The sequence below is a fragment of the Hermetia illucens genome, chromosome 3 (genome assembly GCF_905115235.1).
Source record: "Hermetia illucens chromosome 3, iHerIll2.2.curated.20191125, whole genome shotgun sequence".
In the NCBI taxonomy this organism is placed as follows: Eukaryota; Metazoa; Arthropoda; class Insecta; order Diptera; family Stratiomyidae; genus Hermetia; species Hermetia illucens.
This window is the reverse complement of record NC_051851.1, coordinates 43,990,813-44,279,170: the sequence shown is the minus strand read 5'-3', so window position 1 is coordinate 44,279,170 and position 288,358 is coordinate 43,990,813. Positions and strand designations below refer to the sequence as shown.

The 288,358-nt window shown below is 40.7% G+C and overlaps 4 protein-coding genes across 10 annotated transcripts; 2 read left to right on the top strand and 2 right to left on the bottom strand.

Moving 5' to 3' along the window:
- Positions 1–42,559: 42,559 nt before the first annotated feature.
- Positions 42,560–84,526, bottom strand: LOC119651112 (INO80 complex subunit D). 6 transcript variants are annotated; one of them, XM_038054479.1, is made up of 6 exons: positions 84,231–84,526; positions 54,816–54,970; positions 53,437–54,755; positions 52,608–53,206; positions 52,440–52,541; positions 42,560–43,574 (listed from the first exon to the last, which is right to left on the bottom strand). In XM_038054479.1, exons 2-6 carry the CDS (start codon positions 54,903–54,905, stop codon positions 43,276–43,278), a joined length of 2,409 nt encoding a protein of 802 aa, XP_037910407.1. In that variant the 5' UTR covers positions 54,906–54,970; positions 84,231–84,526; the 3' UTR covers positions 42,560–43,275. The 6 variants fall into 6 exon arrangements, with proteins under 6 accessions (XP_037910407.1, XP_037910412.1, XP_037910408.1 ...); XM_038054484.1 differs by having other exon boundaries at positions 52,440–52,538; XM_038054480.1 differs by having other exon boundaries at positions 84,346–84,526.
- Positions 84,527–89,837: 5,311 nt separating this feature from the next.
- LOC119651399 (GPALPP motifs-containing protein 1) lies at positions 89,838–90,980 on the top strand. Its single transcript, XM_038054986.1, has 3 exons — positions 89,838–90,482; positions 90,543–90,759; positions 90,815–90,980. The coding sequence occupies exons 1-3, from the start codon at positions 89,953–89,955 to the stop codon at positions 90,965–90,967; spliced, it is 900 nt and encodes a 299-aa protein (XP_037910914.1). The 5' UTR covers positions 89,838–89,952; the 3' UTR covers positions 90,968–90,980.
- Positions 90,981–156,677: 65,697 nt separating this feature from the next.
- Positions 156,678–218,352, bottom strand: LOC119651311. 2 transcript variants are annotated; one of them, XM_038054840.1, is made up of 2 exons: positions 218,042–218,352; positions 156,678–156,950 (listed from the first exon to the last, which is right to left on the bottom strand). In XM_038054840.1, the coding sequence occupies exons 1-2, from the start codon at positions 218,316–218,318 to the stop codon at positions 156,925–156,927; spliced, it is 303 nt and encodes a 100-aa protein (XP_037910768.1). In that variant the 5' UTR covers positions 218,319–218,352; the 3' UTR covers positions 156,678–156,924. The 2 variants fall into 2 exon arrangements, with proteins under 2 accessions (XP_037910768.1, XP_037910766.1); XM_038054838.1 differs by lacking the exon at positions 156,678–156,950 and adding an exon at positions 186,938–187,145.
- A 120-nt stretch (positions 218,353–218,472) lies between these two features.
- LOC119651310 lies at positions 218,473–263,518 on the top strand. Its single transcript, XM_038054837.1, has 2 exons — positions 218,473–219,407; positions 261,892–263,518. The coding sequence occupies exons 1-2, from the start codon at positions 218,618–218,620 to the stop codon at positions 262,341–262,343; spliced, it is 1,242 nt and encodes a 413-aa protein (XP_037910765.1). The 5' UTR covers positions 218,473–218,617; the 3' UTR covers positions 262,344–263,518.
- Positions 263,519–288,358: the final 24,840 nt, after the last annotated feature.

The window sequence follows — 288,358 nt, the reverse complement described above, 5'->3', positions numbered from 1 at the left end:
TTGTTTCATTATTATACTTCTGTATTAATTCAAACCTTGAAAAGATGCACATTTATTTTTTATACCTTACCACTTTCCAAATTTTTTCAATAAAAATGTGTTCTATTTTTTCTTAATCATATACTATAACAATTACACACTCAATATATGTAGTACATAATCTTAAACTTTGATAGAATTAATGAACAGTTTCTAGTTTAGTAATAGTTTTATAGTGTTTAATGTGATTCAAGTACGTATATCATTTTAAGTCTTGAGCAATGCATGCAAAATAACTCAAAACAATCTTTTATACCACAATACTTAGCAAAGCACTTGTTTCAAAATATAATAGTACTTTTATAGCCGCTTCACTATGCAAAATATAAAATTGAAAATTCAACATAGAAATCCGAAAACGTGCTTAATATAATTTCAAATGCAGTAGAAAATTAAAAGTTGTTGTTGATTTTCGGTTGAAATTTACAAGTTTCTAATTTAAACAACCAACAATGTTCTTCATTCATTACGAGTTCGTTTGGTCGATTTTCCTGAATTTTATGAACAACTTTAGTTTTCAATAAGTTTTGGGGTGCGTGTCAGGTGTGCATTTACATATTATGATACTGACGAATTGTAAATGCACTATCTGGTACGACATTCCAGGGCAGACAGTCTTCTATTTACTTCTACTCGTTAACTTCTGAAAATTTTTAATTTGGTTTATGAATAATTATGCGTATGTATAATACAAGAAAGTTATATGCAGTGTAGCTGATAGTTTCTAGATATTCATATTTTATTCTATAAATTTTTTTAGATATTATTGCTAATAATATAATATTATTGTATACAACATATTGTTTTCAATAAACAGATTTTTAGCTTTAATGATAATGTGTTTCATTTGTTTATACTGGTTTTACAACTGTAGCAAAAGAAGAATTAACATTAAATTTTCTGGATTTTAGTACAAATAATGATTGAAAAAAAAAATTCATTTTTTCCAATAGCCAGGGGTTTTTGTGGTCAAATATTGATACAAATAATAATAAGTTGAATTATAAATTTTAAATATTATATTTAACACGCAAACATGATTCTGCTATTGTGTATGTCGTTTTGTCCAGCTTAGTTATAGTTAAAAAAAGACTAATCTTTTGGATATTACCTAAAGTATAATTTTTTATTCTTCAAATATCGATATTTCGAGGTCCAGTTGGCCTTTTCATCATAGAATCTTAGTCTAAAAAAGGTCTTATTGAAATACTATCGTCAATTGTGGAATCAAAACGGCGCACCACAGCGCTAATTGAGTTCCTCGGAGCGGCCACTGATACCTAGCTATCAACATATAAAACACACACATCTGAGAATAAGTAGTATAGTCTATCGCATTTAGTTACAATTAAATACCGACAACCAGGTAGTTGCAGCAGATTATTTTTCGGGATTAAGTGTATACTTTAAATTAATTAATTAATCTTATTTGTTTTCTTATCTGGTCATTATTTAGGTAACCAAAGCTACCATATACCATAATCAAGGCAGTCTTGTGAACTCCATCAACTTGTTAGATTTTGAAAACAACATACTTCAAAATTCATAACTTCCCAATACATTACAATGGCTTTCCCTGCAAACACTAAAACCTTAGATACGTAATTGATTTTACTTATTTATTTTTCGCATTACATTGTTAGGTAGTCAGGTAGTAGTACATATAGCGTCAAACATAAAAATTCAACCATTTCTAATTCGAAATTAGTTTTGGATCTAACATACATATGAATAGATAATTTAAAGTAGCCGGAACATACAATATATAAACTATTCAAATTATCGAACTGTTTGCATCATTGGAATTAATTAGTAATGACAAAGTAGAAAACATTGGTAGGTGCAATTCAAGCAAGAGTGGACAACACCAACTCAAAAATGCCCGCCATTTTCTGTTAAATAGTTTTCTAATACTTTGAAGATGTTACAATCGGATAACAGAAGGGGCTATATACATAAAAATCTTTCCATCTTCAATTTTTTTAAATAGTTGTAGTAAATGCCTCCATTTAAAGTCTAAAATGTTATCCGCACATTTTTGGTATTTTTTTAAATGTTAAATTCTAAGTATTATTCTGATCTTCTCATCAACCGACTTCGATTATTGATATTAACTCTACTCCTATTTATGAAAGTTGGAATTAGTAACTTTTTTATGCTGTCCTTTTTTTTTTATTTTCAAAAGACTTTATTATTTAGTAGTAGGGGTGTAGTAGGGGTGAAGTGACTTCTAAGGCAATTATACCTTAAAGTTCAATACTAATTTCACCGTTAACAATTCTCTCATCAAATATCACTCTTACGAATTTTAGATTGACTGTTTCATCTTGATATGAAAAAGCATTCTTTATTATGCCCAAGAAACATATTAAAATGTTCATTATCGCCATTTGTGATTTATTTCGTAAAGGCAAAACCAGCATTAGCAAAAAATTAGTATATCCAACTATGAGTATGATTAGTTCTACTTGCTCTTGAGGAGCTAAGTGAGGGATGGGTTACAATGCTGTTTTATCAAAAAGTTTTGCAGGAGGGAACCAACAATCTTTATATCTGCAAAGGTTAGCTTTCGTTTTTAATTTCCAAAGCCTATTCAGAATCTTTAAAACAAAATATGATCACTCAAAATACGCTAGCATCTGATTCAATTTTCGAAACAGTTTTAACTCGGTGTTTAGTGTGTACATCAGAGCCATTTTGGATTTGTCCATTACTCCTGAAATGAATAAAATGCGTCCTGAAAGTGGTTTTTTAACTCGAATCGACGATTCCATATTGGGGTCCAAAATCCACAAATCCTCTGGTTTTTGCCGAATTGGATGCCCCTTGTTCATCTCTTTGTGGAATATAAGGCATCCATACAGCCTCTTGATCGTATTAGTATTTTCTTCCTATTTGATTTTTAATGAAACGTTGCTTCAGTTACATTATCATTACCCTAATGCTGTGCAAGGGACAAAGCTGCAACAACGAAAGAGCACAAAGAGGAACACAGAAGCCGAAACAATCAACGGGGTAATTCGATCGATTCGAACTAACTCGACTATCGCGCCATCAAAAAAAGAAAAATTTTGCACAAATTGCTTTACGCAAACATCTCATAGCTTTGACGGCGCAATGATTAGGGGGTAAAGCGTCAACCTCTCAACCTCGGTTCTCAGGGTTCAAATCCTCCTCGTCATGAGTGTATGTGTTCGTCTTATGTTTGCCTCGCTGCTGTGAGCTTCTAATTTGCACAGCGTTTAGTGTGATGATACTGAAACTGAAGGACAGTCTTGCTGCGGGAGGAGTAATCCGGCAACACTAACTATACGTCTCCTAACTCGTTTGATAAATGAATCTACTTTTAATACACAGTTTTCAAAGCAAAATTTAACAAAAAACTCGTTTTTACATTCCCCCATTTTTAAAATCGGAAAAGGCCAAAAACACGCAAGATGTGGCAACCTAACGACCACATGATAGGACTTCTTGATCCTGGTAGCATATGTGTGAAACCTGACCTGACCTTATTTCATAAAAGGAAAATTCAGCTTAATGAAGCAAATCTGTTTCCAACATATGAAATCTGTAGCCAATCTACATTATCAGCAATAAGTTTCGAAAAAGTTTTTTAATCACGGAAAATAAAGAATCTCTCTTGAATATGATGAAGGGTTTTCATCAAAATCAAAAGTTCTAAATTTGTAGAATATTGTCCAGGATATTTCTGATCCAATAATTGTCACCATATTAACTAACAGAATAGATGAAGCATAGCATTTGATGGTTCTCGCTATAAGTCACTGTCATTATATATAAAACTAAAAGCTGATTAATCATTTTTTATTTCAAATTTACCAACAAAGCGGCTAGTAAATCCGTTGCCAAGATGGCTTTTTATCCTTTTGAAACTTCGACTCTCGTATGCGATCAATTTTTTAGACCCTGACTGCCCATCAATTGTTTTTTGGGGTTATTAGAGACCTTTTTCATTCCTTCTTTATAAAGCCTTTCACTAAGTTTGGTGGTTGCTGTCGCATCCAATGAAATATTCGAAAAAGAGTGGCTTTCCGAGGCGAGCTTCAGTTTTGGTTATCAAGGGAATTCGAAAGTCCACATATTTTCCGGGGCAATTCTCCGAAACTATCCAAGTGAAAAAGATGATTGTAACGCCTCTATGCAGCATTTGCGCTTTAAAATATTTTTCATATCAATATTTGGCCAAATAATATTAATTTTACTGCAAAGCCTCCTCTAAGTTTCATAACATAGGCGATGATCAGAAGCATTATACTGGAAAGTTTGGTGGAAATCCTACTATTATAACAAAATCATAATAAGTTGCTTACTACATGTGAAATTGCTGGACGCAAGGAGTGAAAATGTCAGTATAACATTAACGTGAATAGTCGGACATACTCAGTGCATATACAGTACGAGCCATGTACAAATGGAACACAAAAATACACAAAACCTTTCATTCCTGAAGTGTAGCGCTTCAGATTTCCACCTTGTTAACGATAAAAAAATCGAAAACGAAATCATTTTGTCACGTTTTTAAACTATGGAAAACGTTATTCTTTTATGGGTTAATCGTAATATGTCCAGAGTATATATCCTATTTTAGTCACAACAATGAAAAGGTAGTATATCCAAATCTTGAAAGCTTGCTGGGATTGTTCTTCTTAAGTCGCCTTTAAGGGTGCCCCGTAAAGAAATCGTATATGAATGATGAACTAGGATCTCCCATACATGAGCATGAGTTCATTTAATACTTCCCTCTAATGAGGAAGTAGTTGCAACCACTCATAATGCCTAAAAGAATCGCCCTTTTCTATATAGGCCTCTTTGACTAGGATACTGAAAAAGTATTTTTAAATCGAAGGAGGCACTGAATTTACCGAAACCGTTCCAATTTCCTTAACGCTTTGAATAGGCTCATTTCTGTTTTTTACAGAGTAATTATTTCGTATTTCCAGTAAATGCGTTAGTTATTTTGTCACCCATTTGGCTGTTTTTTCCGTAGACAAGTAGGCGGCCGCAATGATTTTCCTGAGCTCATTGCTTGGCTTGTATGCATTTTGGAGACATCAGATCCTTAGCAATGCTAAATTCGTGGTTCTTAGTGTGAAGATGTTTCCTATGAATGAAGTTAACGAAGTACAAAGAGGTAGGTTAGAATTCATCTGACAATGTAACCTTTCACCGAAGGTAGGACCAATTTCAAGCTTATCTCAACCTCACCCCTACATTTAACTAGAATCGTCTTGTGACTTTGTAGCTAGCTCAGTTAAAACATTCGTCAAATGAGTCCGGTAATGGATTTTTGTGAAGCTCAGGGAATTGATCATTATTCCATCACACTTGTCATATACTTCTTTGTCCAATGAGAAATATGTGTCCTTTGCTCATCTCTAGCTAATAAGCACGTTTACTTTTCAACTCATATTTTGGACATTGTAAAAATCGAATTTATTGCACATCAGCCTTTCGAATTCATTACCTCGGATTTAAATCCCGGTTGGTCCTGAATGGTTAAATTATGTGCTGTGAGCCCTATCATCTATACAACATTAAGTATGATGATAATGGAACTTAAGCCCAATCAGTCACGGCAAAATCAAAATAGGGAAATAAAAAATAATAGCAAAATGAAACTGATTGAATGCCTCACACTCCACAAAGGAATGAAGAGAAGTCTGTCAATCTCTTTCCGAATGTGTTGTTTTTATCCTTCGGTTCAGTATTCCGAGGCGACTTCCGTATCAATCATCATATTTTCATTTGGAAACTGTCCATCTTCTATCGCATATTGTTAAGTATTATTCCTGGGGAGTTACATCCTGCCTGGTACTTTCCGAAACCGATTCTAGTTTTGACATTTGTTGAGAAGGTAGAGAGCACTGTTACTGACAAAGTTACAGCAGCTCCAAGTTGCCTCTGCCGTGTATGTCAAATGCACTACAACCCAAAACCCCCTTAGTAATAATAAATTACTAAGATCCTCTCAATATTTATTTACAACTCCACGAGAAACGGATAGAATAGCGCTATCCAAATGGTTGACATATACTCGGCGTTATTGTTACAAGCTTTTCAGAAAGGTGATAGTTTTTGGGCCTTAAGAGATCCATTTTTGGCAAACATGGAAAATGTCAGCAAACTTCAAGCATTGATGAATTAAATAAAATGGTTTTGGAATACCGATATTTACAAAAAATGAACTGAAATGAAAACTTACAAGGGTTAGAAGGGTTTCTTTGAAGACATGTATATTCTGTTTGTTAGGAATCAGAATCATTTATGTGCCTTCTGATCAAAAAGCACACATTATTCCCCATTCAAATAGACCATGCTTGAGATATTGTCAAAATATTATTTTTCCTTGGTTGGTTAGTCATGTGGCCCTCGAATATCTATTTAAATGCACCTGTCGAGAGTTTATATGCTTGTCGTGTTCTGTAAATTTAGCTGAGCGAGGACTGATCGAAATTTTGTATTTTTAACAGAATATTATTGACGGACACAGTGCCCCTGACGAGAACATTTGAAAAGTTGAGCAAATTATCCTCGCAATTCATTATGTGAATGTTTTGGGCACTGATCTAATCTTGACACTTTCATAACATTCCACAAGCTCTGCATTGACCTGACATGACTCCTATTTCCACGACTGAAAAATACGCTTTTTGGTCATAAAGCAAAATTCGCCAAGGGAGTTGAAGACGATTTCAAAATCGGCCCATAAAAAGTATTACAATATTGCTTGCTTTGAAGGATATAAAATGAATATTAACTAAAAATTGAATCGTTTTCGTTTTATTGATCTTTCATACTTTTTGATTAGAAGGTACCAGTACATATGTATAAGCTGTTATTTTAGACATATGATACATCTTGGCCCACGGTTGGTTAGCTCGTTTAGAGTCATTTAGTTGTATTTTCTTCTTTAATTTTGTCATAGTATAAATTTTAATTAAGAATGTTTTCACAATGTTACCGAGTCCATAAATAGCTGAAATTTTATCTATAAAATTACATTACAAATAAATTTTTAAATCATTTAGGTGGTTTCTTTGGTAAATTTTAATCTTTTCTTATGTTTTAATCCGTTTTAAGTTATGTGTTGTTATCAGGAATTAATAGCGAAATAATTTCATCAAATATCCGCTTCTCCTACCACTGACTATTAAAAATTAAAATTTACAATTTCACCGAAATTGGCTTGTTTACAAAATGAAAATAAAAACCTGAAACTTTTCTCGTGATCTCTCTAAAGGAACAATATAATATTGATGGTAAATTTCATCAAAGTTATATTGCGTCAAACTTCAGGAAATAGGGAAATTAATATTTACAATATATCCCAGGGCCCTAAGATATCAGATATGAAACAAATCCTTGTAAATGATATCAGTTTTTCTCTGGCTTTGAAAATATACTCGAGTTTTTCTGTCCACGCGTTGCCTCTTTTTTTATAATCCTCTTTCACACGTACGGTGCATTCATTCAGGATAAGAAGAGGATATTTATATAGAAAATAGTTCCCAGTATAAATGATTTTATTTCAAAATTTAAAAAAATGTATTGAATTCGAATTTGATTTGATTTGATTGTAATTTCGATAAAAATACGCAGATATATTACTGAATGAAATATGAAAATATTTTCAAAAATCAAGCTCCATTCAGTAGCATGCTTTATTATCATCTAGTCCTTGTCATTATAGCACTTGCAAATTGTTAATTAGCACTCAACTACTCATAATATACCATGACAAAATGCATTTACAAGTCTTAGCAAAAATAATGCACCATAGTTAAATCAGAATTTCTTGGATCTAGTGGAGTCCAACTACATTGAAATGATAATAAATGTATATATATATTTGGTTAGTACCATGGGCCCTATTTTAGTAAAATCAATGCTCGGTCTGGTCACTATATATTTATATTTTGGGCAACTTCGATTGATGATGTCTTCACTTTTAAATGAAAAATTATGACGAATTTACATAATCGCAATTTTTGCCATACCTGCTCTTAGGAGTAAAAGTTTTCCCTCTCCTTCTGTTTTACCTCTCATTTAATTTCATGAACTGTAAAATGATTTTCAAATTTTTGAAAAAGCTGTTAAATAGCACTGTACAAAGTTAATTTCGCAAACGATGACCTATTATTGCATATTTGCATACACTGCAAAACATCTGCTTATGCCATGATAAATATTAGGTAAAATATAGGTACTAAATTTATATTGAATATGAACATCATCTATTCCCATACAAAGTCTTAACGGATATAATTTTCATAAACTTGCGAAATAATGACTTTTCAGTTAAAAAACTTATCATTTCGAGTATTCATATTTACCCGACACACATCACAGCTCCATTCACTTTGAAAAGATGCATTTGATAAACAACAACTTTTGCTGCTGTTTAACCATCTGTATTGCCGATAATATAAACGAAAGCTGTTTTAATTCACACTATCCTAACTGGACTTATATATGAAATGCTAGGTTTGATAGTTGCAAAGATTTTTTTTGTATTGTTAATGCAGAAAGATAGTCCTTTCTTTCGATTATGTCAATATTTTCGGAGTTAATCTGGGGAAGGGGGCATCTGCACAACTGCCAAATTATTCGATTCTCAGTAATTTATTTTTAGTATCTTTAGTGCATTTGGACCAACTGTGATACATTTATTACGAGCTATCTCTTCATGAAATCCCCGTTAAACTAACAAAAAAGGTTAGCAAAGATTTAAAAAAAAAGGTTCAAATGACGTTAAACTGAATACAATATTTTGGTAAAATCAAATTTCAGATTTAAGGAGATTTGCCTGTGTAACGCTCGATAATTTAACCTTTTCTTAGGATTTTTTTTTCGCAATAAAAAAACAAATCGGTAAACCAGAAGGTGGACGCTTCAAGTATGAAAGGCTTGGTATATTCTTTATATAAAAACATTTGAGTGAATATTTGCCCCATTAGCAAATTTGAAAAGATATCGGAATGGAGGGTATTTCGGAGCCTAGGCATCGGTTAGGTAGGTTCCGAGAATAGGTTCATGAGAGAAATGAACACTTTTCAGCCTCTGCTCTCCCTCTTGTGCATTAAATGTCAGAATTGAGACCATCTTTGAAAAGCACTAAGAGACCTTTCATTTGACACCCCAAATGACTATTTTTGGTGAAAAAAAATTTTACTGCCCCCTTTTGCATGTATGATTCCCCCTAAAGTTCCAGGATGTAAACTCGCCTAAATTGGGCGTCAATTTTTATAACTATTTCTGTCAAAAATGTGTGTGGCAGACAGACGACAGACAGCAAACCGATTTTAATAATGTTGTGCACAAAACCTTTTCAATCTTTTTATATATTATATTATAATACGACATATTTATTTTAAGAATTTGATAATCCTTTGCGGTCAAAGTGGTCTCCTTCAAAAAAAAGGGAGAACCAAAAATGTAAGCGTTTGCTTAGTCTGTATATTTGCCTCTATCATCTCAACCACAGTTATAGTTCTACTTTGTTACACATTAAAGTGGCTCAAAAATCAGGTTTGTTTTTCATTGAAAAATCTGAATAACAATAAGAAATTATTGGCGAGAATTATTAATCGTGGGTCGGATAAGAACTACTGATGTGTAGAATGCTGAGACCGCTAAAGCTTTCATTTTATAGGTTCGTCAACATGATGTATGCTCTTCTTTTTGCTGTAAGTTAGTAAATATTTGATAGCAAATTTCGAGCTTCAAATCCAATAGTGTACTCTCAATAAATTCTACTTTCAAAAGATACATAAGAGCAGAAAGTAGACTTCTGGAAGCTGTCACATAGGAAAACCCCCTTCAATATTACACATTATCATCCCACAACTAGAATGTCATTCAAATGAACAATAATGTAAGATGCGAATTAAATTATATTGTGAAGTAGACAGGGAGAGAATGAAGGGAACCCCAATTTTAACCCGGCTGTGGACGTTAAGGAAAGAAAATGAAATAAATTCACTGGTATGTACAGTTGAAGATACTTAAGTTCAATAACGCAACATACTGACATACAGGAATTGTCAAGTTAAAAAATATTACTCTACTACAATATATGATTACATTATAAATAATATTCGTCTATTTGGAAATACCAAAAACTAACTGAAAAATTTTGTAGAACAAAACGCACCAATCATATATCGGTGTAGAAAACCTTACTATTTCTTACAGGTCCTAATAAATAACGACTTAAACGAAAAATTTTTCAGATGTTAGCTATGCGCTATGGCAGTGTGGTTAGCTGGTTGTGTTTAGAAGTCAATCACAGCCACTATCCTCCCTGCCGCCGCGACAAGCTTAATTCAACAAAGACCACAAAAGTTTCATATTATTGAAAAAAAATTAAATAATGGTACTTATCAATCAAAACTTTACCACATTTAGTTTCAAGCTGGATTACTTTTAGAGGATTGCGTAGCACATTCAAAAAAATATCAGGTAATTTGGAATAATGTTCCAATTTTAACTATTATTTTAACTCATGCAATTTAATAGTTCCCCAAGGATTGGATAAATATGTGAACAGAGCCGGGTGAAATAAAAGCGAAACCATGAGAATCTTTCAGAAACATTTGGAACTTCTTGACCCCGTTTAACAACGTTCCGTTCCGGTGCTATAACATTTTCATCAAATTAGGATAAACTTGAGAAGTTACCTTGCTTTCTACTACCAATATTTTACCACCTCCATTGGCAGAAATAAGCCTCAAACTATCAAGCCCTTATCTCAGACTTAAGGGTTGGTTTTCTATATTTAAACGACAACGATTCATCATGTTTGCACCAAACTTACAAGCTTTGCTTCTTCGTAAATCCTTCTATGAATAGTGGATAAAGATGATGCTTTTTTCCCTCCTAATACAAGTTTATTCAAAATTTTTCCAGCAGAAGGCAATGGATGGAAGATGGTTTTAATCCTTATATCAGTTCTTTTTGTTGCAATTTTTGGTCGTTCTTTAGAATATCTACACTCGAAGGATCCATCCTTCTTGCAAACTTTGACAACCTTGTATGCAGTCGCTGTGGTTTTATTAAAAATGTTGGCAATACTTCTAAAGGTTTCACCTTTAATCACAGTAATGATAACCTCCGGTGTCCGGATAGCTGAGTGGTTAGAGCACAAGGCTGTCGTACGGAAGGTCGCGGTTCAAATCTCGCTGGTGGCAGAGGGATTTGTATCGTGATTTGACGTCGGATACCAGTCGACTCAGCTGTAAATGAGTACCTGAGTCAAATCCGGGTAATAGTCTCGGGCGAGCGCAATGCTGACCACATTGTCTCCTACAGTCTACTGTAGTGTACCGTTACAGTCTTGAATGAAGTGCTCTAACACACTTCAAGGCCCTGATCCAATATGGATTGTTGTGCCAACGATTATTATTATTATTATTAATGATAACCTCTAAGTGTAGTTTCGTAGTGTTTCTAGCGATTAAATTATTTGAAATAATTAAGACTGGTGAAAGAAGCGAGTCTTAATAATTTCAAACGATAACATTTTGCTCCCCTGTACTCAGGCACTTCCTTCCTTTTAGCCTAAATTCCTATAAATTTATGTGTTCCTCCAAATGTCTCCTCTAGACTTTTTCTTTCCTCAGAGAATCTAGGACAATGGAAGAAGACATACCCCAAGTGCTTCGTCTCAGCTAGGACTAGTTAAGTGGAACAGTGCAGAGCTCACCATTCTAGCTATAAACAGCCTACGGATGCATCGCGGACCCCCAACATTTAGCATCATCCTTACCAGGGCTATACTAACATTGGACATCTTAGTGCAAAGATGCTGTAAATGCTACCTGAAATTTAATGACGCATCTATCATCACTCCGAGGTATTTGGTTGAAGTGATGATATGCTTTCCCATTCTGATATGAGCAGTAGTTTCCATACGCCACTTCGTGATAGGCTACGGCTACGTTAGGTCCACCGCAAGTGCAAGACCTGCATTTTTCAGGCGCATTTTAAGGTTTTGTGTAAACACACATTCTGGTTTTCGTATATTTCGGGACTTTAACGGAGCTCAGTGTACACTGGCTGCCAAAGACAATTCAGCCCACTCAAAGGAATGAAAGATCTATCGAAGCTATCTGCCTTACAAGCATCCAAGGGACGCGCCTGCTCTATGCTGTTAAAATAAACGAATTGGCATTGTGCCGCCACGTCAACCACGCCCCTGCCTCCGATGTCACGATAGAGATTCATCTGCTCCACGGCAGAGTTTCAATGGTCCATTTGAAATTCGAACATTGTAATCCGTATCCGCCGCTGGATGTTTTCCAGAGCGATTTTCGTCCAGGGAAATATTCCGAATGCATAAGCTCGTGAAAGGATAGCGAATACATACGCTTATTTTATTCTTCCCCGAGAGTTGCGATTTCAGTACCAGCTTTACACGTCACAGGAATTTGGACAATAGTGCATCCTTCTGATCACCAACTTCAGCATGGGTTCCTTGTAGAATTTCTAGGTATTTGTAGAAGTCTGTCTAGGTCATAGCTTGGATCTGAAGCTCACCAATGCTATGTCCGGCATCCAGCTCGTGATGACCTTTGCGGATGGCTTGGATTCGACACTTGTTATAATTCAATTCAATTCGTACTTAGCACGTAGTTTGATTGCAATAGCATGGCCTCTAGCATCGTTTAGTAGTCATAAAAGGAAGCTCAGTGTCATGCAACCCCAAGAGGGACACAACGAATTACCCTGGAAGATGATTCTCCTCTTATTTTAAGATTTTGCTTTTATTATATATGAATATTTTCACATATTGCCTTCCTTATAATTTATTCGTATTTTGTTTTGTTCTTCTTCTTTTTACGATTAAATTGAATATCGTATTTTTTATTATTTACTTGGTTAATGGTTGAGAATATCTTTTCTAAATATAAATATAGTTATATTCCTTTTAATTTGATGACTTTCTCTTCCTCTTCTCCTTTCTAACCCCACGGGGCTCACATTACAGGGGCATTCTTCAATAAAATATCCTGGGGATGCCAAGGTAGGGAGGAGATTTCTAAGGCCGCACCCCACCATATACCTGAGGCAGGAAGAGCATTGATCGAAGATGTGATCCATCGTGGATCCGCCCTTTCGAAGGAGTCACTCGAATCCGGAGTTTTACGGTTTCGGGTTTTTAAGGTTTTATTTGCAACGCTAGAGTATGGGATTTTTGCCCACTAAAACCCCAGACGAACACTGCCTCATCTGAGATCGTTTTGAAGGCAGAACACATCCTTAGGGCTGTTCTTCTATACACCACACTGAGTTTATGAGCATTACATGATATACGTAATGCCTTTCGCCAAATAGGGATGGCATAAAGCAAGATCGAGCTCACCACCCTGGCAATAAGTAGTCTACAAGTTACCGGTACCCTCCCATGTTCAGCATCATTCTTGCCAGGGCCATACTCATCCTGGATCGCCTGTCACAAGCATATTACTCGTGTTGTTTAAAACTTAACTTCGTATCTATAATCGCTCCCAAGCATTTGACGGTCGGCTAGGAAGTGACGATGATTGCCGATTCTAATTCGGTCGCCATTTCGCTTCCGACCCTTTGTGATGAGGACCCCTTCCGTTTTTTCCTCCGCAAGTGCCAGTCCAACGAGCTCTAACTAGGCCTTAACAGCAGGGATTGCTTCCCAAGAGTATAACTCAGCATCTTCCAGATATCTTTCGACTGCAACCAATGCTACATCATTGGCGTAACTCACCATGGTGGCTTCCTTCGGACTCGGAAGGTTACATACATCATTGTACATGATATTCCACAGTAGTGGCCAAGAGCGAAACCCTGTAGGGCTTCCGTGAACACAACCTACACCTCGGATCACTCATCGGTGTCATACTAAAGCGTCCGTTCTCGCAGCTAGCTATCGACAATAGCTGCGAGATAGCTGGAAACACCAGTCGTGACTACGTACTTTCGTAAAAGGTTCTAATTGACCGAATTAAATGCGTTCTTTACAGCCAGGGTCACCACCGTGCAATATTTACTGGTACTGCCCCTTCCGTGAATTGCATTTTCGGCCAAGCCAGTAACCATTTTAAGAGCATAAATGGTTGATTTGGCTTTATTGCCTCAATGGCTCTCGACTATCGGGGGTAATCTGTTTTAAATTACCCGCTCCAACATTTGCCCCATAGTGTCTAGAAGACATATGGGTTTATAAGAGGACGGTTCACCTGGAGGTTTACCTGCCTTAGGCAGAAGCACCACCTCCTGCTGTTTCCATACTGTAAGGAATATCCCCTCGGGCACGCACGTTTCACCTATTCAGCGAACATCTCCGGTATGAATTTCACGGCGAGCTTAAGGGCTCAGCTCAGCTTGCAAAAAACTTTCCTCATCCAATGCTCGGCTTTAGGTATTCTCTTTCCCTGGCCTGTCGCTTCCTCCTTATCTCAAAGATGATGGCCTGGTGATCGCTCCCTGCATGCCTTCGCGAAGTATCCAAACATGAAACACTTGAAGCACCTGTTTAATGGAACCTGCTCTCTTAGACGGCAGACAACCCATACAATTCGAGCCTTTCCACCCGACAATAATTTCTGCGCTGCCACCACTGGTACTCGCATTGTGGCCGCTTGAGTATAACCATAGACTTTTCTCAAGCTCACGATGGATTTTTCTTCCAGTTCTTCTAGCTTACATTTTTCTTTTAATGCATATTTCTTCTCTGAATGTCACTTCGTCAAGATCACGGCTTGTAGATCTCATGCTTGGGCCCGAACTGTGACATTCTCCCCAAGCGAGTTCATCGCTTGGGTGCGAAAACCTTCGGATTTGTTCAAGCTGGATTTTTTTAGCTCAAACATGAGATCATCTTTCTGGGTCCTTCGGATGTTGCTAACATTTCCACGCAGCTTTTTTTTTTGGTCACCTTTTTTAGAATCTCTGCGTAAGACAAATTGCCCTTATGGACATAACGATTACCTCCCGGCGAGTTTCCGCTTTTTATAAACGACCTTCGTCCATCCACCATTTTCGTTTCCCCTAGGTTTCCCTTCGATTGCTGACGCTTGCACTTGGGACACAAGCTTTTTACCTCCCGTGCTTTCAGTTCCGTTCTTCGGGACTGCTTGTGTTCGTCTGTCTGCCTGTCTGTCAGCCGCACTTTTCACGGAATCGGCAATACTAATTGACTCGAAATTTGGTGTGACTTGTGGACGCCCAGACATGCAGTGAGTAACATTTTTCTACGTTGAGTCCCCATGCATGCAAAAGCGTAGTGTAAAATTTTTTCTCAACGAATATAGTCATGTTGGGTATCAAATAGAAGGCCTTGATTAATACTTCTCGATGCCCCCACATTCCAGAGCCTAGCTAGCTTTTCATTGGAGCTTCAATTCATTTTATCATTACAATTGTTCAAACGAAGTACGAGAAAGTTAGGAACTAATTTTAAAATGAGACGGCTCCTAAAAATCGCAGTATAAACAAAAATTTGAGATCATCACCGAATATATTTAAAACTTCCTTAGTTCCTAGGCGATTGGTAGTGAATAATACCGGAAAAATTATATGGCAGAATCAACCACTTTTTTGTGAGATTTTGTAGACCAGTACGAATACGATTTATTTCTGAATCAAAAGATGTACTAAGAAAGAAATTTCCAATATTGAAAGTCAAGTTAAAAAGTTAACAGATACGTTAGTGGCAATTTCACATGGGAGAGCGAAAATTCAGCACTCTATGTTATTCATCATTATCGATGGTAAAGTACCAAAAACCAAAGGAGCAATAACATCAAACGGCACTAGTAAATGAGAACAATAAATATTGGAGACTGCAACTTTGGGACCGTTGATAATTTCTCCTATCTGAGGTCGAAAATCATAACCGGTAACAGCTACGACTATGAAATCCGCGCACGGTTGCTAACAGTCGACAGCGCCTATTTCAGCTTACAAAAACTGTTCCGCTCGAAACGTCTAAACATGGGGTGAAATCTCTTACTGTACAAGAGAATGATCTTGCCAGTCCTCATGTATTCCTCTTAGCCGTGTTCGAGAGAAGAACGCTCTGAAAAAACGTTGGCTGCCTAGAAGAGGATGGACGATTCCGGTGCCAAATAATGAAATCTATGAGCGACACCATGACCGTCGAGTTGTGGATAAAATCCAGCTCAATAGGTTGCGATGAACAGGACGCTTAATCCGTATGGGTGAGCATGATCCAGCCCGGAAAGTCGATAACAGTAATATCTATGGTAGAAAAAGAAGACGTGGTAAGCCCTGCCTCAGAGGGGACAATGGCGTAGGCCAGGACGCCAGACAGCTGGTGGATCTCGGCGCAAAACCGGAATGTCTGGAATTTCTTATTAAGGCAGGCCGGATACCGGTTGTGGCGCCATTGATTATGATGACGGTAAAGAGTATATCGCAGCAACCGGCACATTATCAACCATGTTGCGACATCTGTGACCAAACCTCTCAACACTTCAATAAGTTGAATAAAGAACGTAAAGAAAATACACAAGCAACGAAGTTTAGCTTTTCTATTCCCCATGCGAGGATTCAGTTTTTTGAATCCTTGCTCCCTACATAATACTAATAAATAAATGGCAAGTGCGATTAGTTTCAAATAAAAAGATTGTCCAAAAAGCAAAAAAAGTTGGAACAGAATTTGGGTAAGAATTGAGATTCCAAATAATTTACAAGAATTAATCAAAAACTTCGATCATTTGATATTCAAGAGTGGGCTAGTCCTTGCAGCGAAGTTTTTTTGTCAAGTAATAAAAACAACTATTTGCATTTTCCTTATTATCTCTATAGATTTGTTATAAGTCATTTATTATTCATCTTTAATTGAAAAAAAAGTATTTTCGTAACAAATTTAAAACGAAAAATAATTCTTTATATAAAACTCACTTCTATCTGCATACATGCGTAAAATAATGTGATTAAAAGTTCTGCTATTGCTTGAATCAGTTTGGTCGTGTTATAAAATATTTCCTTTTGTATACCATAAAGTCAAATAGAAGAAATAATACTCCAAAGGTATCCAATTTTTTATCTAAAGAAGATATAATGCTCTTAGACAACACTCACATGTTTGAATAAGGTCGTTCAATTTGTTTAATTTATAATTAACATTTATAACATCTTTTTCGTTTGTCTTCAATAATTTTAGTTAAATTAAAGAGAACACCTGAACATTAGTAATTATTTGGACATACAATTTGTTTTTATGTTTTCTTTTGGTTTTCTTCCAAATTTTATCATTATTATCGTTTTTGTAGTTAATAAATTGAATTAGCAATAGCTACTTTATCGTTTTTAGATAATTTCTAATAAGTCTAATACAATTTGCATTTATCATAAATGCATAGCAATCACAAATAACTTTTGTGTTCGTTTATCTTTTTTGATGTTAATAATTTTCTAAATTACGTTTTCGATTCTAGCAAGTAGTTTATGTTCGCGATCTTTTTTTATTATTTTTTTTTCTAGTTAAAATTGTTTAGTTTTTTGTTCGTAAACTCACAAAAATTTACAGATTTGAGTTTATGCTATTATACAATGAAGAAACGTGAAATATTTACATAATGGATTATTTTTGTTTCAAGAAAAACCGATTAAAAATCAGAATATAATATGTAGATTAAAATGCTACACAAATGATAGACGAAGGTAGCTTTTATTAAAAAGCAAGCGAGTTCTTATTTTGATCAATTGAATCATCAAAGCAGTTACAAATTGTCATCAATTTAGATATGGTTGAATTGACCAAAATTTTCTAGTAAAAGTATTATAGCATATCGATTTCATGAGTATCCCTTCTAGTAAACATAAAATTTGGATTTTCCGAGAATTTGCATGGGAGGATATGTATGCGGGCAAAACTTATTTAAGGAATAATCGAGCAGCTTGTTAATAACAAAAAATAAAGACGATTTTAGATTTATATTTTTTTCTCTTTTTTTGGAGAATCATTTAAATTTATTAATGTTAGGGACGGTTATCAAACATGCTCAATACACGGTTCACATATTTTTGTAGATAAAAGATATCGATAATTCTGGTGATATAATCTAATATTAAAATCAGTACTATAGACATTACAATCGCGGGTGATGTTCGACATTACCTCTAGAAACAGTAACTATCTGAAATCAAAATAGAAATATTTCAATAATTTAATAATTTATTGACCAATGATATTTCTAGTTCCTGGTTTTGAAATAGTAAACAGCGTTTGGATTCAAAAAGTTTATGGATAGCGATAGAACTAGAAAATGCAAATCATAGACTGCAAACCGAGCAACGAGTAATTATGTGTTTCAAAACTGTAAAGTTTTTTTCACAAGACAGCTCCACAATTGCGTCTCCTACTAAAAGATAGTTTCCAGTAATGCTCAAATATTCTATCTATACATTTTTCGGAAAAGAAGTCTCTTTGTACTTTGGTTTCGAAAATCTAATAAATAAATTGTAGTATGCGAGGTTTCGCGGTACGCAATCACTTCGTTTCCCCTCTGTCCTGCACCGAACTGACAGGGAAGATGACTGAAGTATGATGTGAAACACGTGCTAATGCTTTACTTTTGGTTTTTGGCAAGTGATCAGTAAAATGAAAAAATAACAAACATTTTTGCAGAGTAGAGTTAAATTAAGTAGTTTTTTCAAGGCCTTCAGCGAGAGGTGATTGTTACGTTTCTGTTTTCGGAAAAACTTTATTAAATTTTTCTAAAAGGGGGATGCACAATTTTTTTCACCGAATATAGTCATCTGTCGTATCAAATGAAAGATCTCAATTAGTATTTTTCAAGCAGGTACTTTTTTTGACATTAGTTGTAAAGGAGTACAGAAACCATCTTGTACCCGAATATTCTTACATAAAAAATAAACAAAACCTCTCATACCTGAAGCGTCCAGCTTCCGGTTTCCGACTTGCTTTTCTTTTATTGAAGTTGTTGAATTCACGTTTTTTGACGATATTTCAATTTATGATTTCGCCGTAGTTTTCGAATTGAATTTAGTAATATTGAGCCCTAATTCTACAAAAATTTACCGCGACATAGGATAATTTGGTGCTCACCGCGAGATCGTAGGGCAACTTTCGTTTTCGCATGATCGCGGGTTTTCGCATCCCTCTTATTGTAGGTGTCTGTGGACGGTACTGTCCGTTTCCAGTGTTTACAAAAAAGGTTTTAAATCTCGGCTGGCATATATAATAACAAACATGTCAATATTAAACAAGAAACCGCAAGTGTACTACATATTTAAATTTAATTGAACAGTTTAAGGTATTCGACACTAATTGTAATCAGAGGCTGCTTTGATAGTTTGGAAAAGGAAATTATTGCTTTCTAATTGGTTTTGATGATCGAATTTGCCAGTTTAGTGTGCTGTGGTCGGGAAAATCTCATAATATACCCCCAACAAAAGCCTGAACAAAAAAAGGAAGCTGAATCTAGATACAATACTCAATTAGAACAAACGTCTCGAGTACAGACAAGCGGACGCTCTTCACCACCAAAAGAGTCAAAGGAAAGGTGTGGGGATTAAAACTACACATGGTGTTAATCGAAATTCCTCTAAGCTGAATTATTCTCAAACTCGAACTTTTTAACTTTTCCTTTACGTTTCCGTCAATTTACTGTATAGAATTCGATCTCTAGGTTGAACTCCTCTTAGTCGAAGCATATTGTGTTACGGGAAATATTCCATACATTACAACGCCTTTAAAGGGGAAACCACATTAGAACGCCTTTTTTCACATACTTTTTCAGATTTTTTTCTTAGTGGGAAGAATTATTTGGGATTCAGTCAAATTTGAATATTATATTAGTCATATTCCAAACAACTTTTGAGTATTTTTTGGAAAATTGATGCCAAAAATAAAAGAGCTGCGCAAAGATATTCCACTGACTAACCAACCAAGCAAAAGGCTTTTAATTTTACATCACAACACCCTTACGAATACAGTATCATCCCAAAAGTTGGTTCATATTCTGCCACTTCAATGAATTTTTCTGACCCGCATTCGGAGTACGAAAATTCAAATTTGATACTTTCAACTTCGGCTGATGAGGAGGAATTTTCATTGGTGTGGCAATATTACCCCGTTTTGTCACGCGGAAGAGCTTGGGTTTTTTTTTGACAGTGGGAAAACGAAGATCAAGAGAGGTCGCAGCCGGGGATAGATGGAGGAAATGCGTAAGATAGTACTCGCTTAGAGCAAATAAAAAATAAAAATAATTAAAAACAAGATATTGAGCCGTTGAAGTTAAAGGTGAAACTATATTTTTCAGCTCGTCAGCAACAACAAGTGCATTTCCAAAACAGGATCAGCAATCCGGAGCTGGGTGATTGGAAATTTCGCAACAAAACAAACCGAAGCAGACGAATCAAAGATAGCAACGGGAGTATTTACGGTAAAGTAGCATTAGTGAAGTTGTTCACAGTCAAAAGTAAAATGATTTCAACATCTTGTTGAGGCTAAAGAAATCATTGGCTAGAAATAAGGAGAACATAAAATTTTTACAGAGATGTAGAAAACACCGAATAATACCAAAATCCCATCAATGGATTTGATATGATAAAAACTAATCGTCGTATAACCGGTGAGGTCAAGAAACGCATGGAACTACAGGCCCTGAATACCACGATTTTCGGTCTCTACGCGCAACAAGCAAAACAAAACCTAAAAGCATATAGCACCCATTTAAAATTGACCAAAGAAGCAACATCAATTGGAGCCCCGCTGGATCAAATGTTGGTAAAAATCCAGAGAGCATTCGAATGTGAAGTAGCTAAGAAACGGAAAACGCATAAAATTAAATGGGCTCGGCTGACACAAAACAGGATACAGAAGGAAAGTCCCTTGCCTAACCTAGCAAACTACGTGGTTAATAAATCATCGATTGAATTCACCCCCAAAGAACTGGCGGTTTTGAACAATGGGCTAGGGTACGCGTTATCAGCCACAACTCGATTGGACGAAACCATTATCAACATTGAAGCAGGAATCAAATGGCTTAGCAGCGATGCAAAAGAAGAGATTCGAAGCGGGATATCAAAAATTAGTTTAAAGACAAGACAGCAAAGAAAAAACTAAAAGACTATCAGGACGATCTCAAAAAGGTTCACCAAATAAGAGAAATCCAGTGTATTACCTGAAAACAGACAACGGCAACAATGTCGTTATAATGGATAAAACCGACTACGACCATGCGGTATCGTTAAAACTCAAAAAAGTAAACTCTTTTGAAGTTCGCAAGGACCCGATGCCTGATTCCATCAAACGCGTAGATCGAGCCCTCAAAAAGAAGCCAGTACGATCTTCAAAGATATAACTAAACTATGAATGCCAAATCCATCAATACTACGCATTAGATGCGAGCCCGAGCCGAGGATTTGGTACCGATATGTCGATGATATATTTGCTATAGTGGAAAAGGACAAGGTCGACAACACGTTAACAGAAATCAATAGGATACACCCGCAAAAATCCAATTCACAATGGAAAAGGAAGAAAATGGATCTCTACCATTTTGGGACCTATGAATAACAAACAACAGAGGAAAACTCAATTTCGAGATATACAGAAAACCAACGGCAACTCAAAGAACTATACCAGCAACTTCGGCTCATACCGTAACACAAAAAATGGCTGCCTACAATTGAATGGTACATCGGCCCTGCACATACCCCCTAAACAAGGATGGCTTCCATAAAGAAAGGATGTTCATACTTGATACAGCAATCAAGAATGGTTACACCGCCGAAATAATAGGAAAACTGATTAAGAGAAAGCAAAACCAGAAGAACCAATATTCAACATTCTTCGAACAAGAAAGCACGCTAGCCGATAGAAAATGGATGAGCATACCGTTGCCCAAATACTTTTACAGAATAAAATCCTTTCTAGGGAAATACAATATAAAAGTGGTCGAATCCAGCAGAGACGCTACACTTAAAAGACAATTAGGACCCATTAACGGAAGAGGAAAAAAGTGGAATTTACAAAATCAGCTGCAATGATTGCGAGATGGTCTGCGTTGGTCAAACGAAACCTCTCATTGCGACTAGGTTCCAAGAACACTTAAGTAGAGAAGGGGAAAAGACGAGGAACCAACACGGTGCGTTCATCGGTAGTGATGCACGTCATCGAGGAGGGTTATTCCGTGACGAGGCCAAATCTGAAGCTGGTACGACAAGTGAATAAACCACACACCTTGGACGCATGGGAGAGCTTGGAAATATTGCAAAAGATGCGTCAAAATTGATGAACACAGATGGAGGGAATTGTGCATCGAGCTCTCGAAATACGTATTTACTAACTATTGAAATATATTGTAGTAGGAGAAAACTACCTAGTTTTATTTTTATTTAGAAGAACTACAAGCATCGGAACGATAACTATTTTTTAGTAAAATGAATTTTTGAAAACTTCAGGAACATTGTACTATCGTAATCGTAGAATGCCACTTTAAATCTGGCAAACTTTCTATCTCTTCGGTTATTGTTGAATTAGTGATGTCGAAGATGGAAGCTCTCCAAATTGGAGATTTTTTCACAACCTTGCGATTCACAACATTTTAAGTATGTATTTTACGGTCTTAATAGAAACGCATTTTTCTGGTGTATTCAATCTTTGAGGAAGCTCTGATGATAATAAAAGGCGAAACCGGGCTTATACCCAATATTTCATTTCTTAATTATATTGAAAAACGCACCTTGGTACATTTAAGTCCCAATGAACCTGCTCGAATCGATCTCGACTCTTCATATGCGTTTACAATTCAATCGGTCAATTCTTTACGGATCAGTCCTTCCATGTATTCAGGGTAATCCCCATTATATTTTAAGCGCCAACAATTAGGAACGCCCCGGGACCACCATATCATCGGCCTCCATGAAGAAGAAAGAAATACGGGGCCACTGGTCGCATTGATGAGTGAATCAATTCGGGGCTAATCCTTCCCCGTCGAATCCCTCTGCGCATTAGTTTTTAAGTTTTGTCTAAACATAGAACCTTATTAAAATCGGTTTAATGTCTGTCACACCCGATTTACTCAGAAACGGCTGCACCGATCGTTAGGAAATTTGGTGAGAGCATCTGATATGTGTGTCCTTTTACATGTAGCGAGTGACGCCATTTTGTTTAACGGGGGCACCCTATACATGCGAAAGGAGGGTGTACATTTGTTTTCACAGAACATGGTCATGTGGGGTATCAGATGAAAGGGCTCAATTAATACTTTTTTCGGAATTTCTTTCTGATATTGGGTGAAACCTAGGGGAGGTAGCGTTTAAAATGTGTGCAAACAAAATGTGAAAAAATCACAGTGGTGCAACTATATTAAATCTAGGCTTCAAAATATATCCCGTTCTGATATCTGCACAAAGAAAGTTAATAATAGTATATTACCATGTTTTTGAAATTTACCGGGAAACACCCCTTAAGTTCATTCCAGAATATAGCATAGGCGATAATAAAGGACATAATTCTGAAAAGTTTGAACGCAATCCGACTATTATTAACAAAGTTATAGAAGGTCAAAGCTTCGCATTTCATAAATTTATGGCACCGTGAGACGTGTATGACGCCATCATCATATAAAGTGAACTTATATGAACAGCGGAATCCATGGAGACGCTTTAGTTTCCCTTTTTCGATTTTTTTAGTTATTTGTATTTCAGTGTCAACTACTACAGGTAGACATGTGTATGTTTATGCATATGCTAATAAAGCTTGCCGGTAGTAACCAATATAATAAACATGTGTGTTCTGGTTACTAGCGGTTTTTAATTTATGTACCTAACATATATGTTTATATATACTTTATGCACGGAGTAAAGTGGAAATGGATCAAGATGCGTTCATCAATTTAGATGCGCACATATATATGCCCGCATCGTCATGCGGCAATAGACAATGTTTATTTATTTAGGGTGAACACAGTTTTTATCTCGTGGGTTTGTATGTACATATGTGAATCTTGGGGTTTGGCAAAATATGACGGAATATTTTGTATTCTTAGGTATGTACAAACGAAAAAACGTGCATTGCGAATTTCTCACATAAGATGAACACAAAACCTTTATACCCGAAGCGCCCGACTTCCGGTATACGTACGGTTTATATTTTATTTAGCCCCCTTCCTGGATAGGTCGTTAGGCAGTTTATTTCCCTTGGGAAAGAAATTTTCAGTGTGTCAACCCACCTCGACACTTCACGTCTCTATTAGAGTAGCTTACCCCGGGTGATTTTCAATAGGCGTTCACGACTGGCAAATCTGTTAGGGGAGTTTGGTTGGTTGGCAGCTTTGGTGCCCGTGTTGGTGCCAAAGTGATGCAACGCCGCACCATCATCGTAACAATTCTTTTTTTTTCTAAATTCATAATGATCGTTTTATCACGTTTTGAGCTAGAATTCCCGCAAATCTGAAAAACATCATTTTGAGAAAAAAGCGCTTGAAAAAAATTGTTTGAAAAATCCCCTTTTGGATATGAAAATTTTTATCACTCTTAATTACGAACAAAATAACAAAAATGAGTAAAAAGCTGACCCCAAGTATTTATAAATACAATATTTACATAACTCTGCAAGATTTCGTAAGGACATAAGGCGACTACCTCCTGGGCGGTGGACCTAGAGCATGTGCCCGATAAACGCTCGATTCTAAGTTGATTCTGAAAACCCCTTAATGTGTGTGAAAAAAACAGGATAACTTTGCTGACTGGAACTAGCATGGCTAGGTCAAGCAAGCTGGAGCCTTAATAGTATGGAAATGTAACAAATCTTATTATATTCGATGGATACATTATATATCCGTCAATTGGTGGTAAACAGCTGGTCAGTGAAGACCAAAAGTTCGGTTTGTGCCTGTCTGTCTGTTCAAATAAAGTTATAATAATAATAGTATATTACTATGATTTTCTGTAATTGGCCGTAAAACCGCCCTTATGTCCATCCTAGGACCACGAAATTGGCGGCTGTAATATAAAACAAAATCTTACCAAGTTTGGTGGAAATCGCACTATCACTAACAAAGTTGCAATGGGTCAAAATTGCCGCTTTGGTGCAAATTCAAGACTTTGAATGTCAGTATCACTTGAAAGTGGATATAATCACTTTATATATGCAAATATTACGTGCTTTGTACTAATAGGACAAATACACACTCAAATGTCTTTATAAAAGGAACACACAAAACCTTTCATACATGAAGCGCCCGGCTTCCGGTTTCCCGACTTGTTTTTAAATCATAGCAAAAAACACCGATAATTAAGCAAGAGAAATTTGACGATGAAGTCCTGATAGTTGATAGTCTCGATAAACATCGCTTACTTACAAATAGCAATTTTGTCAGTGCGAATATACCGGGTAGAATACAATATTCTTTACACTGAATAGAACATTTTTTTGACAAAAGACATAAACGAACCGCTGAGTGTGTTACATTGGTGACAGCGAAGGGATTACTTAAAGGAAATCGTAACAATTGATGACAGCGCTAGAAGTACGTAAAAGCAAATTCGTAACAATAGTTACAGTTAAAATACGACAAAGGCTTAAATAAGATTTTCCTATTTAGTAGATCTTGAACAACTTAAGATATTCTGCTTCAGCCTGGAAACTTAAGAATAAAACCACGAAACAAATGTGACTTAAAGATATTAACTAACGAATAAATTTTTTTTCTTCAAACTTTGATTTAAAAACAAAACATTTTTGAAAATCTCAAAAAGAGAAAAAGAAAAGAAGGATTTTTTTTGGGAAAAATCGTTTCGTATAAGCACGAATGAAAAGAATATTAATTAAAAGTTTTTATGAACTGGTATAAATGTTTCGGATATTAGGCTATAAAGAAAAAAATATTGAGGCAAATAGCGATTCCAATTGAATGAATTGGCTGAGGTTTGAAGGAACAATTTCCCCTAGTACTACGGAAAAGAGACAGAAAAAAGAAAAAAAAAATGCTGTTAACCCATTTTTAGGAAATTGAATACAGAGTTCCTTTTGTTATTTATTTTGGCTAAGTTGTAGATTTAATTTCAGAATTCACATAAAGATGTGGAACAACAATCATATTTTTTTCGATTATTGACACATTTAGAGTGCATTTCGGGAGATAATTTGCTGAAAGAAAAAAAACAGATAGAACGAATGAATTACACTCTTGCCTCTATCAATTATTAATTACTAGTGTTAAGGAATGATTCATTAGGTTTTTTGCGAAAGTGTAATAATTAAATAAGTATGAATTAAGCTGAGGTCTTCTTCCTCTGACCTCCCCCAGGAAGCACCAGTCCTCCAATATATATAGCTTACTCCCCCTTGAAGTATAATAAGAGCGGCAGGGGGCCAACAATTAGGTTGAGGTGGACCGTCGCAGGGCCACCATGTCATCAGACCCCATGAAGACAGGGCCACACGCCGCGTAGGCGAGTGAATTAACTCGGGGCTAATCCTTTACCGTCGATCCCTCTGCGCGTTAGTTTTTGTTTTACTTTGCACCTCCCTTGTTAGACCATTATCTCCCTTGGGAAACAAATTTTCGGTGGTATAATTGGTGGTAATTTATCCGTGAATATTTAATCATATAAAAGCAATTATAGATGAATATTATTCAAATACTTGATCCTTAAGTATCTGGTTATCTATCTTGATGCATCCATATTCGAAGCACACATATAGGAAATGTTCCGCGGATCCCACTTCCTCATTACAGGATCGTCACGTACCATCTTGTAGAATCACTATTCCGAACATACATTTATGCAGCTGGTGAATTATGGTCAGTCAGAATGTACATAATATGTACTCTAGCAAGTCTTCTTGCTTTTCGACAGGATAAACTTTGTGGTGCATTTGTTTGGTTCTGACAAGTCATCAGTCGTCAGTGGATAATTAATAAAGCGGTGAATAAGTTGTATGAAAGTTTTCAGTGAGTTTTTATTAGCACGCTAAGCATTCCCCCTCTGCATTGAGCGAATTTTTGAAAAATCCAAAGTACTTATGTCTCAGATTTGCATAACAAGAAATTGTAGTGTCCGCCGCTTTTATAACCCCCCAAGGTTCTCCATTATTTCATCTTCATATTTGGAACGAAAAGAGGTTGCAGCGGAAGGTTTTGGCAATTGGGTATTCGCCTACATTTTCAAACAGTTTTTCTTCTAGCTGTTAGAATTGAATTTCCTAATTAGCTCAATTTTGCAAACATTTATTAGAGACCAACTTTTAGCTTAAAAGCCGATAATATAGATTTCAAAGAAGACATGGAAACTATTTCGTGCATAAGATAAGAACACTATTTTCAATGAGTAAAATTGCTGTGAAGAAGCCACTAGAGAGGTGAGAATTTTAAGATCCACCTTCGTGAAGGTCCGGAATACGTTGGACTCAAGATACACGAAGAACAGAATTTCCAAGATCCCAGCCCACTTCTTGAACTGACTAGCAAAAAGGCAAGCAGGCACTTCAACGGTCTACCACTTTTTGTACCTTGAATAGCTCTGCCCTCGTCCTTGGATGTTCACTTTGAGACATCCCGAAACTTCTTAGTCCATTACAAATGACATAAAGGAACCGCAAAAACTACACCTAGAAACGATAACTAGCCGTAGAGGGAATATTAATCCTCGTAAAGCATAGTCAACGATACACACATTTACGTGAAAGCGAATATTCATGGAGTTAAAGTCACTAAGTTTAAAGTTACCTGAATTTTCCAAGGCAAGGTAAGGTAACGTAATTATAATCAGTAAAGGCCTACACCTCAGAATAATGACAAACATTGTAGACGGTCGAAAATGCTAGAATGAATCGAAAAATGGGGATAGAAAAGGTACCACTTCAAGCGTAATCCCTCTTTGGAGGGAAATGACACTAGTAGCAAGAAAATTTATAAAAGTGGAATCCAAGAATCAATGTGACTAACTATACCAAACAATTCATCAGCTGATGCTCAAGGTATGGGATAACGAATCAATGCCTGACGGCTGACAGCGTGGAATTGTGGCGCGGCAGGATTCGCGGCATTCGAAATTTATTTCGAATGTTGCGAGTACCAGCGGACAGATAACGTCGCCGGCGCTCTCCACTCAGCTTAGACCTCGCTACAGGAGTGAAGAGCAGAGTAGGTGACGAGAAATGTCATATTTTGGAATGAGAAAAAAATGAGAACCGAAAAAATACAACATGTCAGAAAAATAATAAAAATAACTAGCACCAGTTGTGTTGTTGGAAAAAGTGAAAAGATTCCTATGCAAAGTTTCTATGAAATTCATCCTTTGTTGAAGTTGTCAGTGCCATTGTTTTTATGAAATAAATGAAGTGTTATAACCAGTGAACATCGTTGCATTATCTGTACCATACATAAAAAGCGGATATCACGCAATGCAGCAATTATAGAGATATCGTTGTCGAGGGTCATCTATAAGATACTCTCCACTTTCTGGCTGCGTTGAGATTGTGGCGCGGCAGGATTCGCGGCATTCGAACTCTCCACTTTTAGAACTCGCCACGGGAGTGGAGGACTAGCGGTGAGAAAGTGCCGTTGGTTGGGACTGGAAAAGACCGCATGGAAATAAGCCGGTCCCTCCTGTCTTGACCACCGGCGTGTGCAACAGCACTTTTTCGTGTTAAACAAAAAATTCATCGACTATCCAAATTAAAGTATTCATTGAATGTGTAGTGTTTTAATAAAATCGAGTTGAAATTAAATTTAATAACTAACTAAATTCGGTATCGTTTTATTTAAACCAAATTGTTTATCAATTAATCCCAACTTGGAATTTGATTTTCTTGTATAGTATAGAATAGTAGCGATACCGTGTAGTTAAAGTGGTTACCCCGAGAACACGCACGAAAAGGGCGAGAGACGCCGCCGCACCCACGCTCGCCGTCTCCAGCACCGCCGCAGCCATAAGGCGCCGCCACCGTAGTCGACGCTACAGCCGTTGCCACCACCACCGTAGAAGCCGCCGCTACAGCCCCGACGCCATCACCGCAGCCCCGCACGTCAGCAACAACAGCAAGTGCAGCACCGATCATGGCCAAATTTACTGCCGCACACCATCAGTCTCCTCCTCTATTCGAACCAACCTTTGGGGAATTAGTGAAATTTCATTACATTTAATATTGTTTTTGTAACTTTAATTGTAAGGACCATTGCAACATCCAAAACAACGAATATTGCTCCAAGTTTTATTTCAACTGTGCAGTGAACTATCGAAAAAGTTAATTAGAGAACTACTTAGAATTTTGAAAAAAAATAGTTAGTAAGTTAGTTAGTTTAATAATAATATTAAATTAAACATTCATATTATATTCAATTTAAAAAAAAATCAATTAAAATAATAACCGCTGCAAGAGACAGCGTCATGGTGTTATTATCATCACGGGTTCTCCATTCTCTTGGCGAGGTCATTATTAATTTCGGTCTGCGCTTGGAAGCGTCCGCTTCGGTTGTCATTTCTTTGTTCGTGCGTGCATTTGTGGGTTCGGCCTGCCGTGTAGTTAGCACAGTTTCACCGCGTCTTCGTTTGAATAGTCCCAAGAATAGTAACGATGCCATGTAGTTAAAAGGTCTCCATACGCCCAGAATATCACTGGCCTATACCAAAGAAGGTTCACGCCAGGCAAATCAGCAACAGATTTTCTCTCTGCGATAAGCGATGAAAATATGGTTGGAAAATGCCCATCAGTTGCACTTTTCATTGACTTGAAGGCCGCCTATAATGGTATAGCCAGGTTGTACACGGTCATGAGAGAATTCGGTATCCCGACGAAATGGTGAGACTGACTAGGTTGACTCTGACCAATCTGCCAGGCCAGATAAAAACAGCAAGATCTCTCGAGAGATCGTTCACCATCAACGATGGTCTAAGACAAAAACGTTTCCTATTATGCATCCTCCTTAACCTGGCCCTGCAAAAAGTGATCCGCGATTTTGCAGGCCTATGCTGACGATATTAATATTGTGGGAAGAACAACCCGCGATGAACCGTCTACCTTTATGCAAATCGAATAGGCGGCGATTGATGTGAGAACTTGGGCTACACACTAATGAAGGCAAAAAGAAGTACATGATGGCGACGTGAGCACCAAAAACAAGAGAACAATAAAGATAGGAGACTACAACTTTCAGACCGTTGATAATTTCTCCTGTCGAGGGTCGAAAATCACAGTCGATAGCAGCTACGACGATTAAATCCGTGCACGATTGTTAGCTGCCAATAGCCTATATCAGGAGCCTATATCACCTCAGGGTCAAAGCTCATACTGTACAAGACAATGATATTGCCAGTCCCCATATATTCCTCGGATACTTGGGTTCTTAGCAAGAATCTATGAGCGATACTATGACCGTCGGGTTGTGGAAAAAATCCGGCTCAATAGGTTGCGATGGCCGGCTCACTTAATCCGTATAGTTGAGGATGATCCAACCCGGAAAGTCTGTAAGGGCAATATCTATGGTAGAAAAAGAAGACGAGATGGCGTAAACCAGAACGCTAGACAGTTTTTTGGGGTAACGAGCTGGTGAATCTCGGCGCGAAACCGATATGTCTGTAGTTCTTTATTAGGGTAGGGTTAGACCGGATGCATTACTGTTGATGATGAAATTCGAAAAAAATGGACAAGTGACTAGCATAGGGTAAACTATTAATTCTTGCTTGTTGGATAGGAGATGAATATCGTTATCACATTAAATAAATCAAGCAAAACTAATTAGGTAATCATAAACTTTAATAAATCTTGCGCCAATTAGTTTTCGATTTAACTCATTTGCGCAAGAAAGCGAATTAGTGATATAAATCACTGACGTGACGACGGGATGGTTGAAGGAGTAGAGTGTTAGTCTCGCTACCTCGCCGCTTCGGGTTCAAACCACGATCGTTATGGATGTGTTCCTGTAAGCTTATCACTTGCACAGCATTAAGTGTGATGGTAGTGGAACACAGTCTTATTGAAAAGTAAATATGAAAAAAAGACAGTAACGACTAGTAAATTATGGGGATGCCCTACAGTCCATAAAGGCTTGTGGGACGACGAATAGCAAGTATTCAGTGACAACGTATTTGCAGTTGTTGAAAGACACGACATTGACATGGTTATCTCCTCTATAAACAATATTCAATCAATATAAAATCGAGTTCCCTTCCTAGATCTGAATATTGTCAACTCTAGCGGGAAGCTTAAGTTCGAGATATGCCTTAAGCCTACAGCAACGCAGAGAACGATAGCAGCAACTTCACACTATACATTTGGCCAAAAAATGGCAGCCTATAATTGCATGATTCACCGACTGATTACATAACCTCTTTCGGAATACGGCTCCAATAGGAACGACAGCATATTATTGACACCGTTATTAAGATTGGGTATAATTCTCAGATTATTGAGAAGCTGATCGTAAGAAAAATCAAGCAACACAATAGGCATGCCTATACTACACTACACTATCATCGCAGCATAAGGAGGCCACCACAAGACGGATAAATATCCCCTATTCCTGCCTATTTAATAAGATCACGAATTGGATAAAAAAGTTTCAACTGGAAGTCGTAGATTCGAGTCGATTATCCAACTTGCGGAATTTATTGGGAACCGCCAAGGATCCTTTGACAGCCGAGGAAAAAAGCGGGATCTATCGAATAACGTGCAGCGATTGTAATAAGATATACATACATACGACAGACTAAACGCCTGATAACGACTAGATTTAATAAACACATCAAGGAAACGGTAAGTAGCGTTCGGAAACAAAAGTCGTGCATAAGATCATCAGTTGCAGCGCAAATGTCATAGTTGAAGAAGGCCCATTCAACGAGAAAATCTTGAGCTCTTGCGTCATGCAAACCGAAGGACAACTTTGGACCCGCGTTGTTTTCGGACTACCAGTTTCCGCAGTAGGTCATCCACTTTATATAAGCTATTTTATACGTTTTATGAATTCGTGGACTGCATCAAAAAGATTTTCGTTAATCTTGTCATTCAGCAAAACGTGATGTTGCCAAATATTGACTTCATTTCGGTGTATGTTGAAAAGTACTTAAAATTACCCATTTAACTAAGAAAGTGCTGAAAAATGAGAAGAAGTACTGAAGTACTGATGAACTTCAAAAGGTATCAAATTTGTTACCTTAGTAATTGTGTGATATTGTATACAACATTCGGGGAATGTATCGCCGTAGGAGTCAGTCTAGTTCTAGAGTTAGAACAGTTCACGTTGATTGTAAATAAGCCTCCAATTGTACCACTTGAAGGAATTGATCTATAATTAATTGTGCAGTATGGTTGTATAATTTAGTGTAAAGTAAACGCTTATATTAAAGTTATGAAACGAGTTTTTGTCTAGTGCTACGCCATCCAGTGATACCATGATTGCAAAAGAGACTTCGCAAAGTTTTGGAGTCGCGAGGTGATAACGTTGAAAAACGTGAATTCCAGCGTGATCGTGCAACGACTATCGAGAGTCTCGATGAAGTTTCTGGAACTTTCCTGATAGATTACACAGTTTCACTGTGAGCTTTGTTGAAAATACAAGAAGAATTTATGAAAGAGTTGACTAGAAAGCAACAAGAGGAATCTAGAAAGCAAAAAGAAGAATCTAGCAGATGACAAGAAGAATGGGAAAGACGTCAAGCATTCGACTTGACGTATGGAACAAACAGCAGACGGGACGAAGTGCATCCGACATGACGAAAGGCTAGCAAAAATTACAAAAGCAGTAAAAGAACAGAACGAAAGCATGAAGAAAATCGTAGAAACCTTCTAAACATGTGATGATAAGTGGGAAAAGAGTTCAAAAGAATTTAAGGAAAAGATAAAGGAATTTACGAGAAAATTAGAGGTGAATGTAGAGTACAAAGGCTTTCTAGAAGTAGCGGAACAATCGGAAGGTTCAGGGTGTTTGCAGGATGGCTAGGCTTATCTAGCCAGTTTCACCTCCTGTGAAGTTGTGAGAATATCAAACAAGATTTATTGATTAGAAGTAAATAAGAGAGAGATAGATCCCCTCAAATGAAGCAAAGGTTACCAAGTCAATCAAAAAGAAATCAACACTCAGGCCTTCCAAATGGAATAAGAAAGACAGAAGCGTAAAGATTGTCGTGAAAGAGGTCAAGTTTTTTAAATTAATTGGAAGTCGCATTTCAACCTCGTTAAGCAAAGAAACACGCTCAACATATCTATTTCCAGTAAAAGAATTAAAACGTCTCCCCATCAAATCGGTACGAATATGTTCTAAAGGATGGGATCATATTTGATAAACATTCAAAATGATACTTGTAAAAACATTTCACTCCTTAGACCCCAGAACAAACTGACATTTCATCTAAAGCGGGCGGAGAATTAACTGAGACCCTAGACGATCAAAGTGAATTGCATTCTCGTAATTTTTACCATACAACGACATTTAAACGGAGTACAAATCTTACGCCAAGTTTTGTGACATGTGAACAGAGTTTGAACCGATTTTAATGAGATTTTGTTTTACAGAAACACAGGAATTGGTCAGACTCGCCTAGTGAGCGTATAAAGAATCGTGAAATTTGTGGGCCTTGTCAAAATGGTGTATATCATAAATGCAACGCTTCGATTAGGACATGGCAACAAAAAACGAATGCAGCAAAGCAGAATATAATGAAGAAGCTAAAGGGAAAATTGATAGCTGGATTATAGTACACATATATTATGTAAGAGAAGTGCAAACGCAACGGCGGCCCTCGTTTGACCTAAAACCGGAGGGTACATTATCGTCTCGCTTTTACTTTTGAGTTTCATCCCCTGTGTATAGTCTTCTTTCTTAAGAGTAATTTTTTTGTCCCATAAAAATTTAAAACTTTCCTAAGCAGTTACACCTCCTGTGTATAGTCTTCTTGCTAAAGAATAATTTATGTTATTCTGTTGTGATGTGGCAGTGGTAATTTTGAATCTAGTCACAGTTCCTTCCGTTAAGTTACTAAAACAACGATTGGAATATTTTTTTAAACTTTCCTTGATGTACAGCATTATCACTGACATCTTAGCACTAAGTTAAATTTCATTATTTTAAGTTTCCTAATGTTCAATCTTAGATAAAGTTAGTTGTTAAAGTATGTTGAAAAAATGACACTTTTATACTACGATCGACAAAGTTATTATAAGTTAATTCGAATCGCCACTGAAATCAGCAGACGTTAGCTGGTGATGCCGAAAAAGGGCTCCAATTCACAAAACACCAAAAATATATATGCTACGACGAAACGAGGCTTCTCATTTAGAGCCAAACAAGTTGCTCGAGATAGATAGATAAAAGACAGTACAATATTTTCACATCCAAAGAATGATGATTTTTGTGAACGAGCATTACTTCACTTAGATGTTTATTTTTGCGCAAATAATTCGAAAATCAAGGGTTTTATGTGGAAATGAAGCTAGGCAAAAACAAAGCATATTTTAAAACAAAAAGAGCGGCCTTTTGTATTTTTTTGTAGATGCAATATGAGCTGAGTTATAGCTCGTCAAATGTAGATTCGTAATGGCTTTACAAAAAAAGTAATACTTTCAAGGTCAAATAACGCAAAACCAGTAACTTTTTAGTAGAAATTGGACTGCTGAGCTTCAGAACACCTTTAAAATGAGGTATGATAGAAGTCAATAGGATAAATAATAACGGAGCTTTGATCACAATAAAGTAATTATCTGATTTTTTTATATAAAAATCAATAAAAACAAAACCCGCATTTCTCTTATAAATTGAAAGTAGGCCAAACCCCTTGAGAATCTACTGCATTTAAAGTACCTAGTTTCGGAATAAAGTGTGATTAACCGCAAGCCCCCGCGTCTGGTAATGGTAATGTGATATCACACTTTAAGGTGATATCACTTATGTAATATTACATACATCACCTACCCATCTCTATCTCATATCGTCTCGTTGCCATGTGTGTTACATAAACCTGTAATGTCGTTCCCAGTGAATCAACAATCGGATTATGTCCGCCCCAATAAGAAACAAAAGTGTCAAAGTTTTTGTCCACATTTCTGACTTAGAGTACAAGTGCGTTTCGAAAGGCATTTTCTGGTAATTGCACTTAGCTATGACGAACCTTAATATGAAATGTAGCCTGATCGTAGTAACTGACAAGAGAGATCTTACGATGGTCTTCGTATACGTTGAGGCATTAAGTTATAAATCACAAATAATTTTACAAAGGCAAAATAGACAATGACTTGTAATGGGCTAAAAAAGTTCCACCGTATAAGCCAAAGTTGTTTACATCAAAAAGTCAAAAGCAAGTGAAATAAAGCACCCACAATCAGCTAGTTATATAAGTCAGTAAAAACAAAAGTTCGAAGTAGTCAAACATTGCAGGAAGTTTTACAAGCTTACATTAGAGTAATTCTACTGGTATATCTGTCGTTTTGTCCAGCTGGTTTTTAGTAAAAAAAAAAACAAGAAGAAAACGAGCGGTACTGATGGAAAAACTGAAGCCTTTAAGATCCAAAAAGTCATCGGAAACCAAGGTCAAGGTAGAAACCACTCCAGACCTTGCCATCAATAAATCTTCAAAAACGTTTTCTGAAGCGCAACTACAGCTTCCTCATAATGGACTCAACTACGCGATTTGAAACAATAAAATTTCAAAGGAAGAAATCGACATTGAAACTGCCATAAAATATGAAAAGGAGAAGGAGGTTATACGTAAGCCAATAACGAGAATAATAGAGAAAGTAGCAGAAGGAAGAAAAGTAACATGGAAGAACAAAATAATGATTATGGACGGAAAGGATCACTACGAAGCAGTGATGGAAAAGCTGGAAAACGGAAACTTCCACGAATTAAGAACAATCTCACTACTAGGCTCGATAAAATGAATTGAGAAGACATTCACAGAACGTAATAGAGAGCCTAATAGCGCTTAGATTAACAAACCCATCTCTCGCTCGCATCAGGTACAAAAGTGCATAAACTAGGCAATGAGATGCGCGAGATCATAGTGGCGACAAACTTACTAACACAGAAGATAGCACCATGGCCACTGGAAAGATTCAACGACTCGGGGCTATCAACGGGAAAACAAACCATAAGGAACAGAGAAGAACTAATCGAGAAACCTGGAAATACGGAAACGCTTTCGAATAAGGATATAGTTCCACTCAACATAAAAGCCCTTTTCCCTAGCATACCAGTAAAGGAAGCACTGGCTTAATTAGAGAAGAAACTAACAAAAATCAAAGAAATAAAATACGACAATTCATGAAGCTAGCTACCGTATGCATGAGTGAAAGCTACGTCACGTTCAGAAATAGATACTTCAAAATAATCGCGGGCGTCAACGGGGGTAATCCGCTCTCACCACTTATCAGCGACTTTTTTATAGAGCGAATCGAAGAACGCATGTTGCAACTTGGAGTCTTACCAGGATTCTGGGCCAAATATGTTAGACGACATTTTTGTAATTGGAAAACAAAACCAGTCATCTCTGGAAATCGAACATTACCACCAACCTAACTCACTTATCATCAACAACAAAGGAAAAATCGAACTTGACATATACCGGAAATCCACATCCACGCAAAGATCCCAAACATGACACTGTAAAACGCAATACTTCATCGTATGCTAACCACACCATTATCAGAGGAACGTTTGAGTAACGAGAGACACCACCTTATTGAAACCGCCGTAAAGAACGGTTTCAATAGAAAGAAGATTGAAGAAATAATCCGTAAAAAGATGATACAATGGAAAGAAACAACCACTTTTCACACATACCTATCATCCACTCCCAAATCAGCTAACAGGTTAGAAATTTCTTCTCCTCAAAGCTGAAGGCTAATAACGACGAGATTCAACGAACATATAAGGGAAGCCAACGCATGTCCTCAAATCATTAGTAACCAGATACATCACTGAAGAGACGCATAGAGTAAAGGAGGATAACTTAAGGGTAACGAAGGAAGTTAGCGACTCCCGTAACTTAGATGGATTAAAAAGTTTCATGATCTACAGGATACTACAGACTTAAATATTTAAAGGACAAGCTGGACTGTAAGTAGGGCAAACTAAAACTCACAAAGTAAGAGGACAACTGGTCCTCAAAAAATTGGTAAAAGGGAGATAGAAATTCTTATTTGACATTTGAAAAATTTTAGTCTTTTTTTGGTTTTTTCCTACACAAGAGTGAGCATCTTCTTCCCCAAAAAGAGATCGATCAGATAATCTCTTGCACTCAATATGAATTGTATAAGAGTAGACGGGGTATTTCGTTGGCGAACTTAATCACAGGTAGTAGCACACATTCAAAAGGGCATGAAAGAGAATGAATTTTGTCCTTAGAGTTGATCTAGTTTGAACAATGAAGCGAAACATATTGACTTTTAAGAACGTTAAATATGTAGAGAATTGGATGTGACAAATTATGGCATCCTTCGATGTGAAAGCGGTTAGTGTTTTACTGATTTCAAAAAAGGGTAGAAGACTTTTTAGAGCACACGAAACATGTCCAAACCGTTACAGCAGTGAAACTCTAAGTGTGGGCGTTACAGAGAAATCTGAACACAAAAGAGCGCATTACCATCAGCTCTCAACAACTTTCAAAATGTAGCAAATATAATTGTAAAAATCATTTAGTAAAGACGATAACTTGTTCTAAATGCAGTTGTAAAATATTCTAAGGAACTCGCTTTGTTTTCGACAAATTTATCGTGATGGCTGCTCTGCTCTGCTTTGCCGCGCGACATGACTAGTATCTAGAGCGTTTTCCAAGTACAAAGAAAAATGTCCATTTAGAAGTGATTTTATCAGCATATTTTGGGTTTAGAAGTAAGTTTTGTGATTTGCTTGCGCTAGAATTACTTGTGGTCATGAAAATAGTGGATAATTTCCTGATATTAGCTGAAATTAATGACTTTGTCTGAAAGGCGAAGGTCGAGAAAATTCGGTTAAGGATCTCATATGTTGTGTCTTGCATCGAAAAAGGATTTTGTTTCTCCCCTTACAATGACTTCAGTAAGCGAACGAGTTGCAGCAAAGGATTTTATGGTAACCTGTGTCCTCTTCCTCAGCGAGTCTCTCACACAACTGGTCCTCGAAATATCGGTATATGAGTAATAAAAAACTCACTATTCGGCATTAAAAAATAAAATTTGTCTTTTTTCTCATTATACAAAAAGCTGGAAAAACGATAGATTATGCAATACAACAAATGTTACAAAGGACTACAATAAAACCTCCGCGGGGTGTTATACTGGCTCATAAACAAAGCATCTAGCAGAGTTGAATTTGTGAAAATGGAAACAATTGGTCATCGTTACAAATACTTTTATCTGAAAGGTCTCAGCCCAATCAATATAAAAGCTGAACTGGATTCTAATCTGGATGAGTCTGCTCCTTCGTTCACAACAATAAAACATTGACTGGCAGAGTTTAAACGAGACTGTACGAATTGCCAAGACGAATATCGTAATGGTGACGACTCCAGAAATGGTGCAGCAAAATTCAGAAAGCGGTGCTGGATGATCGTCAACTGAAAGTGCACAAGTTAGCGGGCACAGTAGACATTTCAAAATGTGCGATAAATCGCATCTGATCTGAAAATTTGGACGTGAGAAAGCTGTGCGCAACATAAGTGCAGCATTTGCTCACATCCAAGCGAAGACCATGAGGATATTTCAATTGAGTGTTTAGCGAAATTTCACAGCAATAAAGCAGAATGTTTACGCCATTTCATAACCATGGATAAGAGATGGGTTCACCACTTCACACCCGGGACAAAAGAACAATAAAAAAATGGATTCAAAAGGGAGAACCGGCTCCAAAGAAGGCGAAGACCGTTTTACCGGTAAACAAAGTTGTGTTATCGTTTTTTTTTTTGGATGCGCGTGGGACAATTTTTATTGACTATTTTGAAAAAGTAGAATATCAACGGCGAGTATGTAAAGAAATACTTGATTATCCCAAAACCTAAAAGAAATTGGATAGGCGCCCATGAAAGTCTGCCCGCAAATAGTGAAACTCCATCAAAGCGCTCGGTTGACACGTTCATACCCGCCTCTGTGCTAGCCAGGCTCGGGAATGTGGGAGGTCTTTTGAGTGCTTCGATCCCTCACGTGTCATTTTTACAAATCAACGTGTCTAAACCGATCTGCGGGGCCGCACCGGACCTAAAACCAACCAAACGAACAAGGGAATTCGCGACGGCCTAACGGGATAAACCAGAGCGCGAGCTAAACTTGGAAAATAAAAAACGGTTCGACCGCGCGTACTGATTCAATATTGGCGCAGATTCATGGTCAAGGTTGTAAAACAAATACTGCGGGCAAACGCGACGGCTTGAAGGAGAGAATTGTCGTTCAGTGATCACTACAGTCACAATGTCAAAGGAAAATTCGTTAATTTTCTTGAAATTCTTTTCATGCACGCGCTACTTGCGGGCAGCCCGATTACCGGACCGAGCGATAAGATTCCCAAGTTATTGAGTAAGCACGGAGTCGCTTAAATACTAAATTAACTACAACTGGCCAATGATACACTCCGGCTAACATTCCTTCGCGAACAGTATTTCTTCGGAATGGTACAATTCATAAAAATCGAAAAGAAAATCAATAAAAACACTTAGAGTGAATACTAGTATAGCGTCTCCTCTACGCCGAACGCAAAACTCTTCCCAAATTATGAGAAATTTCCCAAATAGCCTTTTTGCGATTCAAATTTTCTTCTTCACAAAGACAAAAATTTTACTTTCACCACACTCGGTTGCTAACTTTGCAAGTTTTCAGGCTATAAAATCCACCAAAATTCAGAGAAAACTGCATGAAACAATGAACTGCAATCTCTTTAGATAAATTTCCTTGATTGAAAAAGGAAAATCGCGGAAAACCAAAAGCAATTCTCCTGTTCGATGTGAATCTGTTCTCCTTTCTATTGTGACACCCCTAGAAATCCGAAAGCTTAACTTCACAAAGGATGATGACCTAACTGCTCCTTAGCGTTCCGCCCGGACAATGTTCACCGAATCCTACCAATCTATCACCTCGGAAGTTATCTAAAAGAAAATGCCTTTCCATAAAATATCGTAATTTCGATACACTTTCTTCACTTCCAAGTTGATTTCTCGCGGTCAAAATCTTTCTCCTAGGTTTGTCAGCACAACTGTCAATTCACTTCCAGCAAATCTGAAATCTGAGCCAAAAATGATCTCCTTTGACTATCAGCCGTTTCTCGATCAGCCAGTCCCGCTAAACTGGCTAATTGGCCTTGAACTTCTCGAGTTGCCAGAAACATGCGCACCGTTGACGGATGCGGTAGATCGTTCCCCCCTATCACGATCAATTCTGCCGAATGCATTCAATATTGTGCAATATGCGGCGAAATTTATGGTGATTGCACAATATGGAATGCATTATTTGATCAAATTAATCCCGAAAAGGCGAATAAAATCCCGCTCCCGTCGCGAAGCCGCAGCCACTACAAGTATTATGCGAACTTATTGCAACATTTGAGTCAAGAAATCAAGTAATGTCGGCCGCATCTGGCTAAGAAGAAAGTATTGTTTCGCCAAGACAATGTACCAGCGCATAAATCCGTTATTGCAATAGCGGAAATTAATGAATTAAAGTCGCCACATTTAGCCCCCTTGGATTATTTTCTGTACCGAAACGAAAAAAATGGCTCAGTGGTCAAGGACTTTCCAACGATGAAGAAGTGATGTTGGCAGTAAATGGCTATTTTGAGGAGCAAGTCAATTGTTATTACAAAAAGAGTATCTACCTTATTGTGCACCGTTGGAAAAAGTATATAGGTCTGGAAGAACATACATTTTTTAAAAAAATGCTTGTTTTCTTTTTCAGGCGTGTATTTCTAGGGCAACGCTCGTAGAAGTGTTACTACATTTTCAGCTGGAACCATTGGTATAATAAATCACAAAGATGATCTATCCTGAAGTTACAACCAGAAAAGGTAGCACTACCCAAATTTTAAATAGTAAATTAGTTTCGAGACAATAGTTACAACTATCCTGCTTCTATTATCTTATGATTTGGTTAAAATCCATTGCAATAGCAGTTCCACTGAAATCTTTCGACAAATAAATAAAAGTTGCAAATATGAACGACAAAGAGATTTGCCTGTTGGAAAACGTTCGAGTAGAAGTGAACAAGAGATATATATTTATCAGTTTGGTTTGAATTTTAAACTGCAATGGATGCATGACTTCCTTAGCATTTGAAAACAAAAGTACAAAAAAGTTTCAACGGTTTGAACTAAAGTGGTAGGAGATTCCTCATTGTAGAATCTCAGCATGTGAGTTGCTCAGAAAATACTTTTGGTTTGGTAACTTAAATATAACTAAAACGTGCAGAAATTAAGAGAACAAAGGTTGGAACGAAATAAACACAAATAATGTTTGTAAGAAAAATAAATATATTTCTCCTTACGTACAAATCACAATGAAGTTAAAAAAAGAGTCTTCAAAGTTAGGATGATTAAACTAAAATGATTATGAAACATGCATTGTATACACTAATTAAATTTAGACGTAGATTGATAGATACTATGTAGATAGTAAGTCGTATATATAAATACCGTCTCATATTCCCGAAAAAAAACAATCCTCAATAAAATCGAGGACACGATTTGATATCACCAGAATTTCGTGCTTGTAAATTGTAGAAAGAAAGAAGACTATGTACATTACATGTAGTTCATAATTAATCTTGTTTCCTAGTTCAATAGTAGTCATTTTAATTAGGTCTAGGGTTCCGTATAAATATACTCAAAATAAAAAAGGGAGATTCATGAATAGTTTATACTCCGTAAATTTAATACAATGGATAAAAAAATATTTAAAATAATCTAGTAGGTTCCTCTGTACATCGACTTGTTCCAATTCCTTTAACAAACGCATTGTACGCATTCTCCACGATTATCCAAGAAAGAATGAAAATATTCATCCAAAATTGAATTTCTGCTGAATGATGGAGAAGATGCAAGTCGACACTAATTTAATCATTTTACTAGTTTCCTTATAATTTATTTAAATGCATTTTAGTTTATTTCCTTTCATAGAAAACGAAGCTCAACATAAAATCTCAATCAATTTCTATTATTTTTAAAGTTTTTTTTTAGCTTTGGCAAGTTCGAATACTATTCTGTGTTACACTACTTCAAAACATCTCCACGCAAATGAGATTTTCTTATGAACATATTATCAATTAATCAATCAAATTAGCTAATGAAGGGTCCACATCTTATTCCTTTTTATGAGAGCTTTGAATATAAGAAAATAGTATCTGTAATCTGTTGTTTTCGCGGAAAATCGTCTACTCTTTTTGAACATAGGATAAAATTTCGGTATTTGAAGAACTTAATATTTTCTGGTAAAACTGGTTCCCGATTGGAATTGAATACATTCTTTTGAATATTCCGAACGAAGAAATGGTTTTATATGAATATAGAACATCTTCCCCATAGAATTTGTAAGTGTGAACCCAAATTGAAGGGGATGTGTATCGAAGGGCTTGGAAATAAATAATGAAATTAATAAAACATTTAGTGTTCATGTTTGTAAACAATAAATTATCTTATTTCATCTTCAGAAACCACCATGTCATATGTCCACGATAAAAAAAATAGGAAATTTTTGATTAACAAAATCACAAATGCAGAAACTAAATTCATACTATTGAAACGAAGCTAAGAAAGAGTGTTTGTCGCTTTTTGTTTTTAGAGTTTAGTTTATCTACACCACTAACTAATTGCTTAAATCTAGTTTAAACTAAGCTAAGCTACTAATCTATAATAGCTTACAGAGGAGAGGATAACATAAAAGTTACTTTAAAGTTTTTAATTTATTCAATAAAAAAATTATTTTCAGTTTCAATTGAAAAAAAAAATTATTATAACATAATTTCCCTTGTACACTTATTACGAGTCTATATTTTCCTACATACTTCCTACTGTCCGTTCCTGTTTCATGATTTTTGTTCGGATTTTTAAAATTTGCAAATTAACACAGTTCCTTCATTACGTTTCTTTTTGTTTGCTTTTCTTTAATATTTACAATCAACTTCTCGATAACTTTCGACTAATGATGCGAATAAAACAAAACAGAAATTCACGAAATCACTGTTCTTGGTTTTCCCCCTTATATTATATACACATGATGTAGTTCTTGTTTTTAAGATTTGTAGCTTTTTTTATTTCCAATGAAATGCAAATTTTGTTTCCTAGGTTTCATTTACGTTTGCACAAGCCCTCGAATATCGGTAGCTGTTGCCGAGTTACAAGCACTCGTTATGATGATGTTGCCGGTATCATCGGTTTCAATGCTACTCGAATTTGGTGAATGCAACACAACCTCAGCAATGTCAGCTTCATCGAGTATTTGATCATCCACATCAAGAAAATCACCGAGAAAAGCTGCATCACCACCAGTTAGTTGTTGAAGCGATTTCACTTGTTTATTGACCGCCTCTAATGCCCGCTCCAAGTCTTCTTGCTCTTCCTGAGTTGGTTCGAGTGGTCCATTTTGTTGAACTAGAATTGAAAAATGGCATTGAATTAAAGTTAGATTGTTAATTGTAATCGAAACGAAGACAGATACAACCATTTTTTCCGAGTAAAATAATAGATAAATAATGAAAAATGCTAAAGGCACTTCAACCCTTACTTAATTTGCCTTAATTTGCAAACCGGCTAACTCCACTTTTTGGCAAAATAGATTTTTTTATATAATTATGGAAGAAAATTCAAAGACGTATTAAACCAACCACAAATACCTGATAAATACCGTTTAAACGGCCTCACAAAATCCAACGACACAATTATTCATACACAAAGGAGCTAGGGTACGTAGGTAGATATCAGTGGCCGCTCCGAGGAGCCCAATTAACGCTTCGGGGCGCCGTTTTCATGCCACAAACTCCTAAGACCATGACTGTTGTTATGGGAGCAAGGAGGCAGAGTCCAGGCGGCTCGAATCTTCAGAGCCAGCCCGTAGCATTCACGAAAGAAGGCAGCTCTCCCACCCTGCAGTTAGAAATCTCTCTGAGGTCTCCAAAGAATGGTTTACCCAGTGTCCGCAGCCTGACTCTAGTCAGAGCTGGGCAATCGCAGAGAAAGTGCATGAGGGTTTCCCTTCCTTCTCCGCTGCTTCGGCAATGCGAATTGTAGGGTATGCCGAGTCTAGCGATATGGCCCCGTGCAGACCGCCGTAATCTTGAATGCATTTGCACGTCAAATTCTCCTTGACTTAGCACAGTTCGTAACCTTTCGCCACCTTAGGCCCGCGGCTGCTAGGTAGTGTGAGTAGACTCGACCCCCGACAGCGGAACATCTTCTGTATTCGCCAAAGGACTACCAGGAGCAGAGCCTCGCCTGGCCAATCCATCAGCCCGCTCATTCCCCTCTATGTTCCTATGCTCGGGAACACAGAGGACAGTGACCTTGAGCGTACCGCCCAAACGCTTCAGCGTGTCTCTGCACTGAGCCACCAGCCTGGAAGATGACGTCGCTGAGTACAAGGCCTTGATGGCCGTTTGGCCCTCGGTCAGAATGGTTATATTACATTTGGGGTTCGAATCTCGCTCCAGCCATCGACAATCCAATTCCAATATCGCCAGTACTTCCGGCTGGAATACGCCGGCGAAACCTGGGAAACGATACGACTTGGATACACCGTGTATTCGGGAAAACCCTTCGCGCCGACTCCACAGGCCATCTTTGATCTGTTCGTAAAGAATACCTTGCAACACGCCGCCGGTCTTCCACTTTGTCCTGGTTGGAAAGTCCACAGCAAAGTTTCTCGTGAAGTTCAGCTTGCGTGTGGCATACTCCGTGGGGAATGCCCAGATTTCCCGAGGTACTTCGTCTAGGATGTTGCTGCGGCCTTAGGATGTCTGCTCAGCATCCGGACTCACGTAGTCTGACGGCACTGCACGCTGAAACATATTTAATGTGGAGGTCAAAGGGGGAGGAGATACAGGAGTACATTGAGAGCATCTGCCGGGCAGGACTGCAGAGCCCCAGTAGCATCTGCACACCCGGTCCTTTCAATCCCATTAAGCTTCATCCCATTGTATTTTTTTTTCAAAGCCTGCCACCATACAATAGAGCCGTACGTTAGGATCGGATGCACTACAGCGGTGTACATCCAGAGAACCATCCTCCGCCAGAGACCCCATTTCTTTGCAAAGGCCTTCTTAACCTTCAGTTCTATATTCAATCTCCAATTTAGCTTTGGATCCAGGATTACACCCAGATGCTTTACATTGGAGGAAAGAGCCAATCTTTGTTCATTCAGCCGTGGTAGATGGAATTCAGGTATCCTTGTCTTGGTGGTGAATAGCATCAGTTGCGTTTTAGTTGGGTTTATGCTGAGTCCGTATCTTACGACCCTCAGGCCACCACCTTCACCCCGCTGCTGTCCAATGTACGTAAAATGTTGTCCATTAATATTAACCAGAGCACCGGCGAGATGGCACCACCCTGGGGCGGTATTTGCTTCTTACATTACAATAATAATAATAATCGTTGGCGCAATAATCCATATTGGATCAGGGCATTGAAGTGTGTTAGAGCACTTCATTCAAGACCGTAACGGTACACTACAGTACACTGTAGAAGGCAATGTGGTCAGCATTGCGCCCGCCCGAGATTATTACTCTGATTTGACTCAGGTACTCATTCACAGCTGAGTCGACTGGTGTCCGATGGCAAGTCACAATACAAATCCCACTGCCACCAGTAAGATTTGAACCGCGACCTTCCGTACGACAGCCTTGTGCTCTAACCACTGAGTTATCCGGACGCTTCTTACATTCTCCTCCAAAAATGCCTTCAAACTATAGTCGTCTAGGCTTGCCTTAATAAGGAACTCCAGACATCCCGGTTTTGCGCCGAGGTCCATCAATTCGATATCCCTAGAAGCTGTCTGGCGTCCTGACTTACGCCATCGCTCCATCTCAGGCAGGGTCTGCCTCGTCTTCTTTCTCTACCATAGATATTGCCCTTATATACTTTGTGGGCTGGATCATCCTCATCCATACGGATTAAGTGACCCGCACACCGTAACCTATTGAGCCGGATTTTATCTACAACCAGACGGTCATGGTATCGCTCTAGATTTCGTCGTTATGTTACGGAATCGTCCATCCTCAAGTAAGGGGCCAAAAATTCTTCGGAGGATTATTCTCTCGAACGCGGCCAAGAGTTCGCAATTTCTCTTGCTAAGAACCCAAGTCTCCGAGGAATACATGAGGACTGGCAAAATCATTGTCTTATACAGTAAGAGCTTTGACCCTATAGTGAGACGTTTTGAGCGGAATAGTTTTTGTAAGCTGAAACAGGCTCTGTTGGCTGCCAACAACCGTGCGCGGATTTCATCGTCGTAGCTGTTATCGGTTGTGATTTTCGACCCTAGATAGGAGAAATTGTCAACGGTCTCAAAATTGTAGTCTCCTATCTTTATTCTTCCCGTTTGACCCGTCCGGTTTGATATTGGTTGGTTGGTTTTCGGTGCTGACGTTACCATCATATAATTTGTCTTGCCTTCATTGATGTGCAGCCCAAGATCTCGCGGCCTCCTTGATCTGGATGAAGGCAATTTGTACGTCTCGGGTCATTCTTCCCATGATGTCTATATCGTCAGCATAGGCCAGTAGTTGGGTGGACTTAAAGAGGATCGTACCTCTTGCAGTTAACTCAGCATCACGGATCACATTCTCCAGGGCTAGGTTAAAGAGGATGCATGATAGGGCATCCCCTTGTCGTAGACCGTTGTTGATGAATGGTCTTGAGAGTGATCCTGTTGCTTTTATCTGACCTCGCACATTGGTCAGGGTCAGCCTAGTCAGTCTTATCAATTTCGCCGGGATACCGAAATCTCTCATGGCCGTGTACAGTTTTTTCCTGGCTATGCTATCATAGGCGGCTTTAAAGTCGATGAACAGATGGTGCAATTGATGTCCATATTCCAACAGTTTTTCCATCGCTTGCCTGGAGTGAAGCCTCTTTGGTATGGGCCAATGATGTGCTGGGCGTATGGGGATATCCGGCCTAGCAAGATAACGGAGAATATCTTATAGACGGTACTCAGCAACGTGATACCTCTACAATTGCTGCACTGTGTGATATCTTCCTTTTTATGTATGACACAGATAATGCCTCTTTGCCAGTCGTCAGGCATTGATTCGCTGTCCCACATATGTCAAAGTTGTAATCTATCTTTATTGTTTTCGTTTGGCCAGATTCGATGTTGTTCGTTCTTTATGCTGGTGAAAAACTGTGTGTCTTCAAACGGTCTACAAATACTTTCCCTATTGGGGCATTCGAATAAATGATAAATGGAGCTAAGGCACGCAGCGCAGTTAGTAAGATATACTATATTCTTCACAACAAAATAGGTTATAGTGCCAAAACTAAATTGTTTCTCTACAAAACCCTGATAAGGCCCATTATATGTTACGGAGCACCGTGAAAATTTTATGACCTTCGGTTTAGTAGCTCTTGAGATATTGGAGGCTAAAGGACGATCGATTTGTGTTTCTTTAAACGATGGAAAAAAACCGAATTTCGCGTGTTAATCAAATACTGTTTTTTAATGGGCAAAATGTTACCCAGAAAAGTGCTCGCTGGAAGCAACCATTTGCCTATGGTATGCCAACTTTAAAGCTGGTTGAATATCTACCGAAAAGGCAGGGCTCGCAGGTCATACAGTTAAGGTGGCTGCACCCGAAAACATCCAGAGTCCTAAAAATCGTTATGTCCAATTGTAGAGGCTAGAAAACATAGGTAAGATCCTAAAGATATCAAAGGGTCCTGTGTCCAAAATTGTGCATGGCAATTTGGATATGCAAAATTTTTATTCGTGTAGAAACTTCTAACTAAGCAAAGAAAACAAATTATTAATTTTTAAAATGATATCCACAAATTACAGATTGCTCAAAATAACACCTTTTAATTGATATTAAATCGTCTAAAATTCTCCCACATAAGAAGACTGCACTCTTTAGCGACTTATTTAAGATGCAGTTTAACTTCACAATTACCCAACAGAAACCCCATCTTATTTTCACTAATGACGGAAATCATTTCTAAGAAGCAATCTAACAAAACTCCCAAAGACCGTTTTTGAAAAAAAACTGTATTTTTTAAATTATCAGTATTTCAAATTTCAACGCATTGAAAAGCCCGAGTGTGTGACAACGCAAGTCGCGGCAAAAAACTTCCAATAGACTGGCAATTGCCAGTTGCTCATTAAAACCGCAATACGTCGAAATTAATTTTGCGCGTGATTGTCAAGAAGGATGGTGAGATATTGCTCCGTGCCTTGCTTCCCAAATAATTCCGTAAAAACACTGCACTCTCCCCACTGCAATATCTCTATAACTTTTACGCTGGTACTTACAATATGTTGACGATTTGCATTAATTTGATCTGAAGCAATCGGTGGTATAAGGTTTTGCTATAAACTCAAGAAATCCACGTCGGCTTTTGGGGATGGTGCCTTAAGCCGCACAAAAGTTTTTGATTGGCACACAATATTTAAAGAAGGACAATAGCGATTGTTATACGGCAGCGGCCCTTAAAAGCCCACACCTTGCTCCCCATGACTTTTTTTTGTTTCCACGAATGATAGGGCAGCTACCCCATCAACGCGGTTCAGGCGGCAACGAAAAAGACTTCCAGCGGGCTTTTGACGAGTGGCAGTCGCGCGGAACTAAGGTATCGATGCAAGAGGAATGTATTTTGAAATTTATTAAGTAATTGTAATGATACCTGCAATAAATTTTGATTTTTCGAACCAGCCCCGATACTTATTGAACGGATCCGTATATTACTACATAGCTCATTACCATCACTGCCGAAACGTCAGGTAAATTGAAGGATTGTCCTTCCACGTAACCATTTCCCTTTTTTCTATTAAAAACTGATTGATTACTTGAAAAGTAACAAACACTAAACCGAATGCTTTCACGTAGATAATTTCAAATTCACTGACAACACTCTAAAAGCATCCTTGGAGGATGAAGCCTCTTTTACTACCGGGGCGGGGTTTGAGGCAATGTACTTTGGACTATCCTCGGTGAAACAAAAATAAAATGCTTAGATCAGGGAAAGAGATAAATAAAGTATAGTTGGAGTTATTCCACTATGGTAAATCCTTCTTAATCTCTCTCGGTGACAGGTCCCGGGACAGGCCGACCAAGAAAATGCATTCAATGTCGTTAGAAGTAAGGTGATCGGATCGAGTAACAAGCCTCGGAAAAATGCTCGGCTGTCCACCTCAGGTCGGGCGCCCATCCTGTCAAGAAATGAGCAAGGGTTCTTGGCGTATGGACGGCGTGAGGACGTAAGTAAGTTGTTAGTCCGAGCTGAGACATAGAACGCGAACGCGGTAAAATGGCTATAAAATTCTCTGGTTTGGTAGCCCACACTCTCGGTACGGTTTTGGCATTGCCATCTCAGGGGGATTCCGTGATGCCATTAGAAAAGTCGAACGATTTGATAATCGGCTGATGAAGCTCACGATTATATCAGCTGATCGTACTATTCTCACTCACTCACTCAGAAAGATGCCTTCTGGCAACTTCTCTCGATGAAGGCCTGTAACGTGCCTGCTGACGACTACATCATCATTGCCGACGAACTTATTGGTCATAGCGAGAAGGCAGACAGTAATAGGTGCCATGGCCAGCTTGTACTTATGATTACATGGTTCATCAAACGATTGTCTCACCTTCCTACATTTAATACTGGGAACAGTAAAAGGCAAATCGACTATATTCTCAAAATAGGTCGACGTTTTACCGCCGTCACTGATTGGAAAGCCGTTCCCTATGAGACTACCACACCTCAACATCGGCCGTTGATTGCCGTCCTGCGAATTAAGCCACCGATAAAACAGCGTGAGGAATTCACTAGCCCGCCGCGCACTAAATGGTAGCGATCTCGTGAGAAGAAAGAAGAAATGATCTTCCAACCACTACGAATGTGGACGAATCGTGGAACCAAATGAACGACACGATCCACGAAGCGGCCTCTGCAACCCTCGGGATCACAAAGGCAAGCAAGCGTACATCAACCGAGATACTTGGCTTTGGAACGACGATGTTGGAAAGAAGGTCCGCGATAAGAAATGAAAGAAACAACCGAGGAGCAAAGAAAGCGATCGCTATCCCCCGAGCGGCAAATTACAAAAATCTTTACGATAAAGTGGACACTCAGGATGACGAGAGAGATCTGTATCGACTTGCCAAAAACCGAAACGAACACACACAGGGTGTCGAACACTTCCGTTGCGTTAATGGCAGGAACGGTACTTTCCTTACCACGATCCGGAAAGTAAAGTTCGAAGTGTGGTGCGTGTATCAAAACCGCTTCGTGTCTCTGTTGGTGTTCATCAAGGAAGCGCCCTCTCACCACTCCTCTTTGTTCCTAGCGTCTAATAGCAAAAATTTACCGCAATATCGTCCGTCCTGTCGCTCTCTATGCTTCTGAGTGTTGGCCGACTATAAAAGACAATGAAAGGCGTTTTGCGGTAATTGAGATGAAGATGTTGCATTGGACTAGTGGCGTGACATGTTTTGATCACATCCGAAATGAGGATATCCGCGATCGATATGGGGTTGCACCGATCGTGGAAAAACTGCGAGAGGCGTCTTCGATGGTATGATCACGTAATTACGTAATTTGCGCTAATGAGAATTCACTTGCCAAGATTGGTCTCAACATCGAAGTCGATGGTAAATAACTAAAAGGCCGGCCGAAACAACGTGACTTGATACGTTGGATAGGGATTTAAAAGGCTCGCGATTGCATCCAGATCAGGCATTTGATAAAATATAATGGCGGAACCGATCACGACGAACCGACCCCGCTTGTGAACGGGACAAAGGCTGAAGAAAAACAAGAATTGTTGGCAATAACTTATATTATTATAAATAAAAATTTTATTTATTATAATCGGTGGCGCGACAATCCAATTGGATCAGTGCCTTGATGTGTGTTAGAGCACTTCATTCAAGAGGACTAGTACGACACACTACAGAATTACAATACCCGTGATGATTACCCTGATTCGACTAAGGTGATTTCTCGAAACTGCACGTTTTAAATGGTGGCCAGTATCTAAAACTACTGAACCAGTTCATACATCCGCCATTTAACCTAAAATTATTTTCTCTATAATCGTCTATGGCGTTTGGTTCTTTTTTTCAGATGACTTTTAAACATTTTGGCAATGGGCTCCGAATATGTCTACTTTTTGCCGCACTCCCGCGGCCAAAATTCAGAGAGTTACACTGTATACTACATTCATTACTCAAAAAGTAAATCCGGTTTACAGAAAATTTATTGTATATCCAGGCCCATTCGGGACAACGACGCACATTATACTGCTGGAATAGTAGGTCGACATGGAGTAATAGTAAATATGGTAATATACTATTATTAACTTCATTTAAACAAATATCGATATGAATGGTATTTTGAGGGCTAGACACCATATAGTGCCAGCTTCGTGATTTTCGGTGGAGTCGTTTCTGAGAACGGGTCTGTGAAAGATGTTATCATTTTCCAGTCCCGCCTTGCCCCGCTTTTAAGAGTTCTAATCAAGATTATTAATTTTAGCGGTGATATTCCGTGTAAAAACTTTTACATCCCTTTTTTGCATGTAAATCTAAACAAAGGACGATGCTATTTACTTCAAGCGAGGCAATTCAGTCCCCACCTTTCCACTAAATTTCGTGTCAATATAAGTAACCGTTTCTGAGAAAATGGGTATGACAGACAATAAACCGATTTTGAGAAAATTTTATTTAACATAAAACCTTTAAAAAGAGTGATTAACACCTACAAGGTGTTTCGGTCACGCTGCTTTCAGAGCAGAGACGGGGGAGTTTCGGATGCTACCTCTGCCCTGGTACGGAAAAAAGTAAAAATACAAAGACGAATGGATATTTCATATTTGACGGTTACTACCCCTTTCCAGAAACGAACTGAGTATAGCAAATGAAATGTTTTTTTAGCGCAAAAACCAGACACGTTGCATGCATTCCATAACTACTACACCGACTTCAAATCATATTTGTTAACCGTCTAGATAAGAATTTCCTCAGTCTGCAGCTAATTTGAGATATGATCGCTAATGAGATCTCCACACAATAGATTGAATGATTTAAGTTATGGCATACCATAATGATTGAGCAATATACGATAAGCCGCCAAAGAGAAGCACATTTAATACTTCGGAAACACTGAATTCACATTTTTTAATTAAAAGAAAATATTGTAGGAAAATAGATTTATGTTTATTAAATAGGAAGGATACACGATGGGAAGAGAATCGCGTTTGACCCTTCTTTGGTAAAGACTCAGTTCCAACAAAACGACTTAACTTACCTGTAGTGAAAAGCTCATTGAAAGCATCTACAGGCAATTGGTTCAGCACATTTGTTAGATCGTGCTCCTCCAGTAACCGTGTATCACCCAGAGGAATTTCTTCTGAAAAGAAGGAAAGAAACGACAATTAACTATTGATATTTCTCTTACCAAAGCGAAATTCATTACCAGCTATTTCATTTGTCCCGACCATTAACTCACTCTCACTCAACCCACCGACTCCGGTGTCCTCAGAGCTTTCATATGCCGAACTATTTTCACATATACTCAACATATCTTGATGGATTTGTTGATGAGTATTGAATGTGGTGATAGATGTGGGCGTCGCTAGTGAAATTATGTTACTTATTTCCTCTGAAGTCAATTGATATCCCGTTTTCGTGATAACGGACGGAAGTGTTGTTCCCGTCGACATAGTTGTTACTACACCATCGCTTGATATTGATGACTTTCGTTTCTTTTTGTTTCGTTTTATTGGACGTGTCATTGCACTTGGTTTCGGGCGTTTACGCGGTGGCTTTTTCGGCTTCTGCTCCTGTATTATTCGATTATAATTATCACGTTTCCATGCATGTTCTCGACACAATGGCAATTCGTGACTTATATCAAACACAGGAACACGACACTGCGAATTATCAGAAAATTTGGCGGTGCATGGAAAGAACAGGTACTGATCGCTGTTACGCGTGATGTGCAGGTAACAGTAGGCTGTCATAGCGAGCGCATCATTGATGCATGAGGGAAAACAGCATTTTTTCGGTGGTGGCCTGAAACGAAATAAAGTATGTGTAATTATTGGTGGTTTTGCAAATATTTAAGCAATTTGGAAGAACAAGAACAGTTGAACTCCTGTAAATCAAGCGCGTATCAATCAGAGAGAAAAATTTCGATTTGGAGGAGACAAAAAGTAAATGTGATCTAAAGCTTTTCTTCTTCGAGTTATAGGAATTCAACTGTATTACCAACAACATATCTATATAAAAATATCCGAACTTACGCTTCATCTCGTTCACGTAATTTTCGTAAAGCTTTCGCCACACATTGTAGCCTCTTTCGAGCAGCAAATGTAGTATGGAACTTCTGCGCTGAAATATATTGCAGCGCCTGTCGCCTTAACTGAGCTTTACGCAATTCTATTCGTTGTTCGCGAGTTATATGCGCATACATTGGAAGAGACGACATCATTTCAGATACATCTAGCCAATGATGTTGTACACAAGGCGCTAAGTCATAGTTTTCTTCCTTTTTATCTGGCGATGGGTCTAACGGTGATAACGTGTTATCAAAAATATAAGAATCGGGTGCATGCCATTCAGTAGCTGCCGCCGCTGCCGATATCCTCTGTAAGGCTTCATGATGAGACGTTTGGCTATATGAACGCTTAGCTCGGATGCTGGACGAAGATTGCATCCGAATACCTTTTTTCCCAACGGAAGTTGTTGGTCGAGAGTCTCGCTTTGCAGGTGTAACAAATACTGATTGGTCAGAGGAGTCTGTGGGTTTTCTTTTCGTAGAGTCTAAAATCTGTTTAGCATCTACCGATGTATTGCTTTGCGGTGTTCTTGGGGCTATACTCGGTTGTTGTACCTTTCTAATAACGTTTACAGGTGATAAACTTGGAGCGGGAAACTGAGTATGAACTCCATAATTAGTAAGAGTCGTTACAGTTGAAGAGCCTTGCGTTGGTCCACGAACTTGAATTGGAGTCAATCTGCTTGTATTTACATTGGAATGGTTTCGCTGAGGAACGTTCTGCTCGACAACAGTTTGATTAGTTAAAATCTGCTGTTTAGGTGTAGAAGAGATTGTTGATAACGTTTGCGCTCCTAAAGGTCTGCTCTTTTGAAATAATGGTGGTAGAGGCACCGAAGACGGTGACGAAGATGATGCTGGAGGCGATGTTGAAACAATGGAATTTTGTGGTTTTGCCACTGAATACAGCGGGTGAGATTGATGTTGGTAGGATAATGCATTCAGTGAGGGGACAGGCGGAGGAGGTGCAGGTTGTAAAAATTTTTTCGTTATAACATTCCCATTGTTTCCTGCCACTACCTGTTTCGTTTGCGATTGATATTGAATTTGTGGTTGTTGAGCTTTTGCATTGGTTGTATTTGATACAGCGGCGGGTTTGTGAAATCCATTGACTATCTTATGTGGAAGACCGTTTATTCGGACGTTTGCGTTCTGCTGAACTTGAGAACTAATTGTTTGTTGAATGACCCGTGTGTGCAGCGGTGTGGACAATTTTTGCGATAGTAATTGTTTCTGGCTCAGATTATTTGAATTGCTTGATATTATGGGCGCTAAACGATGTGTCTGGAGTAACGAATACAAGACGTATGAGGATGGATCTAAATCTACCGAAACAGGACTTACCTGAGGATTAAATATTGTTGCCGTAGCTGGTACTGTTTCCGTGAAGGTGTACGGATCTTCAGTGAGGCGAGGGACTTGCTGACATGACATGTCCAAATTTATACTAGTTTTTAATGTTTCTTCAGTTAGACCTCTGCTAGTTCAACTGGTTTCTCCTGGAATAAATCAATACAACACATGAATTAATCAAGAAATTAGTAATGTTAATCACACAATAAAATTCTATGCTTTCTAAAAGTCTACGCCCAAACTACGCTGTTAAATGATATAATGATCAAAAGAGATCATGTCAAAATGCGCAAAAGTCGGAAAGGTTGCAGCGAAATTGAAGCGAGTAGACTGCAACCTACGTGTATTTGCTTCATCCAAATATGCATTATTCAAATCCTGAAATTATTTCTACACATGGAAGTGAGCCAAGGCAATTGTGAACCACTGCAGCAGGAAATCCAAACCAATACCAAGAATTTTTATTCAAATGAAACTTCCGATTGATGCTGTTCAATAGTTGGTGTGACCACACATTTTCCTGTTTGAATATCTTATATGGGTCGAAGTTCATTATCGTATTAAAATATACAGTGAACCAACAGTCAGCAGCCCTTATCATATTTAAAATCACCTCGCCCTTGATGAAAAATCACCAGAAACATATTATGAATGCACATTTAATTAAGAAGACAACGAATAAACACGACGCACTTATCCAGATGTGAAAATAGAGTGGAACTAAATATTTATTACATTACTGATTTGAAAGATCAAGAATTTGAAAAAAAACGGTCCTATAAGTGATGCCTTAGAAGTCATCAGAATTATTATTCTGAAATAAGAATGCGGAAAAACAATGTGGCCGTAAATATTAAATTGTATTTATAAAATATTACACGACTAAATAGTCACATAAAACAAAAACCGTACATCTAAATAGAGGCGGCAATATGAGTATCGACATGGTAATCTAATCGCTGATAATCATATGCAATACGTTTTCAAAAGTAAAGAATGATTGACATCGTTTCAAAGGTGGCATTATATGACAATTGCAAGCTATAGGTTCAAAACAAAGAGTTTTCCAAAATTGTAATGTTAAAAACAAGTTTATTTCCTCCTTCTAATTTTCTAGTAGTATTTCGTACATTGAAAGGCCAACGGGGTAGGTAGGTAAGTAGGTATCAGTGGCCGCTCCGAGGAACCCAATTAGCGCTTTGGTGCGCTAAGACCGTGATTATTGTTATGGGAGCAGGGAGACAAAGTCCAGCCGGCTCGGATCTTCAGAGCCAGCCCGTAGCATTCACGAAGGAAAGCAGCTCTCCGACCCTGCAGCTAGAAATCTCTCTGAGGTCCCCAAAGAATGGTTTACCCAGTGTCCGCAGCCTGACTCTAGCCAGAGCTGGGCAATCGCAGAGAAAGTGCATGAGGGTTTCCCTTTCTTCTCCGCAGCTTCGGCAATGCGAGTTGTAGGGTAAGCCGAGCCTAGCGGCATGGTCCCTTATGGGCCAGTGCCCCATGCGGATCGCCGTAATCTTGAATGCGTTTGCATGCGTCTGGCACAGGAGCTCTCGTGATCGGGCTATGTTATAAGCGGGCCAAATTCTCCTTGACTTGGCACAGCTTGTAAGCCTTCGCCATCTCAGGCCCGCGGCTGCTAGGTAGTACGAGTAGACTCGGCCCCCGACAGCCGCCAGCGGAACACCGACTGTACTCGCCGAAGGACTGCCAAGAGCAGAGCCTCCCCTGGCCAATCCGTCAGCCCGCTCATTCCCCTCTACGCTCCTATGCCCGGGAACCCAGAGGAGAGTGACCTTGAGCGTGCCGCCCAGATGGTTGAGCGCGTCTGTGCACTGCCCCACCAGCCTGGAAGATGTCGTCGTTGAGTACAAGGCCTTGATGGCCGCTTGGCTGTCGGTCAGAATGGCTTGGGACTCGAATCACGCTCCAGCCATCGACAGACTTCCAATATCGCCAGTACTTTCGCCTGGAATACACTGGCGAAACCTGGGAGACGATACGACTTGGATACACCGTGTGTATTCGAGAAAATCGCCGCGTTGACTCCATATTCACAGACAGAGTTTGGATAGAAGTATCTTGTGATTTACAATGTCGAAGGCTTTAGTAAAGTCAATGTAAATGATATACAGTTCTTGCCGTGCATTTAGACATTTGGCAACGAAGTTGGTAAAATCGAGCAAATTGGAGGCAATGGATCTACGCTTAACAAAACCGTGTTACTCTTTCACTATGCGGTGGCCAAAATGGGCGGACAACCAGACGCTGGCATATCTTTCCAAGATTTTGGAACAGGTGGAGAGGAGCGAAATGGGACGGTAATTCTCGTCAAGCGTAAGATTGCCACTTTTGTGAATGGAGATGATGAGAGACTCTTTCCACAAGCCGGGAAAATGAGTATCCTTGAGGCTTTTGTCAAAAATAAGGGACAGGGGAGGGGAGATAGACTGATCATGCAAAAAGAGGTATTAGACCATCGTAGCTAGGGCCGACATTGGCATCAAATTTGCTAATGAGGTACTCGACAAGGAGAGAGATAAGAAGGGTAGGTGATAGAAGCAGGCTACATCCACTAGCGAGAGAGAAGAATAGGAAGGAGAAGGAAGGAAAGTAGCGGAAGAGTAAATCACAAGATAGTTGGGAGGAGTTAGCTGAGGAGCCAGAGGATTTATTGTACGGAGGGGATAGTTAAGCAGGACAGCGGGAGTTGCGAATGTGAAGCCCTGAAGTTTCCGCACTTCAGTGAGTCTTCACATGTTCGTTTCAGGTCTTAGGTATTAAGGATTTGACCGAGGAACGCAAAGTTTTGAAAAAAATTGAGTCAGCATAGGTTCTTGAAAAAAAGAACTTCTTCCTCGCAGTCTGTTTTTGTGGACTTCAATGGTGAACCAAACAGGGTAAGAGCATAAGCATTTAAGAGAGGAGGGGACGAAATAGGGAAGAAAATCAGACAAAATGGTATAGAAGAGGCTAAGTTTAGACCTTCGAAGTTCATCTTCCAAAAATACACTTGGTAGGCTTGCACGCGACAGGAAAGTGAAGTCGGGATATCTGAGCATTGAGCTCGAAAACAGGATGATGAACATCAGGAGCAACGTAAGAGGAAGCATGAGGGGATTGGGAAAGGCAACGCACAGGGAGGTTAGAGAGGACAAGATCATGAGTGCAATCTAAGTGGTTTCTAGAAGGAGGGCGGAACAGGTGTACATTAAAATGGAAAAGGAAGGAAAGGGTGGGTGGAGTTATTAGGGAGGGAGGGAAGGCCAGGAGAGCATAGGAAGATTATAGTCACCGCAGAGGATGAAAGGAACTGAGGAATACAAAACGATTAGGACTTCTGATAATCTGTCGAAGAAATCCTCGTAAAGGCGGGCTGAGGCAAGGAAAATATACACATAAAGAGACACACGTTTAGCGGAATGACGCGTATGGTAACAGAATCGTAAGTGGAGGAGGAGGAAAAGATTATTTCAGCAAGGAGACAGGATTTAACAGCTATTGGGGCCCCGCCAGCGCCACAATGAAAGGCAGAGTGACCTTCGAGGAGTTCGGAATCTAAAATGCTGTCATCCAACCAGGTTTCAGAAATGCTAATGACGAGATAGATAAAGTTGTAAGAATAATTTAATTTCGGTGAGGCAGGCGGGCGGGCCAGAAATTTTCTCGAAGCTCAGTCCTCTGATAAGGTTTGAAGAAGACCCCCTGTGGCTAAAAAGGAAGATTGAACCATAGCATCGAATTCGTGAGGATATGTCACTTTGAAGGAAGCTATCATTCAGACAGAGAACCATCTTTCGTCAGCTTCACAATGAGAATAACTGGGCAGGAAGGGATATTTACAGATGGAAATTTTCATACAATAAGCCAAATTTTACCTAATAAGCTTCGGAACAGTTTTGTTCTTTTAAAGTAACAAGGGCCACCACGAAGCGCTAATGAATGTCGATTCGAAAATCCAAAGAATCTCAAAAACTGCTACTTATACACTCATACAAAACGCAATGTCAAGTTTATTTCAATGCTAGTGTATATAGGAACAGTTTCTATTTCTGTGAACTTTCACATTGTGTGATTAGTGATAAGAAAAACATACTCTTCATTCCTGATAGTAAATATAGATGGCACCGTCTATTCATCCACACAATGACTTGTTACTATATCCCCCCCCCTTTTTAACCATAAGAATATGCTTTAGGTTCATTATCATCACATGCTATGTATGGAAGAAGCCTACAGCCAGTGTTGGGCATATTTCTACTCGTAAATACGAATACGAATAAATTCGTATGATGATTTTCTATGAGTACGAATATATTCGCATTCGAAGAAATAAATATTTTCGTATTTACGTGAGTGAATACGAATACGGCTATATTCTCACGTCCGAAAGTGAATACAGACGTATTCGTATTGATGAATTCTGTTGGATTAATATTTCCAAGCGCGGATACGATATTTTATATTGAAATGTTAGTATTCGCCTGGACTGCGGATATTAGCGTTTTAATGATCTGATCATGTTGTACGTATGGTGAAGTCGGGCTTAATATCAAATAAGAAAATTAAAAGACATTGCAGGTGTAGACAAAAAAGTATGTACACATAAACTCGAAACATATTTTCAAGCCTAAAGAATTGCAAAGCAAAGACATATTCTTCTTCTGTACTTGTGTCAAGTAAATGTCTGAGTCTTTATCAAACATCAGACAGACAAATCTCTGGGTCAGAAAAGTGTCGACCAGCTCGTCTATCTTGGCAGCGTTGTTTTGGAATTTATAAGACTAGACCTGCTTTCGCTTTTTTGACCAAAATCTGGACATTTGGAAATACCATCAAGTTGAGGCAAAGTTCTCTCTACTAGACGAGAGAAGCATATGTGTACTCTGGCTCGCCACCATCTCGAACGAAAGAACTCGACGGCGTATGGGCCAGCTACCAATAGATGTACTGGCCAGAAGGCAAAAGTAGCAGTGGATGGGTAACACATTAAGAAATTGCGACAACTCGATTGCATGGCATAGCAATGGATGGCAATAAAATCCATGAAGTCTTAATGAACAGAAAAAACATGTATTAACGGTTGACATGGATGAAAATGGTTGAAATAATATTATATTCCTGCGAAATATACAGTATTCGAGTTTCCGGATAGTGCTTTGCGAAAAAAGGAACCGAGATAACAGAACGAGAAAGCAAGCTTTGTTGACAATCATCCAGTTGCATAATAGAAGTAGGTAGGACAAAAAACCACCTCACCCATGTATATAGCGCCGCCTCCGCGTCAATACCTTCAAAAACCCTTCAAAAGAAATGAAAATCATTACCCATGCCGGAAACTATTAATTTGACTGTTCAGTTCAAATCTGTTTATGTACTCCTTCATTCACTATTCAATGACACCATATCATGCCATCATCATTCCGACTAGTGCCAGACATAGCGATATCGAACAAGTGTCCACCGACGGGAGAATCGACTCAAGGGTTTCGTTACATTGTTGTGAATACCGCTTTGAATCTCCAACGATGGGAGGCGATCCACTGCATTTATTTTAGGTTAGAGTCACACTTAATAATTTTGACCAATTTGTTTTTGTGAGAAAAACCGATTCGAGGTTTATTTTATTGGGGTAAATAAGTTATAATGGGAAGTCTAGGAATTGGAATAATCCAACCAACCTTAGCACATACAGAGGGTTGAATTGCTCTAAAATCTAAGATGCCGTGTTGAACGGTAAACTCTGAATACCAAACATAATCGAATTTAGATTAGCCCTATCTCGCGGTACTGCCGAAAAGGACCTTTTTCCACATAACAAATTTCAAAAGAAGCAAGAAACAAAACTTCCTCCTTATCGACAATCTGAGCCTAGACTCAAATTCCTGACACATTAAATCAAGAAAAAATTTCACTCGTGGTACTGGAACCCAATTCCCAATCGGAATGCCAAAGCATTCCCCCGCCCCCTCACCTTGATGGTTTATCTGACACGAGATTCTAATCGACGTCACCTGCTGAAGCTAGAATCTTGTACGTCTCCACGCAAAACAAAACCTTCAAGAAAACCCCAACACGCAAATTGTACAAGAATGAGAGAAAAGAATCCCCCGGTAGTGATTCTCTGGCCAACTCTTCAACCGAATCGACAACTTGGTGACACCAATCAATCAGACTATATTTTGAGCGGTATGAACAGTTTTGGCGAAACCTCCCCTTGGTTATGATGACGTACGTTATACGATTACTGGCTTACCGTGTTCAATATATGCGTCCATTAGTATCAAATGAGACAGTAGACTGCCTTTACAATTTTCGAATAGTTTGGTGCACGCAATAATTTCAACAGCACTACCCAAAAGCTGTTAGATACACGGGTACAGGGCCATCTTTCGAGCATCCCATTGAACTGCGGATGGTACGTGATGGTTCGATGACTGTTAAAACCGAATAAATTGCCCGGCATTCCCTGGTCGACAATTATAATTGTCGGCACACCGAAGCATTCAATCAACGCTCGACACAAAATTCTAACGCAAACGCATATTATCAATTAAGACTGAAGTTAAAGTTTAAAAATACTAACTCACATTGGAACGATTCTCGCAATTTAAACCTGACTCCAAAGAAACTGGATCTGTTTTCGGAGTAGCCAAAAAAGCTGCGGGGGGTTTTTGTATAATTATTTGTGCAGCAAGGTACAAAACAATATTTCATCATCCTCCTTAGCATTTCACGTGGGAAATTAATATTGACAGTTTTATATTTTTATGAGTAACTGCCAGTTGGCAGATTACTGAAGTTCCTTTGCTCGAGTTGTGACGTCACATAACATGGCGCGGGCTTTTCAGTCTGTTTGAATTAGGTTCAAATTTGAAATGCTGATAATTTCAAAAATACAGCTTTTTTTTTAAAAAAACGGTGTTTGAGAGTTTTGTTAGATTGCAGCAAAGAAGTGATTTCCGTCATTAGTGAAGATAAGGCGGAGAGTCTATTCTGTGACAACACCTGGAACCGTGCAAGGCTCGCAAAAGATCAATTATGTTGAGATGGACTGTGTGGAAGCACTTATTGCCTACATCTTTCTTCAAATTTCTGGCCCAAGATCTTGTTCATGGATGGCCAGAAATATTTGTAGTTCGTGTGATAGATCGTGAACCGAGCGAAATACTTCCTTACGGAAAGTCGAAGATAGGAAACTCCCTAAGTGAGTATTTGGAGTTGGTCATGAAGGAGTGCAAATCGGTCAACGAGAATAACAGCAGCTGCAGCCATCAGCTACGTCGACGGCAGCCTTTTCGTTGTGAGCAATTTGCGAAACGAACGAACTCGATTTTAAACAAGCGCACTGGAAAAGAATATAGACAGCCACGACTTTGAAATTTTTAGTGCGTCCAATTACAGACGATTGCGTTCGTTTCACAAATAGCTGGCTCTTTCACAAAAATGAAGCAGTCTTATTGAAAATCAAATAGAAGAAAAATAATATGAAACAAGTCGGGAAACCGGAAGCTGGGCGCTTCAGGTATGAAAGGTTTTGTTCGCTTCTTCTGTGAGTATATTTGAGTGTAGAACTATCACATTTGTACGTAGCCTGTTATGTATATGCATTTAACATGTCCGACTACCCACTCTAGTGTGATATTGATATTTAATTGCAGTAAATTTACACGGTAAAATTAATTTTGAGCTACTGTAACTTTGTTATTAATAGAATGATTTTGATCAAACTTGGAGATAATATGCTTCATATTATATTTTATACTACTACTAACTTTTATAACTCTAGGATAAATTTAAGAGGGGTTTTACTCAATTTCCCCAAAAGTATGGTAATATATTATTATTAATTTTATTTGAACGGATATCGATATGGAGAGTATTTTGAGGCTTGGGCACCATATACAGGCAGCTTCATGATTTTTTTCAGACTTTTCGTTGGATAGGTTCTAAGAATGGGTCCGCCGTTAAAGAAATCATCACTTTCCACCCCTCCCACTCCCCGCCATTCTAACAAATCTCAAAACTAATACCGGTTTCGAAAAGTACTAATCGAGACCTCGATGCCCCACATGACTATAATAGGTGAAAAAAAACTTTACACATAAAACCTTAAAAAAGCCTGTGTGGAGGCCTCATACTTCACAAAAGAGTGAACAGGAGATACCCAATTTTTCAGACGTAATCGATTCTCGTCTAGCAAGGAAAATGCTTGTGTTAAATCTGACTACTTCCAAGAAATTATATTACAAAACAAAAGTAATAATTAATTTATTTACTTTTGAAAATCTGATGTCAGGGTAAAAAAATCCTCCTCCCCAGGGGGAGTTCGAGTCAATTTCCCCCAAACCCCAGTAAAATAGTATTATTAAGTTAATTTGTGTAGATATCGATATGGAGAGCATTTTTAGGTCTGGACACCATATAGAAGCAGTTTGGGTAGTTTCTGAGAATGGGTCCGTTAAAGAAATCATCACTTTCGTATCCTGCACTCAATGCCTTTCCAAAAAATTTGAAAACTAAGGCTGGCTTCGAAAAGTTCTAATCGAGACCTTTCATTTGATAACCAACATGACTATATTCAGTGAAAAAACATTTTGCACCCCCTTTTGCATGTATGAAGACCCTCCATTGAAGATGTATATATGGGGCGTTCACAGTTCCCATCATCTCACCAAATATCGTGTCAAAAGTGCATATGACAAACAGACGTTGAATCGTTTTTAATAAGGTTTTGTTTGTAAAATAATTTGTTTCCCTTATTTTGAGGAGTGTGAAAGTTTACGGAAACTTCCCTATATTAACCATTTAACGCAATGTTCTATCGATATCAATTTAAATTACAGTTTAAGAAAAAATAAATAAAAGCTGCTTTAGAATCACCGAAACAACCAGAACACCATAAACGTACTTTCAATTCGAAAACTTCTCAGTATCCCAGCAAAGTACGAAACATCGAAATTACTAAGTTTGTCTCTCAAAATGAAACTAGATTATGTTTGGAATACCTTCAAAGAATGCAGGGGCGACTTTGATAAGTAATTCAGATACTGATTAGGCATATTAGTGCTAGATAACCGTCAATAGCGCCCAGCTTGTTCTTTACTAAACGGGAATGGAATTATCGTTGGCCAATGCAAGTCGAGGAATTGAGGATTATGGAGATTTGGAGTGATATTAACTTACTTATATGTCAAAAGCAATCAGATAATCGTAGGACTGGTATTCCATGCCATAAATTATGTTTTGTAATTAATCACCTGATAGTCTGGGAGTGGATAGCGTCATTGTGGAAATGATGTCAAGCTAGCGACTTCGTTTCTTGAAATCGGTACCCAGTACATAAGGGAAGGCGAATGAAATTGAGGTGTACCGCGATATGCCTCCAATCTATGACCTTCGCAGCGATGTTGGAAATATTGTGGATCATATTCCTATGAAACTGTTGCACGGCAAATCTAAACATGATTTCTAGGTAGTAAATTGGAGGTGCTCGTTACTCATTGACTGTTGCTTGGAAATATAGTCATGATAATGCGGAACATGATTCAACGCTGGTTGGAGAGAAATCTTAAGAATATTTCTCTACGCCGACCTGAACTCCTACGATTAGTAGTTACATATGAAAATTCAACAAAGCACGATAAGGAAGCCGCGATATTGCAGATTAATAATCTATTTGCACAATTTACTAGACAATCTCTTTTATAGCTCCGACTGCCGACAGATATTATACATCCCCAAAAACTTAGGCGGCGCTGGATCGTTGTGAATTGAGAATTATTTCAATAAATGTAAACAACTCGACAAGGTTTTTGCTGCGAATACTCCCGCGCACAAACAATCCAATTCTCACTTATGTAGGACTTGTAAATTATGCACAAAACGTTCCCATCAAAGTGTATCGAATTACTACAGGCAGAATTGTCTCATTCCGATTGCACGTAGAACGTAGTTTCATTGCTGTTCGTCGGCGATGTCGATACTGCGATCTACGACCCGGGAAAATTGATTTCCCGTCTCCATCAATTGCTCGCTTTATAAATTCAATTCATTTAATCGTACCCGAAGCACTGAAGTAAAGAATTTGCACCAATCGCAGAGATAAAGTCCGCCATCAGCAAAACCGTCTTTGCTTGCGGAATGGGAACTGCTGAGAATTAAACTATTCAATTGTCGTCACAACAAGAGTATCAAAATGAAACGAGAAGATCGAGTTTGTACATTTGCGCAAACAACAAAAACACTAAAATGATTTTTCACTACTTTGCCGTGGTCTCGTTGGGGCCAAATTACGGCTTCCCACCGCTTTACCTGTTCTTCGTTTTTCGCACTTTTCCGCGGGCTCCGAGCGTTCACCTGCGCTCCGAAACTACGTTTACATTGGGTGGAAACGATTATTGCAAAATTTCGGAGTGGAAAATTCACTTTGCAGACAACAAACAATGCTAAAAATGCAAAAACAAAACTGGACATAAGTCGATGATGTGAAATGTCAAAGCAAGTAAGCGGAATGTCACTCTGACAAGCAGCATACAAACGAGAAAAGATGGGAGTGTTAGAGCGCAGCTTTGCTTGTGTTCAACATGTGTACATATGACGCGCGGCAAAGTTAATGCCACGGTTTACACTGGACAGTGGGTGAAGAGATTGTTCTAACGTGGGAACATTTGAATGAAAGGATCTGTTTGGAGAATTGGGCATAATTCAGAGAAGTTCTAAGATTTATGGGAAAATTGCTGTTGATAGTTGCTGGTTGGAGTAGTAACACCAAATGTCGGACAGAAGAGGGAAATTTTAACCATTAAAAGATTCATGATTTTGCAAAAGGCGATCCCAAGACAGGCTGAAAAGCGTAAAAGATTCATAATCATAGGGATCAGCCTACATCATTTTCACTTACGGTAGCAATATTCATTTTTAATGCAAGACATAGATTTCACTGAGATAGATACTCCTTTTTAATGTGATGTTTTAAAATTAGCTCAATAAATTCCGTTAATTCTAAAAGCTTCTAAGAAGGGAAGATATTAGGTTGGGGAAAAAGTAATGTCGTATTTTGTCAATACATGGGGAAACTTAAACATATCTTGTGTTGTACTTATTACATCGGGTCATATTATACGGTGATTTGAAGACGACAATTCGGGTTACAGGTGTCTCTTTGACAGTTTTATGATCGTACGTTCCAGTCTAAAGTTATAGCGCGTTAAAGATGGAGTCCACCAAGGAAGAAATTCGTCATATTGTACATTTTTACTACCTGAGAGGTAAAAATGCAACGAAGGCGGCCAAAAAAATTTGTGAAGTTTATGGGTCCAATACTGTAATGATTCGCACAGCATAACGTTTGTTCGATCGATTTCGTGCTGGTGTAGTGAATATCGAAGATACATGCCGTACTGGTAGGCCAATCGTCGTAGAAACCGATAAAATCGTCGAAATCATCCAAGTAGACCGGCATGTGAGTATTTGCTCGATTGACCAGGAACTGGGTATAGACCATAAAACCATTTGGAACCATTTGCAGAAGATTGGATTCCAAAAAAAGAGCTGAATGTTTGGGTACCACACGAGTTGACGGAAAAAAATCTCTTGGACCGAATCAACGCCTGGGATACACTGCTGAAACGGAACGAATTCGACCCATTTTTGAAGCGGATGGTGACTGGTGATGAAAAGTGGATCACGTACGAAAATCTCAAGCGAAAAAGATCGTGGTCGAAGCGCGGCGAGCCGGCCCAAACCATCGCCAAGCCCGGATTGATAGCTGTGTGTTTGGTGGGATTGGAAGGGAGTCATCCAGTATGAGCTGCTCAACTATGGCCAAACCCTCAATTCGGTCCTCTACTGTGAGCAACTCGACCGTTTGAAGCAGGCGATTGACCAGAAGCGGCCAGGATTGGCCAATAGGAATGGTGTTGTGTTCCACCAGAACAACGCTCGGCCTCACACATCTTGGATGACCCGCCAGAAGCTACGGGAGCCCGGATGGGATGTTCTATCGTGCCCACCGTATAGTCCGGACCTGGCACCAAGTGACTACCATCTCTTCCGGTCCATGCAAAACGCTCTTGGTGCTACTAAGTTGGCCTCAAAAGAGGCTTGTGAAAACTGGCTGTCTGAGTTTTTTTGCAAATAAAGAGGGGGTTTTTATAAGAGGGGAATAATGGAGTTGCCTTCTAAATGTCAACAAGTTTGCGAACAAAAGGGCTTATATTTGACTTAAATCGGATAATTCTAAGTATGTTAAATAAAGCGTTAAAATTCGATCACAAATACGACATTACTTGTTCCCCAACCCAATATTTGTGGGTGGTAATTTGCACATTTTAAAGATTGGCTTTTGGAGTATCTACATCTCTTTGACAATGGTAGTGAATTCAATATTGTCATCAGAACATTTGCTGTCTCCAACTCAGCAAGAATTTTATCGATATTGGCTTCACATTGTGGGTCTGAGAAAATCCTGGAGGATAGGATTCTATAGCGTACCTATACTCTGTTACGACCTGTGAACCAATTTCAAAGAAGATTTTGACTACGAAACTCCGGTCTCTCAAATATAATCTACTTTCGTGATGAAATGAATAACAAGCTGGTTCAGCAATGGATGTGCTGATTTCGGTCTTGGATTCATCCTTCGAACCACTATATACAGGGAAGAACAACAAATATTATCAAAACAAGACATTGCTTCTGCCGAGACTGTGCTACAGTTTCATTGTCATCAAAGTTAATACGGTACAAATCATAACCTACAGCAGATAACACAAAGTCAAACACAAAAATTCAACAACAAGATCGGGAATCAGAGTGAAATTATGCGGTGTTTCCAACGATTAATTAATTGAAATAATAAAACTTGTTGTTTCTTTTTCGTTGGTGTGGGTATTTATTCTTGCAAATACCGATATTTCGGGAACCACTTGTTCCCTTCATCAGTGCAAACAATCAGAAATGCAAATATCGGTATTTGCAAGAATAAATACCCACACCAACGAAAAAGAAACAACAAGTTTTATTATTTCAAAGATCGGGAAGCTGAGCACATTGCAGTGCATAATGGCATGTACTATTAAGGTAAAAAAATCTGGAAGGAGAAGGATGAAGGAGAGCCTCCCGCGCCTAAAAATCGAACAAACTGGAGATAGGGCTAACAACCCCATACATGAAATAACTTCACGAAGCCAGAAAAAAAACCTCTGACTGGATTGACTACACAAAGACTGGCTCGACAAACGATTTGCCTACTTTCTCATTGAACTTGCGCTTCCTTTACAGATCAAAAGTTGGACAATTACCGATAGCCTATCCGAATATAATACTGATGTTGCAGTGGCTTTCTGGAGAAGAGGATGAAGCGATATACACTTCGAAGCTCATCCTATCGACACAAAGATAACCAGAATATCGACTAGCCTGAAGTTTCGTCAACCAAAGACAACGGACGAATACTACACCAAGCATGAAGGAAACAGTGCGTGTAATTCACCGGCTTAATCATGAACCACCAGAAACACATGGAATTACAGTCCGAACAGTTTAAATATGGAGACGACCAACTCCACCAAGTGGTTCATTAGTCTATGTTCAAGATTTGGGACAGCGGACAAACGCCCAATAAGTGGCAGCGAACATTATTACACAGTGCAGCGATTATATATGTATCACATTACTGAATACCACAAATAATTTATTCTCCGCTACCTTGCTAGGCTAGATTGGCCCATATGTCCAAAGCATATTCAATCCATACCAGAGTCACCCCAGGGAACCGTAACAAATCAGATTTTCTCTCTGCGGCAGTCGATGGAAAAGCTATTGGAATATGTCAAATGCACAATTTTTTCATTGGTTTCAAGGCCGCCAATGATAACAAAATTGTGATCAAAGGATAGTATAGTTAACAGAGCGAAAGGTAGATTTGTAGTATAAATCTGGGAAATACCTGCAGAAACAACACCAACAGCTCTACTACCAAATTGTTGGAAACTCCTTCTTAGTGAAAAACAGCAGGCAGGGAAGAATAAAGCTGTGGCGACAAAAACGGATGAAGGATGAGCTTTCTCGTGGAACATGCGCTCCCTGTACAGAGAAGGAGCAGCCAAGCAACTAGCCGATGCCCGGTCTCAATTTGAAACTGATGTAACAGTGTTACAAGAGATGCGATAGACAGGGGCCGGTTTCCTGAAGAAGAGCCAGTACGAGCAGCCAAAATATGAAACCTGCTTTCATCAACTTTGAACGCATATTGAAAACATGCGTTAGCGTACCCAATTTTGAAATATAAGCCTCATTAACGTTCACACTGCTATAGAGGAGTCTGCACAGTCGGAGAAGGATACTTTCTACTAGGCAGCAGAACGAATCCTCAAAACCTGATATAAAAATCATTCTTCGAGATTTTAATAGCCAAGTAGGGACGAAAGTCAGCTCCTACAGCTCGCGTACAATTGCCAATGACAACGGACTGTGAATTATCCAACTAGCAGTGTCGCACGAAATTGTTGGAAGAAGTACCTGTTTGCGGGAGGAAGGGAATCAATACAAACTCAGACCAATACCTCGTTGCCATGGTGCTCCGGCCACATACATGGCCCCAGTCGCAAAACAAGTCGGAACGATTGGTTCTACAATGAAGCTAGCAACGGAACGGAAGAATATCGAGCAATGCTTCACTCTCAATAAACACGATCACGAACAGAGACTTATCGCGAACTCCCATCGCGTGGAGAAGCGAGTTCAAAGATAGAAAAAGGTTTCTTAAAAAAACTAATAGGTCTGTGAAATCGAGAAGTACAGGAGAAACCACACCAGGCGTGGAAGTTTTACGAACAAATCAGCAAGATGAAGCCTTATACACTTGGATGCCCATCCTACCGAGACAAAGAGGGAAATCTGATTTCCGACAGTATCGGCATATTGAAGCGATGGATTGAGCACTTTGATGAAATGCTCAATAGCCAAAATGTCGGCTAGTTGGAGGTCCCCTCAACTGAGGACGGCGAACAAATGCTGCCACCACCAAGTATGGAAGAAACAGTCGTTGCTATCCATCGGTTTAAAAATCATACGTCATCAGGAGCGGGTGGAATAGTAAAATATGGAAGCGACCAATTAAATCAAGCGATTCATAAACTGATGCCTGACAACTGGCAAAAAGGCATCATCTGTCCCATTCATAAAAGGGAATTTTAGAAGAATCGCATTGCTGAGTACCATCTATAAGATATTCTCCGCTATCTTGCTAGGTCGAATAGCCCCATACGTCCAGAACATAATCGGCCCATACCAAAGAAGCTTCACTCCAGGGAAATCAACAACAGATCAAATTTGTTCTTTCCGGCAAGCAAAACTGTTGGAATATAGCCACAGTTGCACCTTCTTTTCATCGACTTCAAGGCCGCCTATAATAACATAGCCATGATAAAACTGTACATGGCCATGAGAGGATTGGACATCCCGACCAAATTGATGACCCTGACCAATGTGTGAGGCCACATAAAAGCAGCCAGATCACTCTCGAAATCATTTACCATGGTTTAATACAAAGGAATGTCCTATTATGCATTCATTTTAAGTTTGCCCTGAAAAAAGTGGAGGATGTTGATGTAAATACGAAAGGCATCATCCTCTTCAAGTTCACCCGACTACTGGCATATGCCGGCGATATTGACATGGGAAAAACCACACAAAATTTACAATCTATCTGCATTCTAATCGAGCAGACAACGATTGGTACGAGATCTTGAGCTACACATTAATGAAGACAAGACTACGTGCCTTGTGGCGACGTTAGCACCAAAAAACAAGGAAGCAACAGCATTAAATGGCACTGGTCAAATAAGAACAATAAAAATAGAAGACTAGAACTTTGAGACCGTTAATAATTTCTCCTATCTAGAGTCAAGTCACAACTGATGTTCAGGGCAATGATCTTGCCAGTCCTCATGTATTCTTCGAAGACTTGAAAAACTGCGAGCTGCGAGCTTCTGGTTGTGGACAAAATCCGACTCAATAGGTCGCGATGGGCGGCTCACTTAATCCGTATGGATGAGAATGATCCAACCCGGGAAGCCTATAAGGACAATATCTATGGTAGAAAAATAAGACGTGGCAGACAATGCCTCAGATGGAATGATGGCGCAGACCAGCATACCAGACAACTTTGAGGGATATTGAATTGGTGGACCTCGGTGCGAAACGGGGATGTCTGAAGTTCCTTATTGAGACAGGCCTATACCAGTTACTGGTTGTTGGGCAGTTAATGATGATGCGTAGTTAGGGTCAAGTTTTACACGGCCATGAGAAAATTCGATTTCACGACAGAATTATTTAAGCCTGCCTTCTTGCTAAAGAGTTTTCATTTATCTAAAAATTGCAATTAAAACTCCGCCAAATGTGATCCCAAGCCATTATAGAAAGAAGAAGCGATAAGTCAAAAAATGTGCCGTTGAGAAAAGCACTGGAGTATTTGCTATTCTTGCCCCAAGCTACATGATATATAGCATTTGCTATTAAAAATGTGGCCTGGCCTCGACCGTCAATAAGCAGAAGAAATGGCCTTGCTACCGAACTTGACCCTTTCTATAGATTTGATATCAACCCAAATATTTATCTTTTCAAATCACCATATAACACCACAAAATGTCTCGACTTGCATTCAAAGGAGACTCATCAAAGTTATACGTGTGATTGACCTTCCATTTCGTCGCGGAACTTGAATGATTGCGTTAACGTCACTATGTTGCCAAAATTGGAAGCGAAACTACAACCAAAGTCATTTAAAGGCTCAATTTCTTTCTTCGTCCTGGGGCAATCACGAGGGAAAACCGGAATGTCTCTATTGATAGCTACACTATGCAATGGAACATGAAACTCCTAACTATGCTCAAAGAGTCTGTCCCAAATCAATTTATCAAAGAAAACAAAAACTAACATTTATGCGTAATTGTCTCACCAAGGGGTTTACAGATATAGTAACAATATTCATAAAATTTTGGGAAAATTTTATGTACTAAAATCTGAACATATTCAATGATTCAAGTATCAAATGGACAGTACAAAGTTAAACTAATTTTAATAAAATTTCCAAGGGTCGCTCTCAAACTCCGTAAACCGATATTCAAATAAAATTATTCAATGTGATTAATGCCAACGAATACTTTCACTAGATTCTTTCCATTCAAACGCAATAGAACGAATTTCTGTTCAAAATTACACACCGTTTTCAATACATACTAAAATTACACAAACAACTAAAACCTCCAGGAGAAGCAATTTACATTGGAGATTGATTTGAAAATAGACAACCCAACATTCAATCAAACGAACAGGAATTCTATGGGAGAATTATATACCCATTACCGTGGCAGCATGTACTTTCATGAAGGGAGTGAATTCTAAGGAAGAAAGGTGAAGGTAAGTTAATGACATTTAACGAGCCTTCTTGTTAAAAGGATTACTTTTATGTGGGATGACTGTTCCTATAATTGTAAATGCAAGGAGTAAAGTAAAAATAACTTTCTAATTAAGGTTAAATGGTAAGTGTTGGGGTGATTTTGTATAATTCCTCCCATATAGAAAAATTCTACCAAAAGTAAGTTCGATAATTCATTGAGAAACATAAATCTTGAAATAATGACTCTGCATAGTCATACACAGGTTCCATAGTTTAAGTTGTTGGCATTGATTATTAATAATGATCCATTATCAGTCTTTGATTGCATATCTTGTATTGAAAATAAGGAAAGTGGGAATTATGTTTCTTTATTTTTTTGTTTGTTAACAACAGTAATCAATGCGTTTGAGGAAGTTGACTATTAAGCTCCACATGTTTCATATTATGATACTGTGAATAGCAAAGGATTTTCAATAATTTAGCGGGCAGGTATGGAACATGCTCCTATAACCTGCTGAAAAATGTTTATGAAACGCTCGACAGGTTGTATAATTAGGAGGCAGTAATATCATTTCATTCTTATTAGAGGCATTAGTAGCTGCCTTGTGAGGAAATTGGCATTTTAACAGTCGTAAAATTAAAGATTTTGTGCTTAGAAAACTACATTTGTGAATAGTAAAATTTGATACTTCATTTTAGAAATCAAGTTCCAAAAAAATTGTTGTTTTATAGTAGACGATTATTAGGAAGATCTTCTACCAATAAAACCTCATATAACAAATATATCTAGAAAAAGGTGCATATGAAAACCAGACCAAATTTTCAGTCATTATCAATATATTGTAAAATCTTTATAATTTCCTAGTGAAGGTGACATTTGAGCACTGTATAATTGATAAGAGAGTGATGAAAACACAAGATCAAGCACAAGTTACCCTAAACACAAGCCACATTCATTGTTCTGCAGAGATGCACAGGGATGTATCCATCAGTAGCAGAATATTCACAAAGAGTGGGTGCACAATTTTTTTACAGAATATGGCCGTGTTGGGTATCAAATGGAATTAGCACTTTTCGGATCTTATTTCTGATATTGGGTGAAACATACGGGAGTGAGGGCTCAAAATGTATGCTCGAAAAAGCTGGCAGTACAAATTCCAACTCTCCATAGGACTTCCCGAGATGCCCACATTCACATCTTGTAACCACTTCGATCACGATGCTCCCAGAGCAGAGGCAAGGCAGCGTCTAATTAGTTGCCTCTATCCTGGACGAAAGCGTAGTCATCTTTATAATTTTTTTTTTTGTTTACTTTTACCTCAATTGGTTTGGGAGAACATAAATCCCTGTAGATTGGATTCCAATAAGGAGGAGGCCTGACTGAATGGCCGTGTAACATTTTGGCGTCTCAGAAAGTAGGCAAGAGCCACCCTGAACTGATCTCTCAGCTACGACCCTTTGCTTTCGTCAATGATTGATGATTGGATTTTGGGATGTGCGAACACTTCTAGACGATGACATAGAGGCTCTAAATAATAACCGAAAGTAAATACAACCCCTTTAGTTCTGAGGGAAATTAGTAACCCTAGATCGTCAGTGGGACTTTCTGGACAATAGAGGAGTTATTAAATTTGGATATATTAATCAGAATATAATAATAACTCCGCAGAAGCCGGTCCCAAGCCCGGTTGTGAAAGGAGGAGGAAGGATGGATAGCTTCAGTCTGAATGGCTGTACGCCACCGCAGCGTCTCAGGGGGTAGGTGAGGAAAGTGCAGGAACTTGCAGATTACTCACTGAGGAAGCTATCTCAACACCTGGCAGTTAGGTATAAAATGCAAATCCATCCAATGAGAAGAAGGAGAAATTTGAGGTCCGGTACGGATAACCGGCGGGAGTTGTCTGACTTGATGACTGGGTCGGGCTCCCGTAATGGACAGCACGGCGTCGAAACCGCTAGTCGTGGGGCGGTTCGACGTCTAGGCACCACGAAGACCAGGAGCACAGCTCCGCCTGCTGCAGCTGTTTCGCCACAATCTGTGGCGACTACTTCAGCAGGTTCGCGTAGGCAGCGGATGAAATGGACTGAAGAAATGAACCTCTTCATCATCCGCTCCTACTACGAAATAACGGCGGGGACGGGTACAACATCTGACCGCCCCTTGTTGCACCAGAGATTCGTCGAGCGTTTCCCGCAATTCGCGCACGTGACTGTGCAGCGAGTCACAGACCAGTACCGCTTTATTAGTGGCAGCGACACAATCCCGCCACCATCAGGGAGCGTGTTCGACTTGAGGTCATCGGGGAAACTGATGACCGAGAGTCGATGGAGGCAGAGGCGGCGGCATCAACAACACCACGCCGCACTGCAGGTAACAGGTTCAGTACTCGCCGAAGCACTCTTCTCCACCGTCCAGCTGAGGTTTCCACTGAGGTTCGGGACGAATTCCAAAGAGCGTGTATAGAATTCTCGGATATGGATCCTTTGCATAGACCAGGTATTCCCAGGCTCTATGCATCTCCAGCAACTCCGGGAATTCTATCTCAAATCAATGATGAGATTGCATCTCGCCTATGTGCTGATATGTCGCTGCTGCAACTACAATCACTTGTGTATTGTGGTGCAGTTGCGGCTATCAGATTGCACGGTCAGAAGATTCGCTTTCGTGTTATTGGTTTGAGTGACCAAAGAGATCCACCATGGAAAATTCGTCTGGAACGTCGGCGGGACTCACTAAGGCAGGACATTGCTAGACTGATTCAAATCAGCACTGGCAATCCCAGCCGACGGGTGAGAAATAAAGTGCAGAGGGTTTACCGGAACTATGCCATCCCCATTGAGACAGAAACTTTCTGTCATATGCAGTCGGTTACGACGGTATGGCGAAAGTTATTCCAGACGTGTCCAGAATGCAACATACGCGAGGAACCAGCGGAGCTTTTTCAGATCTCTCAACGAATCCCAACAGAGCGCCCAAACAATACAGTTCTCGGTGACGGAAGCGAAAGAGTATTGGGGTGGACTTCGGGGGTTACCCGCCCAGCAGGCTGAGTGGATCACCGCCGAAGGCACCCGCCATGCCAATACACCTGGCATGAATTTTGCGGATGTTACCGAAGAGGAAGTTCGACGAGCCATAAACAACTCGAAGAACTGGAGGGGCCCAGGTCTGGATCGGGTGCAGAATTTCTGGTGTGAGAAATTTACCAGCATACACAATCGTTTGGTACGCAGTATAAATGAGGTCATGAGTCGGCCGGAGGAATTTCCACCCTTGCTCACTGCGTGGATTACCTACCTTATCCCTTAGAAGGGCACGGTGCAGGACCCCGCAGACACAAGACCGATCACTTGCTTACCAACCTTCTACAAATTCATCACGTCCATTATTAGTGGAAGGATCAATGCGCACCTCGAGACCAACAACATTTTGTCCGAGGAGCAGAAGGGGTGCCGAGTTGGGTCAAGGGGTTGCAAAGAGCAACTTATTATCGACTCGGTAGTTGTAGGACAAGCAACTAGAGGCAAAGAAACCTCTTCAGTTGCTATATCGGTTATGCCAAGGCTTTTGATAGCGTTCCGCATACCTGGCTGATCGATATCCTACATCTGTATCGCATTGATCCGAAACTAATAGAGATTTTCGCGACAGTCATGGAAGGGTGGCATACCACCTTATCAGTCCGCACATCTGAGGATGCTAATACCTCAGAGCCCATCCGTATACGGAGGGGCATCTTCCAGGGGGATTCGTTGAGTCCCCTTTGGTTTTGTATGGCACGGAACCCCCTTTCGTGGCTGCTGAATGATGCTAGAGGGCATGGTTTTGCAATAAAGTATGGCCTACGTGCTAAGTGCGAATTGACACACTTGATGTACTTAGATAACATCAAGCTGTATGCTGGTACTGACAACCATCTTAGAAGTCTGTTGCGAATAATAGACATGTTCAGCCGTGATGTTCGGATGGAGTTTGGATTAGACAAATGTCGAATCCAAGCCATCCGCAAAGGTCATTACGAGCCGCATACCGGACATAGCATTGGTGACCTCCACATCGAAGCTATGACCGAGACAGACTTCTACAAGTACCTAGGAATTCTGCAAGGAACCCATGCTCGAGTTGTTGATCTGAAGGATGCTCTGCTGTCCGAATTCCTGCGACGTGTAAGGCTGGAACTGAAATCGCATCTTTCGGGGAAGAATAAAATAAGCGCGTTGAATGTATTCGCTATCCCTTCACTGGCTTATGCATTCGAAATATTGCCGTGGACGAAGACCGATCTGAAAAACGTCCAGCGGGGAACACGGACAACTATGTTCAAATTCCGAATGCATCATCCAAAGTCTGCCGTGGAGCGGATGAACCTGCCTCATGACATCGGAGCTAGGGGCGTGGTTGACGTGGCAACACAACATCATCGCCAAGTCGACTCGCTGTGCGCTATTTTTACAGCAAGGAACAGGCGAGTCGCTTGCATGCGGCTGTCTATAAGGCAGACTGTGGGCTACACTCAACTTGAAGGATCGATCTTTCAATGCTCTGAGTGGGGTGAAGTCGGACCAAGAGCGGATCGATGAATGGAAGTCGAAGGCAATGCACGGTAAGGACGTAAATTGTCTTTGGCAGCCATTTGTCGAACAGATGACTGTGTGCTGGGGAGCTCTTTGCTGAGACGGAGGGGTTCATGTGTGCCATTCAGGACGGCGTGGTCGCCACCCGAGCTTATAAAAAGCTCATCATGAAAGAACGGGTGGAGAACGACCAGTGCAGAATGTGTGGTTCGGCGTTAGAGACGTTGGACCATCTCATTTCTGGCTGTACTGCTATGGCACCGATGCAATACGTCACCAGGCATAATGTTGTATGTAAGGTTATCCATCAAAACCTTGCATACAAGCATGGGCTGGTCACGGGAACATGTCCGGTTTACCGATATGGGCCGCAAGCAGTACTTGATAGGGAATTAGACATTCCCAAAAGACAAACAGCGGAACAATGCATCCTGAAGACTCAACAACTGGCCTCCAACGGATTCACTATGTTAGGTTCGGACTTTGCAGGGTCCTTTGAGTCGTGTGGTGAGAGAGTCCCAGCTTTCGAGCCGGGCGTGCGATTTATGTGAAGTATGCGAAGAACGGGAAATGAACCATCACATTCTTTAAATGTAAGAAATTTTCCAATCATAGAGCAAATTTTAAATGGTCCACGCAATTCAAATCGTTAACCGATCTTTTTAAAAAAAAATCCAATGAACGCATTACGAATTTGGCCTATTTTATGGGAATAGCAGAAATCGATATTTAATTTTGGAATTTATTTTTGTGATTTTAGGGATTTAAATTTAAAACTTCTTCTGTTCATACATTTCACGCATATTACTACTAATTAACCATGACACACCATGTTTAGAGAAAAAGAGAAAGGAAAATTTAGAAAAATAAATCATCGATAGCCTTTGGCACATGTCAAACCGGGACCGGCACTGGGACAACACAATGAGAGATTGCTTGTCAACTTGGCAATTGCATATGCTGCTCAGCACAGTATGGCAAAAATTGTGAGTCTGAGATATGTCTCATTCCGGCTGCTTTCAGAAGACTTGAATTTCCTGCAAAAACAATATCAGAAGATGGTTGCTGAGTATATGATTTCTGAAGCGAATAAAGACCGGTCCGAGCGGTGCTTCGAAAAAGAGCCGAAGCCAAAAAAAAACCGCGCTTAAGCCGCTTAGCTAAAGACTATCCCTATGCCAGGCTACAATGAAAAAGTGCGTAAAGCGTTCTACACGTGTGTTGCTTCAGATAGATATTATTTTGAAGGAGATATAGAAATTTGCTTGAAAATTATGCCATTGTTTTGTTTTAATTATATATGCACGGTACTTTTTGATTACAAGATAAGTACGCTTAAATTAGATTACCATTTACACTACCAGCTCGAAGATTAGAAGAAAAGTGTTGGACTATTTTTGACAAAATTCTTATAATTTGCCAGCTTTTACAATCTTACGGCTTTGTCTCCAAATTTTCTATGACAATAATTTTGGACCTTGATAAAAAGTTCTGCTTAGTCAAACTAACCAACCGGGCACACAGGAACATCGATTTTACCATGGAGATAGAAAAGGAAGAGGAGATACCGTTCCTAGACTTAAAAATAATCCGAGAAAGAGAGGATTTTGAATTCAACAGCTACAGAAAACCGACCCAGGCACAACGAACCATCACACCCCATACATAAAGATCTAAGTACCTTGGATCGACATTTGAGCTTTTTGGAACAAATCGAAGCAGCACGAATAAACATCGGCCGGAACTTCAGCTTTAAGGGATTTTTCGATTAAACACCTTACATAGCTAGGGAAGTACATAGGATGTTTTCGATATGCTGATTTTTGCGCGCTTATAAATCATAATTTTTGACAAAAACCGCCGCAAAATAATTTATTACAAAAAAAAAATGTGCAATCGCAAAAATCCTATTACTTCCATGAAAAATATAATTACAAAGATACAATTAAAATTTCAAGTCAATCGGTCAAGATTTGTTCTGGCTAACTTGGAAAATGTATTTTCGAGAAAAATGCGTCTGAAATTTTCGATATGTTTGCATTGAAGAAAGCGGGAATAAAATTCAAAATAAAAGTTTTTAGATGTTTTCCACATCTTAATCCTTTGAGTATGTTATTCCTAAGGTTTTAGGGCATTCTTTGAGCAAAAAAACCAAAGGTCGATTTTTTCGAATTTCTTTATTGACCTAGCCCCCTCAAACCCGCTGGTAAATGCTAGAGGCCCTATCTTATGTAGAAGACGTCTCATTATTATAACTCAGTGCGTTTTGCTCTATAGTGTCTGCATAACGCGCCGTTTCAGAACCGACTGCTGCCCATAAAAAAAAAAGACCACGCACACTAAATAAGCGGCAGCTCTTTTTGCAAAACGAGTCCAGAGGCAATGGGACTACGCGGATTATCAACAACTTAAATCCATGACTGAATCGAGAGCATGGTGCGATTGACTACTTATTTATCCACATTCTAAGCCAACATGGAGGATTTCAGCGTTACCTGCACAAGGGGGAATTTGGAGCTGTGTTGCGCATTATGTTCGAATTCTTGTTCTCACGAAAAAGACTGGAGTCGACCGGAGGAGGAGGGACTGTATGGCAGGGCTCTTTGAACTAACGACTCCCTTTCTTCTCCTCCTCCCTTCAGTGAAAGAAATTAGTTATTGGCTTTGAAAACATAAGCGAAAGGCTATACACTCTGCGCTTGCGAGGCAAATTAACAAATATAAACCTCATTAACGTCCACGCCCAGAGGAGACGGCAGAGTCGGAGGATACCTTCTACAAAATAGTAGAACGACCCGTCGAAGCCTGTCCCAGGTATCATATCAAAATTATACTTGAAGATTTTGACAGCCAAGTAGGGACGATGACTTTTGGATACGTTGGATCCCGTAGCTTACATGAAAATAATAATGATAACGGACTGCGGATTATTCAATTAGCAATGTCGCTCGAAATGATTGTAGGAATTACCTGGTTTACGTGGAAACGGTCCCCAAACAAAAGTCGGCCACCGAGGTCTCGACGACGTGATCTCGAAATACCATTATGTGTGAAGACATTTTTTGGTGTTGCCCTACTCCTGACGGGACTACTTTCAACCAAATTAACAATCAACACAGCCCTCCGCCTATAACGGGGAAATGGATGCAATAACCGCGTCAACAGATGTCCTGGAGGTTAAGCATTGACAAATGATGATATGATAACATACTTGGCCCAAGTCGCAAAAAATTCGGAACGGTTGGCACAACGGTCAATGTATGCTAGCAACGAAATGGAAGAATGTTGCATACCGGGTAATGTTACACTCTCAAAGAACACGGGCACGCACAGAGACTTATCACGAACTTTATCGAGCGAAAAAGCGACTTCACAGACGTGATCCGATATCTTGCTAGGCCGGATAGCCCGATACGCCCAGAATATCATCGGCGGATACCTGAAAGGCTTCAGTTCAGGCAAATCAGCAACAGATCAGATTTTCCCTTTGTGACAAGCGATTAAAAAACTGTTTGAGTATGGCCATCAATTGACCATCTGTTCATCGACTTTAAAGTCTAAGACAAGGAGATGTCCTATCGTGCACCCTTTTTAACCTGACCGTGGAAAAAATGATCCGTGTTGTTGAGGTAAATGCGAGAGGCACCGCCCACTACTGGCCTACACTGACGGCATCGAAATCATGGGATTAACAATCCGGGATGTACAAACTCCCTTCATCCGTATCGAACAGGCGGCAATGGAGGCTAGATCTTGGGCTGCACATCAATGAAGGCAAAAAGAAGTATATAGTGACAACGTCAGCACCAAAAGCCAACGAGGCAACAGCATCAAATAGCACTGGTCAAATAAAAACGATAAAGATAGGAGACTATTTTAGCGGTCCATTACAAAGATCTTTACGATAAACTAGACACTTAAGATGGGAAAAGAGATCTATATCGACTTGTCAGAAGCTGACATGAACATACACAGGATATCGGATTCTATTGCATTAAAGACACGAACGGTACTTTGCTTATCAACCGACGAGCGGTGAAGGATGGCGAGAATATTTCGGGCAGATTCCAACGAAAGAGTTTGCTCATCCTCTACTTCCACAAGCCTTGCCAACGTTTGGAGCAATACCACCTATCAGCGGCAATGTAGTCGAGGAAGCAATAAAACGAATGAAATCGTGGAAAGTCTTCAATCAGATTATTTTGGAAGGTACAACACCATCCCACTGGCAAGAAAGTGCCACAGTTCTAATATGGAAAATAAAAGGTAGTCCAGCAGAATGTCCAAATTACCGACCGATCCGGTTAGTGTCTCATACCATGAAAATTTTTGAACGCATTCTTCTTAGTTTTCACGAAATCGGTCAAGTTACCGTGAATCAAATTGGGTTTGTCAAGAACTGCGGAACTACTGACGCAGTACCCTCTGCGCGATTACTCATGCAGGAACATCGTGAGAAGCATCGCCTTCTGTACATTGCATTTCTGAATCTGGAGAAAGCGTTTGACCGTGTGCTAAATGAACTCATCTGGTATATCTTCGTGTCTCCGTCGGTGTTTATCAAGGAAGCGATCTCTCACTCCTCTTTGTTCTTGTTATGGACACTGGACATCCAACGTCCAGCGCCTTATACTTTATGCAGATTAGGTTTTCCTAGCACCCAATTAGCAAAAATGATCTCGAGCAACATCCAAAAATGGAATAATCGCCTCATGTAAGAAGGTCTCAGATTGAATCTGAAGAAAACTGAATTTTTGTCGACCGATCCCATGAAATAGGTAATATCACTGTCAGTGGCACTGCCCAGAACTGAGTGATTTAAATATCTCGGAGCAATGCTATCACTCAATGGAGAGCTGCGTTATGAAATTTCTCCACACATTGGATGAAGTAGGGTTCCACAATTAGTGTTATATGTGATCGGCTTATCAACGAACGTCTCAAACTAAAATTTACCACAACCTTGTCTGCCCTGTAGCCCTCTATTGTTCGTAGTGCTGGGCGACTATAAAAGATAATGGATGGAGACGAAGACACGCCTTCATCACATCCGAAATGAAGATGTCGGCCATCGATATAGGGTTGCACTGAACGTGGAGAAATTGCGAGAAAGGCGTCTTCGATGGGGTGGTCATGGAATTCGGGCTTGCGAGAATTCACTCGCCAAGAGTGGCCTGAACATTGAAGTCGATGGTAAGCGACCAAAAGGCCGGCCGAAACGACTGCTTGATACGCTGGATGATAATTTGAAAGCCTCACGACTGCATTCAGACCAGGCCTTTGTTAGAATAAAATTGAATAGCCGATCACGATGAGCCGACCCCCCTTGTAAAAGGAAACAAAGGCTAAAGAAAAGCCTATTTCAGCTTCTAAAAACTGCTCCGCTCGAAACGTCACACTCTTAACCGCGTTTGAAAGAAGAATCCTCCTAAGAATCTTTGGCTCTCTACAAGAGGATCGGCGACTTCGTCACCTATAAAACGACCAAATCTTTGAGCGATACAATGGCTCGTCTGGTTATGGACAAAATCTCCCTGGATAGGTTGCGATGAACGGGTCACTTAATTCGTATAGCTGAGGATGATCCAGCTCGGAAAGTCTACAAGGGCAATAGATTTGATACAAAAAAAAGACGTCGCCAGCCCTGTTTCAGATGCAACGATGGCATAGGCCAGGACGCCAGACAAATTTTCGGGATATTGAATTGGGGGACCTCGACGCCAAATCGACTGATCTGCAGTTCCAGTAAGGCAGACCTAGGATATCGGTTGATCCTTGGCTGCACCTTTGGCGGCCAAATGGCTCTGGATTTGAAGGAAGCAGAGACAGAATTTCTCTCAGTCCCACTTGCATTGCTGGGCCGAACATCGAAAACTTTCTCCAGACTCCGGCACTGAACATGTTGCACGTTGTATAAACGTATGTATGGAAAGCGAACCCCACTGTTTCTCGAACGCATCAAACCTTTGGCAACACAATCTCGAATAGAGAAATTCGTCGACATACAGACCAGATGAGTAGAAAGGAGAATTCATACTTATATTGAAAGAATCTATCATTCCAGGAAAGCAAAAGAGCGGATTGCCCTACAACTACATGGCGCAGAATAGTGAAGAAAAGCTTCTAGGAAACCACCCCTTGGGAGAACTGAAGTACACGGTCAAATACAGATTGGTTGACATACTATTTCCCACATAAGGATCTATATATAGCAGCCATATACCCCAGTATAGATGGTCCATCAATGAAAATAACACATATTCTTGTAAACCCCACATCAAACAAAAATAATGCTATCAATGGTAAAAGGAAGAACCCTGTCTCGTATCGGTATTGCTGCTATCATGGAGAACTACCAAGAGGTTGTGGATTGCCATCGTGATGCTGTAAGCCGCAAACGACAGGATAGTTTGGAAGTGAACCACAATAACACCCGCTCACCTTCCACAAACAATTCAGTATTTCTTGGCCAAACAGAACTCACATATTTATATTCCTACGAACGGAGGAGTGTTAATTAACGAATGCTTTACGATTTTCCAAAGTAGTTAACGCAATCAAAATTTACAAGCCAAATAAAACCAATCTTCCCTCTAGCCGGTGGAATGCCCGACTACGGGGTAATTTGTTTCTAGGAAAGGAATTGAGAACATCAAATTAATATTTAACAAAGTCAAAGCATACTAACAATAAATCGCAGCGTTCTACCTAATCATACTGTTTCAAAATATCCCTACGCCAATTTAAGCAGGATAACCCACAAATTCAGCTTGGGTTTCCATACTCCTACCCCGTAAAGAGCGGCAATTTTAGATCTACCCAAAAGTGATCGTAACATAATTTCTCGGCGAAAAATAGGGACCCTTCCAATGAAATGGGACCCCATCCTCCTAACATTGCCCCAAACGAAACCATGGCACCATTAAAAATTGCCGGCGTGGAAAACACTTGAGCTTCGTCATTGAGAAGGTCATTTACACCGCCGACCAAGCGCCAATTCCATTTCTCCCTTCATCAAGTCACAAGAAACGGAAATGGGTATACAAATGGGGAAATCTATTGACGGCCGCTGTATCCGTGGAGATTCACTTGGCTTCACCGCGCTCAAAACAAAAACAGCGCCCACGTGAATTCGCCGCAACTCAACTAGCCGCCGCCGTGCCCATCCGGCTTCCTCAAATGACTTTAATAAACGTCAAAAGTGTTTTGCAACAAATCCACAAAGAAGTCCGAGCGAGATGGAAGTGCGCACTGAGTGCATGCGCACAACAGGGACACAGCGATGCAGGCACATTTCCCAAACAGAAAAACAACCCAACGAAACAAAAAAATCCCCGTACGCGCACCACCACTAGCACGGCCTCCTCTCGCCATGCGTCAAATCAGCCTCTCACCTCGTGTATGCACACAACTGCATACTTACGCACCTACACTTATGCACAACTATCGTCACACGCACACGATCGTTCTCCGTCTTCTTGGGCGAGAAAATTTTCCTTGCAACCTACGCTAAATCGATGAAAATTTGCATCCAATTTTTACATTTCTCACATAGAATTCCTGGCGCTGGGGCTGAAAACGTATCCAATCGCGACGTTGCACGCCTTTTTGCGTCGTTCTCGATGCGTTTTAGACGATTTTAACACGTATAAACTTCACTAACATCGGAAATTGACAGCACGCAACTAAGATGGCGACGATGACGACGACTGACGACCGCAACAACGACGACGACGAAATGTTCTAAAATATTCAGGCAAAATAATTTGTGGCGTAGTAGTGAGTGATTGGCATGTAGTTGAAAGAGCGACAGAGAGAGAGGAAGAAGGGCGACGGAGACATGGCGCAAAGTTCTCGCTGCTTGGATTTGATTTTTCGCCTAGATTACATAGGGCAATGTAATTAGGACTCGGATGTACGATGCGGTGTGTGTCTATGCTAGGATTAGGTTTGAAATAAAATAAGCAAACTGGAAGTGACCTTGCCTGTGCACTAACGATCTCCAAATATAATAATAGTGATTGCATGAGCACCTGAAATGTATTAAATATAACTTTATTTAATCCAGGCGGATTTCGTTATAGAACAAAACATTGGAAGACCTTTTAAAAACCGAAACCTTCAAATCTGCTTTGCATCCGCAGAGTATAGATCCCTAAACTTTTTTGGGGAATGACCCATTGAATTCCATATTCCCCAGCCGAAACAGCATGAAGAACGTCACTGATGATAAAAAGAAATCGAATCGGAAACAGAATGCCGCTCTAGAAAACTCTTCCTTTTGAACGCCAAGGATGATTTTATGTGATTTTATCTTAGTGCAGCACTTCATATGTCGATCGAAGACAATCAATTGGCAGCATAAGTCCCAGGGAGTCCGTGTGCGAATTGACACCCAAGATAATAATAATAACAATAATCGTTGGCGCAACAATCCATATTGGATCAGGGCCTTGAAGTGTGTTAGAGCACTTTCATTCAAGACCGTAACGGTACACTAGGAGGCAATGTGGTCAGCATTGCGCTCGCCCGAGATTATTACCCTGATTTGACACAGATACTCATTCACAGCTGAGTCGACTGGTATCCGACGTCAAATCACGATGCAAATTCCACTGCCACCAGTGAGATTTTAACCGCGACCTTCCGTATGACAGCCTAGTGCTCTAACCACTGAGCTATCCGGACACGCACCCACAATGGAACACAAAACTTGAGAAACGCCCTCTGAACCAATAACAGCAGCTCTGCAACTAAATTCTTTCCCCACTTCCACGTGGTGATCGATGGAAGTTCTTAACCAAAAAGTGCAGACGTTGAAGGATAAAGGTGAATCTCCCACGCCTAAAACGGAATAAATTGTTCAAACTGGTATTCCAGTTTGGAAATTCATGCAGTGCGGACAATTCTACTAGGAAAATTAAACTTCACTACTAGATTGACTATATAATGACGGACTTGGCAAAGAAAAAGGAGAAACGATTTGCGTATTTTCTAATAGAACGTCCACTCCCTATACAGCAATGGACTGTAAAATAGATTTTTGCCGAATATAGCCTTCTGAAAGCCAACCTATCTCTCTCTAAGGCCAGGAAAAAAGCCTCTTGTCTGCTAAGACAGCTATTGGGTGGTGATAGCCACACCCTGAAGGAAGTGACCCTACTATTAACAAAACGTAATGGATCTACACTGAGGAGTCGCAATTTAGGATTTTAGGCGAACCGTACCCATTGTATAGTTTCCAGTTGAAGGTAACTGACTGTATTCGAGCGGAGCTTCAATGATACCTGGTCGCCTCAGTGAGTAAACTTGACCTTAGCGTGCTATCGGGGGGTTATCGCACGGCGGACCTCCGCATCCCCATACTGGTGGAAATTATACATACAATTATATTATACAAAAGAATCGAACAACAAACAAACGGGATCCCTTACTGCACACAAACTGGCCCCTCATGCGGAAGCACATCTCTGCATCTGATTTCCAAGTGACTACATACAAGATGTTCGGAAGTCAAGCAGCCTACTGCGAAGACCGGAACAAACAAAGGACTGCTTAAAAACAGGGACCAGCAAGAGTACATCTAAGGTCGGCATATTAGACGTCAGGAAGGAGACACTACACACTTACACAGGTATTAAATGGGATCTGTGCTATCTGAATGAAAGCTTGAAATTCGAAAGGACAGATCTAAGTCTTCAACGTCGGAGCCGAGAAACCGGGGAACAGTGGAGATCAGCCCACAAAAGGGGAATGCTCCCAAGAAATCCAAACCCGAGCCCAAAAGGGAAGAAATCCCCGGGAGGTAAGGAGTGAAAGTCGGAGCCAGGCCGTACTGCAGAAAGTACTCTTGGAGAAAATGCTCTCTCGCGAGGAACGAGAAATCATGGAGATGTATGAGGAATGGAATAAGGAGCTCGTCTTTACCGGCATAAGCTTTCGACCAGGTCTTATACTGTTTTTTTTTTTTTGGGAGTAGGGTAGGTGAATGCGTTTACGCACAGAGTGTTGGACTTCCACAACTGTACGCCATCGGACTACCAACTGAATACCTCCCTGTCATCAGAGAACTAGCCTGGAACCGTTCGACACATTACTTCGAATTAGCCCTCCCGCTCCCCCGCCTTTGTGAGCCTTCAAATTAAGAAACTCCTTTCACCGACAGGAGCGGAGGGGAGGAAGGAACTTGTCAGTTCAGGGAACGCCTTGCCATTGGGTCCACCAGTTGAGTTCAACCTCCTTCACAATAAGAGGAGCCCGAACTTAATGCATAATGCGCAACACAACTCCACCTGTCAGCGCTTCTTAGCATCTCTCTGATAAAGTTGTCTAGAGAGAGCTCTCCTGTGTCTGCATAAAGCAACTGACAAAAGGTGCCTTAGACGTCGTCCGCCACTCTATTGTAGAACTCACAATCAGGAGATCGTGCCTTCTTCGGTTCAGCCACGGATTTAAATTGTCGATAAGCCGCGCAGTCCATTTGCCTCTTGGCTCATTGTGCCAAGAAAATTGCCACTCGGTAAGTGTGCGTCGACGTTTTTCACGAGCAACAACCACTCTTAAACCTTCATACTTGCGGCTATAGATAGCTTTAAGCTCCTTGGCAAGGAGGGCAACGGGGATGACTTCCGAGATCACCATCACATCCGGTTCTGAGACAGTGCGATAACTGGACGCCAGTCGCAAGGCGCCCCTTCAATACATTTGGTAAGGTTTTCACGATGCACCTCCTTTTCAAGGGCATCAGCCCATAACTCCGGGGAATAGAGTAGAACTGACTGCATTGCACCCATAAGAAGACGCGAAGACGTCTCCAGGGGCCCAAGATTCACCATTAGCCGACCCAAGGCCGAAACTCCAGCTGCAGCCCTGTCCGTTACCTCCCATATTGTACTGTAGTGTACCATTACGGTACTGAATGAAGTGCCCTAAAAGACTTCAAGACCCTCATTCAATTGAATTGTTGCGCGAATATGGCTATTAATATTATTTTTTAACAGCTGAAGCTCTATAGTTAACTCGCCGATCAATATGGAACGTAAGGTCGGGATTCTCTTTCTGGTCAAAATGACTGCTTTCACCCGCTACCACCTGGAATAAGTCTCGGGCAGCGTGGATGGCTTCTGCGAGTCTACTGATGAGCTTTTCAAAACTTTTCCCGCCTTGTCAAGCATATACAGCGCGCGGTAATTAGTGTGAGTCCCACCACACGCATCCGCAACCTCCATAACAGCATCCACCGTGGATCTCCCTGCTCTAAACCGTAAATGCCTTGAGGAGAAGTCTCCGGCAGCGCGGATGGCTCCCGCGAGTCTACTGATGAGCTTTTCGAGAACATTGTCAATCATACACAGTGCCCACTGATTAGCGTGAGTCCCGCTACCTTCTAACAACAGTGAAAAATGCCCTCCTTCAGGTAATTGCCTCGAGCAGCAGGTCTGGCCGTTGGCGGATCATCAGTTTGTAATGTCAGGGGAACAATCATCGTTATCATTCCCTTGTCTTTTGTTGTGGACACTGTCACACGGAACATTCAAAGTCTAACACCCTACACACAGCTTTATGCAGATAAAATTTTCTTTTCGTCTCACAGCAAAGCTGATATTGAGCAACTTGTCCAAAAGTGGAAGGATCCCCTCATGCAACACAGTTTCAGATTGGATCTGAATAAAGGAGTATTTTTGACATTCAACCCCAATGAAACAAGCACTGTCATTGTCAGTGGCAACAACCTGCCGAGAACTGAGCGATTTAAATACCTTGATCCGAGGTGCTATCAGCCAATGGTGAACTGTGCCATGAAATTGCTTCACATATGAAACTGATTCCCGCATCAGTGCGTGGTTGCATCGATCATTGAGAAATTCTAAGAAGCGATAGGACAGATAGCGAAATAAGATATTGTGATCTTGCTTGGCGAATTAAATGCCAAAATAACCTCTGACTACACCTTGCTAGGGCATGTGATGGAGAGACGCGGTCCAGGCGTCCGTAACGATAATGGTGGGAAGTTCGTCATTGTTCAAGTAAGGAGTTTGCCTTAAAGTCAGCCGGGTCTCAACGTACGAGCAATCAGATTCATCACTTTGTGATCAGTAGTTGATTTAGGGGTTGTCTTTTGAATGTACGAAACAACAGAGGTACTGGCATGTTGCGTCTGGCGCACAAGATGCCCCCAATAGCAATAGCTTCAGAACCGTACTTCGCATCACGAAAGAACTTGCATGTGGTCGTAAATCTTTCAATGATCCTGTGAAAGACGTTAATAATCGACTCACTCTTCATCCACGATGATGAGTATCCTCAACCATATCACATCCATGCTATTCTCAACTATCACATTAATAGTATAATCTACGTGATAGACGCGTCATTAAACTTAACTGGAGAAGTGACAAATGTTGCCCCGTGGAATAGTACGACTCCCACATAGTGCTGCAACTTGGTACAACAGCTTCTTCCTAGGATTTCCACTTACATTCATAAAAAAAGAAGAGGAAAGGAATATAAATCGATTTTCAGAAGTGCAAGTGTCTTTGCAAGTACTAATAGATGGCTTGCATTTAATATATTTGACTGAAAGGAGCTAAGTGTCCGGATAGTTCGTGGTTAGAGCGCTGGGCTGTCATACGGAAGGTCGCGGTTCGAGTTTCACTGGTCGTGATTTGACGTCGGATACCAATCGACTTAGCTGTGAATGTGTACCTGAGTCAAATCAGGATAATAATCTCGGGCGAGCGCAATGCTGGCCACATTGCCTCCTACAGTGTACTGTAGTGTACCGTTGCGGTCTTGAATGAAGTGATCTAACAAACTTTAAGGCCCTGATCCAATATGGATTGTTGCGCCAACGATTATTATTAAAAGGAAATAAACCTGCCATATGGTATGGCATGTGGGCGGTTGTGAATATTGAATGTTTTGCAATCTCTCCCCAAAAAATCAATTCCTATGCATTTTAAAATTTAGTCTACTCTATAACGTTTAGTTGTCTCATCTAACGAAAGATGTCGTTGTAGTAGGTAAGGTGAGAATGTTAATGTCAAAATCAGCCGCATTTTTAGCTTGTCACTTTTTGTTTACGTTGGGCTTGCACTTGCACCTCCTCGTTTTGATATTATTGGTAAATACTAGGGGCCGAACTTAAAGATGACCGACAAGGAAGATGCGTGTTATGGCCCGACGCTGCCGCCTTCTTTCTCCAGGAGGGATAACAGTGACAGTGTCGATGAGGATTCGAGTCAAGAAAACTCATTCGGACCAGCATTACCACCGCATTTGTCTAAAAGTTCAAAAGTGGAATCTGATGCAGCGTTTGGACCAGCTTTACCACCCAAGCCAACCGTCAGTAAATCAGAGGAATCGGGCTCACGGAACAATGCGATTCTAGGACCAGCATTACCTCCAGGATTCCAGCGTGAACCAATAGATAGTGATGAAGATTCTTCTAACGATGCGGCTTGCTTTGGGCCTCTTCCACCAGACCAAATATCAGCTACGAGTCTAGCCCTTGAAGAACGAGCACTTGAGATGAAATTAGCGAAACTGGCTGGAAATGACAAGGAAGATTTAACCGAACAACGAGAAGAGTGGATGTTGGTACCTCCGGAAATCATGATACAAGCCGGCGTCGCTAAAACGCAATTTTCTAAATCGAAATGTGAAAGGAATCGCGACCAGTACGTATACCAGGCAATTACTAACCTTTTTCTGGGCCTAATGCGTAATTTCATTTACAGATCTTCCTGGACGGAAACACCCCACGATAAACAACAGAAAGCAGAAGGACGCATAAACAAAAAGGATCAGAAGCGAAAGCTGCAGGAGGAAGCCGAACGTTCATCAGCTAGGAAACGGGATGCCGAACAAGAAGCGATTGTTAAGAAGCACAAAAAAGACCACAAGAGAGACAAATCTCTCCTTGATCTCCACAGTGAAAAGAGGAAAAAGGAGAAGGTAAAATTGTTAATGCCATGAATAGAGAGACATTTGATTGATTTTTATCTTGCAGGAAAGCAAGTCTTCAGATCAAGTGAGGAGACCCTTCAATCGGGAAACAGATTTACAGCTAAATAAGTTCGACTCGCGACAAGTCAAATCTGTCATTGACAAAGCGAAAATTTTAGATTCAAGGTTTTCAGCTGGTTCCAATAAATACTTGTAGCACCATGAACTGACTTTGTTTTATTCAATAAAGTATGTGGATTTGTTAGTGATTAATAATCTTTCAATCAAATGCTGCTGACTCGTCGTGGAAGGGGATCGATGAACGGAAGGAGTTGAATGCTCTACTGATTGTTGTGAGTGATGGCGGGCATGACGCGCTCGAACTCCGATATCGAGCGAAATCCCGAGAATTTCGGCGTAGTGTACGCCGTGACAAGAGAAAATTTGCTATTGTACTAGTCAGTGAAACGGAAGATGCCGCAGATCACAACGATTTCAAAACTGTATACCCCATCACGAAAGAGCTTGCATGTGGTTGCAAATCTTTCGATGGTTCTGTGAAGGACGTGAACATTCGACTTCCCATTCACGATGATGAACAACAGAAAAGGTGGAAAGAATACTTTACCGCGGGTCTTAACAATATCAGTGAGGTACCTCCTCTTGTAGAAGAAATGACTAGTTACCTCCAAGCAGAAAAGAAATCATTTCGGTCATTAGACGGAGTAAAGCCGGTGGGCTTGGCGGTCTCCTCGCAGTTATTTTTTCATCCGTACGGAAATCTTGGGAGTCCGAGACCTTTCCCAGAGAGTGGAAGAAGGGGATGATCGTTAAGATACCAAAAAAGGATACACGTTTTGAGCGTGACAATTGGAGGGGTGTCTGCGTCCTTCCTGCCGCCTCAGAGATAATAATACTAATTTCGCCGTAGCCGGTTCCAACCCCGGTTATGAAAGGAGAAGGGATGGATAACTTCAGTCTGAATGGCTGTACACCACCGAAGAGGGTAGGGGTAGGTGAGGAAAGTGCAGGGACTTTCCAGTCTTAAAGATTACTCACTGAGGAAGCCATCACTACACCTGGCAGTTAGGAATAAAATGCACTACCAAAAATGAGGAAAGGGAGAACTTTAAGGTCCAGTACCAATAATCGGTGGGAGTCGTCTGACTTGGTGACTGGGCCGGGCTCCTGTAATGGACAGCACGGGGTCGAAACCGCTAGTCGTGGGGTGGTTAGACTTCTAGGCGCCACGACGACCAGGAGCATTGCTCCTCCTGCTGCTCTCCTGTTCACTTAGGCAGGGGATGAAGTGGACTCAAGAAATGAACTTCTTCATCATCCGCTCCTGCTGCGAAATAGCGGCGGGGGCGAGTACAACATCTTACCGCCCCTTGTTGCACCAGAGATTCGTCGAGCGTTTCCCGCAATTCACGCACGTGCCTGTGCAGCAAGTTGCAGACCAGTACCCCTTTATTACTCGCAGCGACACAATCCCGATCATCATCAGGGAGCGTGTTCGACTTGAGGTTATCGCGGAAACTGGCGACCAAGAGTTGAAGGGGCAGAGACGACGGCATCAACAACACCAGGCCACACTGCAGGCAACAGTTTCAGTACGCGCCGAAGCACTCTTCTTCACCTTCCATCTGAGGTCTCCGCTGAGGTTCAGGACGAATTCTAAAAAGCGTGTATAGAATTCTTAGAAATGGATCCTTTGGAAAAACCAGGTATTCCCAGGCTTTATGCATCTCCAGCAACTCCGACAATTCCATCTGAAATCAATGATGAGATTTCATCTCGGCTGTGTGCTGATACGTCGCTGCTGTTATTACAATCACCTGTGTATTATGGCTGTATTTATTTTTGTTATTGGTGATGTTTTTTCATGTTGCCTTGTGTGGGGACGTGGAGGAATTCAATGGACGACGACATTTTTCCTCAAACACCTCGGCTATGCTGATGACATCTGTTTGCTCTCCAACTGGGTCATGGACCTTGGGCAAATGGCTTTGGATTTGGAAATGGAGACAGGTAGAGTTGGACTGAAGATAAACACCAACAACACTAAGATTCTCAGTTTAATGGGTCATCGCACTCTCCTTGTCTGTATTAATGGGCAGAGCATCAAATGCGTCGATCTATTTGTATATCTAGGAAGCGTGGTTTTTGCCGACGGCAGCATCGAACTGGATGTTGCCTGACGCATTAACGGCACTAGATCTACTTTCGCTGTCCTGTCTAAAATCGGGAAATGCAGTTATTTCAACACCAATACCAAGTGGAGACTGTGCTGTGCTTGTGTTCTTTTGGTGTTGCTATATGGGAGTGGCACATGAAAAAAGAACTCCACTGTCTGCGTCGTATTATCGGAGTACTCTGGCTTGACACAATCTCAAACGAAGAACTTGGTCGGCGAACAGGCCACGGCGAACAGGTACACGATGTGATCCAAAGACGGCAGAAAGATAGGCCACACATTAAGGAGGGACGACAATTGCGTGGCTGGCAATGCCATGCAGTGGAATCAAGCACCAGAATAGTAGAGGACGGGTGCGAGTGTCGCGGGAAGTCGTGGGGGAAGCTGAAGGGCATTTCAGGTAATCACGAGCGATAGTGTGGTCGACGCACTACACCTCACTAAGGGGTAAAGGGCAACCATACATATTTATAGAGAGAACATTCTGCAGAGAATTCTAGCAGCTTGGTGGGTTTCGTTGGGGAATTAGTTGCTTTTCAATAGCTTATGTCTTTAGGCAGGTTATCCTTTACGTTAGCAAGTCATTTGGCTTCACTGTTTTAGTTGTCTTGTCATACTTGAAATATTTGTCAATTTTTTGACTGCTTTATTTTCGTGTGAGCATAATAGTTGCCTATGCTTAATTACATGCTCTTCACTTCATTGACCAACTGCATTCTCAGGTACCTGTTCAGATGCTCACTGCGAATGAACCAAGGAGCGTCTACAATGCTTCTAAGCACTTTGTGTTGAAACATTTGTATGACCTTCAAGTGTGATTTTTTAGCATAGCCCCGGAGTTCAATGCCGTACGTCCATGTGGGCCTAAGGATCTGCTTGTAAATTAGCAATTTGTCAGTGACGGTGAGCTAGGAATGCCCCACAACAGGCAGTACATCTGGCTGTATCTCGCATTTAAATCTTCCTTCTTTTTTACGATTTGTCTTTTCCAGCTGAGTTTAGCATTGAGTGTCATACCGAAATGTTCGCCTTTATTCGACTGTGCCACGTGTTGCTTATTTATGATGACTACTCCCAGAACAGAGATGAGGCAACCTCTGATGAATTGTCTCTGCCCTGGTCCTCTTTTTTGTATACTTGGGTGGTCTGCCAAACAAAGTTAGAATAAGTTGCTCCCGTTTGGTCCGGTTCAACTTCAAGTAGATGTGGACTTAGGATCTCTCACATCCCAAACAAAAAAATGGCTTGTCCATAGTTTTTGATAACATCATTAGCCATCATCATCTACCAAATAGATATATAGAGAATCGAGAATCAATAGACGTTACAGAAACTAGATTCAGTTCTCCCAATATCTCTTCCAATGCTCTATGGGCTTCACGTTTGCTGTTTCCACATAGACTTAAGCTAATTAGTCTATGAGCTGCACTTATTGCAAAGGTATATCCAAGAGCTGCAAAAAATATTACCTCATCTAGAGTTGCACCGGTTGTTCCGCTCAAGACACCAGTAATGCTCAGGTATAGAGTTCTTGATAGTGAGGCTAGCTTACAGCTTAGGCTAGCTTACAGCTTAGGCTAGCTTACAGCTTAGGCTAGCTTACTCTTGTGTTTTATCAATTCCAATCCGCATTATATTATGACTTTGTCATGTTGAGACAAAGGTGGGCTGCGCAGTCCATAAGTTGGGATAGCTCATTAAATTTTTACCCCTGTATATTTGCTCCAAAGACGTTTCTTATCTATCTATATATACGGTTACCATTTACCCTGCGGTAAGGTATAGTGCATCAACCGCCCCTACGTATCATCATTCCTCATTGTCTGAAATGTGCTTCATTTACCAACTTTCACCAACTGCTTCCATAGCCATGCCATCCGCAAAAACTTTGGGATGTATTGGCAGATTTTGCAGTTCACAGTCGAATATACTCCACAGAAATGGTGATAGGACACCTCCTTGCGGACAGTCGTTCCTTCTGTCGTCAGAAGGATACCAATACCTACTTTAGTTTACGGAAATCTCAGTGTTAGCATCGCGTAGATTCACTTAACTAAAGTATCATCGGCACCATGCTCTCTGGTAGCATTATAGAGTTTTTTGAATTGTGCCCAGTCAAAACCCCCTTCAATGCCCATCAATCCGTACCCCAGGAGAAGATATGCTAGAAAAATATTTCCTAGAAGTTGCTCTGAGTGCTCTATATCCTCCTTTAGCTGAATATGTGCTATCGAGGTCACATGCTCTGAAGTGCTCAAAAAACAATGTAGTAGCTCTTAATTTTTCACTGGTAACCACTGTTCTCAAAGCGCTTCAATTCCTCAATACTTTCGTGTTGAAATGTTTGCAGGAACCACTAATTCTCCTTCCTTCCTATTTCTGTCACCTGTTTTACCGGATGGTGAACTTCCAAGTGAGTTTGCACTTACTCATTCTAGAGTTTGTGAAAGTACCATCTGGCTTTCTAAGAAATTCTAACTTGCCTGGCTCGTTCCTTTTAAGAACTCGGCACAGACTTGGAGACTCTCTGTCGCTTTCCAGCTCCTCACAGTATATTATTAAGGAGTCCTGTTTTGAATTTCTAACGAGATTTTTATATTCAAGCTGGGAGCTTCTGAAATTTAACCTCGAAGTATTCATTCTTATAGCTTTTACGCACATGATTCAGGAGGGTTCTGGATGGTTGCCTGAGTTTTCGCTGTTCTCGGTTATTTCAGGGAACTGTTTTGCGGTGTTTGCCCCAAGTAATGGTGCAAGCTTCTTTGAAACACTCTAGAAATGTGCGATTCAGAGTTTCCAATTGAGCGTCTATCGCCAATAGAGCCCATTGTCCCCGAGGAAACTGCATTTTATTCCCAAGAAGATCATTGAACGTTACCCCGGATTCAACCTTTGTATTACAGTCTGTTTACATGCAATAGTGAGACTAAATTCTAAGTAACGACGGTTTGACAGTGAGATTTCATTTAGCAACCACTAGCATCTAATAAACTTTAATATCTTTGAAGTACAGATTCGTAGGTCAATTACTGTCTTCACACCCTATGTTCGCAGTAATAACACCAGTTGAAATGATACAGTCAAATTCCTACCTCCACAACAAATACGTTGATCGTTTATATTATAACCTATTAAGAGTTAGACCATTCATTTTGCATACGCTACCAGACCTATTCGGTCTTGTGTCGGCGGAGGACACATAGAGCACAATAGACTATCATCATCAAAGGCGCAGCAGACGGAATCCGGTCTAGGCCTGCCTTATTAAAAAACTCTAGACATCCCGGCTTTGCGAGGTCGACCAATTCGATATCCCTGAGAGTTGTCTGGCCGCCTTGCCTACACCATCGTTTCATCTGAGGCAAGGTCTTCCACGTCTTCTTTTTCAACCATACATATTGCCTTTATAGAATTTCCTGGTTGGATCATCCTTATCCATACGGATTTAACTTGGGCGGTCGTGGCATGGTTCATAAATTTCGTCATTATGTAAGCTACGGAATTGTCCATCCATATATAGGCTAAGAGTTCGCAATTGTTCATGCTAAGAACCCAAGTTCCCGACGAATGCATGTTTTACGTGCAGTTTTTTTACGCTGAAATAGTCTCTGTTGATAGTCAACTATCGTACGGGAATTTCGTCATCTTAACTTTTGTCGGCTGTGATTTTCAACCCGACATAGATAGTACGAGTAGAAATTATTGACGGCCTCAAAGTTGTAGTCTCCTATTTTTATTGCTCTTATTTAACCAGTGCGATGTGCGTTGTCGCTTCTGGCGCTGATACCATGTACTTCATGTTACCTTCATTGATTTGCAGCCTAAGATCTCGCGCCGCCTGTTCCATCTGGATGAAGGCAGTTTGTTCATCTCGGGTTGTTCTTCCCATAGTGACAATATCGTCAGCATAGGGTAGTTGGGTGGACTTGAAGAGGATGTTGCCCTCGCATTAACCATCCATTTTATCAGTTTCGTTGGGATACCGAATTCTCTCAGAGGTGTTTACAGTTTTACCTTGGCTATCCTATTATAGGCGGCCTTAAAGTCGATAAAAAAATGGTATAACTGATGGCCATATTCCAACAGTTTTTCCATCGATTGCGGCGCAGAGAAAATCTGATCTGTTGCTTATTTGCCTGTGATGAAGCCTCTTCTCTTTGGTATGGGCCAATGATATTCTGGGTGTATGGAGCTATTCGGCCTAGCAAGATAGCGGAGAATATCCTATAGATAGTACTCAACAATGTCATACTTCTATTATATAACTGCTGCATTGGTGATATATCTCTTTTTGTGTACAAGACAGATAATGCCAAGTTGCGAATCTTTTTTGATTGCTTGGTGCAGTTGGTTGCCCCCATATTTAATTAGTTCGGCTATAATTCCACGCGGCCCCTGGCGACTTATGAGTACTAGGCTGATTGCATGGACTGCTCCTTCCATGCTTGATGGTGGTAGCATTTATCTCTCGTCTTCCGTTGGCAGGATTTTCAATTCGCCGATATTTTGGTTGTTGAGCAATTCATCAAAGTACTCAACCCATCGCTACAATATACTGATTCGGCCCCATGCAGCATTCCTCCGTTCCGTTGCTAATCTACATTCATCGTCGAACCAACCATTCCGTTTTTTTTGCGACGGGGGCTAAGTATGTTTGTGGTCGTAAAAATGATAAAATTTCTCAGGTGGTTGTGAAGATCAATTGTTAATGCTCGATCTCCTGGACTTCTGTTAACTACGGTTATTGCGGCATCCATTTCCCCCTTATAGGTGTTAGGGAGGGCTGTGCTGTGGATGGCTTCAGTGTTCACTCTCACCTGGTTGTTAGAGGGGATTCGAGGTGGTATGGTTATTCGAGCTCAGAGCACGATGCCAACGAGGTAGTGATCCGAGTATTGGCCATCTATATGTTCTGGTCAAGGTTAAGGGGTGGCGGCGTTCGATTAGCACTTTATTTGCAAACTAGGTACTTCCAACAACCATTTCGTTCGACACGTCTAGTTGGATAGTCGGTAGGCCGTTGTCATTTGCAGTTTTGTGTAAACTATGGGAATCAAGCATTTACAAAAACTGTTCCGATCGAAACGTCTCACCATAGGGTAAAAGCTCTTACTATACAAGACTATGATCTTGCCAGTCCTCATGTATTCCTTGGAAAATTGGGTTCTCAGCAAGAAAAATTGCGAACTCTTGACCTCGGAAGAATTGTTGGCCCCCTACATGAGGATGGACGATTCCGTAACCTACATAACGACGAAATCTATGAGCGATTCTACGACCGCCAAGTTGTGGATAAAATCCGGCTCAATAGGTTACGGTGGGCGGGTCACTTAACCTGTATGGATGAGGATGATCCTGCCCGGAAAGTCTATAAGGGCAATATCTATGGTAGAAAAAAAAGACGAGGCAGACCCTGCCTGAGATGGAGCGATGGCGTAGGTCAGGACGACAGACAGCTTTTAGGGATATCGAATTTGTGGACCTCGGTGTAAAACCGGGATGTCTGGAGTTCCTTATTAAGGCAGGCCTACACCGGATACCGGTTGTTGCGCCGTTGATGATGATGATGGGAACCAACGTATCGCCTGTATACGGATTCCGCCCCTACGTGTCAACGCTGTCAAAAGCCTCCCAGAAGTCAATGAAATGCAGATAGAGCGATGATTTAAACTAGGCGGATTGGTACACTATGATTCCAAAATTTTTTTTCATGTTGGGCAGAAATTCGAGAAGTTCTCTTATGCGCTCCAGGATCATTTTAGGTTATTTTGTTAATAGTATGGAGCAAATGGAGGAGTATTTGACCCCCCCCCCCCACCCCCGCAAGAGTCTACTTTGGTGTCAAATTCTCTTTCCATCGCATCGCGCGTCAGAAATACTCATACAGTTAAGCAAGTATTCCTTTTCCAAAAAAAATCTAATCTAGAAAACCACCCACAACGAAGTTGAGTGATTCTTTTTCTGTTTTGACCACTTATTGATTTCCTTCTGTGTTTATTGTATGAAATAATATTATTGCAGCTACTTCACAAGTATACCACGCAATCTTGTAACTATAAAATTGTAACATGGACAGAGATTGGGAGAAGTAAACAAGCCTGTCTTGTCTATCATCTTAAAGTTCATAAACAATCGTTTGTTTACAAAACACTGTCTTATTCTATACCACTTGGTCCAAGAATCCTTCTATTTATAGCAGTCGATCAAGAAGCAATGTCTTGTCTACCCACTGCTGTGCGTTTATGCCATTGTGTTGCATGCTGTAATGCTTTATGACCTCCTCGGAGTCAGAGCTCATGATATCATAGAAAAGAAAAAAAAAAGTAATTGTCTTTGAGTGGCTTTAATTATGACATATTGAAAAGTTGTTTCCTTGGGATGGAAAGGATGCTTATTAATTACACCCCTTACAAATTGGCCCAAACGATGTTTTTACTTCCATATAATATACTCGTAATTAGTGTCCAGAAATATAATCTTTTTATAATTTTCAGATTCACTCAGCTATCAATTTATCACGATAAACACATAAAACTTCTATTATTAATTGTATAACAAAAGCTTCGCCCGTGGTTTTGAATCCTTTATAATTGTTTTTGTTAACTTTAATAATAATGAAATGAAAACAACAATAAGAAAGAAGAGATTATATGGATGTTTTATGTTCTTCACACAGAGACACAGAGACGCGAACAGAGATATTTAATACCTACCAAAGGCGGTCCTAAGCCTATTTGTAATCAAGGCCGTTTCTTAAGGTTTTTTTGTGAAACAAAACCTTATTAAAATGGGTTTACTGTCTGTCTGCCTTTTTTTAAGGAGGTGGAAATCTTCAAAAGACCTTGGCCTGGGCATGCCAAAGTGCTGGATTTTTACCCACTAAAATCACTCCCGGCTCCCTCCCCTACCTCTGACCACGTTTAGGTCTTACCTCACGGAGTTAGCTTACTTTAGCTAGCCCTGCTTTCGACTACCCGCGGGGTTCGTAACCGCGCCTTCCTCACTTCTTCTGCTTTTCGCAGTTTATTATTTATTATCATAGAATTGATCGCATCCCTATCCTCCTGGCAAGCTTTCATTCTCCGAACAAAATTTTCTGGTGATAGCACTTCACCTAGAGTTTCCTCTAGGTTCCTGCTTTCTTCCACGAACCATTGGAAGAATACGTGCGCTGGGTTCTTTGGGATCCCGTCGCAGTTTGGACAATTAGGTGAGGTGTCCAATTTGAACCTGTACAGATATTGACGGTATCCTCCATGGCCGCTGAGAAACTGGGTGAGATTATAATTGATCTCCCTATGCTTTCTCCCCAACCACTCCCCGATGGAAGGGATCAACTTGTTAGTCCAACAACCCTTTTCTGACTGGATCTCTCTCTTTCGGCTTTTTTCACCTGCGATGGTGTTATATATATTCATCATCTCCGTTGCTCTCATCTCCGTCAATCGGCATCATTCCCGGAGATGACGAACGCTGCATCATCTGAGACGGTCCTGAAGGCAGAATACACCCTTGAGACTGCTCTTATGTAGACTGTACTCAGTTTATGTGTATTGCCCAAAACATGCGGTGCTTTCTTGTATACACCAATATAGAGTTCACTACCCTGGCTATGAGCAGCCTGCAAGTATGCCACGGTCTTCATACGTTCGGCATCGTCCTTGCTAGAGTCATACTCGTGGTTGATGCTTTCTCGCAAGTATACTCTATGCACTGCTTAAAATTGAGTTTTCCGTCTATCATCACTCCCAAGTATTTGATGGCCGGCTTAGAAGTGATACGATTTTCGATTCTAATGCAGGGGTAACTTCTCTTGTGGCGCTCAGTGATGTGGATAGCTTCCGTATTTTCCTCCACGAGTGTCAGTCCAGTACCCTCCAACCAAGCTTTAACAACACTGATTCATTCGCTTGAGTGCAACTCAGTATCCTCGAGATGCTTTGCGACCACAATCAGTGCTGTATCGGCAGCGTAACCCACCACTCCTCCAGAACCGGAAGGTTAAGTACATTATTATATATGATATTCTACAGTAGTGGGCCCAGTGCAGAGCTCTGTGGGACATCTGGGGAGACAATGTACTCATTAGGTCCATCATCGGTATTATACCAGACCGTCCGCTCTTCTAAATAGCTATCAACAATACCGGCGAAGTAGGTGGGAACACAAATCGTCGCCAGAGTATTTCGTATAAGGTTCCAGTTGGCCGAGTTGAATGCATTCTTCACAGCCAGGCTTACCACCACACAATATTTGCTTGTACAACCCCTTCCATGAATTGCATTTTCGGCCAAGCCAGCAAACATTTTGATGGCATCAATGGTTGATCTGGATTTGCGGCACCCATACTGCCTATCTGAAAGGCCTCCTTGGCTCTCGACGACCGGGAGTAATCTATTCAAATTACCCGCTCCAACATTTTCCCCATAGTGTCTAGAAGACATATGGGTCTATTGGAGGACGGCCCCCTGAAGGCCTTAGGCAGCAACCCCAGCTTCTGCCGCTTCCATGGTCCAGGAAAAATATGCTCGGACAAGCACGTTTCGAACAGTTCCGCGAACATATCCGGTCTACATTTGGCGGCAAAATTGAGGGTCTTATTCGGTATTCCGTCCCAACTCGGGGTTTGTTGTACCTGGTTACTAATATTATAGAATCGACGTCACATTCAAGTGGCGCTGGAAAGTGTCAGTATCAGTAACCCTCGGATTCTTTTCAACAAGAACATAGGGCACGTGGTCTGAATCGTCCTGTCGCGATTTTATAGGCTCTATCCCATGGATTTATGTATGCTTCCGAACAGAGCTCCCTAAAACATTCCCTCTTACTTTGTTGAATGGCGAGCTTGAGGTTCTTGCGTGCTTCCCTATAGGCATTCTCTTTTTGCCCTTGATCGACCCCACCCTGCCCTCTGAGCCGTTCGTCTGGCTCTGTGGCAAATCAATTGAAGGCTGGCAAGTTCACTATTCTTCCAATAATTGAGTCTTTTAGCGGGGTACAAGCATATTCTAGGCACCGACGCGTCACATGATTTAGAGATGCTTTGTGTAACATGGAGAGCTCTATCCGTGGAGGTGCCTGCTAAACAAGTCTAACCTTAGTTCGAAGAATGTTTGCTCATCCATCGGTTTTGCATACCATCGATTTCCAATTATTTTCGATTTCGAATTATCCAGGTACGATTGTAATTTTGAAGTATTTGCTATTACAAAAACTAGCTGTGGCTCATTTTGGGTTTTTAGCTCCTGTTTTTTGACGAATATACTTTGCAAGGCATTGACAGAGCAGTTTGTTTCCGTTCGGTAACGATCAAGAGAAAAGTATCACCCAACCCGCATTCAACTAACTGTTAAGCACCCTGCTTCAGTCATGGTTTGGAGAGTGCAGTGAACAAAAGACTTGAACATGCAAGGCAATGCCATTCTCCGTGCATATCTCTTAATGAATCTCCCAGAATTGAAAGCATAATTGGTAAGCATAATTTATTTTTTTGGTGTTCGTAATTCGAAAGCACTGTATTGTATGCTCTAACTTTATTTAAGTAAATATTTTTAGTATGATTATTATTATTATTCTGTTAAGGGAAAGTCGCACCGCGTCCTTAAAGAACTATTGTGTCCATTTTGCTGCTAATTACTAATTAATTATTAATTATTAATACCTATTAATCATAGTATCTCAAGCAAGCCTATAACCGTCAGGAACTTTAGTATATTCCTTACTTCCAGATCTTTTAATTTTGCATCTGGTATTAAGTGTTCTCTCAGATGCCTGGACCTACTTTGCGCAAGTGCCGGACACTGTCCCAGGATATATATAGAGGTTTCATCACACTCCGCACAAAACCTGCATGCACTGTCCGTAGATATCCCTAGCTTCCCTAGGCGATAGTTTAGCCGACAGTGATTAGTGAGAATTCCCACTATGATTGGGAGGTTCTTTTTGGTGAGGTTTAAACAATCCTTTGTGCGCATGGGTTCGTATCCCCCAATAAGCACCCTGGACTGCTCCATTCCTGGTAAGGCCAACCAGTATAGTTCCCTCAACCGTTCCTCTTCATTTCTTAATGTCATAGCCATGAAAGGGTTTCCGATTTCACAGAAGGGTTCTGGCCCGCCTTGAATATACTAGTGTACCTAGCCATTGGCTCCAAGTACATTTTCCTTGGACCAATGACACCGACACCCGCTCCCTCTGCTGTGAGGGATCCGTCAGTGTACCAAGTAATCAGTTGCTGGTTTAAGCCGTATGTCCCAGCCATGCTACCCCAGTTTTCTCTGTTACTCCAATGTGTTTCAAACTTCTTATCAAATTGAAACCTCGTTGTCAATAACATCCATTGGTATCAGTAATTCAAGATACCGCCTAGAAAGAATATGACTTTCAGGTGATCAAACTCCTAGTGAATGGTACTATGGTGGTTTTGGTTGGATTGTCGTTAATGTCAATGTCGTCCGTGTAACACTGGACTTGTATTCCAGTATTTGTTAGTACGTCCAGGAGTTCATCCACTACCATACTCCATATAAGCGGCGATAGTACCCCGCTCTGTGGACAACCTTGAGCAGTGTTCATGACAATAGAATTTGTACCTGTCGGTACTTCTATTTGCCTGCTTTCTAACATTTTGCCCATTCAGAATGTCAGGGTGTTTCCCAGTCCCACTTTCGGAATAAAGGCCACTTTTGCCCGTCTCCATGTCCTTGGTATATAGCGCTATGCTCTCCCTTACCACCCTTAGAAGAGACTCTAAGGTGATTGCTAGGCCTCTCGGGATTAGTGCTGGGAAAATGCCATCTACTCCGGGTGATTTCAGTGGTTTAAAGGTTCCCACTGCCCACCTTAGCCCTCTTTTGTTAGTTCCCAGTTCTCCTTTCTTCCCATTTTATTCGTTATTGAGGTGTCAGGCAGAATGTTGTCGCCTGCCACCGTGGGGTAGAACCCCCCGAGTTCTGAGAAGCAGGTGTACCCTGTCCTCCTCATTCTCGGTAAATGTCCCATCTTCCTTCTTCAAACAGACAGAGGATATTGCACCGTCTTTGGCTACAGCCTTGTAAAGCCTGGTTGCTTTTGTGATCTGTTCGATCCCTTCACAGAATTTCCTGGAGCTGTTCCGTTTTGGTTCCCTGATCGCGTTGCTATGTGCAGTCAGTGCATTTTTGTAACTCTGTCAGTCCCCGGTTTGTTTTGCCCGGTTGAAGAGTTTTCGTGCCTCTATTCTTATTCTGGCCAGGTTGCTGTTCCACCATGGTACATCCCTTGATGACTTAACTGTCTTAGCCGTACAGCTGGCCTCATAAGCGTCAATGACGACTGTGTTGAGGTTTTCCACAGCTGTTTGTAGTTCCAGTTCGCTCCTGATGTCACCGCTCCCTTGAAGGTGGGCAATGTTGTTGCTAAAGTGCGTTGCATTGGATTCCCCATTCGTTCTCCTGCGATTCCTTATTATTCTTTTTATTTCGGAATTACCCTCAATGTCGAATTTGATTATTCTGTGATCAGACATAACGGGCTCATCCGACACCCTCTAATTCCTGACCATCCCGTTCATTAGAGTATTTCCTAGAGTTATGTCTAAACTCGTGTTTAGTGCTGGTCACAAATGTTGGAGTGTTCTCTATGTTAAATATTTCTAACTTATTATTATATTATGATAATGTGTAATGTAATCCTTAGAATCCAATTAGTTTTCCAGGGCACTTACTCCCCTGTATAACAACAATTTCAATTGTGTTCTAAGATGTTTTTCCTAAGTCATTGATATTAGTAAAAGCGTCAAGTGCTGCTACCATATTAACCTTTGCCTGTTAACAGCAGCCTTAATCTCGCATGCATTCGTATAGGATATAAATATGATGAATCTAATTTAAAAAAAATCCGGAAAAAAGACATTTATTTTGTATTGCAATAATCAAATCTTAAATCAATAATACGATAATAGAAATTTCCTAATAAGCTTTACTTATCAAAACTTGATCGAGTGACTCGATGATACCCCAAATTAAATAAGATATTACCTACGCGTTAAAGAAACACACATTTTTTGTTACGTAAGTGCATACCAAAATCCGAATTGTACAACCGGCTATTGTGGCCAAACACTAGATATTTCGTGAGTGAGCAATGGATGTAAGGTAATCCAGGTAATTCATGCCTCCAAAAGCTTCTGAGCTTTCGACTACACCTTTTCTCACAGAAGCGAATGGCAATTGATGTAAATTAGTTCCATATGCAGATAAATTCGAGGTATTTACGTATAAAACTATTTGATGACGATACGTATGTACAGTCATACATGCTATATATGATGACATCATATACAAATACCCAGAGGGAATAAGATACAGTAATCTTTTTAAAATTAGATTGTCGGCCAGAGAAAAACACGTACAAAATTACTTTGAAATGGCAACGTAGAGAAACTCATTGGAGCCTAGATGTCGGCTCAATAAAATCATATATTATTTAGATACAAAATTTACAGACGGATAATTATACAAATCGCATTTCGATCGTAGTTATTTTAGGATTCGATTAGCAGATTGGATTAGATAGATATAAACATACATACGAGCTAAACTCATATAATATATTATATGAATAGCATTATAAAAGGATACCATCCTGATTAAAAGCTAAGATTACGAAGTATGAGTACAAGACTTTCTTCACAGCATTTGTCCTTCTGGTTGAAAATCGACTACGAGGAAAATGATTGTAGTGCTTCGAGCACTTATAGGGGGTGAGAATTAGAAAACTCAATTTCATATAGGTAAACCATAAGAAGTTGATAGGAGAAGGGAAAAGTCCTTGTGCACTATTTCAGGGGGCATTTGTCGTGGGATAGTAGATTCCACTAAATGGCAGAACCAGCAGTGGAGTGGTTGCCTTCCCTTAATGTGGGACCTACATATCCACTGACACTTCCGCCTTCTAACTAACTTGCTCAAGGATAATTGACCTGTACGCAGACGAAATTCTTCGTTAGAAGGAGGCCAGCGTACCCTAATTATACGTCGCAAATAAGTGTTGACGAAGGTTTAGAATTTTTGAGTAACAGTGTGGGTCACTTTCAATGTGCTACTCCCATATAGCAACACATAAAGAACATTAGCATAGAACAGTCTCAATTTGATCATGGTCGTTGGAAGAAATTAGGCTTTTTAGATAGACAAGTTTTAATAGAATATATTGTGGCAGCAAATATTTCTTTACTTTCCTAGGTGCTAAACCGCTGTGAGTTACCGACTAGAAATCCTTGCCGTGGTGATCTGTGATGAGTATTTGACTTTTCAACAGGAGTTAAGCATGATTCAGCAAACGAACAAAAGTTCACACAAACTAACGGAAAATAACTTAAACTCAACACAAAATGATGCCACTTGCTGTATGTAAAGGAATCCACAGACCACATTTTCTCACTAAATTTCGTGACAATCGTGCCGTTTTCGAATAAATCGGGTGTGTCAGACTCCCCTGCAAGCGTAAAGAAAGAAAGACGAGGTACAAAACGTGTCGAAGAGAGCTGTGGAATCCGTGAAAGTAAACGGAATTCCTTTAAAGAACTCTGCGAAGAGGCGGTCATCAATCTGGAGGGAGGAGCCTATAGAGCGGTAATGGCTAAGTTGAAAGGAAGTAGGGTCCCGCAGATAAAGTGCTCAGTTTTATTGCAAAGAATAGTGACCACTCTATTCCCACAGCAAAGCAAATGCACTGTTGCAGTCGAAAGAGAGCATCCCACAAAGGATATCCCCAGTATAATAGAGGATGGGCTTACCACTGCTTGCGAAAAGGTAAAAATACTCCGGGCCCGGAAGACCCCACCCCACCTGTTTTCACCACCCTCTCGTTAGGCCTTGATTTTCAGAAAGTGTTGATGGCGGAAAGAGGGGTTGAAAAAGGGAGTTTAAAAACGGTCCCTTTTCAAACTGCAAGAAGTCTTCAAAGGCAAACGTAGGTTGAGAAGATTGGGTGGTTAGTATAGCAGAATTATGCGGAATCGTATGAGAAGAGCATTTGGGGTGGCAATTTAGGGTCATTAATGCGAGGAACACAGTAATAAGGGGAATCAAAAATTTACATAAAACTTCAGTTTAATGTTCTCTCGTGCAGCTAACAGTTTAATCTTTGAGGGGTGTTTCGAGTAAATGGCTAGCTAACCGAATCCTCGCAGTTGAGGCATAAAAGCGTGGGCATACACACTGATTGCCGAGGCGAGCTGGCAGTAGATACACTGCATTACTTTGCCCCTCTTGGGCCTTTCCTGTGTAATGCGTTGGTGGAGGAGACATCTTACTGACTTTAACTGTGTCTCCTCCCGAGGAGAAGGTGATTCTGAATAGGTGGATATCGTTAGAACGACACCAAGAGGTGGAGGGACGATCTACAGAAATTGGTAGGATTCCATACAAATTATTAAACTGATTAACCACTTCCATATCTGAAAGCTGTGGAGTAGTGCCATGCAAGGCAAATATTTGACCTTATATTGCAGTTTTGGAACTTTATTTTTTCAGAAACGTGTGGCGTGGCAGGATTCGCAGCATTCGAAATTTATTGCGAATGCGAACAAATAGATGGCGCGCCACACGTTTCTGAAAAAATAAAGTTCCAAAACTGCAATATAAGGTCAAATATTTGCGGTGCGTCTGCTGAGGGACAATCTCCGACGCATCAAAGAGGTGCAAGGGAAGGTGCCGTTGGTTGGGACAGGAAAAGACCACATGGAAATAAGCCGGTCTCTTCTGTCACAACCACCGGAAAGTGTGCACGGGTAATCATTTTAACACTTAGAAGTTGATTTCATTGTGTAAATAACTATTAAATAAAGTGTCTCGCCTTGTACAAACCTAAGTGAAATTTCAATTTTCACGTTTCTGTCGTTTTGGTCGGTGTAGCGTGTAGCGGTCTATTTTCGTCGAGGAATTACGACTTGCCAGTGTTTAAGTTATCATCCTTATCATCGGTACTAATAATGTATCATTGCAGAAGTAAGTGATTTCTACAAACGGATATACCTATTCACACGAAATTTAGTAGAAAGATTGTGTGTGAAACATCACACATTTTTGTTGTTGAATTACATTGTTCTAAGTCGAACTTAAGAATATAGCCATTTAGGATATCAAATAGAAGGTCTCGATTAGTACTTTCCGAATTTTAAGATTGAATGCAAAGGGGAGGAGTAGGAGGACCCGTGTTCAGAGACTATCCAGTCGAAAAATCTGAAATAATTACTTGCCGTCCCTCTCCCCTGGATGCAGAATTTTTCCGGTAATATAGCTTTTAATGTAAGGCATGATATTGGAAAGTCTGGTAGAAATCTAGTTATTATTAGTAAAATTTGCCACTTCGCCTCAAATATATACTCTTTATGAGATAAAATATCAGTACTACATCGAATTTAATGTTGGTCATATTACAAATATATACACTACGAGCTATGTGTAAATGGAACCATCGGCTATCAAATATTCTTACATAAAAAATCCACAAAATTCTTCATAGCTGAAGTGCCAAACTCCCGATTTCCGACTTGTTCTGTACTGGATTTATTTCGGTTAAAGTCTTCATATTTAAACCGAACTCAATTTATTGAAACCCGCGAGCGGGAAAATTCCAGAATTGCAAGTATCTAAAGAGAACGCTGACTATTTTCTCTAGCAGCATATGCACGTATAAGCAATCCATGTGAACACTACGCCCCTTGTAATCGAAAATTTAACTCGTTACACTCGAGATATAGTAGTGTTGATTTAATTTCCTGCTGGGAATTTATTTATTTGTTGCTGCTCGTTTATATGCATATGTACCGTATCTATAAATACCTGTACAATCAACGTCATTCTCTTGATGATAGCGTTTAGATAACTATTCAGTAGTACAAAAAAAGAATGATATTCGTACACGGCTGGGTTTGATTAACAGAGTGGTTACGGCAGTAATAAAAAGGTAATCATTAAGGTCAAGTTCATGATGGTCTGCAATTATGAACTTTCACTTTTAAAACTCCATTTCGCAGTGAAGTGCAAAAGGTTCATCGATCTTACAGTGTATGTCCACATCACTTTTTATTTGCTACCTTAACTCCTTTTCCCCTCAAATAAATAATAGGCTGTTGCTTTTGAAGATAAGCAATATGACGACTAGTAGATATGTACGTATTGGACTTGAAACGCGTAAAATGTCGCTGCAAGCATTTGTGGGTTTAATGTAATTTCAACTAGGCAAACTCACACATATTACATAAATCAGTTCAATCTTTTCACCTGTGCAGTGATCTACTGAAAATGTGTTACTTTGTTCAGAGGTGAATGCAACGCAGGCCCCTCTTACTTGAACTCATGGCTTGTACTTGGAGTGCGATTACATGATGATGATAATTGCAAAAAATATGGGCGAAATGATAATTATACATATATGTATGAATGTAGCGAAAGTTAAGCAAAAGCAAGCATATATGTATAAGCTTTTTTGCTGAAAATGAATACATCAAAGTGATAAAGATGTGGCAAAGGATTTTTTCCCATTGCTTCTTTTAATTGCTCAGATACTCATCAAACCTAGGATGCGTTCCCTTCATCCACTCTCAGAGAAGTTGGGTACTTTATTTATCATCAGAACTTCTCTGAATTTCGTACTAGGATTTTCTTTTTCCATACATATATGTAGGTATGTACGAGTACTCACCAGTATAATGGAGCTTGGATCCTTATCGATTTGTCTTAAAGGCATTCAACTCGACGACAGGAAAACCAATCAACGGAGAACATGGAAAAAAGGAAAAATATTTTTATTGTTTTCGTAATATCTTGGCACATACTGCATTCCTACCCCTTTTACATATGTAATTCGGAAGAAATAGGAGTAAGAAGGAATAAATTTTGATGAGAATGTACCTAATTTCTATCGAATGCAGTCCTTGATGACCATATCTCGAAAGGACTTAGCAGGAACTTTTTAACGATATGAAAAAGCGAGATTGGGTGTTACCTTTGGGTCTGTTGTTATTATATATTCTGCCTAATTAACAAAAGCATCATACACCTGGTCCTCTCGACGAAAGATTTGAAAATACGATATAAACAAGTCGGGAAACCGAAAGCTAAACGCTACAGGTATGCAAGGTTTTGTGTACTGCTTACATAAGCACATTTGAATGGGCATTTGTCCGATTTGTACCTAACTCGCAACATTTATGCATTTAATTTATCAGATCATTCAGTATGATACTGACTTTAAAGCCTTACAATGCAAGAAATTTACACAAAAAAGCCGTAATCTATTATAACTTTGTTAGTAATAGTGCGATTTCCCCTAAAGTTGGCAGCATCATGCTCCATAGTATATCTTATATTGTTGCAAAAGTTAGTCATTCTAGGATAAATTTAAGGAGGTCGGCAGCCAATTTCTAAAAAAATACTTATAATAAATACGGTAATATACTATTATCAACTTTATTTAAACAGCTATCGGCATGAAGAGTATTTTGAGGCCTATGTGCATGGAGCACCATATTTTTTTCAGATAGTTGGGTTGGGTAGTCTCTGAGAACTTTGGTGGTTGAAGCATCTGACCCTTTTCGGACCTCCGCACTCCTCCCCTTTGCAGCCAATGTCAGCATTTGTGACGGCTTCGTAAAGTACTATTCGAGGGCTTTCATATGATACCCCACACATTATGCTCGGTGAACAAAATATACACTCTCCTTTTACATGTATGGGTTTTCCCCGAAAACCTATCGAACCACAGTTAGAAATGAAGGAGCAGATTCCTTTAACACTTTACCATTCTTGTATGAATTTCCGTTGCTTCCATAACAAAAGATTTTATTACTGCACTAAATTTGGTTCTCTCCATTGCAAAATAATACACTAATATGTCAAATTCTAATGACTTGGAAGCAAATAATGACATGCCAAAATAACGATTTTTGCGTATTCAAACGAAAGATGCAATGATAAACCCTACAGAAACTGCAGAGGCTGCAAGGAAAAGTTTCGCGGAGGAACCGCCAAGCCTGGCGGTTAAACAACTTCTCTAAATCCAAATATGCAATGTAAAGAGGGCGATTCCTCTCACGGTGTTTCCCCATGAGTAAGTCTTGCGTCAATAGTTCCGCAGTTCTTGACAAACCCGGCTTGATTCACGGTTATATGAACGATGTTGCGAATACAGTTCTCAAGATTGCGTTCAAAAATGTTCATGGTATGAGACAGTAACTGGATCGGTCCCAGTTCTTCGCTTTCCAGGCCCACCTTCACTCTTCGCGCCAAATCATTTTCGACCATGGCTTCACTGTTGCCGTCTACCTCTTCAGCCATATGACCATTTAAGTCGCCTGCAATGATCAATCATCAGCTGGCACGTTACACGTGTTTGCATTAAGAAGTTGCCAGAAGTTATTTTTCTCGGTATCAGGTCGACCTGTCTGTACTGCGCATGTGGTGAAGAAGTGAATAGTGCGATTGGCTAATTTGATAGTGAGCTTTCTCAGCTGGTCATCAAATCGTATTACTTCTTTAACGGCATCACAAAAACCCTCAGAGATGGCAATCCTATCACAATATAGAGTCTGTGGACTACCGAAATAGAGTAGTCTATGGCCATTTTTATCGCCTTCGCGTTCTGTGTCACAATTTTTGGAACAGGCCATTGGATTTTTCGCGAGTTCTTCTCAGCACAATCACGATGCATTGGATGCATTTTCACGGGACCTGTCAACAAAAGAGATGGGGTAGGATTTAGCACAGTGGAATAACTCTAAATATATCATATTTTATTTATCACTTTCTCTGATCTCAACATTTTATTTTTGTTTTACTGAGGATAGTACAAAGTATGTTTCCTCAATCGCTCCTTTATATGGGCTTGGAGCCATGGGGGCATGCGATATAAACGCCAGGGCGGAGTTAGTGAAAAAATGAGGTTAATACAAATAGACTATAATTATTGCAGAGTGGCACATGATTTGCTTGCGCAGACCACTTACTAATCTGCGATGGAGATTGCCATCATAGGTTAACCTTGCAGAAACCTTGAAGGTGGGGTATGGGTCACAGATTCGACTTTTGAAGCGGAGATATGGGCATGCGGTTACCATATGCTGCTACGCCCTACCGGACCTCACATTGTCTGAATTTAAATGCCTTTTAGACGGTCTTATTTTCGACGCAAGAAGGTGAAGTCCGAAGGTGATGGCCAGTGACTTTAATGCGTGCGCAATCGAGTGCCACAACAAACAGACTGACGCAAGGGCCGTGCTTATTGGAAGTATTCGCCCAGTTGGATGTAGTTCTAGCCAAAGGAGGTTATGTCCGGTTCAATTGTAGATCTGACTTTTGTCAGCTGGCAAGTAATTTGTCCTGGCAAGTTAGCGAGGATTTCAGGTACAGCGACCACCAGGAAATCACCTCTGAACTAGGGATTTAGCCATAGGAACATTCATGGAGGTGTGGCTAGATCAGCCTTGTAAAATATGCACCTCCACGGATAGAGCTCTCTAACCAGCATTGACGCATCGATGCTTAGGAGATGCTTATTCCCCATAGTAAAATCCAATTGCTAGTGGAATAGTGAATTGGTCAGCATCCGGTTGACTTGCCACCAAGCTAAATTTTCTCCCTACGGCCCTTCAGAATTCCCTCAGCACTGTGTCTACCATTTAGTAGAGAAGAGCAGAAGGTTCGGAAATGTTAAATATAAAGGGACATGTAAATACCAAACAGTTGATAAAACTCACCTTATACGCGGACCAATATTGAAGAAACAGCCCCTAGAATTGGCAAAAAGCTTGAGCCCGCAAGCGTTACCTACAACGATTCAAAAGTAGACATGGGAAAAAAATATCTCTGGAGAAATTAATGAAATCAAGAAGGCGCGGATATCTAGCTTAAAGGACTTCCTTCAATATTATCCTCTGATTCGACCGTTGAAGATATAAACGAGGACACTCTTTTTTACATATGCTTACCAAACGGCAGTTTAGTCCTAAAAGGAGATAAATGTGGCAATGTGACAAAAAAACGATTGTAGTCAACATGACTGGTTCAAGCAAGCTGAGGACTTCAATAATACGGGGAAGTAACAGGTTTCATTTTTTCGACGAATAAATTACCTACCCGTTAATAATATGGCAAACAGGCCACCATAAAAGTTGGCGATAGGTGAGGACAAGAATATAATGGGTAAAGTTCAACGAAGCGAAATGGGATTCATTCAAAATGCATTGTCAGAAACGTAGTTTAAAGAAAGTTCTGTAACTTTTGGGGAATCAAAACGATTTTAGTACGTAGTCAAGATGCCAAGGCTACCATAATTATAGTTTGTTTCAGAGAACAAAGACGAATACGGTTTCGTTTAGGCCAGAGGCAACTCATGTGATGCTGTTTCACCTCTACTTTGGGAGCATCAGAGGTGAGACAGTCCTGGAGAAATTCCAAACAAAAGTGGTATTACATCTTTTGAAAAATTTGCGTGAGATGACAATGAATATTTGACCACAACTTACTATTAGCCTGTTGCAACTACATAATTTCTTGATAAGTAATCAGCAGCCCAGTCTGCGCCCGAGTTTGTTTTGCTTTCTCTCTCTGTAAATACGCTTGTATAGTACATTTTAAATATCGAAAAATACGTTTGACTGCTGCTAAATGCGACTAGGGTTCGAATTAAATTTGTTTACCTTACAAATTGTCAATATGCCTTGCCAAATAGAGCAAGTTACCAACGGCTTCCTTATATGGCACTTTCTCCATATCTTGAGATTCATATTTATACGCAGATAAAACGGTTTTGGATAATTTCACATGAGACATCTTAAATTCATCCCAGAAATTCGATTTATATTCAGTTCGATCAAGCATTAAACGTCTTTTATTTCGTCATAGTTTACTGCAATGCCAATACAAGAACTAGGAGCTCCAAAATTCTTCATTTTGAAATGCTTTGAAATTTTCCTTTAAGAAAATCTATCCTTCGTGGCTTATTCGACAAAAATTCAAAATATCGTCTACGTAATGCAATGAAAATCATGTGTTATAGTTATTTTCAATTTTATAATATAACATGGATCAACTTTAGAATGCCTGAAACGAACTCCAATCAATATTTGGTCTAATTTCTTGTTTCAATTTCGACTGGACGTTTCAACCCGTAAAATAAATCTTTTATTTAGCACACTCTAGAAGTTCCATCCTTAAAATTATCGGATTGTTCCATATTCAGCTTCATCAATCTTCATCAATCAAACCAATGGAAGCGATCGACCCCGCACCTGCATGGTAGTCTCCAAAGACTTCCAGGCTAACCTGGTTAACGACCTATGTGATGGCGACACCACATCGGCTAAGCTAACCATAAAAAGTCAACAGGGAGATAAAGAGATACTATGGTGCTCTGCATATTTCCCTTACGACGCAGAAGACGTTCCCAGTGGAACATTCATCAGAGCTATTCAATATGCCAAAAGTAGAGGCATGGGGATAATAGCAGGATGTGATGTCAACGCTCACCACATATACTGGGGAAGTTCGAACATCAATACAAGAGGATCTAGTAGGAACCGATTTGCAGATCCTAAATGTGGGTAATGAACCCACTTTCTTCAACGTGGTCAGCCGAGAGGTCATCGACATCACGGTGGCATCTCCTGACATCGCGGCTCTGATCGGAGAGTGGAGAGTATCAATATTACACTCTCGGGTCACAGACTCATTGATTTCGTTATGGGCATGGATCTACCTCCACCCACTCCATTTCGGAATCCGAGGAAGACAGATTGGGTAATGTATCAAACAGAATTGAGCGCCCGAGTCACGATCCCTGGGAAGCGCATCAAATCCATTGCTGGAATTGAGAAGACAACCCAGATGATCACAACTAGCATGAGAGAAGCTTTCGAAGAAAGCTGTCCACTCAAGATGCCAAATAAAACACCATGGTGGAACTCGGATTTGGCAAAACAGAGGAGAACGACAAGGATGCTCCTTAATCGTGCTCTGAAGGGTGAATCAAGCACTAGCTGAAATCGCTATAAAGAGGCACAGAAGGCTCTAAACAAGAGCATAAGATCGGCTAAACGAAGGAATGGATGCCCTGGGTCTACACATTCGGAATATATATCGTGCATGCCTAGCACACGCTTATATTCCAATTAAATGGCGGGATGTGAAGCTGTTGTTCATTCAACCTACCTACACAGACGCAAAAAGCTTTCGACCGATCAGCCTAACGTCCTTTCTGCTAAAAGGACTAGAAAGATTAGTAGATCGGTTCATAAGGGATACACACATTCCTAAATGGCCACTTCACCATAGGCAACACGCCTACCAGAGAGGCAAATCCACGGAGACAGCACTCCATGAACTTACGGCAAAAATTGAAAACGCGATGTCCGATAAAGAATACGCCTTAGGCGCATTCATGGACATCGAAAGGTGCCTTCAATTATGCCTCATTTGCGGCAATTTGTGATGCGGCAAGACAGCATGGAATCGAACCGCTGCTAATCAGTTGGATCCTTCACATGCTAGAGTGGAAAAAAATCCACATATCGGTCGGCCAGAAATCTATTGAAGCAGGATGTCTCAGGGGCTGCCCATAGGGAGGGGTTCTCTCTCCACTGTTATGGCTCTTGGTGATGGATACCCTGCTGTGGCTCCTGGAGGTCAAAAAAGTCTTCGCGCAAACATTTGCGGACGACCTAGCCGTAATAATTACCGGCAAGTTTGCGGACACAGTATGTGACCGCTTGAATGCAACTCTGCATGTAATCCACAGCTGGTGCCTCCGCAATGGACTCACGGTGAACGCTAAGAAGACTGGACTAGTTATGTTCACTAGGAACGTCAGGTGGGGCAGCTATACGCTACCCACCTTAGCAGGGGCGGAAATCCAGCTGGCACAAACAGTCAAGTACTTAGGAGTACATTTCGACTCCAAGTTAACGTGGAAGCATCATATCCAGGAACAATACCAGAAATCCTGCAGATGGCTCTGATGCTGTAGGAAGGCGATAGGTAAGACCTGGGGACTTTCACCTAAACGGATATATTGGATGTATACATCCATAATAAAACCCATTTTGATGTATGCATGCATCGTCTGGTGGCCAAGACTTAACTTTGCTAACAGCAGGAAGCTGCTAACGCAGATTCAGAGATTTGGTTGGTTAAGTATTACTGGAGCAATGAGTACTACGCCGACTGCGGCACTTGAAGCTATCCTAAATTTACCCCCCATTCACTTGGAGGTGAAACGGAAAGCGGCCAACGACGCATATAGGCTCGATACCATTGGGGCGTGGAAAGGCGGCCAATCCAACGGGCATGCGTCTATCTGGAAATTCCTTGAAAAACATCCGGTAGCCCTGATGCCGACCGATAATATGGTTTCCAGATTCGTCTTTGAAAAGACATACACTGTCGTAATCAACGAAAGAGAAGAATGGTCGACAAGTGAGTCTTTTCAGATTACAGACCTAATAATCTTCACCGACGGGTCAGTCACGGAGGATGGATCGAGTGCAGGTGTGTTCTCGGAGAATCCGATTATAGAACTGGCCCGACCTCTCGGAAAAATGACGACCATATTCCAGGCGCAGATATATGCCATTTCATTGGCAGCAGAAGAATGTCTGCGACAAAAATGGAGGGGTCGCACCATTCGAATCTGTTCTGACAGTCAGCATTATCAGCACTAAATGGCAACAACATATCAAGCCAGTTGGTGTGGAGTTGTCATCAGGAGCTACTGAAACTTGGCTGACTGAACGAAACATTCCTGATGTGGGTGCCGGGGCACTCTAACATCGCCGGTAATGAGGGGGCTGATAGACTGGCTCGCCGAGGGTCTGGGTCCACAATGGTGGGGCCAGAACCAGCTCTTGGAATCCGACCATTTACTGTCAAGTCTACTCTGAAGGGTGAAATTGCAAGGATCCACGCAACCGAGTGGAGAAATTTGGACTCTTGCCGGCAAGCAAAAATCCTTGTGAAGGAGCCTAGGGCCACTAGAGCGGCATTTTTGTTGCCCCTTAAGAAGTGGGACATGAAAACCCTAGTAGGGCTTTTGACGGGACACTGCCCCTTAAACTACCATATGGAAAAGATTGGGGTAGCGGTTTCGGCTGTGTGCAGCCAATGTGAGGAGGAGACAGCCCTGCACTTTTTATGCAGCTGCCCGGCATCCTCAGATCTCAGACGAAGACACCTTGGCAAGGTTTTCTTCAATGAAGAATCTGCACATCTGCATCTCTCTTGAGAATGTTCTCAGATTCGCTAAAGCCTGCGAACACCGTAGGCAGGAAGCCATTGAATAGGCAACTTACGGGGATAGTACAATGGGCCTAATAATGGCCTGAGTGCTCGGAGCTGCGGCTCCCCCCAGTTAACTAAACTAAACTCATCAATCTTTCCTTGCAAGAATGCTGTTATTTCGTCCATATCTTTAAATCATACTTAGCTGCCAAGGGCATTCGATAACGAAAAGATTCATATCTGAAAATTAGTCAAAATTGTTTCCTCGTAATTGCTTCCTGGTCTCTGACTGCGGTCCATTGCTATCAACTTAGTCGTATATCGAAATTTTGCTTTGTTTTTTGCATCCTATTGCGGATTGATTTTTCCGCCATTGCTCTCTTCCAATTGGCGTGGTTCGAGCGAGACGTTACATTCTTCACCGTCTGGAGATAAGTATGTAAAATTAACCGATTCTGGGGGATTGTTAGCTATACGGGCAGATTGCCGACATAATTCATTCGATTCATGAGTCACTGACTCATCCAGTATATAATCGGAATCATTAAGGTCATCGAATACGTTGTCATCGGAAATATCCTTATCAGGCTGCAAGGAAGTTCTTCGAGAAGTCCGCAATAACGCCAAACTAGAGGTCGCTAGGGTAAATGTTAAATCTACCCAGCGGACACGAACTGGCGATACACTTGTTGTGCTTGGGTCGAAGACCGATATTAAGAGTACGTTCTGCGAGAAAGTCCACAGCATTGTAGGTACGAAGGCATTACCCTGGTCCGAGTAACCTTAAGGTCGAATTTATGTCTGCCAACAAAAAATAGTTATTGTCTCTGTCCCTGAAAAGGGGGAATTAATTACAGAACAAGAATACATCCTTTTACGTTGAATTTAAGGAGGGGGGGGGGGGGATCCCAATACATGCAAAAGGGGAGTGTAAAATTTTTTTTCATCAAATATAGTCATGGGGGGGGATCAAATTAAAGCTCTTGGTTAGTACTTTTCGAAGCCGGTTTTAGTTTTGACATTGGTCATTTCTATAAGGGGGCCATTCTCAGAAACTACCAAACCGAACAATCTAAAAAAAATTAGGAGGCTGCCACTATATAGTTCCTGGGCTCCGAAATACCGTCCATACCGATATCTGTTCAAATAAAGTTAATAATAGTATATTACTATAATTTTTTGTAATTGCCTGCCCTCCCTTAAATTCATTCTAGCACCACGAAATTTTGCAGTAATGTAGGATCTTACCAAGTTTGGTGGAAATCGCACTATTACTAACAAAGTTATAATTCGTTGAAGTTCTTGCTTCTTTGAAAATTGGCTTTTTGGCTGTGAAAAACGGCCACTTTTTTGTTTTTCTGTAATATTTTTTGTGTAATATAGAATTAATAATATAATAATAACGGTAGAAAACACCCAAAAGCGGTTATTGGTTTTGAGATTATTGACTTCGAAGTGTACTGCAGTAACTGTCCAATTTTTAAATTGGTTGACTGTTTGTATATAGCAACGCACGTCTGTTTAAATATGCATTTGTATATGTAGGCATATCTATAATTATTGAGAGCAATCCGATTCTCTAGTAAACATTGCATGGTTATGCTAAAGACTAATAAATGGAACAAAACATGTCTAACTTTCAAACACATCACCCCCAAAGGTTAAACATCTGCTCAGAATAGCTTCATGCCAAACATGCAGTTCAAAATAAATAATGCAGCCTTTGTGATAACGTTTGTCATTTACACTCTCATCACTCCAAATGCATAGTAAACAAAATTCAAAGCCGAAGATAATGCTAAGTGGATCCATTTTTGTTTGGATTCGCGTCTTATGCAACTTCCACCACCCTGATCCTACCTCAAGGCACCAAAAATAAATTTTTCCCAACGCGGCGCAATGTGCGTGCTTTAACACAAGATCGTACTGGAATCAGTTTGGGTTTTGTTATTTTTTCACGCTTGTTGACAATATTGCGGGTGTGGATGTATCAAGTCACGTACGTATTGCGCACAATTGAGGTCGAAATGTAAGCGTAAACATGTGAAGATTAGTTTCTAACTACGTAAACTAAAATTATTTGCAATACTTATTGTCAAATAATTTTTAAGGACTTCTAGGAGACTGGATACATCGTTGTGCATCCTGTTTGACCATCTTGCTGTGAACTTCATATCACGCACGTGCGCTACAAGCTATAGTCATTTTTTCCACAAAATTATTAAATCAATCAAAATCAAAGTTTGCTTTGCACTTTGATTGTCATAATTAAATGGGCTTTCGCATGCTTCCCTTCCACTTTGAGATAGGGCGACAAGTCCGCTGCTGCTTCCGGTATGAAAGACTTTGTATTTTTTTATGTGAGAAAGCATGATGAGTGCATGATAGTTCCGCTTTTACATAGTTAACAATTCAGCTTGGGTCTTTTGACTCTGTCCCCTTCTTCTGTTGTAAGCCTAAGATAAGCCATTTACTTGCTCCTCCCTCTGAGGATAATATATACCAAGGAATTTGTTTTCTGTATATTGCCTTAAATAAATAAATAATTCATTCAAGGCCGTAACAGTACACTAAAGGATTACGGGACCTTATAGGACGCAATGTGGTCAGTATTGGGCTTGTCCGTTGATTATTACCCTGATTTGATTTAGGTACTTGTTCAAAATTGAGTTCACAATACAAATCCCACTGCCACCAGTGACATTAATTCACATGAGACAGGCAGTAAACCGATTTTAATGTTTTCAACAAAACTGGAACGTCCGCTTCCTGTATAGACCGAATGCTGTTGAGCAGCTAGTCGATACCCTGTCTAAATATAAGGCTGATATAACAGCGTTGCAAGAGATGCGATGTCAGGGGCCGGTTTCCTGGAGAAGAGCCGCTACACCATATATTATAGTCGCCATCCAGTAAACCATGTGCTCGGAGTTGGTTTCTTAGTCGGCCAAAAAATGAAACCTGCTGTTATCGGCTTTGAAAATATAAGCGAAGGCTATGCACTCTGCGCTTCCGAGGCAAGTTTAGAAATGCAAGCCTCATAAACATTCACGTTCCTACAGAGGAGACTGCCACGTCTCACGTTCCTACAGAGACTGGCGAAGGATACCGTCTATGAGGCAGTTGAGCGGACCCTCGAAGCCTGTCCCAAGTATGATATCAAAATCACACTTGGAGATTTCAACAGTCAAGTAGGGAAGGAGCCCGTATTCAGACGATACGTCGGCTCCCATAGCTCACATAACGGACTGCGCATTATTCAGTTAGCAGTATCCTACGAAATGATTGTTGGAAGTACCTGGTTTGCGTGGATAGCAGTTCACAACACGAACGGGACCACTTTCAACCAAATTGACCACGTGTTGATCGAACGCCGCCACCTCTCAGCCTTGATGAAGAACGCCGCATACCGAGTAATGTTGCATTCTCAAAGAAAGCGGGCACGCGCAGAGACTTATCACGAACTCCGTCGAGCGGAGAAGCGACTTCACAGACGGAAAAAGGAAGCCTGGGAGAATCAACAAGTCTGCGAACTAGCAAAATACAGGGAGCAACCGCATCTAGACAAAGAGGGAAATCTGGTTTCCGATAGAATGGGCATATTGGAGCGATCGGTTGAGTACTTTGATGGGCTACTGAACAACCAGAACGTCGGCGAGTTGGAGGTCCCGCCAACTGAAGACGACGGACAAATACTACCACCACCAAGTATAGGAGAAACAATCCGTGCAATTCATCGGGTTAAAAATCATAAGTCGCCAGGAACCGATGGAATTACAGCCGAATTAGTTAAATATGGATGCGACCAATTACACCGTCAACTTGTGCTCAAGGTGTGCGACAGCGAATCAATGCCTGACGACTGGCAAAGAGGTATTATATGTCTCATACATAAAAAGGGAGATATCACCCAGTGCAGTTGTTATAGAGGTATCACGTTGCTGAATATCATCTATAAGATATTCTCCTCTATCTTGCTAGGTCAGGTAGCCCCATACGTCCAGAACATCATTGGCACAGAGGCTTCACACCAGGCAAATCAGCAACAGATCAGATTTTCTCTTTGTGGCAAGTGATGGAAAAACTGTTGGAATATGGACAACAGTTGCACCATCTATTCATCGACTTTAAAGTCGCCTATGATAGCATAGCCAGGTTAAAACTGTACACGGCCATGAGAGAATTCGGTATCCCGACGAAATTGATAAGACTGACTAGGGTGACCCAGACCAATGTGCGAGGCCAGATAAAAGCAACAAGATCACTCTCAATAGCATTCGACATCAACAACGGTCTACGACAAGGGGATGACCTATCATGCGTCGTCTTTAACCTATCCCTCGTGAAAGTGATCCGTGATGCTGAGGTAAATGCAAGAGGTCCGATCCTCTTTAAGTCCACCCAACAATTGGTATATGCTGATGATATCGACATCATGGGAAGAACGACCCGAGACGTACAAACTGCATTCATCCAGATTGAGCAGGCGGCGATTGGCGCGAGATCTTGGGCTGCACATCAATGAAGGCAAGACAAAATATATGGTGGCAACGTCAGCACCAAAAACCAACCAACCAATAACATCAAACCGCAGTGGCCAAACGGGAAGAATAAAGATAGGAGACTACAACTTTGAGACCGTTGATAATTTCTCCTATCTAGGGTCGAAAATCACAACCGATAACAACTACGATGAGGAAATCCGCGCACGGTTATTGACAACAAACAGAGCCTATTTCAGCTTACAAGAACTGTTCCCCTCGAAACATCTCACCATAGGGTCAAAGCTCTTACTGTACAAGACAATGATCTTGCCAGTCCTCATGTATTCCTCGGAGACTTGGGTTCTTTGCAAGAAGAATTACGAACTCTTTGCCGCGTTCGAGAGAAGAATCCTCCGAAGAATTTTTGGCCCCCTACATGGGAATGGATGATTCCGTAGCCTACATAACGACGAAATCTATGAGCGATACCATGCCCGTCAGAATTGGTGGACCTCGGCGCAAAACCGGGATGTCTGGAGCTCCTTATTAAGGCAGGCTTAGACCGGATACCGGTTGTTGTGCCGTGGATGATGATGATGATACAATGAGAACTAAAGTGAAAAATCCAAAACCGTTTAATCCTTTGCTAAATTTTTTTTTATTGTCTACAGATATGCATATTTCGGCGAATACTTCTCGCCTCTAAACTCTGGTTTTTGTTAATACAGGCAGAATTTTAACATTTTACACACAAAAACAAAAATGGTTTCACTGATTAACAAAAGTTGAATTTTATAACTGTTGTTAACCAGTGAAGTGAGAAAATGGATTAACAATAGTTCGATTCAAAGTAACTTGACATCGGGGAGCGAGATATTTGCGCTTCGCTTGGATGAAAAGTAAATCGTAGATAAAGAATACATCCCCGAGTGGGAGGTGGGAGGTGGTAGGCCACAAATAAACATCATTAGACAATATTCAGAGTATCAAAATATTCATTGTGTCAAGATTTGCTATTTATGTAGTATTATCGTTTGCTCCCCGCCATTTAAAAAAAGCATTTTTCCTGTAAACTTTTATACGCCCAATGTTAGCTGTTCGGAACTAAAGAATGCTTGCCATTCAAAATGTGTACACATTTTCTAGGACGTATCTACACATTGCAGACGTTCAAAACAAACAAGCATTATTTATAATGCAATTAAATGCATTTACGGATGAATAGTAACCGTGCGATAGCGGACTATGTCAACATTTTTTCATTCTTGAAAAGCGTCGCTTGATAAATTTATGTGAATAGTCTAGAGCACTTGATGATAAGGCTGGCTCTTAAAATAGTCTATGCTTACTTGAATGACTAATTCCACCATAATTTTTCCTGAACCTTCTTCCATTAGAGTTACTCAGGGAAAGTTCGTTGTAACTTATACGCCACGTCATCTTTATAGCTTGACAGATAATAAATTCTGTTAGTGCATTATGATTATCTTATCAGAGGTTCCCTTACAAAGCATCTCACCTATGTCGCCTGCTAATGCCTTATATAATCTCAGAAAATAATTTCAAATAAGCTCAAAACATGTTTCGCTTGGTCGATGTGAGGTGACTGACTAGATTTCACTATCACTTTTCATTTCGATTATGTAGGTAAAATTAATCTTATCAAGGTCGACTCAGGTTAATGGCATGGAAACCACATATGCATATACAAAATTGAATAATCTCCGACTCGTCAAAACACTTATAGGTGCATGCATGCTTTCAGCCATTATAAGAATGATATTGATGCATAGTTACACATGATTATCTTACAGACTTAATTTGAAATGTTTACAATTTCATTTATTATATTGTGGTCAATACCAGGCGCGTTTCTTGAATTTTAAACGATAATGGCCGATAATTGCGCAAAACAATTATTTTGGAAGATGTTTTGAAAAAAATTAACTACGTATTGTTGGTAGCTAAAAGGTGAATATGATAGTTAAAAGATAAATGCAGAAGGTGACTAAAGTGAGAAGCAAGACAGCTTTAGATGCAAATCAGTTTCTGACTACGAACAAGTTTTTACGTAGCTTCTTTAGATCTTTGTGGAGCCTAAAAAATATAAAGTTGGTTATTCTAGTACAGTAGATACTCAACATTCGCGAGGGTACCGTTTCAAGTTTTGTTCATGGATGTCGAATTCGCGAATATCAAGTCTATTATCTAGTGTAGAAAAGGGGGTTAGTTTCGAACATGAAATAAAATACGTAAATAAATAACCATAATTGGATGAACAACAGTAAAATGAACTATATATGTACATACTATATGTATACATATTTATAACTTATTTTAATGATACACCTATGTACTGTTATCAGTTCTCATTTTCGTTGAAAAAAATGTTGTTATTTTGGTTAGTTATTTTTCGCAAACCATTCAACAATTTTATGTAGGGACTTGCTGCCTCATTCACATTGCGTTTAAACGCGTAGCCCCTTTCCATGTCTGGATCCACCTTTATGGCTTGATTAACTAGGTCATTCTTTAACTTTATCAGATTTTGAACCAACTAAAAATTCGAAAAGATTTCATTCTGAAACAAGGAACTTGTTAGCACTGATGAAGGGATCAAGTGGTTCCCGAAATATCGGAATTTGCAAGAATATATATCCACACCAACCACCAACCAGATAATTAATCGTTGGATACACCGCATAATTACAATCAGAAGATTTCAGTGTTCTTAATTTTTACGCATAGATCAATTATTTTTACGCACCTTCATATTAAATGTTTGAGGTAATTCTTCAGTTTCGTCATCAGTAGGTCCTGATTCTTAAACGTTGCCTAAAAATCTTCCTCCGAAAAGCATTCTGCATCACGGGATTTTTTTTATTTTTGGCAGTAGGATAGGCGAATGCGTTTGTGCACAGAGTGTTGGACTCCCACAACAGTACGCTGTGGGACTACCAACTAAACATCTCCCTGTCATCAGAGAACTAGGCTGGGACCGTTTGGCAGGAGGCTAGCCCTCCCGCTCTCCCGGCTTTGGGAACCTTCAAGGCAGGGAATCCCTTTCACCAACGGGAGGGGAGGGGAGGAAGGGAGTTGTTAGTTCAGGGAAACCCTTATCTTCCGATCCCTCCGTCGGTCGAGTTCAATTTTCTTCGCAATAAATGAGCCCGAACATAATGCGCAATACGATTCCAGCTGCCAGCGCTCTTCAGCATTTCTCTGACAATTTTGTTTGGAGGGAGCTCCCCTGTGTTTGCATAAAGCTGCTGAAGAAAGCCGTCCCACCTCCCGCAAAAGAAAAAGGTGTGTTCAGCGTCGTCCGCCACTCCATTGCAGAACACACAATCATGAGATCGCGCCTTCCCAATCCTGTGCAGGTAAGACTGAAAACCTCCATGCCCGCTTAGAAGTTAGGTAAGGAAGTAATTAATCTCACCCTGCGTTCGTAAATTGTCGATGAGCCGCGCAGTCCGTTTGTCCCTTGGCCCATTTTGCCAAGAAAGTTGTCAATCGGTAAGGGTGCGTTGACGTTCTTCACACGCAACCACCTCTCTTAAGTTCTCGCCTTTACGGCGGTAGATAGCTATGCGCTCCTTGACAAGGAGGGTAACTCAACTCCCGCGATCACCATCACAGCCGGCTTGGAGACAAGCTCCCCGCCTCTGCACTTAAGCAAGGCGCTTACAATGCACCTCCTTATCAAAGACATCAGCTAATACCTCCGCGCCATAGAGGCAGAACCGACTACGTTGCTCCCATAAGGAGACGTCTCCTAGTAGATATAGGGCCCCCGACATTCGCCATTAGTCGACCCAAGACCGCGACTCCAACTGCAGCCCTGTCCGCTGTTGATTTGATTTGCTCGAAGAAGCTTATCTTCGAGTCGAGCATTAAACCAAGGTATTTAACCGCTGGTGTGGACTCTATGGTCAACTCGCCGATCGACATGGGATACAGGGTCGGGATTCTCCTTCTGGTCAAGATGACTACTTCGGGTTTTTCCAGCGCTAGGCTTAAACCGTGAGCAGCCATCCATCCGCTTACCCGTCTCATCAATATGCCAAGTTCACTTTGCGCCTGTTCAACAGTGTGTCCGGCGACAAGCGCCCAACGTCGTCTGCATAACCTACCAGGCGCGACTCTTAAGGCATATCTAGTCTCAGCAGACTATCATAGGAAGCGTTCCATAGGTCCGGCCATAGGATGGATCCCCGTGTTACTCCCGACGTGATTCTCCTTTGGCCCTCTAGCATCTCATAGAGCAGGGAGTGGTCTTTCAGATAATCCTTCAATATCCACAAGACATAGCTTGGTAATGTGAAACGAGTTTTCTAATGGGTCTAGCATATCTGTCCATCTTATCAAGCAATATGAGGAGCACTATCCGTCGAGATCGGCGGCTGCGTGCCTCGTTGAACCGCATCTACCACTTCCGTAATAGTATCCACTGTGGATCTCCCTGTTCTGAACCCGAACTGCCTTGGGGATAAGTCCCCGGCAGCGCAGATCCCTTCAGCGAGTCTACTGCTGATGAGCTTATCGAGCACTTTCCCGGCCGTGTGAGGCATACACAGCGGTCAGTAAGCAAATGGGAGCTCCAGGTCTCCTTTACCCTTGCTGATCAATGCGAGTCTGGTCACTTTCGAGCGCCAAGGAAAAATGCCCTCCTTCAAGCAAGCGTTGAATGCTTCAAGCAGCAATTCTGGCCGCTGGCGGAGCACCAGTTTGTAAACTGCTTCAGGCGATAACAGTTCTTTTTGTAATTCTTCTGTGAGATCAGCAAAGCCTTCTCCTCCTAATTGCTGCGCAAGATCTATGACTTATCGAATAGGATTCGAACTAACAATAGAAATGTGTGGTTGCGCTGGAGAAAGCTCACGAAGAAGATTTTTCCAACAAGCTCGCAAGGTCGATTGAGTAATTTCTTTAGCCGACTCCTCAATATCAACGATGCATTCGTTTAACGAGAATTTTTTGCAACTTTGGATTTCGTCTAACTCCCGATTTTCATTAATTGCGTCGATAATTTTTTGGGAAACCTTAAAACTCGCAACCGAACCTTGGTCGAGAGGTTGAATGATGGATGTCGTGTTTGGGATCTTTTAAGGAGTTCGGATGGTCAGGAGCATTGTTAATCAGTAAAACAATTTTAAGCTCCATCTTTTTCTTTTCTAGTTAGGATGTTACATTAGGAATGAAGCATTCTATAAACCATTCAATGAATAAATTCGCAGTAACCCATGCCTTTTTATTTGCCATTCAAAGCACTAGCAATTTGGCTTTTTCTTTACCTCTGAGCGCCCGTGGATTTAAAAATTTGTTTACCAGTTCTCTCGGCCTTTGAAATTAATATCCTTTTTTGGCATCTTTTTCCAAAACAGTACTGTCTCATTAGCGTTGAAAATCTGATCTGGTAGATATCCCTTCTCTCTTATTAAAATTCCAAGTTCTTCGGGAAAGATGGCAGCAGCTGCAAAATCCGCAGATGCTGCTTCGCCGACAACTTTTATGTTGTGTAGTTTGAATCGTTTTTTAAGGTTTTGTGTAAACACAAAACCTTATTAGAATCGATTCGATGTCTGTCTGTCCGTCTGTCTGTCTGTCTGTCTGTCTGTCTTTTTTTTTTTTTTTTCCCGATGGAAGGTGGAAAGCTTCAAAAGCTACCGCAGGCTCCTGCCACACGGTTATGTGGGACTCTTACCCACTAAAACCACCTCCTTCTCCTTCCACTCTCCCCGCGGGACTCCCATTTGGTATTACGTCGCGGGGCTGGATCAGAATTTATTCTGCGCTCATGTCAACATTCGTGTTCCTCTCGCGTTCTTTCTTTCGGATGACTTCCTCCTGCCTAAGCTTCTTTCCGATGGCTGTAATCACTTTTTCAACTTCGGTCCATATCCCCCTGGCTTTCACCATAAGCTCCATGATATTTTCGGGTGTAAAGTGCTCCCCGGTTGTAGCTCCTAATGTAGCCCTTTGGGTTTCGAATCTGGGGCAGTGAAAAAAGACGTGTTCTGCGTCCTCTGGAATGTTTACACACTGTGGGCAATATGGCGAATCATCGCGCCCAAATCGGTACAGATATGCTCGATAGCCTCCGTGTCCGCTCAAGAATTGAGTTAGGTCGAAACCTACTTCGCCGTGAGGTCGCTCGATCCATTTCCGGATATCCCATATGATTTTGTGAGTCCAACGGCCTTTTTCTGACTCGTCCCACTTCTCTTGCCATTCCGCGACAGTTTCAGCTCGTGCGAACTGTCGCCGACGGGCAGGAGATTCTCAGGTGAGGTACGTTCGATCGTAAAGTCGTTGTATTTCTTTCACCAGAATCTCAATCGGGATCATTCCTGCTATCACGCAAGCTGCTTCATTAGAAATTGTTCTGTAAGCGCAACATGTTCGGAGTACACTTATGCGATACGCAGCTCCAATCTTTTTTTTATTTATTATATTTTCCAGTGCATCTGCCCATACTGGGGCTGCATACAGTAGGATCGAACTGACCACCCTTGAAATAAGGAGTCGACGGCTCGGCCTTGGGCCACCTATATTTGGTAGCATTCTCGCAACCAGCGCTCCGATGTTGTATGCCTTGGTTGCTGCACCCTCCACATGGAGTCTGAAATTCAACCTCTGGTCAATCATTACACCTAAGTACTTAAGTGCAGGCTTGGAATAAATTGTTTGCATTCCAACTTTGATCTTCATGGAAGTGCACTTTCTCCGCTTGGTAATAAGTACTACTTCCGTCTTATGCTCTGCGAGCTGTAGACCAGCATTCTCTAACCAGGATTTAATCTCATAGACTGCTTCAGTTGCATAGAGCTCGGCTTCCTCGAGAAGGCGTGCAACAACCGTCACACCAATATCGTCCGCGAAACCAATGGATGCCACACCAGTAGGAAGGTCTAGGGTCAGTACCCCGTTATACATAATAATCCACAAGAGTGGCCCTAGGACAGACCCTTGCGGAACTCCGCATGTCGTTTAGTAGGATTTCATTCCTTCATCTGATTCGCAGCACAGAGTCCTATCGATTAGGAAGTCGGCAACAATGCGCACCAGGTACTTCGCCACGCCTAAGTTAATTAGGGACTCAAGTACCTTGCTCCATCTAGCGGAATTGAAGGCATTCTTCACATCAAGTGTAATCACTGCACAACATTTGCCCTCGCCAAGTGCGGTCTTAGCTGTGTTTGCTACTAGGACAAGTGCATCCGTTGTAGACCTCCCCTTTCGAAAACCGAACTGATTTTCGGAGAGACCGCCATCCTTTTCGGCAATTCGAATTAATCTGTTATAGATTACTCGTTCGAATAGTTTGCCAGTATTATTTAGAAGGCATATCGGCCTGTAGGACGAAGCTTCACCCAAAGGTTTGTTTGGCTTGGGGACTAGAATTAATTTCTGCTTCTTCCATTGTGTAGGAAATACTCCTTCTTTAAGGCATGTGGTGAACGCCTCGGCAAACATATTTGGAGCTATTTTTACTGCTGCCTTCAGAGCTTTATTGGGGATGCTATCCAAGCCAGGTGATTTATTTCCAACAATTGTATCCGCAGCTTCGAGGACCTCCTTTTCGCTTACTGTGGGAACTTCCGCGGTGTCTATCTCGACAGTGGGAAGGTTAGCGGTACTCACATTCTGTGGGAAAAGATCCGTTACTATTTCATCAAGCAGAGTAGGGGAAGAGATCGATGGGGAGCGTTTGCCTTTAACTTTCGATATTACGGTTTTATAAGCGCCACCCCAGGGGTTCGTGTCAGCTTCATTACACAGTCGCTTAAAGTGTTCGCATTTACTTTTCATGATGGCCACATGTAGTTTCTTCCGAGCGTTTTTATATTCTTCATGTAACTGCTCGTATCCAGATCGGTTTCTATTTCGCTGACTGCGCCTTCTGGCCTTGAGGCAGGCCTTGCGGCATTCTCCGATTTCAGAATTCCACCAAAAGTTCGGAACTCGCTTCTGTGATACAACATACCTTGGCATGGATGCGTCACATGCTCGTCGCAACTTCTCGCCTATCTGCAGAGCTTTATTTTCTGTGCTTCCTTCAAGCGCTGTATTTTGCTGCAAAACCTCTCCGAAAATCTCCTCGTCAAACCTTTTAGCTGCCAACCTTTCAGCTCCCATCCGAGACCGTTTCATTCGTTTTCCATGTCTGATTTCGAAAATGATGGCCTGGTGGTCGCTATGTGTATATTCGTCACTGACATACCACTGCAGATCCTTAGCTAAAACATCGCTAACAAAAGTGACATCTATCACGGACCCCATTTCTTTCTTACGGAAAGTGTTCACGCATCCAGTGTTAGCCACTACAAGATTCAGACGAGAAAGAGCTTCGAATAATATTCGTCCTCTTGCGTTCGTTTCTCGGCTGCCCCATTCTTCAGTCCATGCGTTGAAATCTCCAGCCACTATCTTAGGACTATGGTTTTGTGCGTCTGTTGCTAACCTCTCCACCAAAGAATGGAACTCCTCTGTCGTAAGGCTTGGAGCCGCATAACAGCTGTAAATAGATATTCCGCCTATTTCTGCTCTAGTGAAGCCATTCTCGAGGATCTTGGTGGTTCCTTCTATGGCCCGATTTCCGCATGTCCATATCGCTGCCTTTTCGCTCTTATCCGCGACCCATACTCCACTGTCTAGGTTTTTGTACTGCTCGCAGATAATAGCAACGTCGATTTTGTTTTCGAATATCGTCTGGGAGAGCAGGTCCTGAGCCGCTTGGCAATGGTTCAGGTTTAGCTGTAGGAACCTCATTTGCGCATAGTGTTGATCGCCTTCCCATACACCGGACATGTGCTGCTGCCTGTGACATGGGCGCTGTCAATGTCGTTTATTTGCCTGCAGAAAAGACAATTGGGTTTTTCTTCGCAGGCTTTTGCAATGTGGCCTTTATTTCCGCATTTACGACACAGATCGGACCTATCGTGAACGCTAGTACACTTCTTCGCCACGTGCCCAAATTCCAAACACCTGAAGCATCTTTTTAGAGTTATCTGCTCTCGTAGTCGGCAGATGACCCAGCCAATCCGAACTTTACTGGCTGTGATAGCCCTTTTGGCCGCTTCTAGTGTTAGGCTTATGGACGCAGTTTGTGTGCCGCCATATGCCTTCCTCAGCCGTAGAATATCTCGCTCCTGGACCAACTGTATTCCCAACTGGGATCGTAGCGCTTGACAAATTTCGTCCTTCGTTGTGATCTCGTCCAAGTCTTTACACTCAATGACCACACGATTTTGACTGAGCTTCACTTCTGCTGCCTCACCCAGTGACGACTCGATTTTTTTCTGCAAGTTTTCTGACTTGTTTTCGCCTGGTTTGAATTCCAGCAATAGGTCGCCCTTCTGTGTTCGCCTTATGCGGTTCACACTTTCACCTAGCTCCATTAACGAGGTGTCTGTTTTGACCTTGCGCAGAATATCAGCGTACGTAAGCTCACTTGTTTTTGTTATTATTAGCGCATCAGGCCTGCTTCTCTTCTGCAGCTTTTTCTTCTTTTCCATTGATTGGAGTTACCGTCTTTCGCCGTAGGCTCTGGTAGTCTTTCGCGAAGTTGCCGTGGAGGCGTTTTCTCCATTTTGCGTTTTTGGCTACGTCGAGGAGATTCTGGTTCCCCATTAGACTCTCTCGGTCTTTTACGGAGCTCCGGAGTTTCCTTAATAGTGAAGGGGCTGCCCCTAGATGGAAGCAGCACTCTAGGCGTTGACTGCAGTGCTGCAGTTTCTCCCTGTTTCTTCCCTTCATTACTTTGTTTTAGTTCTTCTCGTACTTCAAGATACGCAGCTCTAATAGCACGCACTTGGTCTTTAATCGCGTGATGGACATTATGCCGAGCGTTTACATACTCCATGAGGTTTTTTATCATTGCCCCTAGCTTAGTTATCGCCTCCGGCTCACTGCTCGCATCCTTAATCGAGGCGCGTTGGCTAATTTTGTCAGCATTATCGGGCTTTGCTGCCGGGGATCGCATGACTCTACTGCTCCTCTTAAATGGGTCGCCTCCAATATTTACCAGTGGCGTCTTCTCGCGGACGCCCTTACTAGTGGGGACCAGGCTGGATGTTGTGTTAACATCCAACGTCCGGGCGGATGTCTCTTCTCCGGGTTGATTATGTTCACCTTCCATTTTTTTAAATAATCTACTAATCAAAACAAATCAAGCAAGTTACCTACCGTAGCACTGCATTCCATAGTGTTTGTGAAGATAATAAGCTGTAATTTTTGACGAATAGAAAATTCAAATTTCGCTTTCAGTGGGATTCAAACCCAGGGTGGAAATGGAATTCTGGTGAATGAGTATCAATAAGTTATACGCTGCACTATACGAACAGAATTCAAGGTTTAAAATGTTGATAAAAAATGCGCCGTCCTTAGTCAGGCTCGAACCTGAGTCTTCGTGATCGACGGGCAGACAAGCTCGCACCGCACCACGTATATCACTATCGTCAGTTTCCTTTTTTATTCACTAGTCAAGTTTGTAGCCGCTAATACATTCAGTTAACGGCTAATTAATATCTAGCTCAATACAGAGGGCAAACAAAGGAAATGAAATGAACAAAGAGAAAAATTATCACTGAAGAGTCAATGAAGAAGAATTTCTTGCAAAGTACTCAGATAATTATACACTTTTGTTTGTCACTTTCACCTTATTCACCAACTTTCACTGTTTTTGTTTTTTGTTTTGCTCACTGCTTCCAAAATTGTTATTAAACACCAAATAGACGCGGAGCGTTTTAAAGCTCGCCCAGCTCAGTTGACTGTTGATGTCTGTCTGTCTGTCTGTCTGTCTTTTTTTTTTTTTTTTTTTTTTTTTGAGGAGGTGGAAATCTTCAAAAGACACTGGTCTGGACACACCAGCGTGTGGGATTTTTACCCACTAAAACCACCCCCGACTCCCTCCCTGCCCCGCGGAACCACCATAAGGTATTACATCACGGGGCGGAGTCAGCTCACTCTAGCTTAATCCCATTTCTTCTATACGCGGCGCACGTGACCGCGTTTTTCTCCTTTCCTCTGCCTTTCGCAATTTATCTTGAATTGATACGATCATGGAGTTGACCGCATCCCAATTCTCTTGATGTGCTAGCATTTTCGGCACCAGATTTTCTGGTACCAGCACCTCTTCTAGAGTCTCCTCTAGGTTCCTCCTTTCTTCCACAAATCTCGGACAGTGGAAGAATACATGCTCTGGGTCCTCTGGGACTCCATCGCAATTTGGACAATCGGGTGAGGTCTCCAATTTAAACCTGTGAAGGTATTGGAGATATCCTCCATGTCCCGTGAGAAACTGGGTGAGATTATAATTAATCTCACCGTGTCGTCTCTCCAACCACTCCTTGATGGCAGGAATGAGCCTGTGAGTCCACCGACCCTTTCCCGAGCGTTCCCACCGCTCTTGCCATCTATTTATGGATCTCTCCCTCTCAGCCTTCTTCGTCTGCAATAAGGGAGAGATTGGCTTCGCATGGTATATATTCGCCATCTCATCTGCCAAGATGTCAATCGGCATCATTCCAGAGATGACGAATGCTGCATCATCTGAGACAGACATGAAAGCAGAGCATACCCTCAGAGCTGTCCTCCTGTAGACTGCATTCAGTTTGCTAGTGTTAACTGACATCCGCAACGCCTCGCTCCAAACTGGGGTCGCATAGAGCATGATTGAGGTCACCACCCTGGCTATAAGCAACCTAGAGGTATGCCGTGGCCCTCCCACGTTCGGCATCATCCTGGCCAGAGCCATACTAGCAGTGGATGATTTATCACAAACATACTGTACGTGTTGCTTATAGCTGAGCTTCCTGTCTATCACCACCCCCAAGTATTTGATGGCCGGCTTGGAAGTGATGATATGATTCCCGACTCTAACACAGGCGTAATTTCTCTTCCGGCGCTTCCGTTTTTTCCTCCGCAAGCGTCAAACCAGAGCTCTCCAACCAGCATTTGACAGCACTGATTGCCTCGCTTGAGTATAACTCAGCATCTTCGAGATGCTTTGCGACAACAACCAGTGCTATGTCGTCAGCGTAACCCACCACTGTGGCTTCCTCCGGAAGGGGAAGATTAAGTACATCGTTGTACATGATGTTCCACAGTAGTGGGCCCAATACGGAGCCCTGCGGGACACCCGCGGAAACGACGTACTCCTGCGGTCCGTCATCAGTGTCGTACCAGAGCCTCCTTTCAGTTAAATAACTATCGACAATTGCGGCGAGGTAGGCGGGAATACCAATCTTTGCTAGGGATTTCCGGATTAGATTCCAATTGGCCGAATTGAATGTATTTTTCACGTTCAGGGTTACCACCACGCAATATTTGCTGGTACTACCCTTTCCGTGGATTGCATCTTCGGCCAAGCCAGTAACCAATTTGATGGCATCAATGGTTGATCTGGCTTTACGGAACCCATACTGCCGATCTGAAAGGCCGCCTTGGCTCTCAACTACTGGGAGTAATCTATTATAGATTACCCGCTCTAGCATTTCCCCACCGTGTCCAAAAGACATATGGGTCGGTATGAGGATGGTTTACCTGGTGGTTTACCAGGCTTAGGCAGAAGCACCAACTTCTGCCGCTTCCATACCGCTGGAAATATTCCCTCGGACATGCACGCTTCGAACAACTCAGCAAACATGTCCGGCCTGGATTTCACGGCAAGCTTAAGGGCCTTATTCGGTATTCCGTCCAGACCCGGCGCTTTATTGTCTCCTATTCTGCCGCAGATCTCCAGGAGCTCGTCTCTGGTGACTGGCGGGATTGCCGTCACATTCAGAGGTGGTTGGAATGTGTCGGTGTTCTCCTCTTGCTGGGGGAATAACCCCTGGATGATTTTCAACAAGAGGGCGGGGCACGTGATCTGCGGAGACGAACGGCCTCTAAATCGTCCCATCACGATTCCATAAGCTCTCCCCCACGGATTTACGTCCGCTTCTGAGCAGAGCTCCCTAAAGCATTTCCTCTTGCTTCCCTGGATGGCGAGCTTGAGGGTTTTGCGGGCTGCCTTGTAGGCGCACTCTTTCTGCCCTTGATCGACTCTACCTACCGCCCTCTGAGCCGCTCTTCTCGCTCGGTGGCAGGCTGATCGAAGGCCGGTCAGTTCATCATTCCACCAGTAGTTTGGTCTTCTACGGGAGAATGCGCACCTCCTAAGCATGAACGCGTCACATGCTTTGGCGATGCATTGAGCCAGATGGACAGCTCTTTCCGTAGAGGCGCCTGCTATATCAGGCTGATCCAACCACACCTCTAAGAAGCTCTGCTCATCCAAAGATTTTGCAGACCAGCCTGAAATCTTTTTCGGTTTCGGGCATGATAGCTCTTTGCCCTGAGGTTCGACACATGTCTCAAAGAAAACTGCCTGGTGATCGCTGTGGGTGTAGCGTTCGCTGACGCACCAGGACATACCACGCGCCAGCGAAGGGCTGACAAAGGTCAGGTCTACAACCGAGCCTGATCCCCCTTTCTGGAAGGTGTTTACAGCACCTTCGTTAGCCAAAACTATGTCCATCTGCGCAAAAGCTTCTAATAAACTGCGCCCCCTAGCATTTGATTCCCTACTACCCCACTCTAGGGCCCAAGCATTGAAATCACCAGCAATCACCTTTGGACTTCGTCCCTTCGCGTCGAGAACAAGATTATCAAGCATTTGCTCGAATTCAGACAGTGTCAAACTTGGCGGGGCGTAGCAGCTGTATACATATACACCACTTATTTTCGCCCACACGAAGCCACTGCCTGCCTGACTTGCAGTACATTGTATGGCCTGTCGACCGCAAGCCCATATCGCCGCTCCACCAGTCGAATCTTTGACCCATATTCCACCGTGACGGTGTCTATACGGTTCGCTTATGATGGCGATTTCCATCTCAGATTCGAATGTGGCCTGCTCAAGTAAATCCTGAGCGACCCTGCAATGATTCAGGTTTATTTGAATAAACCTCATTTTCTCATTGCAGTGAGCGCCTTCCTAAATTCTGGACATTTACCACTCCCGGCAATATGCCCGTTATCCTGTCCCTCTTTTACTTCGCACAATAGGCACTTGGGGTCCCTATTGCACTCTCTGGCAATATGGCCTTTCTCCCCACACCTTCTGCATCGATCGGATCGATCAATGCTGCTGGTGCATGCCTTCGCGAAGTGTCCAAACATGAGGCATTTAAAGCACCTCTTCAATGAAATTTGTTCCCTTAAACGGCAGACAACCCATCCAATCCGAACCCTTCCGGCAGCCAATAACATCTGTGCTGCCTCCGCTGGTACTCGTATTGTGGCTGTTTGAGTACCACCATAGGCTTTTCGTAAGCCCACAATAGACTCCTCGGTGAGTTCTTTCAACTTGAATTGCTCCTTCAGAGCAATACAAATTTCTTCTTTCGATGTTACTTCATCGAGATCCTTACATTGAAGGTAGATCTCATGTTTTTGGGCACGCACTGCGGCATTCTCTCCAAGTGAGTTTTTCACTTGAGTGCGAAAGTCATCAGTTTTGCCCACGCTGGATCTTTTCAGCTCGAACATGAGATCCCCTTTCTGGGTTCTTCGGATTCGGTTTACATTTCCGCTCAGATCTTTTAGGTCGGGATCCGCTTTGACCTTTTTGAGTATCTCCGCGTAGGACAGATTGCCCTTACTGGAGATAACAATTACATCTGGACGAGTTCGCACTTTTGCCTTTCGTTCCGCTTTTTTGTTGGTAACTTTAGTCCATCCATCGTTTTTGCTGGTCTTAGGCTTCGCAACGCTGGTCGAGTTTCCTACATTCGCTGGACGGTTTCCTCCTTCTGACCTGTTGGTGTTGGTTTTCCGGATGTCCTGTCCGCCTTTTTTTCTCTTAGGCGCCTGCTGATTACTTAAAGGATCCCCCTCTTTTTCACGTACTCGCTTATTTCGCTGGGATTCGATGGTAGTACGGTTAGGCGTCACTTGGGTCGCTTGTGATACTGTTGGCACAGCGGGGTTCGGCGTGTTCTTATTATTCTTTTCCTCCATCTGTGATCTATTGTAGAGAACTCTAATAGCCCTCACCATATTCTTTATGGCTTGGTGCACGTGGTGCTTGTCCTTGATAAACTCGGACAGCTCAACTATTTTTGCCCCAAGCTGGGTGAAGGGTAATTCCTCCGGATCGGGACTCTGCTCCCTATAAGTCCCGGCAGGGTTACTCCTTTTACATGGTCCTTCACTTTTGGCCTGTACTTTATCCTTCATCGTCTTTGGCATTGGTGGAGGTCTCAAAGTTGATGAGCTTCTTTTGAATGGATCTCTTCCTTGTTCCTGGAGCACCTCCTGCTGTCGAGCATCTTGAACATGTGCGGTGGGTGTTGTCACGGTTTTTGTTGTCCAAAAAGCTGCTTTTAGTTCATCTTTGTTTGGTCTTGTTATTGGTGTTCTCGGTAAAGTCGTACTTCGCTTGAATACTTCCTTCTCCAGATCCAAATCACTTGTAGCATTATATGCCAAGGTGGCCAAGTTGTCCACCACCGAGGCACTGCGGTCGAGGGATATCGACGACCGGGAGCCCGCTTGCTCACTCCCAAAAGCCGCCGCTACTGGGGTTCCGAGCCCCTGCACCGTAAGTTTCCTCCTTCTCTCGTCTTCCATGGTGGTTTTATGTTCTGGGTATCCTTCCCATAGCCATTTTGGTCCGCGCATCAGAGATGAGCAAACACTAGCCCATGCACAATCAAAAAAGAAAAGTGCATGAACACATATTTACACATCAATAGGTATGCCCCTATCCGCCAGCTGGGGTCGCGCCTGATGGGAGATCTGGCCACTCCTCACAGGTCTGTCTGTCCGTCTGTCTGTCTGTCTGTCTGCCTGTCTGTCACAGCCGATTTATTCGGAAACCGCTGGACCGATTGTCACGAAAATTGGTAGGAGTATGTGATCTACCGTTCCCTTTACATGCAGCAACTGACGCCATTTTGTGTTAAGTTTAAGGGGGGCTGCCCATACATGTGAAAAGAGGGTGCAAAATTTTTTTTCATAAAATGCGGCCATGTGGGGTATCAAATGAAAGGTCTCAATTAGTACTTTTCGAAGCTGGTTCAATATTTGATATTAGGTGAAACATAGGGGAGTGAGGGCTCAAAATATGACCCCCAAAAAGTGTAACAGGTCTCGTTCTCACATACCACAACGAAGTAGGTTTGTATGAATTGGGTGGAAAAGAATTATTTTGTTTTAGTTCTTTATTCATTTGTATATGAATATCAATTATTCCAACGAGACATGTGTGTATGTAGGTATATAGTATATGCGTGCTAATGGACTTTGCGGGTAGTGCCTAATTCAGATAGATATAAGAAGTAAATCGGAAATATGGGTACGATCAATTTATATACGTGCCTATATGTGTACAGTATTCGAAAATAGGCAGTTTGTTTGTTTAGGGTGAGTGTAACATCTACGGCTGTAATATGTACGTATGTCTAGATGTCGGATAGAAAAATGTGCGTTGAAATTTCTTAGATAAGATGAACACAAAACCTTTATACCCGAAGCGCGAGCTTCCGGTATTCCGACTTGTTATTTAAATTTTTCGAACCAACCTTTGCTGGAAAAAAGTCCTTGTTAATCACAGTTTCATTAATGATTGACTCTAGAGAACGGAAATGATCGAAAACTCTCTTTGTTTGGACCGAATCAAAGACACATTTTTTTAGGAAAGGTCTTCAATCCACAAACTAAGAGCTTTTTCCGCTTTTCCCAGGTGAGGATCGCGAACACAAGTCGCTTTCGAAGCCGTCCGATAACCTGCACTCGCGGCACTTGCTCTAATCAAATTCTCCTTCATATTAATCGACCTCATCGCGGATTCGTTTATCCGAAAAACAAGAGCAACCATGGTTGCACTCTCTGCTACGTTTAATCTGCCTAAAATTTTAATGTTTTTCGCAATGGGAAGCACTTTTTGAAGGTTTTGTGTTAGTGTTTTCTGTCTGTCACAGTCACTTTTCTCCAAAATGGCTAAACCGGTCTGCCGGAAAATTGGTGGACAGATGGGAACTATGAAATGCCACGCAGTGAGTGACATAAATTTACGTGAAGTTTAAGGAGGGCTCCCCATACATGCAAAGGGGAAAGTAATTTTTTCTTTTTAACCAGTGTAGTCATGTGGGGTGTCAAATGGATTTGAATATTGTGCACTGGTTTTGACGTGAAACCTACGTCAAAACCAGCGCGAGTAAAGAGGCAAAATCTGAAAAAAATTAGGGTGATACGCTTATATGAAATCTATGCTACAAAATATGTCCCATTCCGATATCTACTCAAATAAACTTACGAATAGTATATTACCAACTGTTTGAAGTTGCCTGGAAAACCTCCCTTAAGTTCATCCCGGATATATCACGCGTGCATGATACTGCGGAGTTTCATTGAAATTCGGCTATTACTATCAAAACTATACCAATTCAAACTTATCAATTTCACACGAATTTACTGCATCTTAGGCCATGCAAATAAGATGCGAAGATAATTAACTATAATAATTAACATTTGTGTGAAATACTAAAGTCCTAAAGTACTTCCTTCTAGCCGTTTTTAAGGTTTTGTGTACAAACTTATATGGAATCTAGCCCCCAAAATATGTTTCATTCCGAAATCTGCTCAAATAAACTTACTAATAGTATATTACCAACTTTTAGAAATTGACTGAAAAGCCCCCGTTAAGTACTAAATGCATAGAAGCCGGTATCGCGCATATGCATGCTAAGTTTCATGGAAATCCGGCTAGTGTTCAAGTTCTAGCAGGTCAAACTTATCAATTTCGTCCGAATTCACTGCATCCTTAGTCATGCAAAAAGGTCTGACGTCATATGTGAAACAAAACGTTATTATTTGTATCTATTGTAGGTAAGCTTCTTCACATTTGCTAATAATATTGAACTCCTACAATGCTTTCCACATTAAATTATTTGGGCAATGGAATTTTGAACTATGTGCACACGCAACTATCATGCACTCATGGTTCTTCACATAGGGAAACACAAAACCTTTCGAAATGTTAAAAATACAGAATTTCCCTTGTGTGTTTACGAAATGTCTCGCGGAAGCGAACGCGGATAACGAGAAGAGCCACATACCTATTTTTAAGAAGCACTTCGTTTTCCGTTTTTCATTGAAACAACAAACAAGTCGGAATACCGGAAGCTCGCGCTTCGGGTATAAAGGTTTTGTGTTCATCTTATGTAAGAAATTTCAACGCATATTTTTCTATCCGTATATAACTACAATTCCAACATAATCCTTCATATTTTTCCAAACTACGAGACATACGAACATATTACAGCCATAGATATTGCATTCACCCTAAACAAACAAACTGCCTATTTCCGAATGCTGTACACATATATGCACGTATATAAATTGATCGTATATTACATACTTTCATACACACATGTCTGGTTGACAGATAACTAAAAAACTAAAACAAAATAATTCTCTCCGACCCAATTCATAAGAACTCATTTCGTTCTGATATTGACGAATTGATATGTGATGATGACGTCATGCAGGTTGTAGAGCCCACGAAATTCACAAAAAATTGTAAAGTTTCGCCCCCTATAACTCTGTTAATGATAGTTGGATTTTTTTCAAACTTGACCAAACTGTGAATTATGTTCTTCATTATACGCATGCCAAATTTTGTACTTCTGTGATGAACATAAGGGGGGGTGCCGGGTAAATTTCTAAAATGTAGAAATATACTATTATTAACTTTATTTGTGCAGATATCGGAACCGGATATATTTTGAGGCCTAGATTTCGTAGGGATGCACCACTGTGATTTTTTTCAGATTTTTCGGTTGGATAGGTTCTGAGAACGAGACCTGTTACACTTTTTGATGGTCATATTATGAGCCCTCACTCCCCTATGTTTCACCCAATGTCAAAAATTGAATCAGTTTTGAAAAGTACCAATTGAGACCTTTCATTTGATATCCCACATGGCGACATTCTGTGTAAAAAAAATTTGCACCCTCCATTCACATGTACGGGGAGCCCCCCCTTAAACTTAACACAAGATAGCGCTACTTACTGCATGTAAAGGGAACACCAGATTACATACTCTCACCAATTTTCGTGACAATCGGTCAAGCCGTTTCCGAATAAATCGGGTGTGACAGACAGACAGACAGACAGACAGACAGACAGACAGACGGACAGACAGACACCGTCTCGATTCTAATAAGGTTTTGTTTCACACAAAACCTTAAAAAGGAGAAAAGAAAAAAAAATATAAAATAGAATGCCCTCGCGAATTTTGAATTCTTGAATGCTAAACCCGTGAATGTTGAAGGTAATAATTGGACCATGAATAAAATACTCTAAGGGAATGTTGTTTAACATATTCAGTGCCAACATCACAACAACGATTTTGCCAGTGGCAAATCCTAGACAATATCCCGTGAATTTATGTATATGTAACGAAATTTAATGGAAAAACTCACAATAAAACGAACATAAAATATTAAATTTTCCTATAACTTGCTTAGTTTTCGAGATATGGAGGGCTGAAATCTATGATTTTCACCACCTCCTTATTCTGTAGCCAGCGGCCGTTATATTTCTCAGTTATAGGTTTGGATGCAATCGATTAGCTCTCAAATTGCAATCTGGTACATCACTGCTGTCCCAACCCATCTTTGGGTCATTTCGGTGAATCTTCGCCAGTGCAGATTAAACGAGTATATAGAATTTATGCACTTTTTTCACTCTGCCACAACCACACCATCGCAGACACTTCTCTCGCAATTTTTTCCGGAGGATGCAATCCCATATCGACCGCGTATCCGCGGAGGTGATCAAAGTGTGTCATGCCATTCATGCAACGCAATGTTATTTCCATTACCGAGAGGTGGCGGTGCACATTGCCTTTACATGTCCGTCAGCACTCAGAACCGTAGAGGGTGACAGGCGTAGAATTTGGATTTGAGAGATATTTAAATCACTCAGTTTTCGGAAGATCGCCGTCATCCACTTAATCCTAAAAGCTACAGACCTATCTCTATCCTATCTTCCTCCACCAAAATTTTCGAGCGGGTCATTAAATCCCTCATAGACGAGCACTGTATTTCCAACAACACTCTTCCTGAATTTCAATTCACAGCCGAACTAAACACTCGGTTGAGCATGCACTTCTTGTCCTCGAGGCTGATATCCTTCTAGGTATCAATCGGAGGACACTCATCATAGCCTGCCTCCTCGACGTAAGGAAAGCTTTCGACTCGATAAGACAATACGGACTCGCGTATAAGCTTTCCGAAATCCTCAATTTCCATCCGCACCTCTGTTAACTAATTCTTAGCTTTCTAGATGGGCGGAAATCGTAGGTATCGTAGCCTTCCTTGCCCTCAACTTCCTGGTCAAGTATCAAGCCCATCCCAATCCTCTTTTGTCCTGTCTCCAAAGCCATGCAGATCGAGATCGTTGAAGATAACCTTCTTCGGACTCATCTGTTTCCCCAGATTCTCTTATCCCTCCAATCACAGAATCGTCTTTTTGAACCCCAAGGTAGAGAGGTCTTCTGCACAGGCAATTTCTCCGCCTCCCAATTTTTTAAACCTACCCATTATTACCGACCCTCCTAGCTTTTGATTCCCATCCCTGTCCCGCATGTTACCCATCATATTTTTCCACATATATTTCTTTAGTGATAAGTTAGGTTAGGCTTCATTATATACCTTAAATTTAGTTTAATTGTTAAGGTAGTCCCTAAGTTAGTTATAAGTTTATATTCATTTTTATTAGAAAATAAAAAACTGTCGTTTTTCGGAAATTGTTGTTTTTCGGCAGATTGACGTCACTGACAGAGTTGGTCGGCATGAGCTCTGTATTATCTAAAATCGGTGTCATACTGCCCTATATGCGGCGATCATTTCACATTTGAACAAGATGCTCGAGGTAAGGTTTGTTGTAAGCCACTTGCACGACATCATATGCATAGAGCAAGTATAGGGTGGCGGAGGTTGCTGACCGCATTCATGACAAGAACAGGTTAGGATGGTAGAGGCAAAATGGGGGCCAGGGGTGAAAATTATGGGGACTCTCAATTATCCTTAAAGTGTTAGTTACTTGGTAGTGTTCTTTTGTTTCAGGTCCGAGAGTAATCACCTTCTTTCCTCCATTACCACCAGACATCGTTCCTCAAACGCCTCGAGTAAATTGACGACATCTGCTTTCTTTATCTCCCAGTTATTGACCAAATTGCTCTGGATTTGGGAAGAGAGAGGCAGACTGACGATTAAAAGCAACAAAACCAAGGTTAGCATTGCAAAAAAGTACCATACTTGTTTTGTCTGCATTGATGACAAGGAGTGCTAAGTGGGTCATCAACTTGTAAATCAAAGGAGCGTTGTTTCTTTCAAGCGCGGTGTTAGCCATGCCATCTGTTTTCGCTATTTAGTCAATAATTTCAAGAGGCAAAAACCTCCATAATAACATCAAGTTGAGGCTGCTCTGCAATAACACTCCCAATATGTCCCTAAATAAAGCCCCAAATTTTCATCGACTTTTGAAAATGTAGCAATAAAGAACAACGCTAATTCTATTGACGGATATAACATTTAGGGCAAACTACTATCGTATAGAACAAAACAGTCAAGGAGTATTGTCTTCTTCTTTCTTCTTTTTCTTCAGCCTTTGTGCCGTTCACAAACGGGGTCGGCTCGTTGTGATCGGTTCCGCCATTTTATTTTATCAAATGCCTGATGCAATCGCGAGCCTTTTAAATCCTCATCCAGTGTATCAAGCCGCCGTTGTTTCGGTCGGCCTTTTGGTCGTTTACCATCGACTTCGATGTTCAGACCAATCTTGGCAAGTGAATTCTCGTTGGCACGAATTGCGTGACCATACCATCGAATACGCCTCTCTCGCAACTTTTCCACAATCGGTGCAACTCCATAACGATCGCGGATATCCTCATTTCGAATGTGATCTAAACGTTTATTGTCTTTTATAGTTGGCCAACACTCAGAACCATAGAGAGCGACTGGACGGACGACATTGCGGTAAATTTTAGATTTGAAACGTTCGTTGATACGTCGATCACAAAGAACACCAGTTGTGGAACGCCATTTCATCCAGGTTGCGTTAATGCGTGATGCAATTTCATAACGCCATTCTCCTTTGGCTGATAGCGTTGACCCGAGGTATTTAAATCGCTCAGTTCGGGGCAGATCACTGCCGCTCACAGTGATTGTGCCTGTTTCATTTTTTTTGTTTAAATTCAATCTGAGACCGTGTTGCATGAGACGATCATTCCATTTTTGAACAAGTTGCTCGAGATCATTTTTGCTATCAGATGCTAGGAAAACATCATCTGCATAAAGCAATGTTTAGGGCGCTGGACGTTGGATATCCCGTGTGATGGTGTCCATAACAAGAACAAAGAGGAGTGGTGAGAGGGCGCTTCACTGATGAACACCAACAGAGACACGACGCGGTTTTGATATACCCGCCATACTTCGAACTTTACTTTTCGGATCGTAGTAGAGCAATTGAACCCAGCGCACGAGTTCTTCTGGCACGAAGTGTTGTCGTAAAGCATACCAGATGAGTTCGTGTGATGCACGGTCAAACGCTTTCTCTAGATCCAGAAAGGCAATGTAAAGAGGGCGATGCTTCTCACAGTGTTTCTCCATGAGTAACCGCGCATTGTGTATTGCGTCAGTAGTTCCGCAGCTCTTGACAAATCCGGCTTGATTCACAGTTATTTCAACGATTTCGCGAATACGGTTGTCAAGAATGCGTTCAAAAATCTTCATGGTATGGGAAAGTAACCGGATCGGACGGTAATTTGAACATTCTGCTGGACTACCTTTCTTTTTCCATATTGGAACAGTGGTACTTTATTGCCAGTCAGATGGTGTTCTTCCTTCCTGAATAACCCGGTTAGAGAATTCTTTTTTCGCTTTCCAGAGCTCAGATGCGATGTCGTCAGGTCCTTTTGCTTTCCCCGACTTCATTTGTTTTATTGCCTCCTCGACTTCAGTTGCGCTGACTGGTGGAAGTGGTCCAAATGTCGGCAATGAAGTAGAAGATGAGCAAATTCTTCAGTTGAAATCTGCTCGAAGTATTCTCGCCATCTATCCGTTGCGGCTCGACGATTGGTAAGCAAAGTGCCGTTCTTGTCATTAACGCAACAAAAGTGTTCGATATCCTGTGTGCGTTCATTACGGCTTTTAGCAAATCGATACAGATCTCTCTCGCCATCCCGAGTGTCCAGTTTATCATAAAGATTTGAAATGGTTCGCTCGGGTGACAGCGACCGCTTTCTTTGCTTCCCGGTTGGCATTCTTATAAATTTGCCAATTAGCAGCCGTTTTATCGTCGAGAAATTTGTGGTAGAGGCGTTTCTTTTCACTGACCTTCATTTCAACATCATCATTCCAAAGCCAAGTATCTCGGTTGATGTACCGCTTACCCGGCTTGGTGACCCCGAGGGTTGCAGAGGCCGCTTTGTGTATTGTGTCTTCCATTTGGTTCCATGATTCTTCCATATTCGTAATGGGCGGCAATCGTATGAGTGAGATCGTTTCTTCTTTCTTCTCACCAAATCGCCACCATTTAATGCGTCGCGGGCCAGTGAGAACCTCACACTGTTCAATTGGTGGCTTAATTCGCAGGACGGCAATCATCGGCCGATGTTGAGGTGCGATGGTCTCATAGGGAACGACTTTGCAATCATATATAATATAGTCGATTTGCGTTTTACTGTTCCCACTATAAAATGTAGTAAGATGAGGCAATCGTTTGATGAACCATGTATTCATAAGTACAAGATCATGGGTGTCCGCAAAATCGATTATACGCTCGCCACCCTCATTGCGCGTCAGCAGGCACGTGACAAGTTTTTTCATCGAGAAGTTACCAGAAGACATCTTCCTCGGCATCAGATCGACCTGTCTGTGGTGCGTACGCGGTGAAGAAGTGAATAGTGCGATCAGCTGACATAATGGTGAGCTTCATCAGCCGATCATCAAATCGTTCGACTTCTTTAATGGCATCACGGAAACCCTCTGAGATGGCAATGCCAACACCATGTTGAGTGTGTGGGTTACCAAAAAAGAGAAGTTTGTAACCATTTTCACCACGCTCGCGTTCAATGTCGCAGCTTTTGGCACCAGACCATCGGGTTTCTTGCAGAGCGCAGATATCAATGCGCCTTTTCCGAAGTGCTCTTGCGAGTTCCTCGGTCTTTCCAGTTAGGGTACCAACATTTAGCGTGCAGACACGTATTTATTTTGTTCGTTTTGTTCGAACTAACTTGCTTACGTCCTGACGCCGTGCATGCGTCAAGAACCCTTGCCCATTTCTCGACAGGACCGAGGCCCGCCCTGCCGCGTCGACTGAGGTGGACGCCCTAGCATTTCTCCGAGGCTTCCGACTCAATCCGATCTTCATGTTTGTAATGACATTGTATGCATTTTCTTGGTCGACCTGTCGCGGGGCCTGTCACCAAGAGAGATCAGGTAGGATTTAGCGTAGTAGAATAACTCCAACTTTACTCTATTTATCTCTTTCCCTGATTTCAGCATTTTATTTTTGCTTTACTGAGGATAGTACAGAGTACGTTGCCTCAAACCCTCCTCCTTTACCTGGTCAGCATACTATGTTAATAGCATGGCGGAGTTGTCAAGGAGTATAGTATTTTCGAGCAATTCTGAAAAGAAGTGGAGCATATTGCTAGGATGCACTTTAACGGGAAGACCATGATTTAAGATTTAAATTCGAAATTAGAAGAAATTTTAAATTCGAATGCATTACATAGGCTATTTTCTGTTTCCGTTACTTTGCGTAAAACCTCGTAACTTATTATGTTGTTTATACATTGTCTTCATTATCAAACCCTATCCTGCGTCATTACAAACTTTAATCGGCCATGGAATTAATGAAAATTTCTCTAGTTATTTCTGTTTAGACGCAACTTCAAGTAACCGCCTTGAAAATTTGCAGGAATATTCATCACCTATGTCGCTTTTATTTAGCTTAACTAGTGATACGTACATATGTGGTTTGAATTAGTTCATTTTGTTATGAAATGACGGAATGCCAGCTTGCTTTACTAAAATTGGGTGTTTAACCTTCAGGCATCTGATAGTACGCGTCAAAGAAAGAAAAAGACATCGGAGTACAATATCAAAAATTTAATTTAATTCCATGCTTTCAGCCCAATATTTTGCATATTTCTATACTTGATTAATATAAATATCGTTCAAAAAAGAAGATATCACAACTTATGATTGGGTAGAAATTCTATTCTATCAAAATAGCAACAAATTTTACTTATAAAATGACTAAATTGTTGTGAAACGAGTTTCAGTGCTGATTAAATTTTTCTAATATGATTTTTCCGTATTAGTGGCAATGGTTGATATGCAAAATGTATTTTTTTTTCCATTTTACATTTTAATGACTGAGCATACATGTGCCTTTATGGGATGCATAGATATCCAAAGCTACTCTAAAAACAAATTTATTCCTGAGATACAAAGACATCATACATAATCAAATATTGTAGCCAGTAAATATGGGTCTCTCGGGCTGTCGGGCAAATTAACATAACACTAAAGACGCGGAAAAGGAAATATACTTTTCTTAAAAAAAACTTTTTGGATGAGACTCTAATATCAATGTGGTAGCATTTTTGCAAATTAAGTCGATTCATCACTGAAACTAGTAAGGCCTAACTTGGAATTGAATGTTTACACTTTTAATATTTTCCTACGCATTCGAATTTGCTTATCATTCGGCAGCTAACATGTATGCCACAAGTGTAGACCTTATTTATTCTTCATTCAACTTCATTTAGGTTCGAATTCTGGTAGTGTCATTGATGTTTCTGTTCGTCCTTGTGCTTGCCTTGCCGTTATTGGACACAGCATAAAATGTGATGATATTCAAAGTGAATGTGGAAAAATAGGAATAAGAAAGAATAGATTGTGCCCTATGGTCCATAAAAGATACAAACAAAGTTCTCTTAAAGTTCTCCTCTTCCCTGATATCAGAAGTTTATGCCAACATTATGCCAGTTTACGCTAGAATTTCCAAAAACGCATTTATTTGTTATCCCCACCTTCATTCAATTCAAAATAGTAATTCAAAAATGACCATTATTATTTGCCATTTTCACAATTTTATCTATAAGACTCTTTTACCTTTTCAATTTTCTATAAAAACCCAAACATTCAATGAAATATTTCAAGCATTTCGTTCGTTCATCTTTGTTGTTGTTTACATATAGTTTTAAATCACATTGCGAAACGCAATTCTAACGTTTGTTTCTGGCTAATGAGAAATTTGGGTGCATGCCAATGAGAATGCTTGGATGTAGCGGGACTGCTGTCGAATGGATGCCAGCTGGATAAATGGCAGCTGAGCCGGTGTTGGGGATTGCAGAATGGTTGAAAAGTTTCTTTGAAAACTCTACTTTTGAGAAGTGAAAATGTTCGAGACCAACAACCAAGTTGTGAATGCATGTTATGTGCAAGTTTGGATGTGGTGAATAGGCTTCAGTTTGACTAAAAGTCCTAACATTAACAACTTATGAACAGATGCCTGGTCTGTAACAGAGATATCTCAATAAAACAAAACAAGTCGGAATACCGGAAGCTCGCGCTTCGGGTATAAAGGTTTTGTGTTCATCTTATGTAAGAAATTTCAACGCACATTTTTCTATCCGTATATAACTACAAATCCAACATATTCCTTCATATTTTTCCAAACTACGAGACATACGTACATATTACAGCCGTAAATATTACGCTCACCCTAAACAAACAAACTGCCTATTTCCGAGTACTGTACACAGATATGCACGTATATATATTGATCGTACTCATATTTCCGATTTACTTCTTATATCTACTTGAATTAGGCACTACCCGCAAAGTTCATTAGCACGCATATATTATATACCTACATACACACATGTGTGGTTGACAAATAACTAAAAAACTAAAACAAAATAATTCTCTGGGACCCAATTCATAAGAACTCATTTCATTGTGGTATTGACGAATTGATATGTGATGATGACGTCATGCAGGTTGTAGAGCGCACGAAATTCACAAAAAATTGTAAAGTTTCACCCCCTATAACTTTGTTAATAATAGTTGGTTTTTTTCAAACTTGACCAAATTGTGCATTATGTTCTTCATTATACGCATGCCAATTGTACTTCTGGGATGAACATAAGGGGGGTCCCGGGTAAATTTCTAAAATGTGGAAATATGCTATTATTAACTTTATTTGTGCAGATATCGGACCCGGATATATTTTGAGGCCTAGATTTCGTACAGATGCACTACTCTGATTTTTTTCAAATTTTTCGGTTGGATAGGTTCTGAGAACGAGACATGTTACACTTTTTGGGGGTCATATTTTGAGTCCTCACTCCCCTATGTTTCACCCAAATTCAAATATTGAATCAGTTTCGAAAAGTACTAGTTGAGACCTTTCATATGATACCCGACATGGCTATATTCTGTGAAAAAAAAATTTGCACCCTCCATTCACATGTATTGGGAGCCCCCCCTTAAACTTAACACAAGATGGCACCACTACTGCATGTAAAGGGAACACCAGATTACATACTCTCACCAATTTTCGTGACAATCGGTCTAGCCGTTTCCAAATAAATCGGGTGTGACAGACAGACAGACAGACAGGCCGATATGCCTTCTAAATAATACTGGCAAACTATTCGAACGAGTAATCTATAACAGATTGATTCGAATTGCCGAAAAGGATGGCGGTCCCTCCGAAAATCAGTTCGGTTTTCGAAAAGGGAGGTCTACAACGGATGCACTTGTCCTAGTAGCAAACACAGCTAAGACCGCACTTGACGAGGGCAAATATTGTGCAGTGATTACACTTGATGTGAAGAATGCCTTCAATTCCGCTAGATGGAGCAAGATACTTGAGTCCCTAATTAACTTAGGCGTGGCGAAGTACCTGGTGCGTATTGTTGCCGACTTCCTAATCGATAGGACTCTGTGCTGCGCATCAGATGAAGGAATGAAATCCTACCAAACGACATGCGGAGTTCCACAAGGGTCTGTCCTAGGGCCACTCTTGTGGATTATTATGTATAACGGGGTACTGACCCTAGACCTTCCTACTGGTGTGGTCTCCATTGGTTTCGCGGACGATATTGGTGTGACGGTTGTTGCACGCTTTCTCGAGGAAGCCGAGCTCTATGCAACTGAAGCAGTCTATGAGATTAAATCCTGGTTAGAGAATGCTGGTCTACAGCTCGCAGAGCATAAGACGGAAGTAGTACTTATTACCAAGCGGAGAAAGTGCACTTCCATTAAGATCAAAGTTAGAACGCAAACAATTTATTCCAAGCCTGCACTTAAGTACTTAGGTGTAATGATTGACCAGAGGTTGAATTTCAGATTGCATGTGGAGGGTGCAGCAACCAAGGCATATAACATCGGAGCGCTGGTTGCGAGAATACTACCAAATATAGGTGGCCCAAGGCCGAACCGTCGACTCCTTATTTCAAGGGTGGTCTGTTTGATCCTACTGTATGCAACCCCAGTATGGGCAGATGCACTGGAAAATATAGTAAATAAGAAAAAGATTGGAGCTGCGTATCGCATAAGTGTACTCCGAACATGTTGCGCTTATAGAACAATTTCTAATGAAGCAGCTTGCGTGATAGCAGGAATGATCCCGATTGAGATTCTGGTGAAAGAAATACAACGACTTTACGATCGAACGTACCTCACCGGAGAATCTCCTGCCGTCGGCGACAGTTCGCACGAGCTGAAACTGTCGCGGAATGGCAAGAGAAGTGGGACGAGTCAGAAAAAGGCCGTTGGACTCACAAAATCATATGGGATATCCGTTAATGGATCGAGCGACCTCACGGCGAAGTAGGTTTCGACCTAACTCAATTCTTGAGCGGACACGGAGGCTATCGAGCATATCTGTATCGATTTGGGCGTGATGATTCGCCATATTGCCCACAGTGTGCAAACATTCCAGAGAACGCAGAACACGTCTTTTTTCACTGCCCCAGATTCGAAGCCCAAAGGGCTACATTAGGAGCTACAACCGGGGAGCACTTTACACCCGAAAATACCATGGAGCTTATGGTGAAAGCCAAGGGGATATGGACCGAAGTTGAAAAAGTGATTACAGCCATCGGAAAGAAGCTTAGGCAGGAGGAAGTCATCCGAAAGAAAGAACGCGAGAGGAACACGAATGTTGACATGAGCGCAGAATAAATTCTGATCCAGCCCCGCGACGTAATACCAAATGGGAGTCCCGCGGGGAGAGTGGAAGGAGAAGGAGGTGGTTTTAGTGGGTAAGAGTCCCACATAACCGTGTGGCGGTAGCTTTTGAAGCTTTCCACCTTCCATCGGGGGAAAAAAAAAGACAAACAGACAGACACCGTCTCGATTCTAATAAGGTTTTGTTTCACACAAAACCTTAAAAAGGCAAGTTAGATTCTATCTTCGCATACATATGTATGTGTTTCAGCCTCGCCTTCGAGAGGAATTCCTTCATTTGTTGATGGCTGGTTTCTTGTTTATTTTGGGAATACCTTCTAAGGTCTACTATAGGCCTTTTCAACGATACTGTCGAATTTCCCATGAGTTTCGTTCAACTAAGGGAACATTGGGGGTAAGACCAAGGGAAAACAAAGTGCAGAGCCACGGGCGATCAGCTGCTGCCCGTTGGAAGTGTGGAGTCGGGGACGCGCGCACTGGTATCGGTAAAGCCCCAAACATAAGTACCAGTCACGGGGTGAGTAATGTCCGGCATATGGCTCGTGTGGTTGGATAATGAGTTGCCCTTTGCAATCCCTTGATCTAGCTCGGCAGCCTCTGCTCCTCGAACAGAATGTTATTGGTCTCGAGGTGTGCATTGACTTTTCCACTAATAATGGAGGTTATCAATTTGTAGAGGGTTGGAAAGCAAGTAATCGGTCTTGTTTCTGCAGGAGCTCGCACAGTGTCCTTCTTAGGGCAAAAAGGAAGCTGAGGAAGGGTGGATATCCTTCCGACTGACTACTAACTTGATTTATGCTATGTGCTAAACGACCTTGCACAGACTTTGAGAATTGAGGCGTAAACCTTAATGAGGCCTATATTTCGGAATTTTTCCCATAAACTCTGAGCGCATAGCCTTTCACTTATGTTTTCAAACTGATAAAGACAGGTTTAATTTTCTGGGTGACTGAGAAACCTTCTCGAGCACATAGGTTACTAGGTGGTGACTATAATGCGTACATGGTCTTCTCCAGGAAACCGGTCCTTGTATAAGGTATTTCTTGCAACGCTGTTACATCAGCCTTATTTTGGGACCGGGTATCGTGTAGCTGCCTGGCCGTTCCTTCTATGTACAGGGGTCTGGGGTTGTCAGGCCCAATCTGAAGGACAATTTGATACAAATTGTTATATTTTTAAAGCGCGGTGGACTCGACTTCATCCTTCTCCGTTTGCAGCTTTTCGTTAATAAGTAAATTCTAGTGATTACCACGAGGAGGTGAAGATGGGGATTGGTAGGTGAGGTGCGGCATCAATTTCCCATTTGCAGCTGTTACGGTGACTATTATCGTCAGAGGGATTGAAGGTAGTGCTGTTATTCGAGCGCAGAGCACCATTCCTGCGGGATAGTGATGCGAGATCTATAATATATTTGATCCCTTGTATATTTTGACGTACATTAATGCTGAGAGGTAGCGGCGTCCAATTAATTTGTAGTCATTTTGGTTGGAAGTGGTCCGCCTGGAGATGGTCATGGGTTCCTTTGTACGCAAAGCAGGTGCTTCCAACAGCCATTTCGGCTGACACTATTGAATTATCCTTAGTCCGTTATGTTAATTTTATGCAGCTTATGGGAACCGAATTTATATTTGACTGTTAAAACCGCCAAGTATGATTTTGATATCATACCTGGGACAGGCTTCGAGGGATCGTTCCACTGCCTCGTAGAAGGTATGTTTCTCCGACCCTGTAGTGTACTCTCTTGGGGCGTGAACGTTAATGAGGTTTATGTTTCGAAATAGCCCCATAAGCGCAGAAGGCATAGGCGTTCGTTCATGTTTTCAAATCTGATAATAGCAGGCTTCATTTTTTGAGTGACTTGGAAACCTATTCCCGGCACTAGGAAACCTACTCCGGTAGACGGTTCCTGGGTGGTGGCTATGACATATAGTATAGAGGGTCTTATCAAGGATGCTACCCACCACGATGACATGAGTACCTGAATTCCACCTACCACGGCTGAATGAACAAAAATTGGTTCTTTCCTCCAATGTAAAGTACCTAGGTGTAATCCTGGATCCAAAACTATATAGGAAATTGGAGATAGAACTGAACATTAAGAAAATCTGTATAGCCTTCTATGCCTGGAAGAGAACCTTCTCAAAAAAATGGGGTCTCCGATCGAGGATGGTTCTATGGATGTTCACCGCTGTGGTGCGTCCAATCCTGACGTACGGTTCTATTGTATGGTGGCAGGCTTTATGCAAAAAGTACAATATAACGAAGTTTAATAGGTTTTAAAAAAGTCGCGAGATGCTCTGAATGTACTCCTGCATCTCCTCCCCCTAGACCTCCATATTAAATACGTTGTAGAGTATAGTGCCGTCAGACTAAGTGAGTCCCGATGCTGGACAGCGAAGCCCTACGATCACAGTAACATCCTAGACAAGCTATCGGTTAGTATAAGCTGAACTGTTTTTGATCTGTGTAGGGAACGCAAAATCGGTTTACTGTCTGTCTATCAGATGCACTCTTCTCAGAAAGAAATACTCCTTTTGATAACAAATATGGTGGGGAGATGGGAACTGTGAGTAACATGGTTCTCGGTGCATTTAAGAGGGGGCTAATATATTTTTCATTGAATATGGTAATTTCTTTCACAGAATCATCTCAAAACCGTAAAATTTTAAAAAAATCAAAGTGGGCACTCTATGGTGTCTAGGTTGCGAACCCTCTCTTCTGTTCATCCTAGAATTATGAAATTTTGCAGCAATGTAGTCTATAATATAAAGCATGACCCTAGTGGTTGGATCTTGGTTTTTGGTGGAAATCGCAATATAACTAACAAAGTTATAATAGGTCAAAGTTGTCGTTTCAGTGCAAATTGTAAGACTTTGAATGTTGATGTCACCGATCAAGTTTGAGCCTCCTTTTGTTGGTGTATAACAATCCTTGCGTATAAAATTATAAGGCCTAAATAATTCCAAACTTGGAGAACCAGTCGACACAGTTTGCCCCGCTTTTAGGCACGGGAGCTTTCCCCATTGTCCGATTTCAGTTTTTCATTAAGAAAAACTCCCAGTGATCATCACATGGAGGTGGAGATAGAATTTGGTAGCCGAGCTGTTGGTGGAGGTCGGCTTTTAAATTGATTTCATTTATTGAATAAAGCGAAACTTTCGATTGGCTTTCCGGTAATTTACACCTAGCAAGAGTAACAAAAAAAAAAAAAAAAAAAGTAACAAAACGAAAAACATATTGTGTGGATGCTTCATTCCAGAAAAGGAAGTCAATAGTAACGAAGAGTATAATAGTTTATATTCCTTTCGTGTGTTAGGCTTGATGATGATATTAAATTGCAATAAATCCACACATATAAAAATCTAAAATTTAAACCAATAAAATTTTATTAATAATGATGAGATTTACTCCGAACTGTGAAATACGCTCTGGATTACGGGTTATATTAGTATCCATCCCTAGATGTGAACTTAAGGGGGTTTTCCTATGTGACGCCAGATATTTTCACTTTTCTTTAGAATTTCTGTGGCAATAAAAAAAATGTAATCTTTTCAATACGTTCATATATTATTATTTGGGTCTGGGGGTGAATTATCATACAAAGCTATTAATTAACGAATTTGATAATTATTTGTATTGGGTTTTTGCAGTCAAAGTGGGCTTCCTTAAAAAATGGTGGGCGGTAGGCACATCTCCATTTGTAGTGATATGAAACTAAAAAAAAATTCAATTGTCTTCTTATTCTGCACACTTGCCTCTATCGTCCAAACCACCATTGTAATTTTATCTTGAGTGTGTGTGTGTTTGAGGTGGGGGAGAGGCAAAGCCTCTGAATACTCAGACCTTAGTGGTCCATTGTACTCGATTCCTCCGTCTAACGATATATATCCCGGATTCGTTTATGTATCGCAGGACTTCCGTTGCCGTTGGAGCACATCAGCACTAAAAATCTGATGTCTGATGCGTCCGTAGTCGGGGCACTCACATAGAAAATGTTTCGTGGAGTCCACTTCCTCGTTACAGGATGGACACGTATCATCTTGGATAATTCCTATTCTGAACATATGCCCAGCTAATGAGTTATGGCCAGTCAGGATGCTCACAATACTTCTGCAAGTCATCCTACTTTTCGACAGGATAAACTTTGCAGTATGTTTGTTTGGTTCTGACAGGAATAGTTTGGTCTGTCTAGTAGCATTAAGGTTTCGCCATCTGTCATTATGGGAAGCTTGTTTCCACTTTTTGATAGCAGCATCAGCCAATGCTGCCGACACCTCAATTGCTGGTTCCGGTCCGGGAATGGGAAAAGTTGAAGCCTCTTTTGCTAAGGCATCTGAGATTTCATTTCCCTCTACAACACAATGACCAGGTACCCAGAGTAAATCCACCTCATTGAATCTAGAAACAGAATTTAATCAGTTTCTACATTCCTGAACGATTGTTGAAGTGATCAAAATACTCCCCAACGCCCTCAATGCAGCTTGACTATCGCTACAAATTGCGACGCACCTGCCCTTCAATTACTCGTCAATCATCCAGATTGCCGCCCATAGGATCGCATACACTTCAGCCTGAAATACCGTTGTGTAAAAGCCCACTTCTCGCTTTTATTCGAGATGTAGACTCCTGCTCCAGAACCATTTTCTGTCTTTGAGCCATCGATGTAGAAGACGTCAGTATATCCTGACACGCATTCTTCTGGTTCGTCCCAGTTTTCTCTCCGTTTCAAGATAACCTCTGAAACGGAAGGCATTGCAAAAACTAGATTCAGTTCCGTGCCCCCACGCCCATTGTTTTCCTATAGATCTAATCGAATTAGTCTATGACCTGCTCTCAGTGCTCTAAATAAACAAATCCAAGAGCTGTAAATTGAGTAATGCATTCAGAGCTTCGCCGGATGTGATGCTCATGGCACCGCTGATACCCAGACACACAGTTCTTTGCAGAATGACAAGTTTACAGCGAAAACTCTTCTGTTTCACCTTAACCCACCACACATGCATAAGCGAACATCGGCCTAATGATAGCAACATATATCCATATTACTACCTGAGGCCTAAGTCCTAATTTTATCTTACTAAACACTCAAATAGTGGAGAATATATAATCCTAGTTCGGACCGGAACTACATATTTTCATGCCTAGAGACAGCCAAACTACAATCTGTTCCATGAAATACTGACCGGGAACTTTTATGTGATATCTCAAATTTCTTTATTCGGGAGAAAAGTTTGTACAACCTCCCTTTGTCTGTATGGACAGCCCCATAAGCTCAACGTAAAATCATATCATTGACTGGGTGCGTGGGGGCACACAATTCCAACCCCCCCTAACTTCCTTTTTCTGTTTTTCTTATGGCCTTCTCGCTGCATTTCAGTTATGTTGTCCTTTCTTCCTAGAGTTTGTTGGACAAACGTTAAATGAGTAGAGTATCCATATAGCGCTTTATTTTTCAATGTATTTATTGACACGGCCATCCTTTCCTTATGCCTCCTTCCTTCATAAAGTTACTAAACTCTTTACTTAATCCTGTCATCACGTTCATTATCATCTTAAGGATCGCATGTTTACATACACCCATATGAAAGTATTTCAAATGGACTCCTTCAGTCAACGAAAGTAATATCGGAGTATTACTACAACAAAAATAAAATAAAAATAAAAGTTTATAGAAAATACTTAATAAATGTATCAAGCCATCCCCCTTATCATTCTAATTGAGAATTACCTCCCAAAAATAATAAACGCACTTCGATACTATTATACATATATACATTCATGTTGCACACAAATACCTCAATCACATAACTTATTTTGAATTCAAAATAGAATTTCATTTTTGGAATGAAATGAAATGCCCACGACTCCGCCAATGTTTTGCAAATTCAGCGCTTCGGTGAATATCCCTTGTGCTCATGCCGGCGTACATTCATCCATGGTACATACATATCTGCTGACGAAAAAGGTCAAACATCCATCATAACGACTCCACCTACGAGAAATGTGTGTGATATATTGACTTCAATGGTTTATTATCTCCTGGCGATAAATTGGAAGGTAAAATTTAGAATCGGTAATGACACTAACCTTCATAATCAGGAGGGGTTAAAAATTAAATATCAACAAAACTTAAGATTATTATTAGCATGTTAACTATTGATGATTTTTTCCACACTATACATAAATGGGGCTGTTATAAGGCATCTGGTCAAAGTTAGTTTCAACAAACAACATTTATTTACATCGTCTAAGGTACTTTCCCTATTTTACAAACAAGATTTGTGCAAATGAAGTGTTTGTAGATTCACAAAAGAGGTATTCATGTTTGCAGGATGTAATACGTCTTCTTTAATACACAATACTTTACACAATTATAGGAAATTATTAGAAAAGGTAATTTAATTAAATCCATTATATTTTTGTAGTTGGTGCATAGCTCGCCAATTATATCCACGCTCCATCGGTCACGATTTGCTGAAATGTGTTTCAGCTCCTTTTAGGATTTCCAGAGAAGTTGGCACTACTCCTTCATTAGTCTGCGCATTGTGTACCTGTGGCAGTCCATGGTGTAGACAACAATAGACTTGTCGCCCCTCCCTAATGTCATACCTATCCATTGCCACTTTTGCCTTTTGATCCCATCGTCCGCGGATAACTTGCGTCTGCGCGGACGTTCTTTGTTCGAAATAGTGCCAGTTGAAGATACATCGCAGACAATTGTTGACAAAGGCTGGAAGCTTTTGACTGACAGTGGGAATTAATTTCCATATAGAACATTAGCACACTGTATTTGCACATTTTGGACAAGGCAGTGAAAGCGGATCTAGCGTTGTTAATGCGTCGGGATACATTAAATCGGTGCCATCGTCGGAAGAAACCACGCCTCCAAAATGTAGAAATTGATTAATGCCTTCGATGTTCTGTCCATTAACGCGGATAGGGAGAGTGCAATGACCTGCCAGACACAAAATTTTGTTTTGGTATTTATCTTCATATAAACTTTACTTGCCTCCTTTTCAAATCCACAACGATTTGCCAAAGGTCCATGATCCAGTGAGAAAATAAACAGATGGCATCAGCGTAGTCGAGGTGTAGTCATAGTCCATTGAACTCATCCACGTTCTGCGGATAAGGCAGCATAAAGAACGCCACCGGCAACAAGAAGGAGTCATATCGGTAATAACATGCTCTCCTGGCGGACTCAGCTTGGACCTTAAATACCTCTGAGATATTATCTCGGTGCAACACATGACATTTTGCCCCATATTAAATTCTCTGGAAAGCCCCTCCTGCGTATAGCACTCCAGTTACACTCCCTGTTCACACTATAGAAAGACTTATGGAAATCGATGAAGACCAAGAGAAGCGAAGATCTAAACTCTTCGCACGGTTCCAAAAAATCTGCAGGGTGTTATAGTCAATACAAAGGATTCCGAGCGCAAGCCAACCTGCTCTCCGTCGATCCAGTTTTCGAGGTGTTTTCGATGCGTTTCAGATATGTTAGCTATTATCTTTGCGACAATAGGGAGCCCACTGATAATCCTGCAATTATCACACACAAAACGGGCACCTTCTTTGGAATCTTAACAATCATCCCCTTCTTCTACTCTCCGGGAAAGGTTTCGGATTCCCAGGATTCCCGTATGAATTAAAGTAGCAGATGTGCGGAAACTGCAGATCCAGCGGTCAATGTGTGTGCGTGTGTGTGTGTATGGTGGGGGAAAAGCTACAGCTTCTGAGGACTTAGGTCGTGGTGGCCCATTGTACTCGCCTCCCCCGTCTAACGGAATATTCCGGATTCGTTAACGTATCGCAGGATTTCCGTTAGTGGACGTGATGCTACCCATCGCAATTGGAAGACATCGGCACCAAAGATCTGATGCCTGGTGCGTCCATAGGCGGGGCATTCACATAGGAAATGCTCCGTGGATTCCGCTTCCTCATTATAGGAGGGATACGTGTCATCTTCGGTAATTCCTATTCTGAACATATGCCCAGCTAGTGAATTATGGCCTGTCAGAATGCCCACAATACACCTGCAAGTCCTCCTGCTTTTCGACAGGATAAACTTTGCGGTACGTATGTTGGGTTCTGGCAGGAAAAGTTTGGTGTGTCGAGCAGCATTTAAGCTCTGCCACCTGTCATTATGGGAAACTTGTTCCCAGTTTTTGGAAACAGATTTAGCCAATGCTACTGATACTCCAATTGCTGGCTCCGGTCCCGGCATAGGGGAGATTGACCCCTCTTTCGCTAAAGCATCCGAGATTTCATTTCCCTCTATGCCACAGTGACCAGGTACCCAGAGTAGTTCCACCGTATTGAATCTAGACATAGAAATCAAACGGTTTCTGCATTCCTGAACGATTTTCGAGGTGATCAAAGGACTGGTCAATGCCCTCAGTGCAGCTTGACTGTCGCTGCAGATTGCGATGCGCCTGCCCTTCAACCGCTCGTCAATCACCCAGTTTGCCACCCTTAGGATCGCATAAACTTCGGCTTGAAAAACCGTTGCATATTGTCCCAAAGGAAAAGCCCACTTCTCGTTTTTATTCGAAAGGTAGACTCCGGCTCCAGAACCCTATTCTGTTTTTGAGCCATCGGTGTAGAAGACTTCCGTATATCCTGCCACGCATTCCTCTGGGTCTTCCCAGTCCTCTCTACGCTTCAGGGTAACTACATATCTTCTACCAAACAGATGTATGGGGACACGAGAATCGGAAGGCATTGTAAGAACTGGATTTAGTCCCCCCAGTAACTCTTCCAATGCTCTGTGCCCCCCCCCCCCCCCCCATCCGTTGTTTTCCCATAGATCTAATCGAATTAGCCTCTGAGCTGCTCTCATTGCAGTGCTTTGAATAAATATATCCAGGGGCTGCAAATTGAGTAGTGCATTCAGAGCTGCGCCGGATGTCGTGCTCATGGCACCAGTGATACCCAGACAAACAGTTCTTTGCAGTGCCTCTAGTTTACGGTGAAAACCTTTTTGTCTCACCTTAAGGGGGTCATCCCGTGTGTCGGGTTGGAGAAATCGATTTTTTTTTTTTTGCATAAATTGTATCTATATATAGTGGAGAATATGTGGGCAAAGGGATTTTCCGATATTCGGAGTCCTTCAGAAATTACAGGGTAAAACAGGTAAGGAGTTTGCAGCCGCGGCTAGAGTACTCGATGAGAAAGAGCATCGAATCTTTTTTTACCTGTTAGCTTTTTAACTGAGCCTTATAAATTCGAACACAGGCATAAATATAAAAAGATGGTAGACCAATCAATTGTCTAAACTTATTTGCTGTTTGGAGTAAAAAGGATAATCCAGCCTAGAGTGAGCACTGAAAGGCGTTGAAGTTATACTCAGTTATATTTTGTTGTAAGTATTGTGCTGTTTGTGTGTTCAGTGATTTTTTTAAATGAATTGTACGAAGGGAGATCGTTTTAACGTTCAACGTCATGCTCGCACTAAGAAACGAGTATTTCATGGGAGTCGATAGTTATCAGAGAAGAAAAAGGACTTCGCATCAACATCAGCAAAGAAACTTTTAGCAAGCATGAACATGGATGTTCCAATTGCGACAAGTTTTGTATATTGTATATTGGATTTTGCTGGAGTTTTCTCTGGTATTTCTGCAAATTTCTGCAAATAATAAAATATACGTAGTAGTAAGAAAGGAATGCGTAGGAGCAGAGACCCAGAACAACAATGAGTCATTGATCTGGACTTTCGCCCCTAAACACCTTCATTCTGGGGCCAAGGTCGTAGAAATAGCCACTTTTTTGGCTGTAATTATTTTCAATGAAGGATTCAATGGCATTCTCAAAATCCTAGTGACAATGGGATGTCAAGTTGGTCACATATGTCAGGTTTATGCCGACCGTCGTAATGAAGCGCGAATTTGGCGGTCCGAACGACGATCGACTGACTTCGCTAAAAGAGCCACAATTGACACCAGAGAGCAACAATTGGCCTTACAAGACTTTTTTGAAGAAACGGAGGGTGCTCTCTATGGAGCAGGTATAGCAGATTAATGGTGAGCTAAAATTTTACTGTTGATAATCACATTTAAATTTTCAAATGCGTTTTTCTCGAAACTGCATCTTGAAAATCGGCTGCCACGATAGCTCAAAATCTATCCAACCCAATTCTTTGAAATTTTCACGGCTTTTTTAATACATATTTCTACGGTCCGCAAACTAGGATAATTGCAATCGGACAGGTAGTTTTTTTTCTATTCATAAAAAAAAGCCGTAAAAAAACACCAAAATCCAAAAAATTAAGTTTAGAAGCCCACCAAAAATTTACCTTTTAATATTTTCTAATTATCCTAGTTTGCGGACCGTGGAATATTGTCCACATTAAAATGCCGTTTAGTTTTTTTCCTTCAGATGAACACAGCGCCCTCCAGCGTGGCAGCAGAAAAACACCTTTTTTTGGAGATGGGTGCATAAATTAACACCTATTCCGAAAATTAGCTAAGAAATCAAGCTGAAAAATTTATCACATATACTAGAAATATCAATAAACATATGGTCAAAAATTCACGTTTCTATCTTTATCCAGTCCTTCAAAATAATTTTTGAAAAAAAGGCAAAAAAAACGGCCTTCACACGGGATGACCCCCTTAACCCACCACACTACGGATGCATATACGAACATCGGCCTAATGATGGCAACGTATATCCACATTACCACATGAGGCCTGAGTCCCCATGTCGAGGCAAAGGTCCGTCTGCACAGCCCATAAGCTGTGAGAGCTCGTTTCATCTTTACCTCTACATGTTTGTTCCAAAGAAGTTTTTTATCTAGAGTGACCCCCAGATATTTAACTTCTTCGGAGAGTTGAAGGGTAGTACCCCTCATCTCAGGGAGACAAAGTCCATCAAGTTTTCTCCTTTTTGTGAATAAAACCATTGTGGTTTTATTTGGATTAACTGACAAACCATGTCTAAGGCACCAGCTGTCTATCAAATCAACGGCACGCTGTATATTCCTACACACCGTTCCAAGATCCCGATCAACAGCAAGTACAGCCACGTCATCAGCATAAGCTTGAGCGTGTATTGGCAAATTTTGCAGTTCGCATGGCAGTGAGTCGATCAACATACTCCACAGAAGCGGCGAAAGCACACCTCCTTGGGGGCAGCCCTTCGTTGCTTCCATAGTCAGGTAGCGATCGACCCCTACCTCAGCGTACAACAATCTTTGCGTTATCATAGCATGGGTCCACTTAATTAAAGCATCATCAACACCATCCGCTCTGGCGGCATCACAAAGTTTTTGAAAAGGCGCACAGTCAAAAGCCCCTTCAATGTCCACGAACACCCCCATCGCGTACTCACCATTCAAAGTTGCATCCTCTATCTTTGTGACCAAAGAATGAAGAGCAGACTCACAGGACTTTCCACGTTGGTAAGCATGTTAGTTTTCACTAAGTGGGTGTGCCCTAAGTGCGTTTCCACGAATGTGACGCTCCACCAGTCTCTCCAAACCTTTAAGCAAGAATGAAGTCAAGCTGATCTGTCTGAAGTTTTTTGGATTAGAATAGTCATCTTTCCCAGGTTTCGGTATGAAAGCTACCTTAACCTGTTGCCAAGAAGAAGGCAGGTAGCCCAGAGCAAGACATCCACGAAACATATTTCTTAGAGGTCGCTCTAAATATTCTATACCCTCCTTTAGCATTGCCGGATAGATGCCATCCATGCCAGGTGCTTTGAAATGTTCAAAGGACAGTATGACAGCTCTCACCTTTTCATGGGTAACAACCGCTTTCGTAGTGTTCCAGTTCCCCTTGCAACGCTTGCGTGTTGAAGGGGTTGCAAGAACCGTCAACTCTCCCCCTACCACTTCTGTCACCCGTTCTCCCGGGTGGTGTACTTCCAGGAGGGTCTGTACTGAGTCCAGTCTGGAGCTCGTGAAAGTACCGTCGGGTTTTCTAAGAGAATCCAACTTGGCCGACTCATCCCTTTTGAGGACTCTGCACAGCCTTGAAGTCTCCCTTTCGCCTTCCAGTTCTTCACAGTACGCTCTAAAGGAGGCTCGTTTCGAGCACCTCGCGAGCCTCTTATATTCACGTTGTGAGTTCCTGAAATTTAACCAGTCTTCGTCCTTGTTACTTTTGAAAGCACGATTTAGAAGTCGCCTGGTTGATTTCCTGAGTTTTTGCAGTTCTCGGTTCCACCAAGGAACCGTTTTACCGCTTTGGCCTCGGGAAATAGGACAAGCCAAGTTTTCAATTCATCTTCCAGCATCAAAGGAGTCCTTAGTCGCCTAGGGAACTGTACTTTATTGCCAAGAAGTTCATTGAACTTTGCCCAATCTGTTTTCCTAGGGTTCCGTCTTTGTACTGCAGACTGTTCGCCCGCAATAGTCAGATTGAATTCTAGATATCGGTGATCTGACAGTGAGACCTCGTCTAGCACTCGCCAGTGTGTAATCAACTCTAACAATTTTGGGATACAGATTGTTAGGTCAATTACTTCGCTTCTTCTGGGTCCCACGAACGTAGGGGCGCACCCTACGTTTGCAGTCATAAGACCAGTTGAAGTGATGAAATCAAATAGCTTCTCTCCTCTTGGATTGCATTTGCTACTGCCCCAACAAATATGTTGAGCATTCGCATCGCAACCTATTAAGAGTTCGAGACCACTTGATTCTGCATACGCAACCAGATCCCTAAGTTCTTGCGTCGGTGGAGGATACAAAGAATCATAGGGTAAATAAGCAGAGGCAACTATGATGTTTTTCCTCTCGCCATTTATTTGGTATTGTACGAAGACCGTAGCTAAGTCCTGGGAACAATATTGTCTCAGCATAGTCCCGCAGAGCATTCGTCTGTTCTCTACTTAGCACCTTAATTTGTTTACGGTGTCCGGGTTGCATAGATTCGATCACTCGAACTGGCATCAAGTCAGTTCCGTTCACGTCTCTAGCTCCCCTTCCTTCCGCCTGTTCCTTGGAAGGTGCAGGAGAAGTTACTAGCAGGTAGGATTCACTCTGTAGTCCCTTCCCCAGTGTGAGTCCCCATAAGGGGGGCACACCGGTCCTAATCCCCACGAGACGCATGGATATAAGCCCTGGTGCGGAGCACAATAAAGCGTTTTCCACAGCAGATGTGTTGGTCTTACGCTTCTTGCGCGCATTACCACTGACAGAAGAGTCTGGTGCGTCCAGTGTGGATCTTACCGGGGTTTCCAGTTTATCCCCACCTTCCGCCGGAGATTCCGCTTCCTTGTGTCCGATTTCTCTGGGCATTACCGCGCCTAGTGGTACAGCCACGTCCATGTCCTCATTCCCAAGGTGCTTCATCTTCCTTCGCAGTGCTCTCTTCTGCCGTCGGCTTCGGGCCTTTCCAGGTTCACGGTGTCCGGACCGCTTGGATTCATTTCCACACGTCACCAGCTTCCCGTTCTTCCGCTCTTCCCGGTAAGGATGGCGGAGAAGGTTCTGACAGGCAGGATTCAGCCTGTAGTCCCCCCTCCTTAGTGGCCGAAGTTCCCTTCTGCCGGGCCTTCCTCTTCCGCTTCCGGGTAGATTTGGACCGTAGTACCGCACACGGCCGGCCGTAGTCGGATTTCTAGTTTCTCCCAATTTGAGAGTTTCCGTACTTTCCTTTCTGGCTAACTTCGCCGTAGGCACTAAATGCAAACTTTCCACTGAGTCGGAAAGCATGCCTTCTACAGATTGATCTATAGGCGAGTATGAATGTGGTAAGGCCTCCAAAATCCGCGCCTCGGCCGCGACATGATTGCTCATGGTCGCGGGTGGATTCGAAGTCTGTGACTTCTTACCACTTGGAGAGTTTAAATCCATCGTTTCCATATTCATATTTTTGGACACCCTTAGTGTAGTAGTAAACTACTACAGGCTCCCCCACCACGACAAGGTGGTGTCCGAGGGAGAGCAGCGGTCAATGACTCTGCAGGGAAACTGAAGAGCCCAACGATCTTACTAAGTATAAGTTTAATGATGGTCGAGATGACTTCTCCTCTCTTTGGAAAAATTGTCCGCACGTTATGGTGACTATCCATACCATCCACAAGAGGAGGAACTTCACCGGATGTGATACGTTTAGGAACCATGGTGAAGTGTTCTTTTAACCTGTTCAGCTGTTCTTCATCATGGAGGAGGACTCCACTATTTACGTCCTTTTAAGGCCATCGAAAAATTTGTGATCACACGCAAGTTTTTTCGTAATGCGGTATACACTTCTGAACAGCTAAGAGAGCCCTAAATCATTTCTGCTCATCAATCTGCTTTCCCGATTCCAGTCAGCTGGATATTGTATAATAACTCTTCTTCGGAACGTAGCCGATGACTGGCATAACATCCGAGAAAAGAGCATTTTAATGGCGGCCCAATCCTCATCGATATTCTCAGGCGAATTATTCAGTGTATTTGACGTCCAATCAAAAAGATAGCTTTCCCACCTTCGTTCCGGCTGTCGCTCGAAGGCCATACAAACGGTCAATGTTGAACTTAGGGGGTCGCAGCTCTCCAACCCTGCGGGAAGTGGCGGACGCAACATACAAGAGAACTTAAACGGCCATCAAATGGTGATGCCTTTCGAAGCCGACGTCAGCGCCTCCTTCTTACATACATCCAGGAGACAACTCCTAAATCTACTGCTGATCGCGAAGTGTTCGATCTGATTGCTTGTACGGCATCGGTCAGTTGAAACCCAGCCTACCTTTGGGCAGACTCTGTGCTCGAACATTGAGCCACCAATGACGAGGCGGTAGAAGTTACAGAAATTCACGAACCACACCGTTTTACTTCATTTAGGTCTGGAAGTTCAGCTTATATCGCTAAAATTTCCCGCTCAAGTTGGAGGAAGCGAGTATTCTGAGGACTGTTGACGTTTGGGTATTTGCTTGAATAGAGCTCAACAGTTATTACAGTTCGTTGGATGATTTGGTCCTCGCCGGTGTTAAGGTGTCATGTTAAGCGAGCAAGAATCGCCGATCAACCTATGTAAATAGAAAGAGTTGAAGGAGAAAAGAAATTATGAAACATCCCATAAACTGATGAGTTCAACTTGTTCTTCAATTATTATGCATGTCATATACGCCAACCTAAAGGCGAAGAATTCTACATTAGCCCAACCAGAAAGACGGCGAAACACAATGGTGGGAGCGTTATGACCCATGGCGGGTTTTGTTGGTATGACGAATTACGTTTGTTCAATAAGCCTCATCCCAATATCATGGTGTAGTTAACGTATAAAAGTATCTCAAAAACTGTCATGGCATCTTATGCCTATGAAAATATGCCTTTGATATGGTTATTGCAACAAGACAATGACCCAAAATACACAAAATTCTGGGCTTAATTATGGAAAATTTAGGAATATTACGCAATAAATGCGCGAAAACGTAGTTTTAATATGAAGAAGATTCTCTTAAATATGGTTGTTCAAGTGTTTTGGCGCATTAAATTTCCATTGTTCGAATTCAGTCCTTTATGTTTACATATCTTTTAGAAGCTAATATAATGAGGCAAATTTGATCAACATCGCAGGTTTTTAAGTTTAATGTACCGTTATAAAAATACATATTGAAACTTGAATAAAAAATTTCTTTAAAATTTAAACAGTTATGTCTTCCAAGTAACGATGACCTTTGCAATTGGAAAAATATCCATTTATAAGAAATTTTACGTAGTTTACGACAATAGTATTAAATTTGGGATTAAACGATTAAGGGAGTGGGAAATTGTGATTATTTTCGGAAGATCAAGCTTTTTGACATTATTCACGAAAAATTCACATCTCTATTTTGGTAGCCTACATACTCAATACGGTGTGGCATTGCCATCTCAGAGGGTTTCCGTGATGCCATTAAAGAAGTCGAACGATTTGATGATCGGCTGATGAAGCCCACCACTCAGCTGATGGCACTATTCAGTTCTTCACTGCGTACGCACCACAGACAAGTCGACCTGATACCGAAAAGGATGCCTTCTGGCCACTTCTCGATGAAAAGATTTGTCACGTGGCTGGTTATGTGCGTGAAAACACAGACGGTAACAGGTGCCATGGGGGAAAGGGGTTTGGAGCGCGCAATGGGGTGTCCGGATAGCTGAGTGGTTAGAGCGCAAGGCTGTCGTAGCGGAAGGTCGCGGTTCAAATCTCACTGGTGGCAGTGGAATTTGTATCGTGATTTGACGTCGGATACCAGTCGACTCAGCTGTGAATGAGTACCTGAGTCAAATCAGGGTAATAATCTCGGGCGAGGGCAATGCTGACCACATTGCCTCCTAGTGTACCGTTACGGTCTTGAATGAAGTGCTCTAACACACTTCAAGGCCCTGATCCAACATGGATTGTTGCGCCAACGATTATTATTATTAATGGGGGTGGCGAGCGTATAATCGATTTTGAGGACACCCATGACCTTGTACTTATGAATATATGGTTCATCAAACGATTGATAGTGGGAACAGTAAAACGCAAATCAACTATATTCTTACAAGACGTCGACATTTTACCACGGTCACTGATTGCAAATCCGTCCCATATGAAACCATCGCACCTCAACATAGACCGTTGATTGCCGTTCTGTGAATTAAGTGACCGATAAAACAACGTGAGGAACGCACTGGCCCACGGCGCATTAAATGGTGGCGATTTCGTGAGAAGAAAGAAGAAATTATCTCACTTACGCGATTACCAACTATTACGAATGTGGAAGAATCGTGAAACCAAATGAAAGACGCGATCCACAAAGCGGCCTCTGCAACCCTCGGGGTGACCAACTAAACAAATGGTACATCAACCGAGATATTTGGCTTTGGAATGACGATGTTGAAATGAAGGTCCGTGGAAAGAAAAGCCTCTACCACAAGTTTCTCGACTAAAAAACGCTGGCCAATTAGCAAATTTATAAGAAGGCCAACCGGCAAGTAAAAAAAGCGATTGCTGTCTCCCGAGCGGACCATTATAAAAGTCTTTACGAGAAACTGAACACTCGGGATGGCGAGAGAGATTTGCATCTAATTGCCTAAAGCCGAAACAAACGCACACAGGATATCGAACACTTCTGTTTTGCTAATGACAAGAATGGTACTTTGCTTACCAACTACCGAGCCGCGATGGATAGATGCGAGAATACTTCGAGCAGATTTCAACTGAAGAATTTTATTAACCTCCACTTCCACAATCATTGCCGAAATTTGGAGCAGTTCCACCTGTCTGCGCAACTAAAGTCGAGGGAGCAATAAAACGAATGAAATCGGGGAAAGCAACAGGGCCTGGCGACATCGCATCTGAGCTCTGGAAAGCGAACACCCAGCTGGGACCCAACACTGTGGCTCAGTGAATTCTTTAATCGGGTTATTCAGAAAGGTAGAACACCATCTGACTGGCACGAAAGTTCCACTGTTCCAATATGGAAAAAGAAAAGTAGCCCAGCAGAATGTTCAAATTATCTTCCGATCCGGTTACTTTTCCATACCATGAAGATTATTGAACGCATTCTTCACAACCGTATTTGTGAAATCGTTGAAATAACTGTGAATCAAACCGGATTTGTCAAAAACTGCGGAACTACTAACGCAATACATGCTGCGGTTACTCATGGAGAAACACCGCGAGAAGCATCGTCCTCTTTACATAGCATTTCTGGATCTAGAGAAAGCGTTTGATCGTGTGCCACACGAACTCATCTGGTATGCTTTACGACAACACTAAAGGACCAGAAGAACTCGTGCGCTGGATTCATTTGCTCTACTACGATCCGGAAAGTAAAGTTTGAATATGACGGGTATATCCAAGCCGTTTCGTGTCTCTGTTGGTGTTCATCAAGGAAGCTCTCTCTCACCACTCCTCTTTGTTCTTGTTATGAACACAGTCACACGGGATATCCAACGTCCAGCGCCCTATACACTGCTTTATGCAGATGATGTTTCCCTAGCATCTGATAGTAAAAATGATCTCGAGCAACTTGTTCAAAAATGGAATGATCGCCTCATGCAACACGGTCTCAGATTGAATCTGAATAAAACTAAATTTTTGACAACCGATCCCCATGCAACAGGCACTATCACTGTCAGCGGCAGAGATTCGCCCAGAACTGAGCGATTTAAATACCTCGGGTCAACGCTATCGGCCAATGGATAACTGCGTTATGAAATTCTTCCACGCATTAACGCAACCTGGGTGAAGTGGCGTTCCACAGCTGGTGTTCTTTGTGATCGACGTACCAACGAGCATCTCAAATCTAAAATTTACCGCAATGTCGTCCGTCCTGTCTCTCTTTATGGTTCTGAGTGTTGGCCAACTATAAAAGACAATGAATGGCGTCTTGCGGTAATGGAGACGAAGATATTGCATTGGGCTAGTGGCGTGACACGTTTTGATCACGTTCGAAATGAGGATATCCGCGATCGTTATGGGTTTGCACCGATCGTGGAAAAATTGCGAGAGAGACGTCTTCGATGGTATAATCACGCAATTCGCGCTAGCGAGAATTCACTTGCCAAGATTGGTCTGAACATCAAAGTCGATGGTAAACAACCAAAAGGCAGGTCAAAACAACGGTGACTTGATATGATGGATTTAAAAGCCTCGAGATTGCATCCAGATCAGGCATTTGATTTAGCCAAATGGCGAAACCGATCACGACGACCCACCCCCCTTTGAAAGGGGACAAAGGCTGAAAAAAAAATAATTTAGAACGGGGGAAAATGGAGGATTATTGCATACTATTGAAAGCAATGCGAATGTCGGAAAGCCACTACAATGCCCCCTTTGCATGTATAGGGAGCGGCCTTTGAACTCCTCGAAATTATATGTCACTTACTGTATACGTGGGAATTCATAGTGCCATTATATCCACGAAATTTCGTTTGAGTCGGTGTAACCGTTTTGGGGAAAAGTGTGTGTGACAGGCAGACAGTGAACCGATACGGTTATACGGATAATACGGTTTTGTTTTGCACAAAATCTTAAACAGTAAATGTTGTCAAGCAAAGCAAGGGCGTGGTCTATCTATCAATAATACACTTTATGGAATGAGCAAAAACCCTTTCATACTGGCCTCTTTCGATTTTATGGCAAAGAGGTAGCCGACTATGCTTTCTTTATATTTTGATTGTACCTACCGGGAATTGGTCATAATTTTCTTTTTTCACAATGCAGGCATGATAGACAGTTCTGCTTTATATGTTGAATCTTTTTCCGAGGAGGCACGAGAGTAAAGGATTAAACATAATAAGAATATATAAACATTGGAATTCGACAGTTCTTTAACAATCTATAATAGTTCGTTTTAAATTGCCCATAGTAAACAGGATTACATATTTTGCATTTTACTAGAAAGTAACTGATGATTTTAAACCAATCTACCAAAAAATAAAAAAAAAATTAATTATCAAATAAACAAAGAATTATAAATAGCACTTTCGTGTTATTATTATACATATATTCCGTACATACTTCACTGGAAAACAGGCTGCACGTTCGTATAAGCACATGCATTGATAACATCTGTCTTTACATAACATGAATGTATGAAAACAAGGGGCTCCTCTGATTAAATTTTACTATCAAGAATTTCGACACATATTTCCACAAAAAAGTATCTCTCTGAAAAACAAATAAATCAACAGCAGAATTCGTACATATGCATATACATATACAAAAGCTACGAGAAAAAAGTTATTGCATTTATTTTTAGTTTTATCTGTTCGCTCTCTGTTTTGCTAACTTACAATAAAATGTATGTCGTGGTTAATTCGCCGATTCGAATTTGTTAGAATTCTTTTAGACAATATTCTGTTCAAAGGCGGGAGAAAGCTTTTATGCAAGACCTGATTGAGGGTAGCAAACGCGAACCTAACTGAATTTGCATAATATCGCCATTTGCTCAGAAACGCTAGCCACAAAAGGAGGATTCGGTCGTTGGAGAACGAAAAGCAGATGAGTGAAAGCAAATAGAATAAAATTGAGTCAATTGAGTTGTTTTGGACATCTGAGAGTTTGCTATCTGCTTTTTCGTTAGATATGGATATAATATCTTTTATGCAATAGATAAAAAATAAGCGCGGTAATAATAGTATGGGTTCAAAGCAAATGACTAAGAGAATCCGTTTGTTAGGATGGAAATTATCCTTTGATGGGCGAACTTATGGTGATGAACATATTTTATTTGGGGGCAGTTGTGTCACGGTTCACTTTGTTTTTTCAAATCCCTATTATAAAAAGGTTGTCAAACATGTAGATATGAGAGAAGGCCTAGTGAGCAACGTATAGGGCAACAGAAAAAGAACAATTGTTAAAGTTAAGAGCGATAGGGGCTTGTAGAATTTTGATGATCCAACGGCGATGTCCAGATGTTGAAAAGAAGTCCTTGTAAAGGGGTTATAGCTAGTTAGAATTTTAAAGAAATCGATTTTTTTTTTAGATTTTCGTAATGTACATATATTTAAGTATATGCACAAAAAAGTTCATGCTGATTCGAGGAATATTCTCGAAGTTAGATGGACATTTGTAAAGACGTATCAAAGCGTAAAGTAAAATGCTGGAAAGGCAGCTGCTTATTTGGAACGCTATTGTAAGTGATTATTGTTAATGGACATTTCTAACGTATGAAAATACATAAAAAGACAGTGTGGTAGTGTTATTTTTATACCTGCGAGGTAAATTTAATTTTCTCTGTTCTTAAACTGGGAAATATTGAAGAAGCCAAGCCAAACAATAAACTTGTGAGCTCGTTTATATTTTCTCGTGTGATCTTTTGTGAAAATCAAGTCCAGCAGAAAATTGAGAAAATCCTTGAAAATTCAAAAATCGAGATCAAAGTAGAAAAACGTTTTTAATCCAAAAACAACTGAAACGGAATCAAGTAGCTTTAGTGCTCTGCGATTAAGTGAAAAATATGAGAGCACACGTGAATTATTAGAAGGTGCGAAAGGTCTACTATATAACCCTGGAATACCTGGAATAGGCAACTGGATGTAAATTGAAAAAAAAAAAAATTTACTATATGTAAAATGCTTTTAAAGTTTTAAACGCGTGCCCTGGTAAGAAACCGTAAAGCCGTCGTCGCTTGACTTTTTTTAAAAGTTTGGGTGCAAGCCCTAAGCGAGGGGTCCGTGGACCAGGAAAGAGGGAGTAAGTTGCTCCCCATTTGGTCGGGTCCTACATTAAGTTGATGCGGACTTAGGACCCCCTTCATTCTCAAAACGAATTAATCGAAGTTTCTTTGTCTCAGTTAATTTTTTATTAATAAACAATTTAAGGCCAAAATTTGTGTCAAATATCAACTTTGGGTTTGAGAAGCCGGTGTCAAAAATTTGATATTGCTTATTCCTTTGATTAATTACGAGATTATACTGAACTGTTTGATTTTTTCAATTTTGATGATCCAGTTCAGAGATATCGTGCACACCGTAAGACATCTTTTCTTAGAGGAGCTCCCGGAGATCGTCTCCAGCAGCTTTCAAAATATTTTTTTTTGACAAATAACAAATTTTGAAGTACTGTTAAAACTGTACTAAATATATGCACACATTTTCACATTAATAAATGAAAAGATCATTTCAGAAAAAATTCTTGGAAAATCGGCTTTTTTTAGCTCTCCTGATTAGATACAACCCCTTATTTCGCTCACAACTATGTACATGCAGATGCTCACAAAATTGAGGCACAAGTGGTAATTTATTGCTTTGGATCGTACTACATTAAAACTTTCCGGCAAATAAAATAGTTTTTTAGTTTCTCCAAAAGCAAAGCAAAGCAAGCAGAAATGTATTTCCTCTTAACATGATAACAAAGCATCCATTTTATATATATAATATAAAGACTAAAAAAAGCAAAATATGCAACACAAAAGTGAAGGCACAAGGAAATTAAATCTGTAATATTTCAGTCTTGTCCTTTTAGTACTTGGTTGGGTGTCCTTGAGTATTTATCACTGCTTGCAATCGTCTGGGCGTACTTTCGGCTAACATCTCCGTAGTATTAGAAAAGATAATTTGCCACTTTTGAAGGCTTACGTTTTTTAACATATTTTTTTAGTGATGGATACTTTGCAGATAGTTTTTTTCAAAAATGGCCACAAATGTTCAATTGGATTAAGATCCGGTGAGCATGGGGGAGTTTTGAGTTATTTCGGGGTGTTGTACAGCAGCCAAAGCTTAACGTTGTGCGTCGTATGCTTGGGGTCGTTGTTTTGTTGGAACCAATACACGTCCCGTAGAGTTAATTTGGCAGCACTAGAGTTCAAATTGCGTTCTGATATATCTAAGTATTTATACTGGTCCATAATTCCATCGATAATTTCCAAATTTCCTACACCATTACCAGCCATACACTGGGGGTGTCTGCCGCCAGCGTGCGTTACTGTTGCTAATAAATTTATTTATCTTATTTATTTTGTATTTGTTTTTCTCCAAACTATTTTAGCAAATTCAAGTCTTTTCTTTCCGGCATTCTACGAGAAACTCTTCCATTAAAGTCGTGATTCCGAAGCGTTCTTCGTATCGTTTCCTTTGAAATAGGTTTGCGGATCATTACAGAGGCTTCAGCTTGTAGGTGGTTTATGGACTTTTTTGGTTCTTTATTGATTTGCTGTTGAATATACCGTTCTTTGAGAGGCGTTAGTAGCTTTTTGCGCCGCCTGCTAGGTCTATTTATTAAACTCCCGTCAATTTTCCATTTATTTATAATCGTTCTTATAATAATAATAATCGTTGGCGCAACAATCCATGTTAGATCAGGGCCTTGAAGTGTGTTAGAGCACTTCATTCAAGACTGTAACGGTAGACTACAGTACACTGTAGGAGGCAATGTGGTCAGCATTGCGCTCGCCTGAGATTATTACCCTGATTTGACTCAGGTACTCATTCACAGCTCAGACGACTGGTATCCGACGTCAAATCACGATACAAATTCCACTGCCACCAGTGAGATTTGAACCGCGACCTTTCGTACGACAACCTTGTGCTCTAACCACTCAGCTATCCGGACACACAATCGTTCTTGCCCCGACGATTCTTCCAGCTTCGCGATAAGTTTTCCCTTCACAAACAGGCTGAACAATAATTTTTCACTATCGAACTGTTTTTTCCTTCCACATTTTGTTCTAAGGAGTATTTTCAAAACACTTCCGGAAAATTTACAAACAATATATATATAGAAATATTTTCAGATAACTTCAATCGATAAACACCGTCCGATCACTCAGAAAATCTAACTACTACATATATATATAAATTTTTGTGTCTTCAATTTTGTGCCGCATAAGTTCGCAGTTTTCTGGGCAATCCCCTTTAATGAATTTTTGAACGTTTCCTGAGGGTCGTGTGATCAGGTGTGTGAGCTGAAATGCTAGCTCAAATAAACAGGTTTGCTTCTAAAATTTGTGCCTTCAGTTCTGTGAGCATCTATATGTATGGATCATTCTCAATTGTGCAATCGCTGCAGAAGTGGAAAATGTCTTTTGTTGAATTGTCATTTGGTTCGAACGATTTAGGATAAGTAACTGTTCAAATTGAAGGTTTTAAGCGTTCATTTGTCGCAGCTAGACTAGCAATTTTTCACTGATGAAACAAATCATTCTGGAGCTATATGAACTAGAGATGGGTGTTCGAGTATGTAATATTACAAAAGTGATATCACCTTAAAGTGTAATATCATATTACCATCAACGAGCGCGATTAAAACGTAAACAAACATTTCAACATCACCTAGCATGGCTGCATTACCGTATCACCGAACATCAGCGCATTATCTTGCATTACCGTATCACTCAACTTCAGCGCATTACCTTTATCACATTACCACAAAAGTGATGATGATATTACTTCTCTAAAAAGTAAAAAGTAATGTTTTACAATGTAATGTCAAATTACAAAATATCACCGCTCTTCGTTGCACAAGTGGCAACGGCAGTTGTCGAGTGCCGAACTGATGTAGAAGTCGAGCATCGCTTATGAATCTATTTTTATTATGGTTGCTTGCTCTCTAGCTGTTTTGTGTTGACTTTGCGCTGGTTTTACACTGGCTTTTGGTTGGTTTCGGGCTGACTTTCGGCTAGAAAAATTATTTCGGGCGTAAGTCAATACGTGAATGCAGATTCTTTGCTTTAAGTAAAATTGATCCGTAAAGTTATCGTTCTGCTGCTGATAGTGTTTGCAGTACTTGCCGATGCATTTTGTACCATATCTCAAAAGGCGAAAGCAAATATTTCTCATTGTGGGAAGGGCCGATAAGTCATGAGATTGATTGTTATTTCCGTTTGAGGCAACCCACAACCTTACATCAACGTTCAACAGTGTATCCAGATAAGCAGTCAGTTTGAAAGATAATTTAGTTTTCTTTGTAATGAAATACTAATTGTCGAAATTGGGCTAGATGTTCCTCCTCCAGATCTTTCCAAGTGAAAGCGTACCACAAAAAAATATAAATTTACAATTTAAAACAAAAGAAAAATTTTATGGTTTTTACCATCAGAACTCTAAAACTAGTCAATTTAAACATGAAACTTTCGATTACGATTTTCGGTGGAAACCAGTGTAATTAATAACCCTTCTATCTACACAAAGCAGAGCAAAACAATAAAAAGTCTATATTACTTTAGCGATAAATAATAAAGGGTAATGTCGTCTGGTTTTTTCGTTTTTGTAATGAAAGATGATGTGTGTGATATTACATTGTAAGTAAGTAAGTAAGTAAGTAAGTAAGTAAGTAAGTTTTATATTTTATTACCTACTAAAATGGTGTTTCGCGCATCTCTAGTATGAACCAAATTGATTAGACCGTTCTGCAAAAATTATCGTGGCTCGGCAACCGGAGGACAGTTTCGTTGTTTTCGGAATTGCAGCGGAATAGCTTCGAAATTTGAGAGGAGTTGGTTTGCTTTCAAAAACTATACGAATTTTATATCTTTGTAGTTATATTTGATGTTAGTATTCAGCGACGATCCCACATAATGTACCTCGAAAAAAAGTTGAGGGGTCCACGAGAACCGAGCTTACAGCGTCGGTCTCGCTACTCCCGCAAGATCTACATGGTTATTGATTTAAGAACGTTGTTATGACGTAAGTAATTTTTTTGGAATGAATGGATATAATTCGCACCCATGATATGTTTACGAATTATCGAAAAGGGAACTAACACACCTGTTAACCAACTACGGCCACGCTGCTCCCAGGTCAGAGGCACCGTCTGATGAATTGCCTTTGGCCTGGACGAAACTAAAGTTGTTTGTAAAAGAAAACGTTAGTAAATTAATCTGAACTACTAAAGCTACATAAATCTGTGTCTGCACACTCATTGTTCGATATGATCCTTATTAAATAATAGAAACTTGTGTTCTTTAGAAGAGATGCACATCTAAATCTACGCTTGACAGTCAATTTCGAAAAATTGGTAATAGAGTATTAGTAAGTTTATTTGAGCAGATATCGGAATGGGACATCTTTCGAGGCTTAGATTTCACATAAGTGTTTTACACAAAATCTTAAAAAGGGCTGGGGAGAAGTAGATTCTTAACAAATGCGACTTTATTATTTCACGTCAGGATCTTATTTGCATACGTTTAAAGACAGTAAATTCGCGCGAAATTGCTAAGTTTGAACTGCTATAATGGCATTAATGGCTAGATTTCCATGAAATTTGGCACGCATATGCAAGATATTACCCTCTATGTTGTTGGTTGACATTTGGTATTCCTAGCATGAACCCCCATTAGGTTCATGCTAGGTTCAGTAAATTTCTAAAAGTTGGTAATATACTAAGTAAGTTTATTTGAGCAGATATTGAAATTGCCCATATTTTGAGGCCTGGATTTCATCTAAGTGCACCAACCTGAGTTTTTTCAGATTTTTGGGTTGGGTAGTTTTCGAAAATGAGTCCTATCTCATTTTAAGTTTTGACTCCTTACTCGCGCACTTTACAACTCACGTCAAAACTTATATCAGTGTCGGAAAATACTAACCGAGACCTTTCATTTGATACCCCACACGGCTATATACTGGGTTTTTTATTATTTGATCTTGAAGGTATTAATTTTTTAGACATTATGACATTTAGACATTCGACAAGCATAACTCAGTCCATATGACACCTACAAAAAAATAAAAAGATTCATTCTTTTTGTTATTTAATGTACTTTATTCTGCTTAATATCATTTTTACGTGAAATGCATGGTTTCCGAATTATGTGCGAAAAACAGTTGAAAAACGAAATGTTTGAACATGAATAATTTGAAAACTACTACTTGTACTAAACATTTTTTGCTTAGAATTGATCATTTAATCGATTTCGGAGGTTATTTTGAAAAAAATATCCACCCGGGAGGCGCACATCGGCGTTATATAACTTTTGTTTCTTATGCCACCCTCTACCCCCAGCAAATTTTATGTCAATCGGCCTTGACTGAAAAATTCGTAGGTCACACCTGATTTTTAGCTTTAATGGTTGAACTATGAGTGATTAAACTTCCTATGCTGCACAAAGTACAACGAAAACTGCTTGAGTCTGACCTTAAAGTCTCTTCGAATGAGTGGTATGTGGTATCCACTGGAAACTCGATATGAGATTGTCAGAAAAATAACTCCCATTTGCCGGTCTCGGGATTTTTGATAATGAAGAGGCTGCAAATAATTTAATAAGCATAGAATAACCCAAGAGAAACTAGTAGCTCATAATCCCCAACCGGTCTTTGTCATTCATTCGGAAGAGGAAGCTGACTCGCTATCTATTTTCAGTAATTGCCATTCGCTAACTATTTTTCAGTAGTAGCTGTAAACGGGTATGAAGTTCACGCAAGTGGAAAACTAAACACTTTGAATACCCACATTTGCCATGGATGTTTATAAATATAGACGCGCATTACCCAAATCCGAAATCAACCACAAAAACCATCCATAAACGTGAATACAAGTACATATTTTTGAGCAGATATTGAATTACGCATCAGACCTACATACCATACAAATCTACCCGTATTCCTTCAAGAATTGCCACCGCTTCGTATCTCAAAAGATTACAATAACTTAACTTTTGCTGGATTTTTATGACTAATGTTAATGGCGTGGGGCTTCGAAACAGACGATCCATCGCCTACAAAAGGTGAGCTCTTTACTTACACGCCTTCCTCTTTGCGGGAGCTACTGCTCCCCAGCAATGTGGGGGTATCAAGCTTTCAATTCAACAACGAGTTGAGTATTTTTTTTATGTTTGGCAATAGTTTTACTTTACAGTCTTCCATTCTATTGCCCCAGAGCGCTCTCTATTGTTTCTTGTTGTTTCATGTTTGCCTCTGAATGTAGTATTAAGTCATACATATATACAACATCTTGCTATGTCGCTGCGATAGCGTATTCCTATAGTATAATTCTCGCATAGTGGAAAGCTCTTCTTATTCTTTTTATTCGTAAGAAAGTGAGTCTGCTCTCTTCTAGTAGTATATTTATATCTTCGTATATATATGCCACATTACCAAGTTTAGATACGCTGATGAGCCGCTAGATATGCTTGTACCATCTGGAAAAGTGAGTGAATCATGAATGCAGATACTTTGAAAATGAAAACTGGAAGTCCATTCTATGAGTATATCCAGAAGCAATTGCAACAACTTTATTACTTTTTTCTCGTAATATTCCCGGAAATGTGATAACCACTGGGATAAAGTTATCCCACTGAATCACTGATGCTTCTGGCTAATCACAGCAATCGTAAGGTGGGATTTCCAGTTGATTTAAGAACATATTAAGAAAGCTAATATTTATATTTCGAGAGATTCTGATGCCATGGCTTTCCCTCATTTTATCTGGAAAACTTCGAAACAACAACCCGAGACATGCAAACTGCTTTCATTCAGATTGTCGTCAAAACGAAGTAAACAACAATATCCAACAGCACTGGTCAACCGAAAACCATCAAAATAGGAAACTTCAATTTTGAAACCACTGAAAATTTCTCTTATCTAAAGCCGAAAACTACAACCAATGATAGCTATGATAAGGAATTCCGCGCACGGTAATTCGCAGCCAACAAAGCCTATTTCAGTTTACGAAAAACTGTTTCGCTCGAAATGCCTCACCATAGGATCAAAGCTTATCCTGCACAAGACAATCATTTTGTTAGTCTCGATATTTCTGCAGAGACGTGGGTGTTTGGCAAAAAAAATCCTCAGAAGAGCGATACGACCGCTTCTTTGTGGATAGAATGCAGCTGAATAGGCTACGGTTAGTGAGCCATCTAATCTATACCATTTTTAAGTCAAATAAATGCTTTATCATATCAAATAAACGATCTTACAAATGAAATTAACGCTTTAACATATTAAATTAACGCTCTTGTGAATGCCAATTAACGCTTCAATAAGTGAAATTACCGGTTTTAACAAGTGAAAATAACGATGTTTCAAGGCAAAATAACTATTTTTCAAGACAATTTGTTGAGTGAAATTCATGGCCTGCTTAATAAAAATAACGCAGACCCTAGTGATCCACTTTACTCGAATCCCTCGTCTAAGGGAATATCCCGGGTCCGTTTATGTATCGCAGGACTTCCGTTAGTAAATGCGGTACTACTCGCTGCAGTTGTAGCACATCAGCAAAAATCTTATGTTTGATATGTCCAACGGCGGGGCCCTGACATAGAAAATGCTCCGTGAATTCCGCTTCTTCATTACAGGATGGACACCTATCATCTTGGAGAATTCCTAATCTGAACATATGTCCAGCTTGTGAATTATAGCTAGTCAGAATGCCCACAATACTCCTGCAAATCTTGTTGCTTTTCGACAGTATAAACTTTGCAGTATGTTTGTTTGGTTCGGACACGAACAGTTTGGTGTGTTTAGCGGCATTATGTTTTTGATAGCAGCATTAGCCAATGCTACTGACGTCCCAATTGCTGATTCCGGTCCGCGCATGGGGGAAGTTGAACTCTTTTTTGCTAAAGCAGTCGAGATTTAATTTCCTTCTACACCACAATGACCGGGTTCAATCGATTTCTACATTCCTGGACGATTTTTAAAGTGAACCCTTAGGCGAGGCGTAGACTCCTACTCCAGAACCCTGTTCCGTTTTTGAGCCATCGGTGTTCGTCAGTATATTCTGACACGTAATCTTCTGGTTCATCCTAGTTTTTCTTTGTTTGAAGATAACTTCATATATGATAATTTACCAAACAGATGTATGAGGATTCAAGAATCAGAAGGCATTACGAAAACTGGACTCAGTTTTTCCAATAACTCTTCCAATGCTGTGTGCCCCCCATGCCCGTTGTTTCTCTATAGTTCTAATCGAATTAGTCTATGAGCTGCTCTCATTGCAGTGTTCTGAATAAACAATTCCAGTTTACAGTGAAAAATCTTTTGTTTCACCTTAACCCACCACACTACGGATGTATAAGTGAAAATCGGCCTAATGATTGCAACATATATCCATATTACCAAGCCGAGGCAAAGGTCCATCAGCACAGCCCATAAGCTGTGAGAGCTCGCTTCATCTTTACCTCTACATATTTGTTCCAAAGAAGCTTCTTGTCTAGGAAAACACCCAAATCTTTCACTTTTTCGAAGAGTTTAAAGGTAATACCCCTTATCTCTGGAAGGCAGAGACCATTCGTTTTCCTCTTTTTTAAATAATAACATTGTGGTTTTATTTAAATTTACTGAAAGTCCATACCTGAGGCACCAACTGTCAATCAAATCAACGGCTCGTTGTGTATTTCTACACACCGTTCGGAGATCTCGACCAATAGCTAACATAGCCACGTGACCCGCATAAGCTTGAGCGTGTGTTGGCAGAGCCCATAGTCGTGAGTCAGAAGTAGCGATAGCACACCTCCTTGAGGGTAACTTTTTGTCGCCTCCGTTGTTAGGTAGCGATCAACACCCACTTCAGTACACAGCAATCTCTGCGTTAGCATAGCATAGATCCATCTCATTAAAGTTTCATTAACACCATGCTCTCTGGTGGCACCACAGTCAAACACCCGTTCAATATCCACGTACTCGCCTTCAGAGTTACGTCCTCTATCTTCGAAACCAAAGAGCAGACTCTCAGGACTTTCCACGTTAAATTTCAATAGTCATCCTTCCCAGGTTTAGGTGTGAAGACCACCTTCACCTTCTGTCAAGAGGAAGGCACGTAGTCCAGAGCAAGATATCCTCGAAAAATATTTCTTAGAAGTTGCTCTAAGTGCTCTATACCCTCCTTTAGGACCGCTGGGTAGATACCATCCATGCCAGGTGCTTTGAAGTGTTTAGATGATAGTATAGCAGCTCTCGTCTTTTCATTGGTAATAATCGCTCTCGCAATTTCCCTTGGAACACCTTCGTGTTGAAAGGTTTACAGAAACCGCCTATTCTCTTCCTTCCACTTCTGACACCTGTCCTCCTGGGTACTTCCAGGACAGTGAGCGTTCGCATCACAATCTATTAAGAATTCAAGGCCACTTAAATCTGCATACACTACTACTACACTAGCAGAGGCAATTATGACGTTTCTCCTCTTACTTTTAACCTGGTATTGTAAGTTGACCGCAACAAGATCCCAGAGTTGTCCCCAGAGCAGTCCCTTGTGTTATCATCAGCTGGGAGCCATCCATTAGACCAGTTGCGTCTACATCACTAGCTTCCCTTTCTTCCGCAAGTGTGTAGTCCCATCTCCTTTTCGGCTGAAGTTTCCTCCTGTCGGACCTTCCTCTCCCGTTTTTTGAAAGAGTTAGGCGACAATATCACCGACAGACCCGCCTTAGGCAAGTTTCGAGTTCCTCTCGTGATGGGAGTTGTTGTACTATCCTTTCTGGCTGACCGCGCTGTAGACACCGGGTGGAGGTTTTCCACTGAAGTGGAGAGTTTATCTTTCACAAATTTCTCCCTTGGGGAACATGAGCCTGGTGTGACCTCCAAAGTCCGTGCTTTGGCCATGAACTGATTTCTTAAAGTCTCGGGTGGATTCGAAATCTGTGGCTTCTTACCACTTGGAGAGTTACAATCCTCTGCCTCCATCTTCATGTGTTTTTGGACGGTTTTAGTGTAGTAGAAAACTACCACAGGCTCCCCCACCACGACCAGGTGGTGTCCGAGGAAGAGTGACACTAATATACAAATAAAAAAAAAACCTAAAAAGGGAAACTAAAATGCTCCCATGGACCCCGCCGTTTATATAAGTTCACTTTATACGTTGATGACGTCATACACTTCTCAGAGTGCAATAAATTTACCTGAAATTGACCTTCTATAACTTTATAATAATAGTTGGATTGCGTTTAAACTTCAGTTCAGCTTTTTGAGTTGCACTGAATTCAAACAAAAGGGACAAATTTGTCCTTCTATACTGATACATACTGGAACGATTTCCCACAAAATTCGTGGTATTATGCCTTATATTATAGCCTTCCACAAGACTTCCACTGCAAAACGTTGGGATTCTAAGATGAGGAAGGGATTTATTGAGAAGCGCAAAAGAAAGTGACAGGTCGTGGAAGAACTGAAACGTGCATCCGATGTCCCATTACCCATGGAAAACAGCGCCAAATTTCTCCTAAGGAGAACTGTGACTCAAATATCCCCAACAACTTGCGGTATGCGACATACACCTCCCTAAAAACCGTTGGTTACGCCGATACCATGGATATAGCAACAGTAGCAAAATGAAGCGACATTGAAAATTTTATTTAGTATGAAAGTCCTTTTCGCTCGAACTGGATACTGATATACAAATAACTAAAAAAAGCTAAAAAAGGGAAAATTAAAATGTTCCATGGACCTCGCCATTCATAGAACTTCACTTTATATGATGATGCCGTCATAAACCTCTTAGAGCACAATAAATTTTCATGAAATGCAGAAGTTTCAATGCCAATAACTTTGTTAATAATAGCTGGTTTTCATTGAAACTTCCCAACGTTATGTCTTATATTATTCCTGCAAATTTTGTACTTTTTGGATGAAATTTGGATAAATTTTTAAAATATAATAATAAACTATTATTAACTTTATTTGAATAGATATCGGAATGGGATGCATTTTGAGACCTCGATTTCATATAAATGCGTCATTGTGTTTTTTTTTAAATTTTTCGGCTGGATAGATTCTGAGAATGAGACCTGTTTCACTTTTTGGAGCACACATTTTGAACCTTCCCTCCCCTATGTTTCACGCAATATCAGAAATAAGATCAGCTTCGAAAAGTACTAAATGAGCTCTTTCATTTATTATCCCACTAGCTGACCCTGCGAACTTTGCTCCGCCTTAGAGGCAAAAACTAAGGTGATTTTTGATTGTATTAAGTTAATTTTTTCATTTATCAAGTATTTCAATGATTTTTTAATAAGTTGCACTCTTCGGTTAAGCATCTTGTGATACACATTTTTTTGTTTTATAATTAGGCGCAAGAACAAACAACGCAGATGGTCTTCCGATCCATGAACATGCCGCATATAATTGACCATGTGAAAAACATTGATTTTCCAGATTCAGACCACAAACTTTCAAGGATTTACCTTGTGATTTGTTAGTGGTCATGGCGAATGCAAGACGGATCAGAAATTGAAGTCTTTTAAACTCAAACGGTATATCGGTTGGGATCATCGGGATCCTCGGAATGAGAACTTCCTCACCTTCGAATTTTGCTTCGAGTATCGTTGCGTAAATCACATTGTTCATCAATTTACTTACCACCAAACGCGTACCGTTGCAAAGTTTTGGTGGGTTTATGTTTTGAAGCATGAATACTACGGAGCCAACCTTTAGGCGTAAATTGTGCGCTGGTAAGCCAGGCACATCCAAGGAGTTGGATAGTTGGTGGCTTCATTTTCGTTTGTTGCACAGTCAATGGATTTGAATGAATGCATTGTTCCAATGATATCATTCTGAAATGTGTAGTTAAGGTCATCTACATCTTCATTCTTAGCCACTAAAATTGCTCGCTAACTCAACGATTCATTATTTTTGTAGTTAGTAATAATGTTTGGGAATACTTTGTAAATAAGTTCGTCTTTCGATGAGACAGAGTTACAGAAATTTTGAGGAAATAAAGTCAATCCACTCGATTTGTCGACAGGTACTCGAACATTACCGAATCAGCAATTGCTCAGAGAAATCTTCAGCAGATGTACCATTAAGCAATGCAACTCTCATGTTTGTTGTCAGCTGGAGTTTCTTCACATAGCGCCATAGATTCGATGATTTGAGGCAAGTATTTATTTCATCGGCAACCGTTGATCCTGGAATTACTGGGAGTGTTTGGCGGAAATCGCCACACACTGAAATCATTGCGCCTCCAAAACATCTCGAGTCATTGCGTAGATGTTTCAATGTTCGGTTAAGTGGCTTCTAATGCACGTTTATGCGCCATTGTACATTCGTCCCAGATGAATTTCGATGCTGATAAAACTTTGGCCATTGCGGAGTTTTTTGAAATATTACATTTTGGTTCTTCAATAGTTTGAAGATTTAACGGCAATTTTAATTCTGAATGACGGTACGGCATCCTTCAAAAAAATGTGGCTGCTATTCTAGAAGAAGCAACCGCAAGCGCAATGTTGGATCTCGCACGAACAGTCGCTAAAACTACTGACATGAGGAATGTCTTGCCAGTTCCACCAGGGGGATCCAGGAAATATAAACAACAGTGGTACATTCGTTTGAACTACTAAATCTAATTCCTGGTGATCATATTCACGTTCCTGTTCCAATTCTCGATTAAATGCGTCATTTCGCGATTTGGCGCTGGCATTCCTAACCTAACTAATAAAATACCTTACATAAGGTAACACATGTCTTCGATCAAGAGTAAAGCCCGATTATGTATCTCCTCATTCATCTCAAGATTGGGATTCCTGCATGAAGATGCAGATATAATGGCTTCAACGATTGTCCTATCCCAATGGGCATCGTTTTCTAGTAAATTGAATTCTTCACTTGCAGCACGACATATTGGGAATATTCTACCATTAACAGTCCGTAGTCACTCAAATGACGTTGGCCCACGCACATTTACCAGCAACAACTGCAAATAGAAGCATTCATCATTCTTTGGATGAACTGTATACATACGACCAAGAGCATCAGTATAACGCACATCCGGATAACCAGGAACCGTATCGTTTTGCTTCCGTCGTTGAATATTCCAACGTAACACCTCCCAGTCAAACAAAGTTCGTGCAAACTGATCGCTTTCGCAGATCGCAAAGAAACTGGTCAATGTTGTCGCTGGAGGTGTTTCAGCACGTTGAATAACATTCGAAGCCGTGAAATATACTCGTTGACCATTCTCCAGATGCACCGCCAAATGCAGAACACTAGGATGACGTTCGTGAATAGGGAATGCGAATATACGCCAAATCGCTTCATTGCAGTTCACATAACGACCAACTTGATAGCGCGCAATTTCATCGTTGGTATTGGAAGATTGGATGCCAAGAACCGCCATATCGCTATCTTTCGTGGCATATTTGCAAATGTGTGCAATGTGTCTTGATTGTTTTGGAAATAAGTGGCGAATATGGAACAATCCAACTGTTGTCGACAACGCAATCCATTCTTTTCATTTTTGTTGTGACAGTTTGACCGTTATCATCGGGTGATCGACGGCGATACAGTGGATAACCATCGTTGCCAGTGACGGTCTCCGCCATTAATTTCCGTGGCTATCGTTTGGAATACTTGCCGTCGATCATATCGAAACGCTGCTCGATTCAAATCAGCACTTGATAAATCTCTTCTTGTGCATCGAAAATTATCTACTTGTTGATCTCTGTTATTCGCTCGACGATTTCGCATTGCTAACCGAGCCGTTTCACGGTCTGCCTCGCTTTGCTCTTGTGATTGAGAAGCACGAAGTCGAGCCATACTAACGCGGCGCTCTTCGGGGCAATTCCTTGTGCTTCTCAGTCACCTCATTCGCAATATTTCGAATCCTTCTTTCATTACGGCTTGGTCGGGAAAGATTCGATCGTCTTGGTCGCGGCATTGTTAATAATGATTCAAATAGAATACAAATTACTGATGATTATATATTTCTGACAGAATTTATATTATCAAATTTTCTACTTTACCATAGACAAAATTACGTTTAGCTGTCAATTGCGTTTTGTTACTCCATGTCAGATGCGTCTTTGTTCTACCACGTTTTATAGGGACTTCACGGAAACGCGGTCGAGCGGGATAAAAAGTATCCTATGTCCGTCTCCTGGTTCTAAGCTACCAATTTTCAGCCAAATCGGTTCAGCCATTCTTGAATTATAAATAGTGTAACTAACACCACTTTCTTTTATATATATAGATATTCGGCGGAAAAAAAATGTACACTCCCCTCTCGCATGTAAGAGGAACCCCCTTCAAACTTAATACAAAAAGGGGTAAAGGGGTTTACAGACCATACCTTCTCACCAAATTTTGTGACAATTGGCTCAGCCGTTTCTGAGTAAATCGGGTGTGATAGACAGAGAGACGGATACAAAACGTATACAAAGCAATTTTTAGTAGTTTGTTTATTTATTGTGTTATTAGAAAACAATTAAAATGGTCAGTCAGTAGTTGGTACGGAAGAAGATCAGCAAAGGTTCCAAAAGATGAACTGAAGCGCAGTACCGTCTGTTTATCCATATTGTGCGAAAAGATCTGTTTAAAATGGCGTCTTTATTTCGGAAATTAAGCCGACAACGCGTGGAGGCTGGGAGTCATGACAGATACGTTTAGAATGGTCTGCACATCGAACATCCCTGGGAAATCGTTGACAAAAAGGTCAGGGAATTTCACAAAAACAACTGACTAATACACCACCAATGAGTAAGAGAACTTTCAATGGATCTGCTTTTTGGCTTATTGACCCCATGTTTCATCGCTATCGTGCAATTATTACTGCGAAAAGATCTCCGACAAATTATTGAACTTTTAATTCGCATACTTGTTCATTTTCGTTAAAGTTTTTGCAGAAAAAAAACACATTTTAAATGAGTAAGCAACTTTCTTCAATTCAAATTACTCATCTCATCATATATAAACACATAATATAAAGATTAAAAATACATTTCTTCTTGAACGAGAAACATCTTTGAAAGCTTTGAACACATTTTTTCCAACCCCTTTTATCAGTGCGTAGTTAGCTAGGTAACACATTTAGTGTACAGTATCTATCGCTCGAATGGTTTGGAGGAAATTACTGACCATTTTTGGGCCGAGATAGGGGGTAGTTCTACCGTTCTACTCTACACAGCTCCAATCGGGCAACTATACTGAAAAATAAAATATGCTCCAGTAAGCTAAGAATGAAGTAATTGTAACGTGGTAAATATCGGACATTCGACGGTTGTATAACTATAGGATCACTTTCAGAAACAGCAAATTTATCCATAAAAATCTAAACCAACTAATAGAGTTTTATTAATAACCTGTGAACCTTTAAGACTTTTTCTAATAACAAATTTCTTTTTATGAAAACTTCTGTCTTCGGAAAACCGGTTCCCTTTCTTAGGAAACTTTATATCAAATTATATCATAAAGTACCTGGATATCAACAATTTTTCCACTGGGGCGGGAGAAAGCTTACTATTTGAACATATTTCCGCGAAAACTCTATCATATTGAAATAAGAACATCAAATACATGAACTTTGTAATTTCAGATAAGGACATTCAAGCGAATTCGCTTGTTAGTTTTCTTGTTCGCGGTAAACGACAACCGGATGAAAACTTAATGCTTTTAGCTCTGATTGTAGCAACTTTTGAAGAACCAATTCTACTCGAGTTTTCCGTCTATAGAAAAATTTCCTAGAATTGAAGTCTCTAATTAGAGGAAATGTTGATTTGGAAATTGTAAACGATTGCTCTCCACTTTTCCCTTTGTTGTTTCGTTTTTCCACCATTGTAGATGCTACGATAATGGGTGAACAAATCAAGAGCGGCAAGTAGTGAAGTTCAATTTACTCTTAATTTCAATATACGCGCATACCTCCATATGTACGAACTTAGCGACGTACAAGTCTTTATAAGGTGCTACACTTTACTTACATATATGCCATATACGTACGTGCATACACAGGGGACTCTTAATTTGCTTGCTAATGGCAAAATAATCGTGGACAGGCGTACATACGCTACGAAAAGCGTGTATAATGTCTATGGACTTGTACCTGAATGTTTGAACCTATTTTCATGTTTTGTGCTTTCTTGGTGCCTTGCTTGACATTCAGGGTACACAGCTATTAGGCCACCTGAGCAAAAAAGGCGAAAAAAGCGAATTCCAAAACAGGAAAGCCTCTATCACTGTTGACAAAACCGTTTATTACTATTGAGTGCATCTAAAATTAACTCCATATTGTGGCTGTTGTCCGTATTCAAACAGGCTATTCATATCTGTAGATAGAAATTGTGCTGAATGTTGCAGAATTGGAAGTAGATGTGAGATATTTCGATGGAAGTGAACCAAGGAAGAATTAGTCAGACGTTTAACAATTTATTATTCAACAAAAATAATATACAACATATATGACAGACTTCCGGCGACTGGCCATTTTGTTGATTAAGTGATCGAAACCTCCCAAACCTCTATATATGTATGTGCAGGCCCGACTAATTGACCTGTCTATCTGTGAATTAATGCACTTTAAAGATAAACCCGGTAAACCTTAACCCGCCATAGAACGACGATGGTACCCTTATTTATACAAAATGATCATTCGCTTGCATAATTTCAGATAGGGAAATACGCATAACTCTCAAAGAGACATTCTCCCTCGAAAGACCAAATTCATCCATTTATAAAATTTTTGTTCTCAGATGTGACTAATCGGCATCACATTCAATACCGCTAATGTTGCTGAACAATTCGCCGCCAGTATAAACCGACTATAATTTCAAATGATTAGCAGTTTATGTTCGCCGATTTTAGAGACCACTTAGGCTTGACCCCAATTGAGATCTCATGTCCTATATGCATGTAGAAGCCTTCTTCAATAAAACGTTGTTGAAAGTGGTTCACTGTCTGTTTTTTTTCCGAAGGTGGAAATCTTCGAAAGACATTGACTCGTATGTTGAAGTGTGGGGAATTTGTATCTACTAAAAGCATTCTCTGACTCCTGTCCTCTTCCTTACGGAACTACCGGGGTTGACATGAGTTCTAGCCTGTCTTTCGCTCCTCGATTGCATTCAGAACAGCGCCTTTCTTGTCTGTCTCTCCCAGCTTGCATTGAAAACGCCCCATGTACCATGCGCCACCATGTGCTTCACTGCATTCCAATTATCCTCGCATTCAAGCATTTCACCAATTAGATTTTCCAGTGCTACTATCCCTCCTAAAGTCCTCTAGACTCTTTCTTTCCTCTGCGAATCTAGGACAGTGGAAGAAGACATGCTCCGGGTTCTCCGACATAGCCTATACAGGTATTTACGGTATCGCCATGTCCTGTGAGAAACCGCGTGAGGTAACAGTTTAATTCAGTTGGTTCTCTCTGTCCATACCTCGATGCTGGGAATCAATTTGTTTATCCATTGACTCTTTTCTTCTTATTCCCATTGTTGTTGCCACTTGTTCCACGATTCTTTCTTTTCCATCATAGATGCGTGTTATTTCGTTGACCAAAATGGTAGGCCGCCTCTGTTTTGCCCAACTTTACGACCTGCATCTTTCAACCACATCTTTACAGCAGTGATAACTTCGAATGACTACAACTCCGTATCCGCGAGATGTTTAGCAACAACAATCACCGTTATGTCATTGGCTCAACCCACTATTGTGGTCTCGCTAGCAACTGGAATGTTATCATCATCAACGGCGCAACAACCGGTATCCGGTCTAGGTCTGCCTTAATAGGGAACTCCAGATATCCCGGGGTTGCGCCGAGGTGCACTAGTTTGATAACCCTAAAAGCTGCCTGGCATCCTGGCCTAGGCCATCGCTCCATCTCAGGCAGGGTCTCCCTCGTCTTCTTTTTCTGGAACGGAGCTGGAGTGTTAAGAGTATCATTTCATATGGTGGTAAACAATATTGGTCCCAGCGTAGAGCCCTGTATTCCGCTTCTTAAATAGTTGTCGATAAGCGCAAAGAACTCCTTATAATATTCTAATTGGCGGAATTGAATGCATTTTGCACATCAAAGGTAATCACTGCACAATACTTGCTAGTACTACCCTTTCCGTGCATCATATTTTCTGCTAAACAAGTAAGTTTGATGCCCTTGATGTTTGATCTGATAATCCTCCCGGACTCTTTATAACCGGGAGCAATCTGTTATACATCATTCACTCCAGTATTTTCCCCATAGTGTCCAATAGGCATATGGGTCATCAGAAGATTTACTACGTTTAGGCAACAACACTAATTTTTGACGTTTGCACATATAAGGAAAGATCAGTAGAAGACTGGCTTTTGTAATTTCCGGAGCTGCCTGACCTTTGAATCTCTCTATTACAACCCTATAGGCGCTTCCCCATGGACTTATGTCCGCCTCTGCGCAGAGTTACTTGAAACAATCCCTCTTGCTTTGCTGTATAGCTAGCTTGAGTTTTCTTCGAGCTATCTTGTAGGCACGTTGCTTCAACCCTACTCCCCAAAGATCAGACAGTCCACTATTCCACCAGCAATTAGACTTTTTACTGAGGAAACTATAACGTTTCGCCATTGTTGAGTTTTTCTTCAACCATTGTGAATGAAATAACAAGCAACGGTAACATCTGACAGCGGACTACCCTTACAAACAGAAGTGAGATTATTTATGCCCTCAACGCACTAGAGCAAAATAATAGCCTTAACCCTCTCCCTGCGGATCTTCTCCATACATAGTTGTTACTTTCACTTATACGGAATTCTTGCGAATCTGAGTTTTTCTTAGTGAGTGTTAAAAGGAGATTTTTGTTAAGATTGTGAAGAAGGGCATTTGTATTTGATGCGATAACCGGAGAGTATGCGTTCTTTCTGCTGTCGCGAAGATAATGGGTAAAGTCATCCTGGAGCAAACTACTGAATACATTTAAAGCGTGATTGACAGAGATCAGGCTGGTTTCCTTCCTGGATTCTCCAATACTGACACCCTTCGGATTATTGTGGTGCGGTGTGCAGAACATACCAGATGAGTACGTGTGGCGCACAGTCAAACACTTTCTCTAAATCGAGAAATGCAATGTAAGGAGGGCCATGTTTCTCTATGAGTAACCGTGCAACGTGTATTACATCAGTAGTTCCGCAGTTCTTGACAAATCCGGCTTGATTTACGGTTATTTCAACGATTTCGCGAATACACGAAAAATCTTCATGGTATGAGAAAGTAACCGGATCGGACGGCAGTGCATTCCCCACGCTGTTGTCGGTGCTTGATTCGGAAGACGAGAATCAACGGTGGATGTTAAGGTACGATGACCATATAGGGAACGGTGGTAAAATGTCGGCGTCTTATGCGAATATAGTCGATTCACTGTTTCCACTGTAAAATGGAAGAATATGAGACAATCGTTTGATGAATCATGTATTCATAATTACAAGGGCGTGGATGTGCGCGAAGTCGACTATACGTTCACCACCCTCATTGTGCGCTCCAAACCCTTTTCCCCCATTGCACCTGTTGCCATCTGCCTTTGCAGTCACATGTCCTTTAAGGTCGTCTGCAATGATAACATAGTCATCAGCGGGCACGTTACATGTTTTTCCATCGAGAAGTTACCAGAAGGCGTCTTTCTCGGCATCAGGTCGACCTATTTATGGTGTGTACACGGTGAAGAAGTGAATAGTGCGATCAGCTGATATAATGGTGAGCTTCATCAGCTGGTCATTAAATCGTTCGACTTCTTTAATGGCACGTATTGAGTGTGCGGACTGCCAAAATACAGAAGTTTATAGCCATTTTTTGGCACCAGTCCATCCAGTAGATCGCATATATAAATGCATCTTTTCCGAAGGGTTCTTGCGAGTTCCTAGGTCTTTCCTATGATTGTGCCAATATTTAGCGTGCACACAGACCAATTTACTTATGTCCTGACGCGTCCATGTGTCAAGAACCCTTGCTCATTTCTCGACAGAACCGGCCCGTGCTGCCGCGTCTGCTGAGGTAAACAGCCTAACATTTTTCCTGGACTTGTGACTCAATCCGATCATTTTGTTTTTAACGACATTAGATGGATTTACTTGGAGGGCCTGCCGTGGGACCTGTCACCAAGAGAAGTTAGGTAAGATTTAGCATAGTGGAATAACTAACTATACTTTATTTATCTCTTTCGCTGATCTCAGCGATTACTACTCAAATTAGTTCCGCCCGCCAGTAGATGGCGAGTGATGTGAGTTCACTTTATATGATGATGAGGTCACACAAGCTTGGAGAACAATGAATTCCGATGGAATACAAAACTTTGACCTCCTATAACTTTGTCAGTAATAGTTGGATTGCAGTCCTATATGGGACATTATTTTGTATAGATGCATCAATAAGAATTTTTTTAGATTGTTCGGTTAGATAGGTTCTGAGAACTAGACCTGTTTTAATTTTTGGGGCACACAATTTGAGTCCTCACTCCCCTAATTTTCACCCAATACCCGAAATAATTTTCGAAAAGTACTACTAAAAAGCCCTTTCGTTTGATACTCTCATATTCTGTGAAACAAATTTACTCCTCGCTTTTGTTTTTGTTTCACACATAACCTTAAGAAGGGCTGGTGGGAAAAAGATTCCTCAAAAATGGAATTTTAATATTTCACTCGAATGTCAATTATTCTCGTTAATTATGACGTCAGCATTTTATTCGCTTAGCTTAAAAGGCAGTAAATTCGCCCGAAATTGATAAGTTGGAACTGCTATAATTTTAATACTAATAGCCGGATTTCCCTGGCAGTATTAAGCGCGATACTGTCCTCTATGCTCCCTGAAAAGTTAATACTGGTAGCATGAACTTAAGAGGGGTTTCTCAATCAATTTCAAAAAGTTGGTAATATTCGATTAGTATGTTTAGTTGGGTAAATATCGGAATGAATATTGAGGCCTAGATTTTTTTGTTTTTTTCAGATTTTTGGGTTGGGTAGTTTCCGAAAATGAGTCCTATCTCACTTTAAGTGTGTAGATTTTGATTCTTTACTCGCATATTTTACAATTTACGTCAAAATTGGTATCAGTTTCGGAAAGTACTAACTGAGGCCTATGGCTGTATTCGGTGAAAAAAAATGTACGCCCCTCTTTGGATGTATGGCGAACCCCCCTTTAAATTCCACGTAAATTTATGTCACTCACTGTATGCCTGGGATTTCATAGAACCCATATGTCCAACAAATTTCGTTTGGAGCGGCGCAGCAATTTGGAAAACAAGTGCGTGTGACAGACAGAGACAGACTGGTGAATCAACTTTATTAAGGTTTTGTTTTACACAAAACCTTAAAATGTTAAACGTGAGTGTATAAAAATTTTTGTTTTTGACTTTTGTCCGCGATTTTGACTCACATCGTTCGATACGTTCATCATCAACGGTGCAATAACCGGTATGCCTTAATAAGGAACTGCAGACATCCCCGTTTTGCGCCGAGGTTCACCAATTCAATATCCTTAATACCTGTCTGGCGTCCTGGCGTACGCCATCGTTCCATCTCAGACAGGGTCTTCCTCGTATTCTTTTTCTACCATAGATATTGCCCTTATAAACTTTCTGGGCTGGATCATCCTCATCCATACGAATTGGGATTGGGCGTAACCTATTGAGTCGGATTTTATCCACAACTTGATGGTCATGGTATCGCTCATAGATTTCGTCGTTATGTAGGCTACGGAATCGTCCATCCTCATGTAGGGGGCCAAACATTCTTCAGAGGATTCTTCTCTCGAACGCGGCCAAGAGTTCGTAATTTTTCTTGCTAAGAAACCTAGTCTCCGAGGAATACATAAGGACTGGCAAGATCATTGTCTTGTACAGTAAAAGCTTTGACCCTATGGTGAGACGTTTCGAGCCGAACAGCTTTTGCAAGCCGAAATTGGCTCTCTTGGCTCTCAACAACCGTGCGCGGATTTCATCATCGTAGCTGTTATCAATTATGATTTTCGACTCTAGATAGGAGAAATTATCAACGATCTCAAAGTTGTAGTCTCTTATCTTTATTCTTCCCGTTTCACCAGTGCGGTTTGATGTTGTTGATTGGTTGTTTTTTGGTGCTGACGTTGCCACCATATACTTTGTATTGCTTTCATTGATGTGCAGCCCGAGATCTGGCGCCGCCTGCTCGATCTGGATGAAGGCAGTTTGTACGTTTCGCGTCGTTCTTCCCAGTATTTGTCCGTCGTCTTCAGTTGGCGGGACCTCCAACTCGCCGATGTTCTGGTTGTTCAGTAGTTCATCAAAGTACTCAACCCATCGCTCCAATATGCCCATTCTGTCGGAAATCAGATTTCCCTCTTTGTCCCGGCAGGATGAACATCGAGGTGTGTAAGGCTTCATTCTGCTGACTTGTTGATAAAACTTGCGCGCCTGGTGTGGTTGATCCCTGTATTTTTCGAGTTCACAGACTTGTTGGTGCTCCCAGGCTTCGTTTTTCTGTCTGTGAAGTCGCTTCTTCACTCGACGGAGTTCGTGATAAGTCTCTGTGCGTGCCGCGTTCTTTGAGAATGCAACATTACTCGGTATGCAGCATTCTTCCGTTCCGTTGCGAGCTTACATTCATCGTCAAACCAGCCGTTCCGACTTCTTTTGCGGCTGGGGCCAAGTATGTTTATAACCGTATTTATGATAACGTTCTTCAGGTGTCTGTGAAGATCATCTGTTGATGCTTCATCTCCACGATCTCTCTTGACTGCGGTTATTGCGGCATCCATTTCCCTCTTGTAGGTGTTGGGGAGGGCTATGTTGTGGATGCTTCAGTGTTGTCATAGGGGATTCTAGGTGGTATTGTTATTCGAGCTCGAAGCACCATGCCAATGAGATAGTGATCCAAGTCTATATTTGCCCCCTATATGTTCTGACATTCATCAAGGCTGAGAAGTGGCGGCGTTCGATCAACACGTGGTCAATTTGGTTGAAAGTGGTCCCGTCTGGAGAGGCCTACGTATGTTTGTGGACCGCTTTCCACGCAAACCAGGTACTTCCAACAACCATTTTGTGTGACACTGCTAATTGAATAATCCACAGTCCGTTATCATTTGTATTTTGATGTAAGCTACGGGAGCCAACGTGTCGCCTGAATACGGGCTCCTTCCCTACTTGGCTGTTAAAATCCCCAAGTATGATTTTGATATCATATTTGGGACAGGCTTCGAGGGTTCGTTCTACTGCCTCGTAGAAGGTATCCTTCTTCGACTCCACAGTCTCCTCTGTAGGGGCGTGAACGCTAATGAGGCATATATTCCTAAACTTGCCACGCAAGCGCAGAGTGCATACCCGTTCGCTTGTTTTCAAAGCCGATAAACGCAGGTTTCATTTTTTGGCTGACTAAAAAACCTAGTCTGAGCACATGGTTTACTGGATGACCACTATAATATATGGTGTAACGACTCTTCTCCATGAAACCGCTCCCTGTCCAACGCATCTCCTGTAACGCTGTTCCATCAACCCTATATTGGGACAGGGTATCGGCTAGCTGCTCAGCAGCATTCGGTCTGTACAGGGAGCGCGCGCTCAACGAACCCCCAACCTGTCCCGTTTTTAGGAGCGGGAGACTCGCCTTCATATTTCTCCGTCTGCAGCTTTTCGTTAAGAAAGTGGTCCCAGTGGTCACCACGTGGAGGTGGAGATAGGGTTTGATAGTAGAGCTGTTGGTATTGGTTCAGCAGGCATTTCCCAGGTTTTATGCTGCATTATGGGTACCAATCCACGATTCGCTTTGACCACGTTGATACGTTCGGTGGTAAGAAAATCGAGTTCCCGGACCTAACACACGGGATGACTCCCTTAAGCGGGGTATGCCTGTATTACATATGTATATTATAGCGGATATTATTAAGAGCTGAATACGTCATACACACTCACCAAATTATTCCTTCTTTTTACCGGTCAGCTGTTATTGACCACTCACCTACTATACTCTGTGGGCAGCTAGGTGGTGGTCATGCAGGTCCGTACCAAGCCGAGCTGCATGTAAATCCGCATGCATCCGACTTGCATGCAGATCCGCACGTAGTTAATTTGCATGCACATTCCTACGCACAACGTAGTATATGAACTACGTAATGCCCAACAAGTCGAGGAGCAGCCTTAAAATGTGTGGGAATATGTAGAGGCGGGTATTACAAGCACCAAATCAATCCCTTCCTGTGTTGAAATTTAAACCTATATCGGAGTCTAGTGTATCTAGTGTTTTGAAAAATCCACTGCAGGACTACAGCGTATGATTCAATGCAAGTAAACTGATGGCGACTGACACTTAATTATTGAAAATCAGTTCTTTGTTTTCATCGAAAAACCTATTAAACTGGTTTGACAATGTTGGAAAGATGAGAAGACCTCTTCAAAAAGAGTCCCGGCGGTAGTGAATTTCACCCTTTACGGGTAGTCCTTCAGGTTAATACTCCGTCATAGTTATGTATCATAGATAGAATAATAGTTGTCATCAAAGCATTTGAGAGTTTCCTATGTACAAATAGATGAATTGATCGCTTTCTTTAGATTGTCTTTGTTAGGGAACAACACAGGTGATCATTTGCCAATTATAGAAAATACAAAAGTCAATTCCCACTAGAGCACTCCCATATTCTCTGGTGTTAATGCTGCAACCGTGCAGTATGTTTTCATAGTTCGTTGATTTCCGGAGTTTTATTGTGGCTTCATAACTGAGTGAAGGCCAGTAACTGTATACAGACGGGCTCAATGAAAATGTCTGTGGCAGACCACTCTGTGGGAAGTTGGAGCTTATTAGAACCATTGTGTGTATTATCTCCGCACTTCCTAATGAACGATACCTACTTACATACTGACTTCTTTATGCAACATTACCACCAAATGTGGCATTGAAATATTTCGAGTTTTTTCCTCGATATCTTTCTTTCGCGCTAGCTCAAGGCATGTGCAATTAAAAACTTCTTTGGGGTGACAAGCAGAAACAAGCCAGCATTGAGTATGCTGAACTATGGGCTGGAGTCCAGTACACTTGAACTGATTAAGCTTTTCTGCCACTATGTACGTACATATATATCTTCCGATAAAGTTTATTACTCTTTCAGTATGTTTGCTTCTCATGCCATGACTAGGAAAAGATACGGAACTGTAGATGTGGATATTTATAAATGCGCTAAGCTTTTCATTCTGTAGGAGACATATCAATTTCCGTAAAAGGTTTTGAAAATACAAAACTTATGAGGGAGCTTTCTATTGCACGTAGGGAACCCGTTCCCTTATCGAACGAGCTATGAACATTTCCCTGGGAGATGAGTAACGAACTAAGGCTACGTCAAGTATTTAGTCTACGTATGTACTTATACGCATGTTGTGTTTTCAAATGCTGAGAATACAATGATGGGGCCCCCTGACATGTTTATCTCAAACGGCGACTTAGCAGATGAAAGCAGAAACTTTTGTAATGCAGTCGGAATGGGTGACATGTTATTGCATAACGAGCGTTTAGTATTTACAGGTGGAGCAGCCCCTTGCCAACGGGGAGATACTTTCGCCCAGATCCCAATAGACACCTTTGCCGTGAACTTTGCACACGTTCCAGGCATTATTATAATGTCTTCAAAGCATTTTATCGTTTCAATTGATTTTCATGTCGCTGGTAACGTTTCAATTCTGATACTTTGCACTTCAATTAAATGCAACATGCAAATGTAAATATGTAGGTGCACATAAGAGCTTACGAATGTGTTTATCCAGATTATCGGACTCATATAAGTGGAAAATTATATGCGCATAATAGGTGGTGATAGCTTCGATATAATTTATCGGGAAAAAATCGGATGAATTTGAGATTCGACAGGGGTGGTAGGGGCGACGGAATGTTCTATAAAATGGTCCTCCTGGATAAAATAAAATTTAATTTCAGAGCATATGAACTTTTCCCGGTAATTTTCCAAGCAGAAGTAATTAATGAATTCACATGTGGGCCTTGATAAAATATTAAATTGTCCCATACAAACTGCCCAAGCGACAAGTGGGAAACCCACACGTGGGAAAGGCACATTATATATCGCCAAGATAGGAGACAAACGCAATGAAACAAAAGGGATGGAACAAAAGCCTGTTTACCGAATAATTATTATTATTATTCTATTAGGGGAAGATGCACTGCGTCCTTAAAGAACTATTGCGCGCCGTTTATTTGTGATAGTAGGCCTATTAACTACAGTATGACATAGTATAACCGTCAGGAGTTCTAATATATTCCCTACTTCCAAGTTCTAATATATTCCCTACTTCCAAGTATTTCAACTTGACACATGGTATTAAGCATTCTCTCAGGTGCCTCGATCTCCCAATCCCAAAATAATTGCCGCCGATTTCAACTCATGGGCAGAACATTACGAACATTATTATCGGGAAGCGGAGAAGAAAAAGTTTTACAGGTCGCGGAAAAATTGCAGCGGGCATGCGATGCCTCTATGCCACGGCGTAGCGCTTTCCGAAGACGAAATTCCAATTTCTGGTGGAATTCAGAAATTGAGGAATGTCGGAAAAACTACCTTAGAGCTAGGAGATGCTCCCAGTGCAGAAGAAATCAATCTGAATTCGTTGAACTACACATGCTATACAAGAACGCGAGGAAAAAATTGCAAGTAGCTATCACGAAGAGCAAATCCACACATTTCAAGCGGATTTGTACTGAAGCTGATTCTGATACATGGGGTGGCGTCTACAAGTTGCTAATGACTTCACTGAAAGGCAAACGCTCCCCACCGATTCATCATCAACGGCGCAACAACCGGTATCCAGTCTAGGCCTGCCTTGATAAGGAACTCCAGACATCCCAGTTTTCCGTCGAGGTCCACCAATTCGATATTCCTAAAAGCTGTCTGGCGTCCTGGCCTACGCCATCGCTCCATCTTAGGCAGGGTCTGCCTCGTCTTCTTTTTCTACTTAATCCATACGGATTAAGTGACCCGCCAACCGTAACCTATTGAGTCGGATTTTATCCACAACCGGACGGTCATGGTAGCGCTCATAGATTTCGTCATTGTGTAGGCTACGGAATCGCCCATCTTCATGTAGGAGGCCAAAAATTCTTCAGAGGATTCTTCTCTCGAACGCGGCCAAGAGTTCGCAATTCTTCTTGCTAAGAACCCAAGTTTCCGAGGAATACATGAGGACTGGCAAGATCATAGTCTTGTACAGTAAGAGCTTTGACCCTATGGTGAGACATTTCGAGCGGAACAGTCTTTTTAAGCTGAAATGCGCGGATTTCATCATCGTAGTTGTTATCGGTTGTGATTTTCGACCCTAGATAGGAGAAATTGTCAACGGTCTCAAAGTTGTATTCTCCTATCTTTATTCTTCTTCGTGTTTGACCAATGCGGTTTGATGTTGTTGGTAGATTCGTCTTCGGTGCTGACGTTGCCACCGTATATTTTGTCTTGCCTTCATTGATGTGCAGTCCAAGATCTCGTGCCGCCTGCTCGATCTGGATGAAGGCAGTTTGTACGTCTCGGGTGGTTCTTCGCATGATGTCGATATCGTCAGCATAGGCCAGTAGTTGGGTGGACTTGAAGAGGATCGTACCCCTCGCATTTACCTCAGCATTACGGATCACTTTCTCAAGAGCCAGGTTAAAGAGGACGCATGATAGCGCATCCCCTTGTCGTAGACCGTTGTTGATGTCGAATGGTCTTGAGAGTGATCCTGCTGCTTTTATCTGGCCTCGCACATTGGTCAGGGTCAGCCTAGTCAGTCTTATCAATTTCGTCGGGATACCGAATTCTCTCATGGTCGTGTACAATTTTACCCTGACTATGCTATCATAGGCGGCTTTAAAGTCGATAGATGGTGCAACTGTTGTCCATATTCCAACAGTTTTTCCATCGCTTGCCGCAGAGAAAAAATCTGATCTGTTGCTGATTTGCCTGGAGTGAAGCCTCTTTGGTATGGGTCGATGATGTTCTGGGCGTGTGGGGCTATCCGGCCTAGCAAGATAGCGGAGAATATCTCATAGATGGTACTCAGCAACGTGATACTTCTCTACCAATTACGTGCCCTGAATTACTACAAAACATAGTAACACTCTTTTCCCAGAGGATGTGAACTACACAAATCTGCCTAAAGTCCATTTAAACCCCGATGAAATTCTTGTAATGGTAGAAGAGGAAATTTTTGATGCAGCAAGGAAATTCGCTGAAAATAAGACCCCAGGGCCAGATGAAATCCCGAATATCGCTCTGAAAATGGCAGCCAGGTCAGCACCAGGTATGTTTGCTAAAGTTTTTACGGCATGCCTTAGAGAAGGAGAATTCCCCGAGCAATGGGAGCTGCAAAAGTTGATACTTATTGCGAAGCTAGGTAAACCATTGGGAGACCCCTCCTCATATCGACCGATATGTTTGGTCAATACCATTGGTAAACTATTTGAACGAGTATTATACAACAGGTTGCTCGCTGTTGCGGAAAAGGAAGGAGGCCTATCCGACAAGCAATTCGAGTTTCGTAAAGGGAGATCAACCGTCGATGCAATCAACATGGTGACTGGCCTGGCTCGCGCTGCAATACAAGATGACAAATGCTGCGCAGTGGCGACGCTCGATGTAAAAAATGCATTCAACACTGCAAAGTGAATGAAAATCGTAGAAGCTCTAACCAAACTACAGGCTAAGAAGTACATTATAGGCATCGTTGTTGCATTTCTTCTTGGGAGAAGATTATATTGTGACTCGGACGATGGACAGAAATTATTCCTAATGACATGCGGTGTACCACAGGGGTCTGTCTTAGGTCCCTTACTGTGGTTAATTATGTACAATGGAGTACTGACGCTACGCCTTCCTAACGGCGTGACAACTATTGGCTTTGCGGACGATATCGGGGTAACAATAGTGGCAAAACGCTTAGACGAGATCGAAATCTACGCAAATTCCTGGTTAAAAAAGTCCGGTCTATCACTTGCTGAACATAAAACGGAACTAGTGCTAATCAGCAAAAAAAGGAAAGACATGACCGTGAAAATTAAAGTTGGTGAAAAAACAATTTACTTCCAAGAGTCGCTTAAATATTTGGGAGTAATGATTGACAAAAGACTCAACTTTAAAAAACACATTGAGTGCGCTGCAACTAAAACATCTTCTATCTCTGTAATGATCTCGGGGATACTGCCGAACATTGGTGGACAAGACAAAGTCGACGTCGTCTTATTTCAAGGGTGACTAGTTCCGTGCTACTTTCCGCAACTCCAGTTTGGGCAACCGTTCTGGAAAACAAATCAAACTGCCGAAAACTAGGAATGGCGTATCGACTAAGTGCTCTCCGGGTATGCAGTGCTTGTCGAACAACATCAGGAGAAGCAGCATATGTACCGGCAGGGAAAATCCCCATAGACATCTTGGCGGATGAGGGTCGGCGTCTCTACGACAAAATGTATGCAATCGGGGAGTCTATTGTACTTCGACGGCAACTAGCATGGCGGAAATCCATCAAATACCGTATCATTCCACACATTTGAAGATGGATTGAAAGGAGCCACGGGGAACTAAGCTACGAGCTAACACAGTTTTTAAGTGGACATGGAGGTTATCGGGCTTATCTACATCGATTTGGACACGACGAGTCACCATGCTGCCGAAAATGTGGTAACGTGGCTGAGAATGCGGAGTGCCCAAGGTTTACAGCACACCGAACTAGGCTGAGGCGATCGCAGACAGGCGCTTAACACCTGGAAATATAGTGGAGTTTATGTTGGAATCAAGTGTTGATTGAGCTGAAAATGATTCATCAACAGCTAAGGTATCAAGAACTGCGTAGAAAGCAAGAAAGGGAGCGAACAATAATGCGCCGCCGTTAAGAACTGATCCTGCCCCGCGATGCAATGCTTATAACAGTCCCGTGGGAAAAGTGGAAGAAGAAGGAGGTGGTTTTAGTGAGTAGAGGAGTCTCACATAACTGCATGGCAGGAGCCAGCAGTAGGTTTTGAACCTTTCCTCCTTCCAACAATGAAAAAAAGGTGCATTGACCTACTTTGCATAAGTGCCGGACACTGTCCCAGAATGTGTATGGAGGTGTCGACACACTCCGTACAGAACCAGCAGGCTGTGTCCGTAGATACCCCTAGCTTCCCCAGGTGGTAGCTTTGTCGGCAGTGAGCAGTGAATAGTGAGTATTCCTACTATAATATAATCTGGAGATTCTTCTTAGTGCAGTTTAAACAGTCCTTTGTGCGCTTGGATTCCTATCCCACATAAGCACCCTGGACTTTTCCATTCCTGGTAGGCTCGCCCAGTATAGTTCCTTCAGCCGTTCCTCTTCATTTTTTAATAGCATAGCCAAGAACCCGTTCCTGATTCCACATTAGGGTTCTGGCCCGTGTAAACGCGTCGGTGCTCCCTTCTTGGCCAGTTCATCCCGTCTCATTGCCTTCCAACCGAAAATGGTTTGGAGCTCAAGGTATCCAGGCTTTATTGTGCAAGCTGAGCGTATTTAGTCTCTCAAGATATACGCATACCAGTTTAGAGTTCATTTGATTGGACCTAAATGCCTTGTTCGCCGCTTGGCTGTCGGTCAGAATAGCAATGTTATGCTGAAAGTTAAAGGAGTCTGTCTTTTGATCGCAGTTGTCTTGTTATCCCTTGGTGTCAATAATTCGAGGCATTGCTTAGAGAGAATATCAATCTTCCATTGATTTAAGCAGCTCCCCGCCTTACTGATATTCTCAGCCATTATAAAGATCGGCCTGATTGCCTGTATCTGTATGTGCAGATGGGGAGTTAATCCCAAAAGGACCCCTCGGGATGCCGTTGGGCATGTCCTCATTACCCCACTGATACACACGCAAGCCAGTCTTCGGAGTTTGTGTAAGTCCCTGGCTGTTGTGCTGTGCGTGTATTTGAGGTGGTGGAGAGAGCCTCTGAGCACTTAGACCCTAGTGTACTCGATTCCACCGTCTAACGGAATATCCCAGATTCGTTCATGTATGGCAGGATTTCTATTTGTGTGTGTGATGCTTTCTGCTGCACTTGCAGCACATCAGTACAAAAAATCTGATGTCTGATGCGTCCATAGGCGGTCACTCACATAGAAAATGTTCCGTGGATTCCGCTTCCTCATTATATGATGGACACGTATCATCGCGGGGAATTTCTATTCTGAACATATGCCCCCAGAGTGAATTATGACCAGTCAGAAAACCCACAAATACTTCTGCAAGTCTTCCTGTTTTTCGACAAGACAAACTTTGCAGTGTGTGTCCGGATAGCTGAGTGGTTAGAGTGCAAAGCTGTCGTACGGAAGGTCGCGGTTCAAGTCTCACTGGTGGCAGTGGAATTTGTATCGTGATTTGACGTCGGACACCAGTCGACTCAGCTGTGAATGAGTACCTGAGTCAAATCAGGGTAATAATCTCAGGCGAGGGTAATGCTGACCACATTGCCTCCTAGTGTACCGTTACGGTCTTGAATGAAGTGCTCTAACACGCTTCAAGGCCCTGATCCAACATGGATTGTTGCGCCAACGATTATTATTATTATTAAACTTTGCAGTGTGATTGTTTGGTTCTGGCAGGAAAAGTTTGGTATGTTTAACAGCATTAAGGCTCAGCCACCTCTTATTATGGAAAGTTTGTTTCCAGTATTTGATAGCAGCATTAGCCAATGCTACTGACACCCCAATTGCTAGTTCCGGTTCGGGTATGCGGGAAATTGAACTCGCTTTTGCTAAAGCATCCGAGATTTCATTTCCCTCTATATTACAATGACCGGGTACTCAGAGTAGTTTCATCATATTGAATCTAGAAACAGAGTTCAATCAATTTCTACATTCCTAAACGATCTTTGAAGTGATCAAAGGACTACTCAATGACCTCAATGGAGTTTGACTATCGTTACAGATTGCGATTCGCTTGCCCATCAATCGCTCGTCAATCATCTAGGTTGCCGCTCTTACGATGGCATACACTTCAGCCTGAAAGACCGTTGTATATTGTCCCAAGTGGAAAGTCTACTTCTTGCTTTTATTCGTGAGGTAGACTCCTGTTCCGGAACCATGTTCTATTTTTGAGACATCAGTGTAGAAGATGTCAATATATCCTGGCACGCATTCTTCTGGTTCGTCCCAGTTTTCTCTTCGTTTCAAGATAATTTCATATCTTTTACCAAACAGATGTATGAGGATCCGAAAATCTAAAAGCATTGCGTAAATTGAATTTAGTTCTCCCAATAACTCTTCCAATGCTCTGTGCTCCTGATGTCCATTGTTTTCATTTAGATCTAATTGAATTAGTCTATAAACTGCTCTCATTGCAGTGCTCTGAATAAACGAATCCAAGGGCTGGAATTTGAGTAATGCATTCAGAGTTACGCTGGATGTCATGCTCAGGCACCAGTGATATCCAGACACACAGATATTTGCAGTGTGACTAGTTTACAGCGAGAACTCTTTTGTTTCACTTTAACTGACCACACTACGGATGCATAAGCGAACATCGGCCCAACTATAGCAATGTATACCCACATTACTACCTGAGGCCTAAGTCCCCATCATCATCATCATCAACGGCGCAACAACCGGTATCCCGTCTAGGCCTGCCTTAATAAGGAACTCCAGACATCCCGGTTTTGCACAGAGGTCCACCAATTCGATATCCCTAAAAGCTGTCTGGCGTCCTGACCTACGCCATCGCTCCATCTTAGGCAGGGTCTGCCTCGTCTTCTTTTTCTAGTATAGATATTGCTCTTATAGACTTTCCGGGTGTGATCATCCTCGTCCGTACGGATTAAGTGACCCGCCCACCGTAACCTATTGAGCCGGATTTTATCCACAACCGGACGGTCATGGTATCGCTCATAGATTTCGTCATTGTGTAGGCTACGGAATCGTCCATCCTCATGTAGGGGGCCAAAAATTCTTCGGAGGATTCTTCTCTCGAACGCGGCCAAGAGTTCGCAATTTTTCTTGCTGAGAACCCAAGTCTCCGGGGAATACATGAGGACTGGCAAGATCATTGTCTTGTACAGTAAGAGTTTTGACCCTATGGTGAGATGTTTCGAGCGGAACAGTTTTTGTAAGCTGCGCGGATTTCATCATCGTAGTTGTTATCGGTTGTGATTTTCGACCCTAGATAGGATAAATTGTCAACGGTCTCAAAGTTGTATTCTCCTATCCTTATTCTTCTTCGTGTTTGACCAGTGCGGTTTGATGTTGTTGGTTAATTCGTCTTCGGTGCTGACGTTGCCACCATATATTTTGTCTTGCCTTCATTGATGTGCAGCCCAATATCTCGCGCCGCCTGCTCGATCTGGAGTCCCCATGCCGAGGTAAAAGCCTGCCTACACAGCCCATAATCTATGAGAGCTCGTTTCAGCTCGTTTAGAATAACTCTCAAGTTTTTCACTTCTTCGTAGAGTTGAGTCTACAAGGCAAACACCATTCAATTTTCTCCTTTTTGTAAATACTACTATTGTGGTTTTATTTGGACTTACTATCAATCAACGGCGCGTTGTGTATTTCTACACACTATTCCTAGATCTTAACCAACAACCAGCACAGCCACGTCATCCGCATAAGCTTGAACGTGTATCAGCAGATTTTGCAGTCAGCATACTCCACAGAAGTGACGATAGCATACCTTCTTGTAGGCAGTCTTTCGTCGCTTCCGTTGTTAGGTAATGATCAACACCAACTTCAGCACATTAGTATAGCGTAGACCCACTTAATTAAAGTTTCATCAATACCATGCTCTCTTGTGGCACCACAGAGCTTTTGGAAAGGCCCACAGTGAAACGACGCTTAAATGTCCACGAACACCTCCATCGCGTACTCGCCTTTCAGAATTGCGTCCTCTATCTTTGAAACCAAAGCATGAAGAGCAGACTCTCAGGACTTTGCATGTTGGTAAGTATGTTGGTTTTCATTTAGTGGGTGCGACCTTTGCATCTTCTCGCGAATGTGATACTCAACGAATCTCTCCAGACATTTCAGCGAAAATGATGTTAAGCGAAGTTGCCTGAAGTTCAAAATACAAAACTATCTTTTTGGCACCGTAAATGAAGTTACCTTTTTAGGGGTATTGTAAAAATTGTGAAAAGAATGCCTTGAAATCCTAAGATCCAAACATCAAATACCATACCCCGGCTCTTCAAGAAATTACAAGCTGGATGTCAAACTTTTCCATGTAAAAAAATGAACACCATTCCTAGCACAACTTCAAGCAAATCCTGTACGACCATAACACATTTGTGGTTAAATGATAGTATCATCCCATTTTCAAGATCACTTAGATCCTGTCGCGGGAAATCTCTTTTGCCATCACGTGTTTCCCCTAACCCTTATACTCCTCCTCTTGAAGTAGAATCGCGTCTTCAACCGCGAAGGCAGAATATACAGTAGTAAATACTCCTATTCCCAAGTTACAAAATTATCCACCACCATCCTTGGTGCCCGCTGCTAATTTTCAACCCCTCCTTACCTCCTCCCCCGTATACTCCATTGAAAATATGTATTATTAAAGTTGATTCAATGTCTGTCTGTTTGTCTGTCTATCGGTTACACGAGAATTACTCGGAATTGGCTGGAGCTATCATTTAATGCGAATATGTGGTCTATGAACCGCTTCAAAGACAACGAGTAGCATCATTTTACGTTGAGGTTAAGGGGGCCTCCCCATGTAGGCAAAAGGGAGGTGTATATTTTTTCACAGAATATAGGCATATATGATATCAAATAAAAGGGTGTTTGTCAATATACCTCTCTAGCGGTAAGTACTGGTCGATTTTGACATAGCTGAAACGTCATGAATGAAGCTGAGACATATAGTAAACAAACCGCTTTAGCACGTTAGTAATTTTATAGCGGCGTCATGTACTTTTAGTGTGTGAAATTGTCCAATTTTGTGCCAAATAATCGTCGTTTCTTATTTCAAAGAAAACGGCCGTAGAAGGGCATCGAGACTTGAAAAAAGTTTACGGAAATGCTGCTCTAAGTGAAACAGCCTGTCTTGATTAGTTCGGTTGCTTTAAAGACGGTGATTTTGATGTTGATGATTGTCCACGTGAAAGAAGGCATAAAAGACGCGAAATTGGGGAATTGCTCGATGAGAGTCCATGCCAAACGCAGGAACAACTTGCTTCGGTAGTAGCGAGTTACCCGCCCAGCCATGGCGAATGATTCAAAAGCAAGGAACTTGGATTCCTCATGATTTGAAGCCACGAGACGTTAAGTTTTGTTTTTCCACCTGTGGACAACTGCTCCAGTGACAAAAAAGGAAGGGCCTTCCTCATGGCAGCATGACGGGTGATGAATAAATACATTCATTACAGCAACCCATAGAAAAAAAGTTTTGGGGGCTGGCCGGTCATGCTTCTACGTCGTCGGCACGGGCGAATAAACACGCTTGATTTTAATGCGACTGAGCGAAAAACGGGTAGAATACGAGCACAGGTACAAAACACGGTTTTATGTTGTCAAACCCATTAAAAACTAGACAGAGACGCTCAAATGGGAAGCCCTACCACCCCGCTACATTCTCCAGATATTACGCCGAACAGCGAGAACTTAGTGGCCCGCCTTATATGGTACTTTTCGATAATTATTTCTGATGTTGGGTAAAATACGGGGGAATGAGCACTCAAAATGTATGCCCTAAGCAAGTTTCGTTTTCACATATTTCTGAAGGCAATCCGACTGTCAATAACAAAGTTATAGAAAGTCAATTTTTTGTATTTCGCGTGAATCAATTGCACTTTAAAGAAACGCGTCCACTGGAAGGCAATCAAACTATTTTTGGATAAGTTGCTCGATATCATTTTTCCTATGAGACGCCTGGAAAATATTATCTGCATAAAGCAGTCTATATGACGCTGGACATTACATGTCTCGTGTGACAGTGTCCATAACAAGAACAAAGAAGAATGGTGAGAGGGCGCTTCCTTGATGGGCACCGACAGAGCCATGAAGTGGTTTAGATACACCGCCCACACTTCGAACTATACGTTTCGGATCGTGATAGAGCAATTTAACCCAGTGCATGAGTTCTTCTGGTATGAGGTGTTGTCGTAGAGCATACCAGATGAGTTCGTGTGACAAACAGTCAAACGTTTTCTCCAGAACCAGAAATGCAATAGAAAGGGGGCGATGTTTCTCACGGTATTTACCCGTGAGTAACTGCGCAGACGGTATTTCGTCAGTAGTTCTACAGTTCAGTTTGTCAGCCCTGCTTGATTCACGATTATTTGAACGATTTGGCGACTATGGTTGTCAAGAATGCGTTCAAAAATTGTCATGGTATGGGATTGCAAACGGATTTGACGGTAATTTGAACATTCTGCTGGACTACCTTTCTTTTTCCATATTGCAACTGTAGCATTTTCTTGCCAGTCAGATGGCGTTCTATCTTCTTTAATAACCCCATTGAAGAATTCGCTGAACCACAGTGTTGTTGGATCTCCGCTCTTCGCTTTCGAAAGCTCAGATGCGATGTCTTCAGCACCTGTTGCTTTCCCCAATTTCATTCGTTTTATTGCTTTCTCAACTTCAGTTGCGCTGACAGGAGGAATTGGTGCTATCAGTGAGGTTCGAACCGCGTACTTCCGTACGACAGCCTTGTGAACACGCAGCTATGCGAACACCAGCTTTCAAATGACATTTTTTTTTACAAATTTCTTTACAATTTCTTTTTTTTACAAATTTCTTGCATTGTAGGACTTTGAATGTCAGCATCATACTAAAGTGAATGGTCTGACGAACTAAATGCAATAAACATTAAGTGCTAGGTACAAATAGGATAAATGTCCATTCAAATATGCTTATATGTATCATATAAGCAATACACAAAACCTTTCATACCTGAATCGTTCAGCTTCCGGTTCTCGACTTGTTTAGTGTTTAGTTATTTGTATACCGGTATCAATTATTCCAAATAAATGTACATATACATGTATATGGTAATTAATTTTTCGAGTAATGTCTAATAAGATGGTTAAGAACATACATAGTATGCTGTAATACTGTATACAATGCTGTTTGTTTAGATTAGAAATTAGAAAATTCCTCAAATAAGATGAACACAAAACCTTTATATCCGAAGCGCCCAGCTTCCGGTATTCCGACTTGTTTTCTTTTGTGTTGGTAAAAAGATAAAAGCCTTAATAGTAAGGTAGTTACAAAGTGAGTAATAAGTATAAATGTCATAGAAGTAGGAAAATCAAAAAACAATGTTCGCGAAAATCTTGTTTCTCATCGAATACATTAGAAGAAAATTGGCATCTCCTTTTTTGGCTGTTTCCGAATGAACGAACTACACAAAACCTCTGTCGAAACTAATTAACAAGATTAATATTGATATTGAGGAAACCCCAATATTAATTAATTTATAGCAACAGGAAAATCGAAACACGAAACAAGAAATCATGCAAGATGGTTCAAAAATTACATATTTACCTACATATGTTATAATCTTTCGCCAATAAATGGTTGCTGAGTTTGTGTGTTTGGTTTTTTTTCTGGAGAAGATCGAAAGCGCGTTTTTCCAAATCAACTTAAACCACATGATCTTGAAATTTTTATGGTTCCAATAATAACGACAAAATCAAGATAAAATATATTAAAATGCCATAAGTTTCCATAAAAGCTAACTTTCATGCGGTGTTCATTCAACTTAGGAAGACGACGATATTACACAACTGATCGAAAATTATAAACATTTGTTTTATAAACTAGCATCGGCTAGCTGATGAATTATGTGCTGCAATTAGAGCCACACATTTATGGAGTGGTTTTTAAATATATAGTCACAGTAATATGATTGCATATTTTCTTTTAAGTGGAACATGTTATTGTAAATTTCTCCTTAGATTCGGCACAGATTTTAATTAGTTCAATTACTTCTAGTAATTAGCCTTGATATGGAATACCAGATTTATGTCCTTTGGACGATAGATTCGAGCTTTGAGCAAATCATAATCAAATCCACACTATGTAAATTATAATGTGTAGTCATCATTCCGAACACTAGAATGATCCACCCTAAGTACGGAAAAAGGACAATGAGACCAGTGTCACTGAATTAACCGGCTTATCGCAGAGTTAATGGCTGAAATGATTGTCCGAACGGGTGAAAGGAAATATATTTTAATGGGCATATGTACAGTGAGCAAATCATAATACATAAGTGTTCAGAAAGTGGGTAAAAGGAGTTGTATGTGTTTTGTTTTTTTCAACAGAAACGTTGCATATAGTCGGTTAGATACAATGCAAAAAAAAAATCAACGAAAAAGGATGAAATAAAAGTCTTGCTGAGCACGAAAAACAAAAGAAACTCTATTTTCGTATGCAAAATTGAAATCCAAACAGTGCTAAAAAATCGTAATAATGACACTAAAACCCCAAAAAAATACTAATTAATACTTCGTTCGGAGAAAATGTCTAGAATTTTTACCCATTATTCGAGAAGACGTTCCGTCACGTATTTTTTGTTCGAAATGCCCTCCACCAAGCCTACCTTCGACATAATCTTGCAGGTTCCCAATAATATTGCCGTTCGAGGATTATGAAGAGGTGTTGGCATACCTTAAATGTTTGCCAAACACCCAATCTCTCTATGTTGGCATGTCGATTTTTTTAAAATATCAATATGCACATTCGCATCCATGAACCTCTACAGGAATGCCACATTACTTACACCGTCGGACCCCGTAACAGCCACCCTACCATAGCTCCCCACTTTACTGTGATTTTCAGATTTTTCGGCTACAGTTTCGTGTTAGGCTTTCTCTACGCTTTTACATTTCCATCGTAGAAGAATACATCAAATTTAGACTAGCCACCAAAGAGTACATCACTCCAAAGCGTTTGATCTTCAAAAAGGGGTTTCTGAGCAAACTCAAATCGCTTCACTTATTGACTTCAATAACATAAGTTTTATTCCTTGTACGTGAAATGTATGACTAGGCAAGTGCAGTGGTAGGGTGGCCGTTACGGGGCGGGCGGCGTAGGAAATGTAGCATTCGTGGAAGGGCATATGGATGCGAATATGTGTATTGATATTTTAAAAAATCTGCATGGCAGCGTAAAGAAATTGGGTGTTTGTCAAACATTACACTATATACCAAAACAGTGACCCGAAACATAAAGCGTGAAAAACACGTATGGCGTTAGTGTTCAATTGTCTAAACCTACTCAAAACCTCTTCACAATTCTCGGAATGCAATATTATTGAGAACCTGTAGGATTATGTCGACGATAAGTTTCGCGAAAGTCCCATTTCGAACAAAACATATTTGACGGAACGTCTTTTCGAATAATGGCCGTTTGATCAAATCCATGCCACTGCCCAGTGAAGGATGTATGTGATGCTAGAAATCTCCGTACGCAGTATTAACTAGTAATTTTTTGAGTTTTTGGTGTCATTATTACGATTTTTTGGCATAACTCCGCCATGCTATTAACATAGTATGCTGATCCCAAGCCCAAGTAAAGGAGACGCAACGTACTTTGTACTATCCTCAGTAAAACAAAAATAAAATGCTGAGATCAGGGAAAGAGATAAATAGAGTATAGTTGGATTTATCCCACTGCGCTAAATCCTACCTGATCTCCCTTGATGACAGGTCCCGCGACAGGCCGACCAAGAGAATACATACAATGTCGTTAGAAACAAGATGATCGGATTGAGTCACAAGCCTCGAAAAAATGGTAGGGCGTCCATCTCAGTCGACGCGGCAGGACGTAAGCGAGTTAGTCCGAGCAAAACAAATACATATCTGCACACTAAATGTTGGCACCCTAACTGGAAGCACCGAGAAACTCGCAAGAGCCCTTCGGAAAAGGCGCATTGATATCTGCGCTCTGCAACAAACCCGATGGCCTGGTACCAAAAGCTGCGGCATTGAACGCGAACGCCGTAAAAATGGCTATAAACTTCTCTATTTTGGTAGCCCATACACTCAATATAATGTTGGCATTGCCATCTGAGAGGGTTTCCGTGATGCCATTAAAGAAGTTATATCAGCTGATCGCACTATTCACTTTTGCACTGCATACGCACCACAGATAAGTCGACCTGATGCCGAGAAAGATGCCTTCTGGCAACTTCTCGATGAAAAGACTTTTCACGTGCCTGCTGACGACTATATCATCATTGCCGGCGACCTCAATGGTTATGTGGGTGAAATGGCAGACAGTAATAGATGCCATGGGGGAAAGGGGTTCGGAGCGCGCAATGAGGGTGGCGAGCGTATAATCGATTTTGCGGACACTCATGATCTTGTACTTATGAATGCATGGTTCATCAACGATTATCTCATCTTCCTACATTTTATAATGGGAACAGTAAAACGCAAATCGACTATATTCTCATAAGACGCCGATATTTTACCACTGTCACTGATTGCAAACCCGTTCCCTATGAGATCATCGCACCACAACGTTGATTGCGTCCTGCGAATTAAGTTACCGATAAAACAGCGTGAGAAACGCACTGGCCCGCGGCGCATTAAATCGTGGCGATTTGGTGAGAAGAAAGAAGAAATGATCTCACTTACGCGATTACCAACCATTGCAAATGTGGAAGAATCGTGAAACCAAATGAAAGACACGATCCACAAAGCGCCCTCTGCAACCCTCGGGGTCACCAAGCCGGGTAAGCGGTACATCAACCGAAATACTTGGCTTTGGAATGACGATGTTGAAATAAAGGTCCATGAAAAGAAACGCCTCTACCACAAATTTCTCGACGATAAAACACCCAATGGGCAAATTTATAACTGGGAAGCAAAGAAAGCGATTGCTGTCACCCGAGCGGATCATTGCAAAAATTTTTACGATAAACTGAACACTCGGGATTGCCAGGAAGATCTGTATCGACTTGCCAAAAGTCATAACGAACGCACACATGATATCGAACACTTCTGTTGCGTTGTAACAAGAACGGTACTTTGCTTACCAACCGTCGAGCCGCAACGAATAGATGGCGAGAATACTTCGAACGGATTTTAACTGAAGAAGTTGCTCCTCCTCCACTTCCACAATCATTGCCGCCATTTGGAGTAGTTCCAACTGTCAGCGCAGCTCCAGTTAACCCGTTGGGGAGTTCCGCCCCCACGTACACGAGGAGGGCGATCAGACCCGAGTCTGCAAGGGACTCATCTGAAGTGGCTCTGCCACGAAGGCTCACCGGAGGTTATCTGGTACCATGAGAACCGGGATGGCCCACTGAGAGCATATGCTCCAGCAGAATTCCTGGAGGATGAGTTCTCGGCCCGGTTATTTGCGGTTGGCCCCCTAGTGGGAGTTTCATGATGGTTGTGGTTGTGCTCAAGCGAGAAGAGACCTTCGGGCTTCGGCGTGGTGTTGCGTTTCAACACGGGTGCCTCCTTAGTTCGGTAGAGATTTAGGTAATTCTTGCATCCGCCAGTATGAATGCTAAGCCATGCGTTTGGTATAGACTGGTACCGTTGTTGCTTGTCTCAGCGGGGCTCTGATTGTGGTCACAAAATCAATCCGTGTCTTAAGAAGACCGTAGAATTAAGTCTCCACGGCAGGTACCTACGTTAAACACCCAAGGGCTTAACTGTCAGCGCAGCTGGTGCTCAGAGGTGGCGGTGAGAAGGACGGGGCGGCAGCTCTGTCGGCCAAAACAAAACCAAGTGGCCGAGAAGAACCTCCACCGAGAGACGTTGTACTTACTTTGGCTTGCCGGGCGTGATGCAGTAGGCGAATGCTCCAAAAGCCTAAACGGGGCGATCAGACCCGAGTCTGCACGGGGACTCATCTGAAGTGGCAATTTGGTCAGGAAACCTTACCAGGGGTATACTGGTACCATGGGAACCGGGATAGCCCCTGGATTCTCATACTTCGGGTAAACTCCCGTTGTAAGTGAGTACAGATCGGTTGTTTGCGGTTGGCCCCCTAGTGAGAGTTTCATGGGGGTTGTGGTTGTGCTCAAGCGAGAAGAAACCTTCGGACCTCGGTGTGGTGTTGCGTTTCAATACGGGTGCCGTACTCCTTAGTTCGGTAGAGATTTAGGTATGTCTTGCATCCACCAGTATGAATGCTAAGTCATGCACTTGGTATATACTGGTACCGTTGTTGCTTGTCTCAGCGGGGCTCTGATTGTAGTTAGAAGACCGTGGGATTAAGTCGTCCAGGCAGGTGCTCACTTTAAAACCTCAAGAACTTAACTGTAACATTTTGTTGAAAAGGCTTTAGTCTTTTTTTACTGCTTCACATCTTCGCGGCAAAGATTCTAGTTCATTATTACATCAACTAATGTTGTGAACTATTTGTTGGAGAGCATCCATTAGTTGAGCTGTTTTAGGAAAGTTTTGATCTCAAATACGCCAATCTAACCCTTCTCAAAGATGCTCATGTCAGGACTTTGATAAGACCAGGTTATTTTTGCACCATGGTTGTCATTTGGCTAATTCTGCATAAACTTGGACGTGTGCTTAAGACCGCTAATCTGTGAGAAGGCCCAGTATTTTCCCATCTTGTCATGAACATGTAATAATATGTGCCTTTCCAAAAAGCCACAATACATTGGCGATCTCATAACTCCATCAACTTGAATCAATGGACTAACACAACCATTAGTCCATTTTTACTTAAAGTTTTTATAATTAGGCCATATTAGTACACAACCGCAAAAGACGCTGAGCAGCTGGTGTCGATATTTGAACATTGTAAAATTTAGCAGCTTCTTTCGAATATGTGTACTGTTTTTGTGCAGATTGTCTTGCGCAGCGTTAACCAAGGATCTGCGCATTGATTTCGTTAAGTTAGTTAGGCGTCCACCTGCTTTTGAGCGATCTACCGTACCCCTTTCGTTCTTTTTTGTGACCCAAAAAGCACTCTGACTTCTCATAAAGTATTACTATTCTCTTTTGTACTTATCATTAGCTCCTTTATCTCATTTGAAAGTAGTTTAGTACGAGGCATCTTTTAAAAACTGTAATATCCAAGGTTAAAAAAGTTTCTAAAGTTTTGACCACTACTGTGCGTTCAAAACAAAAAATTGTAGTTTGGGTAAAGTTAATTCTTTGTCTATTGGTTCTCGGACCTTTATCCAATTTAGATAAAAGTAAAATCGAGTTTTATGGAAAGAAAATAGCGGACATGGTTCACAAAAAAAATTTGCTTTTAACGTTGCAGTCGGTGAATCAATCCACAACATACAATTTGTTAGAAAAATCGCAAACGCGGAACTCATTTCCATTTTAATATTTAATACCAGAATTTATCACCAATTTCTTCCCCAGTAACAAAAGAACGAGATCCAAAAACTTCGATCGCAGATTACACAAAAACGAATATCTTCCATCGGTTCAATAAGGAAACCATTGTCAATTCGAAAACAAACCCAGCACTACTTTCAACTTTAAATCACATGCAGTTACAAACTTATATCGCCCAAAAAACTACTATTCAATTTTAATCTAATATTCCCACCTACCCCCAACCATATACAACCGCAAATCAAATTGGAAACTTAAGGGGATCATCCCGTGTGTCGGGTTGGAGAAATCGATTTTTTTTGCATGAATTGTGCCTATATATAGAGGAGAATATGCGGGCAAAGGAATTTTCCGTTTTTCCGAGTCGTTCAGAAATTACAGTGTTAAACAGGTAAGGAGTTTGCAGCCGCGGCTAGAGTGCTCCATGAGAAAGAGCATCGAATCTTTTTTTACCTGTTAGTTTTTTACCTGAGCCTTATAAATTCAAACATAGGTATAAATATAAAAAGATGGAAAACCAATCAATTGTCTAAACTTATTTTCTGTTTGGAATAAAAAGGATAATCCAGTCTAGAGTGAGCACTGGAAGGCTTTCAAGCTATACTCAGTTATATTTTGTTGTAAGTATTGTGCTGTTTGTGTGTTCAGTGATTTTTTTAAATGGATCGTATGAAGAGAGATCGCTTTAACGTTCAACGTCATGTTCGCACTAAAAAACGAGTATTTCATGGGAATCGATACTTATCAGAGAAGAAAAAGAACTCCGCATCAAGATCACCAAAGAAACTTTTAGCAAGCCTGAACATGGATGTTCCAATTGCGACAAGTTTTGTATATTGTTTATTGGATTTTGCTGGAGTTTTCTCCGGTATTTCTGAAAATTTCTGCAAATAATAAAATATACGTAGTAGTAAAAAAGGAATGCGTAGGACATGTCGAGAAAGGAATAGGAACGCGGCTTAGAAATGCAAAGAAGAATCACAAAGGCATTGGTGGAAAAGGGGCTGGAAAACTTACTGATAAGATGATTAACGACCTCACTACATTTTTAGGCTAGCTATTCGTCGACACGCAAATTCGATAGAAGGAATGAAGCAAAAAATTTGGGTAACTGTCTTCCATAAATGTTCTACAGACGAAAATTTTCAGCATCAAAATTGTCCAGCAGGCGAGGACAGTTGGTGCAAATGGCGCAAAGCGGAAGCTAAAGGAGAAGTGGATAGCTTCCACCACGAGAAGGCACCTTTGACTGAAGAAGTTCAAACAGTCATCAAACCAATCTACGAAGATTTGATGATCTCTTGAACAGATGTTTAGGAGCAGAGACCCAGAATAACAGAGTCGTTAAATGCATTGATCTGGATTTTCGCTCCTAAACACCTTCATTCTGGGGCCAAGGTCGTAGAAATAGCCACTTTTCTGGTTGTAATTATTTTCAATTAACGATTCAATGGCATTCTCAAAATCCGAGTGCCATTGGGATGTCAAGTTGGTCGCATATGTCAGGTTTATGCCGACCGCCGTAATGAAGCACGAATTTGGCGGTCCGAACGACGATCGACTGACCTCGCTAAAAGAGCCAGAATTGAAACCAGAGGGCAACAATCGGCCTTACAAGACTTTTTTGAAGAAACGGAGGACGCTCTCTATGGACCAGGTATATCAGATTAATGGTGAGTTAAAATTTTATTGTTGGTAATCACATTTAAATTTTCAAACGCGTTTTTCTCGAAACTGCATCTTGAAAATCGGCTGCCACCATAGCTCAAAATCTATCAAACTAAATTCTTTGAAATTTTCACGACTTCTTTAATACATATTTCTACGGTCCGCAAACTAGGATAATTGCAATCGGAAGGGTCGTTTTTTTATTCATAAAAAAAGCCGTAAAAAACACCAAAATCCACCGTGGCAGCAGAAAAACATATTTTTTTGGAGATGGGTGCATAAATTGACACGTATTCCGAAAACTAGCTACGATATTAAGCTGCAAAATTTATCACATATACTAGAGACATCAATAAACATATGGTGAAAAAATCAAGTTTCTATCTTTACCCAGTCCTCCAAAATAATTTTTCAAAAAAACGGCCTTCACACGGGATGACCCCCTTGAGCTTTCATCGTTCATTCGATCGGACTAATACACCACAGGATTCAACAGCCACCAATGCTACTGCTCCGGATGTAAACACTTCGACAAGAATGTCCATACAATTTATGAATTCGCGATGAACTCTCGACAACGAAATGAATTTTGCAATGGATCGTCGTACTGGCAGTTTTCAAAACCCCTCTCAAGGAATATGTATCGCGAAGAGGGCATTTTATGTTGCGGTTTTGGTCTTATTCTCTCAAACTGCTGTCATGAAGCAACATTTTAAGCCATGTTATGAATTTTACATTAGTTTCCTGTTATTTTTCTGACTGTATTTTCTTCAATTAAGTAAGTAATGCCTGCCTTATTTCCAATCACGTCACACCACTGAGAATATGAGTATCAGATCGAAATGAATAGCCTTACATACTACAAAGACTCAAATACACAATACAGGAATTATTGTCTGTCGAGATATTCTTAGATCATGTACGATTAGAAACACACAAAACCTTCCATATCTGAATACTCTGAACTTCCGGTTTCCTACTTAGTGCCCTTCAATGTGTTTACTTTTTTCAGGCACTGCCCTGCCAGCTTGCTCAACCTCCAAAATATTGCAGTAGTTCAACACTCGCTGATATTAGAAAGTAAACTGGTTCTAACGCTAAATCGCACGTGCATTTGCATGCAAACATATGGATTACGCTGGTCACGGGGAAAGGACTGTACCAAAATTCGAAACCATTTGCCCATCCCAGAAGCACGATTCGTCCCATGACTTACCTCGCATACTATAGGTCGCGTGAGTGATGTACATACATATCACATGCTCCAATTTGTATTCACGAGCAGGTTCTACATTTTTGGGACTAAGCAACGCCGCACGAAATGTGCTAAGCATTTTCTCCCAGTACGCGATGCACCTCAACGCACAATGAGAGTATTTATCCCAGCACCGGACCCACACGCACATACGCGCCACTGGGATGTTTACAACGCGCACAGCACCCCGAACGCGTGCAAACTCGTGCTTTTCATTTTCCTTCTGCTTCTCTCCCATTCTTATATTCGTGCGGGCCGCATTCACTGCTTATCTTCCGCCGTCTTCTAGAAGCGGACAAGCAGAAAAGCTACACAAAGAAAAGTTCCAAATAAACGAAACAGTGCAAGAGTAGCGCGAGTGGGCCTAGTGGCGGAAAAGCGAACTAGCAATCATAAATTGAAAATGGCGACAAGCGCTCAATCGTTTACGTTTGTGCTCCGGTGTTTCAGTGAGTTTCGCATAATTTGGTGATTTATAAAATTCTCATTACAAGTGCAGTGGACATTTTTAAGTGCAAGAGACCATAGGATAGTGAAATGGAAGCGGAAATTGTATCAAGAACACGCGAAAACCTAACTCTAAGTGCGAGAGAAAATGACGTCCTCCATTCCGGGCAATCAACAATGGTGACTGAATTGCCGTCCGCCGTTGACAACTACGAGTCTAAGGTCACGTCGCCGTTCGCGAACCATGCAACAGATGGCGTTGACGCGAATTGCGTAGCAGGAGCGGGCGATTCAAAATTGCAGGAGCGTCTCATGAAATCAAGAAATTACAATTATCCGGTCAAGATGAAGCGGAAACGGAGGCGCGGCAAGCCCAAATCCAACTCAAAGCCGTACAAGAAATCGAATTGGAAGTTTCAGAAACCGCATTGCCAGCAAAGCCGCCTTTGTGATAGCGGAGCCTGTGGCCGTAGCGGAATGCGCTCGAAACTGGTTCGGAGTCGTTCAATTGTCCCGTACAATACAAACGATTTTCTAATGGAGGAGCACATGGCCGAGGTGCCAGGTGTTCTGTTAACTCCTTCAGGACGAACTCGCGACTCGAGCTTCTCCGTAGACTCTGAGGACAACTACTTTTTCTCACTTCCCGAGGACGAGGAAGAGTTCCTGACGAAGGAATTCGCGAATGTTTATGAGCGAGCCAGGGTGGAAAGGCTCGAATCAATGTCGAAGCAAGAACTAATCGAGGAATGCCTGCAGCTGGAGCATAAATATGCAGACGGACCGGGGCTACAGATATCCACCAATGGGGGGAATGATTTCATGAGTAGAATACGTACTCTGGAAGAAAGGATTCGCGACCTCACTAGTGAAAATATTGGTAAGTTAATCTTGTGATTTTTAGCATGCAAATATTGCACCCCCTTTATTCTCATCAATGTTGACTGGAGGGCACAATCCCCATTGATATAAAGTGGTGTATGAAGGTCAGAATTCCGAGATATAACTAATATTGGCAGCAAAATTAGGAAAAATATCTGTTCCTGCAGGGGTTCACTATCAAATCCTGCTTATAGACAAGATTTTGGACAGTTGCCTTTAAAGTAACGGAATTCCGCGACGTCATACGGCACAAAAGCTCGCTTGTATCTATGCCTCGTATATGCAGCCTGTACGTCGCAGTTTGAGAAGCTTTGAACTTTTTTTTTTATTTGTTGCGCTGATTTAAAAACAATCTAGAATTCACTTGGATCAAACGCACGAAGCATATTTACAGCTCTCAGTAGTCAAAATTATTTTATTGGATTGATGATGTCACCGCGGCTAAGGGGTGTGAATACATTTCCCACGTATTACTGTTTTGTTTCAGTTGAAATTTCCTTGCCTATTTTCGATATGCCTTTTCAACTCAATGAAAATGTAGAGGAGTGAATGGACCAATGTAATCTATTGGCCCACTACGAGCAGTCATGCAAAAATGTGTTTTGTCAACGCTTATCTAGTGGAGGCCTGCTATCTATTCATACACACTGTCCGACAATGAAATGTGCGCACTGCGAACATGTAGTTAAGTTTAAGCGCCAGCTTCCGTATTTATTATAGCGTTAAGCAACACTAGTTGCGCTTCCGATGACGACCTTATTTTTTTATTATTTTTATTTATGTAAAACAAAACCTTATTAAAATCGATTCAATGTCTGTCGGTCTGTCTCTGACACGCATTTTTCTCCAAAATGGTTAAACCGATCCGAACGAAATTTGGTGGACAGATGGGAACTATGAAATCTCACGCATACAGTGGCATAAATTTAGGTGGAGTTTAAAGGGAGGCTCCCCATACATGCAAAAGGGGGATTCAAATGTTTTTTCACTGGATATAGTCGTGTAGATTGTATGAAAGGTCTCGATTAGTACCTTGCGAAACTGACATTAGTTTTGGCATGAAATGCAAAGCGCGTGGGTAAGGAGCCAAAATGTACGCACTTAAAGGACTCATTTTCGGAAACTACCCAAATTAAAAATCCGAAAAAAATTAGGGTGGTGCGCTTAGATGAAATCTAGGCCTCGAAATATGTCCCATTCAGATATCTGCTCAAATAAATTTACTAGTAGTATATTATCAACTTTTAGAAATTGACTAAAAAACTCCCCTTAAGTTCATCCTAGGTGTATTAAGTTGCACCGGCATAGAGGACAGTTTCCTGCATACACGTGTTCCATGAAAATCCAACTATTAGTGTCAAAGTTATAGAAGTTCAAACTTATCAATTTCATGCTAAACAGCGTCCTAAGCCATACAAATAAGATGCACTCGTCGCTCCTCACATCTTTTTCTTTTTCTTCAGCCTTCAGTTCACAAGCGAGGTCGGCTCGTTGTGGTCGGTTTCATCATTTTATTTTATCAAATGCCTGATCAAGATGTAATCGTGAGACCTTTAAATCTCCATCCAATGTATCAAGTCATCATTGTTTTGACCGGCTTTTTGGTTGCTTACCATTGACTTCGATGCTCTGACCAATACTGGTTATTCAATTCTCGTTAGCGTGAATTACGTGGCCACACCATCAAATACGCCCCTCGCAGTTTTTCCACGATCGATGCAAACCCATATCGATCGCGTATATTCTCATTTCAGACGTGATCAAAAGGTGTCACGCCACCAGTGCAATGCAACATCTTCGTCCCCATTACCGCAAGACGCCGTTCATTGTCCTTTATAGTCGGCCAACACTTAGAAGTATAGAGAGCGGCAGACGGACGGCATTGCAGTAAATTTTAGATTTGGGACGTGCGCTGTTACGTCGATCACAAAGAACACCAGTTGGGGAATGGCACTTCATCCAGGTGACGTTAATGCGTGAAACAATTTCATTACGCAGTTCTCTATTGGCTGATAGCATTGACTCGAGATATTTAAATCGCTAAGTTCTGGCAATGACAGTAACCTGCCCCTCGAGATATTTAAATCGCTCAGTTCTTTCAATGGCAGTAACCTGCCCAGAACTGAGCGATTTCAATATCTCGGTTCAATACTATAAGCCAATGGAGAACTACATTATGCTCCTCACATAGGGAAACACAAAGCCTTTTATACCTGAAGCATCAAGCTTCCGGTTTCGCGACTTGTTTATTTCTTTTTGTTTTTATTTTTTTATCGATTGGGTTATATTTGAGGAATATTTCTCTAAAATTTCACATTTTCACAAATTCAATAAACTGTAAAATTCATAGCCTCGTGAACACTGCACTTCATCGGATTGAGCCAGGGATTCTTTTGAAACAATCATTAGGCGCCAAAGCCCAATCTTTAGTATTTTTCCAATGTAAACAGTTGTGCACTGAAAGGGTTAAATGCGCGTTTGGTCGTCTTCATCCAATTATACAGCCAACCAATTAAAAAGTTGGACAGTTACTATAATACATATTCAAGTCAAATATGCATCTGGAAAGTCAGATGATATTTTTAAAGGATTTATAAGGAAAGCAATATTTTTCATGATTGTTTTCTAGCATTACTATTATTTTATTAAGTTTATGTTACATGGAAATTCTACGGAACAATGAAAAGTGAGCACTTATCGCAGCAAAAAAAAAAAAAACTTCCACACTCAAGATGTCATTTCATACACGTAATTTGATTGCTGCTTAGAACGAGGTGCTATTATGTTTCGTATTGTGTTTAGATGTGCTGGGCTTCCTAGCATCTACGGGATCGATCAATTTGTTGCAGTAAAAGGCGAAAATGGACAAAAACCAGTTGTCTTGTGATTCAAAAGAGTTGATCGCTAAATATTATAATAATAATAAATGCATTTTCCGCCATAGTCAGCCCCAAGCCCGGTTGTGAAAGGAGGAGGGGTAAATAGCTTCAGTCTGAATGGTTCTACGCCACCGCAGTGTCTCAGGGGGTAGGTGACGAAAGTAAAGGAACTTTATAGTCTTGCAGATCACTCACTGAGGAAGCTACCATCACACCTGGCAGTTAGGTATAAAATGCAAATTCAAAAATGAGAAGGAGGAACTTAAGGTTCGAACGATGACAAGAAGCATGACTCCACTTGCTGCAGCAAATCCAGGTTCGCGTAGGCGTAGGCAAGAGCATGCAGACAGTAAAACGAAAAAGTATTGGGGTGGGCTTTGGCATGCTGTATGGATAACCGCTAAAGGCACCCGCCACGCCACTACTCCTGGCTCCTCGGTAGAAGAGAGTTGACGAGCCATAAACAGCTCGAAAACTGGAGGGGTCCTGGTTTGGATCGAGTGCAGAGTTTCTGGTATAAAAAATTTACTTGTATACACGGTCGGTTCGCAAATAATATTAATCAGGTCATTAGTAGACCTGAACAGTTTCCACCTTCACTTACCGCGGGAATTACCTGTTTGTCCCTAAAAAGCCACGGTGCAGAACCGCGCAGGTACAAGATCGATTACTTGCTTACCAGCCCTCTACGAATCCATAACGTCCATTATTAGTGAAAGAGTCAATGCACACTTCGAGACGGAAAGGCTGCCGAGTTGAGTCAAGGAAGAGCAACTCTTTATCGACTCGGTAGTTGTAGGACAGGCAACTAGAGACCAAAGAAATCTCCTCTATCACTCCATCGATTATGTCAAGGCTTTTGACAGCGTCGCGCACATCTGGCTCTGTGTACCGCACTTATCCGAAGTTAATAAGGTTTTTAGCGACAGTCATGAAAGGATGGCATACTACTTTGCCGGTACTTTCATCTGAGGGTACCAATACCTCAGAGTATAATCTCATTCGGAGGTGTATCTTTCAGGGCGATTTGTTGAGTCCCCTTTAGTTTTGCACGGCATTGAACCCCCTTTCATAGCTACTGAATGATGCTGGAGGGCATATTTTTGCAATCAAATATGACCTACATGCTACTAAGTGTGAGCTGGTACACTTGATGTACTTAGATGACATCAAGTTGTATGCTGGTACTGATAACCACCTTAGAAACCTGTTGCGAATAATAGATATATTCAGCCGTGATATTCGGACAGAATTTGGATTAGACAAGTGCCGAATCCAAGCCACATGTCGGACATAGCATTGTCGTCATCCACGTCCGAGACACATGTCGGACATAGCATTGTCGTCCTCTACGTCCGAGGCAGACTTCTACAAATACCTAGGAATGCTGCAAAGAACCCATGCTCGAGTTGGTGATCTGAAGGATGCTCTGCTGTCGGAATTCCTGTGACGAGTGAAGCTGGCGCTGAAATCACATCTATCGGGGTAAAATAAAAATAAGTGCACTGAATGTGTTCGCTATCCCTTCACTGGCTTATACATTCGTAATATTGACATGACTGGAAAACGTTCAGCGGCGGATACGGACTACTATGTCGAAATTCCAAATGCATTATCCAAACTCTGCCGTGGAGCGGATAAACCTGCCACGGGACATCGGAAGCAGGGGCGTCAGTGACGTTGTGACACAGCATCACCGCCAAATCGACTCGCTACGCGCTTATTTTTACAGCAAAGAACAGGCCATTGCATGCAGCTGTTTGTAAGGGAGATTGCGGGCAGACTCCTGTGAGTAGGTTGAAGTTAGACCAAGAGCGGATAGATGAATAGAAGACGAAGGCAATGCACGGTAAACACGTGAATTGCCTCTGGTATTCATTTGTCGAATAGATGCCCCTGTACCGGGGGGATTTTTGCTGAGGCGGGGGGATCTATGTGTATCATTCAGGACAGTGTGGTCGCCACCCAAGCTTATAAAAAGCTCATAATGAAAGAGTGGGTTAAGGACGACCAGTGTTATTTGGTTCGGCGTTCAAGACGATCGATTTCTGGCTATACTCTAACGGCACCGGTGGAATACATGAACAGACGGAATTGTATATCTAAGATGATTCACCAAAACCTTGCATAAAAGCATAGGCTGACCATGGGAACATGTCCGTTTTATCGACATGAACCGCAGACAGTACTTGACAGTTCTGCTTACAGCATGTATTGGACTCTAACTCATCGCCATACACCACAAAACAAGGATGACGTGATGTTAATTGATAGCACTGGTCGCTCCGCATATATTATTGTTGCTGTCCCCCATAATAGCAACATTAAATGAAAATATGTGGAGGAGAAGGTGAGCTATGAGCCACTGGCTCGGGAAATAAAAGAAATTTGGCATCTGGAGAAAGTGGTTGTAGTTCCAATAATATCGTCAGTTACAGGTATTGTACCTAAATCCCTCACGGTTTTCCTTGATGTCTAAGGACTTTCACACAGTCTGGTTCAAACCATGCAGAAGTACACCATTCTGCATAAGTGCTACTGCAGGGAGTTCTCGGTGGATTCTGCCACTAGCCTACCACTGCCCATCACTACAAGATCCCTTTTATCTTTTAAGTAGGTAGGATCATCCGAGCCTAAGTGCTTGGAATTTAGTGATTAGGTAAAATCCGGCAATTTTCGAGGTTCTGACAACTCGGATAAAAGCATTCAAGAAATAGCTCACATAACTTTGTTGGTTCCATAATAAATAAAGTGGCTCAGTTTCTAATAAAACAGGTAGAGGTGGATCTGCAGAAATCTAATCGGAGCAAATAAATCAACAGATTTTGTGGGTTATCCAAGTCTAGGAGGATTTGGCCCGCTTATAACAAAACCCGATCACAAGAGCTCCTGTGCCAGACAGCTGCTTTTTGAATGCTACGGGCTGGCAGCATCGGAAATTCGTCATTTTTGAGATAATGTTTAAATTAACATTTTCGGTTCCAATGGCCCACAATTAGTGTGGGGAAGAGTGGACACTGCTTTCAGCCCGTCATCCACGTTTGGTCCCCCCTGTCGGCTACGCCGAAAGAGGCCGCAATACACCCGGCCGCCAGTTGAACTGAATGCATCATCTATAGTTAAACTCCTTAAACTCCTTAGTTAAACTCTAAACGTGGAAGGCCTTGAGACGAGAATTTGAGATATTTGTGTGTGTGTGAGCATTAGTCAAAAATATTCACCAGCGATTTAATTTGATCACCGGCCACCTGAACAGCTGAGACTGACAGATCAACTGCATTCCAACCACGTTACGGCCACCGATCAAATGCGGACTCTTCAGGCGTAACTGACAGGCAAAACTGGACGTGGATAACGGGCTTTGCAAGGAGAGATTTTTGAAAGTCCGCTTATAAACACTTGCTATGAACTAAATCGTAGAAGAGCATTTGTTATAGGCATACTAGGTATTGGCACGGAATGATTGAACTGTTTTGCGGTTTATGGGTCTGTCCGGGGGTACGTACAACATCGTTTAGCATATTCACGAAGGCTGTTTAAATGGTGTTCAAAAAAACTTTTAAAGAGAAAAAAGAAAAACAAAATCATGAGCGACCGATGTTTAATTTAAAAATTGCCGGAGACGGCCCCTGGAAGAAAGGTGCTCGATACTTCTAAGATATTACTCTAGAAAGTCATTCATTTACTGGTAAGAAGCCGTTGCTGAAAAAGGGTGCACGTCTTGAAAAAATTAGGCATCCACCGAAAAATATGCTGAATGGCTTGGAAATCATGTGAAAGATTGATTGAAACGAAGAGAATTTCGCTGTGAAATACGTCAATTTCCAAATGCAAAGAGTGAGGGCATTAAACGTGGTGAACAACAACAAAAACTTGGAGGCGGGGGTGCATTAACCGATGAGTTAATTCAAAATTATGGACATAGTTTGGCCTGCCAATCAAAAGAAATATTTAAAATGCAGCAGATATAGGAAAAGAAAACTTGGCTGCGTACTACTATGTATTTTCAACGGATGACAAATCGCGAAACGAATGTTGCGTAAGAGTCAATAAAAATGAACACTGTCCACCAGTGCACCCCGACGTCTAAAAGTACATTCTACCTTTTTACAAAGATCTGTGGAGGGGGTTGGACACATCGGAAATGCAAAGGAGACCTTCAATTCAACCGTTTGGCGAAGCACCTACGTTCCGGCTTGAAATAGTTAAAACAGCAGCCTCATTGACTGCTGGAATATTCAATGAAGAAGAACTGCACATGATCTGCGGTTCCAAATTGAGTCAACATGTAAAAATTACGGCAAAAAAGAGGCCAGAGGCCATTTTCCATCCATTCCATAGATACAAATCCAGCATATTCCTTCATATTTTTCCAAACTACCGGATATACGTACATATTACAGACATAGATATTATCCTCACTCTAAACACCCAATATTAAAATTAAGCCGATGGCAACAAATGTCTCCAGACGTCTCTAGAAAACTCGTTTTGCGGTGACGATTGTAACTCATGACTCGGTCATCTGGAGCAAAAAAACCAAAGTGATTCTATTGGTATATGAGTTTCCCCAGATAATGCTGTCGAGTTTTTCTTTTTGTAATGATTTTCCGATTTTTAGTAACATTGGTAAGTAAATGGTAAGTAAAAAAACGGGTTTTTCACTTAAAAAAATCGGGATATTTGCTACTGTAAAATGAAAAATAACAACAAACTTAAAGAAACTCGACAGCGTTATCTCGTGAATTATACAGGGAAAGTGTGTACCAAATTTCAAAAGGTCTGGTGCAATAGATTTTGAACTACAGCCGTCATCGACTTTAAAAGCGTGAATTGTGGGAAATGGGGCAATTTTCCCCCGCTCTAAAAGTTTGACATAACATTGATATGTTGTGCATTCATAGAAAAAAAAACTAAAGTTGGGAAAGTCACCAAATTCACTTGGATTTAGACTTTGAAGTATGTAAAAAATGTACATTTATTTCGAGGACCTGACTACCGATAAAAGAAAGATTAACAAAGTCACATTGATTTCTATATAACAGCTAGGTCCTCATCTCTAGTCCGATATCTGCTGAAACAAAGTTGACAATAGGATATCTTTAAATTTTCTGAATTTTTTAGAAAATCCCTTTAAGTTTACACTAGAAGAAAAGTTTGGTTTCATAAGCATATGGTACAACACTAGGAAGTTTGATGGAAACCATAGGATTATTAACTAAATCATGCTAGATGTGTATATTTGCGGCATCTTAAGACAGAGAATTTTAATATATTAATGTGAATAAAGCTACGTGAAAGTGAAACCATCATACGCTGATCCATACTTTTACGTAAGAAATTCACGAAATCCTTCTAAACCACGGAGCTTTCATCATCATCATCATCATCAACGGCGCAACAACCGGTATCCGGTCTAGGCCTGCCTTAATAAGGAACTCCAGACATCCCGGTTTTGCGCCGAGGTCCACCAATTCGATATCCCTAAAAGCTGTCTGGCGTCCTGGCCTACGCCATCGCTCCATCTTAGGCAGGGTCTGCCTCGTCTTCTTTTCCTACCATAGATATTGCCCTTATAGACTTTCCGGGTGGGATCATCCTCATCCATACGGATTAAGTGACCCGCCCACCGTAACCTATTGAGCCGGATTTTATCCACAACCGGACGGTCATGGTATCGCTCATAGATTTCGTCATTGTGTAGGCTACGGAATCGTCCATCCTCATGTAGGGGGCCAAAAGTTCTTCGGAGGATTCTTCTCTCGAACGCGGCCAAGAGTTCGCAATTTTTCTTGCTAAGAACCCAAGTTTCCGAGGAATACATGAGGACTGGCAAGATCATAGTCTTGTACAGTAAGAGCTTTGACCCTATGGTGAGACGTTTCGAGCGGAACAGTCTTTGTAAGCTGAAGTAGGCTCTGTTGGCTGACAACAACCGTGCGCGGATTTCATTATCGTAGTTGTTATCGGTTGTGATTTTCGACCCTAGATAGGAGAAATTGTCAACGGTCTCAAAGTTGTATTCCCCTATCCTTATTCTTGTTCGTGCTTGTGTTTGACCAGTGCGGTTTGATGTTGTTGGTTGATTCGGCTTCGGTGCTGACGTTGCCACCATGTATTTTGTCTTGCCTTCATTGATGTGCAGCCCAAGATCTCGCGCCGCCTGCTCGATCTGGATGAAGACAGTTTGAACGTCTCGGGTGATTCTTCCCATGATGTCGATATCGTCAGCATAGGCCAGTAGTTGGGTGGACTTGAAGAGGATCGTACCTCTTCCATTCACCTCAGCATCACGGATCACCTTCTCGAGGGCCAGGTTAAAGAGGACGCATGATAGCGCATCCCCTTGTCGTATACCGTTGTTGATGTCGAATGGTCTTGAGAGTGATCCTGCTGCTTTTATCTGGCCTCGCACATTGGTCAGGGTCAGCCTAGTCAGCCTTATTAATTTCTTCGGGATACCGAATTCTCTCATGGCCGTGTACAGTTTTACCCTGGCTATGCTATCATAGGCGGCTTTAAAGTCGATGAACAGATGGTGCAACTGTTGTCCATATTCCAACAGTTTTTCCATCGCCTGCCGCAGAGAGAAAATCTGATCTGTTGCTGATTTGCCTGGAGTGAAGCCTCTTTGGTATGGGCCAATGATGTTCTGGGCGTATGGGGCTATCCGGCCTAGCAAGATAGTGGAGAATATCTTATAGATGGTACTCAGCAACATGATACCTCTATAATTGCTGCACTGTGTGATATCTCCCTTTTTATGTATGAGACAGATTATGCCTCGCTGCCAATCGTCAGGCATTGATTCGCTGTCCCATACCTTGAGCACAAGTTGATGAACCACTTGGTGTAACTGGTCGCCTCCATATTTAACCAATTCGGCTGTAATTCCATCGGCTCCTGGCGACTTATGATTTTTTAGCCGATGAATTGCACGGACTGTTTCTCCTAAACTTGGTGGTGGCAGTATTTGTCCGTCGTCTTCAGTTGGCGGGACCTCCAACTCGCCGATGTTCTGGTTGTTCAGTAGCTCATCAAAGTACTCAACCCATCGCTCTAATATGCCCATTCTGTCGGAAATCAGATTTCCCTCTTTGTCTCGGCAGGATGAGCATCGAGATGTATAAGGCTTCATCCTGCTGATTTGTTGGTAAAACTTCCGCGACTGGTGCGGTTGCTCCCTGTACTTTTCTAGTTCACAGACTTGTTGGTTCTCCCAGGCTTCCTTTTTCCGTCTGTGAAGTCGCTTCTCCGCCCGACGGAGTTCGTGATAAGTCTCTGCGCGTGCCCGCGTTCTTTGAGAATGCAACATTACTCGGTATGCGGCATTCTTCCGTTCCGTTGCTAGCTTACATTCATCGTCAAACCAGCCGTTCCGACTCCTTTTGCGGCTGGGGCCAAGTATATTCGTGGCCGTATCCATGATAACGTTCTTCAGGTGGTTGTGAAGATCATTAGTTGATGCTTCATCTCCAGGTCCTCTATTGACTGCGGTTATTGCGGCATCCATTTCCCTCTTATAGGTGTCGCGGAGGGTTGTGTTGTGGATGGCTTCAGTGTTCACTCTCACCTAATTGTCAGAGGGGATTCTAGGTGGTATTGTTATTCGAGCTCGAAGCACCATGCCAACGAGATAGTGATCCGAGTCTATATTGGCCCCCCTATATGTTCTGACATTCATCAAGGCTGAGAGGTATCGGCGTTCGATCAACACGTGGTCAATTTGGTTGAAGGTGGTCCCGTCTGGAGAGGCCCACGTATGTTTGTGGACCGCTTTCCACGCAAACCAGGTACTTCCAACAACCATTTCGTGTGACCCTGCTAATTGAATAGTCCGCAGTCCGTTATCATTTGTTTTTTCGTGTAAGCTATGGGAGCCAACGTATCGCCTGAATACGGGCTCCTTCCCTACTTGGCTGTTAAAATCCCCAAGTATTATTTTGATATCATATCTGGGACAGGCTTCGAGCGTTCTTTCTACTGCCTCATAGAAGGTATCCTTCTCCGACTCTGCAGTCTCCTCTGTAGGGACGTGAACGTTTATGAGGCTTATATTTCTAAACTTGCCTCGCAAGCGCAGAGTGCATAGCCGTTCGCTTATACTTTCAAAGCCGATAACAGCAGGTTTCATTTTTTGGCTGACTAAGAAACCTACTCCGAGCACATGGTTTACTGGATGGCCGCTATAATATATGGTGTAGTGGCTCTTCTCCAGGAAACCGGTCCCTGTCCATCGCATCTCTTGCAACGCTGTTACATCAGCCCTATATTGGGACAGGGTATCGACTAGCTGCTTATCAGCTTCATCTCTGTACAGGGAGCGCACGTTCCATGAGAAAATGCGCAAATCGTTGTTCCTTTGTCGTTGCCGGGTCCGTCGTTTTAAAATCCGTCCTATCCGAGGCTCCTGTTGTGGCTTCGTAACAGGTTGTTTTCCGTGTAGGGTTGTCAGCCCTACCCAACCCCCAACCTGGAGGACCAGTTGGTACAATTTGTCCCGTTTTTACGCGCGGGAGACTCGCCTTCATCCTTCTCCGTCTGCAGCTTTTCGTCAAGAAAGAGCTCCCAGCGGTCACCACGTGGAGGTGGAGATAGGGTTTGGTAGTAGAGCTGTTGGTGTTGGTTCAGCAGGCATTTCCCAGGTTTTATGCTCCATCGTGGGTACCAATCCACGTTTCGCCCCGGGACCTATACTACCCTTTGACCACCACGGAGCTTTCGATTGAGAATATTCCCTGAAATCAGCCTCTTATTATTATTATTCTGCTAAGGGAAAGTCGCACCGCGTCCTTAAAGAACTATCGTGCCCCTTTTATTGGTTATAGTGTACCTATTGAATATACTATCTCAAGCAAGCCTGTAACCGTTAGGAACTTCCCAGATGTCTCGACCTACTTTGCACAAGTGCCGGACACTGTCCCAGGACGTGTATAGAGGTTTCGTCCTCCTCCTCACAAAACCTGCAGGCAGTGTCCGTAGATATCCCTAGCTTCCCTAGCTGATAGTTTAGCCGACAATGACCAGTGAGAATTCCCACTATGATTCGGAGGTTCTTTTTGGTGAGGTTTAAGCAATCCTTTGTACGCATGGGTTCGTATCCCCCAATAAGCACCCTGGACTACTCCATCCCTGGTAGACCCGCCCAATATAGTTCCCTCAACCGTTTCCCTTCATTTTTTAGATTCATAGCCATGAAACCATTTCCGATTCCACAGAAGGGTTCTGGCCCGTGTAAAGGCATCCCTGCTTCCTTCTTGGCTAGTTCATCCGCTGCCTCGTTGCCTTCCAATCCAGCATGGCCCGGAACCCAAAGTATCTAGACCTTGTTGGACGAGCCGAGTGTATTCAGTCTCTCAAGGCATTCCCATACCAGTTTAGAGTTCACCTGGTTGGACCTAAGTGCCTTGATCGCTGCTTGGCTATCGGTGAGAATAACTAGCTATCAGCCTCTTAATTATCGTTGTCTTTATTTACTATTTGTGTTTGAATTTTACGAAAATTGAAGCCATCGGAAAGGCAATGAAATCTGGTAGACTATGTTGAAAAGTAGGCAATGTAGCGGATAGTCGAAAATTAACAAATGAAAAGATGATTTAGCTTCTTTCCTGGAATCGTTTCGATAGTGCTCTCAATCACTAGATGACTCCCATGATACCAGATTCTTACTGGCTAGTGGTTTTGTGATGTCGTTTGGATTTATGCCCTGGGGACAAGCTCTTTTAGTGGCGATTCAGCGGGCAGCTCTTTTCTAGCAACCACACTGTAAATTATTCTGAAATTACTGCAAGATAACTAGAGTAAATTTTATCATCTTTGCGATTTAGTAGGGATAGAAAAAGCAAACGAACAAGTGTGCTATCATTCCTGACATCAAGAAAAAAACTTCCAATTTCTGTTATCGATCAGTCGAAATGTGAATGATCATACGGCGAAATCAAGAAATTGTCGAAATTTACCTTGGTATGGATCTTCTGTGGCGTCAATCTTAATTTAAAGGAGGCTTCCCTCTCCTCTCTATCGGACATCTGTATTATTCTGATACCTCTCAACGTGAATGAGAATTAATTAGAATCCGGTCTGGAGTCAATTCCCAGGACATAAGAACGCGACGTGTGAAATAAAGGATTGCTATCCAGAGTTCTGCTAATTAGGAGATTATCCAGAGGTCAGCCACCATCTCTTTCGTTAGGGCTGATAATATCTACCATTAATTGCGTCAAGGAAGTCATAAAAAAACAACTTTATATCTATAAAGCTTGCCATGGCTAAATTAAAGTGTCTAAATATGCAAGCTGTTGTTCTAAATGGTGGAAATTTAGAAGCAAACTTAGATTTCAATCAGTCAAAACGTGTTAATTTGTTTTGCTTAACAAAAAACAAGGAGTAACATGGCAAATCAATTATCTTTGGGATTTTCTTCTGTTTTATTTTTAATCAGTTTATTTCCATTGTTTTGAAGACAAAAAACATCGCTTAAACTTCAATATCCCCATTATCAATGGACGAAATAATATTAAATTCAGTCATGTGTTATAAGAAGGTTGATACTAACTGGAAAGAGTTAGGACATTTTTTTATTGGAGGCAGCATTTTGTGTTTTTATGTTGGAGTCTTACAGGTGACATGTGACATTCGCCAATTATAATAATAAATAAATCAATCCTATTGATTTTCTTTATTTAATTGTTTTATGATTTTGAACAAAGCAAGTCAAATTGGTTCAACTGTCTGTTGAGCAGACAAGTTAATACCAATCTTCTTGAAAATGCTAAATTATTATCTTGAAATTTGTAATCTGTATATGCTTTCTCATGGAACAAATGGGGTAATTTTGTATTCTGTTTGAAGGCTGGGTAAAATTTTCTTTTGAAATGTAAGAGAATGAGGGATCAAAATGCAAGCATGATAAAGTGGAATATTACCAATCTACACCTCGAAATATATTCAATTTGAATATTTATTATTTGGAAATTCAATGGCAGCCTCTTCTTTATTTCATTCATAAAGTTTAACAAATACAAACCATAATATACATAGTCCATGGTACTAGAAATTTTGGTCTATATCGACTCTTATCGGTAAAGCCATAGTAGATAAAAGTTTTTTTTTCTTATATGAATTTACTACAAATTAAAACATCATGAAATGGCTTTATCGCATCACAGTGAATTCCCTGCCAGATCAAAATATAGACCCACTCGTTGATAGGGAATCTGCTGCTTAAGGGTTGTTAGATGAGGGAACTATAAATGTAAACTACGCAGTTTTAGCACGGCATAATGGAATGGAAACAACTCACGTAACTATCGAAAATGTTAAGTTGCTTCCTTATTAAGGGGGTCATCGCATGTGAAGGCCGTTTTTTTGCCTTTTTTTGAAAAATTATTTTGGAGGACTGGATGAAGATAGAAACATGATTTTTTCACCATATGTTTATTGATATCTCTAGTATATAAATTTTTCAGCTTGATATCTTAGCTAGTTTTCGGAATACGTGTGAATTTATGCACCCATCTCCAAAAAATGGTGTTTTTCTGCTGCTACGCTGGAGGGCACTGTGTTCATCTGAGGAAAAAAAATAAACGGCATTTTAATGTGGACAATATTTTACGGTCCGCAAAGTAGGATAATTAGAAAATATTAAAAGGTAAATTTTTGGTAGGCTTTTAAACTTAATTTTTTGGATTTTGGTGTTTTTTTACCGCTTTTTTTATGAATAAAAAAAACGACCCTTCAGATTGCAATTATCCTAGTTTGCGGACCGTAGAAATATGTATTAAAGAAGCCGTAAAAATTTCAAAGAATTTGGTTGGATAGATTTTGAGTTATCGTGGCAGCCGATTTTCAAGATGCAGTTTCGAGAAAAACGCATTTGAAGATTTAAATGTGATTATCAACAGTAAAATTTTCACTCTCCATTAATCTGCTATACCTGGTCCATAGAGAGCACCCTCCGTTTCTTCAAAAAAGTCTTGTAAGGCCGATTGTTGCTCTCTGGTTTCAATTCTGGTTCTTTTAGCGAGGTCAGTCGATCGTCGTTCGGATCGCCAAATTCGCTCTTCACTACGGCGGTCGGCATAAACCTGACATATGTGACCAACTTGACATCCCATTGCCACTAGAATTTTGAGAATGCCATTGAATCCTTCATTGAAAATAATTACAGCCAGAAAAGTGGCTATTTCTACGACCTTGGCCCTAGAATGAAAGTGTTTAGGAGCGAAAGTCCAGATCAATGCATTTCACGACTCATTGTTATTTTGCGTCCCTGCTCCTAAACATCTGTTCAAGAGATCATCTCGTGACAAATCTTCGTAGATTGGTTTGATGACTGTTTGAACTTCTTCAGTCAAAGGTGCCTTCTCGTGGTAGAAACTATCCAGTTCTTCTTAGCTTCCGCTTTGCGCCATTTGCACCAACTGTCCTCGCCTGCTGGACAATTTTGATGCTGAGGATTTTCGTCTGTAGAACATTTATGGAAGAAAGTTGCCCAAATTTCTTGCTTCATTCCTTCTATCGAATTTGGGGGTCGACGAATACCTAGCCCAGAAAATGTAGTGAAGTCCTTATCAGTAAGTTTTCCAGCCCCTTTTCCACCAATGCCTTTGTGATTCTTCTTTACATTTCTAAGCCGCGTTCCCATTCTTTTCTCGACATGTCCTACGTATTCCTTTTTTACTACTACGTATATTTTATTATTTGCAGAAATTTGCAGAAATACCGAAGAAAACTCCAGCAAAATCCAATATACAATATACAAAACTTGTCGCAATTGGAACATCCATGTTCATGCTTGCTAAAAGTTTCTTTGCTGTTGTTGATGCGAAGTCCTTTTTCTGCTCTGATAAGTATCGATTCCCATGAAATACTTGCTTTTTAGTGTGAGCATGACGTTGAACGTTAAAGCGATCTCCCTTCATACGATCCATTTAAAAAAATCACTGAACACACAAACAGCACAATACTTACAACAAAATATAACTGAGTATAGCTTGAAAGCCTTTCAGTGCTCACTCTAGACTGGATTATCCTTTTTATTCCAAACAGTAAATAAGTTTAGACAATTGATTGGTTTTCCATCTTTTTATATTTATACCTGTGTTCGAATCTATAAGGCTCAGGTAAAAAACTAACAGGTAAAAAAGATTCGATGCTCTTTCTCATGGAGCACTCTAGCCGCGGCTGCAAACTCCTTACTTGTTTAACACTTTAATGTCTGAACGACTCGGAATATCGGAAAATCCCTTTGCCCGCATATTTTCCACTATATGTAGATACAATTCATGAAAAAAAAATCGATTTCTCCAACCCGACACACGGGATGACCCCCTTAAGGAAACTACCATATGACTCTAATTAAAAAAGATTAATTCCTTCTTTATTTTCTTTCAATTTTGATATCGATTGAACTCTGCTTCTACAATCTCAAAAGGGGAAGGAAGATCAATTACTGAGGTAACCTTAAGTCACGTCTCAGCCTTGAAATTGTTCATGCTCCTATTGTAAATATATTATAATCCCATGAGAAAGGTACTAGATACTTATCCATAATTAGACGAATGGCCTCTAGGCTTTCATCATCATTCTCATCAGAGCCCTTACAACGAAAGCAGTATCTCCTGTCTTGTCCCTAGAAAGTTGGCATTGAAAGCTGGTATTTCTTCTCATCTTCCACCTGTAATGATTCATCTCAACAAGATTGTCTCGTACATAATTAATTTTTCAAAAAGACTCCGATTTCTTGGTGTAAATCAGAAAAGGAAAAGCACACGAGGGTCCTGAAAGATTTGAAGTGAACACATTAATTGGGTTTACAGATAATAGATTTATGTATTTATTCCTTTCAGTTCATGTTGTTGCGAAGAAAATTTCGCATGAATGATGTTTATTTATTGTTCCATAAAACCTTAAATCGATTCATTTTTTGCCGTTCACGTGCAATCTAGGGGTTGGAGTATCATATTAACAGTATTTTATACTACTTGCTTTTGAGAATAAATTGGAAAATGTAGAATTCGTTCAGTGTATCTGTGTTGACTCTCGCAAAACTCTTCGGTTGAAGTAGTCGATAAGATTTGTTAACGATTATATTTGCATTCACAAGAGTTCATCAGAGCGTAATAGCCTTTTATTTTATCGACCTTGTGCTGCAATATGTGGAATTGCTAGGCGTCATATGCATTCAGCATTCCATGTTGCTATCGAACGAAACTAATAAACAAGTCGGGAAACCAGAAGCTCGGCGCTTCAGATATAAAAGGTTTTGTTTGCACTTTAGTGTGATGTTGATATTTAGTTGCAGTAAATTTATACGGTAAAGTCAACTTTGAGCTACTGTAAATTTGTTAGTGATAGTATGATTTTGATCAAACTGGGCGACAACATGCTTGATATTATATTCTATACTACAAACTTTTATAATTCTGCGATAAACGTAAGGGGGGGGGGGTTTAGTTAATTTCCCCAAAAATATGGTAATATACTATTATTAACTTAATTTGAGCAGATATATGGAGAGTATTTTCAGGCTTGGACATCATATATAGGCAGCTTCATGATTTTTTTCAGATTTTGCGGTGGGACAGTTGCTGAGAATTGGTCCGTTAAAGAAATCATCACTTTTCACCTCTCCCACTCCCCACCTTTCTAACAAATCTAAAAACTAAGACCGGCTTCGGAAAGTACTAATTGAGACCTTTCATTTGATACCCAACATGACTATATTGGGTAAAAAAAAACTTTCCACCCCCCTTTTGTATGGACGGGCCCCACCCTAAATCTCAACGTAGAAGGATCACTCACTGCATGTCTGGGCGTTCACAGTTCCCACCTTCTCAATTTCGTGTCAATTGGAATAGCCGTTTCCGAGAATAGTGCGTGTGACAGACAGACAGACAGACAGACAGACAGACATTGAACCAATTGCAAACATAACCTTAAAAATGGGTCTGCTGAACTAAATTAATTTTGACTTTGTCCTTGTCTAGTACAAGTATCCTTTTGAGAAATTGAAAAGTTATTTTTACTTTTGATTTTTAATATCCGTTACGATATTTAAATACTTTCCTTAATGATGTTAGGAGGAGCAACCAGCAGCTCCAAATAAGTCGGAAACTGGGAGTAAATTCCGCCAACCACGTTCAGTTCGGCCTGGCAGTTACATCTGAAGAGTCGGCCATAACGTGGATGGTATGCAGTCTGTCTGTTTTGACTGTTCAGGCGGTCGGTGATCGAATGGAAAATGATTCGGATATGTTGTGAATGTTAATTTTATAGGCATCTTTATTGTTGGTGAACAGCTCCCACACAAAAATATCTCAATTTCTCGTCTCCAGGCCTTTCATGTCCAGAGGTGAATTAATGATGTTGTGGCTTGCCGATACGTGGATGGTGCCTTCAGTTCAAATGGTGGTCGGGTGCATTACGGGGTCTTTCGGCGTAGCTTACAGATCGAACTGAACGTGGCTTAAGGCGCTTCATATATGAAGAGTTTTGTGAATTGTTTTTATAAAAATAAATAGGTCCATGCGAGCTTTCTGTAAATGAATTAAGTATGTTTGAATATTTTTGTTAATGGCTTACCGACATCTTATGATGTCTTTAAGTTTAGTCAATTTACGCGACAGGGACAATTTTTACCTTCTATAACTTTGCAAGTAGTAGAATGATTTCCATCAAATTTTCTAGAATTGGTTTACCTATTCCTGCCATAAATATTGATACAAGTGTAAACGAGCATTTTGCGGCTGACTGGATGAACATAGCTAACTGTTGGTAGCTAACAATGAATGATCATACAAGCTTTTTATAAATGTGGAATAAAATGAGCTCGTATTTTTGATTTATTAAAATCGTTGCATATTATCCATGTTCTTGTGCATCGTACTGTTAGGGGTTAATCCCACTTGTTACTTTGAAAAAAAAATTTTTAAGGATAACTATCTGAGAATGTGTCCTTAAAATTCAAAATCGACCCCAATAAAATTTACTGAGGTATTAGGTAGATTCATGCCAAACGTCGGATTTTAAATTGGTTAAGAAAAAATCGATTATTTTCAATCGAAATGTGTTTATTCTTCGAAATATTCACCGTTGACATCTATGATTTGTTGCCAACGTGTTGGCAAATAAAAAAATCCTTTTTACCAAAAATTAGTAGTAGTATTTTTTGCTCTAAACATTTTTGAAAGGGCGAAATTACAGCGTTTTGGTTGGAGTAATACTTTTCATGGAGATGGTTTTCCCAACTCTGGAAAAGATGATAGTCCTTGGTAACAGCTCTGGAGAATACGGGGAGTTAAGCGAAACTTCGTGCTGTAACTACTGTAGCTTTTGCACGGTCAAACGGGATACGTGCGATCGTGCGTTATTGTGTAACAGAATAGGTTAATGCCTATTCATCAGAAAAGGCTGTTTTAGACGTAATTTCGCATGCATTTCTTCCAATTATGGAGAGTAGGACTTTGTAGTTTTGGTTTCGCCGGGATTCCGGAAAGAATATTGAATGACGTCCTCACAAGTCCACAAAACAGTCACCATGACCTCCTTAGGGTGCAGTTTCGCCCTTACTTGACGCCTGGGAGCTTCTCCGCGATCCAACCACTATCCTGAATGTTTCCTATTATCGCACAGAATCCATTTTTCATCACATGTCACAATTCTCTTCAAAAACGGTCCCTTTTTATGTCGCATCAGCAATGAAGAGGCTACCTCAAGTCTGCGCATTTTATTACTTTCGGCAAATTCTTGTCGATTGAGTTTTTTCTCCACTTTTCCAATTTCTTTGAGGCGGCGACTAATGGTTAGTTTTGATACATTGAAGGTTTCAGCAAGGCATTGTAAAGTTGTCGTTGTATTCCGCTCAACTTCTGCTCGCAGTTCATCGTCATCAGCATTGCTACCTTGTCGTCCACGTGGTTCATTGTCCAAACCAAAGTTATCATCTCGGAAATTGGCAAATTATCGTTGCACTGTGCGTTCGTTGCAGGTATATGGCCCCAAAACTCGATTAATTTCTTTCGTCGCTGCAGCTGTATTTTGTTCTTTTTTTAAAAAAAAACAGGCAAAGAACCTGAATATCTCTTGTTGTAAACATATCCATAAGAACGAAAAGGATTGTAAACCGCACAGGTAATAAATTAGGCACTAAAAGAAAGGTATTTACCTCTACTTGCAAACATGAAACTTATTTTGAATTTTACCAAACACGTCTGTTCACCATAGAAGCACTTTTAAGACTGATAGGAAATTCGACATTTGGTATGAAACTATCTGATATGATCGTCGAAAGAGAAAAATTTGTTCTGTGAACGACCTGAAATTGAACACGTTTTTCTACGAATGACATGTTTGGAACCGGTGACCAAATATACTTGAAAATGCATATTTTTGTAAATCCTTCTATCAAACACTAGTTTTTACTGTTATTCAACTAAATCCATCCACACTTTTTGGTTCAGATGATCCAGTTTGTTATAATTATGGTCACAGTAAAACAAAAATAAAAATACAATTTTTGGTGGTCATTTGTAACATAATAAAATACAATTCAAAGTTGTTCAATGTATGCACTTTAAGATTATATAATAATCATTCAAAAAAGTTTCGTAGTTTGCTTAAAGTAGTAGATAGTACCGTGAACAATTTTTGAAAAATTATTTTTTTCCTTTTTGCATTTTTCGATTTTATATACCTTTTGGAATCACGTCCCACATTTTTGTAAAGTAATTAAAAAAATATGAAAGTTACTGTAGTTCTAGTGCGCGGTCATTTTGGTATAAATACCTGTAGGAGACGAAAATGCACTCTCAGCTATTAGTCTAGCGGCATTCTAGGAGTATAATAAACTTGTTCCTGAAAAATTGGCCGACGATGATTTACTCAAAGTTTGTTTGGAAAAAACACTCAAAATAAGGAGTGTTATAACAATGCTTTGGGCAATCATCCCCAAACAAACATTTACGAGTAACGAAGTCGTGGAATTGGGTATGCATACTTAACTGGTCCGGTTCAATCAAGAATGGATAACTGTTAAAAATTCTAGAAATATTGAACTACACAATTGATTTTTTTTTCATACGAATACGCTATACAAAAAGGTGAAGAGAGAATCGCAATTACCGGAAAAGCTACGACGAAGGAAGTGGATTCGTCCAAAAGTGGCGTCATTTTGTGTTGAGTGTGAAGGCGGCTTCCCATAGATACGAAAAAGGGGTAGAGTTTTTTTTTCGCAGAGTAATGTCATGTGGGATATCAAATGAAAGGGATCGATTAATACTTTCCGAAACTGATAATAGAGGAAACATATGGGAATGAGGGTTAAAAATGTGTGCCCCAAAAAGTGAAACAGGTCTCGTTCTCAGAGCTTATCCAACCGAAAAATCTGAAAAAAAATGCACAAATAAGGTTAATAATAGTATATTACCAAGTTTTAGAAATTTACCCGATTTAAGGGGGGTTAAGTTCATTCTAGAAATATAAAATTTGGCAACAGTGTAGCTGATAATGTAGTATATAATTCTGGAAAGTTTGCATCCAAGCATTATTAACAAAGTTATTGGAAGTGAAATTATTGTATCACATTATTGCAATGACTGTGGATACATATATGCTAATGAAATTTGCATTTATTGTTCAATAAGATGGACCTGTATGTACGTATGTATATTTTTTTGGTAATATATGACAGAATATTTTGCACTCTTGTATCTATGTGTGAATGGAAAAAGGTTCATACTGAGTTGCTCACATAAGATGAACACAAAGCCTTTATACCTGAAGTGCCGAGCTTCCGGTATTCCGACATGTTTCAAACTGCGGACAGTTATACTCGGGATCTACTAGATCGATTTTAATAAATTTTGTTGAGTTTTCTTTAGTAAGGTGTTCGACGTGTCAATTTACCAAAATATCACCAAAAAATAAAATAAAAATTTAACGGGGAAACCAGTGCAAAAAATGTCAATTTTTTCGACTTTTTTTCCAGCATTCGCCATGTCTCATATTTCATTGATTTTTTTAGAAAAGGCGGTAAATTGTCATGTAAGGAACCTTACTTTATAACATGCTCTTTGTTTTTTTGGTTTGGATGTGATTTCTGAGATAAATTGTCTGCAATGGGACTATGCATTCCTGGGGGACTTAATTCCCGCGCCTTCTATAATTAATATTAATAATAATTTTTCGAAGGATGTTAAAAAAAGAAAATAATTTTTTTAATACTATTGAAGACTGAAATAATGAGTAGTAAAAAGTTTCATTGTCATATGCAGTAAAATAGCTGAGAAAAACAAATTTGAATTTTGTGTAATTTTACTGCTTTTCACGATACAAGTACCTTAAAAAAATCGAGAAAATTACCTATTTTTTGCGGTACAAGTGGGATTAATCCCTTAAGTTATTTGCTGTCATTGGTAATGTTAATAACTTCAAAAGATCCTGCTGGTCGCAGACGGCTCGTACACCACAGGCTATCATTGCTGCGAGGTTATGAATCAATCGAAATCCTATGGCTATTACCAGAAATTTCTGGCTCGTGAAATGGATATAGCGTCGAAAATTGGGACTTAGAGTCTTCAAACGACATACAGCACAATATCTTACTGTTAAATTAAAAAAATCAACACAACTGTAGAAAATTGTTAATAAGGAGAATGATAAAGCATATGTATGGTTTTCCAAAGAAGTCATTGAACTCTTGCCAAGGTTTGGACGAAGCTGTCATTTCGTCTCAGTGAAAATATTCGATGACAGCTTCATCGCCTTACATTTCTGTAAAAATTACCGATGAGACATCTTAGTAATGTAGTTTTGCACTTGAACCAAACCCTTGATTACATTTCAACAAGGCTCTGCACCCACTCATACATTCAAAACAACTGTAGGTTGGAAGTCTCCGAGTTTGTTTGTACTAGCTATTGACCGTTAGACTTTAATCTACTGACTATTGTGGTCAGTTTTAGAGAACAGTGTGTAGAAGATGCCTTCACAATGTGGAGTCATTGAAGCAGGCAATAGAGGTTGTGGACTATTTTCGCATGGATATCGCTATTGAATTTCTCTTCTATCACGAATTATTGTCCCGTAAAACATCTGATCTGAACGCATTTGTGAACAGTCCGCGCAACATCGATTATTTCCTTGAGAGGCTCGAATAATTTATTTATGCGTCTGTTTGTTAATGTAAAAGTCCTGCATATAATTAGTCGCGCTAATATATCGCTGAAATGTGTTTCAGCTCCCTCCATGTCTAACCGAAACATGTTTACTCCTTTTTCACTGCTCTGTGTCATGTGCTCCTTGTCGACCATCTTTTACTCTAGGTGTGCTATAAAGCTTAATGTTGAGAGTTTGTAATTTAAAACCGTGGCTTATCCCTGGTGTTAATACTATATCGGAGAATTGCTTTCCGAAAATCAATAACATGAATGATGATGGTTTATTTGGATATTAAAAAAGTGGAATGTTGTTTATAGAATCAGGGCTATTAAATCTTACCGTTTTTCCTAAAATGAAAAGTGCTTCCCATTCCCAATTATTCTTTTGAAAATAATTTTTCTGCCATTTGATTTATAATATAAAAATCTGTACTACTAACCTTCAAATTACATCAATTAGAAAGAATTTATCTTTTCTGAGCAGAATAAACAATTTCATATTTCTTTTTTAAAATTCCATACGATCACCATTCTCAGCAGCCAACAATTTTCCCTTCATATTATCATGAGTTTCCGTTGTTCACTTTTACTATCGCACCATGATGCGTAATATGTGCGTGTCCGTTGGTCTGTCTTTGCTAGCAGACGTATTCAGACAACTAGGCCAATCATCGGCTTAATTGTATGTTTAACAAGCTTGGAACGTAGCGTAAAATACAATTAATGAATACTTCACTGGTTGGCAACATGTTCAGACTGTATTCAATTACCATCGAATGCGAAAGAAAATCTGTGCGCTGGAGGTGCTTCAGATAAAACTGCGTTCGTTGTTAACATTGGTACGCAAAGAAGGGCAGGGTACTCGGCTTCTTTCAAATGCTTCTAGGTGTTAAAAATATGCAACTTGAAGACAACACCAAAGTAAGGTAAGGTGTGTGCATCACTTGTGAGAGGAAAGTAATATGCATTCCTAGATATTGATTGCAGAAATGTCAATCTAATGTAACGGAATAGGAGTAATGCTTGCATATTTATCATCATTTACAATTCCATCGGGAAATTCTTCAACGAGCATATTATTTACTCTTGACTGCAATGCGGAGTTGCTTTCGGATTGTAAATGTTATGCTGAATTTAATGTGGTTATAACTTATTAATTGCATGATCGTCTCCGAAATAATGGAAGGGGGTAAAGGAACGTTGTCAAAATCCATCCTAACTTCAATTGGGTGACAGTATAAAATATTATAGAGAGGCTTTCATCAATGTACAGATAATTTTGAAGTTTCTTCAATATTCGCTAAAATTAACAAAGTTAATACACCAAGTCACGATATTCTTCATTTTGTGTTACGGATTAGGTGACCCGCCCACCGCAATCTATTGAGCCGGATTTTATCTACAACCTGATATTCATGGTATCGCTCATAGATTTCGTCGTTATGTAGGCTACGGAATCGTCCATCCTCATGTAGGAGGCCAAAAATTCTCCGGAGAATTATTCTTTTGACCGCGGCCAAGAGTTTTTTCTGCTAAGAACCCAAGTCTCCGAGGAATACATGAGGACTAGCAAAATCGTTGTCTTATAGAGTAAGAGCTTTGATTCTATGGTGAGACGTTTCGAGCGGAACAGTTTTTGTAAGCTGAAATAGGCTCTGTTTGCTGCTAACAACCGTGTGCGGATTTCATCGTAATAGCTGTTATCGGTTGTAATTTTCGACCCTAGATAGAAGAAATTATCAACAGTTTCAAAGCTGTAGTCTCCTATGTTTATTCTTCCCGTTTGACCAGTGCGGTTTGATGTCTTGTCTTGCTTTCATTGATATGCAGCCCAGATCTCACGCCGCCTGCTCAATCTAGATGAAGGCAGTTTTTATGTCGTCAGCATAGGCCAGTTGTTGGGGTGGACTTAAAGAGGATCGTACCTCTCGAATTTACCTCAGCATCACGGATAACTTTTTCCAGGGCTAGGTTAAAGAGGACGCATGATAGGGCATCCAGTTGTCTTAGACCGTTGTTGATGTCGAATGGTCTTCGGAGTGATCCTGCTACTTTTATCTGGTCTCGCACATTAGTCAGGGTTGGCCTAGTCAGTCTTATGGGGTTATCCGACCTAGCAAGATAACGGAGAATATCTTATAGATGGTAATGAGCAACATGATACCTTTTTAATTGCTATCTCCCTTTTTATGTATAGGACAGATAATGCCTCGTTGCCAATCGTCAGGCATTGATTTACTGTCCCACACCTTGAGCATAAGTTGATGAACCGTTTGATGTAATTGGTCGCCTCTATATATAACCGGTCAGAATAACTGATAATAATCAATTGCGCAACAATCAATTTTAAATCTAGACCTTGAAGCGTATTAAAGCATTTCATTTCAAGATTGTAACCGTACCAGGCAATGCGGTGAGCATTGCCCTCGCCCGGGATTATTATACTATCCTGATTTGACACAGGTACTTATTCAAAGCTGACTCAAGTTGTATCTGGCATCCAGTCATAATCCTTCTGCAATGAGAATTCAAACACGACCTTCCGCTGCGATAGCTTAGTAATCCAAGCACTGAGTCGCAGAACAGTTGAGGATTTGTAGGAACGCTATCTTCGGATAAAAATTTAAACTTGGTTGATCTGCTCTGTTTGAAAGCATGTATAGAATATGCCATATCGATTTTTAGCACTGGACTTTCCCCGTCAAAAAAAATTCAGAGTGGCTGGTTTCCCTTCTAGGAAAGTCTTGAGGGGGGTCGAGACATATTGCTCGAAATCAAAAGCGATAGCACTTGATGTGGTTGATTCATTACGCCTTACTTATGGGCTTATGATAACCATATAGTGCGTATTTTGAATTCTACGCAATTCACTAAAAGCTCGAAAATTGGAAATGGCATGGATCTTACAATCCAAAACTTCTAAAAGCCGTAAGCATGTCCTCGGTAGAGCCGGAAAAGGAAAGAAACAAAATGAAGTGGCTGATGCTAGAATTTTTATTCATTCAGAGATGGTGAGGTGCGGCATTAAGGCCCTTTTATTTCCTGCTATATCTGGCCCCAATTTCATTTGAATGCTGTTTTCTGCTAGGAACCTGAAAGATGGAAAAGTGGTTACCAAATTAAAAGTAAACTCACCAAATTTATTTTAAAGGTGAAAAGAGGAAAAAAAAAAAGTAAATCCAAATTAAATGAAACTAAAATAAGTCGGAAATCGGAAGCTCGTATAAAAGGTTTTGTTGATTTTTATGTAAGAATATCTGGGTAAACGATGTTTCCATTTATATATAACTCGTAGTTTCTATATATATATATACCAGATATTCAATTTGATGTGGCACTGACACTTTATTTCTCACGGAGTAGTAATTTGGCGCAAAAGATGCAAACTTTGACCTATTTCAACTTTTTGTAGTTTGCAAATTGAGGGATCGCAAGTCCGCATCCACTTGATGCCTGACTGGATCGAATGGGGAGCAACTTACTCCCTTATTTTGTACTTGACGTTTAGCTTTAGCAACCCAAGCTTCAAAAATAAAAAGCGAAGGCAGCTTCACGATTTCATACCAGGGCAGAGGTAACTCGTCAGACGTTGCCTTATCTCTACCTGGGGAGCGTTTTCTCCAATTTACACCTTTGGTTTCCTCAATATCTTTAACCTTCTAGTTGATATAACTACATCATCATCAACGGCGCAACAACCGGTATCCGGTCTAGGCCTGCCTTTATAGGGAACTCCAGACATCCCGGTTTTACGCCGAGGTCCACCAATTCGATATCCCTAAAAGCTGTCTGGCGTCCTGACCTACGCCATTGCTCCATCTCAGGTAGGGTCTGCCGTCTTCTTTTTCTACCATAGATATTGCCCTTATAGACTTTCCGGAATGGATCATCCTCATCCATACGGATTAAGTGACCCGCCCACCGTAACCGGATGAGCCGGATTTTATCCACAACCGACGGTCATGGTATCGCTCATAGATTTCGTCGTTATGTAGGCTACGGAATCGTCCATCTTCATGTAGGAGGCCAAAAATTCTTCAGAGGATTCTTCTCTCGAACGCGGCCAAGAGTTCGCAATTCTTCTTGTTAAGAACCCAAACCTCCGAGGAATACATGAGGATTGGAAAGATCATTGCCTTGTACAGTAAGAGCTTTGACCCTAAGGTGGGACGTTTCGTGCGGAACAGTTTTTGTAAGCTAAAATAGGCTATATATAACCACAATTATAAAAATTAATAAATATGGATAATTAATAATTTTTTTTTTGGAGAAGTTTCGAGAGAGGTGTCTTTGATGTCGTGGTCATGCAATTCACACTGATAAGATTGGTCTCAACATCCAAGCCAATGCGAACCGATCCAAAAATCGCTCAAAGGAGCAGTGGCTTCATGTACTTCATGGGGATTGCATTCGTAACGAGCTTATGTTCGAGAAAAGTTGGGAATCCGATCTAAATGAACCCACCCCGTTATTGAACTGACGAAGGATGAAGAAGAAGAGAAAACCCGAAGTCGATTAGAGAGAAGTCGTATTTAGGGCTTCAAAAATCTACATATAACGGAACAGCACATAGACCTTTTGCAGCATTGATATGGTTTGTGAAATAGCATTAGTACGGGACATATATGTGACTGACGATAACGTTTCGATTAAAGAAGACTGTTGCAATGGTGTTATCAACTTTCAGTGAAGATAAAGAACATAACACTATGAGCCATACTCTAAAGCGTGATGCCAAAAAATCTTGCGATTGGCTATTTTGGGAGTTTCTAAAAAAAGACGTATCAACACTATATAAATGATAAAGAAGTTGTAAAAACCATAAATATAAAAGATTATCACTTATTGATTATTTCATTTGATATTGGTATATCAATTTTGTGGCTTTTATTATTACGTCTTCTGCCGATCAAGAACTGATGTTGCAGGATCAGTCAAATCGGGTTTGTAAAGTCCGGGAATTGCTTGGCAGAAGACACCGAAATGTGGTGGCATGGTCAGTCCAATTACTCAGCTGAACTTTTTCTTAAAACCGGCTTATTATCTGTCTGTTTGTCTGTCTATCACATGGGTTTTTTTTGGAACCATTACATCAATTGGCACAAACTTCGAGCGGTAATGTCGGAACTGTGAAATCTCAAATACCAGTAAATGGCAACGTTTTATGTTGAATTTGAAGAGAGAGAGAAATACCCCTATATAAAATCTAGGCTCGAAAATATTCTCCATTTGCAAAAAGTCAATACTACTACATTTCTATATTTTATGAATTTTCGAGAATATTTCCTTACAGTCAATCTAGAAGTAAACAAAATTGTGAAAAATTATGTATGTTGATCCACAATCATTTGTTCGTTGTCCAGTTTGAGACTTGCAGCAACAGTGGGGAATTTCCCAAACTGTTCGCGTAGCAAACGTTTAGAAGTAGTGCCATTACTCCATTCTTCGATAACTCTATATTTCGAGTTACTTCCGCAGCATTATGACAAAGTTTTGCTTCACGAAGTAAAAAAAAGCGTTTACTTTTATTTTGATGTCATGCACATAAACTACCCAAAATCATTAGTATAATAACGATAAAAGAAAATAATAGCAATTATAAGATGAAAATGAACTGCAACATGACTCGATTTGTATATCAGTATCGCCAGTGAATTATATGGGGCTGAGTGTAAAGCCATTAGTTTGGTTTTTCAAAGACAGTTATTTATATAGAGAACAAAGGTCCGTTTTGCTCGATGACCTTTTGTTACCTTTCGATGAATTTCATAATTCCCCGTTCATAGAAAAACTGGAGAACGTACGAATCTACCGTCTTATATAAGTTTACTGTTACCCACAGAAGAACATTCATCAGAGCTATCCAATATGCCAAAAGTAAAGGCATGGGGGTAGTAGCAGGATGTGATGCCAACGCTCACTACATATGCTTGGAAAGTTCCAACCTCAATGCAAGAGGATCGAGACTACTGGAGTATCTGCAGATCCTTAATTTGGGTAATTGATCCACTTTCTTCAATGTAGTCAGGCGGAAGGTCATCGACATCACGGTGGCATCGCCTGATATTGCGGCTCTGGTCGGAGAATAGAGAGTATCAAATGATATCACACTCCCAGATCACAGACGCATTGATTTCATAATGGGCATGGGTTGACCCCCACCTACTCCATTTCGGAATCCGGGGAAGACAGATTAGGTGACGTATAAAATAGAACTGAGCGCCCGAGTGACGATCCCTTGGAAGCGCATCAAATCCGGATGATCACAACTAGCACGAGAGAAGCTTTCGAAGAAAGCTGTCCACTCAAGACGTCAAAGTGGAACTCGGATTTGGCAAAACAGAGGAGGACGACAAAGATGCTCCTCAATCGTGCTCTGAAGTGTAATTCAGCCGCTGGCTGGAATCGCCATGAAGAGGCATAGAAGGCTTCAAAAAAAGCATAAGATCGCCTAAACGATAATCATGGAGACGCTTTCGCGAAGAGACTAACTTCCTTGAGACAACCTTAAAGCTGAAGCGAATTCCTGTTATAGGACGCAGCCAGAAGCTGGATTATTTATGTTTACAGAACTGGAGGTATACAGAAAGCGATGAACAAACAGCAAACCATTTGCTTGAAGTGCAATTCCCAGGCAGCATCCAAAATGTAATCTCAGGGCCGATGATACAGTCCTCAACCGAGAGACTGGAATCTGGCATGCAAACTAGCATCACTGGAGCGAGTAAAATGGACATTTAACTCGTTCAATAGATATAAGTCTGCTGGTCCGGATGGCATTATTCCTGCGCTAGTAATATAGGGAATCGATGCCCGGGGTCTACATATTCGGAATCTATGTCGTGCATGCCTAGCGCACGCTTATATTCCAACAAACTGGCGTGATGTGAAGGTGATATTTATTCCCAAACCAGGGAAATCCTCCTACACGGACGCAAAAAGGTTATGACCAATCAGTTTAACGTCGTTTCTGCTAAAACGACTAGAAAGACTAGTAGATCGCTTCATAAGGGATACACACATTCCTAAATAACCGCTTCACCATAGGCAACACGCCCATCAGAAAGGCAAATCCACGGAAAGAGAAATCACGGTAAACATTGAAAAGGCGATGTCTAAAAAAATACGCCTTAGGCGCATTCATGAATGGGCATTGAAGGTACCTTCAATTATGCGTCATTCGCGGCAATTTGTGATGCGGCAAGACAGTATGGAATCGAACCGCTGTTGATCAGTTGGATCTGTCACATGCTAGAGTGGAGAAAAATTTACATATTGGTCGGCAGAAGTCTATTCAGGCAGTATGTCTCTGGGGCTGCCCACAGGGAGAGGTTCTCTCTCCTCTGTTATGGCTCCTGGTGGATACGCTGCTGGAGGACAAAAAGTCTTCGCAGAAACATTTGGGGACGATCTAGCCGTAATAATTACCGGCAAGTTTGTGGACACAGTATGTGACCGCTTGAATGCAACTGTGCATGAAATGCACAGTTGGTGCCCCCACAATGGACTTATGTTGAGCGCTTGGGAGACTCGACTAGTTATGTTCACTAGGAACGTCAGGTGGGGCAGGTATACACAGCCGAGTATTTAGGAGTACATTTCAACTTAAGTTAACGTGGAAGCACCATATCCAGGAACAATATCAAAAATCCTGGAGATTGCTTTGGTGCTGTAAGAAGGCGATAGTTAAGACCTGGGGACTTTCACCAAAACGGATACATTGGATGTATACATAAAAGCCATTTTGATGTATGCATTCATTGTCTGGTAGTAGAAATTTGAACTCTTGGCGGCAGGCGAAAATTCTTGTGAAAGAACCTGGGGTCGCCAGAGCGGCATGTTTGTTGTCCCTTAAGAAGTGAGACATGAAAACCGTAGTAGGGCTTTTATCGGAATATTGCTCCTTAAACTACCAAACTGGAAAAAATTGGGGTGGTGGGGGGCTATGAGCAGCCAGTGAGGAGGAGGAGGAGGAGACGAAGATACCTTGGTAAGGTTTTCTTCAATGAAGACTGCACACTCTCTGCCTCTGGAGAATGTTCTTAGATTCGCTAAAGCCTAGGAACGCCGTAGGCGGGAAGCTATTGAATAGGCGATTTACGGGGACAGTACAATGGGTTGAATGCTCGGAGCTGCAGCTGCCCCCAGTAATCTAAACTAACTAACTAACGGCATGTTCCGCACAATATGGTTTGCATCAAAAAACTGTTTTCACAATTTTCGGAGCTGATTGTTTCTTACATAAGGGGAAAGGGATTGTTTGTAATACAGTATAATCCCGATAATTTGTGCATTGATTATTCGTATTTCCGGGTAATTAGTACAAGTTTCCTCGTCCCCAGAGTTGAGTTTCTTTATTTTGCGCTATATACCAAATCGTCATTCCCTTCACCATACAAATTATCGAGGATTCTACTGTGTTTTTTTGTCCGCAGCAAAAATAAAACCAAAGCTACTTAAATAGAACAAATAGTAGCTCGACTCTCACTCAAAATGGATGGAAGTTTACTGATGATTAGCTTCTCTCTTCCTATGGTGTTTGGAAAAAAAATGAAATTCTCTACGGTTAGATTTCATAAATTCTTCTACTCAAGCTGTAGCTAGTCATAAATTAATTTAATTGAATTTTCCTTAATGTGGATTTATTCCCTGTAAACATGCGACATGGTTGTGCTATATAAAGTGTAGCTCATCAGTTCCTTCCTTCATTTCCAGTAACAAGTTCTCTCTGATGCATTTGGAAAACTGAAACGATGAAATTATTCATTTTTCCGTATAAATTGTATTCATATTTGCTCTTTGATATCAAAATTCAAATCCAATTACAGGTTAGTTCATTCATTCAGCGCCGTATTGTACTAATCTGCATTCAGATATGAAATGAAAGCACACATTGTTTGTTCTACAGCCAAATACGATCCAACCGTTTAACACATATTCCCAACTCTCAACCCACTGAATTTTAATTGCTTTTCTGTCGGTTCTCATGTCATTTTAATAAAATTCTCATAAATTCGCGTGGAAGCTTATTTGAAATGGTCATTTTTCTCTCGGGGCTGGCCGCAGCGCTCCTTTCTTTGCTGTCTCACATCCATTCTAAAGTGCAACAAAACTTATTGCATGTGCATATTTAGGTAGTGAAGATGCTCTTTTACGGTAGAAGTGCATGTAATAGAAAATGGGTAAAATAAGAAATAGGAGAAAACCTCTTGTGGGACTGTATGCAAGTAAGATCTTCGTATGAATTTGCATTCAAGCCATAAAGTCTTACTTTAGATACAGCGTTATTGGAAACTAATGGAGGTCTAGAGTTAGCAGTGGTAGAATTAATAAATGGTTTCAGTTATTGTGATTTGAAATCAGCTTTCACGACAGACAATGAAATGTGAATATTCCTAATTTATATATAAAATGGGGGTATAATGGGAACAAAAGCGCAGGTCTATGATTTTTCCATGGTCACAGATTAGAGTCTATTGCATTTTTAAAAGCATTGTATTAGAGTAAGAGGTTAAACCGTTGTTTGATATTTTGTGTAAACTGAATGTAGAGATTAACAAGTTGGTATAAGAAAACTTTGATTTTCTTATGCAAGAAGCTTTTGGGTGCAGTATGCAATCACATCCGCTTTAAGGTTAAACTGCTATTTTATGTAATTTTAACGTGAACTAACTTTCCATTCGAAATACAATTCTAAACACTGGCAATTTTCAAGTAATGGTAACGATTTCCCTGCAATTGAAACAATTTTTTTTTTTCAGTTTTGTGTATTGGTTATATTCGGGTTTAAGTTGATAAAAAAGACGATATCTGCAATAAAGATTGGAAATTTTGCATAATAGTAAGATGTAAGAAAATAGTTTTATGTATTAGCTTCGTTTAACCAGATATTAGAAACCCCCTACGAAAGTAGTAAGTAAAGTAGAAACTATCCTTTTTAGGCAAGCAACTAGTAGGGAGGTGTCAACCTTTACCTATAAGAAGTTACAGTTATATATATTAAGTTTTAGTTATGATATTACTTAAAACTGTGTACTGTGTACTTTACCGAATGATCACCTAAGTTGGCGTTAAGGCTAATGACCGATAGGTGGGATGATTAAAGGGCGAAAGAAGCAGTGAATATCGAAAGACCTTCAAATGGACTCTATTCGGTGTCTGTTACTATGTTATATAAACCCGTTAAAAGAGGGGAAGTTCAATCTTCCATTTTTTTCCATATCTATTTTGAAAGTCTCATTTTCAATTGGATAATAATTTATATAAACTTATCTTAGCCATTTAAAGCTTGTTTCAAAATTAAAGATCGCTAACTTGTAGGGTCGCTGCTGTAGGACAAAACAAATTTGCTGTTTTATTAAAAAAGAACAAAAAAGTTAAGCCACGAAGACGCTTTTATGCTCAGAGAAACAGGGCAAAATCTTCAGAGAGACCAAGAAAATATCGGCCCGGTTCGATCAGATTTATTTTCACTACTATTCAAGGTGGCGAAACGTGAATAGTGTAAGAATTGCAGTTATAGAAATTCGGTTTGCTGGTAAAAAACAGACGCTAGAAAAACAATCGTGATTGTGAACGTTACCAGAGTAGATATCAGATAATTGCCAGCAACAGAAGAGGTTGTTCAGAACTTATGTACTATTTCATATTAAGGTTTTGTGTAAAACAAAACCTTATTTAAATCGATTCAATATCTGTCGTATCTATCATACTCGATTAATTCGTAAACGACTGGACCTATTGTCACAAACTTTGGTGAGAAAATATTTTATGTGAATGAATGCGAAAGGGGAGTGTAAAAATATTTTTTAACAAAAACCTATCTAACCGAAAAATTTGAACAAAATAACAATTGTACATTTATAGGTAATCTAGGCCTCCCATTCCGATATCTGCTCAAATAAAGTTAATAATAGTGTATTACCAGATTTTAGAAATTTATCCGAAAACCCCCTTTAAGTTCATCCTTAGAAGTACACAATCTGGCGTTAGTATGAGGGATAATATGGCATAGTTTAGAACACAATTCCACTTTTATTAGCAAAGTTATGGAAGGTTATAGTTTGGCATTTTCACGTAAATTTATTGCAAGACCTGTATGACGTCGTCATATACAGTCCTAGGCCATATTATTAGACGCACTGCGGATTCTATGCAAAATCTTAACTATCGCGTGTTTTTCAGCTTTAACATTTTTTAATAGACACATTTATGTAATTTGTATGTATAATATACTTAGTGACCTAATTGTTAACAAAAATAAAACATCTTTTTAGAAAAAATATGGATTTATTAACTGCTAAAGAATGTTAAAATGTATGCCATAAAATACTAATACCGCTATGATTGCTTCAATCTTGCGCGGCATGCTGTCATTGCAAGATTGTACAGTACGCTGCAATTGAGAATGATGGTTCCATACATGGTTTATTTTTTCTAGGAGCTAAGTTTTTGTTGTGATCATCTCGTTACTCACTTCCCTCTTCATCAGCTTCCACATATTTTCAATTGGGTTCATATCGGGGCTATTACCCGGCGAATTCAATAGAGGAATATTCTGCTTTCGCAAATAAGTTTTCACAGATCGCGCCGTGTGACAGGGAGCCCAAACCTGCATGAAAATGAATGGCTCCCCATTCGGAAACCATTTTCTGCGCTGGGGAACCAACCGAATTTACAAGACTTCTTTATACAGATCTTGCGTCATTATGATTTGACCAACACGTATAAACGTCCAGTACCATAATGAATAGCCGCTGATGACTGAGCAGATCATAACTTTTGTAAGCTGCTTGACAGTTTCAAAAACGTAGTCAAGATTAAATTTTTATCCAGGATGACGCCGCACAAACTGAGTTCAATTCTGCAAAATTTCAAATGTGCTTTCATCGCTAAAGCAGACCTATCAAGAATAGAAAAAATAAATAAATATCCAAAGTATCAGTGCGGATCTTTCATTATTTCATAGTAAATGATGCATTTAATATAAACTTACCGAAGAAGTTGACATCTTTATCACGTCACTGTTTGGCTCACTTCAGACGCTTGGCTATCATCGTAGCTGTTAATTTAGCCCTCTTGGCGGGTTGGCAGCCCTTCAAATGTCAATCGTTTAATTTTCTACCTACAGTACGCTCAGATACAATCCCATTAGAATCTTCCGGTTAAGGTTTTATCTGTCATGTGGTAGCACATCTGTTTTCCAGGTAAATTTTCCTTAGATATCTTTCTGACCTCGTAGTGAAAATGGGTTTCCTAGCGCATCTATTCCTTCATTTCGGGCTTAGTTTATGACCTAACTTCACTTTTTTCTATCGTACATCGTACGGTGGCTTCAGATACCTTCAACCATCCTGATATTTCGCGGTTGGAAATCAATGAGGTGCTTTAGTTCAGCTATTCTACGTGCCCTTTTTTATTTGTTTGTAAAATGGTCAAATTTATTATTTAGATTTATTAAACACCCTGCACACACAACAAACAAATAGTTGCGTAGTTTAAAATTGGGAAATAAATTAACACATCGTATAAAACCATAAAATACACGTCTATACCTATAGCAGCCGAGAATGCATCTGAAACAAGTTTATACTTATTTGGGCTCTCGACTGGCAGAGAATATTTTGTAGTGTCGCGTTTCTATTCCATATAATGAACTCAATCAGTTTTAGTTTGTATCCAATATAAGCATTTTGTGTCGCGGCAGTTGTGCTGAACTTATTGCCAACAGCTTGTTAGCACTGATGAAGGGAACAAGTGGTTCCCGAAATATCGGTATTTGCAAGAATAAATATTCACACCAACGAAAAAGAAACAAGTTTTTATTATTTCAAACTGCCAAAATCATTTTTCAAGTTTATCAAGGCACTGCATTAGCAGCGTGGTTATGCTGAGGTATCAAGCACACATAGTCATCGCCAATAGCATTCACATGCGTCGAAACGCTACAGATTAGTCTTGTTTCACATCCTTTTCCATTGTTCACAAGTTATCAGCACGTGTGCGAACGTGAGGCTTCTCAACTCTTTTGTCGTGTTACATTTTTGGTATATGACATATAAGAGCAAAAGAAAACTTCAAGTAGATATAGAATTAAAACCAGAATACTAATAGATATGAAATTTTAGAAAGATACAAAAAGCCGACATGGTTTTGAGGAACTTTGTCCGCACCCAATATTTTGCCTGACTTAAACTATTTTGGTTTATTTTATGGCGACAAAAGCCGCTAAGCTTTGAACAACTGTCAAGTCACTGACAACTAATCCCAGAAAGGTGTATCTAGCCAGTGTTAAAGCCGCATTAGTTTGTGGAAAATTCAAGCCTTTCCATGCTCAATTTAATAACCCCGTCCGTTTTTCTCCCGCTTTCGTAAATCCGCAGACCCCACGGTATATAAATTACTTTTTCTTCTCTCCACCTACAACTTATTGTGCAATACCTTTCGTATCCTTGTTTTAGTTAAGGGGATCATCCTGTGTGTCGAATCCGCGGAATCGATTTTTTTTCTGGCATCAACTTTATCTAGATATAGTGTAGAATATATGGGCAAAGTGATTTTTTGCATTCGGAGTCGTTCGAAAATTACAGTGTTAAACAGGTCAAATCTCACATGCCAGGTTTATGTCGATCGCCGTAATAAAGCACGTATTTATCGGTCCAAATGACATTCGAATGATTTCGCTAAAAGAACAAGAATTGAAGCCAAGGCTGTACATGTGTTTCTTGACGAAACCTAAAGTTTATGGACTAGGTATATCAGATTAATGGTCAGTTAAGATTTTATGGTTAAAAATCGCATTCTACGAATTCATGCGTTTTTCTCGAAACTACATATGAAAATCTATCCAATGCTTTGAAATTTTCAGGACTTATTCAGAACATATTTCTACGGTCCGCAAACTACGATAATTGCGATTCATTCAGTAGTTTTTTTATTCATTGAAGAAGTTTTGGAAAAACACCAAATTTTACAAAAAAAAAGTTGAACAAAACCCTAAAAGCTTTCAATATGTTTTTAATAATCCTAGTTTGTGGACAATGGTAAAGTCCCCACTTTAAAATGCCGTTTACATTTTTTCTTTAAGATGATCACCGCGCCATCTAGCGTGCCAGCAACAAAAACATCTTTTTTGGAGAAGGGTATATAAGTTGCTCTGTATTTCAATAATGAAGTATGCTATCTGGCTGGAGAAATTGCTACGCATGTTGAAGATACTAATAAATATATGATGAAAAATTGGTATTTCTTCACAGGATGACCGTCTTAAGTACCTTAACATTTTGCTAAAAATCAACACATTCCCACTGCACAATTTTTAACAAAAGCTACTTGGTGAAAAGTCTGAGGGATATATCAACGACAGATCAACCGCTCGCTTTGGCCACTCTATATAGTCAAGGAGCAACAATGCTTTTTTAAAAGTCGATCCACTGCTGCCAACCTATTCGACGTTCGCATCAAATATCTGAATTCTCTAAAGAAAGTGCACGTTATCTCCAAGGCACTTAAGATTTGCATCTCACCATTATATGGCTTGTCTCCTACCTCTCTAAAAGTTCCTGCAGCGTTATTTTGTAGATTCGGTTCCTTGTCTTCTCCCTTTGTGTGCGACAATGATTCACTCGGGGTGTGCTATTATTTTGATTCATCAACAACTTTCATTTGCCCTTACTCTATAGGCTCAATCGGCTATGCGTGCCAGTCGAACTAAGCCAAACTGGTTCATTGGTGTTCTGTTAATGAGATGTGCTACTCCCGTAAATCTCCTCACACTCTGTTGTTCTACTCTCCTGATGGACACCCTTTATCACATCGGAGCTCCTTGCAATATCTCGGTGTAACCTTTGATAATGCAGTCCTCTTTGGCAGACACTGCTTTGATGTCACCAATCGTGCTTTCAGAATGTCTGGCCTCATATTGCATTCCTCTTCTGACTTTCACTATGTCTAATCCTCCTTATCTTTTTTCAATTACCTTGTTATCAGCATTCTCGAGTATTGCACCGTGATCTGGTTTCCTACTTTCCCCTCCTGCCTACTTACCCTTTAAATAGTTCAATGCACTCGACCACACTTCTTGGTTGAATATCTGCCTCTCGACCACGTTGCCCTGCCCTTTAGTCGAGTCCTCCTTGCTCATATTTGTGTTTGTTTTTCTGGATAACTGCTGGTCACTTGAAACTTGCTATTTTTTTACAAAAGTTAGTTTTGTTTAATTTCCCAATGTATCTCTGAGATAGCTGGCAACTCAATTAAACATTTTTCTGAAATTTATTGTGTAGAAATTGCATATTTGTGTTCGATTTTATGCAATCTCGTTGCTGTAGATTTCCCAATGGTGTGGCATTAAATGTGATGATAATAAAACTGAAACAAAGTTTCCTTGAAAATCAGGTAAACAAAAAAAAATATTACTAAAAATTGGATGTCCTATAGTCCACAAAGGAATAGACAGGAGACATGCTCTCTTTCAGATTTTCCCGTGTGTGGACTATATCTATATATTTCCATTTTTTCCATCTCCCTGATGGTACTGAACAGCTCCGCCTCTACGAATATTACCCACCATTATTTATAGTTTTAAGTGTATGCTAAGTTTTATATTATCTTCTACTTCTGCAAGCAATATTTAACTGGATTTCATTCGGTATATTTGTACTGAAAAAATTGCCCACGGCAATGCGAAAGTTAGCGACTTTTTCAATGATTTCGAGATGAGGCTTAACATATTTCTTCCAGAATTTGTCAAGTTTGTGCGTAACAATGACGAGTTGATACGCTGGTTGGTGATTTGAGAGCCATGAGAAGATTTAATTATCCAGGATTCAAAATACCTGATATAAGGCTGACCTTACGCCACCATAAGCCGGTCCATCAACTGACTAATGAAGAACTGAGGGACTGACGTATAAATAAAACGACAAAAAATCATTTTGGTTGCATGAATTTAAAAATTCGAAAAATTTGGAAGTTATGATTTGATAAACAACACGATGTCAACTGCCATTAATTTATCATCATTCTAGCCAAACTAACAAATTTTGTTAAAAAATTCAAATATTTATCAGTCCATTAGTTACCGCCATAGAAATACCCTACCCACCCTAAGGAAGTGTGCTATCGCCTCTTCTGTGGAGTATACTGTTGAACTCAATACTATGCGAACTGCAAAATCTGCCAATACACGTTCAAGCTTATGCGGATGACGTGGCTGTACTGGCTGTTGGTCGAGATCTTGGAATGTTGAGTAGAAAAAAAAATACACAACGCGCCGTTGATTTGATTGACAGTTGATGTCTCAGGCATGGACTTTCAGAAAATCCAAATAAAACTTCAATCGTATTATTTACGAAAAGAAGGAAACTGAATGATCTTTGCTTTCCAGAGATGAAGGGTACAACCCTTCAACTCTCTGAAGAATTGAAATAGCTGGGAGTTATTCTAGATAAGAAGCTTCTTTGGAACAATATAATATAGAGGTAAAAATGAAACGAGCTCTCAGTTTATGGGCTGTGTTGTCGCACTTTTATATCGACATGGGTACTTAGGCCTCAGGTAGTAATGTGGATATATGTTGCTATCATTAGGCCGATGTTCGCTTACGCTGTGGTGGGTGGGTTAAGATGAAACAGAAGAGGTCTCGCTGTACACTAGCCACACTGCAAAGAACTGTGTGTCTGGGTATCATCGGTGCCATGAGCACCACATCAGGCGCAGCTTTGAAAGCATTACTCAATTTGTAGCCCTTGGATTCGTTTATTCAGAGCACTGCAATGAGAGCGGCTCATAGACTAATTTGATTAGATCTATGGGAAAACAATGTACGTGGGGGCACAAAGCATTGCTAGAGTCGTTAGGAGAACTAAATCTAGTTTTCGCAATGCCTTCCGATTCTCAGATCCCCATACATCTGTTTGGTAGAAGATATGAAATATTCGTTTTGAGAATGTTTCAGCTCTGGCCAGCTCTGGTCAATAAGGCGGATTTGCGCTCAATATAATTCGTAGGCATGTCGTGTTTTACGAATTATATAAAGGAGCATTCAACATCTGCGAGCCGCTACGGTCACGCTGCTCCCAGGGCAGAGGTGAGGCAGCGTCTGACAATTTGCCTCTGCCCTGGTAAGAAACCGTAAAGCCGTCGTCGCTTGACTTTTTTTAAAAGAAGATATGATGTTATCTTGAAACGAAGAGAAAACTGGGACGAACTATCATAGAAGAATGCGTGCCAGGATATACTGACGTCTTCTACACCGATGGCTCAAAGACAGAAAATGGTCCTGGTGGAGGAGTCTACCTCTCGAAATAAAAACAAGAAGTGGGCTTTTCCTTTGGGGCAATACACAACTGTCTTTCAGGCTGAAGTGTATGCGATCTTAAAGGCTGCAACCTGGATAATTGACGAGCGGTTGAAAGGCAGGCGTATCACAATCTGTAGCGATAGTCAAGCTGCATTGAGGGCGTTGAGTAGTACTTTGATCACTTCAAAAATCGTTCAGTAATGTAGAAACCGATTGAATTTTGTTTCTAGATTCAATACGGTGGATTTGCTCTGGGTACTCTGGGTCATTGTGGTGTATAGAGAAATGAAATCTCGGATGCCTTAGCAAAAGAGGCTTCAACTTTCCCTATGCCCGGACCGGAACTAGCAATTGGGGTGTCGTTAGCATTGGCTGATTATCAACGGCACAACAACCGGTATCCGGCCTAGGCCTGCCTTAATAAGGAACTCCAGACATCCCGATTTTGCGCCGAGGTCCACCAATTCGATATCCCTAAAAGCTGTCTGGCGTCCTGATCTACGCCATCGCTCCATCTCAGGCAGGGTCCGCCTCGTTTTCTTTTTCTACCATAGATATTGCCCTTATCGACTTTACGGGCTGGATCATCCTCATCCATACGGATTAAGTGACCCACCCACCGTAACCTATTGGACCGGATTTTATCGGTTATGGCGGTCATGGTATCGTTCAAAGATTTCGTCATTATGTAGGCTACGGAATCTTCCATCCTCATGTAGGGGGTCAAAAATTCTTCGGAGGATTCTTCTCTCGAACGCGGCCAAGGTTTCCCAATTCTTCTTGATAAGAACCCAAGTCTCCGAGGAATACATGATATTGTCTTGTACAGTAAGAGCTTTGATCCTATGGTGGTTGGCTGCCAACAACCGTGCGCGGATTTCATCATCGTAGCTGTTATCGGTTGCGATTTTCGATCCTAGATAAGAGAAATTGTCAACGATCTCAAAGTTGTATTCTCCTATTTTTATTCTTTCCGTTTGATCAGTGCGGTTTGATGTAGATGTTACGTAAACTGGGAAAAAGTTTCCCGTAATGACAGGTGGCGAAACCTTAATGCTGCTAGACAGACCAAACTCTTCCTGTCAGAACCAAACAAACATACTGCAAAGTTTATCCTGTCGAACAGTAGGAAGACTTGCAGAAATATTGTGGGCATTCTGACTGGCGATAATTCACTGGCTGGGCATATGTTCGGAATAGGAATTATCCAAGATGATACGTGTCCATCCTGTAATGAGAAAGCGGAATCCACGGATCATTTTCTATGTGAGTGCCCCCCCCCTTATGGACGCATCAGACATCAGATTTTTGGTGCTGCACTAACGGAAATCCTGCGATACGTAAACGAATCTGGGATATTCCGTTAGACGGGAGAATCGAGTACAATGAACCACTAAGGTCTGAGTGCTCAGAGGCTCTTCCTCTCCCCTACCTCAAACACACATACACAATACCTTAAACGATCAGTTAGCCATAATTTTGTCATCGTGAGAGATCAGCCTAGAGATTCCAACATCACCCTAGAGATCACCCAACAATTGTATGAAATTCCAATATTTTTTGAAGTAATAAAATTCTACAAGGGACATTTGCATCAATAAAGTATTAAATTCTGCTCACAATGGCACACAATGAAGTGTCCCTGGAATAGTACTTCAGTTCAAACTATCCACCATATTCCTTCATCATTGAAGAATGTGCAGCTTCTTAACAATGATATACAGATACCACCCTCTTCAGATACCACATAGATAATAGCTTTAATAGATAATACCTTTGCTATTCTTTTAAGTTTATAGAGCCTCTGAAAAGGTTAACAATGATACTTGAAGTAATTCTACTTTCAAATACTTTAAAAATTAGTATCTTCATGTTCGTTGGATATTTGGATTATTATGTCATGACTTGAGTAGTTTTTTTCCTAGAAGATTTGTTCGCTGCCTGTCGAACTGAATATAACAATTCCTTTCATATTGAAGTAATCAGTAAAATTACATATCTGATGATTGGGAAATAAAAGATGCTATCATACATTTATAACTACTTGACTCGGGTGCACATGACCTTTCGAAATAAAAATGCAAATCCTTCACATAGCTGCAGTGCCAATTAAATAAAAGATTTTCTTCTACCTCTTTTTAGATCTCAGGCGCCGATTGGAGAGACGTAGTAGCGGTATTGGTATTGTCACTAAGCAACAAGAACAGGAGCGGATGTGCTCGAGTACAAGTGAAGATAGTGAAAGTGATAGTTCTAGTAGTACTAGTTCATCGTGTTCGACAAGTGATTATAGTGGTAGACACAGTCGGCGAAGTTCAATAAGTGATGATGGTGAACTTTGCAGTGCACGCCATGATAACCCGTCACGAATGGATTCAGACGATCTTGCAACTGATCAATCAGTGAATAATGTATCAAATCAAGAGCAACCGAATGAAATTGTGTGCAATGGTATCACTAATGGCCCATTATCTCCGTCAGCATCTTTGGCAACATCACAATTTTCACCACAACATCCCAATCAAAATGTACAGCAACAACAGTCTCCAGCGCAACAACAGCAGCAGCTAATCGATGCCAATTCTAATGATTAAGCATTACAGTGTTTTTCAGTAGCTATTACTATTAACTATTTACTCTGTTCTATCATTTTAATAAGACCTGTGGTTTCTGTTGGCAATAATTTTCGGATGGTATGCTATTTGAGAATATTCTAGCGATCGAATCGAATTGCTAAGTAAAGGAAAATCATGGACCGTCAAATGAAGGAATATGGTAATTACCTTACGCTTTCAAATTATTACAGATGTTTGGGGGGAGGTCGCTTAAGGGTGTTTGGATATTTGGGTTGAACCTCTATGACTTCGTATAGAATTCCCATTGACCTTAGATTATTCACTTGACGAAATTCATATACTCATAAATCAATAGTAGACGTCGTTGCTAAGTCTATGCGTTAGATAAGTCACTAAATTGCATCAATTGAGCGATTATTCCTTCGCCTGCTGTATGAATTCTACTTTTCTTGTTATCAAGTTTGGCCACTGAGTGCTTTTAGGTGACCTTCCCCCAATATAATGCATAACACCATATTCTCCGATCATTGTAAATTTGAATGTTGATATCAATTGATACGATACTTTATACATATATATATTTTTTGAACATGCATTCATTATTATATTTGGATAAGATTTTATCTCTTCTTCTCTAGTCAGAATGTAAGTCAATATGTTTCTTTACGCGAGACGTCTTTAATTGTTTGTAGTGTATTTTTATACATTCTCTTTGTCATTCTGTTCAAAAAAGAATCTTCTTGAAAGTATTGTGAAAATTTTCCGAAATTTAGTGGCTTAGAATTTCCAAGTGTATTGTAATCATAAACTGGATTAAATGACATATAAATAATTAATTTTCATTTTGGAAAGAATGTTTCGAAAACTGGTTGGATTGAATGAATGTTTTGGTAATCCTTACGAAAGAACAAGTTTTTTAAACAATAAATTACTCTTAGATTAGCATATATAATACTTCATTGAAGTCGATATTTACGACAAATAATCGGAAACATAATTAGTTCTGACATTCACTATCCTTTGACTTGTTTTGCTTACTCCGGCAACGCTAAATTTCATTTTTATACTAAGTTCCTGAATAAGGGGTAGACTTATTAATTATATTATTTTTGGACTTATAGGAAGAGGAAGAGTGAAGTGCTTTGTTATTGAATAATTGGTATTTATTTTTGAATAAATGATTCTAAGAAATATTTAAAATCTGTGTAAAAGTTACCACCAAAGACTGATTCTTAAGGTAATGCAAGCATTTATTATATTTTCTATTCCTTGCAATTCTTCAGTTCGACGATTTTTGCGTTAATGGGAGTTATTTTTGCCCATTCACGCTTGATTTTTAAAGAGTCTATGTTAGGTAAAAATCAATTTATAGTTTTAGGTGAAGCATTTTTGTATTCCAAGTCCATGAGAAGCATTTTCATATCAAGTCATCGCGTGAGTCTATTTAACATTATTGTCAACTACTCGTTGAATCGTCTTTTTACGCCTCTTACTTTCATATTGAGAAGTGAAAATTTTGTGAAAGTATTTTCAACTATTCAAAAAGAATAAACAAAAGGAAAGAATCATGAGATGTAAAGCTATTCCATTAGATTTACTTTCCTTGTCTTCAGCTCCGAGTAGACGAGAAACTGTGAAAAGGATTGATTTCGAACTTTCCATTAGTCAAATTTTCTATATCTTACGGATTACTCAGGGCTACCAACCTATTTCTCACGGGGTTTGGTGATCGCCACTACTGTCAATGAAACATCCTTCAGCGTATCAACGAAATTTCGTCCAAAAGATTCGCTTTTGCACCTTGTGGATCTTTTTGGAACCTGCTCTTCTTCGGAAAAATCCGAAAGCAATTTGAAGTCCAGAACGTAGACCGTCAAGGTTGCATCTTGTCACCGCCATGATTTCTTGTTGTTATCAGTGACGTTCTTCATGCTGCCTTGTCCGGAGAAATTGAGAAGTTCAATGGATCATTTTTTTCCTCAAACACCTCAACTACACTGATGCCATGTTTTCTCTCCCACGGAGTCAGGGACCTTGGCCAAACGACATTGGATTTGGAGAAGAGGGCAAGCAATGTCGAACTGAAGATAACCATCAACAGTGTAGCTGGTCATCTTCACACTCTTACTATTTGCCTTAATATGCAAAACATCGAAGGCGTTGAGATATTTGTATATATCGCTTCTGCCCACGACGACAGCGAACTTGATGTCGCTCGACGCATTATTGCTAATTCTACTTTGTCTAAAATTTGGATATGCACTTGTCTCAATACCAAGATCAAGTTGAGACTGTCCTGTGCGTGCTAATGTTCTTTTAATCAAAAGCCTTCAAGCCTTCGTTAACAATTGTCTATGCCGTATCATCGTGGTAGCGGGGTTTGACAAAATTTTGAAGGAAGAACTTCGCTAGCGGACAGGTCAGTTACTTGTGGACATCTTGATCAGAAGGTGGAAGTGCTGCCCATTGCTGGTCACACGTTAAAGACACTTTTTACACTCAGAAGACAAAAAATACTGTTTTTAAAACTGCGATTTCTTGGAAGTGAAACAACACAATAATTTGACTTTTTTTTCTTTTAAAAGATTAAGAATGAAATAATAAAAAATATATCCGGTTGTTATCGTGTTTTGTTAGTTACATCTATGAAAAAAGCGTTTTTGCATCTCAAAAAAAAAAAAAATGCCGCGAGTTTCGACTAGAAGTTTTGAGGTATGATTCTTAAAATTATAGTCTATCGAATTAATAAACAAAAGGAAACTTTGAGAGTGAAAAGTATCCTTCAAGGCTGCCAAGAGACCACAAGATTCGGCAGGCATCTCAGTTACGCCTGAATAGTCCATTTGGTCGCCTCTTGAACTGAAAACACCATTCTCGCATGGTGATTGACACGGCGTTACGGGTATATACTGAATGCAGCCTCAGCATTTATACCAATAAATGCGAGGCCTATTTAACACCTTTTCCGCATGAGGGGGGTACGATGTCTGAGTTGTATAACATAACTCCACGCTTGGGCCCATAGGCAGCTCTGCCCGCGATATGGGTACAGAACCATTAAATTCCCACAAAAGAGTCAAGCGTAAATAGCGGGGTTGAGAACACATATCTAAGAATTCTCTTGGAGCATATGCTCTCAGGGGGTAATTTTGATTGCCTTGACACTAGATAACCTCTGGTGAGGCCTCCTATAGGGTAGTATAATCCTATAGTGTACCGCTACGGTCTTGAAGGAAGAGCTCTAACACACTCCAAGGCCCTGACCCAGTTGGATTGTTGCGATTGTTATTATTATTATTTGGTGTTGACTCAGCAGATAGCCCCATCCGTCTCATCATCACCTCTGAGCACTCATCCGTCTATACATTCGACACCAACAGCCCAATCGGGCCCGCACACATTCCGACCAATCTGCTGGCTTTTTAGATGTAATTGGCAGGCATAAAAAGTGCGATAATTCCACTGCTGGCTACGCCATGTAATGGAATCCACTATCCAAGATGGGCGAGTGGACCGCCTTAGGAACAAGTGACGGAAAGCAGTAGAGGGGGAAGGAGCTGAAACACATTTCAGCAAACCGTTAACGATAGCACCCCCATTCAAAGATACACGGCAAGCATATGTAGCAAAAGGTGTTGAAACCAACAGTCTGCTTTTGTAATATCAATTTGTGTTGATTTTTGTTTTGTTTGTGAATTTGTGTGCTGCATCATCGATTTCAAGAGATTCCATAACATCTTGAAAGATTTCGGTTACTTTATATGAATAATCCGCATGACTTTCCCTCGGATTAGGGTCATCATATTCAACTGTAAACCCCTAATATTGGCATTTTCATTAACAGAAGGTGATAATCCATTAGCATAGTGAAATGACAGTTTTCTTTCTGCTCCACTTCTCCCTTGGAGTTTTATGGATGAGAATAGCATTTAGCAATACATTAATTAAGTGGCTTTCCCACCATTTGGCCTCAAAACACAAGATTATCCTTGTACATTAATTTTATTCCTCTTCGGTTATATTTGAATAGCATGAAGAGGGGATGCTGATGAAAATAAACTGTTCGCTGCACTGTTTCACCACGTTGTTGATTCGATAAAGTCTATTATTCAGGGTCTGGCAGACAATGTATTCATTTTTACCCTTACAAATTGCATCAATCAAAGAAGTTTCTATTCACGGCCCAAGTAGGTCGAATCAATCATCACATGGAAGTGACCGATACGTTAAGGACTTTCTACCACGTCATTCGAAGTGGAATGATAGGAAATCATTCGCATCTTTGTGGGATCAAAAAAAGGAAAAAAAAAACGACTGACGATTTCGTCCAGGGCGGAGACAACTCATTAAACACCTCACCTCTATTCTGGGAGCTTTGGCCTAGCTTGGTGTTAAGGTATATAATTCGCTCTCACGTCGTGTTTGTGATTCCATAAAAATGAGCGATTTACATCTATTTCTACTTTCGGCCACGCTGCTCCCATGACAGAGATGAGGCAGCATCTGATGAATTACCTCTGCCCTGCATGAAACCGTTGGTCGTTTTTTTTCCTAACTATATTTTTTGGCAGCCATCCTTGGTGATTGCAGATGAGCTGTGCCCAGGTTAAGCAATTTCGACGAAATAATTAATAATTCGTTTTGCGGCAGTTACGTATGTATTCCTATCAATTTACTATTATTTAGTATTCTCCAGGTTCTACAGTTTATTTCGTGCATTAATCTTTGTCGACTGAATTTGGCCTGCGCTGCCTGGTCTTCGTCCATCTGTTTTCCCTTTGGTTTCCCTTTTGGGTATCAAAATATTCATACCTTCCACGTGGCCATTCTATTGAAGTTTTCACATGGTGATGGATCCTAACTTAACTTTAGATCTAAATATTTGTTACATTGGATCGGTCCTGAAAATACATCATATGTATATGTAAAAGTGTACAGAGTAGGCCACATGTTTGTAAACATAGGCCTTTGAGCTTCGAAATCCATACGATAACATCAAGTAAAGTCCACGCCCCTTAATCGCTCCATTCAGGTAGCAAGTTTTGTGGGCCTCACTTAAGTATAAAAGGTTATTTTTCAGGTATGGGATTATTACTGTATATTACTAATTAGCATCTACAGGCTAACTGTATCGATTCCATCGTCAGTAGAAACCGGAGAATGGATACAACATGCCATCAAGCTGCTCAAATTGTTGCACTGATTAAATCTGCTGAATATCAAAGTGAAGTTACTCGACATTTGAATTTAAGTCGTTACTCTGTTGGACGTGTGTAGCAGATATCAACCGGTTGGAGGTTACACAAAGTAATGTGGTTGTGGACGAAAACGCGCTACATCCCAACGATCCGATGGTTACGTTTTCACCACATCATTGAGAAATCGGCATCTGAATGCAGCTCAACTGGCGCATACTTAAGAATATCTAGATGGAGGGGGGTCGACAGTCCACAGTTTGGTAAATGACCCAATATTGACAGAAGGCGGCCACCAGGCTAGTCTTAAATTCGCTCGAGAACATGCCAATTGATCGATAGAGCAATGTGATGTAATATTATTCTCAAACGAATGGAGAATGTTACTGGATCGGGCGCGAGTCGAAGATTTTCTGAGCGATTTACCCCATTCTGCATCTCAGAGCAGGTATTTTTTGGCGGCAGATACGGTATCTTCCGGGGAGGTATTACAAAGTCAAATAGCCGCCGCAACACTATCTGGAAAAAGTCTTGCAGGCATACATCACGCCGGGATTCATTGGTAAACATTTTGTTTTCATGGATGGGTAGGTAGGTATCATTGGCCGCTCCAAGGAGCCCAATTAGCGCTGTGGTGCACCGTTTTGATACCACAACCTCCTAAGATCGTAACTGCTATTATGAGAGCAAGAAGGCTGAGTCCAGCCGGCTCAGATCTTCAGAGCCCGTAGCATTCACGAAGGAAAGCAGCTTTCCCACCCTGCAGTGTCCGTAGCCTGACTCTAGCTAGAGCTGGTTAATCGCAAAGGAAGTGCCTGATGGTTTCCCCTCTTCACCGCAGCTCTGGCAATGCGAATTATGAGGTATATCAAATCTGGCGGCATGGTCCTCTATGGGGCAGTGCTCCGTGCTTTATTTTGTATGCATTTGTGCGCGTCTCGCAGAGCTCTCACGATCGGGTTTTGTTAGAAGCGACCCAAATCCTCCTTGTCTTTGCACAGGTGGTGAACCTTCATTATCAAAGGTCCGCTGTTGCTAGGTAGTGTGAGTAGATTCCGCGCTTGACAATTTCCAGCGAGACACGTACTATAAACGCCCAGGAATAGTCAACAGCAGAGCGCTGCCTGGCCAGTCCGCCAGCCCGCTCATTCCTCTCTATATTCCTATGAGCGGGAATACTGAGGAGTGTAACTCTGAGCGATCCGAACAGGCTGTTCAGCACATTTCTGCATTGCCTGAAGGATGTCGCCGGTGAGTACAAGGTCTTAATGGCCGCTTGGCTGTCGGTCAGAATGGCCATGCTACGCCTGGGGCTCCGATTATGCCCCAAACATAGACAAGCTTCCAGTAACGCCAGTACTTCCGTTTGGAATACACTGGCGAAACCTGGGAGACCATACGACTCAGATACACTGTATGTATTGTGTGTATTCGAGAAAATTTCCATACCGACTCCACAGACCATCTTTGATCCGTCGGTAAAGAATACTGTGCCACAGCCTTGCAACATGCCGCCTGTCTTCCACTCTGTCCTGGTTGAAAAGTCGACAGCGAAGTTTCTCGTGAAGTTCAGCTTATGTGTGGCATATTCCGTGGGAAATGACCAGATTTCCCGAGGTCTCGGATGTTACTATGGCCATAGGGCTTCGCCGTCCAGCATCCGGACTAACTGCACGCAACAACGTATTTGATCACTATTAACCAGAGCACTGGAGAGATGGCGCAACTCTGGGGCGTGCTTCTATTCACAGCTCTGGCCAAGTGGTTACCTTCCAGATCCGACGGAATTATCCTGGTTTTTATCATGAATATTATGCAATGCGTAAGATACCCCTCTAATATACAACTGGTCAAGGCTCCCTTAATGGCGTTGGTAGTAATAGTGCTGAATACTCCCTCTATATCCAAGAAGGCAGCAATAATGTACTGCTTGTGCAGTGACCGCTCAACCATGTCAATTACCTCACGGAGAGCGGTTTCTGTAGATTTGCTTTTGAGGTAAGCATGCTGGGACTTATAGAAAGGCCTTAAGTGAATCTCCAGGGCGGGCTCTAGGGTCTTCAACACGAAGGAGGTGAGGCTTATTTGTCGGAAGTCCCTCGCGGACTCATGGTTGCACTTGCCCGGTTCGGCATGAGAACCACTCTTGCACGCCTCCAAGAATGTAGTACGTATCCCCCCGACATATCACACCCAAAGTCGAAGCTTCCCTCATAGACTCCAAGAGGATCATAGATACCTCCCATCACTGGTCTCCCGGCCAAGAGAACCTGCATATATACTACACGTATATAAGCGGAGCCCCAAAAAAGCTTCATAATCTCCTGTTAGGAGCACGAGATGACGTCCTGACTGATCATTCAATTGTTGAAATATTCTCGGGAAGATTGACCGCAGGAAGATTTAAAACCGAATCAGGATGGTTTCCAAATCAACCTAGCCGTACCATTAAGGCGATTTACCTCCAAAAATTGGCACTGCAGATAACTCTAAAAAAAATATGACTGGGAAACACAATCAAACACAACACCCTTCAACTACATCCAATAGAACAATCAATAATAACAATAAAAATAGATAAAGGAAACTAAATTACTTAACACGTTACAACTCCATGGAAATTTTTAATATCTTTATAAACCTCACCAACTACTACATACCAAAACACAAGTCCATACTCCTTAGTAGAGGTCCAAAATTTGGACTACAACAAAACAAAACGCACTAGTTCTCCCTAGTTGGTTTTGATGAAATCCTCAGCCACTTCTCTACACATGACAAATGTCTATGTCTGTCCCCCTACATGAAGCCAAAGCCAACTAATTCATCCAAGCAGGCTCCAACCCAAATCCCCAAACAAAATTCTGGACAGACACAGAAAAAATCACGTGGAAATACCTCAAAGAACATCCCAACACATTTATTATATAATGACGGCTGACAAAAGCAATGTCACAATCCTCATAAGTAAGGAAGAATACGAAAAAAAATGTATCTTTTCATAAAGTCCTGCTTGGAAAAGTCCACTCTAATTAAAACTGAATAAACGAAACGCCAGAATAAGATTTGTATATGTAATGCGTAATTGTAATGCGAGCGCTCTCAAACTAAGAGCCAAACTCCTACACAGAATAACTGCACTAGTCCTCACTCAAGAAGGCCTCCTCCTACCCAGGCTGTATGCAACTATTAAAATCCGCAACGAGAATAACCCGATTCGCTCCATAGTAGACACTCGAAACACTATTGGAGGCCCAGCGGCAGAAATGCTAGCTACTATACTGGGTGTATACAAAAGCAAAGACTACAACATCCTAAACCCAGTAGGCTTAGTAGATAGGCTCCAAACCACCAAACTGAACTCTCAGGACAACATAATACTTGCATCTCTAGATGTCAAGGACATGTTTACGAACATCCCCACCAAAGCAGCCACCAACCATATTACCAAAATATCATAGAATTATGGAAGATCAAGACGGAAGAATTTGAAAACATACTCAAATATCTACTTATAGAGGTAAACTTCTTTCAATTTAGACAGTAGATCTGCAAACAAGCAAGAGGACTACCAATGGGCAGCTCTCTAACACCGATGCTAGCAGACCTGTACATGGATCACCTCTTCCAGATCAATGAACACCTAGTAGATGGCAATAACATAATCATTGGGTAGAAAGAGTCAATAGACGCATACAGGGCGTCCCTAGAATACACAGCCTCCCTAGACAAATTAAAATTTGGGGACTTAGGCACACTAGAACTCACTTCCGAATACGACATGCATAAGTCCCTGAGCTACGTCGAAATAACCATCACCAGATCCCCCCATAACTCGCTATACATACACAAGTTGATATAAGAAAGATATAGTATCAGAAAGGATGGTAAATTGCCAACCACCCCAAACAAATGACAAAAGAAATAATTAAAGGATACATATCTGCCAAAATAAGAATCACCTCCCCTCTATTCCTAGAACGGACCTCACTAAGCCCTGCAGACTCAAGATGGTTCATCATCACGCAGATGAAAACAGCCATATCCAAAACTCTTACTCCAGAACATACCAAAAAACTAATAGATTCCGTAAACAGAATTACCTCATGCCAACCGATGAGAAGACTTAACCAAATGGAAGAGAGAACTTTGATACAAAATAAGATTCTGACCACTAAACGACCTACACCCCTCGAACCCAACCACGCAATGATACCCCCCATCAAAAACACTGTCAGCGCCAGCACACTACACCATGCTCCTACAGATTCTAACAAGCCACCAACCTCTCAACCAAACACAACCCTGAAACCCACAAACAATACCAAAACTCACACTAAACTTGCCATCCCATGAGAAGGACATGAAAAAATGGCACTGTATACCCTACATAGGGAATATTAGCACTCATATCAAGGCACTGATGCCAAAAACTAAAAAGGACAGCAGCATAAACGTCTACATCTCTAAGAATGGTAGACATGCTTTCTATAGCTGCCCGAAGGACTAACTCCACCCCCTGGAGAAATGGCAATCGATAGTTTCCATCACATGCAACGAATGCAGAATCCTTTCTATAGCTACCTGAAGGATAAACTCCACCTCCTGGAGAAATGGCAATCGATAGCTTCCATCACGTGCAACGAAGGCCCCAATATTTTCTTGGTAGCCGGCACAAGAGGCAGCAACCTCAAAATGGGAGTTGAAAACCCAACATCTCCAATAAACCAGAATATTGAAAAATTGGGCCACACAATCAACATCAATAAATACTCAACCAAGAAAATCAGGACAGGCTACACCACTCCCTCCCTCCCATATGGAACTCCATAACCTCCTATTCAAAAACATACAAAGGATACACAAAGAGCTACATAACCAAGAGATATAAACTAAAACCCCAAAACGGCAACAACAAATCTGAAACTAAAAAAATAAAAAAGCCCAAAGTAACCACCAAAAATAAACCCATTACTAACAAAACTCTATACTCTCCCCCCTCCCTCACCCACCACCACAATTTCCACTTGTATATCTCAAACTCTCCACAGGAAACACCTGACCACAAAAGAGAAGGAACAACATGAACAACCGGAAACTATACACACCAAGGAACAAACATAAGAAATGGAAATCTATAGAAGCATTCCTTCAACATGGCATTATGGAAGACCAGATAAGGGATGCTGTAAAATCGGGGTGGATCAAAGAGATGTGCAACAAACCCAATTTTCCCCACCTAGAACCTCACATATCAAAACTACATAAAGGAAGAAACGAAGAGCACCCACGAATTTTGGGAGTCACCATCAACAAAGAAAATATACATACCGAACATCCATATCACTCCAAAGACACCACACAATAGCCCTTCAAATCGCACAAACAAAGAATAAGCCGAAAAATTAGAGGCACCAACATGTTGAATTACAACCGAGGTGACCACAACAAAATAACCCTCATGAATTTGAATACGAGGGAAACAAGCACACATGATACCAAATATGCAGAATGCGCAAGAACCACTGCACTTCAAAGACATGTTCCTCACCAAAATAACCCTCGCCCAACCAGAGAAGAACACGCCAACAAACGCGATCCTCAATTTCCTAATCAACCGGAACAAACATGAGAAAAGAAAGAGCCTACTAACCCATGATAACGACATCGTCACCACAAGGATCAACGACGATGGCGAAATCATCAATATAAGGAAGAATCCTTTAAGGCAAAAAACTACGGAATCAGAGGCCTAACTTTCTCGGACAGGAAAATGAGGGACATCACAAACACAGCAATAGAACACCTGAAAGTTCATATTGTTGGCACACATAAAAGCACTAGGTGAATTCCTGACAAATGCATACATTAAACAAATCATAAAAGCACCCCAAGAGGCTTTCTGCTGTATGGATCCCCTCTATGGCATTCACAAGAAGACAGATATTATATTGATTACCGAAAGAATCAATATAGGCAAACACGAACAAAAAGATGGAGGAAGCGCTCAAAAACAGACCTCAATTTTTCTAGATAAATATGGCGAAGATGACAACAATGATGAAGGAAGATGACAACAATGATGAAGGAAACTCATACACTCCCCAAATCAAAAAAAAGTGGCGGGCCCCGGCGACACCCTCTACTTCGATGAGGAGCACATTTTAGTAGCCAAACTACATAACATTTATGAGATGGAGAAACATTACCTACACCTCATCAAGAGACAGAACAGCCTCGCCGGCAAAACATTCGGACTACAAAAGGGTAAAACGAAGAGGAGCGCCATCATCAACACTTGGCCCGCATGTAAGGAATGCAACCGCACATCCGGAACGATCTCTCAAAATATCCATAATCACGAACCTCGCATCTAACCTCATCACGCACTAACAACACTAGATATAAGAAAATGGCAACTGGACAAAAAACATCCACTAATCTGGCTAGACTATAAACTCAAGTTAGCTATAGACCCCTACCGATTGTCAATCCTCAAATGGAAAATAAGCACATGTTTTTGTCAGAATCCACATTAAAAAATGTGTTGACATTGACTTCTCTTCGAGCCTACTTTCACCGCACCTAGAATCCCCTACACAGGCGACTAGTGCAACCAGACTACACCGATCATAATAACCCTCGCACATAAATGAGGCCTCAGGAATTAATGAGCTCTACAATGAAGCTATAAAACGGGCAAATGATAGACTTCCCAAATCACAACAGGGCACACCACCCAAAGACCTGAATAATGACTCAAGCCACAAAGAGATCGAAACCCCACCCCTAAACATTAAAAAAATCCATTCACCACCTCAAAATTGAGTAGACATACCACAATTATAACCAGACCTTCCCTAATTAATAAACTGGTCCTTCGATCCAGACCACGAAATAGACGAAGGCAGGTTTTCCCAAACTTAAGAAAAATTCCCTTGAGACAACAAAAACACCGAAACTTTTCACGACCCGTCGGTCTATAGACAACAATCGTAGCTGTGATATCTTATACATCTTAAACAAATTTGTTGATACAAGTGTTGATAATTCTTCACAGTCCAAACGGTACTACGGTACGCGTAGTGAAAAAGTCTTTTTAACATTACAAGGCACAACCTCTGAGAAAACCCACCCAACAGCATATTATCGCAAACGCAGCCATCCTGCTACAATACCCCCTTTCGGTCTCACAATATCAAATAAATATATCAGTGCAATTGCCATCGAGGTACTTTAGTGATACATAGTGACCAAGAACTCATGAAAAACAGTGAACCCCACAGTCACTAGAATCATGTAACAGTGACCAGTGCACAGTCCCCTAAACAAGGAGAGCACATCACGAGAAGACAAGGGTACTAGGAAACCTTGATTGTTAATTTATTGTAAAATTCCTCCTCACCCTATTACAACGACCTATAATCCCCTATAAACATGATTGCATCACAGAGCACCCAAAATTCAGACGTCTCTATTCCTTTTTCCAAATAAAGTGTTATATACCTACATATTAAATACGCCCTACAAATTTGGACACAGCACCATTCTCTCGTGCAAAGCTTAACGCGATTATTGATAAACTTCTAAATTTGCAGTGGTTGTAATACTAAGAGAACTTAGTCTCACGCAATAACAGGCTCTGATAACGGTGTACATCCTTAAGGCACAACCCTTGAAGAAACCCACCCAACATTGTATCGGAATGAAGATCAACCAACCAATACATATGGCTACAATGCCCTGCTTCGTTTCCGCAATATTAAAATTTAAAAAAAAACACGGTTAATTAGTCAATGTCAGTACAATTACCATCGAGTCACCTTATTGATAAAAAAAGTAATGAAATCACGGAAACAACAATGGTCTTTATAGTGACTAGAATCATCACAGTGAATAGTGCACACAGTGTACAACCCCAAAACCAGGAGAGTACGCCACGAGAAGACAAAGACACGCACATATAAAGTAGGAAATCTTGCTTTTTAATCTATCTCATCCTATTACAATCACCTTACCCCTATAATCCGCTAAAACATGGGCACATCACAGAGCACCCATAACTCAAACGACTCTATTCCTCTCTCCAAATAAAGAAGAAATAAAACATCTACATATCAAACAACCCTTAAAATTTGGAACTAGCACCATAGAAAAGCCGTAACACGATTTTCTGTTATTTTCTTATTATTTATAAATTTCGTAAGCTTACAGTGATTATAATACCAAAACTGAGTCCCACGCACTGACAAGATCTTGTAATCGTGCGCATCCTTAAGGCGCACTCCTCGAGTCAACCTGTCCAACATTATGTCGGAGAAAGTAAAAAAAAACAAAACATTTGACCACGATAATTAGTCAATAGCATTACATCTCCAATGAGACACTTAAGACACAAACAGTGATCAAGAAACCACGGCAAAAATAGTGATTTTAATAACTGCAATCATAGAATCATGACGAGTACACATAGGATACGATCTCCAAAAACAAGGACAATTCAACATTCATTTTCAATTCAAACGACAATCAAAACAACAAATAATCCCATACACAAAACCCAACATATCACACCCAAAACCAAAACTTCTCTCTTAGACTCCAAGAGGATCATAGATACCCCCCTTCACTGGTCTCCCAGCCAACAAAACCTGTACATATACTACACATGTATTAGCAGAGCCCCAAAAAAACTTCATAACCTCCTGTTAGGAACACGAGATGAAGCCCTGACTGATCACTCAATTGTGGAAATAGTTTCGGAAACATTGACCGCTGTAAGACGCAGGAAGGTTTAAAACCGGGTCACGATGGTTCCCAGCCCCAACTAAACGGCTACCACTAAGGAGATTTACATCACCACTCTATTTTTTCTGCTTATATCTTCCATTGTAACACCCCTTGATACCCTCTACAAGACACACATGTATGTGTGCTCTGTACCATCTGGACCCAGAGAGTTTATAACCCAGCCGATCTTATCCTCGGTAATTACCGATTTGATAGTCTCGTGCGGCTGTGGCAGCTGCATACCTTTCAAGTAAGATTCAAGAGCCCTCTTCGCTGGCAGGGAAGTGCGTCTGATCCAGCAGTTCCAAGGTTCTACCAGAGGAGAGGATGGGCACCTATGTTCCTTGGACTGATTCTTACTAAGCCTTGCGGATTCGCTGGTGCTACCAATGCTCTGACAATAGTCCAATCAGGACCGCATCTTGTCAGTCATGATGACCTATTTGTACTTCTTCAGGCAATCCTTGTATGGCTACCAATATTTATGCCTGCAGTAGCTGCTGAAGATCTCCCTGGTCAGCTTCCTGAGACCACCCATGGTGGTAATGTCTGCTTGTTGTATTTAGCACGGCACGAAACTTTGAAGGCGGTATCGAACGCGTTTTTCAGAGACCCGATCTTTGACTCCAATTCGTCTGAAAGGTTTGAAGGCCTTTGCGCCTGAAAAGTTTCCATCTATGATCTGAGAAGGATCTCTGGTCAGACACAGTTCTCCATCTTAAGAATACCATTGTGAGTAAGTAGGGTGATACCAAGAAGCTTATCCCAACCGTGACAGTGTTCCGAACTGGGGAAATGGATGGTTGGTGTTGGTGTAAAATCAAAGAATGACTTACCTCTTCCATTGATTTCCGAGCTGCCCCAAAACGTATGGCTTGCATTGACATCGTGACCTACCAACAGGTTGACCTTTGCTGTTATGGTGGTCGTCAAATGTTGCAGTTCTTCTGGTGGAGCTGATCGGTCATGAGCCGAGCCGAGGAAATTGACATGCCTCCACCTGTTCCAGTTTGAGCACAACTAGGTCACTGGAACTCAAGTGCGGATACAGAAAAGCAAGGATACATACTCTAGGTCTATCCTGATCAGCGTCTTCTGTGCTGTGGAATAAATTATAATATTTGCTTTGGAGCTCATGAAGTTTCGGTCGCCTCTGACCCAGGGGTCCTGTACTAGTGCGATGTCGACGTCTTCCTCTAGGAGCAAGACATGCAGATTAGCCGAGGCGCAGTCCGAGTGCTGCAGATTTATCTGCGCTACTCTCAGCATGATCTGCTCGCATGGGGATCCCTAGTCCCCGCCGGACCGTCAATCCTCCTCTCCTCCAGCAGCTCATTGGCGGCGTCGTCGGTTGGATCCAGGTTGTCGTCTGATTTTGCAGAGCGGAATACTTTCACCTTTGCGTTGCTGACTCCGAATCACACTTTATAGTTTCCCTTTTCCAGTCTCTCCAGGCACTATCTATTTATACGGAGAGGAAAGTTTGGCTGTTCGTCTGGGGTTCGTCCTCCTTGATAGTGTACCAAGTCGTCCATGGGAATATTGGGATTTTGAAGGCGCAGGGATTGGATCAGCTTTTCCTTATCCATGCAGATTTTCAGCAATCATGATGTTATCGATCCACGAACCGAGAAAGTTTCTGAAGAATTGGACCTCGCAAGCTATTACGGAGCACCCGGGAGGAATCAAGGAAGGGGATGAATTCCGTGGTGCCACCACCTTCGACAGCCTGGCCTCAACACTGGTCCACACCCCCGGCATCGTTTTGCCGCTAGCGGAATTACCATCCGCCTGCGCCATACGTAAGTGGCTCCTGGCCACGTTGCTGAAGGGTTTCGCAGTTCGTGGCTCGTCGACTTATTGTTGCTGCTTACCTGCAGAAGTTGCTTAATGTCCGAGTTTTTAAGCATTCTGCTCCGCGTGTTTCTGTTCCACCTCACCTTGAGATCGATTGCGTTGGAGAGCGGTGGTCCCCGTCTTCTGCTCGTCCGCTGGGAGTTTGCTGTTATATTCCTCAAAAATTGCAGCGAAATAAGTATTTTTTTTCTTCAAGTAAATGTTAGGGTATAAAACTATATTCATTATACAGAAGCCATATAAGTATTCTATTTTTCTTCGTGTAAAGTAAAATTTTGAGGTATAAAACTGCATTCATAATATAAAAGCAGTATTCACCTTTTATTTTCCTTTTTTTTTCGTTTAGTTCCATGAAAATAGTGCGCGCGAACTTGCATGTTTTCTTTTACGAAACGTTTTCCTGCTAGATATATATGCAAAAATTACTTCGGGTTCGCATAAAACGATTTCCAATGCTCGACAACACAAAAACCACCAGTCGGCCAAAATCAGCCATGCGGACCATCCGTTTCCTCGGCACGCACGAAACCTTTGTGTAAAACAAAACCTTATTAAAATCAGTTTATTGTCTGTCTGTCACGGCTTATATCTTAGAAACGATTACTCCTATGATATGAAATTTGGTAAAAAGGTGGGAATCCAATTGCATGCAGAGAATAACATAGTTCCACATTGAGTTTACGGGGGGTGGGCCTCAAAATACATCCCGTTCTAAAATTTGCACAAATAATGTTAATGATGATGATATTAGTATATTTTAAATATTGGGCCGGAAAGCCCTTTAAGTTTACGCTAAAACTACAAAATGGCACTTGCATAAGGGATAACATAAGGCATAACTCTGGGAAGTTTGAATGAATCCAACTATTAACAAAATTATACTAGATTGTTCAATAAGTTTTGCGGTTCGATAAGAGAGGCCGTTGCTACTAGCCTATTTTTTTTTGTTATGTTGGTACATATGAACGTATGTGAAGTTTAATCTCAATCTGTCAATTGATTCTTTGTTTACAAGCCATTTATAATAGTATCGACGTGTATTTTTTACAATAGAAAAAATCAAGTATCGTGCAGTGATTGAATTTTTAATTTTGGAAGGTTTAAAAGTAACGGAAATTTACGAACGCCTTCAATTAGTACAGTATGGTTGGTATGGTTGCTGAATTTAGACGTGGTCGGAAAAACCTCTGAAGATGATCCACGGCAAAGACGTGCAAACGTGTAAACAGCAACAATACCAGAAATCGTAGAAAAAATGCAGGATATCGTATTGGAAAATCGTCGAGTGACTGAAAGAAATTTAGTAGAAGCCCTAGGCAGGGAAGAAGTAAGCAATATTTTGACTGAAGGATTGGGTTTCAAAAAGCTGTATGCACAATGGGTGCCGCATCCGCTAACAATGGAATAAAAACACATTCAAATGCGACTTTCTCAGGAACATTTAGAACGTTTTCGAAAGTCGATTTTTAGGTATTTTGATACCGATTCTTATGATTCTTTTGATTAAAAAGGTCCTGCGTTCAATGAACAAAGAAAGGTTTTTATTTAGCACTAATTGTAACAAAGAGTTTAAAGCAAAGAACTAGGTTTTATTTTGCACTAATTGAAATCGAAGTGTTTTAAAAAGAAAAGAACTGTACGCAGCCAAGGTTGGAGACAGAAGAGACCGGCTTATTTCCATGCGGTCTTTTCTGTCCCAACCAACGGCACTTTCTCACCGCTAATCCCCCACTCCCGTGGCGAGTTCTGAAAGGTGGAGAGTTCCGCGCCATCTATTTGTCCGCATTCGCAACATTCGAAATAAATTTCGAATACTGCGAATCCTGCCGCGCCACAAGCGATTTTCATTAAATAATCAGGTCATAACCGCTGTGGAAGCGCATTTTCCGGCCCTTCTCACTTCAGGCATGGAATTCATAAATTGGAATCTCGTTAAATCCGGTGTATTGATGTTCACGGAGACTACACTGAACAATAAAGTGTATTTCAAACCATAAAATTGGGTTTTTCTTATCAAACCGCAAAACTTATTGAACAATCTGGTAGAAGGTGGTACTTTTACATTTTATGTGGATTTCATGCATTCGCAACGTAAAAAATCCTTTTTATTTCGCTTGAATAGCTCCAATCGGTGCTGTGAATCATCGACGCGTTATTACTTTTGGCCCGGTGTGAGCTCTCCATTTTTTCCTATCAAAAACAATGTTTTATCAACGCTCGGAATTGTTTTTATCCATTATTGTAAAAATAACAAAGTTGTGCCACTAAAACCACTGTAATGTGTAAACTAATGGTTGAAATCACATAAAATTTTGACACGTATCATTTGAAGGTTAGTTCTATCCAGAAATTATGTGAGTCTATCAACAGAGGTGCCACTATATTTCAGAGCGAGAGTCATTTTTGATTTTTTAAGGTTCTGGATTATATCTTCGGACGGAATTTCTGAATCAACAGTTTTTGTCCTCGCGCTTTTTATTTGATATGTGTAGAATTTAACTTTTTTTCTTGGAGGATCAGTTACGAACTGCCGCTCGTATTGTTACTTATCATCTTCCTCCGAAGTTCTTCTTTCGTTAACGTATTGTGGATCGCCTTTATTAGTTTGTCCACCGTCATCCGAGATTTTTTAGAAGCTAGCATGCGATCCACGATATTCTCGGGTGACAACTGCACCCCGGCGAAAATTTGCGAAACTCCCCTGCGTGCGGCGAATCTCGGATAGTTCAAAACAACGTGTTCCACATCCTTCTGAATCATATTACATGTCGGGCAATATGGGAGTTGTTACGCCCAAAGCGGTAAAGATAAGCGCGATACTCTTCCGGTCCCACTTAGGTTTAGATTAGGTCGTAGTTAATCTCCCCATGGCGTCGTTTAATCGTCCCATCTCTTCTACCACTCCATTATTGTTTCAGTACGGGCCAACTGTCGACGACGAAACCTAGGGGTTTCAGCGACCGAACCCGGAACTGCGTTCGCCATCATTCGGCGAAGCGAAGGCGACGTTGCTTTGGGGCGCAAACGGGCTTCAGCCTGGGCAAGGAGATAGTCTTGTTGTGTCCCCCGATCTCGAGCTGGAAGAAACGTTCTCCCCGCTCGAGAATACGGTACGGGCCTTCGTATGGAGGCTGCAGCGGCTTCCGGACAGCATCCGTCCTGACCAGGGCGCGCGTGCACGTGCCCAGCTCCTTGGGAGCGCAGGCAGGTGCGGATGTGTGCCGGATGGGAGGTGTCGAAGACCGGATCACTTGGAAGCGTTGGGTTCTCCCCGTATACCAACTCCGCGGGGCTGGTAGCGAATTCCTCTCGGCGGGATGTTCAGAGGCCAAGTAGGACGAGAGGCAAGACTTAAGTCCAGGACGGATCGTCGCGGGCCATAATGGCGGATTTCAGCGTCCAGTGCCAACGCTCTAGCATCCCATCGGATTGCGGGTGGTATGCTGGAGTCTGTTGGCGTTTGAATCCCAGGAGTTTGCCTAATTTCGAAAAAAGGATGGACTCAAATTGTATTTTCTGGTCAGTGATAATCACTGCAGGGACACCGAAGCGAAGGACCCACTCTTAACAGAGGCCTTCGGCACAAGATTGCGCCGCAATGTCCTTCACAGGTATTGCTTCAGGCCACTGTGTAAACCTGTTGATGATTGTGAGGTAATACTTGAAACCGTGCGAATCTCGCAAAGGGCCTACGATGTCGAGGTGTATTGTGTGGAATCGTATTGTGGGAATGAGCCCACTTCTTTTCTTACATGCCTGGTGACATTCCACTTCTGGCATGCGATGTACTCTCTGGCCCAAGAGTTGACGTCCTTATTCAGGGAGGGCCAGAAGTATTTTTCGGTATCTACCCGATTTGTCGTCCTGATGCCTGGATGCGCTAAGTCGTGAACTGCGTGGAACACTTCCTTGCGAAAGGCGGCCGAAATGTATGGTCGGGTCCCTTTTCCGAGTACTCGCAGCAGAGTGAGGGATTCGAGCCAAAGATGGGCAACTCCCGAAATTTGTATTTGGGGTTGGATTTGCGGCTCTGAAGCACTGCGTCATTCTCCTGCGCCTTGGCGATAGTCGCGAAGTCGAGTGAGGCGGGAATCTTTACCTTGGAGACACGTGACAAAGCGTCAGCAACTATCTTGTCCTTCCCGGACACGTGCTGTATGTCGGACGTGAACTGGCTTATAAGCCTCAGGTGCCGAAGTTGACGAGAGGACGCTTTGATATTTCGAATATTGCTAATGCTGCTGCGCCACAAGGCGTCGATGGAGACCATGCCTGCTTTCACGCATGCTGCTTCGTTAGATGTTGTACTGTAGGCGCACGATATCCGTAGTGCACTTAATCGATATGGGCTTGCAATCTTATGGGGGAAGGCTCCCCATATACCTAAACGAAGGTTCAATATGTTTTTCACCGAATATAGTCGATTAGTATTTCTCGAAACATATATTAGTTTTGACATTAGTTGGAGAAGGGGTGAGTGTGGGGATCTGAAATAGAACAATTTCTTAAAGGAACCGTTCTCAAAAACTACTTAAATGAAAAATCTGAACAAAATTATGATGGCCCATGCACATGGAACCTAGGCTGCAACATAATCTGCGTTCAAAAAAAGTTAATAAAAGTATATTTTTATATTTTCAAATTTTACTGTGAGTCCCTGCAACAAGGTAGGCTTTAACAGGAAGCATCATACTGGAATGATGGGAAGGAAATAAGACATAATCTCATTCAGGATAAAATATCTGATAAAAAACAATGAAAAAAAGATTCTATGGATGTTTGGGTACACCATGTTCTATATAGGAATAAACAAGGGACACGCAATTGTAACCCAACAGAATTTTCCGAGAAAATAGTGTGGGGATTATAGAAAATTGGGTAAGGAAATAACCTTTCCGTTTCCATTTAAGCAAAGTGGTTTGAGGTATATCTCTTTATGTTGGAAATTTGTAAAGCCTAGATAACATGAGAGACTTTAGATTCATGAAGGAAGAAACTTCTTAGAAATGCTTGAAAACGAAAAAGAATCAATAAATTCAGGAATAGGAGCCAAATTTTCCTTCTGCTTAACAAATCTGTTCCGTTTAAAATGCACAAGATATTATTATATAACCGGTCTTTTTCACAGAATAATTTACATTTCATTTACGACATTCATTCAAATCAATTAGATTTCATATGTTCATTATTTGGAATTATAGCAGTAACAAATTATTTTTTGATATCTCCTTTCTTTTTCTAATAAAGGATATGTCATGTCTATGAATTCCCTCTTTTCTAATCTGGATGAATATTGTATTATTAAGATGAAAAATTGTGATATTGCTAGAAATTATTGCAATCCACGGAAATTCATGGATATACTACATATTTGTAAATTCACCTGCGATATTTGTCAAACACATAAAATATCACTTATTAATTCTAATCACAATACTGATAAAGAAGTAGATGTAGAAGATAATAGGATAATGTTTATATTTTGGTAGATTAGAAAAGACAGTTTTAGAATTTTTAAGTGTTTGTTGTATTCTATATTGTATAATAAATATTTTTTTAATAATCACGTTGTCAGCAAAAAGCTGTGTATGTACATATGATACATATGTACAATATAAATTACTTTATGTATAATGCTAAAAATCTTTCCTAATTACATATTAAATTTATTTTGCAAGGAATCTAATATATGTTTTTATATTAATAGTTCTTATTATTATTAAGCAAGTTTTTATAAACTATGTTCTCAGTCAGAAGTAAAGGTCCACCAATTTTTTTCTATTTTGATGAGTGATAATCGGATTATTATGAGATTTAATTCAAATTTGCTATTCAAAAACATCAAAAGGAAATTTTATTATCTTTCTTTTCAGTTGGAGTGCTTGAAATTCAATTTTTTAAATCTTGAATTCCTGAAGCATCTGGCATATACCCGTGATAGAATTCATTTTCATCAAATTTTATTTTACACTATTTTCGACAATTGAAATATACATAATATAATACATCATGATGGATACTGTCTGGAATTTTCAGAATCATGCAGTTCTTCACAAGCACATTTCACATCTTCGTTCTTCCTCGGGGCACCCTCGAGCTAACAGTGCTTCATTGGTATGTTACGCGGTGCCTCCCGAGTAAAAGGATAACAGGTTACTAGCTAATGACCACGATTGTAGAGAGAAAATCTGGGTCCAGGGTGAAAAATATGCGAAAAACAGGGCCCAGAGTGGAAATTATAGAGGTCTGGGATGAAAGGAGATTCCTCGCCTTATTTTCACTAATGACAGAAATCACCTCTATTGTGTAATCTAACAAAATCCTCAAAGACCGTTGTTGAAAAAAATTGTGTATTGGAAATTATTTTTGAAATTATCAGCACTTTAAATTTCAACCAAATTCAAACAGACTAAAAAAGCCGCGCCATGTTGTTTGACGTCATAACTCGAGCCAAGACACTTCAGTAGCCCGGCAACTGGCAGTTACTCATAAAAATATAAAAATGTCAATATTAGTTTTCCGCGTGATATGCTGAAGAGGGCGATGAAATATTGTTTCGTGTTTTTTTACACAAATAACTCCATAAAACCCCGCAGAAAACTTTTCTGGCTATTCCGAAAAGAGATTTTCGGAAGAAGTGGATTGTCATCGTCCATTGAATTCATTTTCCTTGGAGTCAGGTTTAAATTGTGAGGATAATTTGAATGTGAGTTAACATTTTTAAAGGTTTAACTCCAATCTTAATCGATAATATGCGAATACGTTAGAATTTTGTGGCACCATTATTCAAATTCAAATAAAGTCACAAGTCACACCGCAGAATATTCAATGTCTCCAAGGTTCGAATCCCGCTCAACGCAAACCCTTTTTTTGCGACCTGTGAATCTTTCACCGCGACTTGTGAGAATTCAATTTTTAAACCATTGTAATTAAAAAATGGCTGTTCCGAATTGGTTTTTTCACGGCTATGGTAATTTGGCAGGTGAAACTACTATTTAGGGGCGAAAAAACATATAGTCATTTTCTAACGCGGAGAGTCTTTTACACGAGGCCCTTAATATTCTGTTTTTCGTTTAAATTTCTATTCTGAGCCCTTGTCAAAACTCCGAGCCCAAAAACCAACCCCCATCCCCCCTTGTAAGTCTTCTTCTCCTCTAATGTGGCTAAACTGCCTACATTCACCTTTGGTTTCTGGCCCTTAATGGCTTGATTGGTTTTCTGTGTATACAGTTGCAATTTAACTAAATCTTGAAGATAATTGCTATCTTTTTTATGTTCCTCTTACGCGCATTTATGATTGCTTGTGAAATCGCCACGAGTTCAACAGAATACACTGAAATATTCCTGACTCCTACTAAATGTTCAAGTCCCCCCAATATTGGGGCATACAGATGTGTCTATGCAGATTTTCGGGTAGACTTCGTTCCTCAACTTGTCTACCTCCTCAGCGCAGGCCTCTGCTTTGCTTGGTTTGAAACTGGTGTCGTCATCTTCATAAGGGTTGTTTAACTGAAAATTATGGTGAATATATAGAACTTTGTCAACTTTCATTTAGTTGAAGAGTCAGTTAAACTACTATAAATCATTGTTCGCAGAATTCTGCACTTTGTCTTCCCTGGTTGCCAGAATCGTCTTCCTGAAGAGAGCAGGACTTTTCCATATCGAGATGTCGGCCTGGTGAATCTAGACCAACTTCTGAGTAGTGACGCTGCTAACGACTCGATTGTTCAGACAGGATATCTTCGAATATTTACGGTAAAGGAAGAAACTAGTGTATAATTGATTAAATGGCTGCGACCAGATGAGAAACCCATGAGTTTGATCTATGGGATCTCCGATGGTGAACGAGGCCGTGTTGTTGTGATGGATATTTTGTGCTCCAAACGTATAAAGTCAATACGTCTTTTTCTATACAATATCGTGTCCGACACCACTGAGCCAAACCGAACTTTGAGCTGTTCATATTCAATTTTATAGCTGCTCTACCCGGCATTGAGTAGGGACTGAGCCAGTTTAATTTATGCCTAATAGAGATTTAAAGTGAAACATAAATCATAAAAAAGGATCTTCTGCTCTGGCATTTCTCCACTTGTGATTATATTGTATCGATTCTCTAAGAAAGAGAGAAATCTCAGGATTCCCTGTTTGAAAGGTTGGTTCAAGATAGATGACGGTATGTTCAGGAAAGCTATCGTTAATTTGGGGTTTAGATTTATGGTTTCAGCGATGATTGTGTCAAGATCTGTTTAAAACTTTACTCCGCGAAGTGAAATGCTTTTGCTACATCCAATGGATACTCCATAAGTGCTATTGCCCCTGTATTGTAACCGGAAAGATATTTATTCAGGAGTTGATAAGTTATTGTAAATATCTTCTCTACTAGAAGAATATCGAAGTGATTCGTATTGGCGGAAAATTCCAGAGCAGATTTGCTTCAATCTAATCGAGGAATATGGGAAAATTTCTCAATAGGCTTTGGAAATTATAAACTTAGCTGGCTGTGCTAAAGCTAGCAACAGCAACAAATAGCTTTGGTTAGCCCCCCCTTGGACTTCTCAGACCATCTTTGATCCGTCAGTGAAGAATGCAGTCATAACCTTGCAATACTAGCGCCGTAGAGCTTCACTCTCCCACATCTGGACTCAAGAAATCTGACAATGCTTTACTCTACAGCGTATTTAATATGGAAATTTAGGGGGAAGAAGGAGTAAGCTTAGTTCTATTGTATTTCTTGTTCATCGCCAGTCACCACACAAAAGAACTGTAACTTACAATGGAACGAACCACGGTTGTTTACATCCAGAGACCCCATTTCCTTACATAGGTCCTCTTGCAAGTGCAGAAGGCGGGTCTTCTTAACCCTCAGCTCTATCTTCGGTTTCCAATTTGACTTAGAATAACCCCCAGATATCTTACACTGCAAGAAAATGTCAAACATTTTTCATTTAAACCGTAACAGACAAAAACATCCCTGACACTAATTTCACTAAGTTATCGGCATGTGCTACCACGTTCACTTCGCTCCTGTTCAATATCCGTAGAGTTTTATCCATCACTATCAACTAGAGCACTAGAGCGATAGCACCACCCTGGCTATTCTGGTTAAAGCCTCCTTGATGGCTTTGTTAATAACGCTGCCAACATGTTCTTCTTTGATGAAGACCAGTAGATTAGCTGTGGCGCAATTCGAATGCTGCAGATTTATGTTCGTGACCTTCGGCAAGGTGGGCTTGTGTATGGGCGCTGTCGACTGGCTCCAGGTCGTCATTCGGCTTTCTGTAGCGGAACATTTTCATTTTTGAAGTTGATATCAGTAATCCCAACAATGCTTTTAGTTCTACAATATCTTATTTCCACCATTTCTATATGTCTCTCTTATTTTCACGATTCTTGTATTTGTTGAATGAAAAATGAGGTTTACACCATTATTATTAAAGAAAAGTTTCCACACTTCCTCAGGATCAGCAGTGTACGTCGTGTGTCTTCTAAGACCTGGGCACTTGACAACGATGTTATGTTGTAATGTTCGGGCATGTTTAGGTACTACAAGATCTGTTGATCATTTAAAGCAAGTCTTACCATATAAATGATACTATGATCAATAGGTACAGTAAACGGGGCACAATAGTCCTTCAAGGACGCGGTGCGACTTTCCCTTAACAGAATAATAATACCATATAAATAGCTGGTATGGATGGCATCAAAGTCGGGATTTTTGATGTATTCATCCTCTGCTTCTATTTCTGATTCAGTGTCATGGTCCGATAATTCATAATGGTCATCTGAATCTAAATCACTTGTATCAGAATTAATCTCTTCTGCCCATTTTTCTGAAGTTTCTTCAAAAACATTATCTCTAAATTTAAAGTTTGAGTCTATGCCTTGATTCCACGCATAATCCGGTAAAATCATCCACCCTGCTCAGTCCAGCCGCCAAAGGAAGGGTCTTACTTGTAACTGAAGGGGCGCAAGGTACTCAGAGTCTGTAAACTAGAGATCAAGTTCCCCTTTGGCTAAGCAGCCCTCGGCTTGGGGTCCTATTAGCAATCTGAAGCATAATCTGACCAGGATGCCGAGGTTGATCTTTCTGCTGTGGAAAAATAGAGCAATTTTATATTTCAAGCGTTATATTTTTGTCAGTAAGTTTATCCGGGACCCACTTACCAAGCTTCTTCAACTTTCCAAGTTGCT

Excerpts from the sequence above, each read along its gene's own strand:
- LOC119651112 (XM_038054479.1), bottom strand. The coding sequence starts at position 54,905 with ATGTCATGTCAGCAAGTCCCTCGCCTCACTGAAGATCCGTACACCTTC. Across the intron at positions 54,756-54,815 it reads CAACAATATTTAATCCTCAG|ACACATCGTTTAGCGCCCAT; the intron begins GTAAGTCCTGTT and ends TCGTTACTCCAG. Across the intron at positions 43,575-52,439 it reads CAATGAGCTTTTCACTACAG|TTCAACAAAATGGACCACTC; the intron begins GTAAGTTAAGTC and ends TTTCAATTCTAG.
- LOC119651399 (XM_038054986.1), top strand. The coding sequence starts at position 89,953 with ATGACCGACAAGGAAGATGCGTGTTATGGCCCGACGCTGCCGCCTTCT. Across the intron at positions 90,483-90,542 it reads TGTGAAAGGAATCGCGACCA|ATCTTCCTGGACGGAAACAC; the intron begins GTACGTATACCA and ends TTTCATTTACAG. Across the intron at positions 90,760-90,814 it reads AAAAGAGGAAAAAGGAGAAG|GAAAGCAAGTCTTCAGATCA; the intron begins GTAAAATTGTTA and ends TTTATCTTGCAG.
- LOC119651311 (XM_038054838.1), bottom strand. The coding sequence starts at position 218,318 with ATGGGAGAGAAGCAGAAGGAAAATGAAAAGCACGAGTTTGCACGCGTT. Across the intron at positions 187,146-218,041 it reads CGCGACCTATAGTATGCGAG|TTGCCCGATTGGAGCTGTGT; the intron begins GTAAGTCATGGG and ends TTTTCAGTATAG.
- LOC119651310 (XM_038054837.1), top strand. The coding sequence starts at position 218,618 with ATGGAAGCGGAAATTGTATCAAGAACACGCGAAAACCTAACTCTAAGT. Across the intron at positions 219,408-261,891 it reads CCTCACTAGTGAAAATATTG|ATCTCAGGCGCCGATTGGAG; the intron begins GTAAGTTAATCT and ends ACCTCTTTTTAG.